This window comes from Oryctolagus cuniculus, chromosome X (genome assembly GCF_964237555.1).
Source record: "Oryctolagus cuniculus chromosome X, mOryCun1.1, whole genome shotgun sequence".
Lineage (NCBI taxonomy): Eukaryota > Metazoa > Chordata > Mammalia > Lagomorpha > Leporidae > Oryctolagus > Oryctolagus cuniculus.
This window is the reverse complement of record NC_091453.1, coordinates 39,955,852-40,239,617: the sequence shown is the minus strand read 5'-3', so window position 1 is coordinate 40,239,617 and position 283,766 is coordinate 39,955,852. Positions and strand designations below refer to the sequence as shown.

The 283,766-nt window shown below is 38.0% G+C and overlaps 1 protein-coding gene and 3 pseudogenes across 1 annotated transcript; 2 read left to right on the top strand and 2 right to left on the bottom strand.

Annotated features, from left to right (window-relative positions):
- Positions 1 to 106,157: 106,157 nt before the first annotated feature.
- On the bottom strand, positions 106,158 to 183,080 carry LOC100352869 (eukaryotic translation initiation factor 5 pseudogene; annotated as a pseudogene).
- A 57-nt stretch (positions 183,081 to 183,137) lies between these two features.
- Positions 183,138 to 237,888, top strand: LOC100352613 (serine/threonine-protein kinase PAK 5 pseudogene; annotated as a pseudogene).
- A 9,524-nt stretch (positions 237,889 to 247,412) lies between these two features.
- Positions 247,413 to 251,174, bottom strand: UBQLN2 (ubiquilin 2). The gene has a single exon (XM_002720035.5). It carries the CDS (start codon positions 250,488 to 250,490, stop codon positions 248,613 to 248,615), a length of 1,878 nt encoding a protein of 625 aa, XP_002720081.1. The 5' UTR covers positions 250,491 to 251,174; the 3' UTR covers positions 247,413 to 248,612.
- A 1,260-nt stretch (positions 251,175 to 252,434) lies between these two features.
- Positions 252,435 to 260,116, top strand: LOC127484956 (adiponectin receptor protein 1 pseudogene; annotated as a pseudogene).
- The last annotated feature ends 23,650 nt before the right edge of the window (positions 260,117 to 283,766 follow it).

Sequence of the window (283,766 nt, the reverse complement as noted above, 5' to 3'; positions counted from 1 at the left end):
AAAAGTTTGTTTGCCTTTGTAATTCTTTCTTACACTGAAGACAATTTCCTAATATTGAGAAAATTACAGTAATATAAATTGTAATTGACATAGGTTACAGTTTAAACTTTTATTGACTCCAGTTAGTAACACATGCTCATTAAGATAGGCTGATGTGTTCACAATCCAATCTCATATTTGAAGTAGTGAAGTAGAGCAATTTCAGTATCAATAGCTTTAGGTTTAGTGTGATAACCTTCTTTAGAAATCTTTTTCCTTCACCTATTGTTTCCTATGGCTCATTTCAGTTGTATAATGATTTTTGTATACTTTCACAACACACACATGAGCTCAAAACACGTTGAAGCATCAATATTGATATTTTTCTACAGTTTCTACAGTCACATAGTGAATGGTGTGGTTAGCTTGCTTAATGTCTATTCTAATCTCTACTAAGTAGAGGCTAGAAAGTTAATAATTCTCTTGATTCCCTGTGGCTAGGGTTCTCTACTTGATTCAGGGTTTACTAGTCAGATACATATCTGAGAGATTTTGATTCAAAAAATGAGTCAGGTGTGGTGAGGGGCAATGTGTGGAGTATTGATTTTGCTAGTGTGAACCATGGTAGAAATAACGTAATTTTGGAATTTACAGCAATAATGGCAGCTTTCATATTTGGCAGTCTCCTGTATTGTCAGCTTCATGCAGTAATTTTCACAAATTTCCTAATTCAGCTACCATGGAGTGTTTTGGAGGATTAAAATTTGTTCACAGAAGCAAAACAGCTCAGAGTCTAGCCCTTCCAGCAATCTAATAGGCATCTAATTTCCTGTTCTAATTATCATGCTGCCTAAACTAGCTAGAATTACTTCCATTGTTTTCACTAAATGTTGACCAATATTGAATTTTTGCAATCATATTTTCTTTCTTCTTAGAAATTTTTAACAATGAGAAGTTCAAATAAATCAACAATAAAAAACATTTGACAGACTTTTTATACTTTGAGTATTTTCATTTTTTTTAAATTGTATTGGTAATAGATAGATGCATATTCTTTTAAAAATTGATATTTGGGAGAAGTTAAACTACTTTTTGACATCTACTTTCCATCATGGTTTTCCCCTCCAACCATGCTAAAGGTAACACAGCTATGAGTTTGTCTTGAAAAATATTTTTAGACACTAACTTTTAAAGTACCTTTCCTTATAGTAATAAAAATACATACTAGTGTTTCATGTGTTTTTATAGAAATATCATTTTTTACATTTTATTCTACTTTTTTTCACTAATAATTCTTTTTTGAGGTTTGTCAATTGACACACACATATACATAATTTTTGGAAAGATATTCTATATATAATTTTTTAGCTTTTTCATAGTGTCCCAATGGGTAAAGACACCACATTTTGCTTAACCATATCCCTTCTGATGTAAGATTTTCACTATATTGTTATTTCTACTCTGGATTTCCTTTGTTGAATTAGTAGCTATATTTATTATAATTGCATAATCACAATATTTGGAAGCCATTGCATTTTTTGCCATTGCGTTTTTGAAGGTTTTTATTTAACCAATACAAATTTTCATATGTACAGCTTTTAGGGATATAGTGTCTCTTCCCCACATTCCCACCCTCCCACCCCCACTGCCATCCCACTTCCCATTCCCTCTCCCATTCCATTTTCCATTAAGATTTGTTTTTAATTGACTTTGTATACAGAAGACCAACTCCATACTAAGGAGAGATTTCAACTATTTGCACCCACACAGACACACAAAGTATAAATAGCAGTTTGAATACAAGTTTTACCGTTAATTCTCATAGCACACCTCATTAAGGACAGAGGTCCAACATGGGGAGCAAGTGCACAGTGCCTCCTGTTGTTGATTTAACAACTGAAATTCGTATTTATGACATCAGTGATCACCAGAGGCTCTAGACATGAACTGCCTAGGCTATGGAAGCCTTTTGAGTTCACAAACTGTCGGTTTTTAGACAGGGCCATATGCAAAGTGGCAGTTCGCTCCTCCCTTCAGAGAAAAGTGCATCCTTCTTTGATGGCCCTTCTTTCCACTGGGGTCTCACTTACAGAGATTCTTCATCCAGAACCGTTTTTGTCACTATGGCTTGGCTTTTCATACTTGAAATGCTCTCATGGGATTTTCAGTCAGATCGAAATGCCTTAGGGGCTGATTCTGAGGTCAGAGTGCTGTTTAGAGTGTTTGTCATTCTATGAGTCTACTGAGTGGACTGTTTCCCATGTTGGAACTTCCTCTCCTTTGTAATTCTATTTATTGGTATTACTAGGCACTTGACCTTATTTATGTGATCTCTTTGACTTATGGTCCTATCTATATGATCAATTCCATAGCTAGTATGATCACTTTATCACATAAGATTTGCCATTGCATCTTTTTTTTAAGGATTCATTTTATTTATTTGAAAGACAGAGTTACAGAGAGAGGTAGAGACTGAGAGAGAGGTCTTCCATCCTCTGGTTTACTCCCAAGATGGCTGCAGCAGTCGGAGCTGCGCCTATCCAAAGCCAGGAGCAAGGATCTTCTTCCGGGTCTCCCACGTGGGTGCACATTGGGCCATATTCTACTGCTATCCCAGGCCACAGCAGAGAGCTGGATCAGAAGAGGAGCAGCCAGGACTAGAACTGGCCCCCATATGGGGTGTTGATGCTTCAGGCCAGGGCTTTAACCCATTGTACCACATCGCTGGCCCCTCCATTGCATCTTAAGAAAATTCTATACCGGGCACACAGCGGGTCATTCAATTTAGGATTCTCTTGCTCTTCAGATCAAGGAAACACTCAGAAAAGTAAAGAAACCACTGCTTCATGTAGCTTAATTTTTTATTATAGTAAAGTATATGTATCATAATATTTTAACCATTCATTACTGTACAATTCAGTGGCATTAGACAGATTTATAATGTTTTGTAACCACCATTATATATAATGTATATATAATCCAAACTTTTCATCATTTCCAACAAAAACTCTATACCTGTTAATAATTCCTCCTCCTACTTCCTCTAAATCCCTAATAATCTATTGATATTCTACTTTCTGTCTATATGAATCTGCCTATTCTTGAGAACTTGTTTGGAACTTGTAGCAGAAGAATACAGCTACTTATATATCCTTGACCAAAGACCTGTCTTCCTCTAGTGATGAAGATTGTCCTCTTTGACTGAGAGAGCATGCAGCTTCAGGGGGGATGCATATGGAACAGTGAGGGAGAATGGAGACACCTGTTCAGCCAGGCGGCCAGCCAGATCAACCTTAGAGATCAATAAGGTGAAAGATGTTGCAGTCAGATTGCCCTTATATTTGAATTTGCCTATTCTTGATGCTTCATGTAAGTGGAATCATATAATATTTTTCCTTTTGTGTCTGGATTATTTCACTAAGAATAAGGTAGACTTTTATGATTGAATAATATTCCAGTGTCTGTTGACAGATACTTGAATTGTTTTTGCTTTTTTTTTTGACTATTGTGAATAATATTGCTATGTCTGTTGGAACATTGATTTATAGATGTTTGAATCCCTACTTTTGATTCTTTTAGATATATGTACCTAGGGGTGCAATTGCTGGCTCACATATACTTTTATGTTTTACCTTTATAGAAACCACCAGACTGTTTGCCACAGTAACTGCACCATTCCACATTCCCATCAGCAACACACAAGGGTTCTAAATTCTCCATGTTCTCCCCTTATATGTTTCTGTTTTTCAGATTTTTATTTTATTATCATAATCACTTTAGTAGGCATGAAGTAGTATCTCATTGTGATTTTGATTTGTATTTCCTTAATGATTAGCGATGTTGAGTGACTTATCACGTGCTTATTATCCATTTGTATATCTTATTAGAGTAATGTCAATTCAAGTCCTTGGCTCATTTTTAAATAAAGTTGTTTGTTCTGTTGTTATTGAGTTATGTGAGTACTTATTTATTGTGTAAATTAATCCCTCATTAGATATATGACTGAAAATGTTTTCTTTCAGGGACCAACATTGTGGCACAGCAGGTTAAATCACTGGCTGCAATGCTGGCATCCCATAGGATTTCCAGTTCAAGTTCTGGCTTTTGCACTTCTGATCCAGCTCACTGCTAATGTGTCTGGGAAAGCAGTAAAGGATGGCTAAAGTACTTCGGCCCCTGTACCCACCTGGAAGACCCAGATAGAATTCCTGGCTTCAGCCTGGTCCAACTCTGGCTGTTGCCACATTTTGGGGTGTGAACCAGTGGATGGAAGACCTCTTTCCCCACACCACTTCCCCACAACTCTGCCTTTCAAACATATTTTCAAAAATATCTTATCTCACCGATATATTGTTCTTAACTTTTTGAAAGTATGTCCTTTTATTCACAAAATGTCTTAATTTTAATAATGTACAACTTACCTACTTTTTCTTTTGTTGCTTGTGATTTTTGTGTCATAAACCAGTTTTTTAAAATATATTTTTATTTTTAGCTTCTCTTTCCGTGTATGCTTAAAATAGTTTGGTATGGCTCCAGAGACCTAAGGAAGGATAAAGTTCAGACCTTATTATTTTATGTTGGAGTGGCACTTCCTGAAGTCAAAAAACACTGGAACTAAAAATATAGAAGTAAGCCAATGAAAAAGACAGCAGAATACTAGAAACTTAGATTCAAGAGCTGGGAGACCCTCACAAGATCACAGACTTAGCCTCTAATATCAGGTAGAAAAAAATATCATTATATTCATTTTTAGAAAAATATTACAGATGCCTCGAGAGAGTAACTTGGTTTTAGTTGTATAAGATTGCTTTAGTTATTCAGGGTCTCCTGTTTTGCATATTAATTTTAGCTTTATTTTTTCTAGAAGTGAAAAGAGTGTTGTTGGTATTTTATTTGGGATCACATTGAATTTATAGCTTGCTTTTTTTTTAACTTTTATTTAATGAATATAAATTTCCAAAGTACGATTTATGGATTACAATGGCTTCCCCCACATACCGTCCCTCCCACCCACTACCCTCCCCTTTCCCACTCCCTCTCCCCTTCCATTCACATCAAGATTCATTTGAAATTATCTTATTATACAGAAGATCAGCTTAGTATACATTAAGTAAGGATTTCAACAGTTTGCTCCCACACAGAAACATAAAGTGAAAAATAATAGATGATTTATTTAAATGATGATGAAATCAGATCAGACCTATTGTCATGCTTAATCCCAGTGAGAGTCAAGTTGGGAGTTGATAATTTCTTTTTTTTTTTTTTTTTTACAGAGGATCAGTTTAGTATACATTAAGTAAAGATTTCAACAGTTTGCACCCCCGTAGAAACACAAAGTGAAATATATTGTTTGGGTACTCGTTATAGCATTAAATCTCAATGTACAGCACATTAAGGACAGAGATCCTACATGAGGAGTAAGTGCACAGTGACTCCTGTTGTTGACTTTACAAATTGACACTCCTGTCTATGGCATCAGTAATCTGCCTATGCTCCAGTCATGAGTTTCCAAGGCTATGGAAGCCCTCTGAGTTCTCCGACTCTTATCTTGCTTAGACAAGGTCATAGTCAAAGTGGAAGTTCTCTCCTCCCTTCAGAGAAAGGTACCTCCTTCTTTGAAGACCTGTTCTTTCCACTGGGATCTCACTCACAGAGATCTTTTGCCAGAGTGTCTTGGCTTTCCATGCCTGAAATACTCTCATGGGCTTTTCAGCCAGATCCGAATGCCTTTAGGGCTGATTCTGAGGCCAGAGTGCTATTTAGGACATCTGCCATTCTATGAGTCTGCTGAGTATCTCACTTCCCATGTTGGATCACTCTCCCCTTTATTTATTCCATCGGTTAGTGTTAGCAGGTACTAGACTTGTTTATGTGCTCCCTTTGACTCTTAGTCCTTTCATTATGATCAATTGTGAACTGAAATTGATCACTTGGAATAGTGAGATGGCATTGGTACATGCCACCTTGATGGGATTGAATTGGAATCCCCTGGTATGTTTTTAACTCTACCATTTGGGGCAAGTCCGATTGAGCATGTCCCAAATTATACATCTCTTCCCTGTCTTATTCCCACTCTTATGTTTAACAGGGATCCCATTTCAGTTAATTTTTAACACTTAAGAATAACTGCGTATTAATTATAGAATTAAACCAGTCATATTACGTAGAACAGACAAAAAAACTACTAAGAGGGATAATGTATTAAGCTGTTCATTAACAGTCAGGGCTATGCTGATCAAGTGCCTCTACCGAACGGAATGCTCTGCTTTTAATAATTTTGACATTTTTGTGATATGGAGTCTTCTAGTGCATGAACATTGAAAAATTTTTCCACTTTTTATGTCGTCTTCTACTTTTTCTCTTATGTTTTGTATGTTCATCCTAGAGATCTTTGATGTCCTTGCTTAAATGTATTTGAAGGTGTTTAATTCCTTTTATACTTATTGTGACTAGAATCGATCTTAGAAGTTCTTTCTAAGCTATGTAATTTTCTGTGTATACAAAGGCTGTTGATTTTTGTGTGTTGATTTTATATCCTGCTACCTTATCAAACTCTTTTATTAGTTCCAGTGGTCTCCCAGTGGAGTCTTTGGATCTCTAATGTGTACAATTATGTAATCTGCAAATAGGGATAGTTTGACTTCTTCTTTGCCAATTTGTATTCTTTTGATTTCTTTTTCTTGCCTAATGGCTTCGGGTAAATCTTCCAGGAATATATTGAATAGCAATGTTGAGAATGGGCATCCTTGTCTTAATGGTAATGCCTCCTATTTTTTCCCCATTTGAAAAGATTCTGGCTATGGGCTTTTCATGGATTGCCTTGACCATGTTCAGAAATGTTCCTTCTATACACAATTTGATTAAGATTTTCATCACGAAAGGATGTTACCTTTTAACAAATGATTTCTGTTTAGATAACCATATGTTTTTTATTCTTCAGTTTGTTAATGTGATGTATCAAATTTATTGATTTGCTGATGTTGAGCCATCCCTGCGTACCAGTGATAAATCCCATTTTATCTGGGTGAATGATCTTTCTGATGTGTTGTTGGATTCAATTGGCTAGTATTTTGTTGATATTTTTGTATCTATGTCCATCAAGGATTATGGTCTATAATTCTCTTTTTGTGTTGTTTCTTTTTCTGGTTTAGGAATTAGTGTGATGCTGATTTCACAGAAGGAGTTTGGGATGTACCTTTCTGTTCAACTGTTTTGAGTAGCTTGAAAAATTAGAATTAGTTCTTCTTTAAATGTCTGTTAGAATTCAGCAGTGAATCCATTGGGAATCCATTGGGCTTTTCTTAGTTGGGAGTGTCTTTATTAGTGACTCAATCTATCTCTATCTTGGTTATTTATCGCTTTAGGTGTTTTATGTCTTCATGACTCAATTTTCATAGATTGTATGCGCCCAGGGATCTATTTTTCTATGTTTCCTGATTTGTTTGCATACAGCTCTTTGTAGTAATTCTTGATGATTTTTTAAATTTCTGTGCTGTTTTTATATTTTCTTTTTCATTTCATATTTTATTGATTTGGGTCTTCTCCCTCTTTTTATGGTTAGCTGGGCAATGGTGTATCAATTTTGTTTATTTTTTCAAATAAACAGCTCTTCATTTCACTGACCTTTTGTATTGTTATCTTGGTTTCAATTTTATTTATTTCTTCTATAATTTTAATTATTTCTTTCCTGCTACTAATCTGGGTTTGGTTTCCTGTTGTTTTTCCAGGTCCTTGAGATGCATTGACAGCCCATTATGTGGTGCCTTTCCAATTTCTTGATTGAGTCACCAATCCTATGAACGTCTCTCTGTAACATTGCTTTTACTGTATCCCATAAGTTTTGATATGATGTGTTGTTTTCTTCATTCATTTCAAGAAATTTTTAAAATTCTCTTTGGATTTTTTCTATGACCCACTGTTCATTCAGGAGCATGTTGTCCAGGCTCGATGTGTTTGCATATGTTCTAGAGATTTTACAGTTGTTGCTTTCCATCTTCAACTCATTTTGATCAAAAAGATGCATTTTATTATTTTATTTTTTAATTTGCTGAGACTTTCTTTATGCCTTAGTATATGATCTTTCCCAGAGAGAGTTCTGTGCACTGATGAGAACACTGTGTACTCTGCAACTGTGAGATGAAAAGATCTGTAGATAACACAAAGCGAAAAATACTGTTTGAGTACTCATTATAGCATTAAATCTCAATGTACAGCACATTAAGGACAGAGATCCTACATGAGGAGTAAGTGCACAGTGACTCCTGTTGTTGACTTTACAAATTGACACTCCTGTTTATGGCATCGGTAATCTCCCTATGCTCCAGTCATGAGTTTCCAAGGCTATGGGAGCCTTTTGAGTTCTCCAACTCTTATCTTATTTAGACAAGGTCATAGTCAAAGTGGAGGTTCTCTCCTCCCTTCAGAGAAAGGTACTAGACTTGTTTATGTGCTCCCTTTGACTCTTAGTCCTTTCATTATGATCAATTGTGAACTGAAATTGATCACTTGGACTGGTGAGATGGCATTGGTACATGCTACCTTGATGGGATTGAATTGGAATCTCCTGGTATGTTTCTAACTCTACCATTTGGGGCAAGTCAGCTTAAGCATGTCCCAAATTGTACATCTCTTCCCTGTCTTATTCCCACTCTTATATTTAACAGGGATCACATTTTAGTTTATCTTATCACTTTCAGTCTGCATGCATCTTTGTTGGTGAGATGGGTTTCTATTTGGTAGCAAATAGATGGGTTTTATTTTTTAATCCATTTAGTCAGTCTGTTTCTCTTTTTTTTTGTTTTTTTGAAAGCTTTTATTTAATGAATACAAATTTTAGGTACAGCTTTAGGAATATAATGATTCTTCCCCCCATACCTGCCCTCCTTCCCCCACTCCCATCCCACCTCCTATTCCCTCTCCCAACCCATTATTCATTAAGATTCTTTTTAAATTAACTTTACATACAGAGACTGATTCTATACTAAGTAAAAATTTAAACAATTTGCACACACACACACACACAAAGTATAAAGTACTGTTTGAGAACAAGTTTTGCGGTTAATTCTCATAGTATAACTCAGTAAGGACAGAGGTCCTACATGGGGAGTAAGTGCACAGTAACTCCTGTTGTTGAATTAACAATTAATACTCTCATTTATGATGTCAGTGATCACCTGAGGCACTTGACATGAGCTGCCAAGGCTATGGAAGCCTTTGGAGTCCACAAACTCCATCAGTATTTAGACAGGGCCAGAAGCAAATAGAAAGTTCTCTCCTCCCTTCAGAGAAAAGTACATACATTTTTGATGACGCCTTCTTTCAACTGAGGTCTCACTCACAGAGATTCTTCATGTAGGACAATTTTTGCCACTATGTCTTGGCTTTCCATACCTTAAATGCTCTCATGAGATTTTCAGCCATATCTGATTGCCTTAATCACTGATTCTGAGGTCAGAGTGCTGTTTAGGGTGTTTGTCATTCTATGAGTCTGCTATGTGGATTGCTTGCCATGTTGGAAGATTCTTTCCTTTTTAATTCTGTCTATTGTTATTACCAGACACTTGTCTCATTTATGCAATCCCTTTGACACTTAATCCTATCTATATGGTAAATTACACACTTAATATGATCACTTTAGCACATATGATGGTATTAGTACCACCCAGCTTAATGGAATTTGGAGTCCCATGACAGATTTTTAGCTTTAACCTTAGGGATAAGTCCATGGGAATGTGTGCCAAACTATACAGCTTCTCCCTCTCTTATTTCCATTCTAATTTTTTTTGTTTTGTTTTGTTTTGTTTTGTTTTTGTTTTTGTTTTTGTTTTGACAGGCAGAGTGGACAGTGAGAGAGAGAGACAGAGAGAAAGGTCTTCCTTTGCCGTTGGTTCACCCTCCAATTGCCGCCACAACCGGCGCGCTGCAGCCAGCGCACTACGCTGATCCGAAGCCAGGAGCCAGGTGATTCTCCTCGTCTCCCATGCGGGTGCAGGGCCCAAGCACTTGGGCCATCCTCCACTGCATTCCCGGGCCACAGCAGAGAGCTGGCCTGGAAGAGGGGCAACCGGGACAGAATCCGGCGCCCTGACCGGAACTAGAACCTGGGGTGCCAGCGCCGCAGGCAGAGGATTAGCCTTTTGAGCCGCTGCGCAGGCCCATTCTAATTTTTTTAACCAGGATCTATTTTCAATTGACTTTAAATACCTATGATTAATTCTATGTTAAGTAAAGAGTTCAATCAATGGTATTAATTAGCAAAAAAATGATAAAAAATAATAAACTGTTCCTCAAAAGTCAAGTCAAGGGCTGTTCAAGACATTGCTTCTCATAGTGTGTATTTCATTTCTACAGGTTTCCTTTTAGGTGCTCTGTTAGTTATCACAGATTAGGGAGAAATATGGTATTTGTCCATTTGGAACTGGCTTATTTCATTAAGTATAATGTTTTTCACATTAATCCATTTTGGGACAAATCACTGTATATATTTTTTACCACTGTGTAGTATTCCATAGAGTACATATCCCATAATTTCTTTATCCAGTCTTCCATTCATGGGTATTTTGGTTGATTCCATGTCTTTTTTTTTTTAACTTTTATTTAATGAATATAATTTCCAAAGTACAGCGCATGGATTACAATGGCTTCCCCTTTCCATAACTTCTCTCCCACCCCACCCCCGCTCTCTCCCCCCTTCCATTCACATCAAGATTCATTTTCAATTTTCTTTATATACAGAATATCAGTTTAGCATATATTAAGTAAAGATTTCAACAGTTTGCACCCACACAGAAACATAAAGTGAAAAATACTGTTTGAGTACTAGTTATAGCATTAAATCACAATGTACAGCACATTAAGGACAGAGATCCCACATGAGGAGAAAGTGCACAGTGACTCCTGTTGTTGATTTAACAAATTGACACTCTTGTTTATGGCGTCAGTAATCCCCCTAGGCTCTTGTCATGAGTTGCCAAGGCTATGGAAGCCTGTTAAGTTCGCCAACTCTGATCATATTTAGACAAGGTCATAGTCAAAGTGGAAGTTCTCTTCTTCCTTCAGAGAAAGGTACCTCCTTCTTTGATGACCTCTTCTTCTTTTTTTTTTTTGACAGGCAGAGTGGACAGTGAGAGAGAGAGAGAGAGACAGAGAGAAAGGTCTTCCTTTTGCCGTTGGTTCACCCTCCAATGGCCACTGCGGCTGATGCATTGCACTGATCCGAAGCCAGGAGCCAGGTGCTTTTTCCTGGTCTCCCATGCGGGTGCAGGGCCCAAGGACCCATCCTCCACTGCACTCCTGGGCCATAGCACAGAGCTAGCCTGGAAGAGGGGCAACCTGGACAGAATCCGGCGCCCCGACTGGGACTAGAACCCGGTGTGCCGGTGCCGCAAGGCAGAGGATTAGCCTATTGAGCCACGGCGCCGGCCGTGATGACCTGTTCTTTCCACTGGGATCTCACTCGCAGAGATCTTCCATTTAGGTCATTTTCTTTTGCCAGAGTGTCTTGGCTTTCCATGGCTGAAATACTCTCATGGGCTTTTCAGCCAGATCCGAATGCCTTAAGGGCTGATTATGAGGCCAGGGTGCTGTTTAGGACATCCGCTATTCTATGAGTCTGCCACCACATCATGCAATGTCAAGTCTATGAATTCACTGATTTAGCTGCCTCTTCCCCCACCCAGACATTATTTTTCCCATATTAGGAGTGAAACAAATTAATTTCCATATTTTCTTCATAATGATTTCCCAGCTCCCTTTGCAGCTTAATCACCCCTTACCTCAAGCAGTTTATTAAATCATTTCTTCTAAAATATGATTATTTCCATAAAAGTATATCTAGAGTGCAAAATGTTCTCCATATTTACATAGCTATACATTGCTTTATAATGTTGCATATTGTCTGTTTACAAAAGGTACTTGAAGTGGCTTTTATAATTGGTATATACATCCAACAATGTTAAAATATAAATGAACCTGCACATCTATCACAAACTCAATCCCAGTTGGTTCCTCTCCAATAATGACAATTATGTTCATTTATGTTGTACTTACTATCTCCCAGGCATTGCATCAAGCACTTATTGTGTATTATTTCACATAAAAATTATGATGTAGATTTCCATTATACCAGATATTGGGAAGGAGGCTTAGTAAGTTTAAGAGATCTTTTAGGGTTGGCTCTGTGGCATAGTAGGCTAAGCCTCTGCCTGAGGCACTAGTATCCCATATGGGTGCCAGTTTGTGTCCCAACTGCTCCTCTTCTGATCTGGCTCTCTATCTGTAACTGTGCCTCTCAGGTAAATAAATGAAGTTTTTTTAAAGAGATATTTTAAAGAACAGAAAGCTAAGAGAGTCTGAAGTGAGGACTCAAGTCTAAGAAGTATTTATTCCAAAACTGTGCTCTCTATCATTGTCATACAATTTTGCCTATCTGCATTACACATTGACTAATGAATTGTTAAAACTTAGCTTTTTCTTTTTGAAAAATGGCATCAATGGACAGATTTTTACGAAAACTACATTTTGATTAAGCTGCTTAATCAGTGTCAGCTCTTGGATTTCTTTTTTTTTAATTTTTATTATTTTTTTCACAGGCAGAGTTAGACAGTGAGAGAGAGAGAGAGAGACAGAGAGAAAGGTCTTCCTTCCATTGGTTCACCCCACAAATGTCCGCTGCGGCCAGTGCACTGCGCCGATCCGAAGCCAGGAGCCAGGTGCTTCCTCCTGGTCTCCCATGCAGGTGCAGGACCCAAGGACTTGCGCATCCTCCACTGCTATCCCGGGCCACAGCAGAGACTGGAATGGAAGAGGAGCAACCGGGACAGAATCCGGTGCCCTAACCGGGACTGAACCCCGGGGTGCTGGCGCCGCAGGTGGAGGATTAGCCAAGTGAGCCGCGGCACCGGCCTCTTGGATTTCTGAATCATAGACATTTTGGAATGACAGTCTTTTTCAGAGAGGGGTAATAGGTTTGCCTGGAAGGGATCTTAGTTTAGTGAAACCTCTGCTTTATGATTGTGTGGTTACTTAAGAGCTAAAGTGAAGCCATTTTGACTAGCAAGCCTAGAGCTTGTAATTTAGAGTATATGTTTATTTGGTAGTGTCTAACATAGTTGGCTAAGAATAGTGTGGGATGAGAAGGCAAGCAAAATCTGACTACAAGGTTTAATTTATCATTTGAGAAAGTATCCAAAAACTTTTTTATGCTACATGTTTGTGAGATTTAAGAGAAATCCAGGAGTCTGCAAAAACATTTCCATTTGTTGCCTGCACATTCCCAGGGAATCTCCCCAGCAACAAGTCTAGCAGATGGAGAGAAAAGGATTTTGCTTCTATTACCTACCATTAGTTTTTCCTGTAATACCATCCTTGCTGTATCCACTATAGTATAGTGCAAAAAGGCTTTGAGGAATGCATTATTTTCAGAAACAGTGAATTAAAGAATTTTAACATCTCTAAAAACTCTTCAGGAACTAGTAGCAGTCAGCACTTGCCCCTTTAATAACGTGGATATTCTCTCTCTCTCGCTCGCTCTCCTCCCCTCCCCTCCCCCCCCTCCTCCTCGCCTTCGTCTTTGCCCTCTCCTCTCTCTGTCTCCTTCTCCCTCTCTTCTCTCTCTCTCCCTCTCTCTCTATCTCCCCCCTCTCCTCTCTCCCTTTCAAATGAATTTAAAAAAATATATAGGACCAGTGCTGTGGCACAGTGGGTTAAAGCCCCTGATTGTGGCACCATCATCCCACATGGGTGCTAGTTCAAGTCCCCGCTGCTCCACTTATGATTCAGCTCCCTGCTAATGTGCCTGGGAAAGCAGTGGAAGATGGCAAGTTCTTAGGCCCCTACATTTGTCTGGGAGACCCAGAAGAGTTTCCATGCTCCTGGCTTTAGACTTGTCCAGGCTTGGTCATTGTGGCCATTTGGGGAGTGAACCAGAGGATGTAAAACCTCTCTCTCTCTCCCTCTCCCTCTCTCTCCCTCTGCTTTTCAAATAAATAAAATAAATTTGTGGGCTGGCACTGTGACATAGTGGGTAAAGCGACCGCCTGCAGTGCTGGCATCCCATATGGGCACTGGTTCAAGTCCTGGCTGCTCCACTTCTAACACAGCTCTCTGCTAGGGCCTGGGAAAGCAGTGGAAGATGGTCCAAGTCCTTGGGCCCCTGCACCCTCATGAGAAGATCTGGAAGAAGGTTGTGGCTCCTGGCTTTGGATTGGCACAGCTCTGGTCGTTGTGGCCAATTGTGGAGTCAAACAGTGGATGGAAGAACTCTCTCAGCCTCTACCTCTATTTTTCTGTATTCTGCCTTTCGAACAAATAAATAAGTCTTTAAAAAAAGGAAATAAATTTAAAATAGCAATCTGTATCTAGCCTCATTTCAGGATAATCCTGTTCTCGTCACAACAGGCTTAATTTAGATTAAGTGTTTACCAGATTTGGTTCAATGAATCCTTGACACATCAGCTTTATTAACTACCTTGAAATGAACCTACACCTGTACAGTATCTTTATTTCTATTAAGTTTGCATCTCATTTTCTTTCATTTTTTGTGCATTAGAATCATTTTCTCAATGCCTCTAATCTTAATCATTTCATCATGGAGCCTACCCAATTCTCCAGTTCCTAGAAGAGAGATGGTAAGCTGAAGGATTGTGGGGCAAAGGCATCTCAAAAGTGCATTTATTTTACTGAATATTCTTTGTCCACATAAACTCAAATTTTAAAATCAAACATATCACTATTTAAAAAAAACATGATATTTCAAATTTTAAAAATTAAATTATTGCTTCTCTTTTTTTTACATTGTTTATCTGTTTTTTTAACTTTTATTTAATGAATATAAATTTCCAAAGTACGGCTTATGGATTACAATAGCTTCCCCCATATCGTCTCTCCCAACCGCATCCCTCCCCTTTCCCACTCCCTCTCCCCTTCCATTCACATGAGGATTCATTTTCAATTCTCTTTATATACAGAAGATCAGTTTAGCATACATTAAGTAAAGATTTCAACTGTTTGCTCCCACACAGAAACATAAAGTGAAAAATAATAGATGATTTTTTAAATGATGATGAAATCAGATCAGACCTATTGTCATGTTTAATCCTGGTGAGAGTCAAGTTGGGAATTGATAATTTCTTCTTCTTTTTTTTTTTTACAGAAGATCAGTTTAGTATACATTAAGTAAAGATTTCAACAGTTTGCACCCCCATAGAAACACAAAGTGAAATATACTGTTTGAGTACTAGTTATAGCATTAAGTCTCAATGTACAGCACATGAAGGACAGAGATCCTACATGAGGAGTAAGTGCACAGTGACTCCTGTTGTTGACTTTACAAATTGACACTCCTGTTTATGGCATCAGTAATCTCCCTATGCTCCAGTCATGAGTTTCCAAGGCTATGGAAGCCTTTTGAGTTCACCGACTCTTATCTTGTTTAGACAAGATCATAGTCAAAGTGGAGGTTCTCTCCTCCCTTCAGAGAAAGGTACCTCCTTCTTTGAAGACCTGTTCTTTCCACTGGGATCTCACTCACAGAGATCTTTCATTTAGGTGTTTGGTTTTTTTTTGTTTTTTTTGTTTTTGTTTTTGTTTTTGTTTTTGTTTTTTTTGCCAGAGTGTCTTGGCTTTCCATGCCTGAAATACTCTCATGGGCTTTTCAGCCAGATCGGAATGCCTTTAGGGCTGATTCTGAGGCCAGAGTGCTGTTTAGGACATCCGCCATTCTATGAGTCTGCTGTGTATCTCACTTCCCATGTTGGATCACTCTCCCCTTCATTTATTCTATCGGTTAGCATTAGCAGGTACTAGACTTGTTTATGTGCTTCCTTTGACTCTTAGTCCTTTCATTATGATCAATTGTGAACTGAAATTGATCACTTGGACTGGTGAGATGGCATTGGTACATGCCACCTTGATGGGATTAAATTGGAGTCCCCTGGTATGTTTCTAACTTTACCATTTGGGGCAAGTCAGCTTGAGCATGTCCCAAATTGTACATCTCTTCCCTGTCTTATTCCCACTCTTATGTTTAACAGGGATCACATTTAAGTTAAATTTCAACACTTAAGAATAACTGTGTATTAATTACAGAATTAAACCAGTCATATTAAGTAGAACAGACAAAAAAACTACTAAGAGGGATAATGTATTAAGTTGTTCATTAACAGTCAGGGCTATGCTGATCAAGTCACCGTTTCTCATAGTGTCCATTTCACTTCAACAGGTTTCCTTTTTGGTGTTCAGTCAGTTTATTGCTTCTCTTTAAAATCAGGGTATCTGGTAACAATGGACCCACATTTTTACATGCCAGCAGTTATTGGGAATTGACTATAGTTGCCTGCCTTTGATTACTCTTCAGTTCCCAAATCCCTGTCATTCTATTTTTCTTCAAATAGTAGATACTTGACTTGCTTTGCGCATTTATGTCCCTTGTAGGTTTTTGAGTTTGAATCCTGCCCAACAACTTACTTTACAACTTTCTCAGCATCATTGTCTTCGTCTGTATAATTATTTTTATCTCTGTTCCCTAGTAATTTTTTTCCATAATTACTGAACAAAATATATGATTCCAGTATCCTGAGTTAGAGAAGCTGAGTATTGGATAAGAATTGTGTTAACTCAGTTAAATGAAGGTTTAAATAATTTGAAAGGGAGTTGATGAAACATTGACTAATTGTAAGTTCTGGAGACTCACCTGACATGGACCTTTGAATTTTAAACTCACATTTCCTGTGAGTTCCATGGATTTCTGCTAATGTTCTCAAGTTTGGAATCTGGACTTCCTAAAATGGGAAGGAAATAATATGTAATGATCACCCTCATGTGTGAAATGTCATTGAGGTTTGTAGTCTCTCATTTCACAGCATCTTTCAAAAGAAAAGAAACCAAGGAGGAAAGTGGTATTATCCTTTTTACAGATGACAATATTGAAACTCAGAGGGGTATAATGTTCTCCAAATTGTGTATTATTAGCATACAACAGACTCGAGTTCAAACGAAGTTGTGTGTCTGGATTAGTTAAGATTACTCAGAGAACCAAGAGGGAGTGAGAAACAGAGAGAGAGAAAGAAACTGGATTAGGGGATTCGTTGGGGGAACAAAACTCACATGCATGTTTGGCTAAAACTTTCTATGCTATGCTATTTGCAAGCTAGAGAACTAGGAAACCCAGTAGCTCGAAAGCCTCAAAATCAGGGAAGTATTTGGTATAGTCAGTCCTGTACCAAAGACCTGAGAGCCTGAGAACTGATGATATAAGTCCTAGAGTAAAAAAACAATAGAATTTGCAGTTTTGATATCCAAGGGCAGGAGAAAAATCTGTCTAAGCTCCGGAAGGAAGAGCAAGAATTCACTCTTCCTCTGGCTTTTTTTTTTTTTTTTTTTTTTTTTTTTTTTTTTGCATCTGGGTCCCCAGTGCATTTGCTGGTACTTACCTGCATTGAAGACAATTTTTCCTCACTTGGTTCACTGATATACTTTCCATTCTCCTGAAGCACCCTCACAGGCACATACAGAAATAATGCTTTGCCAGATGTTTATGTATCAAGTCAAGTTTACACCTAAATTTTTTAAACTTTTATTTAATAAATATAAATTCCAACAGTACAACTTTCAGATTATAATGGTTCCCCCCCATAACCTCCCTCCCACACACAACCATCCCATCTCCTACTCCCTCTTCCATTCCATTCTTAAGATTCATTTTTAATTATCTTTATATACAGAAGATCAACTTAGTATATACTAAGTAAAGATTTCAACAGTTTGCACCCACACAGAAACACAAAGTATAAAGTACTGTTTGAGTACTAGTTATAGCGTTAATTCACATAGTACAACACATTAAGGACAGAGATCCTACATGGGGAGTAAGTGCACAGTGACTCCTGTTGTTGATTTAACAATTGACACACTTATTTATGACGTCAGTAATCACCAGAGGCTCTTGACATGAGCTGCCAAGGCTATGGAAGCCTCTTGAGTTCTACAACTCCGATCTTATTTAGACAAGGTCATAATCAAAGTGGAAGTTCTCTCCTCCCTTCAGAGAAAGGCACCACCTTCTTTGATGGCCTGTTCTTTCCACTGGGATCTCACTCGCAGTGATCTTTCATTTAGGTCCTCTTTTTTTTTTTTGCCACAGTGTCTTGGCTTTCCATGCCTAAAATACTCTCATAGGCTTTTCAGCTGGATCCGAATGGCTTAAGGGCTGATTCTGACGCCAGAGTGCTGTTTAGGGCATCTGTCATTCTATGAGTTTGCTGTGTATCCAGCTTCCCATGTTGGATCGTTCATTCTCTCCTTTTTAATTCTATCAGTTATTATTAGCAGACACTGGTCTTGTTTCTGTGCTCCCTTTGACATTTAATCCTACCTTTATGATCAATTTTGAACTTAAACTTATCGGTTTTACTAGTAAGATGGCATTGTACACCTAAAATAATCATGATGAATGTCTGAATACAAAATTTGTGTTTTCCATACTTGAGTTGTCTCCTTACCAATCCCCTGGCACTTCATTATTTAATGAAGCCCTCTTTAGTGAACAGGTGTTTGCTTTTTCCTACCTCTTCTTTACATTGACTCACATATTACCTATCGAGTAATAAATGGCTTCTGAGCCAAGAACATCAGAATAATGTATCATATATAGTATGAACATTTTGAATAGAGGAACTCATAGGCTCCAAGCATAAAGAAAAGTTGAAAGGCTAATTATCCTAATTTTGAGTTTCTACTGTATACATGTATTAAAATAATTCACTGCATTCCACAAAACATGCAAATATTAAATGTTAATCAAAAATGAAATAAAATTTTACAAAATATTTGAACTCTTTTGGGGTGATTAGTTTGTAAGGGTTTTCCTGTCATGAATGGGATTAGTGCCCTTACAAAAGAGCTTGAGGGAGCTTGTTTGACCTTTCCACATGCAAGGAACCATAGAAGGCACCACTAATTCTAAACCATCCCTAGACACCAAATCTGCTGACAGTTTGATCTTAGGTGTCCCAGGCTCTAGAAATGTGAGAAATAAGTTTCTAGTGTGTGTGTTTGTGTGTATGTATGTATGTATATAGCACATATACATACATACATGTGTGCTATATACATACATACATACACACACAGACACACAAACAGAAAGGTATCTTCCATACATACACACATACACATGCATGCACACACACATACACATACATACACACACACAAACAGAAAGGTATCTTCCATCTGCTAGTTCACTCTTCAAATGACCACGATGGTTGGAGTTGGATCAGGCTATATCCAGGATATTGGAACTCCATCTAGGTCTCCTGCATGAATGGCAGGGCCCAAGTACTTGGTCCATCCTCTGCTGCTTTCCCAGTCACATGAGCAGGAATCTGGATCAGAAGTAGAGCAGTTAGGACTTGAACCTTCTTTCATATGGGATGCCAGTGTCTCAGGTGATGGTTTAATCCAGTGCAGCACAACTCTGCCCCCCCCCAAACATTTTTTTTGAATATAAGTTTGCTTTTATTTTGAAATTGAAACAGCGGAATGCAGTGGTTTGTCACGGAGAAGAGAAGCAGAGGGTGTGCCCTGCGAAGGTCAGAGCCAGCTGCCCCACCCCCCAGACAAGCACAGAACAGACTGAAGGCTTGGAAGAGGTACAATCAGAATTGGGATGGCGGTGGCTGGCAGATTTCCAGTCATGTACAGTTTTCAAAGTTATCGCAATTACAGAGTAAGGTAGCACTCGTTCTGAAAATCACAAGTCACAAGAGGGAGTGCTCAGCCCCCCTCCCACATTCATAAAAATACACCCGCCGCTCTCCCGCGTCGGGAGGAGATGCACACCAACCCACCCAACATCAGGAAAGGGGCTCTTGTGACACATTCTGGCTGCAGATTCTGGAAAAAGAGTGAGAACTCACACAAAAACAGAGGTGGTTCATTCGTTATGCCAACTCATGAGCTGTTGAAATTCATTTCAAACACCCTCCCGTAGCAGTGGCTTCCAGGAAATCCACACAGAAATGTTACAAGGGGTCCCCCAGCCCCTCCGGAGGCAGTTCAGGGTCCAGACGTCAGTGCCCACGACACACACATACACATAACGCCTTCGTCCCTGGTGAAGACCCCGGAAGTCACCTGGCTGGGAGGGGGAGGAGGTGAGGGGTCCAGGTAGGGCTCCTTGGAACGGGGTACGGGTGAGACGAGCCAAGGGGACAGAGTGACAGGTGTACCTGTCGGAACAGCTAGAGCATTATCTTAAATACGTGAAGAAAATCGCCAAAGAGTGAAACTTCATTATGGGGAGGGGGGGAGTAAAGTTTGGGAAATTAAAACAATCCAGTGGTCACTGGAAAATATCTCCCTCTTTTTATTAAAAAAAAATTTTTTTGTAGTTTTTTGGAAAGTATTTTTAAGGTAACTTTTTTTTTCCTTTGGAAAAAGACATCATTTCCCCCCCCCCAACCTAAGCAAGTGCCTGCTAAGAGGTAGATAAAACAAGGTGAAACGGGGCTTCTAGGAGGAGGTCCATCAGCGGGTGGGGAGGGGCCGGCTTCGCCTGGTGACGCTGCCCCACTACCAAGACGCCTGCGTGCGGGGGAGGCCAGGACCTCGGACCACCTTCCACGCCCTGCTGAAGACGGTGGGGGGACCACTGGGGAGGCGGGGAACCCCAACGACATGGCTGGAAAAGGTCTCAGCTCTGCCCCCCTAGCTTCCTGATGTTGGGGCCGAGTGATGGGCGCCAGGCCAGGCCCAGACCCCAGCCCCAGCCCCAGCCCGCGCAACCCCTCTGGGAGCGGGGGCGGCTACACCTTTCCTCACCATCTGGTCCAACACGGCTGTAGCAGTGAGAGCTGACGGGGCAGAACATAGGCAAGGAAGGTCAGGGGTGGGGGCCGGAAGCAGCCCCCTCTCCGGACCCAACCTGTCTGAGTGGGGGTCCTGGCAGGCCTGTCTGTCCCCCGAGGACAAACCTTTCGTGGCACAAGCTTCAAATTCACTTCCAACTGGGATCCATACCCTGACGCACGAGTCCCTGCCCTCAGCTTCCAGTCTGACTGTAAGGATTGAGGTAGTTAATCCATTTATACTCGTAGCATCCATTACCTGTGGTTACTCAAAACACATGCTCCCAAGGAGCTCCTTGCTATTTCATTTAAGAACAACAAAAAATCCTTTTCTTCTTGTCAGTCCATATTGAACCTGCTGACTGTTGCCAAGAGGGTCGCAGGGCCGGGGGCGGGCTGGGGCCAGGGCCCTGCCCACCCTCTCCAGCCGCCTTCTGTTACCCGAGGGAGAAGCCCTGTGTATCCAAAGGAAAGACACCGGGGAGATTCCCGCTGGTGGAAGTTTACGTGGAAATGTGAGAGAACGTGTATCCAAGCTATGGAATCCCTGGAAGGAAGATGGCTGTCGCGTCCCCTGGCACGGGTGGGGGTCTCTTCTGCTTTCTGCGATCACTAGGATGGGCCGTGTTTTCCTCCTACTGGATGTCAACGAGTTAGGAAAACAGCCAGAGTTGGAACCACAAAGCCGCTAGGAACTCCTCCCACCAACACTTCACGGGGAGTGCCTGAGGTGCGGGGGTGGGGGCGGCCCCAGGGGATGGGAGGCTGGAGCAGGCCCTCTGGGCTCTGCGAGGTAGTTGGCAGTGCTGCTGGCTCCCAGCCGGGCAGAGGGTCCGCCTGGGGCGGGGAGGAGGGGAAGGCACCCTTGACAGCTAACAGGCCCCTCCCCACAGGCGGTCTGCCAAGCCAGGAGGGAGCTGCCCAGAGCCATCTCTGCAGTGGGGACAGGGATGAGCAGGGGTCCCCCAGCAAGGAGGCCCCAGCCTTCCCCAAAGTGCAACGACTGAACCCACGGACCCCTTCCGTCTTGGTAATACCACCCCTGGGGGCCATGGGGGGCCACGGAGGTCAGGGCTCCTGCTGTCTCCTCCCAGCCAGTCCGGCTCTGGGGGAAAACCCGGCTCCTGTGAGGACGTGGAAGTGGCCTCTCAGCCTCTGTCTGTCTTTGGCACAGAAGAAAACGGACACGCAGAACCAACCAGAGTGTCCTCCTCCAGTGTTCTCTGGGCTGGACGTGGGGTCAGTGCCAAGGGCAAGGCATATGTAAAGCATATGTAAGGCATATGTTAATACCCTGGCCGGAAGTGCAGGCATCCCATATGGCACTGGCTCTAGTACTGGCTGCTCCACTCTGATCCAGCTCTCTGCTATGGCCTGGTAAAGCAGTAGAAGATGGCCCAAGTCCTTGGTCCCCTGCACCCACGTGGGAGACACGGAAGAAGCTCCTGGCTCCTGGCTTCAGATCAGCACAGCTCAGGCCATTGCAGCCAATTGGGGAGTGAACCATCGGATGCAAGACTCTCTCTCTCTCTCTCTCTCTCTGCCTGTCCTCTCTCTGTGTAACTCTGACTTTCATATAAATAAATAAATATTTTTAAAAAGACTCTCTGTTGCATTTTTTGACATATTGAAGTCTTCATTTTGAATATTTCAGTTTAATTTTCCTTCAAAATCTCAGTCTCATGGAAAAAAATTTTCCTCCATGTCATGTATAGATTTCTTTAATTTGTGAATTTGATTTTCATTGATTTTGAGTAATCCTATGATCAATCTTCAGAATTCCCTTTCAGGCATTTAATAAATCTTTCTGTATTCACATTCTAATATTGAGGTGTTATGTTCCCTCGGGAGAGTCATGTTTTCTTCCTTATTCCTTATTCTTGTTTTATGACTTTCTATGTTTATTCCTAGGCATTTGTGGAAATAGTTGTTGGTTTTCTCCTTTGATGGCTTTTATTTTTGAACTCTGCCTCTATGGCTTAATGGAGTCTGCTCTTTAAGGTGAATACACAGAGGCATGTGCTGGGTGTCCCCTTTGAGTTCTGGTCAGTGCTTCAGCTTGGGCTGAGTATTAAGGTTGATGTTGACTTTAAGCATGGTAGATCTCCTCTATTTTCTGTTGGGGGGGTGCTGTGATCACCTCTTTGGTGTATTCACATACTCACCTCCTCTTTTACAAGTAATTCAATGTCTGGAGTTAGCCCACAGTGGGTGCAACACTCATTTGTGCTGTGGCATGAACTCACCAACGTATCTGTGCAATCCTCAGTGCACAGATCCTTCTAAATGATGTATACCATGCAATCAGGGAGCTCTCAGGCTCTGGCACCAGACATAGTGATTTCCCAGAGACCCAGCTACACCAGCACCCTATTCTGTAGTTATGTAGCTCCCCCAGTCTCAGTACACAGTTCCCATAGTCAATGCATAAAGAAGAACTGCTCCACCCTGCTGGCCTGTACAGTCCACTGAAAGAGCAGGAAATTCCTAGAAGTTCCCTGCAAATGCTCTACTTTGGTGGTTTGAGTCCCGGAGCCTGTGATATGTTGAGAGACCGAAGGCACCTCAGAGTTCTATGTGGGTGCCCATCCTCCTGTGAACTCTTCCAGCCAGACTCAAAGTCAGTGCAGAACATAAATTTATTCCTTTCATAAAATCCCTGGGTAACAGGAATGCAAAAGAGCTGCTACAGCCATTCCTGGTGTCAAATCGGTGCCTTCTCCCTTCTGATTGCCCAGCACCCTTTTTTGGGGTATGAAGAGCAGGAAACATGCTTTCCCCCCACATTATTAAGTAGATACCCTGCCTTCTGTTAGGGCTCCAGGCCTGATTCGACGACGTTGTGGTCCTCAAGGCTCTTATTTAGGCAATATCACTAGGTGGCACAGACTGCTTCGGTCTGTTCTCATGTCACTCTCCAAAGCTGCCATATCCTCCAGCTCTCGGCTACTTGGGTCGTGTGTGGAGCCTGCTCTTGTTGCTGGGTGTATGCAACTTCCACTTTCTTCTGTAGAGTTTCCACTGCAGATTTCTCTACAACTCTCCCCTGGAAATGCACTCCCTCAACTTTTTCCCCATTTTCCTCTTGTCTAAAGCAGTACATCTTTCCCCTGTTCAGCCAACTTGGAGCTCTCAAGAACAGATCCTCCTATGTACCCTCAGATTAAAGTTGCTTGCCATCTCAACCACATGTTGTTGACTTTTTGCATCTTCCTCATGCTAATTTTTTAAAGATTTTTAAATTTACCTTTTTTTGCCATTTATTTCTTTTTTATTTACAGTTTGTGTTCAATGCAAATCAATTCCATAACATGAGAAGTTACTATGAATCAAAGCATAAATACACAAACACATATACAATCCAAAATAGATGTACAGCATTTAGGTATGAAGCAAAAGGGAGTGTTCATTCACACACACAGTAGCTTCAGATCTGTCCAATCTGGTTGTTCCCATGTAGGTCTCTAGGGATGGTTAAGAAAAAAACAAAAGACCTTGGTTAAAGACTCCTGTGGCCATAATTAGATAGTGGAACAGCTAAGCATCAGTGTGTGACCATGCGAACAAAAGATTTCAGGGAGTGTCTTTTTTCTTTTAAAAGGTCTCTGTGCATCGAGGGAGTTGTGAAAGATTTACTGCAGACTGAAGCCAACGTTAGGCTTAAAACTATCTATCTAAAAATATTGACTGGTAACAGAAAGTGTTCCAAATGTGGCTATTCTGATCCATCGTTGTTGGATTCTTTTTTTCTAAAAAAAAGTATTTACATAAAGAGTATAAAAGTTTTTGTGAATTTAATGCAAGTTAGCTTTCAGTCTTCACTTCCCAAATACTTGATTTACATTTTGGCTTCTTTGCATTCTTGCCTATTTTTTTATTTCAACATGTCTCACTTCACCTTTAGAACAGACCCTTTTGGAAACTGCAAAAAGTACTCAACAGAGGCAGAAATAAAGCAGCAGCATTTTGAAATTAGTTGAGGTCAGTGCAATTCTACTCTTTGGAATCGGTTTAAATTATCCTGACACTCTTGTTGAAAGAAAATACGGGGTGGAAAATGCCTACCGTTTGACTTTATGAGGATAAGCAAGATTTACTCATGCTTGGATTTGGGGGTAGATACCAATCCATCATTGCCCTGGTACAAGTCAAGTACTACACAAAAGGTCAAATGCAATGTCAAATCCAAAGCCTCCAAGAAAGAGTTCAGTCCTTAAGAGAACAGATAACTTAACCATGTGAAACTTTAGAGAGGATCAGCATTCAATTAGTACTGCTGAAACAACACACTGAGGAGCTACAAGAACACCTGGAATTCCTTCTAATGTACATATAAATAGAATCATGGGCGCTTTTTGTATCACCTAACTGGTTTATGGCTTTATACATTTGATAAACCAAATGAAAAGTGAATCTCCATTCCACATCCCACCCTTTATCTCTAGATAAGACAAAAATCTATTTGGATTTTCAAGGTAGAGTTTTAAGTGTTCATGAATTTCTTCAACCACATTCAAGAAAATGATGTCTTTAATTTTGGATGTTGTCTCTCTTCATCTTGAACATAAAACTCCAGCAGATTTAATATTGGCATTCATCACCTGGCCAAACTCTTCCTGTGTTCTTCAAGCCAATGAAATTCGGGATTCGCAACATTCTCTGTGTCAACAAAACATGGCATGGAATCAGTAGATTTGATAAAGATCTGGTTTTTCCTGGCCACGCTGGACTTCTAGTCGCCATCTGGATTGGGTTTAGAAGAGGGGAAAATGCTGATGTTTCTTGGTCTGAGTCTCTTTTAACAGTAGAGATGTAGAAGAGAGAGTGAGACCATGAGGAGACTGGCTGCTGACGACTGTAGGACATTGCCATCTGCCCTACTGGTGGCATTGGTTGGACTTGGAGCAGTCGAAGAAACATTCGGGGAGGAGTTACTTGACATTGTTACCACAGTTGTTTGATTTGAATAAATCTGCGTGGGTAGGAGCAGTGCCAGCAGCAGCGGCCCCAGTCCAAGCCTGGCCACCATTGCTCTGCCCATGTCCACTCCGTCGGTGCGCGGCGCGTCTCGTGGGATGCCGGGTGCGCGGGGATCAGCAGGCTCCGGGCGGGCGCAGGCGAGGTGGCTAAATTTACTTTTAAAGTCATAGTTACAGAGAAAAAGGGAGTGACAGAGAAAGAAAGATCCATCCACTCATTTACTCACCAGATGACCACAACAGCCAGGCCTAACAAAGCCAGAAGCATGGGGCTTCATTCAGGTCTCCCATATGCGTGGCAAGGGCCAAGGAACATGGGGCATCTTCTGCTGTTTTCCATGCTGGGAGCTTGAACAGAAATAAAGCAGGCAGAAATCAAACAGGCACCCTATGGGATGCTTGTATTGCAGGTGGCAGCATTGTTACATTACAATGCCAGCCCCTAACCTCCTCAAGTTTGACAAGTCAATTGAAAGCATAGACAAATCTCTCAAATACCTTCTGGATGTCATGTATACAGACTTGGTGATATACCTTAAGAACAAAAAAGGTTCTTCATTTTTAAAAAAGTTAATATGAGAGACCAGAAAGAGAGGGAGTTGCACACACACACACACACACACACACGGGCGGGGAGGAGAGAGAGAGAGAGAGAGAGAGAGGAGAGAGATCTCCTATCTCCTGGTTAATGAGCCAACTTACTGCAATGGCTGTGAGTATGGCAAAACTGGCAGCTGTAAACTCAATCCAGTTCTACCATGTAGATGACAGGAACCCAACTACATGCAACATCACCACTGTCTCCTAGGGTCTGCATTATCAGCAAGCTGGAATCTAGACCTGGGCATCAAACATAAAAATTTTGATGTGTGATGCAGGCCTTCCAGTCAGCAGCTTAACTGCAATTTCCTATGCCCACCCCAAAAGCAAGATTATACATGTGGTTATAGATTCTTTAATTCATCCATAATTACATCAGTGTCTTAATGTTTTCTTCAGTTCCAGCAGTAGCCTGGGAAAAGGTCCTTCTTAAATAGTAGACTTTAAGACCGCCTATAAGTTTTTATTCATTGATTGGATCATAGTGGTAGTGATTGCATGGAGAAATACCACTTTAATATTAGGATGATCAGCAATAAAAGGAGGATGTACAGGAGAGTTATGAAAAATAAACGAACTCCTGAAAGGTATGTTATTCCCCAAGCAGAACTTCTCCACTTCTCTGGCCTAGAACTTCAGTAGAGCATTTTGGAAGATGAACTGTGTCACCCATGACATTTCTCCTGTAGTAGACTTATTGATATGCTGAAAGATCTGGGATTCTCACTGTGGCAGATCACAAAGGATTTCAGTTTGAATACTGTAACTGTAGACAAGCAAGATCCTTATACTTTACTCAAAAGTCTTGAACCTGGCATTGAATTGGCATTTTTATTGACAAAAGCTCATTCAGATACCCATTTTCTTTTTTAAAGTTTTTATTTAATGAATGGATTTTTTCATAGATACAAATTTTGGAATATAGTGATTATTTCTCCCATACCCACCCTCCCACCCCAACTCCCATCCCACCTCCCTCTCCCTCTCACATCTCCTTCTTCACTATGGTTCATTTTTAGTTTGATTTTTATATACAGAGGACCAACTCCATGTTAAGCATATATTTCAATAGTTTGCACCATACACACATACAATATATAGAGTACAGTTTGAGAACAAGATTTGCAGTCAATTCTCACGTGGTACAACTAACTATGGAGGTCCTATAAGGGGAGTAAGTGCACAATGACTTCTGTTATTCCTTTAACAATTAACATTCTTATTTATAATGTCAGTGATCACTCGAGGCTCTTGCCATGGGCTGCCAAGGCTATGGAAGCCTTTTGTGACCATAGACTGCATCAGTATTTGGACAAGGCCATAAGCAAAATGGATGTTCTTTTCTCCCTTCAGTGAAGAGTGCATGCTTCTTTGATGACTCTCTTTCCTCTGAGGTCTCACAGAGATTCCCTGTGTCGGATATTTTTTTTGTCACAGAATCTTGGCTTTCCATGCCTGAAATGCTTTCACAGGCCTTTCAGCCAGACCAGGAAGCCTTAAGGTTTGATTCTGAGGTCAGAGTGTTATTTACAGCGAATGTCATTCTAAGGAGTTTGCGCTGTGTACTGCTTCCCATATTGGACTTTCCTTCCTTTTTAATTCTATTATTATTAACAGGTACTTGATGTTATTTACAAGATCACTTTTACACTATGTATATATTGACTTTAACATTTAACATGATCATTTCAACAGTTAAGATGTATTTATACCACTGATTTTATGGGTTTGGAATCCCATGTCAAGTTTTTAGGCTGTACCCTTAGAAATAAGTCTGTAGGACTGTATGCAGAACTATATTGCTTTACAATCATAGACTACCTCCTCCCTCTCTTATTCACCCTCTTGTTTTTAACTGGAATCTTTTTCCAATTGACTTAAAGTACAAATGATTAACTCTATGTTACATAAAGAGCTCAACACATTGTATTAAGAAGAAAAAAGGAAAAGAAAGAAAACAGAGAAAAAAGGATATACAAAATAAAAAGTAACAATAATAAAATGTCCCTCCACAGTCAGGCCAAGGACTATTCAAGTCATTGATTCTGAAAGTGTCAATTTTGCTTCTATAGCTTTTATTTTAGGAGCACTATTAATTCTCCCAAATTAGGGAGAACATATGGTATTTATCTCACGAAGTATGAGGTTTTCCAGCTTGCTCTATTTTGTTGCAAAGCACCAGATTTCATCCTTTTTGAATGCCGTGTAGTATTCTGTAGTGTACATATCCCACAATTTCTTTACCCAGTCTTCAGTTTTTTTTTATGTTTACGTTATTTTTTAAACTTCTATTTAATGAATATAAATTTCCGAAGTACGGCTTATGGATTACAATGACTTCCCCCCCATAACATCCCTCCCACCTGCAACCCTCCCCTTTCCCACTCCCTCTCCCCTTCCATTCACATGAGGATTCATTTTCAATTCTCTTTATATACAGAAGATCAGTTTAGCATACATTAAGTAAAGATTTCAACCGTTTGCTCCCACACATAAACATAAAGTGAAAAATAATAGATGATTTTTTAAATGATGATGAAATCAGATCAGACCTATTGTCATGTTTAATCCCAGTGAGAGTCAAGTTGGGAATTGATAATTTCTTCTTCTTCTTCTTTTTTTTTTTTTTTACAGAAGATCAGTTTAGTATACATTAAGTAAAGATTTCAACAGTTTGCACCCCCATAGAAACACAAAGTGAAATATACTGTTTGAGTACTCGTTATAGCATTAAGTCTCAATGTACAGCACATGAAGGACAGAGATCCTACATGAGGAGTAAGTGCACAGTGACTCCTGTTGTTGACTTTACAAATTGACACTCCTGTTTATGGCATCAGTAATCTCCCTATGCTCCAGTCATGAGTTTCCAAGGCTATGGGAGCCTTTTGAGTTCTCCGATTCTTTTCTTGTTTAGACACGGTCATAGTCAAAGTGGAGGTTCTCTCCTTCCTTCAGAGAAAGGTACCTCCTTCTTTGATGGCCCATTCTTTCCGCTGGGATCTCACTCGCAGAGATCTTTCATTTAGATTTGTTTTTTTTTTGTTTGTTTGTTTGTTTGTTTGTTTGTTTTTGCCAGAGTGTCTTGGCTTTCCATGCCTGAAATACTCTCATGGCCCAGTCTTCAGTTGATGGGCATTTAAGTTGATTCCATGTCTTAGATATTGTGAATTGAGCTGCAATAAACATGGAGGTGCAGATAGCTCTTTTGTTTACTGATTTCATTTCCCTTGGGTAAATTCCCAAGAGTGGGATGGTTGGGTCATATGTTAGGTCTATATTCAGATTTTTGAGGTATCTCCATAATCTTTTCCATAGTGGATTTACTAGTTTACATTCCCACCAACAGTGGGTTAGGGTGCTCTTTTCCCCCACATCCTCTCAAGCATTTGTTGTTTGTTGACTTCTATATGAGGGCCAGTCTAACTGGGGTGAGGTGAAACCTCATTGTGGTTTTGATTTGCATCTCCCTGACAGCTAGAGATCTTGAACATTTTTTCATGTGTCTGTTGGCCATTTGTATTTCCTATTTTGAAAAATGCCTGTTAAAGTCCTTGGCTCATCTCTTAACTGGATTGTTTGTTTTGTTACTATGGAGTTTCTTCATCTCTTTGTAGATTCTGGTTATTAATCCTTTATTGGTTGTGTAGTTTGCAAATAATTTCTCCCATTCTGTCAGTTGCCTCTTCACTTTCCTGACTGTTTCTTTTGCTGTACAGAAGTTTCTCAATTTGAGGTAATTCCATTTGTGCATTTTGGCTTTAACTACTTGTGCCTCTGAGGTCTTTTCCAGGAATTCTTTGCCTGTGCCAATATCTTGAGGGTTTCCCCAATGTTGTCAAATAATTTGATGGTTTTGTGGTGTAGATTTAGATCTTTAATCTATGTTGAGTGAACATCAGATATCCATGTGAACATCAGATATCCATTTTCAAAGTAAGGATTTTTCCTTCCTATGAAAATTCTTTTTTCTGATGGAAAATTTTTTTCTGGATTTTTTTGATCTGCTTAGGGAAAACAACAAAGTAGAGAAAGAGTTTACACCTCTTGATTCATTTATTGAGGTCTCTATAAACATTAATCTAACACCTACTTATATTATTCTTGATAGTATATGAAATACAAGTACAAGCCAATGTTATCATTAAAATAGACCCATCATTCTACATAAAACACTAAAGAATATCTGATGACACATAAAGCAAATAATAAATGTGATTCTCCATAATGCAAAATTTTCCTATTCAAAATCACCTTAACAATGAAATGAGAAAAAAATCTTCATTATTCTAAGAAATATCTTTCTAATTTTTATAAAATAATTGTGTTTGATAAAATACAATAACTAATTCATAAAAGTTGTCTTTATGTATTAACTTCCATGTATGGGGAAAGGTGTGCTATTTTTCTTTCTGTGTCTGGCTTATGTCACTTTGTGTAATGATTTCCAATTCCATCCATTTTGTTGGAAAGTCAGAATTTCATTTGTTTTCATGGCTGAGTAATAGTCAATCATGTATATATACCAACTTTTACATATCTAATCATCAGTTAATGTACATCTATGCTGATTCCACATATTAACTATTGTGAATTAGGCTGCTATAAATGTGGAAGTGTAAGTATCTCTTTCATGTCCTGACTTCATTTCTGTTGAATTTATTCCCAGAAGGGTGGTAATTAGATCATATGGTAGATCTATTTTTTAATTTGAGGAATCTCCCTATTCTTTTTCATTACTTCTACAAGTAGATTATCTACCTTGACATTCTATGATTTTGATTGACTTTTTTGTCTCTCAGTGTGGTATATTCATAAGTATCATTTGTAAGGCTGACTTGTAATGAATTATTTCTTTTTTTAACAAAGATTTATTTATTTATTTGAAAGTCAGAGTTACATAGAGAGGAGATGCAGAGAGAAAGAGAGATCTTCCATCTGATGGTTCACTCCCCAATTGGCTGCAATGGCCAGAGCGGTGCTGATGCTAAGCCAGGAGCCAGGAGCTTCCTCCAGGTCTCCCATGCGGGTGCAGGGGCCCAAGGACTTGGGCCATCTTATGCTGCTTTCCTAGGCTGTTGCAGAGAGCTGGATCAGAAGTGTAGCAGCCAGGACTAGAACCAGCAAAATTGGGATGCTAGCACTTCAGGCGTGGACGTTAACTCGCTGCACCGCAGCACCGGCCCTAAAATTATTTCCATTTTTGCTTGTCTTAAAAGTTCTTTATGGCTGGCGCCGTGGCTCAATAGGCTAATCCTCCGCCTTGCGGCACCAGCATACCAGGTTCTAGTCCTGGTCTGGGCGCTGGATTCTGTCCCGGTTGCCCCTCTCCCAGGCCAGCTCTCTGTTGTGGCCAGGGAGTGCAGTGGAGGATGGCCCAAGTGCTTGGGCCCTGCACCCCATGGGAGACCAGGAGAATCACCTGGCTCCTGCCTTCGGATCAGCGCGGTGGCCGCGGCAGCCACTGGAGGGTGAACCAACGGCCAAGGAAGACCTTTCTCTCTGTCCACTCTGTCCAAAAAAAAAAAAAAAAAGAAATAAAGAAAGTTCTTTATGTTATCTGCATATATTAAGGGAAGACTGGTTGGGTAAAGTATTCTGGGTTGGCAGTGATTTCTCTTAGAACTTGTACTGGCAAAAGGCTTGTGTTTTTTTCCACTGGAGAAAGCACTCTTGAACAATAAAAAACAAATATGAAGGCATCACAACACCGATTTCAAGACATACTACAGAGATATTAAAACCAGCATGGTACTAACATACAAATTGACATATAGGCCAATGGAACAAAATAGAAACCCCAGAAATAAATTTATCTTTTTTAACTTTTATTTAGTAAATATAAATTCCAAAGTACAGTTTATGGATTACAATGGCTTTTCTCTCCCATAACTTCCCTCCCACCCGCACCCCTCCTATCTCCCACTCCCTCTCCCATTCCATTCACATCAAGGTTCATTTTCAATTATCTTTATATACAGAAGATCAATTTAGTATGTATTAAGTAAAGATTTCATCAGTTTGCACCCACACAGAACATAAAGTGTAAAATACTGTTTGAGTACTAGTTATAGCATTAATTCACATTGAACAACAGATTAAGGAGAAAGATCCCACATGAGGAGTAAGTACACAGTGACTCCTGTTGTTGACTTAACAATTTGACACTCTTATTTATGGCATCAGAAATCTCCCAAGGCTCTAGTCATGTTTCCATGGCTATGGAAGCCTTTTGAGTTCGCCGACTCTGATCATATTTAGTCAAGGTCATAGTCAAAGTGGAAGTTCTCTCCTCCCCTCAGAGAAAGGTACCTCCTTCTTTGATGGCCCGTTCTTTCCATTGGGATCTCACTCACAGAGATTTTTCATTTAGGTCATTTTTTGCCACAGTGTCCTGGCTCTCCATGCCTGAAATACTCTCATGGCTCTTCAGCCAGATCCGAATGCCTTAAGGGCTAATTCTTAGGCCAGAGTGCTGTTTAGGACATCTGCCATTCTATGAGTCTGCTGTGTATCCCACTTCCCATGTTGGATCATTAGCTCCCTTTTTGATTCTATCAGTTAGTATTAGCAGACACTAGTCTTGTTTATGTGATCCCTTTGACTCTTAGACCTATCAGTGTGATCAGTTGTGAACTGAAATTGTTCACTTGGACTAGTAAGATGGCATTGGTACATGCAATCTTGATGGGAATGTATTGGAATCTCCTGGCACATTTCTAACAACAAATTTATCTTTAACAAATATTATTAAAAATTTCCCTCAAAAAATAATGGACTCTTCAATGAGTGGTATGTGGAAAATTAGATTTCCCCATTGCAGAAGTTTTAAAAAAGTTCCCTATCTTTCACCTACACCAAAATAAACTTAAAGTATTAAGGTTCTAAATTTAAGACCTGACACTATCCAAATCCTAGATGAAAGCTTAGAAGAAACACTGTGAGAGATTGGCCTATGCAAAGACTTTTGGTTGAAGATCCTAAAAGCCCAGACAATAAAAGAAAAAAATAGACAAATGGGATTATATCAAACTAAGAAGCCTCTGCATAACAAGGAAACCAATAGAATGAAGAGACAAGGGACATAAACACAGAAATCATGTGCAAACGATGCATCTGGGCATGAGTTCATGTCCCAGCTTCCCTACTTCCAATACAGCAGCTTCCTGTTAATGGTCTGGGAAAAGTATTAGAAGATGCCTTAAGTGTTTGGACACCTGCCACCCTCATGGGAGAACCAGATTAAACTCCTGGCTCCTGGATTCAGCCTGGCCCAGCCCTGGACAACATGACCATCTGGGGTTAACTAGCAGATTGAATCTCTCTCTCTCTCCCTCCCTCCCTCCCTCTCTCTTTCAAATAAATAAATAAATCTTTTAAAAATAAAAAAATATTTTTAAAAAGACACATGAAAAATGCTCAGGATCACTAACTATCAGGGAAATGCAAATAAGAACTACCATGAGTTATCATCTCACTAAAGATAGAATGACTCATACAAAATCAAAAAATAACAACTGCTGCTGATGTTGTGGAGAAAACAGCATGCTAATACACTTTTTCTTGTTACTTTCTAGCTTCACTTTATTGTAGTCAGAAAAAAATACATGATGTAATTTCATTTTTTCAAATTTATTGAGACTTATTTCATGGCCTAGTATATGGTCTATGCTGGAGAATGTTCTGTGCACTGACAAAAAATATGTGTTCTGAGCTATGATATATAATGCTCTATAAATGTCTATTAGGTCCATTTGGTCTATAGTGTAGACTAGCGCTATTGTCTCTCTATTCTTTTTTGTTTATTTGATCTGTCCATTGATGAATGTGGGGTTTTGAAATCTCCAGGTACTATATTGGAGTTTATTCCCCATTTAAATACATTAGCACTTATTTTATAAAGCTGGATGACCTAGAATTAGGTGCACACACATTTACTATAGTCATATCTTGTTGCTGAATTTATCTCTTAAGCATTATTTAGTGACTTTCCTTGTCTCTTTTAAGTATTTGCTTTAACATATATTCTGTTTGATATAAGTATGTCTACTCCCGTTTGCTTTTGAGGTCCATTTACAATGAATATCTTTTTCCCATTCTTTCACTTATAGTCCATGTTTGTCTGTGCTGGTGAATTTTGATTATTCTAAAGTCTGCATACACTACAGTCTGTTTTTTTTTTGTATCTGTTCAGTCAGTGTGTATCTTTCAACTAGAGTAAATCATTCTATTTATTTTCAAGTTTATTATTGATAAGTAATGACTTGGTCTTGCCATTTTTACTTTAAAATTCTCATTTTTGATAGTCTTTGTTCTTCTATATGTAGATTATCTACCTTGACATTCTTTTATTATTTTGATTGGCTTTTTGTCTCTCAATGTGGTATATTCATAAGTATCATTTGTAAGGCTGTCTGGTTGGTAATAAATTACTTCAATTTTTGCTTGTCTTGAAAGAGTTTTATGTTATCTTCATATATGAGTGAAAGCCTGCTTGGGTAAATAAAGTATTCTGGGTTGGAAGTGTTTTCTCTTAGAACTTGTACTGTTTTCTCCAGTCTCTCTTGGTCTGTAGGTTTCTGTTGAGAAACCTGCAGTCAATCTGATTTGAGTTCCTTTAAAAGTGTCCTGGCACTTTTTTCTTACCAATGTTAGCATATTATTTGTGCTTTACTGTTGAAAATTTATCTATAATGTATCATCATGAGGTTCAGAGATTTTTCCTGGAGACGTGTCTTTGGATATTAATTTGTTAGACTATTTTAGCTTTAGTTGTGGTTGCATTTTGTAATATAATTCCTGTATACTTTATTTGCTTTAGTTGATGGTAGTTGTGGGTGGTTCCTGTGGTTCTGTGTGGTCACTGAGATCTCTGTTATGCAGTTTTCCAGTTGTATGTCAAGTGAGGAATCAATGTGCTTCTCAGTTGTTAGGAGCAGGCCTAACTGATGTTGTAGGTGTGCCTGGCACATAGACTCCAAGCCAGTATCCAAGTCAAGAGCAGAAGTTGCAATATCAGTGTTGGCTCCAGGAACAAGATAGTCTTGGAGACTCCTAGCTGCTGTCCAGCTCCAGAGATCCAAAAGATGCACTAATGCTAGGTGGATGAGGTTGGTTCTACAGATTCTCATCGAAAGTGTGGCTGGATCTGTGAGAATGATAAGAAATCTGGGACACCCCTCATGCTGGGCTCCATTTGGTACAATAATCTCAGATCCAAGCCACAAGTAAGCAGAAGCACCAAAAATCTGGCAACTTCTGTGTCAGATGGGTTGGAGCCAGGAGCCTCATGCTTATCCTGGCCAGAGCACAGAAACTCTGGGCCAGAGAACCCAGCAAGCAGGAGCAAAGTGATGTGTTTAGACGGGACACAGAGAGTCCAGTTAAAAGTCCCAGCAAGAAAAGTTTTGTTGGGTTAGACATAGCACAGCAGCTCTAAAATTTCAGTGTTTTATACTTTAGTCATTTTAATAGGTGTTTAGTAATATCTTATTATTTTAATTTGTAATTGCCTAATGATGCATTACACTGATAATGTTACCACTTGCTTATTTGACATATGTAATATGTATTTTCTTTTCTTTTCTTTTTTTGTTTTTTTTTTTTTTTTTTGACAGGCAGAGTGGACAGTGAGAGAGAGAAAGAGACAGAGAGAAAGGTCTTCCTTTTGCCATTGGTTCACCCTCCAATGGCCGCTGTCATTTTAACTGGTGTAAGGTGAGACCTCATTCTGGTTTTGATTTGCATTTCCCTGATGGCTAGTGATCCTGATTTTCATGTGTTTGTGGCTATTTGAATTTCCTCTTTTGAAAAAAAAATCTTTGCCCATTTCTTAACCGGATTTTTTTTGTTGTTGTTGTTGTTGTTGCATTCTCTGAACTCTTTACAGATTCTGGATGTCAACACTTTACCAGTTGCATAGTTTGCAAATATTTTCTCCCATCCTGTCATTTGCGTCTTCACTTTGAAGTGCAGAAGCTTCTCAATTTTATTTAATCGCATTTGTCAATTTTGATTTTGCTTCTGAGGTGTTTTCCATGAAGTCTTTGCCTATGCCAATATCTTGCAGTGCTTCTCCAGTGTTCTATAATTTGATCGTATTGAGTCATAGATTTAGGTCAACAATAGACACTCTAACAGGGTAATATGATACCTCATTGTGGTTTTAACTTACATTTGTCTGATGGTTAGTGATATGGAGCATTTTCCTGTATTTGTTGGCCATCTGTATTTCTTTACTTTTATTGGAAAGGCAGAGGGACAAATAAAGGGAGAGAGAGAGAGAGAGAGAGAGAGAGAGAGAAACTGACTTCCATCTGCTTGCTCATTTCCCAAATGCCCACAAAGTCCAAGTTTGACTAAAGCAAGAAGCTAAAATTCAACCTGGGTCTCCCCCATTGGTGGTGAGGACCCAACTACTTGAGTGGTTTCCTTATTCTCCCCATGGTATACATTTGATATACAGTTTGAATCAAGAGCACAGTCAAGACTCAAACCCAGGCACTCATAATAAGAGCTGCAGATGTCCAATGAAAACTCCTGCTCACTATCTCAAATGTCCACCCCTGTCTTTCCTCTTTGGAGAGCTATTTAAATCCCTTGCCCATTTCTTAACCAGTCATTGCATTATGGTTGTTGAGGTTATTTTTTAGTTCCTTATATATTCTACATATTAATTCTTTATTAGATTCATAGTTTGCAAATATTTCTTCCATTCTGTCAGTTGTTTCTTCTCTTTATTGTCTCTTTCTTTTGCTGTGCAGCAGCTTCTTATTATCTTCTAAATATCTGGAACTTCGTTGGAATTTCCTTAAATCAATAGATGAATTTTTGCAAGAACTGACATTTTGAAAATATTGAGACTTCTTATTCACACATGTGAATTATTTTTCAGTTATATAGATCTTTAACTTATTTTATCAGAATTTTGTAGTTTTTCTCATTTAGATTTTGTAAACTTTTCAAAATTGATATCTAAATGTTTAAATACTTGGTAAGTAAATACAAATGGCATTATGTTTTTAATTTGAAGTTCCATTTATTCATTGCTCATAATAAATGACAAGAATAAGTTTTAGTGATTACAATTAAAATAATGTATTCTATATTTACAAATGCTATTGGAATAGATTCTAATGTGCTTACTACAAAAATATAATATGTTAAGATGATGGATGTATTAACTAGACTGAATCTTTGTATAGTGTGTATGCATAGATCAAAACACCACATCATATCCCACAATCTTGCATGATTGCTATCTGTCAAATAACAAATCAATAATCAACACAAATAATTTTTTTAATTTATATACTAACTTTGTATCCTGTATGTTTGCTATAGTTATTTCTTTTTTCCAAAGTTTTTTTTGTTATTCTTTGGGATTCTTTACACACACAATCATGGCTTCTGGAAAAAAAGTAATTTCATTCCCTGCTTCCTAATTTTTAAGCCTTTGATTTCTTTTTCATGTCTTATTGTATTAGCTGCAAATTCTGGAATGATTTTGAACCAAGTTAGTGAAGGAGAACATCTTTGCTTTTTCCTTGCTCTTAAGCACCTAGTTTATCACAACTAAAACTATGATACCAATTATAGATTATTTATAGCAACTCTCTACCAAGGTGAGTATGTTCCCCTGGATTCCTGCTTGTTGAGAGTTTTTATCATGAAGATTGTTAAATTTTGTCAAAGAATTTTTGGAAGTTTTGTTATCATTATTAAGATTTTTATTTTTCAGTCTGTAATGCATATTAGTCAATTTTTAATATCGAGAACAAATTTTACTTTGTCATGAAGCATTATTCCCTTTACACATTATTATATTTGACTTGGTAACATTTCATCTAGGAGTTTTAATCTAGGTTCATAAGAGATGTTGAGCTATATTTTTCCTTTCAAGTGGTGTCTTTGTTAGGTTTTGCATTAGGCTACTGCTGTATTCCAGATGAATTAGTGATCCCTTTTCTTCTATTTTTTTGAAGAAATGTCAAGAATTGGCACAATTTCTTACCTGAGCCATTACATTCACCTATGCCAGGTGTTTTTTTTTTTTTTAATTTGGTAAGTTACTAATGGTTTATTTAATTTCATTAACAGATACAACTCTACACAAATTGTTCATTTCTCCTGGTATTACTTTTGGTAGATTTCCTTTTAAGAAGTTGATCCATCCCATCAAATTTATGTAGATAGTGTTCTTTTAAAAGATTTATTTATTTGAAAGTCAGAGTGACAAGGGGAGAAAGAGAGAGAGAGAGAGAGATTCTTCCATCTGCTGATTCACTCCCCAAATGCTTACAATTGCCCAGGGCTGGACCAGGCCACAGCCAGGAGCCAGGAATTCCATCTGGGTCTTCCACGTGGGTTGCAGGGGCCCAAGCACTTGGACCATCTTCCACTACTTTCCCAGGTGTATTAGCAGGAAGCTGGATCCGAAGTGGAGCAGTTGGTATTTGAACTGTTGCTCTAATCTGGGACAATGTTATCATATATGCTAGCTTAATTACTGCACCACAACACTGACCCTGTATAGTGTTTCCATTGAATTTTTCATGATGATTGTATTAGAAAAATTGCCTCTTTCTTATATCAGCTATTATTGTTTCCTCTACTTTTTAATTATTTTTTCAAAGAATCAGCTTTTAGTTTCATGATTTGTTCTATTGACTTTTGTTTTCACTTTCATTGATTTATTCTCTAATTTTTGTTATTTTTTTGCTGACTTTAATTTGCTTTCCTTTTTCAGTTTCCTAAGGCAATTGCTTAATTATTAATTTTAGATTTTTCTTCTTTTCTAAAATAGTACATGCATTAAATAGCACAAATTTATCCCTAAGCCCTGTTTTTGCTGCATCTTATAAATTTTGTTAAATTGCGTTTTAATTTTGATTTTATTTGAAATGTATTTTACTTTCTTTTTTTTTTTTTTTTTTTTTTTTTGACAGGCAGAGTGGACAGTGAGAGAGAGAGAGACAGAAAGAAAGGTCTTCCTTTGCCGTTGGTTCACCCTCCAATGGCCGCCGCGGCCGGCGCGCTGCGGCCGGCGCACCGCGCTGATCCGATGGCAGGAGCCAGGAGCCAGGTGCTTTTTCCTGGTCTCTCATGGGGTGCAGGGCCCAAGCACCTGGGCCATCCTCCACTGCACTCCCTGGCCACAGCAGAGGGCTGGCCTGGAAGAGGGGCAACCGGGACAGAATCCGGCGCCCCGACCGGGACTAGAACCCGGTGTGCCGGCGCCGCTAGGCAGAGGATTAGCCTAGTGAGCCGCGGCGCCGGCCTGAAATGTATTTTACTTTCTTTTGAGACTTTTGTAGCCTATGTATTATTTAGAATGTATCTATTAAACAATAATCTGCTATTTCATGTTTCTCTTAATCATTCTTAATTTAATTTTGTTCAATGAGAACATTGTTTTTGTGAACAAAATGTTCAATGAGAACATTCTTTTTAGTCTTTGTAGTTTGGCAGGATGTTTTTGTTACCTAGATTATTTTTGTTCATTATAGGGAATATCCTTTATAAGCTTGAGAAGACTTTATATTCCCGTGTTGCTGCATGAAACGTTCTATAGATATCAATTAGATTCAGATAATCTTTCTTGCTCTGAAGTCTGCCATGTAATTGATATAGTTACTCTAGCTTTCTTTTTATTTATATCGATATCTTTTAAAGATACATTTATTTATTTATTTGAAAGGCAGAGTTACAGAGAGAGGAGAGACAACGAGAGAGCTAGTCCATCCTTTGGTTCACTTCCAAATGGCTGCAATGTCTGGGGTTGGGTCAAGTCGAAGCCAGGAGCCAAAAGCTTCTTCTGGGTCTCCCACATGGGTGCAGGGCCCAAAGCACTTGGACCACCTCCCACTGCTTTCCCAGGTGCATTAGCAGGGAGCTGGATCACAAGTTGAGCAGCCAGGATTGAAACTGGCCCTTACATGGGCTGCTGGCACTGCAGACGGGCTCAACCTGTTGTGCAAAGCACCAGCCCCTCTTTAAATTAACATAATGTATCTTTACTCATCTCTTCACTTCCAATCTATGAATCTCTTTACATTTAAATTGTGTTTCTTAGAAATAACATTTATGTGAATCATTTTTATTAGCTCTGATATTAGCTATAGTTTAATCATTTTAGTTAGACCATTGACATTTAAAGTGACAATTGATACAGTTATCTTAATATCTACCACATTTGTTACTACTTGCAGTTTATTGCTCTTGTTCTTTATTCTGTTTTTTCCATCCACTAATTTTCTGCCCTCTATGACTTTCATTCAGTGTTTTGTCTGATTGGATTTTTTCTTCTCTCACTTTAACTTTCTTTCTCTTTTAAATGGTTTCTCTAGACTGCTATGTATGTTTCCAACTTATCCAAGTCCTGAAAGTATAACACTGTATTCACAAATTCCCCTTTCTAGGTCTTAAAATATTGCTGTTGTTAATCCATGAGCTATAATCACTGAATGTAGCTTTCAATTGTTAGATTGAGCAAGATGTTACTTTTTTATAATTAAGTGTGAGAGGCATAAAATATTTTTAACTTAAATTTGTTCACACTCTCAAGATCTGAAGTAAATCTGGGTTCCTGTTATTAGCAGACATGGCTGGAACAGAGGATCTTATCTTTGCACATGAAAGAATTCAGATATGAAACAAAGTGGTAGTAATCAAGGTTGCAAGGTTTAATGGGGTAGAGCATGCATCAGAATGGCATGTCTCCAGATGGAAGCTGAGAGTGCCAAGCCATTCAGGCTGGGGTAAATAAGGTTATATAGTTTAATGGAGCAAATACACCTGACAGTTCAGGTGGGCATCTCAGCAAGGGACTGGGAGCAGAGAGAGCTGAAAGCTGACAGTAATACACCTGAATAGTCAAGGCAGCATCTCAAAAAAGGGCTGTAGAGCAGTATGTACTCAGAGTGGGTCTTATAAGAGAATGGGGTCCAGCTCTTCCCATGGTTTCTCCTTCCTCCCACCCTCTTATCCTGGACAAAATGATTTGCTGGGTGTGAAATAAATAAAATTCCTTCAATATTTTATTACCCAATGCTTATCAGACTGAGTGGTACATTTGGCACCAGACAGAAAGGATTGTCCTGAGGTGACTTTCTTGAGGAAGGCTATGAATGTTTTATTGCCCAATATCATCAGACAAAGTGGCCCACTTGGCTCTAGTCAGAGAGGATTCTCCTAAGGTGATTTCCTTAGCAGGGGAGGATCACTTAAAAAGTTATTGGGAGTATGGAGAGGACCTTGTAGTGTAAAATACTGGGCTGATTCCAAGGCCTGCTTCTCAGGATGCCAGAGGCTGCTACATTCCTTTCTGCCAGTGCTGGTGCTTTGTTTTCCTTAGGCCGCTCTCACACATGTAGGCCAATTTCTATCTTCCAATCTAACACTGTCCTATAATAGGTTTTCTTCTTTCTGAATAATATTTTTAATATTTCTTTCAAGGAGGTCCACTCATGACAAATTCCCCCAATTTTTGTTCATCTGAGAAAGTATTTACTATTCCTCATGTGTGAAGGGAGATTTTGCTGGGTAAGGAATGCTAGGTTGATGGCTCTTTCTTTTTAAAATGTTTAATATCTCATTCTACTATCTTATTTCTGACATGGTTTGTGAAGAGAAGCCTGATGTAATGCTTATTCATGTACATTTATAGTAAAATTTTTTTTTCCTTTGGTTTCTTTCATGCTTTGTCATTAATTTTCTGCGGTTCACCTAGGTGCAAATTCTTTTAGTATTTACCCTACTTGTTCTCTGGCCTTTCTGTATCTGTGATTTGGTGTCTATCATTAGTATTAGGAATTTCTCAGCTATTATTGCTTCAAATATTTCATCTGGTTCAGTTTTAGATTTCTTCTTTTTTCTAGTACATGTATGTAACATATTGTGTAATTATCCTTCAATTATTGAACATTATGTTCTATCTTTTCATTCTCTTGTATCTTTGATTTAAAATTTGATGAACATGTAGTAGTTGTCCCTTTGGTTTAAAAATTTGAGGAACATGTAATACTTGTGGTACAGTAAAATCTTTCAACACAAGTGTGCATCATAAACTGATCAATTTAGGTAACTAGCATTTTTATTTTCTCACCTTTGGTTCAAGTTTATAGCTCCTCTCTTCTGTTTCCTCAGATGGTATATACTACATTATTGTAAACTGTAGTTGCCTCATTGTGCTATGGAATGCCAGAAATTATTATTGATTTTTTAAAAATGACTTATTATTTCAATCTAACTGTGTTTTGGTGCCTGTGAGAGTACTGGGCCTGAACCAACAGGCCTGATGAAGCTGGACACTGGTAGGTAATGTAAAGGCTAATTGAATGTTTATTGTTTCAGAAAGCCCCACATATTCTAAACTGCTAACATTACACTGTTGGAGCCTGTCTGTAGCCCCCAATCACATTTTCAGGGTCAATGTGTCACTCTGCACCACCCCAAACAAGCAGCTTAAGAAGGAACTCTACCTGCTGCTCAAACAGAATGAAGCCCAGGTTAACCCTCTGCTCTCTGTCTGGGCAGGCTCACCCCCTACTCTCTCTCTCCTCTCTCTCTCTCGCCCCCCCCATTCTGTAGCCTCTGAAATAAAGTATTTTCTACTTTAGCCACTTCCTCTCCTTTTTTAAACCCTAAAATACTAAAACCTAACAGTAAACATTCTCCAACTTCCCTCTATCTCCCTCATTCCATCCTTCCAAACAGCTAACAATTACAATTCCAAGTTCAGACCAAGTCTACTTTTTCCCTTTGCATTTCAGTTTTAGAAGTTTTTACTGACTTTATTATATTTTTTACTGATTCCTCTTTTCAGATGTGTCAAGTCTATTTATGTGTCTTTTCTGATTTCAACTGAATATCCATGAGTCCATCAAAGACTTCTTCATTTACGTTGTAGTGTTTTTGATTTCTAGCCTCTTGTTTTCACACTAGTTGAGTTCCCATATACCCCTCTCCTGATTCCCCCTATTGACATATCACATTAGTGTATTTGTCACAGTTATAGAACCACTCCCGGCTTCCTCTATTTTTAAAAGATTTACTTATTTATTTGACAATGTTATGGAGACACACACACACACACACACACACATATTCCTTCTACTGATTCACTCCTCCAGCGCTGGGCCAAGCTGAAACCAGGCACCAGAAGCTTCTTCTAGGTCTCCCATGTGGGTGGCAGGGTCCCAGAGACTTGGGCCGTCTTCTGCTGCTTTCACAGGACATTAGCAGAGAGCTGGATCACAAGTGGAGCAACCAGAATAGGAACTACTGCCCATATGGGATGCTGTTGTTGTAGGTGGTGGTTTTACCCACTGTTAGACAATGCTGGCCTCATTCTTAGTTGTTTTTTTTTATTTTTATTTTTTTTATGTAGTACAAGCAAGTGGTATTTATCCCATGTAAGCAAGGCTGTCAGCATTTAAAAAAATCAATAAATTGGACATACTACACAAACTGCAACAATGTTAAATGATTACATCAACTTTTGTAGAAGATATTTGGCATAAAAAAACTGAGCAAACAAGGAACAGAAGAGAAATTCCTCATCTAGATAAAGAATATCTATCAAAACCAGCTTTAATAGTGAAATTGGACAGTTTTCCCTTAAGTTGGAGAAAGGGGGAAGTGTCTTTTTCTCACCACTACTTTTCAATATTATGGTGGAATTACTAGACAGTGCAGTAACACAAAGAAAGGATACAAAATGCATACATATTGGGAAGGAAGACATAAAACTGCTAGCAAATGTCATTATTGCATGTAGAGAAAATTCAAAAGTACATCATAAGTACCCCTGGAACAATGTTAGTGTAGCAAAGTGGCGAATTACATGTACAATTTCATTGTTGTTCCATGTATGGGTAAGAGCTAGGATTTGAAATTTAAAAACAAAATTAAGCATCATTTAAAATTGCATCAGGTTAAGAAGCAAATCCCAATCTGTGTCTTTTAACTGGACAGTTCAGGCCATTAACGTTCAATGTGACTAATGAAAAGTGGTAACTTTGCCCTGCCATTTGCCAAAGATAAGTTCTAATATATGCTTTGAATTCCCTGTGATCTTTTGCTGTGAGCTTTCCTTCCTTTATCTTCTTTCATACTGATGACCGTGTTTCTGTGTGTAACACATCTTTAAGCATCTGTTGCAGGGCTGGACGAGTGGCGACAAATTCTTTCAATTTCTGTTTGCTATGGAAAGTCTTTATTTCACCTTCATTCACAAATGATAGCTTTGCAGGATATAATATTCTGGGCTGGCAGTTTTTCTCTCTTAGTACCTGGGCTATATCTCGCCATTCCCTCCTAGCTTGTAGGGTTTCTGATGAGAAGTCAGCTGTGAGTCTGATTGGAGATCCTCTGAGAGTAATCTGATGTTTCTCTCTTGCACATTTTAGGATCTTTTCTTTATGTTTCACTGTGGAGAGTTTAATTACAACGTGTCGTGGTGAGGATCTCTTTTGGTCGTGTTTATTAGGGGTTCTGTGAGCTTCCTGTACTAGGATGTCTCTGTCCTTCTCCAAACCTGGGAAATTTTCTGCTAATATCTCACTAAAAAGGCCTTCTAATCCTTTCTCCCTCTCCATGCCTTCAGGAACTCCTAGAACCCGAATGTTGGGTTTTTTAGTAGTATCCTGAAGATTACTGACAATATGTTTTAGATTTCTAATTTCCTCTTCTTTTCTTTGGTCTGACTGTATCCTTTCCTGTTCTCTGTCTTCTAAGTCCGATATTCTCTCTTCTGCTTCACCCATTCTGTTTGTAAGGCTCTCTATTGTGTTTTTCATTTGATCTATTGAATTCTTCACTTCAGTCACTATCCCAGTTTCCTGTTGTACTAATTGTTTCGTTTCATTTTGATTCCTCCTTAATATTTCATTTTCACGAGAGAGATTTTCTATCTTGTCCATTAAGGCTTTATGTAGTTCAAGAATTTGTTTTTGAGAACTTCTTAATGTTCTTATCAATTTTTTGAGATCTGCTTCTTGCATTTCTTCTATGTCATCATCTTCATAATCTTGAATTGGGGTGTCTTTTTCATTTGAGGGCGTCATGGTGACTTCCTTGTTTTTATTACCTCGGTTTTTGCGTTTGTTATTTGGCATATTGGAGATATTTGGTTTCTTCACTGTGGTGCTTTTTCTTGTTATACTATGACTCTAGATTAAGTGGACTGTCTGTTTTTGATGGAGCCTTAGGGCTTGAGATGGGTGTGGCCTGAGAGCTCTGTTAGGTGTGCCAAATGTGACACTCCCAGGTTAGGCGTGGTAAATCTCTCTCTCTCTCTTTCTTTTTTTGATTCAAAAGGGAAGTAATTCCGCACAGCTGAACGAAGTTGGAGGTAGTTAACAGGCAAATGATATACCCACAGGAGCCAGAGATCGGAAGCTCTTTCCCAAGGACCACACAGGGAATCTGATCTGCCATCAGAGTGGGATCAAATTCTCCTTCAGTCTCCCACTGGGTTGCCAAAGTTACGGAATTGTAGCGTCTCTGGAGAGTACTCAGGTGAATTCCGTGAGTTCTCTCCCCCACCGTCTCTTTTTTCACAGTCTCAGTTCAGTAGCACCACAAATTTACTAGGTCCTAATCTCCTGTTAATTCGCTCTGCCCAGAGTCAGGTTTTTCTGCTAGGCTCAGGGCCGGTGCAGACCTGAGGTCGCTCTGCTTATGACGTATGTCCAAGATGGCGCCTGCTCTTTGTCTTGCTCGCCCTTGAGAGGTGAGTGGAGAGAGAGAAACCCATGTCCGTACCAGTCACCTTTTTTTTTTTCCTCTCTCTCTCTTCCAGTTAGCCCGGTGAACTTTCCCCCCCGGGGGTCGTTCCCTCTAGTCTCCTCTCTCCACTTGCCTGCCGGTGTCTCGGGCTATTGAGGTTCGGCTCACCTCACGTTCCAGCGCTGGTGTGTTGAGTCTGCTGCTGGTGTCCCGAACTGTGAGCTCCCACGCTCTCCACGCAGGTCCGCTGTGAATCACGCGTTCTGGAAGAGTTTCTTCTGCTGTTTCCTCCCCTACTCTTCCTTGAACCTGCAGTATCTCTACTTTTATTAAGCTATCTCTCCCCGGACTATCAGTGTGCTCCCTTCCTATTCCGCCATCTTGCCGGATCCCTGTTTTTTTTTTTTTATTTTTTAATCCAAGTTCCCATTATCTCTTGAGACCACACCTCCCAGCCTCAGGTAATCAACATTCTGTATTCAGGTTGAGGCTTTTTCCTTGTTTATGGCTCCAACATATGTTGTTTTGACTCTTATTTCAAGTTTCTCGATTTCTGTGTTAGCTTTATAGTCTCGAATGTAGTGTCCTTCTTCATTATAGTCTTAAATATATGAATCTTAGTTATTTTACATTCCTGTTATGATACATGCAAGAGTTCTGCCACTTACGAATCTAGTCCCAATACTTATTTTATCTCTGTGATCTGTGCTTTTGTCTTCTTTGTCCTTTGATGAATTATGCCATCAATAAGAATTTTATGTTTATTGGCTATCTTTATGGTTTGTTTTTTATCCTGTCAGGAAAGAAGAGACACAGCATGAAGCCACAGCCAGACCAGGTTTCTTTAGAAGAATAAAGTCTGGGAGTGGCTCACTCCAAGATGAACACACAGCAGAGTTGCCAGCAAAAACATAGCAGAGAACACACAAGAGTCTCCCTTACAGACTATTGGTTTATATAGTACAAAGTAATAGGAAGGGGCTTGGGGATCTGAGCTAAAGCTGGGCTCCTGAGATAGAGGGAGAGCTTGGGATAATTTTAAAGGTCCTGTGAGATTACAGTGTGAGGGATTTGGGCTGAGGTTGAGGTTGGACCCTGAGGCTGAGCTGTTGACTTGGGAGTTTGGGAGGAGTGGGGAGAGCTCAGGCTGATAGCTGGACTCTTCAGATAGTGGTGTGTCCAGCAGTCAAAGCAGGGCAGCATTTGTCAATCAAGGTGGAGCTGTGTTAGCAGGACAGAGAAATGGGGGCCTGCTTGCTGTTATGTAGGTGAGAGATCAACATGATCTAAGGTTTTTTGCCCTTGCTCTATCACTAACATCTTTGTTTTTTGTTGTTCGAAGTAATTTATTAATACATTAGGTTCTCAGGGTCACAGCAAATGTGTGATAATTACTACAATACAATTCTTATGTTAATGTGATATTAATACAAAGAGAACAGATTCAATGTAGTTCATAGATACAATTCTCAGAATATAATGATACTTTCCTCCCTACCTTCCTTCCCTCCACTCTCTGTCTCTTTTCTTTTTCTTTGTTTTATTTCTTGAATAAATATTTTATTTACATTATAGTCAAAGGCTTAATTTCCACTAAATGAAGAGTTCAACAAGTAAAACATAGAAGGCCCTAGCTCATCAGGAATATTGTCAAGGGCTACAAACAATAATCAAATGAAAAGATGTTCATTTCACATATTTACAGTAAATTTTAATAATAATCACAGATAATTAAAACTATAGTAGTATATCATTTTTTAAAGATTTATTTATTAATTTGAAAGAGTTACACAGAGAGCAGAGGCAGAGAGAGAGAGAGAGGTCTTCCATCTGATGGTTCACTTCCCAATTAGGCCCAAGGGCAGGAGCTGCGCCAATCTGAAGCCAGGAATCAGGAGCTTCTTCCAGGTCTCCCATGCGTATGCAGGGGTCCAAGGACTTGGTTCATCTTCTACTGCTTTCCCAGGGCACAGTGGAGAGCTGGATTAGAAGAGGAGCAGCCAGTTCTCAAACCAGCGCCCATATGAGATACCAGCACTTCAGGCTAGGGAGTTAACCCGCTACGCCACAGCGCCAGCCCCTAGTGTATCATTCTTAAGCGTTAGTTTGTCAAAGATATAAGACAAAGTATGAAAAAACTATATTTGCAGCAATACTGATACACACAGTCACTTCTTACTTTTTGATTTATTTTTAAATTTTAACTCCTACATATAAGGGAGGATATGTGTTTCTGTCTTTTCGTGTCCAGTTTGTTTCACTCAACATGATGTCTTTAAGTTGTATCCATTTTGATGTAAATGGTAGACTTTTATTCTTTTTTTAAAGATTTATTTATTTATTTGAAAGGCAGAGTTACAAAGAGGCAGAGGCAGAGAGAGAGAGAGAGAGAGAGAGAGAGGGAGAAAGTTTTCCATCTGCTGGTTCACTCCCCACAGGGCCTCAACAGCTGTAGCTGGGCCGATCTGAAGCCAGGAGCCAGGAGCTTCTTCCAGGTCTCCCATGCAGCTGCAGGGACCCAAGAACTTGGGCCATCTTCTACTGCTTTTCCAGGCCACAGCAGAAAGCTGGATTGGAAGTGGAGTAGCTGGGAATTGAACTGGTGCCCCACATGGGATGTTGGCACTGCAGGCAGTGGCTTCACACACTACACCACAGTGTTGGCCCCTCATTCTTTTTTAAAAATTAAAAAAAAATGAAAGAGTTACAGAGAGAGAGGGAGAGACAGAGAGAGAGAGAGAGAGAGAGAGAGAGAGAGAGAGAGATGGGTCTTCCTTCCACCTGCTACTTCACTCCCTAAATGGCTTCATTGGCCAGGGCCGTGCCATGCTGAAGCCAGGAGCCAGGAGTTTCTTCTGTTCTCCCACATGGATGTAGAGACCAAAGCACTTGGGTCAACTCTCACTGTTTTCCTAGGCACATTAGCAGGGAGCTGGATAAGAAGCAGAGCAGGGTCCCAAACAAGCACTCATATGGGATGCCAGCATGGCACACAGCAGTTTAAAGTTGCTTCATCACAACTATGGCCCCTCATTCTTTTTTATAGCTAAATAATGTTCTTGTGTGTGTGTATGTATGTGTGTGTGTGTGTGTATCACTCTTTTAGTCATACATCTGATGATAAACATCTCAGGTGATTCCATATTTTGGCTATTGTGAATAGTGCTTCTATAAACATAGTGGCATAGGCATTTCTTTGAGACAGCATGTTCATGTCTTTTGGGGATATACCCAGTAGTTTGTTTTCCCTTTTATATTTGAACTTCCCTGTAGTCTTCTTAATCGTAATCAGAAATGCATAGTTCTTTCAACTGTATTGTACTTTTGTCATGAAAGGATCCTTTCTGATGTGGTGGTAAAGTATGAGAGGAAAGAGTTATGTAACACAGTGATTAGTTCTTGGATTTCATGAGCCTGTGTCTCTTGTTTGTATCATTACAAATGCTTCTTAATTGTTGTGATTGTTCATTCTTAAGTGTGACAGGAGGGCTACAGTGGGCTTGTAACTGTTTCCTTTCCCCCACATAAAGGGTTAGAATGTACTTCATTTTAGTGCTTCCCTTCCTCTACTTTGAAAGCAGGAGGAGATGGATTTGGATATTTCCTTTTAAGAGGGTCAGTTTAGCTTTGGTAAAGTCTAAATATATTACAAAGTGGCCACTCTGGAATTTTAACTCTCAAACGTGTCCACACAAAGTCTTCTGGGATTCATTAATTATAGTTTAAGTTTTCCTATTGTGGTGATTGTTCTTGTGAAGTTCTATGATCTTGACTTCTGTTTTGGTAATTATTGATTGTGTATAGTTGTTTATCTGTCTCTTTGATTGTTGGTGTAACTGCCTGTAGTATTAATTCTCTGATTGATCTTAGGAATGCTATCTATTTTTAGTTTTTGCAGTATTTCTCTTGTGTAAATGGAAGAAATAACTTCCAATTTCCTTACCTGCTTGATCAGAAACTGGAATATACTTAACATTTTTTGGCCTACACCTTCAGTTTTTTTTTTATTTTCACATCAACGAATGAATGAATCAATTGGAGAGAGAGACAACATTTCCATCTATTGATTGACTTCCCAAATGTTCACAACAGCTAGGGGAATGGGCTAGGCCAAAGCTGGAAGCTGATAACTCAATCCAAGTGTCCCACATGGCTAGCATGGAACAAATCATTTGTGCTGTCATCTCTTGCCTCCCAGGGTGTATCGCAAAAAGAAGCTGGAATTGGGATCAGAACCAGGATTCAAATCCAGACACTCTGATATTGTATGTGAACATACCATATGATGTCTTAACTACCAAGCCAAAAGCCCACCATTGTCTTTATTTCTGAATAGTTTTCTTTTGTTATACTCATGATTTTTTTTCTAACCTGAATATCAATAATCTTTTTAATGTAGTAATATTAACATCTTATGTCATCTTTATTTCATTTTGTGTTTTCTTCTCTGAAATGTGTTCACCTGTTCTTCACTGTCCATTTTTTATTTATTTTGGCATCAAAGATTTCTGCTTCTAACTCTCCTTACCTCCACTAAGAAATCATGGAGCAATCATTGGCTGTCAGTATACTCCCTACTCTGTGTCAAAGCATTTCAGGAATGCTCCACAATTTGTGATTTAGTATGGTAGTGTCTTTGTTTCACTGAAGTTGTAATTTTTGTATTTATCAATCTATCTCTTTAGGGTTATTCAGATAATATGTATATTATATATATACTATATATATTCAGATATATATTCTAATTATCTGAGAGATAATATATAATATATTATATATATATTCAGATATATATATATATATATTCTAATTATCTGAGAGAGAGAGAAAGAGAGATTAATGGTAAGGTATTAGCTCACATGATTATGGAGGAGGGTAATTACCAAGATGTGCAGAGTGAGTAAAAAAGCAACAGGTATAGAAAAACTTATAATGCAGTTCTTGTCTGAAGACTGACAATGTTGAAATGACAAAGAAATCAATGTTTTAGTTAAGAGTTAAAACACAGGGAAAAGCCAATGTCTCAATTAGAAGACAGTTGAATACGAGAATTATTACTTACTTGGGGAGGGTTCAGTCTTTTTGTTCTATTTAGGCCTCCAGTGGATTATATGTGGTCCACCCACAGTAGGGAGGGCAATCCACTCAGACTACTGATTTAAATATTAATCACATCCAAAAACACCCTTAAAAAGCATGCAACATAATGTTTCATACAGCATAATTTTTCATAATGTCTGAAACATTTGGACATTCCATGGCCATGTCAAATTGAAACATAAAGAAAATCAGTCATCACAAGTCTACCACTTGTCTATTTGACAGCCATACATCTATCCTTAAAACATATTTAATTTTTAGATAAAGATAATAAATGATCACAATTCCATCAAATATGATACATCTATATGGTCTATAATTGAAAATGCACTAATTGTTTCCTTTGAAAAGGAGGTAAAATCCTTAGGGATGTATATTTAATATTGTGATCTAAAACCAGTACATTTTGTGTTATGTAATAAAGGAGCAAGATATGGCAGAAAGATATTATACATATATGTTCATAAAAATAAGGAGAAATAATTTGATTATTAAAGCCTTTGTTTCTGTAATTGACCATGTCTTGTAGTCTGCATTTAAAACTATATTTTTGGACTAGTACACGTTTCCTTTGTCTTCAGCAAGCAATATATCTATTTTTAGGTGTTTACCTCGTGGGGTGAGACAAGCCTTCCTTTCGAAAGGGCCTAGGCCATTAGTAGTCCTGTCTGGATTGGGCTTTTATAGCTTTACACTGCTTTCTTAACAAGGCACAATTTCTTAATGGGTTTCCTGTATTGTTGACATAACCTTTACATACGTTGTGGAATAGTCATCCAGTTTCCCCTGAGCATTCAGAATCACTGAACCAACTAATGCAGTACCTCCATTATTTATGGTATTTTCTGGTGGAAACAGTTCTCTCCTTGGAAACAAGACCTCTGGGCTAGTAGAGTACAGCTGTGAGAACAGGAAGCAAAAATTTTACTGGTGGGTCATTACAGGCAATAATGGATAAGGTCACTCCCATTTCCACCATTTGATTCCTGTAATTATGATTTCTGACTATCATAGGAGCAATTCCATATAGTTCCCACAATTTCAGAAAATATATAATGTTCTTGAGTACCTTGCCTCAGTCCTGCAAAATATTCCCAATTATCTGATAACTGAGTCTTCAAAAAGACATTCCAATGTTAGTAAAGGCAGCTGTTTTAGTATGATGGAGAACATATTAAGATCAGTGAACTTCAAGAGTATGGACCAGTTATGTCATTTTATTTGATGTGAAGTAAGTTGATTCATAGAAGAAATGGCCTATAGAATGTTATGACAGTGGAAAAACTTATCATAATGGGAAAAACATGTTTATATCTCACATGAATTCTTGCCAAAAGGTGATCTCAGCAGAGGAAGATTTTAAATAATCAAATGGATGATATCTACCTATTTATCCATCTTTTCATTATTTTTCTTTCTGGTGATTTTCTTTTCTTGGGGGATTTTGGAGAAGGAAAGTGTGTAGTAAAAATGGATTTTCTCTTCCATCTGTATCGTAGAAGAAGTTTTAAGAGGTGTGCTTTTTGATCTCTCACCATGTATCTTGATTAGGTTTTATGGTACTTAATAGTTATCTAATCATGTCCTAAAGTGCCTAATGTACTTATGTGGAAAAAATAGATTATTAATCTTGTATCTCCTCTAATCCTAGAAATATCTCTTGTGATTCTTGATTATGACTGATTTTTGTTCTGAAACAGGAATGATTTTTTTAAAGATTCAATTTATGTATTCATTTAAAAATCAGAGTTATAGAGAGTGAGCTACAGATCCAGAGAACTTTTATCTATTTCATTGCTCCCCAAATGGCCATAACAGGAGGAGCTGGGCCAAGAAAGCCAGGAGCCAGGGGATTCATACAGATATCTCACATGAATACAGGGTCCCAAAGATTTGGGCTTTTTTCTGCTGCTTTCCCAAGTATGTTATCAGGGGTCTGGATTGGAAGTGGAGCAGCCGGGACTTGAACCAGCAAGCACATGGGATGCTAGCACTACATGCAGCTGCCTAACCCGTTACACCTGATGCTTAATAGGTTATGATATCATGCTGCAACTAATAGGACAAACAATAGAGGTAAATTAAAAAACTCTTATGGCTATTAAAAGGATAATGATCATTACTTATGGTCGAGTGATCTTTTTCTATGGTTTATCTATAAATTTTCATTGACAAAAAGATATTGTCACTGAGAAATTCTGCCAGTTAGTTCTGGAACATACCATAAAAATGTGCTTATGAATGAGGAAGATGAGTTCAAAGAAAACTAAATTGAAATATGGACTTGACTTTTTTAATATATTCTGACAGTAATTACCAAAATGTTATTCCACACTCCATTTTAGTTAACAGGAAAGTTATTTGTTTTGCTTTATTGTCTCAATATGAACTAATGAGTCAGGGTTATGGAACTCATATCTGTATGAGCCAACTTCTCTGTGATTATAGTCTGTACCTCTAGTCTGAGCAAGTTAACTTAGGAGTAGTTAATGTCTTTTGATTGTGTGCCAATGAAGAATAGTAGTTTTTCAGCAGTAGAGCAAGAACTCATTCAACAAGTATTCTTTAAGTGCTTGTTATATTTATAATTTATTCAACAATAATTTTGAACCCTGTCTAAAGCACTATATTAGCTGAGGAAAATACAAAGATAAATATAGTATAATCTTACCTGTCAACTAACAATCTACACTTATAGAGGGTGGCCACATTTACTTCGGGAAATAATGAAGAATGATGCCAAGGTTAAACTTGGAGTATTAAGAAGAGTTTTGTTAAGATGCTGAAGCATGAACCAATTTGTAAAGAACTAGCACTCTATTTTTTATTGATCTTCATACTCAAATTGTGTAGAAGAAGCAAAGATCCAACTATAGCCCTTGAGAAGATTTAATATTAACTTCAATGGTAAATCTGCATTTACTCATAGAAAGAAGTTTGGTGCTGTACTTGGAAATGTGAAAGAAAAATAATAACACAGTAGGAAAACATCATTCTTGCTTTTTCCTTAAGACTTTGAAGCTCAGTTTCAAGCAATTATAATAAATGTTGAACAATATTTGTTGTTTATCCTTTCATGCCAGATATTAATTAGGTAAGGTTGAAATTTTGCTTTCTGTAACATATCCAACTGTCAAAAATCTCCTAACAGATAAGAAATTTGTTTCAGCAGAATGAGAAAATCAAACTGGAGATGTTAGCTGCTGTATTTCAGCCTCAAACACTTACTCATTTAACTCTCAAAGCCTAGTTAAAAGATAGGTTTTATTGATATTTTATTAATTGTTAAACCCAGGCAGTTTCAAGATATCTGTGTTCCTATGTGTGCTAAAAAGGACAGTACGTTCTATTCTACATTTTGCTTGAAGAAAATTCTTGGCAGCATGAGAACTTAGTTTCCTATAAAGAAATTTTTATACAAACAGGATTTTTGTCCTTGACTCATTTGGTGAGCTGTTTCCTTTTTATTCCCACTCCCCTACTGCATGTATTGTCTTTTGTTGCATGATTTTGGCAGACATCCTTTCAAACAGAACAAAAGAGTTTAGTGTAAGTAAATGTTGTCACTCAAAAATCTCTGACTTTTAACCAGTGGTAATATGCTTGTTACAATTAGGACAACTTACTTAAATTTAAAAAAAGATGAAAATTCACACGGACAAATTTAGGTGGGACTTAATCTTTGAGCTCCCTTTGAGACACTGATATAATATGCTATAGCAAATTTCTATCATTCGTTACTTGCTTTCTTTAGGATATGGGCTCAAGTTGCTTGGAAAACGTCTCGAACAGACACTCTAAAAAATCAGTTTCTTGGCCGGCGCCGCGGCTCACTAGGCTAATCCTCCGCCTTGTGGCGCCGGAACACCGGGTTCTAGTCCCTGTTGGGGCGCCGGATTCTGTCCCGGTTGCCCCTCTTCCAGGCCAGCTCTCTGCTGTGGCCAGGGAGTGCAGTGGAGGATGGCCCAGGTGCTTGGGCCCTGCACCCCATGGGAGACCAGGAGAAGCACCTGGCTCCTGGCTTCAGATCAGCACGGTGCGCCGGCCGCAGCGCGCTGGTCGCAGTGGCCATTGGAGGGTGAACCAATGGCAAAGGAAGACCTTTCTCTCTGTCTCTCTCTCACTGTCCACTCTGCCTGTCAAAAAAAAAAAAATCAGTTTGTTTACAACTTGTAGACCTCACTCTTTAACTTAAAACAGTTTTTTTTTTTTTTTGCAATTACCAGAAACAAATTCAGGTTAATCTATGTAAAAAAGAGGAAATGGAATAAAAATATTCAGGAATGTATTCTGAAACCATTATGTCCCAAACTGGAGTTTCATAGACTGTTAGGAAGGGACAAAAAACATAGTCTCAGAGATCATTTCAAATAATTCTCAACTGATTGGATCAGCTTTTACCCATGTGTATGTTTTGTCCTAGTTTCTTAGGAAGATCACTTTTCTTTTGATTCTTTGTATGCATATGGTGTTTTGACTATGGCTCTGGCAAAATGTCAGTTTTATATGTTAAAGTTCAGATTACATACTTATACAAAGCTTAAATTTATTCCTTGATCCTTATTGCAAATTCTCATAAGAGAGGATATTGTTTAATTAGATGAATATTTTGGTCCAGTCAGTTACAGCAAATGGGTTGGATGGCACAGTACAAACATGGCTACACAAATATTAACACTTTGAATATAGGAGGGGGGAAATCCCCAGAGAAAATGGTAGCCATTGTGTAAAATGGCATAGAATAACATAAGCTTCAAGACAGTCTACAGGGCATTTATAATCAAAACAGTCTGGTACTGGCACAAAAACAAACAAATGGAGCATAATAGAAACTCCAGAAATGAATCTACTCATCTATAATCAATAAATCTTTGGGAAAAAAAGGTAACATTATTCCCTGGAGGAAGGACAATCTCTCCAACAAATGGCCCTGTGAAAATTGTATCTGGGCCTGCAGAAGTATGAAAGAAGACACCTACTTTATGTAACCTTATACAACAATCAACTTACAATGGATCAAGGATCTAAATCCATGAGCTGATACTGTCAAATTACCAGAGGAAAACATTGGGGAAACTCTGCAAGACACTAGCATAGGTAAATCCTTCTTGAATAAGACACCAGAAGCACAAGCAATAAAAGCAAAAATATGTAAAAGAGGTTACATCTACCTAAGAAGTTTCTGCACTCCAAAGGAAACATTTTACAAAGTGAAGAGACAACTGACAGAATGGGAAAAAATATTTGCAAACTATGCATCTGATAAAGGATTAATATCCAGAACAAATAAGGAGCTCAAGAAAACAACAGGAAAACAAGCAATACAGTTATGAAATTGGCAAAGGACATGAACAGGCATTTTTCAGGGATGAATACAAATTACCAACAGACACATGAAAAAATGCTCAGGATCACTACCCATCAAGGAAATGCAAATCAAAACCACAATGTGGTTTCTCCTCACCTAAGTTAGAATGGCTATCATTCAAAAATCAAGCAGCAACAAATGCTGGTGAGGGTGTGGAGGGAAAGGCACCCTGATACACTGTTGATAATAATTTAAACTAGTACAACCATTGTGGAAAACAATATGGCGATTCTTCAAAAATCTTAAAATAGGTCTACCATATGACCCAACCATCCCAATCTTGGGAATTTCTCTAAAAGAATTGAAATCAGCATAGAAAAAGAGTTATCTGTATGGCCTTATAGCAGCTCAGTTCACAACACCTAAGATATAAAATCAACCCAGATGCCCATCAACTGATGACTGCATTAACAAAATGGATTACTAATCATCCATTGAAAAGAATGAAATCCTGTATCTTGCAACAAAGTGGATGCCACTGGAGACCATTATGCTTAGTGAAATAAGCCTGTCACAAAAAGACAAATATCATATATTTTCCCTGACATGAGGGAATACAAAAGTATTCAAATACAAAAAGTAAGAACGAATCTGACATCTTATAATTTGATTATTGCTTTTAGCCCTTGTTGTATTCCTGTAGAACTTTGATATTTCTACCTTTTACTTGTTGAACATTATTGTTAGTAGTGCATTAAGCCTGTGATTATAAAGCAAATTGAAAGTATGTTATTGCGAAAATTAAAGGAAAAAGGTAGGAGGGTAAATTGAGTGGGGGCAAGTATGGTTATCAGCTTAAAATATTATCTATGAAATACATGAATTCTATTCTCTTTAACTTAATAAAAATTGCAAAAAATTAGGTAAGCAACTTTTACTACTTAAATGTAAAGCTGGGAAGCTGATGATTCAGGGATGGATTGATGACTTCCCGCTTGCCCATGCCATAAGGTACAACATACTTTCTCTTCTCTTAACTTCTTTTGCAGAACAGGAAGACCTGATGAAGCTAGATATAATATCATCATGAGTGGACACTAAGATCCACCACGAGGAAAAATAACAGGAATGTATTGTATTGTCATGGATCTAGTGACATGTCTTGGCACCTGACACCAAAGACTTACAGCTCTTTCATGATTTTGCTATATCTATACCACCTTCCTTGTAGCCCCTTCATAAGCACCAAAACACCTATCTAAGAGTGTTGTAGTCCATAGGAACCAGAAGTCTTCTACCCTCTCATCTGTGTACAGATTAAATATTCTCTTTCTTTCACCCCAAAAAACTTGTCCTCATTATTTTGATTTGGCCCTAGGGAGATGGATAGAGCTATCAGCAATAATTTGATCTTTGGTTAAGGAGATATTTAAAAATATACTCAGTGTACCAATTCACATTACAATTAACTATCACCAGGCTTTTCTTAGTAGAATTGTATCCATCTATGTCTTTCAAATAATTGAAACAGTGGAATTCTGATCTCCCAGGTACTTGATACAGAAATAACTTAAAACATGTAATCCTTAGGTCTCTGTGGCCTTCCCCTTTTCTGCGAAAGCAACTCGGTAAAAACGCTTTAAAATTCTTGCTGGTATTGTGGCATAGCAGGATAAGCCACTGCCTGCAGCTCCAGCATCCCATATGGTGCTAGTTCAAGTCCCAGTTGTTCTACTTCTATCCAACTCCCTGCTAATGGCCTGGGAAGAGCAACAGAAGATGGCCCAACTGTTTGGTCCTCTGTCCCCCATATGGGATACCTGGAAGAAACTCTGGCTCCTGGCTTCAGCTTGTCCCAGCCCTTCTCTCTCTTTTTCTCTCTTTCTCTCTCTCTCTCCCCCTCCCACACTCCATCCCTCTCTCTAACTCAAACTTTCAAGTAAATAAATCTTTTAAAATATTGAAAGAAAAAGACAAATAATTACCAGAGAATAAACAAGCAAAGGCTTTTAACAGCAATTCACAAAAAAGGAAATTAAATAGCTAGTAAACATATGAAAATGCATTCAGGGTAGACATTTTGTACAATAGTAAAGACACTGCTTGGGATACCTACATCCCACATTGGAGTGTCTGGTTTGAGTCCTGGTTCCACTTCTTCCAACCCATTTTCTCACTAGTGCACATACTGGGAGAAGCAGATATGGCTCAAATGGTTGTGTCTCTGCCACCTACCTGAGAATCCAGGACTGAGTTCCAGATTTTTCACTTTGGCCTGTTGCAGACATGAATACTGTGTGGGACTTTGTGGAATGAATCAGCAGATGGATGACATCTCTTTGTCTCTCTGTTTGTCTATATCTTTCAAGTAAAATGAAAATTATTTAACTAATTTTTAAAATGAAAACAGTATTAAAATCACTAGTGACTAGGGAAAATAAAATAGACATCATTAAGTTCACAAAAACTTAGCAAAATTTTTTTTAACTTTTATTTAATGAATATAAATTTCCGAAGTACAGCTTATGGATCACAATGGCTCCCCCCCAACAACTTCCCTCCCACCCGCAACCCTCCCCTTTCCCATTCCCTCTCCCCTTCCATTCACATCAAGATTCATTTTCGACTCTCTTTATATACAGAAGATCAGTTTAGCATACATTAAGTAAAGATTTCAACAGTTTGCACCCACACAGAAACACAAAGTGAAAAATACTGTTTGAGTACTAGTTATAGCATTAAATCTCAATGTACAGCACACTAAGGACAGAGATCCTACATGAGGAGTAAGTGCACAGTGACTCCTGTTGTTGACTTAACAATTTGACACTCTTGTTTATGGCATCAGTAATCACCCTAGGCTCTTGTCATGAGCTGCCAAGGCTATGGAAGCCCCCTGAGTTCACCGACTCTGATCATATTTAGACAAGGCCATGGTCAAAGTGGAAGTTCTCTCCTCTCTTCAGAGAAAGGTACCTCCTTCTTTGATGACCCGTTCTTTCCACTGGGATCTCACTCGCGGAGATCTTTCTTTTAGGTTCCCCCCCGCTCAGAGTGCCTTGGCTTTCCATGCCTGAAATACTCTCATGGGCTTTTCAGCCAGATCCACATGCCTTAAAGGCTGATTCTGAGGCCAGAGTGCTGTTGAGGACATCTGCCATTCTATGGGTCTGCTGTGTATCTCACTTCCCATGTTGGATCGTTCTCTCCTTTTTTTTATTCTATCAGCTAGTATTTGCAGACCCTATTCTTGTTTATGTGATCCCTTTGGTTCTTAGTCCTATCATTATGATCAATTGTGAACAGAAATTGATCACTGGGACTAGTGAGATGGCATTGGTACATGCCACCTTGATGGGATTGAATTGGAATCCCCTGGTATGTTTCTAACTCTACCGTTTGAGGTAAGTCAGCTTGAGCATGTCCCAAATTGCACATCTCTTCCCTCTCTTATTCCCACTCTTACATTTAATAGTGATCACTTTTCAGTTAAGTTTCAGCACTTAAGAATAATTGTGTATTGATTACAGTATTCAACCAAAAGTATTAAGTAGAACAAACAAACAAAAAATACTAAGAGGGATAACATATTAACCTGATCATCAACAGTCAGGGCAAGGGCTGATCAAGTCACCGTTTCTCATAGTGTTCATTTCACTTTAACAGGTTTCCTTTTTGGTGCTCAGTTAGTTGTCACCTATCAGGGAGAACAATGTGGTATTTGTCCCTTTGGGATTGGCTTATTTCACTCAGCATAATGTTTTCCAAATTCCTAACAGGATCACTTTTCAGTTAAAATTTAAACTTAGCAAATATTATCATTTTTTTCTAAAGACTTATTTACTTGTTTGAGTTGCAGGGAGTGAGAAGGAGAGGCAGAGAGAAAGAAAGGTCTTCCATCTACTGGTTCACTCCCCAACTGGCTGCAATGGCTGGAGCAGTACCGATCTGAAAGCAGGAACACCATGTGGGTTCAGAGGCCCAAGAAATTGGGCCATTTTTTTTTAAGATTTACATTACTTATTTATTATTTTTAACTTTTATTTAATAAATATAAATTTTGAAAGTACAACTTTTTAATTATAGCAGCTTTTCCCCCCATAACCAACCTCCCACTTGAAATCATCTCCCACTCCCTCTCCCATCCCATTCTTCATCAAGATTCATTTTCAATTATCTTTATATACAGAAGATAAACAGTATATACTAAGTAAAGATTTCAACAGTTTGTACCCATACAAATACACGAAGTATAAAGTACTGTTTGAGTACTAGATTTACCATTAATTTGCATAGTACAACACGTTAAGGACAGAGATACTACATGGGGAGTCAGAGCACATTGACTCCTGTAGTTGACTTAACAATAAACACTCTTATTTATGACATCAGTAATCACCTGAGGCTCTTTTCATGAGCTGCCAAGGCTATGGAAGTCCCTTGAGTTCAGCAACTCTGACCTTATTTAGACAAGGCCGTAATCAAAGACTTTGGTGATCTTTTTTTTTAACTTTTATTTAATAAATATAAATTTCAAAAGTACAACTTTTGGATTATAGCGGCTTTTCCCCCCATAACCTCCCTCCCACCTGCAACCTTCCCATCTCCCGCTCCGTCTCCCATCCCATTAACATCAATATTCATTTTCTGACCTAAATGAAAGATCTCAGCGAGTGAGATCCCAGTGGAAAGAACAGGTCATCAAAGAAGGAGGTACCTTTCTCTGAAGGGAGGAGAGAACTTCCACTCTTACTACAACCTTGTCTGAATATGATCAGAGTCGGTGAACTCAAAATGCTTCCATAGCCTTGGTAACTCATGACTAGAGCCTAGGGTGATTACTGATGCCATAAACAAGAGTGTCAAATTGTTAAGTCAACAACAGGAGTCACTGTGTGCTTACTCCTCATGTGGGATCTCTATCCTTAATGTGTTGTACAATGTGAAGTAATGCTATACCTAGTACTGAAACAGTATTTTACACTTTGTGTTTCTGTGTGGGTGCAAACTGCTGAAATCTTTACTTAATATATGCTAAACTGATCTTCTGTATATAAAGAGACTTGAAAATGATTCTTGATGTGAATGGAAGGGGAGAGGGAGCGGGAAAGGAGAGGGTTGCGGGTGGGAGGGAAGTTGTGAGGGGGAAGCCATTGTAATCCATAAGCTGTACTTTGGAAATTTATATTCATTAAATAAAAATTAAAAAAAGAGAGAATATTTGAATAGTCACTCCAAATGATTAACTTTACTTTGACATGAATTTATTCTGCAGTATTCAATGGCAATAAAAACAAATTGTTTCTATAGAAAAAAAGATTCATTTTCAATTATTTTTAGTATATATTAAGTAAAGATCTCAACAGTTTGCCCCCACACAGAAACACAAAGTATAAAGTATAAACACCTATGAATAATTGTGTGTTAATTAAAGAGTTCAAACAATGGTATTAATTAGAACAAAAAATACTAAAAGGGATAAAGTAGTAAGCTGTTTCTCAACAGTCAGAACAAGGGCTGATCAAGTCCTTGTTTCTCATAGTGTCCATTTCACTTCAACAGGTTTCCTTTTAGGTGCTCGGTTAGTTGTCACAGATCAGGGAGAACATATGATATTTGTCCGTTTGGGCATGGCTTAATTCACTCAGCATGATGCTTTCCAAATTCTTGCATTTTGTTGCAAATGACAGGATTTCATTTTTTACTTCTGTATAGTATTCTATAGAGTACATATCCCATAATTTCTTTATCCAGTCTATTGTTGATAGGCATTTAGATTGAATCAATGTCTTGGCTATTGTGAATTGAACTGCAATAAACATTAAGCAGCAGACAGCTCCTTTGTTTGCCAATTTAAATTCCTTTGGGTAAATTCCAAGGAGTGGGATGGCTAGGTTGTATGGTTGGGTTATATTCAGGTTTCTAAGGAATCTCAAAACTGACTTCCAGAGTGGCTTTACCAGTTTGCTTTCCCACCAAAAGTGGGTTAGTGTCCCTTTTTCCCCACATCCTCACCAGCATCTGTTGGTGGTAGATTTCTGTATGTGAGCCATTCTCACTGGGGTGAGGTGAAACCTGCACCCTTCATGTCTCTGGCCCTTTCTGTGCCCACCCACAGCCTAAGTGTGACAGATTAATTAGCTTTGGCCCTCCAACCTGTGGGAGCAGGGCAGGGTGCTTCTGCTGAGCGCCTCAGCGGCCCAGCTTCCACCCTAGGCCATTTGCATTTCCCTGATGACTAATGATCCTGAGCATTTTTTCATGTGTCTGTTGGCCATTTGGATTTCCTCTTTTGAAAAATGTCTATTGAGGTCCTTGGCCCATCTCTTAAATGGGTTGTTTGTTTTGTTGTTGTGGAGTTTCTTGATCTCTTTGTAAATTCTGGTTATGAATTCTTTTTCAGTTTTGTAGTTTGCAAATTTTTTTTTCCCATTCTGTTGGTTGCCTCTTCACTTTCCTGACTGTTTCTTTTGCCGTACAGAAACTTCTCAATTGGATGTAATTCCAATTGTTAATTATGGCTTTGACTGCCTGTGCTTCCAGGGTCTTTTCCAAGAAGTCTTTGCCTGTGCCTATTTCTTTTTTTTTTTTTCCAAAAAATCAGCTCTTCGTTTGGCTGATTTTTTGTAATGCTTTCTTGGATTCAATACTGTTGATTTCTTCTCTAATTTTAATTATTTCTCTTCACCTACTAGAATTGGGTCTGGTTTGCTGCAGTTTTTCTAGATCCTTGAGATGCATTGAAAGCTCATTTATTTGGTGCCTTTCCATTTTCTTGAAGTTAGGCACCTATTGACATAAACTTTCCTCTTAACACTGCTTTTCCTGTATCCCATAAGTTTTGATATGTTGTATTGTTATCCTCATTTACTTCCAGAAAATTTTTGATTTCTCTTTTGATTTCTTCTATGACCCACTGTTCATTCAGGAGCATGTTGTTCAGTCTTCATGTGTTTGCATATGCTCTAGGGATTCCTGGGTTGCTAATTTCCAGCTTCATTCCACTGTGGTCTGAGAAGCTGCATGGTATGATTTCAATTCTTTTGAACTTGCTGAGACTTGTTTTATGGCCTAGTATGTGGTCAATCCTAGAGAAGGTTCCATGTACTGCTGAGAAGAATGTAAATTCTTTAAGTGTAGGATGAAAAGTTCTGTAGATATCTGTTAGATCCATTTGGGCTATAGTCTCGATTAAATCTGCTGTTTCCTTGGTGATCTTCTGTCTGGTTGATCTGTCTATTTCTGAAAGTGGAGTATTGAAGAACCCCAATACTATTGTATTGGAGTCTAAGTCTCCCTTTAAGTTCTTTAACATATCTTTTAAATAAACCATTGACACATAATTAGGTGCATATGCGTTTATAATAGTTACATCTTCCTGTTGAATTGCTCCCTTAATCATTGTATATTGCCCCTCTTCGTCTTAACAGTTTTCGTGTTAAAGTTTATTTTGTCTGATATTAAGATGGCTATGCCAGCTCTTTTTTGGTTTATGTTGGCATGGAATATCTTTTTCCAATCGTTCACTTTCAGTCTGCATGCATCTTTGTTGGAAAGGTGTGTTTCTTGTAAGCAGCAAATAGCTGTTTTTTTTTAATGCATTCAGCCAGTCTGTGTCTTTTAACTGGAGAACTGATGCCATTTACATTCAATGTGCCTATTGATAAGTAGTAACTTTGCCCTGCCATTTTCCCAAAGATATTCCTAATATATGCTTTGAACTTCCTGTGACCTTTTACTAGGGGATTTTCTTGCTTTACCTTCTTTCATATTGATGGCTGTGTTTCTGTGTGTAACACATCTTTAAGCATCTTTTGCAGGGCTGGATGAGTGGTGACAAATTCTTTCAATTTCTGTTTGCTCTGAAAGGTCTTTATTTCACCTTCATTCAAAAATGAGAGCTTTGTAGGATATAATATTCTGGGCTGGCAGTGTTATTCTCTTAGTACCTGGGCTATATCTTGCCATTCCCTCCTAGCCTGTAGGGTTTCTGATGAGAAGTCAGCTGTGAGTCTAATTGGAGATCCTCTGAGAGTAATCTGACATTTCTCTCTTGCACCTTTTAGAATCTTTTCTTTATGTTTCACTGTGGAGAGTTTAATTACAACGTGTCGTGGTGAGGATCTCTTTTGGTCGTGTTTATTAGGGGTTCTGTGAGCTTCCTGTACTAGGATGTCTCTGTCCTTCTCCAAACCTGGGAAATTTTCTGCTAATATCTCACTAAAAAGGCCTTCTAATCCTTTCTCCCTCTCCATGCCTTCAGGAACTCCTAGAACCCGAATGTTGGGTTTTTTAATAGTATCCTGAAGATTACTGACAATATGTTTTAGATTTCTAATTTCCTCTTCTTTTCTTTGGTTTGACTGTATCCTTTCCTGTTCTCTGTCTTCTAAGTCTGATATTCTCTCTTCTGCTTCACCCATTCTGTTTGTAAGACTCTCTATTGTGTTTTTCATTTGATCTATTGAATTCTTCACTTCATTATGATTTCTCGTCACTATCGCAGTTTCCTGTTGTACTAATTGTTTCATTTCATTTTGATTCCTCCTTAATATTTCATTTTCACGAGAGAGATTTTCTATCTTGTCCATTAAGGCTTTATGTAGTTCAAGAATTTGTTTTTGAGAACTTCTTAATGTTCTTATCAATTTTTTGAGATCAGCTTCTTGAATTTCTTCTATCTCATCATCTTCATAATCTTGAATTGGGGTGTCTTTTTCATTTGGGGGCGTCATGGTGACTTCCTTGTTTTTATTACCTCGGCTTTTGCGTTTGTTATTTGGCATATTGGAGATATTTGGTTTCTTCACTGTGGTGCTTTTTCTTGTTATACTATGACTCTAGATTAAGTGGACTGTCTGTTTTTGATGGAGCCTTAGGGCTTGAGATGGGTGTGGCCTGAGAGCTCTGTTAGGTGTGCCAAATGTGACACTCCCAGGTTAGGCGTGGTAGACCTCTCTCTCTCTCATTCTTTCTTTTTTTGATTCAAAAGGGAAGTAATTCCGCACAGCTGAACGAAGTTGGAGGTAGTTAACAGGCAAATGATATACCCACAGGAGCCAGAGATCGGAAGCTCTTTCCCAAGGACCACACAGGGAATCTGATCTGCCATCAGAGTGGGCTCAAATTCTCCTTCAGCCTCCCATTGGGTTGCCAAAGTTACGGAATTGTAGCGTCTCTGGAGAGTACTCAGGTGAATTCCGTGAGTTCTCTCCCCCACCGTCTCTTTTTTCACAGTCTCAGTTCAGTAGCACCACAAATTTATTAGGTCCTAATCTTCTGTTAATTCACCCCTCCCAGAGTCAGGTTTTTCTGCTAGGCTCAGGGCCAGTGCAGACCTGAGGTTGCTCTGCTTATGACGTATGTCCAAGATGGCGCCTGTTCTTTGTCTTGCTCGCCCTTGAGAGGTGAGCCAAGAGAAAGAAACCCGTGGATGATCTCTTTTGGTCATGTTTATTGGGGGTTCTATGTGCTTCCTTTACTTGGATATCTCTTTGCTTTTCCAAACCTGGGAAGTTTTCTGCTAGTATCTCACTAAAAAGGCTTTCTAATCCTTTCTTTCTCTCCATGCCTTCAGGAACTCCTAGAGCCTGAATGTTGGGTTTTCCAATAGGATCCTGTAGATTCCCAACAATATTTTTTAGATTTCTAATTTCCTCTTCTTTGGTTTGTTTTGACTGTATACTTTCCTGTGCTCTGTCTTCTAAGTCCGATATTCTCTCTTCTGTCTCACTGATTCTGTTTTTAAGGTTCTCAAATGTGTTTTTCATTTGTTCTATTAAATTCTTCATTCTGATTTCTCTTCAATATCTCATTTTCATGTTCTACTAAATTCCTCATTTCATTTTGATTCCTCCTTAAGATTTCATTTTCATGAGAGAGATTTTCTGTCCTGTCCTGTATGGATTTCTATAGTTCATGCATTTGTTTTTGATAATTTCTAAATGTTCTTATCATAAATGTTTTAAATCTGTATCTTGCATTCCTTCTATCTCATTACCTTCATAATCTTGTATTGGAGTGTTATGTTCATTTGGGAGCATCATGATGTTTTCCTTGTTCTTGTTTCCTTGGTTTTTGCGTTTGTTTTTTGGCATCATGGAGATATTCTTTGGTTTCTTCTTTTTTTTCTAGCTTTGGTGGCTTTTCTCATTATACTATGGCTCTACATTAAATGGACTGTCTGCTTTTGGTGCATCTCTAGTGGCTTGTGGTGGGTGTGGCCAGAGAGCTCTGTTCAGTATTTCAGGGTTTAGGGTGTGCCAAAAGTGACACACCCAGGTTTGGCATGGTAAATCAAACCCTCTCTCTCTCTTTCTCTTTCTCTCTCTTTTTTATTCAGAAGGGAAGTATTTCCACTCAGCTGAGCTCTTCTCTTTTATGGCAATCAGTGCCTGGGTGCTAGCCCCAGTGGGTATAGTATTTGCTCTGTCCCAAGGACCACTCAAAGGATCGGTCAAGTCCTCAGTATAAGCTCAGATTCCCCTGCAATCTCTCTCACCGGGTTGCCAAGGTTGCCGAGTTTGTGGAGTCTCTCACTGAGACTACTCACGTCTCAGCCACAGTGTGAGTTCTCCCACACATCCACAGTTTTTTTTTTTTCACAGTTCTGGTTCATAAGCTCCACACATTCACTAGGTCTTAATCTCCAGTAATTGCTCCCCACCAGAGTCAGGTTTTTCCACTTGGCTGAGAGCAGGGGCAGCCTTTAGCTGGCACAGCTGTTATGTATGTCCAAAATGGCCCCTGCTCTATTGTCTTCCCCACCTTTGTAAGGAGAGTGGAGAGAGAGAATCATGTCCATAACAGTCCCTTTTATATTTTTTTCTCTCCTATAGTTAGGCTGGGGCTTCAAATCTCGTTCCTTCTAGGCTTTTCCTGCCACTTTTCTGCCAGTGTCTTGGGCTACTGTGTTTTCACCTCGCCTGCCTTTCCTGCACTGATGCTTAGACTCAGCAGCTGGGGTCCCGAGCCGTGGGCGTCCATGCCCTCCCCATAGGTCCACCATGTCCCACTAATTCTGGAAGAGTTTCCTCTGCAGTTTTTTCCCTAACTCTTCCCTGAGACTACAGTATCTCCACTTTTATTAAACTATCTTTCCCTGGACTATCAGTGAGCTCTCTCCCTATTCCACCATCTTGGAGCCCTTCCCCGACTTGGGCCATGTTATACTGCTTTCCCATGCCATAACAGAAAGCTGGATCAGAAGTGGAGAAGCCAGGACTTCAACTGGCACCCATATGGGATGCCAGCCCCCCTACCAATGTTTTGTAAATCCTATCCAAGAAGAATAGAGTACAAGGATGCTCACTGCAGCAGTTTCATAATAATGTAAAAATTAGAAATATCCTAAATATCCACAAAAATTATAATAAAATTGTTATGTATACAATAGAATAGTACACAGTAGTTAAATGGAATGGCCTCAATTTATATAACTGTACAGAGATTGCTCTTAAAAACATGTTCATTGAAAAAGAAAGTTAGAAAAGATACTCAGTGTGAAATAAATTGTGTCCATTACAATTGCAAAAGTCTACAGCTTGCTACACAAAGTTTATAGTTATCTATGTACATCAAAGTATAAAAATGGGTAGGAAGGAAACCTGTGAATTTTATTTATTTTTTAAAGATTTATGTATTTATTTGAAAGTCAGAGTTACAAAGAAAGGCAGAGGGAAAGAGAGAGAGAGAGAGTGAGAGAGATCTATCTCCCACTGGTTCACTCTTCAAATGTCTTCAAGGACTGGGGCTGGGCCCAAGCCAAAGCCAGGAGCAAAGAGCATCATCATGGGTGCAGGGGCCCAGTGACTTAGGCCGTATTACACTGCCTCTCCAGGTGAATTAGCAGGGAGCTGGATTGAAAATGGAGCAACCAGGATTCAAACCAGTGTCCATATGGGATGCTGGCATTGTGGGAAGAAGCTTAACTAGCTAAGTTACAGTGCTAGCCCCATATTTATTTATTTTTAAATGTTTTTAAAAACCAGGTTTCATGTATTTAATAGGTACAATTGTAAGAAGATAACCGTATTTCCCTCCCTATCTTTCTCCTTCCCTCTATTACCTCTTCCTTCCTTTCTTAATTTATGTTATTGTTCATTTGGTAAAAACAGAATTTCAATACACTCTATATTCATAGGCTTAATGCAATACCAATCAGAATATACAACCAGTAAAAAGTAGAAAGACTACAGTTCCACATGAATATAAAGAAAAGCTGACAACAAAAATTAAATAACAAAATATCTGTTTCATTCCTATACATTTTCTTTGTATTCTGTGTTAATTATCACATATCAAGCAAAATATATGATATTTGTCTTTTTGGGACTGGCTTTTTTCACTAAGCATAATGATTTCCAGTTGCATTCAGAAAAGACAGGATTTGATTCTTTTTTTATGAGTGAATAGCCTTCCAAAGTGTATATATACCACATTTTCTTTATTTAGTCAGTTATTGATGGATATCTGGGGTGATTCCATTTCTTAGCTATTTTGAGTTGAGCTGCTATAAAAATGGGGGTACAGATAACTCTTTCATGTGCTGATTTCATTTCCTGTAGATAAATTCCCAGGAGTGGGATGGTTGGGTCACATGGTAGGTCTGTTTTAATATTTCTGAGGAATCCCCATTCTGTCTTCCACAATGGTTGTACTAGTTTACATTACCACCAACAGTGGATTAGGTTACCTTTTCCCCCATATCCTTGACAGCATTTATTGTTTGATTTTTTTGGATGATAGATATTCTAACTGGGGTGAGGTGAAACCTCATTGTGGGTCTGATTTGCCTGATGGCTAGTTATCCCGAGCACTTTTGCATGTATCTGTTGGCTATTTATATTTCATCCTTGAATGTTTGTTCATGTCCTTTGTCTATTTCATAACTGAATTGTTTGTTTTCCTATTGTTGAGTTTCTTGAGATCCGTATATGTCCTGGATATTAATCCATGATCAGATGCATAGTTTGAAAATATTTTCTCATGATCTGTTTGTTGCCTCTTTATTTTGTTGAGTGTGTCTTTTGCAGTGCAGAAGCTTGTTAGCTTGATGCAATCTCATTTGTCTTTTTTTGCATTTATTGCATTTATATTATTGTGATTCTGGGTCTTTCCCAATAAATTTATGGCTATGCCAATATCTTGCAGAGTTTCCCTGATGTTTTCCTCTAGTCATTTGATGGCATCAAGTCATAGATTTAGATCCTTGATCCATTGTAAGTTGATTTTTGAATAAGGTATAAGGTAGGGTTCTTATTTCATACTTCTGCACACAGAGATCCCCTTTTCCCATCACCATTTGTTGAACAAATTGTCTTTTCTCCAAGGATCAATTTTATCTCCTTGATCACAGATTAATTGGTTGTAGCTGTGTGGATTAATTTTTGGGTTTTCTATTCTATTCTATTGGTCTACATTTCTATTTTTGTGCTAATATAAGGAAGTTTAATTCTAACTGCCCTGCAGTATGTCTTGAAGATTGGTGTTGTGATGCCTCTGGGTTTGTTTTTGGTTTCTAAGATTGCTTTAGCTATTATGGGTCTCTTGTGTTTCCATACAAATTTTAGCATCATTTTTTTCTAGATCTGAGAAGAATGCCCTTGGTATTTTGATTGGGATAGCATTGAATCTGTAAAGTACTTTTGATAGTATGGGCATTTTGATATTAATTTTTCCACTCCATTTTTTGTTTCTTCTATTCATTTATTATTTTGTAATTTTCATTATAAAGATCTTTTGGCTCCTTTGTTAATTGTATTCCAAGTTATTCAAAATTTATGGTTATTTTGAATGATATTGATGTTATAAATGTTTCTCAGTCATGACATTGTTTGTGTATACAAAAGCTCTTGTTTTTTGTGTTGATTTTATATTCTGAAACTTTTCTAAACTCTTCTGCTTTTGAATAGTCTCTTAGTGGAGTCTTTTAGTTCCCCTATATAAGACCATGTCATCTGCCAACAGGAATAATTTGATTTTGTCCTTCCTAATTTATATATCTTTGATTTATTTTTTAATCACCTAATGGCTCTTGTTAAAACTTCCGGACCTATATTGAAAAACATTGATGATCATGGGCATCCTTTTCTTGTTCTGGATCTTAGTGAAAATCCTTCCATTTTTTCCCCATTAAATATGATGCTGGTTGTGGAGTTGACATATTTTGTTGTGAAATATTCCTTCTATGCTCAATTTGCTTAAGGTTTTAGTCATAAAAGTTGTTGTACTTTATCAAATGCTTTCTCTGCATCTATTGAGATAATCATATGATTTTTGTTTTTCAGTTTGTTAATGTGCTGTTAGTTTTCCACATTTTTTGATTTATTCATGTTGAACTATCCCTGCATTCCAGGGATAAATCCCTCCTTGGTCTTGGTGAATGATGTATCCAATGCATCGTTGGACTCAATTAGCAAATATTTTGTTGAGGATTTTTACATCCATGGTCATCAGGAATATTTATCCTAGTTCTGTTTAGTTGTATCTTTTTCTGGTTTTGGAATTAAGATAATGCTGTCCTCACTAGAAGAGTTTGGGAGGATTCCTCATTTTCAATGGTTTTGAATAGTTTGACAGGAACTCAATTTAGTACTTTAAAGTTTGTTAGAATTCAGCAGTGAAGCCATAAGGTCCTGGGCTTTTCTTTGAGAGAGTTTTTATTACTGATTCAATGTCAGTTTTGGTTATTGGTTGATTGTGGTTTTCTATGTCTTTGTGCTTCAATTTTGGTAAATTGTACGTGTGTATAAATCTGTCCATGTCTTCTAGATGTTCCAATTTGTTGGCATAAAGCTGTTTGTCACAATTCCTCATGATTCTTTTTATTTCTGTGATATCCTTTGTAACATACTCCTTTTAAACTCTGATATTATTTTGTGTCTTCTTTTTTCTTGGTTAGTTGGGCCAATTACATCAATATTGCTTATATTTTCAAAAAAACAAGCTCTTCATGTACGTATTTTTGTATTACTTATTTGTTTCAATTTTTAAATTTCTTATCCAATTTTAATTATTTCTTTCCACCTATTAATTTTGGGTTTGGTTTGTTCTTGTTTGTCTTTGAGATGTATTTTTAGATTTTATTTGATGTTTTAATAACTTGATGTAGACACTAATTGCTATAAACTTTCCTCTTAACACTCCTTTTACTGTATCCCAAAAGTTTGATTTGGTGTGTTATTTATTTCTAGGAATTTTTTCATTCCTCTTTTGATTCCTTCTATGATCCATTATTCATTTAAGAGCATGTTATTCAGTCTCCACATGTTTGTATATTTTCTGGAGTTTCTTATGTTGATTTCCAGCTACATTCCACTGTGGTCAGAAAGGAGACATGGTATGATTTCAATTTTTTTGAATTTGCATAGATGTGCTTTATGGTCTAGCACATGGTCAATCATAGAGAAAGTTGCATGAACCAATGAAAAGAATGTGTATTCTGCAGCTATGGGATACAATGTTGAGTAGCTATCAATTAGGTCCACTTGGACCATAGTGTAGATTAACTCCATTGCTTGTTGATTTTTTGTCTAGTTGATACATCCATTGATAAAAGTAGGGTGTTCAAGCCCCTACTATTATTGTATTGGAGCCTATGTCTCCTCTTAGATCCATTAACATTTGTTTTAAACTATTTTGTGCTTTAGCATTGGTCATATATACATTTACTACTGTCACATCTTCCTTTGAGTTGCTCCCTTAATCATTACTTAATTACCTTCTTTGTCTCTTTTTGTACAATAGCCACTTTTACTCATTTCTGACTTCCACTACCATAGAATATCTTTTTCCATCCTTTCATTCTCAGCCTGTGTGTATCTTTATTGGTGAAGTGTGTTTTTTGTAGGCAGCATAGAGATGGGTCTTGCTTTTTAATCTGTTCAGTTAGTATATATGTTTTAATTGGGGAGTTTAGTACATTTACATTCAAGGTTATTATTAATAAGTGATCACTTGATCTTGCTAGTTTACCATAGACACTCCTATTGTTTGTTTTGTATCTCCTTTGTACTATTAGATTTTCTGCCTTCACATTCTTTCATGATGTTGGTTATCATTCTCTGTTTCTGTTTGTAGCACATTTTTAAGTATCTTTCGTGAGGCTGGCCTCATGGTGACATTTTTTAAAGATTTATTTTATTTATTTGAAATTCAGAGTTACACAGAGAGAGGAGAGGCAGAGAGAGAAGTCTTCCATAGGCTGGTTCACTCCCCAATTGGCCGCAAGGGCTGGAGCTGCGGTGACTTAAGCCAGGAGCTTCCTCTGGATCTCCCAGGTGGGTGCAGGGGCCCAAGGACTTGGGCCATCCTCTACTGCTTTCCCAGGCCATAGCAGAGAGCTGGATTGGAAGTGGAGCAACTGGGACCCGAACCAGTTCCCATATGGGATGCCAGCACTGCAGGCGGCAGCTTTACCCACTATGCCACAGCGCCAGCCCCAACAAATTCTTTTAATTTCTGTTTGTTTCACTTTCATTTATAAATTAGAGCTCTCTGGGTAAAGTATTTTGGGCTGAAAGATTTTTTATTACTATCATTTAAGAATTTGGACTATATCACCCCATTCTGTCCTCTCCTGTTTTGATTTCTGATGAGAAATCTGCTGTCAATCTGATTTGAGAGACTTTTAAGGTAATCTGGAATTTCTATCTTGTACTTTTTAAGATCTTTTCTTTGCTTTTTTCACTTTTGAAAGTTTTAATATACTGTATTGTGTAAAGATTTCTGGCTGTGTGTATTTAGGGTCCTATGTGCTTCCTGTACTTGTATATCTTTGTCCAAATTTGAGCAATTTCCTGCTATTATTTCACTGAATAACTTTTCTAATTCATTCTACTTTTCCACCCCTTCAGGAATGCATAGGACATGTATATCTTGTTGTTTGATGGTATTCAATAGATCTTGAACACTGTTTTCTTCTTTTTCTTATTGTTTCTTTTCCCCTTCTCCTTCTCCTCCTCTTCCTACTCCTTCTTCTTTTTCTTCTTCTTTGTCTTCCAAAAGCTTTGTTGTCAAACTTAGATATTCTTTCTTTCTCTCACCAGGTCTGTTGCTCAGGCTTTCCTCTGCATTTTTATTTGACATATTTAATTCTTTTCCAATATTTCAGTTTGATTGTTCTTTAATATTTCTGTTTCCCAGCTGAAATTCTCATCCATGGCTTTCACCAATTTCTTTAACTCCTGTAATTTTTTCTCTGTTTTGAGTAACATTACAATCAGTCTTTGGAATTCCTTCCCAGGAATCTCCTCATTTTCACAGTATAATATTGGAGTATTATTATGTTCCTTTTGGGAGTCATATATTTTTCATTGTTCATATTTTTGTATTTCTATGATTGTTATGCATTTAGAGAAACCAATATTTCCTCTGATGTCTTTGGGAATGTGTCCCTAGGCATAGTGAGATTTCTACACCTTCAGTGGATACCCAGAGGTATGTGCTGATTGGGAGCAGGGAGCTCTGGCCTGCATTTATGGGTTGGGTAGAAGTACAGGGAAACACCCAAAATATGTGCGGTAGCTCTGCTCTATAGTCAGTAGGGGAGAGGATATGATCACTCTGGCTGGTGATCTCTGTCAAGGTGAATCTCTCTTTGCCTGCACCTCCCCCAGCTGAATGAATTGTACAAAGATCTATATGCTGCATAGTCTTAGCATGGAGTCCTCCTGGTTTATTGCACAGTCCCAGAATTCCCATGGTCACAGGATGCAGGGTTCCTGCAGTCACAGACACTGGGGGATCCACTATTTTCCCTGGGAGCCAATCCACCCAAAGAACGAGCCTCTCTATCTCTGAGCTGGGCACTGTGGTGAGGATAGGGGAGCAAGGCAATGTGTCCTCCATTCACTGAGTTAAGTGGGAACCCTATCCCCATAACTCCTCTACCTGGACTCAAAGTCAGTGGGGACTACAGGGTTCTCCCTCTGACAAAATCCACCAGAGGCATACAGGCCACAACAGCCTCCAATCACCTTATTCTGGGAAGATGGCACTTTCCCAGCGCTTGGGACAAGGAGTGATGGGCCTTGAGTTCAAAGAGTTAAGTGGGCAATCTTCCTTGCACCAAATTGTCTGCCTACAATCAATGGTAGTTGGACTAATTCTTGTCCTCAAACAATATCACAGTCTGAAGCACAGGATTCTGCAGAATCCTCTCACCTTGCTCTGGGAAGATGGTTTCGTTATTTGTTTGTTTATTTATTTATTTATTCTAAAGTCAGAATTACAGAGAGAGGGGGAGACAGAGAGAGAGTCCTTTCATTCACTGGTTCATTCCCCAAATGGCCACAATATTAGTGTAGGCCATGCTGAAGCCAGGAGCCTTGAACCCCATCGTATTCTCCTATGATCAGGGCAGGGGCCCAGGTACTTGGAGCATCCTCTGCTGTTTTCTTAGGCACAGGCATATTATCAGGGAACTGGATCAGAAATGGAGCTGGGACTTGAACCAGTGCTCATATGGGAAGCCAGTGTCATAGATGGTGGCTTAACCCAGTGTGGCACAACACAGGCACCCAAAAATGTGATTTCTAAATTCAGGTTAATTTTTTTTTCAGGGTGGGAATTGGATGGATGAGGGAAGGGAACCAATGAAGAAGTGACTATTTATTGTCAAAGAGGATTTGTTTTACCTGTGATCTTTTATTTCTTTTGTTCTAAAAAAAATGAAGGAAATGGGGCAAGGGTTAATAATTGTTAGTTCTGAAGAAAAAAACACATGGTGTTTTTGGTTATTTTGTGACCTTCATGAATCTAAATACTTATCTTGATTGAGGCTAAGGTCCTAATTTTCCTTAGCCACCTGGGTTCATTGTCTTGTCAAGGAAGAATGAGGACCACAGACAGAGGGTGGATGCAGAGTGAAGCAAGACTTTATTGAAAGGAGAAGAAATTAACCTGGAAGGGTTTATCTAAGAAAGAAAAGTCATTGAAAGGAAGTGATCAAAGTGTTTATACCCTCTGAAAAGTTTGTAAAGGGTTTTTTTAAGAAAAATCTTCATTCTTCTGTGAGCTCATCCTGCCTTCGTATCTCCCATTTCCCCAATTTGATCAGTCTTAGGTCCCAGGTGTATTAGCTATGGTTTAACCATGCTAACCTATATTGCTGTTCATAGCCGTGGGATTGTTAGCAGACAATCACAAGGTTTTCTCTAGTTTTCTGTAAATTTGCAGTCTCTAACCTTTTTCTTTTTAAGTTCCCTATTCAGTTTTTGCAAAGCATGTCCTTGTGATGCTTAGTAACAAGAGATAGAGACAGAGGCCACCTTCCTGTTCATCCAGTACCCTGTTATCTGTCAAAGTCTAAGCTAACGGCCAGCGCTGTGGCTCACTAGGCTAATCCTCCACCTGCGGCGCCGGCACCCCGGGTTCTAGTCCCGGTTGGGGTGCCAGATTCTATTCCGGTTGCTCCTCTTTCACTCCAGCTCTCTGCTGTGGCCCAGGAGTGCAGTGGAGGATGGCCCAAAGTCCTTGGACCCTGCACTCGCATGGGAGACCAGGAGGAAGCACCTGACTCCTGCCTTCAGATCAGTGCAGCATGCCGGCCGAAACGCACCGGCCATAGCTGCGACTTGGAGGGTGAACCAACGGAAAAGGAAGACCTTTCTCTCTGTCTCTCTCTCTCTCACTGTCTACTCTGCCTGTCAAAAAATAAAAATAATAAAAAATAAAAAAAAAAGTCTAAGCTAACCTGATTTGCCTTCTCCTACTTGTGTAAATCTATTGTATAGAGTAAAGCGGGGAAGGGACATATTTAAGTACTTATATAAGTTTTATTAAATTGAATTATTCAGTTTTATAGAAAATAGACCACATAAACCAGTTCTTGGAGCATAAAGCATTGGAAGACTTAAATACGTTTTAAGAATTTAGAGTTCTGTTTTCTTCTGATTCTTCCTGACCTTAATTTTCACTCCACCAAATAGGAACTCACTAACATGAAACAGACATGTTTTAATGAAAATCTTAATACATTAATTAATAAAAAGAATCACAAATACCCATTTAATTTAATAAAAACTGTACTGATTTCCCAATTCTTGGTTTTAAATTTGTTTCAATTAGGTTACCTATGTTGCACTTAAAATTAAAATAGTATATAAGTTACTTGCTTTGTATTATTTGGCTTATTACCTATGAAAGAGATAAGAATTTTGTTGTTAAACTTTTTTTTCATACTGAATCATAATGGAAATGAATTTTTTATTATGGATCATGAAGAAAAATATTTTTTAACTTTTATTTAGTAAATATAAATATAAATTTCCAAAGTACAGTTTATGGATTACAATGGCTCCCCCCCCCCATAATTTCCCTCCCACTCACTCCCCTCCCATCTCCCGCTCCCTCTCCCATTCCATTCACATCAAGATTCAATTTCAATTATCTTTATATACAGAAAGAAGATCGATTTAGTATATATTAAGTAAAGATTTCAACAGTTTGCACCCACACAGAAACACAAAGTGTAAAATACTGTTTCAGTACTAGGTATAGCATTACTTCACATTGGACAACACATTAAGGATAGATCCCACATGAGCAGTAAGTACACAGTGACTCCTGTTGTTGACTTAACAATTTGACACTCTTGTTTATGGTGTCAGTAATCTCCCTAGGCTCTAGTCATGAGTTGCCAAGGCCATGGAAGCCTTTTGAGTTTGCTGACTTCGATCTTATTCCGACAAGGTCATAGTCAAAGTGGAAGTTCTCTCCTCCCTTCAGAGAAAGGTACCTCCTTCTTTGGTGGCTCCATTCTTTCCACTGGGATCTCACTCACAGAGATCTTTCATTTAGGTCTTCTTCTTTTTTTGCCAGAGTGTCTTGGCTTTCCATGCCTAAAATACTCTCATGGGCTCTTCAGCCATATCCAACTGCCTTAAGGGCTGATTCTGAGGCCAGAGTGCTATTTAAGACATCTGCCATTCTATGAGTCTGCTGTGTATCCTGCTTCCCATGTTGGATCGTTCTCTCCATTTTTGATTCTATCAGCTAGTATTAGCAGACACTAGTCTTGTTTGTGTGATCCCTTTGACTCCAGACCTATCATTGTGATCAATTGTGAACTGAAATTGATCACTTGGACTAGTGCAATGGCATTGGTACATGCCACCTTGATGGGATTGTATTGGAATCCCCTGGGTAGTAAACCCGGGGGTGGAAGACTATATCTCTCCCTATTATCTATCTATCTATCTATCTCTGAAGTGGTTCAGAGAATACCTTGTGCCCATTTTAACTACTGGACTTCAGTTCCTTAACTGTTTCAAGAAAACCCAGGAATTAATCTCAGCGAATTCTTTGTTTCAGGGATGTCTTTGATTTTGGGCAGAATACTGCTACGTTCTTCTTATGTTTCCTCTCATTTACCTCCCTCTGGGTAGTTCAGTAATACATATACTTTTCCACAGTCAGCTTCCTATTATAGCTCTCCTAAAGTTTCCCTAACCCCTTACATCATCTTGCTTCCTTAATCTCAGCAGATCATCTCACAGAAAATATATTACTTGTTGAGAATTGAACTCTAAAACTTCTCATAAAAATTTATTTCTTTATTTGTCATGCAATATGTATATTAGAAATGCCATGGATTTGGGAGTCATATATAACTGGATTTTAATGGTTTTAATTAACTTTTTTTATTTGATTGGCAGGGGAGAGAGAGAGAGAAAGAGAGAGAGAGAGAGAGAGAGAGAGAGATTTTCAATCTGCTGTCTCTCTCTTCAAATGCCCACCATAGCTGGAGCTGGCCCAGGCTGATGTTGGATCTAGAAGCTCAATCACAGTTTTTCACATAGTGGCAGAGACCCAACTACTCAAGCCATCACCTGCTGGTTCCTGGGAGCACATTATTAGGAAGCCGGAATTGGAATTGGAGGTGAGACTCAGATACTTTGATATGAGATGTGAGTGTCCCAAGTCGCATCATAATCACTGTTCCAAATGCCCTCCCATGGATTTCTAATTCTGATTCTACAACATTTTACCTGAATCATATTTGTAAAAATACTTAAACTTTGTAAAAACTCTCCTTATTTAAGAATAATAAGCATAGTGATATATACCATACATGATTTTTGTGACAATTAAGTGAGAATGATTTGTGAAAACAACTAGGATAGAGTCTGAAGTAGAGCATGCATTCAATAAATTCCTTCTCTTTGCATTACATCCTCTTTCTTTTTCCCTGGATTAAAAAAGGAAAGTTTTCCTATTCTTTCAAAAACTTCACCAGTTATTACAAACCTATTCCCTCCCATCAAATCCTGTGTCCATAGAGATTGAATTTCCATTTGTTATTTCATATTTTCTCCCCATATCTTTAACTGCTTAATCTCTGTTTCTATCGCCTAAGCTTAAAAACATATACAAATCTCATGTTTAAAAATACAGGAGAACTGCCCTTTCCACCTCATCTCTCCTTCAGCTAATTTCCTTTCCCCCTTTAATTTATTGAACAAATATTTATTGGGTGCCAATAATGTACCAGATGCCACCCTAGGAGTTGGGGATTCAGTACTAAACAAGACAGGTATCAATGCCTGCCCTCATGGAGCTGACATTTCACTGGAAGAGACAGACACTAAACAAATAATGAATTAATTATCTGAAGTAAATTAGGTTGAGTCTTATGAGAAAAACCAAGGGAAGGATATTAGTTAGAAAGTGACAAGGGGGGTTGTGGTATTGTGGTATACTGGGTAAAGCTGCCTGCATCACTGGAATCCAATGTGGGTGTCAGTTCTAGTTCCTGCTGAGCCACTACCATTCCAGCTCCATGTTAATGTGCCTTGGAAAGCAGCAGAAGATGGCCCAAGTGCTTGGGCCCCTGCACCCACATAGGAAGAGGCTCCTGACTCCTGGCTTTGGTCTGTCCAAGCCCTGGCCATTGCAGCCATTTGGGGAGTGAAACTATGGATGTAAGATCTGTCTCCTCTCTTATGTCTTTCTCTCTCTCTCTCTCTCTCTCTCTCTCTCTCTCCTTCCGTGTGTGTGTGGGGGAGGGTTTCCCATTCTCTCTCTGTAATTCTGCTTTTCAAATAACAAAATACATCTTAAAAGGAATAAGCAGCAAGGGGATATTTTTGTATATAGGCTAGTCAGGGAGATTCAGATTTACATTTTGTAGATATTTGAAGAAAGTGAGGTATCAATTAACATGGCTTTCTAGCTGAAGGGCATTCTAGGCAGAGGATGGTTCTGAACTACAAATAGCTCTGAGAAGAGATTATACTTGGTGTGTTCCAAAAAATGGAACACGAAGGGACCAGAGTGGTTAGAGTGGAATAAACCAGGGGAAAGAATGAGAAAAAAGGTAAAGGAGAATAAAATTAGGTAGATAGGGTGATGAAGATTGTGTAGCGCCTTACACGCAAAACTAAGGATCAACATAGGAAACCAATGAAGACGTTTGAGTAAATGATTGAAGTTACACATGTTAAAATGATGGCTGCCAAATTAACAATTGGCATTGCATCAAATTGAGAAGTTTTTGTACTTCAAAAGAAACAGGAAAGTGAAGAGGCAACCAACATAATGGGAAAAAATATTTGCAAATTATGCAACAGGTAAAGGATTAATAACCAGAATCTACAAAGAGATCAAGAAACTCCACAACAACAAAACAAACAACCCATTTAAGAGATGGGCCAAGGACCTCAATAGACATTTTTCAAAAGAAGAAATCCAAATGGCCAACAGACACATGAAAAAATGTTCAGGATCACTAGCAATCAGGGAAATGCAAATCAAAACCACAATGAGGTTTCACCTCACCCCGGTGAGAATGGCTCACATTCAGAAATCTACCAACAACAGTTGCTGGTGAGAATGTGGGGAAAAAGGGACACTAATCTGCTGTTGGTGGAAAAGCAAACTGGTAAAGCCACTCTGGAAGTCAGTTTGGAGATTCCTTAGAAACCTGAATATAACCCTACCATACAACCCAGCCATCCCACACTTGTCGACTCTGATCTTGTTTAGACAAGGTCATAGTCAAAGTGGAAGTTCTCTCCTTCCTTCAGAGAAAGTTACCCTTCTTTGATGGCCCATTCTTTCCACTGGGATCTCACTTGCAGAGAGCTTTCATTTAGGTCATTTTTTTTTTTGCCAGAGTGTCTTGGCTTTCCATGCCTAAAATACTCTCATGGGCTTTTTAGCCAGATCTGAATGCCTTAAGGACTGATTCTGAGGCCAGGGTGCTATTTAGGGCATCTGCCGTTCTATGAGTCTACTGTGTATCCCGCTTCCCATGTTGGATCATTCTCCCATTTTTAATTCTATCAGTATTAGGAGACACTATTCTTGTTTATGTGATCCCTTTGACACTTACCCCTATCGTTATGATCAATTATGAACAGAAACTGATCACTTTGACCAGTGAGATGGGATTGGTACATGCCACCTTGATGGGATTGTATTGGAATCCCCTGGCTCGTTTCTAACTCTACCGTTAGGGGCAAGTCCAATTGAGCATGTGCCAAAATATACCTCTTCTCCCTCTCTTATTCCCACTCTTATATTTAACAGAGATCACTTTTCAGTTAACTTTAAACACCTATGAATAATTGTGTATTAATTAAAGAGTTCAACCAGTAGTATTAAGTAGGACAAAAAAATACTAAAAGGGATAAAGTAGTAAGTTGTTCCTCAACAGTCAGTACAAGGGCTGATCAAGTCACTGTTTCTCATAGTGTCCATTTCACTTCAACAGGTTTCCTTTTTGGTGCTCGTTTAGTTGTCACCAATCAGGGAGAACATATGATATTTGTCCCTTTGGGAATGGCTTATTTCACTCAGCATGATGTGTTCCAGATCCTCCATTTTGTTGTAAATGACTAGATTTCATTGTTTTTTTACTTCTGTATAGTATTCTATAGAGTAAATGCCCCATAACTTCTTTATCCAATCTTCTGTTAATGGGCATTTAGGTTGATTCCAGGTCTTAGCTATTGTAAATTGAGCTGCAATAAACATTATGGTGCAGACAGCTTTTTTGTTGTTGTTGTTTGCCAATTTAATTTCCTTTGGGTAAATTCCAAGGAGTGGGATGGCTGTAGTATGTTTATTTTATACTCACAAGCTTAATCCTTCACCCAGTAAACACTTCAACCAACAAATTTTAAGAAGCAAAACAAAACACTGTTCCTCAACAGTAGAGACAAGGGCTGCAAAAAATAATCAAATCTCAAAATGTCAATTTAGCTCATATATACATTACTTTTTTTGTCCTCTAAGGTTACCACAGATTAGGGAAAATATACAATATTTGTCTTTTGGGGACTGGCTTATTTCACTAAGCATAATGGTTTCAGTTGCATTTATTTTGTTGCAAAAGACAGGATTTCATTCTTTTTTATGGCTGAGTAATGGATATATAACACATTTTCTCTACCAGTCATTGATTGATGGACATCTTGGTTGACTCCCTGTCCTAGCTTTCATGAACTGAGATGGAATTATCATTGGGAAGTGGCCCACACTGTAGTTTTTTTTAACTTTTATTTAATAAATATAAATTTCAAAAGTACAACTTTTGGATTATAATGGTTTTCCCCCCATAACCTCCCTCTCACCCGCAACCATCCTTCTCCCATCCCATTCACATCAAGATTCATTTTCAATTATCTTTATATACAGAAGATCAATTTAGTATATACTAAGTAAAGATTTCAAGAGTTTGCACCCACACTGAAACACAAAGTATAAAGTAGTGTTTGAGTACTAGTTATACTGTTAATTCACAATGTACCAAACATTAAGGACAGAGCTCCTACATGAGGAGTAAGTGCACAGTGACTCCTGTTGTTGATTTAACAATTTGACACTCTTGTTTATGGCATCAGTAATCATGAGCAGCCAAGGATCTTGTCATGAGCTGCCAAGGCTGTGGGAGCCTCTTGAGTTTGCCAACTCTGATCATATTTAGACAAGGCCATAGTCAATGTGGAAGTTCTCTCCTCCCTTCAGAGAAAGGTACCTCCTTCTTTGATGGCCCGTTCTTTCCACTGGGGTCTCACTCACAGAGATCTGTCATTTAGGTCTTCTTCTTTTTTTGGCCAGAGTGTCTTTTCTTTCCATGCCTAAAATACTCTTGTGGGCTTTTTAGCCAGATCCAAATGCCTTAAGGACTGATTCTGAGGCCAGAGTGCTGTTTAGGATATCTGCCATTCTATGAGTATGTTGTGTATCCTGCTTCCCATGTTGGATTGTTCTCTTATTTTTGATTCTATCAGTTAGTATTAGCAGACACTAGTCTTGTTTATGTGATCCCTTTGACACTTACCCCTATCATTATGATCAATTACGAACAGAAACTGATCACTTTGACCAGTGAGATGGCATTGGTACATGCCACCTTGATGGGATTGTATTGGAATCCCCTGGCTCGTTTCTAACTCTACCATTAGGGGCAAGTCTGATTGAGCATGTCCCAAACTGTACATGTCCTCTCTCTCTTATTCCCACTCTTCTATTTAAAAGTGATCACTTTTCAGTTAAATGTAAACACCTATGAATAATTTTGTGTTAATTAACGAGTTCAACCAGTGGTATTAATTAGAACAAAAAATACTAAAAGGGATAAAGTAGTAAGTTGTTCCTCAACAGTCAGTACAAGGGCTGATCAAGTCACTGTTTCTCATAGTGTCCATTTCACTTCAACAGGTTTCCTTTTTGGTGCTCGTTTAGTTGTCACCAATCAGGGAGAACATATGATATTTGTCCCTTTGGGAATGGCTTAATTCACTCAGCATGATGTGTTCCAGATCCTCCATTTTGTTGTAAATGACCGGATTTCACTTTTTTTACTTCTGTATAGTATTCTGTAGAGTACATACCCCATAACTTCTTTATCCAATCTTCTGTTGATGGGCATTTAGGTTGATTCCATGTCTCAGCTATTGTGAATTGAGCTGCAATAAACATTAAGGTGCAGACAGCTTTTTTTTGTTTGTTTGCAATTTAATTTCCTTTGGGTAAATTCCAAGGAGTGGGATGGCTGGGTTGTATGCTAAGGTTATATTCAGGTTTCTGAGGGACTTCCAGACTGACTTCCAGAGTGGCTTTACCAGTTTGCATTCCCACCAACAGTGGGTTAGTGTCCCTTTTTCCCCACATCCTCACCAGCAACTGTTGTTGGTAGATTTCTGTATGTGAGCCATTCTCACCAGGGTGAGGTGAAACCTCATTCCATACTGTAGTTTAATGGTTTAAGCAACATCTGCAGCACTAGCATCCCATACATTTGCCGGTTCAAGTGCCAGCTGCTCCACTTCCAATCCAGCTTTCTACTAATGCACTTAAGAAAGCAGCAGACGAAAGCCCAAGTTGTTGGGCCCCTGCACTCATGTAGGAGGCATGGAAGAAGCTCCTGGATCCTGGCTTCAACCATTAGGTAGTGACCAAGCTGATTGAAGACCTTTCTCTGTGTCTCTCCCTCTTTCTCTCTAACACTGTCTTTCAAATAAATAAAATGAATCTTCAAAAATTAAAATAAAAATAATTATGGAGTTATGGATAACTCTTTCATAGGATAATTTCATTTCATTTGGGTAAATAACCAGGAAGGGATAGCTAGATCATATGGTTGATTTATTTTCAAATTTCTGAGGAATTTCCATACTCTCTTCCTAAATGGTCTTTATTACTGATTCAATCTACATCTTGGTTATTGGTCTGTTTAGGTTTTCTTTGTCTTCATTCTCAAGTTTGGTAGATTGTTATATCCAGAAATCTATTTCTTCTATATTCTCCAATTTGTTTTTAAATAACTAATTATAGTAATTCCTGATGATTCTCTTTATTTTTTGATATTCATTTTTACATTTCCTTTTTCATCTCTGATTTTTATTATTTTGGGTCTTCTCCCTCTTTTTTTGTTCACTTTGGATGGTGAGATATCAATTTTGTTGATTTTTTTAAAATCAGCTTTTAATTTCACCTATCTGTGTTTTTTTTTCCTTTGGTTTCAACTTTGCTTAATTTTTTTAAGCGCTTATTTCTTCTCTAATTTTAATTATTTCTGTCTTCCTACTTTGGCTTTGGTTTGTTGCTATTTTTCTATGTCCTTAAGATGCATCAATGTGTCATTTATTTGATGCTTTTCCACTTTCTTGAGTAGCCACTAATACCTATGTACTTCCCTCCTAAGAGTGCTTTTGCTGAATCCCATAAATTTGATATGTTGTATTGCCATCTTCATTTGTTTCCAGAAAATTTTTGATTTCAGTTTTGATTTCTTCTATGGTCCACTATTCATTCAAGAGTGTGTTTTTCAATATATTGCTGTCAATATATTTGCATATGATCCTGAGATTCTTGAGTTATTGATGTCCAACTTCATTCCATGTGGTCAGAGAAGATGCATGGTATGGTTTGAATTTTTTGAATTTGCTGAGACTTGCTTTATGGCCTAGCATATGGTATAGCCTAGATACAGTTCCATGCACTGATGAGAAGAATGATTACTCTGAAAATGTAGGGTGAAAAATTCTGTAGATATCATTTAAGTCCATTTGGTCTATAGTGTCGATTAACTCTGCCCTTTCTTTGTTGATTTTCTGTCTAGTTAATCTCTCCATTGATGACAGTTGGGGGTTGAAGTTCCTCATTACTATTATGTTGGAATCTATGTCTCCCTTTATATCTATTAATATTTTTTAAATAGCCAGATACCCTGGCATGGTTATATATACACTTATATTCAAATATTCCTGTTGGATTTAACCTTTAATCATTATATAAAGCTCTTGATTGTATCTTTTATGAGTTTTTGTGTTAAAGTCTATTTTGTATGATATTAAGATGGCAACACCTGCCCTTTTTGCTTTCAGTTACCATGGAATAACTTTTTCCATTGTTTCACTTTCAGTCTGCATGTATATTTGTTGGTGAGGTATGCTTCTTGTAGGCAGAAAATAGGTAGGTCTTGTTAATTAACCTAGTCTGTATCTATTAATTTTAGCTCATTTATATTCAAGTTTTAGATCATTTACATTCAGATTCATTATTGATTATTTATGATTTGCACCTATCATTTTCCCATAATTATTGCTATTGTTTGCTTTGTAGTTTTATTAAGCAATTTTTCCTGTCTTCACAGTCTTCTGTAATGATGATAATTGTTCTCTCTTCCTGTGTGTAGCACATCCTTAAGAATCATTTGTAAGACTGGAAAAATGGTGATAAATCACTTTAATTTTCTGCTTATTTTGGAAGGTCTTTACTTCATCTTAGTTTACAAATGAGAGCTTTGTGTTTCTGTCTATTACTCCTTTCATTTTTGTGAATGCTTCTTTCTTATATTTGTCATGATGTAAGGCACGTCTCATTTTTTACTAATGCTACCTTGTATCTTAAAAAATTTAAAGCATTTTTATCATGTAATTTTACCATATGCAATCATCATATTCTAACACAAATTAGCTTAGTGAATTAACAATAATGTGATAAAAACATTTATGTCAAATATATATGTATACAGAAAAACATAAAGCAAACGTTGAATTATACAGCTCTAATCCATTAGTTCTCAAGAATCATCCAAGAACTTTCTAGAAATGCATTCTCAATGTGGGCATTGTGGCACAACAGGTTAGGCCACCACGTGGGATGCCTACAACACATATGAAAGTGGCTAAGTACCTGGTATTGAACCCCTCCTTCTCTTTTAATCCTGCTTCCTGATAATGCACCTGGGAGGCATTAGAGAAAGGCTCAAGTACATTGTTTACTACCACTCACAGCAATGACCAGGATGGAGTTTCCAGCTCCTGGTTTAACCTTGGCTGTTATAAGCATTTGGGAAGTGAACAACAAAACAAACAACCCATTTAAGAGATGGGCCAAGGACCTCAATAGACATTTTTCAAAAGGGGAAATCCAAATGGCCAACAGGCACATGAAAAAATGTTCAAGATCACTAGCAATCAGGAAAATGCAAATCAAAACCACAATGAGGTTTCACCTCACCCCGGTGAGAATGGCTCACATACAGAAATCTACCAACAACAGATGCTGGCGAGGATGTGGGGGAAAAGGGACACTAACCCACTGTTGGTGCGAATGCAAACTGGTTAAGCCACTCTGGAAGTCATTCTGGAGATTCCTCAGAAACCTGAATATAACCCTACCATACAACCAAGCCATCCCACTCCTTGGAATTTACCCAAAGGAAATTAAAATGGCAAACAAAAAAGCTGTCTGCACCTTAACGTTTATTGCAGCTCAATTCACAATAGCTAAGACCTGGAACCAACCCAAATGCCCATCAACAGTAGACTGGATAAAGAAATTATGGGACATGTACTCTATAGAATAGTATACAGCAGTCAAAAACAACGAAATCCAGTCATTTGCAACAAGATGGAGGAATCTGGAAAACATTATGCTCAGTGAATTAAGCCATTCCCAAAGGCACAAATATCATATGTTCTCCCTGATCAGCGACAATTAACTGAGCACCAATGGGGAAACCTGTTGAAGTGAAATGGACACTATGAGAAACAGTGGCTTGATCAGCCCTTGTACTGACTGTTGATGTACAATGTAATACTTTGTCCCTTTTAGTATATTTTTTGTTCTAGTACTATTGGTTAAACTCTGTAATTAACACACAATTATTCTTAGGTGTATAAATTTTAACTGAAAAGTGATCCCTGTTAAATATGAGTGGGAATAAGAGAGGGAGGAGATGTACAATTTGGGACATGCTCAATCGGACTTGCCCCAAATGGTGAAGTTAGAAACGTGCCAGGGGATTACAATAAAATCCCATCAAGGTGGCATGTACCAATGCCATCTCACTAGTCCAAGTGATCAATTTCAGTTCACAATTGATCACACTGATTGGTCTAAGAGTCCAAGGGATCACATAAACAAGACTAGTGTCTGCTAATACTAACTGATAGAATCAAAAATGGAGAGAACGATCCAACATGGGAAGCAGGATACACAGCAGACTCATAGAATGGCAGATGTCTTAAATAGCACTCTGGCCTCAGAATCAGCCCTTAAGGCAGTTGGATATGGCTGAAGAGCCCATGAGAGTATTTTAGGCATGGAAAGCCAAGACACTCTGGCAAAAAAGAAGAAGACCTAAATGAAAGATCTCTGCGAGTGAGATCCCAGTGGAAAGAACGGAGCCACCAAAGAAGGAGGTACCTTTCTCTGAAGGGAGGAAAGAACTTCTACTTTGACTATGACCTTGACTAAATAAGATCAGAGTCAGCAAACTCAAAAGGCTTCCATGGCCTTGGCAACTCATGACTAGAGCCTAGGGAGATTTCTGATGCCATAAATAAGAGTGTCAAATTGTTAAGTCAACAACAGGAGTCACTGTGTACTTACTTCTCATGTGGGATCTGTCCTTAATGTGTTGTCCAACGTGAAGTAATGCTATACCTAGTACTGAAACAGTATTTTTCACTTTGTGTTTCTGTGTGGGTGCAAACTGATGAAATCTTTACTTAATATATACTAAATCAATCTTCTGTATATAAAGATAATTGAAAATGAATCTTGATGTGAATGGAAGGGGAGAGGGAGCAGGAGATGGGAGGGGTGCGAGTGGGAGGGAAATTATGAGGGGGGAAACCATTGTAATCCATAAACTGTACTTTGGAAATTTATATTTACTAAATAAAAGTTAAAAATTTTTAAAAGAAAAAAATAGAATAATGGTTGCCAGAGATGGGAGGAGAGGGAATTGGGGAACTATTGTTCAACGGGTATAGAGTTTCAATCATGAAAGATGAAACAGTTTTAGGTCTGCTATTTAAAATTTTGCATGTATTTAGCAACAAGGTAGCTCATATTCAAAATATTTTTAACAGAGTAGATTTTCTGTTATTTTTTTTTTTTGACAGGCAGAGTGGACAGTGAGAGAGAGAGACAGAGAGAGAAAGGTCTTCCTTTGCCGTTGGATCACCCTCCAATGGCCGCCGTTGCAGCCGGCGCACCGCGCTGATCCGATGGCAGGAGCCAGGATCCAGGTGCTTTTCCTGGTCTCCCATGGGGTGCAGGGCCCAAGCACCTGGGCCATCCTCCACTGCACTCCCTGGCCATAGCAGAGAGCTGGACTGGAAGAGGAGCAACCGGGACAGAATCCGGCGCCCCAACCGGGACTAGAACCCGGTGTGCCGGCGCCGCAAGGTGGAGGATTAGCCTATTGAGCCACGGCGCCGGCTTCTGTTATTTTTTGACACAATAAAAATATGAAGTGTTCCTCATTAAAAACTATCACTTGGAATCTATGTTCATTTATTCTAGAAATGTTGCTATCTGTAACTCTTGCATTCTTAAAGCTACTGAATATATTTACCTTTAATGGTCTTTTTTATTTGTTCCTATAACTGTAATCTTACTCACAGCCATACATTGACACACATTTATCATCCATAAGTAATCCTATATAGACAAAATGATTTTTAAATCTTTCCATTTCATAATAGTTTTAAGTTTACAAAGGAAACATTTAAATTTAAATTTTAAATTAAAACTTAAATTTTAAACATATTTCAAGCATAAGATGAAAATTTATATTGTCATTTGTTTTTAAATTATAAAAGCATTACATTGTCTTTATGAAAAACCAAACATCATCAACCATAAATAAGCCTACTCATATGTTTGAATCTTTAAAAATGCCTCAAGTTAACGTTTGTTTAATGATTGCTTTGAATTTTGAAAAATGTTTATTTTTTAAAGATTTATTTTCTTATTTATTATTCAAAAGGCAAAGAAACAGAAAGAGGCACACACACACACACACACAGAGAGAGAGAGAGAGAGAGATCAGTCCTCTGCCCACTGGTTCACTCTACAAATGGTCACATCACCCAGGTGTAGGACAGGATTCCATCCTGGCTTCCTACATGGGTGGCAGGGGCCCAAGTTTTATGTCATTGTCTGATGCCTTCTGAGGTGCTTAGCAAGAAGTTGGATTGGCAGGGTGGCATGTACCAATGCCATCTCACTATTCCAAGTGATCAATTTCAGTTCACAATTGATCATAATGAAAGGACTAAGAGTCAAAGGGAGCACATAAACAAGTCTAGTACCTGCTAACACTAACCGATGGAATAAATAAAGGGGAGAGTGATCCAACATGGGAAGTGAGATACTCAGCAGACTCATAGAATGGCAGATGTCCTAAATAGCACTCTGGCCTCAGAATCAGCCCTAAAGGCATTCCGATCTGGCTGAAAAGCCCATGAGAGTATTTCAGGCATGGAAAGCCAAGACACTCTGGCAAAAGATCTCTGCGAGTGAGATCCCAGTGGAAAGAACAGGTCTTCAAAGAAGGAGGTACCTTTCTCTGAAGGGAGGAGAGAACCTCCACTTTGACTATGACCTTGTCTAAGCAAGATAAGAGTCGGAGAACTCAGAGGGCTTCCATAGCCTTGGAAACTCATGACTGGAGCATAGGGAGACTACTGATGCCATAGACAGGAGTGTCAATTGGTAAAGTCAACAACAGGAGTCACTGTGCACTTACTCCTCATGTAGGATCTCTGTCCTTCATGTGCTGTGTATTGAGATTTAATGCTATAACGAGTACTCAAACAGTATATTTAGCTTTGTGTTTCTATGGGGGTGCAAACTGTTGAAATCTTTACTTAATGTATGCTAAGCTGATCCTCTGTAAAAAAAAAAAGAAATTCTCAATTCCCAACTTGACTCTCACTGGGATTAAACATGACAATAGGTCTGATCTGATTTCATCATCATTTAAAAAAAATCATCTATTATTTTTCACTTTATGTTTCTGTGTGGGAGCAAACTGTTGAAATCCTTACTTAATGTATACTAAGCTGATCTTCTGTATATTAAGATAATCGAAAATGAATCTTGATGTGAATGGAAGGGGAGAGGGAGTGGGAAAGGGGAGGGTAGTGGGTGGGAGGGACGGTATGTGGGGGAAGCCATTGTAATCCATAAATCGTACTTTGGAAATTTATATTCATTAAATAAAAGTTAAAAAAAAAGAAGTTGGATTGGAAGGGGAACAGTAACTGGTATTCCAATATGGGATGCTGGTGTTGCAAACAGTGGCATAACCCACTACATCACAATGTTAGCCCCTCTAAAATGTTTTTAGCTATCAATGTTTACCAATATAAATTCATTATAAGCCATTTTTGCTCTATCATTTTTACTAGATAATACAAGCATAGTTTAATAAACAAAACAATATAAAATGATATGCATCAAAAGTTTTCTTGCACTCTGCTGTCATACCTTTCTCCCTCACAAACCAAGAACCTTTTGAATACTTTCAATAATTTGCTGCCTCTCCTACCAATGTATTTATGGAAAAATAAACAAGGCCAGAATATACACTATTTTCCCTCTTGAAATCAGTAGGGCAATGTGTTCAGTAGTTAATGCACACTGCTCTGCAGTACTTTGGGATTCTTTTTTAAACAGTATGCTCTGGACAGTTTTAATATCAGTTAATAAATATTTTTGAAGTTTCATAGTTTTATATTTTATGGCTATTATATGGAACATTTTAATCTAGCAAATAGATTGTTATAAAAGTGACCAAACAAAACAAAACAGTAATTGTTTCCACTCCTTTTCTGTTTTGATTCCTCTGTTGTATCTGATACTATCAATCTTTTTAAAATGCTTCGGTTTTACATTTCATCACCTCAAACTTGTTCTAGTTTTGACTATTTCTTCTTGGCATCCTTTGATATATCTACTTCCTCAATCTTGTACTTTAATATTAATATTCCCTAGAATTCTAGGACTATTTTTGTCCTGTACTTGTTTTATTATTTTCTGAAATTTTTATTTATTCACATTTTATTTGAAAGAGAGAGAGAGAGAGTGAAATTGTCTAGCTACTACCTCACTCCCTAAGTTTCTGCGAAGGTAAGAGTGGGAGCAGGCCAAAGCCAGGAGCCTGAAACTCCATCTGGGTCTCCCATGTGGATGGCAAGGACATACTTGAAACATAACCTGTTGCTTCCCAGGGTACACATAAACAAAAAGCTGGATTTGAAGCAGAGGAACTGGGACATGAACGGAGCACTTCAACGTGAAATGTGAATGTCACAAATAAGTGCAACGCCATGTCCCTGCCCCTCTTTTTTATAGTCTTTCTGGACAATTCCAAAAACTAGTGTGTCAGCTCTATGAAGAAAGATCTGGTCTCCCTCAATCATCACTGTACACCCTGTGTCTAGAACCATACATTTTACATTTTGATTATTTAATACTTTGTAGATTAATGGTTGAATGTTTCCAACTCCTCCTCTCTATTGGTGATACCATAATTTCTGTTACTTGCACAGACCTTATTATGGTCTCCACATCTTAGATGCCTCAAACTTAACATCTCCAAATACAGTCTAAAATTCCTACTGGTCTAAGGTTGCTAACATACTCTACTTCGTTCAGCCATACTAGAAATCTGAAACTCATTTTAATTTCTCCATGCTTTTTGATTTCTATTTCTTATCAGTTATCAAATCCTGCCCTTCTACTCCATAAATGTTTCTTCAGTATTTTCTATACTTTCCAGTCGCAGTGACACTTCCCTATTTTGTGTTTTCATTACTAATCTCTATACGTTTTTTAAAAGATTTATTTATTCAAAAGGTGGAGCTACAGAGAGGCACAGAGAGAGAGTGTGTCTTCCATCTGCTGGTTCACTCCCCAAATGGCTACAACAGTTGAAGCTGGGCCAATCTGAAACAAGGAGCCAGGAGCTTCTTCCAGGTCACTCATGTAGGTACAGTGACCCAAGGACTTGAGCCATCTTCTACTGCTTTCTCAGGCCATAGCAGAGAGCTGGATCAGAATTAGAACAGCTGGGAGTTGAACTGGCACCCATATGGGATTCCAGCACTGCAAGTGGCTGCTTTACCTGCTACACCACAGTGCCTGCCCAGATCTCTATACTTTTATAAGAACCTTTTAACTGTTGCCCTCCCACTAATTTTGCTTTATATCCAATTTATAGTCTATGCAGCAACCCAAGCAGAGATAAGATTATTTTTATTAACACAGGTATTGAAAAGGAAGGCTTTGAAAAAGGTTTCAGATCAAATGGGCTTCTTATTTTCAATATACTTAATTGATTATAAAGTTCAGTCTCAATATGTTCCTCTTTTTGAATAACATTTCATAATTTTCACACTAATTCAAAGTATGATCATGGTTTTGACAAATGAAACCATAGTACAATTGAAGCATGTGTAATCTTAGAATAGAGATGTTTCATCAATATATATCCCCACAATGTCTGTTTAGTTTTGCTGAGGTAAATTTTTTTCTCTGTTACCAGAATGACATGAAAATATCACAAATTTATTGATGATTCAGTTGCCCATAAAGTCAAATTTTCTTTATTTTTAGTTTATTTTTTCATGTTAATCTAACATCAATACAAAGAGAACAGATTCAGTGTAGTACATAGATACCATTTTAAGAATATATATATATTGCATGTTTTTCTTTTTATTTTTTTAAATTTCAAAAATTTTTAAATTTATTGACAAACAGTAATTGTGACTATTTATGGGGTACAATGTAATATTTTGATACATGCATACATTTGAATGATCATTCAGGATAATTAGCATCCATCATTTCATATATTCAAGGTTTCTTTGTAGTGTATATATTCAGAAGTTTTTTTCTAGCTATTTAGAAACATACAGTATGTTATTGCTAATTATTATTACACTACTGTGCAATAGAACAACAACAGACTTGCTATTACAATAAGGGAAGAAAATACTTTTTAAGTCAATAAAAATAAACTTTTTTGAGATTTGACTTTATCTATCTATCTATCTATCTATTTTTTTAGAGAGTTAACTTTGGTGAAGAATCCAGGAATGATGCATCTTTTGCAAGTGGTTAGACTATGGCTTGTCATACATAGATGATGTCCTCCACTTTACCTTAAAACGAAGTCAATCGTTGTGGTCAAGTTTTACCATTAACTTTCATAGTATAAGTCTTTGAGGTCTTGCATGGGAAGTTAGTGCACAGTGACTATTGTTAATTTAACAAGTAACACTCTTATGTATGACAACAGTGATCACCCAAGGCTCTTGATGTGAGCTGCCTAGGCTGTGGAAGCTTCTTTGAATACACTGACTCCTTCCTTATTTAGACAGGGCCATGGGCAAAGTGGAAGTTCTCTCCTCCCTTCAGAGTAAGTACATATTTCTTTGATGATCACTTCTTTCTGTTGGAGTCTCACCCACAGAAGGCCTTCATGTGGGAAACTTTTTGTCACAGTGTTTTGGCTTTCCATTCCTAACATGCTCTCAGAGGTTTTTCAGCCAGACCACAATGCCTTAATGGCTGATTCTGAAGTCAGAGTGTTATTTGAAGTGATTGTCATTCTGAGTCTGCTGAATGGATTGCTTCCAATGTTGGAGCATTCACTTTTTTTTGATTCTTTCTATTATTATTTTCAAATATTTAGTCCTATTTATATGATCACTTTAAATCTAAATCCTATCAATGTGATCACTTTATCACTTAATCTTATCTCCATGCTCTCTCTAACATTCAAAATGCTATTTTTTCCACCCAGTTTAAGGAAGTTTGGGAACTCATAGTAAGTTTTTAAACTGTATCCTTAGGAATAGGTCTGTATGAATATATGAAGAATTATACAGTTTTGCAGTTGCAAACTTCATATGTTTCACAATTATGTCTTTAGAAACATGATGATTTTTCCCACAGTGCCCACCCTCTGACCCACACTCCTACCCCCTTTCATCTTACCTCTCTTATTTCCACTCCTGTTTTTTACTAAGATCTATTTTCAGTTAACTTTATACATATATGACTATCTCTATTTTGGGTAAAAGTTCAACAGATAGTATGAGAAAGAAGAAAAAAGAGAAACAAATGAAGGAAAAAAAAAAGCAAACTGTTCTTCAACAATCAAGACAAGAGAGGTTCAAAGCGATTGCTTCACAAAGTTTCAGTTTCACTTCCTCAGATTGACCTTAGGTGTTCTATTAGCTATCACAGATCAGGGAGAACATGTGGTATTTTTCCCTTTGGGACTGGCTAATTTCACTAAGTACAGTATTTTCCAGTTTCATTCATTTTGTTGTAAATGACTGGATTTCATTTTTTTTTACCACTGTTTAGTATTCCATAGAGTACGTATCTCATAATTTCTTTATCCAGTCTTCCACTGAGGAGCACTTAGGCTGATTCCATGTCTTAGCTATTATGAATTGAGCTGCAATAAACATGGAGGTGCAGATAGCTCTTTTATTTGCTGATTTCATTTCCCTTGGGTAAATTCCGAGGAGTGTGATGGCTGGATCATATGGTAGGTCTTTATTTAGATTCCTAAGGTATCTCCATACTGTTTTCTAGAGTGGCTGTACCAGTTTATATTCCCACCAATAGTGGTTTAGGTTGCCTATTTCCACACATCCTCTCCAGGATTTGTTATTTGTTGATTTCTTTATGTAATCCATTTTAACCAGGGTGAGGTAGAACCTCATTGTGCTTTTGATTTGCATTTCCCTGATGGCTAGTGATCCTGAGCATTTTTTTCATATGTCTCTTGGTCATTTGAATTTCCTCTTTTGAAAAAATGTTTGCTTATGTCCTTTGCTCATTTCTTAACTGGGTTGTTTGTTTTGTTGTTGTGGAGTTTCTTGATCTCATTGTAGATTCTAGTTATTAATTCTTTCTCAGCTGTATGGTTTGCAAATATTTTCTCCCATTCTGTCGGTTGTCTCTTCACTTTGCTGAGTGCTTCTTTTGCACTACATAAGCTTCTAAATTTTGTGCAATACCATTTGTTGACTTTGGCTTTGATTGCCTGTCTGTGCCTCTGGGGTCTTTTCCAATAACTTTTTACTTATGCCAATGTCTTGCAGAGTTTCTGCAATGTTCTCTAGAAATTTGACAGTATCAGGTTATAGATTTAAGCCTTTAATCCATTTTGAGTGGATTTTTTTTGTAGAGTGAAAGGTAGGAGTCTTGCTTCATTCTTTTGCATGTGAAGATCCAGTTTTCCCAGCACAATTTGAAGAGACTGTCATTGCTCCAGGTATTGATTTTGGCTCCTTTGTCAAAGATGCATTGGATATAGATGCTTGGATTGATTTCTGGCATTTCTATTCTGTTCCATTGGTTTATCTATCTGTTTTTGTACCAGTACCAGATTGTTTTGATTATGATTGTCCTTGAGTATGTCTTGAAATCAGATATTATGATGTCTCTGGCTTTGTTTTTGTTGTATAAGATTGTTTTAGCTATTCGTGGTCTGCTGTGTTTCCATATGAATTTCAGTATCATTTTCTATATCCAATAAGATTGTTCTTGGTGCTTTGATTGGTATCACATTGAATCTTTAGATTGCTTTCAGTAGTATGGACATTTTGATGATATTGATTCTTCCAATCCAATCCATGAGCATGTGAATTTTTTTTAATTTTTAAGAATATATATATTTTTCCCTTCCTCATCCCCTTCCCTCCTCCCTTCCTTCCTGCCTGCCTTATTTCCTTCCTTCCCTCCCTTTTTTTGTTTTTCAGTTTTTGAGAGAAAATGTTTAATTTGCATTATACTCAAAGGCACAATAATCTACTGAACAAAGAGGTGAACAAGTGAAAAGGAAAATCACCAATATTTAGGAGGAATATAGGTATAAGCTGTGAACAATGAATGAATCAAATGAAAAGATGACCATCTCACTCCTATATACTAATTTTTTAAACATCATAGATCAATAAAACTATAGTAGTGTATCATTCTTAACCATAGGTTGACAATTTTTACAACAAAGTTTGACAAAACTATATTTGCAACAATACTGACACAATGCATCTTTGTGTTTTTTTATTTGTTTTTCAATTTTTTTAAATTTTAGTTCTCAAATATAAGGGAGAACATTAGTTATTTGTCTTCTGTGTCTGGTTTATTTCACTCAACATGATGTCTTCCAATTGCATCCACTCTGCTGCAAAAGGGTAGTTTCATTCTTTTATTATAATTGAATAAAATTCCATTGTGTATATATACCACATTTTCTTTATTCATTTAACTGATGATGGACACCTTGGCCAATTACATAATTGGGCTACTGTTTAATGCTGCTATGAACATGGTGGTTCAGGTATTTCTGTGATAAAACATGTTGACGTTTTTTGGATAATATACTCAAGTAGAGTGATTGCTGGATCATATGCCAAGTGTATTTCCAGTTTTTAAAAGAAATTTCTGTAGCTGGTGTTGTGAAGTAATGGGTAAACCCTCCACCTGCGATGTTGACATCGCTGATTCAGGTACTGACTACTCCACTTCCAATGCAGCTACCTCTGATGGCCTGGAAAAAAACAGTGGAGGCGGACAAGTGTTTGGGCCTCTGTTACATTTGTGGGAGACCAAGAAGAAGCTTCTGGCTTTGGCCTGGCCCCCCCTGGCCATTATGGCTCTTGGAGAGTGAAGCATCAGATGAAAAAAATCTCCCTCTCTCTGTCTCTCTGTAACTCTGATTTTCAAATATATAAATAAATACATCTTTAAAATAAGAAAAAGAAATCTCCACACTGCTTTCCACAGTTGATACACTAATTTATATTCCCACCAATAGTGTATAAAAGTTCCCATTTTTCCACGGCCTCACTAGCATTTGTTACTCTATCTTTTGGATAATGGGCATTTTGACAGGCATGAAGTAATACCTCATTGTACTCTTGATTTGCATTTCCCTAATGGCTAGTGATGTTAAACATTTTTTCATATATGTGTTGGACATTTGTATTTCTTTTTTTGAGAACTGTCTATTGAGGTTCTTTGTTGATAACTGGATTAAATATATTTCTGTTCAGTTTTTTTCAGTTGCTGGTATATTCTGTAAATGAATCATTTGTTGCATACTTAGCTTGCAAATGTTTTTCCCATTCTCTTGGGTGCCCCTTCACATTATTGATTATTGCCTTTGCTTTTCAGAAGCTTCTGAGTTTGTCATAATCTTATTTGTCTAGTTTTGCTTTTGCTGCATCTATTTTGGGAGTCTTACCTAAGAAGTCATCAACTACACCAATGTTTCTATTTCTCCTACATTATCTTCCAGCAACTTTACAGTCTCAGGTCTTAAATTTAGGTCCTTGGTTATCTTGGATTAATTTTTGTATATGGTGTGAAATATATATCTAATGTCATCCTTCTACATAATCCAGTTTTGCCAGCACCATGTATTGAAGAGATTAACCTTACTGAAATGTTTGGTCTGTGCATATTTGTCAAAAATCAGTTGGCTGCATATATATGGCTTATTTTCTAGACTTTCTATTCTGTTCCAGTGATGTATTTGTCAGTTTCATGTCATTACCATGCTGTTTTAATTACTATTGATTTGTAGTATGCTTTGGAGTCAGGCATTGTGATGCCACCAGATTGATTTTTACTCAGGATCACTTTGATATTCTGGGATTTTTGTGATTCCATAAGGACTTTAAGATTTTTTTCTAATTATGTAAAGAATGTCATTAATATTTTGATAAGGAGTGCATTGAATCTGTTGATTGTTTTAGGTAATATAAATATTTCGATGATACTGATTGTTCCAATTCATAAGCAAGGGATATTTTCCATTTATTTCTGTCCTTGATGATTTCCTTCATCACTGTTTTATAATTTTCATTATAGTGATCTTTCACTATAACTTTCAAGTTTATTCTTGATTAATTTTTTGGCTATTGTGATTGCAGTTCCTTTCTTGAAACTCGATGAGTTCATCATTAGTGTATAAAAATGCTACTGCTTTGTATGTGAATTTTTATTTCATCAAATCCAATTTTATTATGATTCTAGGAGTACTGTGTAGATTGCATGTTTATGGAGGGTGGAAGTACAACTAAATAATTTGAAAATATAACCAAAAATAACACTATGAAATGATCATGATGGAGGCATGTATACACAGATGAATTCACAATTGAAAATTCAGCGAATCTCAACTCTGTAAGATCACTTTGATACAACTGTGTATGACAGAAGATGACAGTTATGTTCTGGAACTGAAACTGAGGAAAAAAATCATGAAAATTCAGGAGAATGTGAAAATTCTTGTTCTACAGTGGTGATTAGAAGAGTTTGGAAGGGGTGTTGTTTTAATCCAGGATGCTATATTATAGTATTATAGATTGAGTGGCTTATAAACAAAAGAAATAAATTCTCATACTTGTGATGCCCGGACTTCTGAGATCAGGGTGCCAACATAGTTATATATATATATATATATATATATATATACACACATATATATATATATAAACTTTTATTTGTTAATTTGAGTTGCTTATATCCATGTATTTGTTTATGTAATCATGAAAGTCATACTAACATTTACATTTTTTATTTTGCCACAGTATGGCTTTTAATTGTTTTTTTTTTTTAACCTGGAAACCCTTTATTTAAAGATAGACAAACATCATGTGTTTCATATATACAAATTTCAGAACATAGTGATTCTTCCCACCATACCCTCCTCCCACGCACACTCCCATGCTTTTTCCTCCTTCCTCTCCTATTATTATTCTATTTTCACAAAGTTCTATTTTCAATTAACTTTATACACATAAGACTAACCCTGCACTAAGTAAAGAGTTCAGCAAATAGTATTAAAAAAAAACCCTGTTCCTCAACAATTGAGACAGTACTGTTCAACATCAAAGCATCTCTAAGTATCAATTTTACTGCGACAGATTACATTTTAGGTACTATATTAGTTACCACAGATCAAGGAGAACATATGGTATTTGTCTTTTGGGACTGGCTTATTTTAATTAAGTGTAATGGTTTCCAGTTATGTCCATCTTGCAACAAAAGACAGGATTTCATTTCTTTTACTGCTGTGTAGTATTCCATGGTGTACATACCCCATAATTTCTTTATCCAGTCTTCAGGTGATGGACATCTGGTTTGATTTCATATCTTAGCTATTGTGAATTGAGCTGCAATAAGCATGGGGGTACAGATAACTCTTTCATGTGCTGATTTCATTTCCTTTGGGTAAATTCTGAGGAATTGGATGGCTGGATCATATGGTAGGTCTACATACAGATTTCTGAGGTATCTCCATATTGTCTTCCACAATGGTTGTACCAATCTACATTCATATCAACAGCAGATCAGGGTATGTTTTTCCCCACATCCTTGCCAGCATTTGATGTTTGCTGATTTCTGTATGAGAAACCATTCTAACTGGGGTGAGGTGAAACCTCATTGTATTTTGATTTTCATTTCCCTGATGGCATTTTCATTTCCCTGAGCATTTTCCCAAGTGTCCATTGGCGATTTGAATTTCCTGTTTTGAAAAATACCTGTTTTAGTCTATTGTCTACTTCTTAACTGGATTGTTTTGTTGTTTCTTGAGCTGTTTACACATTCTGGATATTAATCATTTATAAGTTGCATAGTTTGAAATATGTTCTCCTATTCTGTCAGTTGCCTCTTCACTTTCCTGAGCATTTTTTTTTTCAATGCAGAGGCTTTTCAATTTGATGTATTCCATTTGACAATTTTCATTTTAATTATGTGTATGCTTCTGGGATGTTTTCCAAGAATTCTTTGCCTGTGCCAATGCCTTGCAGGATTCCCTCAATGTTTTTTTTTTTAACTTTTATTTAATGAATATAAATTTCCAAAGTACGGCTTATGGATTACAATGGCTTCCCCCCCATATAGTCTCACCCACCCGCATCCCTCCCCTTTCCCACTCCCTCTCCCCTTCCATTCACATCAAGATTCATTTTAGATTCTCTTTATATACAGAAGATCAGTTTAGCATACATTAAGTAAAGATTTCAACAGTTTGCTCCCACACAGAAACATAAAGTGAAAAATAATAGATGATTTTTTAAATGATGATGAAATCAGATCAGACCTATTGTCATGTTTAATCCCAGTGAGAGTCAAGTTGGGAATTGATAATTTCTTCTTCTTTTTTTTTTTTTACATAAGATCAGTTTAGTATACATTAAGTAAAGATTTCAACAGTTTGCACCCCCATAGAAACACAAAGCTAAATATACTGTTTGAGTACTCATTATAGCATTAAGTCTCAATGTACAGCACATTAAGGACAGAGATCCTACATAAGGAGTAAGTGCACAGTGACTCCTGTTGTTGACTTTACAAATTGACACTCCTGTTTATGGCATCAGTAATCTCCCTATGCACCAGTCATGAGTTTCCAAGGCTATGGAAGCCTTTTGAGTTCACCAACTCTTATCTTGTTTAGACAAGGTCATAGTCAAAGTGGAGGTTCTCTCCTCCCTTCAGAGAAAGGTACCTCCTTCTTTGAAGACCTGTTCTTTCCACTGGGCTCTCACTCACAGAGATCTTTCATTTAGGGTGGTTTTGTTTTTTGTTTTTTTTTTTTTTTTTTTTTTTTTTTTTTTTTTTTTTTTTGCCAGAGTGTCTTGGATTTCCATGCCTGAAATACTCTCATGTGCTTTTCAGCCAGATTGGAATGCCTTTAGGTCTGATTCTGAGGCCAGAGTGCTGTTTAGGACATCCACCATTCTATGAGTCTGCTGAGTATCTCGCTTCCCATGTTGGATCACTCTCCCCTTTATTTATTCTATCGGTTAGTATTAGCAGGTACTAGACTTGTTTATGTGCTTCCTTTGACTCTTAGTCCTTTCATTATGATCAATTGTGAACTGAAATTGATCACTTGGACTGGTGAGATGGCATTGGTACATGCCACTTGATGGGATTAAATTGGAGTCCCCTGGTATGTTTCTAACTCTACCCTTTGGGGCAAGTCAGCTTGAGCATGTCCCAAATTATACATCTCTTCCCTCTCTTATTCCTACTCTTATGTTTAACAGGGATCACATTTCAGTTAAATTTCAACACTTAAGAATAATTTTGTATTAATTACAGAATTAAACCAGTCATATTAAGTAGAACAGACAAAAAAACTACTAAGAGGGATAATGTATTAAGTTGTTTATTAACAGTCAGGGCTATGCTGATCAAGTCACCGTTTCTCATAGTGTCCATTTCACTTCAGGAGGTTTCCTTTTTGGTGTTCAGTCAGTTGTCACCGATCAGGGAGAACATATGGTATTTGTCCCTTTGGGACTGGCTTATTTCACTCAGCATGATGTGTTCCAGATTCCTCCATTTTGTTGCAAATGACTGGATTTCGTTGTTTCTTACTGCGGTATAGTATTCTAAAGAGTACATATCCCATAATTTCTTTATCCAGTCTACCGTTGATGGGCATTTAGGTTGGTTCCAGGTCTTGGCCATTGTGAATTGTGCTGCAATAAACATTAGGGTGCAGACCGCTTTTTTGTTTGCCAATTTGAATTCCTTTGGGTAAATTCCAAGGAGTGGGATGGCTGGGTCGAACGGTAGGGTTATATTCAGGTTTCTGAGGAATCTCCAGACTGACTTCCATAGTGGCTTAACCAGTTTGCATTCCCACCAACAGTGGGTTAGTATCCCTTTTTCCCCACATCCTCGCCAGCATCTGTTGTTGGTAGATTTCTGAATGTGAGCAATTCTAACCGGGGTGAGGTGAAACCTCATTGTGGTTTTGATTTGCATTTCCCTGATTGCTAATGACCTTGAACATTTTTTCATGTGTCTGTTGGCCATTTGGATTTCCTCTTTTGAAAAATTTCTATTGAGGTCCTTGGCCCATCTCTTAAGTGGGTTGTTGGTTTTGTTTTTGTGGAGTTTCTTGATCTCTTTGTAGATTCTGGTTATTAACCCTTTATCTGTTGCATAGTTTGCAAATATTTTTTCCCATTCTGTCGGTTGTCTCTTCACGCTCCTGACTGTTTCTTTTGCAGTACAGAAACTTCTCAATTTGATGCAATCCCAATAGTTGATTTTGGCTTTGACTGCCTGTGCCTCCCGGGTCTTTTTCAGAAATTCTTTGCCTGTGCCAATATCTTGAAGGGTTTCTCCAATGTTCTCTAAAATTTCTCTAAAAAGAAATTAAAGTGATACAAATTGGGAAGGAAGAACTCAAACTATCCCTCTTTGCAAATTATATGATTATTTATTTAGGGGTCCCAAAGAACTCTACTAAGAGACCATTGGAACTTAGAGAAGAGTTTGGCAAAGTAGCAGGGTATAAAATCAATGCACAAAAATCAACCGCCTTTGTGTACACAGGCAATGCCATGGCTGAGGAAGAACTTCTAAGATCAATCCCATTCACAATAGCTACAAAAACAATCAAATACCTTGGAATAAACTTAACCAAGGACGTTAGAGATCTATATGATGAAAATTACAAAACCTTAAAGAAGAAATAGAAGAGGATACCAAAAAATGGAAAAATCTTCCATGCTCATGGATTGGAAGAATCAACATCATCAAAATGTCCATTCTCCCAAAAGCAATTTATAGATTCAATGCAATACCAATCAAGATACCGAAGACCTTCTTCTCAGATCTGGAAAAAATGGTGCTGAAATTTATATGGAGGCACAAGAGACCTCGAATAGCTAAAGCAATCTTGTACAACAAAAACAAAGCCGGAGGTATCACAATACCAGATTTCAGGACATGCTACAGGGCAGTTGTAATCAAAACAGCATGGTACTGGTACAGAAACAGATGGATAGACCAATGGAACAGAATTGAAACACCAGAAATCAACCCAAACATCTACAGCCAACTTATATTTGGCCAAGGATCTAAAACCAATTCCTGGAGCAAGGACAGTCTATTCAATAAATGGTGCTGGGAAAATTGGATTTCCACGTGCAGAATTACACCTTACACAAAAATCCACTCAACATGGATTAAAGACCTAAATCTACGACCTGACACCATCAAGTTATTAGAGAACATTGGAGAAACCCTTCAAGATATTGGCACAGGCAAAGAATTTCTGGAAAAGACCCGGGAGGCACAGGCAGTCAATGTTTTGTAATAATTTAATAGTGTCAGGTCATATAGTCATATATAGATCTTTGATCCATTTTGAGTGGATTTCTGTGTGAGCTTTAAATGGGGGTCTTGTTTCATACTTCTGCATGTGGAGATCTGTTTTTTCCAGCACCATTTGTTGAAGAGACTATCCTTACTTCAGGGAATGGTTTTAGCTTCTTTTTCAAAAATAAGTCAGTTGTAGACGTGTGGATTGATTTCTTGAGTTTATATTCCATTCCATAGGTCTACATATTCATTTTTGTGCCAGTACCAAACTTTTTTTAAAATTATAATTACTCTGTAGTATGTCTTGAAAACAGGTATTATGATGCCTCTGTCTCTTTTTTTCTTTGTATAAATTTCTTCAGCTGTTTGGGGTCTCCTGTGTTTCCATATGAATTTCAGCATCGATTTTATAGATTTGTGAAGATTGTCCTTGATACTTTAATTGGAATCTCATTGAATCTGTAAATTGCTTTTTGGTAGAATGGACATTTTTATGATATTGATTCTTCCAATTCATGAACATGGAAGATTTTCCCATTTTTCTTGTCTTTTTCTATTTATTTCTTTTTTTTCAAGCTAACAAGGTTTTATTTTATCAAATGTCTGTATAATTTCAATATGAAAAAATTTTTACATGCATTTGTTAAAGTCTCATAATCTGTGAAATGGGTCACAAGCAAATAAGGAAACGTTGTAAAAATCCTCCAAACAAGCTTAACCATACGGACTCCCAATTCCCACAGTGCACTTTTTGCAGAAAGGAATAAACACAACAATTTTCCATCTTGAAGATGATTACTCAAATATAGTCAGAACTCAGATCGAGTGAGTTTACATTAGCTAACTGAGCAAGGAATTCTCTTACAGGTCCAAACCCGAAGCCCTGCAGGGCCGGCAGAGGCCCCAGTCTCCTGCACTCAGAGCCAGCATCACAGACCTCTCGGGTGTCTGCCTAGATTCAATGTGAAGTAAAAAATATCCCAAGTCTTACACCAAAATAGAGGCTTTGACTTAGAAATATGCTTTTAATCTTATTTTTAAAATAAGACAGAAAAAAAACAAAAATCAAGTTTGAAGCACAGTAACACTTATTTTGGCAAGCTAGCAATCAAAATCTAGAAAGCGTAAGCTATGTGGTTCAAGTGGAAAAGGCATTAAAGAACAACCTTAATATTCAGGGAAAAATCACACTGAACAAAATATATAGTATGTCTAAGCATTCGGAAGTTATAATTTAAATCATAATGGTAAAAGCTAAAAACTATGCTCAGTTTCTTTTAGAGATTAAGTGCACCTTTAACTTTCCCCCAAATAAAATCAGCTGACTATTTAACCACACCTCAGAATTTGTGTTCTCTTAGTACAAAGCAATCACTACGTACACATACAATGCTTGCTTGTTAATGTAGTAGTCATTTCCTTGGCTCATCCAACGTGCAATGCACACGACTTCAAAGACTACAAATTTGGGGAAATTGTACACAAACTGGAAAAACAAAATTTCAAGTTTCAAAACCTGTTCTTCATCAACGTTTATAGGACACTCAGGTCACTTCTGCTCCTCAGATGTTGTGCTGTCATTTGATCAGCAGTTTACCTTGACCTAAACGTGCATCACCAAACACCAGTCCGTGGGACCAGAGGCAAAACTTTCCAAGTACTATATTTCTTAGTGGCTGAATAAAGTCATTACAAATACAGGCACTTACACTCTGAATGCCTGATTATGGTCTCAGCACCTAACAACGTATCACAGGCTCCTAGAATCCTATCAGGTTAAATGATGGTACATTATAAAAGGAGCCAATTACTTCAGCCAAAGTCATTCAGAGCCAAAAATCTTAAGAATGACCAAAATCAAATCTTTATTTTTGTTAACTGTATAAATGTGATCCAAATATGTCCATCACTAGTTTTTCAAAAAGAAACGTGCTATAAAATAAGCAAACTCTATCTGCTCACGGATGTGTATGGACTCCCTAGATTTCTCATTGGGCTTAAATACAGATCACTCACAGTAATAGATTTTCTTAGTATAAAGTGTAGCATGATGGTAAGCTATTTTAGCTTTTGCACATACATGTTGCACTTCTGTCTGATAATAGAAAAAGTTGCAGCATTATACTGTTAAGCTAGGTTGCATCCGGCCCTTTAAATGGCATCAATATCAATGTCGTCATCCTTGTTGTCAGACTTCACAGTTTCAACTTTTGGTACACTGGCAGTCTTTGAATACACCACCTCAATGTTCTCATCTTCATCATCTTTTTCACCACCAGAAGACTCCTCCTCTGCCTCTTTCAACCATTTAATAAATGGCTCTGCTTTGACACGAATCTTTTTGGCAAGTTTGTTTTTTTTTTTTTTTTTTTTTTTTTTTGACAGGCAGAGTGGACAGTGAGAGAGAGAGACAGAGAGAAAGGTCCTCCTTTGCCTTTGGTTCACCCTCCAATGGCCACCGCGGCCGGCGCGCTGCGGCTGGCGCACCGCGCTGATCCGATGGCAGGAGCCAGGAGCCAGGTGCTTTTCCTGGTCTCCCATGGGGTGCAGGGCCCAAGCACCTGGGCCATCCTCCACTGCACTCCCTGGCCACAGCAGAGAGCTGGCCTGGAAGAGGGGCAACCGGGACACAATCCGACGCCCCAACCGGGACTAGAACCCGGTGTGCCGGCGCCGCTAGGCGGAGGATTAGCCTAGTGAGCCGTGGCGCCAGCCGGCAAGTTCTTTTGAGACGTATTTCTTAGAAGCCTTTTCCGACCAGCTGATGATGACTTCTTCTAAAAGGTCTGCATCGTACATCTCCTTCAAGATGTGTGGAATCTTGGAGATGAGCTGAGCTTGATGCATTGCTACCACACACTCCAAACCATGAAGAAGATACTGCTGAGCTTGTTTCTTGTTGTGACAAAATCTTAGAAAATGGCACCTGTATTTCTTAATTTGTTCCCTGATATTCTCATTAAAGAGAACTTCAGACAGAACAAGAGGGCCCATGGCTTTCACGTGCAGCCTTTCTGCTTCAGCAACGATTTCCTTGTCAGATGAATCAATGACACCCTCTTCTTTCTTTTTCTTAATAAAATCAAACAGGATGTTGACGTGCTTTTCCACAGTCTTCTCCAAGTCGTCACTGAGCGTCAGAACTTTCGCATGGTCACTGATTTCATCCATTCTTCGCCTCTGAGCTTCCTCAGTTGTATCCTCTCCCCAGTCATCATCCTCCTTCTCTTCCACAGCATGTGGAGGAGGACTGATTTCATTTGGTGGTGGTGGTGGTGTTTCACTGCTGGATACGGAGCCATTTTCCTTGTCTTTGCCCTTCCTATTTTCTTTTCCTTTTCTTTCTTTTCTGTACCACTGTCACTATTCTCAGGTGGGTTTTTGAGAATGAACATGCAGAGTTTATAATGTGTGTCAAGCATGCCTCGATAGCCACAGGCTTTACAAGAATTATCTATTGTTTGCTTCTTCAGATTGACATGCAGATCTGTTTCAGGATTCTCACACTCAGGATAGAGAACAAATTTTTTAATGAATCCATCCAACATGTCTTGCAGCTTATTCGCCTCATGAGATCCTTAATGTTTTGTAATTTGCATCATAGAGAACTTTTACATCCTTGGTTCAATTTATTCCAAGATATTTAATTTTTTGTAGTTACATTGAGTCACCTTTAAAGTTATTTCTCAATCATGGCATTCTCTGTGTAAACAATGGCTACTTTTTGTGTTAATTTTATATCCTGCCACTTTACCAAACTCTTTTTTGATTTCCAATAGTCTCTGAGTGGAATCTTTTGTATGCCCTATATGTAAGAATCATGTCATCTACAATTAGGCATAGTTTGACTTCCTTCTTTTCAATTGGTAGCCCTTTGATTTCTTTTTCTTGCTTAATGGTTCTGGCTAAAACTTCCAAGATTATATGGAATTGTGAGAGTGGACATCCATGTCTGGTTCCAGATGTTAGTGTAAATGCTTCCAACTTTTTCCCATTCAATAAGATGTGTTTGTCATAAATTGCCTTGATTTTTTCGAGGAATGTCCCTTCTTTACCCAATTTGCTTAAGGGTTTCATTATGAAATGTTGTTGTATTTTATCAAATGCTTTATCTGCATCTATTGAGATAATTGTGTGGTCTTTGTTCTTTAGTTTGCTAATGTGATTTATCACATTTATTGATTTGTGAATGTGAAATCATCCATGAATTCCAAAGATAAATCCCATCTAGATCCAGGTGAATGATCTTACTGATTTGTTGTTGGGTTGAAGATTTTTGCATCTATGTTCATCAGGGAAATTGGTCTATAGTTCTCTTTCTCTGTTGTGTCTTTTTATGGTTTAAGAATTAGGGTGATATAGGCCTCGTAGAAGGAGTTTGGATAGATTTCCTCTCTTTCAATTGTTTTTTAAAAACGAGCAAAATTGAGTTCTTCTTAAAATTCTGGTAGAACACACCATTGTTGACACCTATTTCTGAGCTTTCTTTTTTGGGAGGGTCTTTATTACTGACTTAATCTCCATCTTTGTTATTGGTCTGTTTAGGTGTTCTGTGTTTCGTGGTTCAATTTTGGTAGGTTGCATGTGACCAGGAATTTATCCATTTCTTCTAGGTTTACTTATTTGTGGACATACAACTTCTGTCGTAGTTTCTGATGATTTTTTTTATTTCTCTTATCTTTGTTGCATTTCCTTTTTCATATCTGATTTTATTGATTTTGGCCTTCTCCCTCTCTTGGCCAATGGAATATCAACTTTTTTCTATTGTTTCCAAAATCAGCTCTAGTTTTCACTGATCTTTTTTTTGTTGTTGTTTTCAATTTTGTTTTTTTTTTTATCTAATTCTAATTATTTCTTTCCTCGTAATAATTTTGGGTTTGGATTGTTGTTCTTTTTCTAGGTCTTTGAGATGTATTGATAGCTCATTTATTTGATGCCTTTATAATTTCTTGGTGTAGGCACCACTTGCTATTAACTTCACTTTTAGCATTGCTATTGCTGAATCCCATAAGTTTTTATTGGATGCATTGTCACTTTTATTCATTTCCAGAAATTTTTGAATTGTTCTTTTGATTTTTTCTATGACCTACTTTTCATTCAGGAGCATATTGTTCAGTTTCCATTTTTTGCATGTGTTCCTGAGATTCTTGACTTCTTGATTTCCAGCTTCATTCCACTGTGGTGAGAGAAGATGCATGGTTTGAATTTGATTTTTTGAATATGCTGAGACTTGTTTTATGGCCTAACATATGATCTATCCTAGAGAAAGTTCCACATCCAGGTGAGAGGAATGGGCATTCTGCAACTGTAGGATGAAAATTTCTGTAGATGTCAGTCAGGTCTATTTGGTCTATAGTATCATTAAACTCTGTTGTTTCTTTCCTGATTTTCTGTACATTGCTGAAAGTGGCATTTTGAAGCCACTTTTTATTGTATTGGAGTCTATATCTCCCTTTAGCTCAATTAATGTTTCTTTTAAATAGCCACATAGTGGCCTTCTTCATCTCTTCTAACAATTTTTGTGTTAAAGCTTATTTTGTCTGATATTAGAATGACTATTCCTGCTCTTTTTTGTTTTCCCTTAGCGTAAAATATCTTTTTCCATCCTTTCAGTTTCAGCCTGCATGTATATTTTTTGATGAGATGTGTTTCTTATAGGTAGCAAATAGCTGGATTTTGTTTTTTTAATCCAATAGTCTGTATCTTTTAACTGAAGAGCTGAGGCCATTTACAGTCAAGATGTTTCCATTTTTGGGTATCCTCTTCTATTTCTTTCTTTAAGGTTTTGTAATTTACATTGTAGAGATCCTTAACTTCCTTGGTTAAATTTATTCCAAGGTATTTGATTGTTTTTGTAGCTATTGTGAATGGGATTGATCTTAGAAGTTCTTCCTCAGCCGTGGCATTCCCTGTGTATATATAGGCTGTTGATTTTTGTGCATTGATTTTATATCCTGCTACTTTGCCAAACTCTCCTAAGACATGGAACTCTGGCATTGCAGAAACTCTGCAAGATATAGGTACTGGCAAAGACTTCTTGGAAAAGACCCCAGAAGCTCAAGCAGTCAAAGCCAAAATTAACAAAGGGGACTGCATCAAATTGAGAAGTTTCTGTACTGCAAAAGAAACAGTCAGGAAAGTAAACAGGCAATTGACAGAATGGGAAAAATATTCGCAAACTATGCAACAGATAAAGGGTTGACAACCAGAATATACAAAGAAATCAAGAAACGGCACAACATCAAAACAAAAAACCCACTTAAGAGATGGGCCAAGGACCTCAATAGACATTTTTCAAAAGAGGAAATCCAAATGGCCAACAGACACATGAAAAAATGTTCAAGATCACTAGCAATCAGGGAAATGCAAATCAAAACCACAATGAGGTTTCACCTCACCCCAGTTAGAATGGCTCACATTCAGAAATCTACCAAAAATAGATGCTGGCAAGGATGTGGGGAAAAAGGGACACTAACCCACTGTTGGTGGGAATGCAAACTGGTTAAGCCACTATGGAATTCAGTCTGGAGATTCCTCAGAAACCTGAACATAACCGTACCATACAACCCAGCCATCCCACTCCTTGGAATTTACCCAAAGGAATTCAAATTGGCAAACAAAAAAGCGGTCTGCACCCTAATGTTTATTGCAGCACAATTCACAATAGCCAAGACCTGGAACCAACCTAAATGCCCATCAACGGTAGACTGGATAAAGAAATTATGGGATATGTACTCTTTAGAATACTATACCGCAGTAAGAAACAACGAAATCCAGTCATTTGCAACAAAATGGAGGAATCTGGAACACATCATGCTGAGTGAAATAAGCCAGTCCCAAAGGGACAAATACCATATGTTCTCGCTGATTGGTGACAACTGACTGAACACCAAAAAGGAAACCTCCTGAAGTGAAATGGACACTATGAGAAACGGTGACTTGATCAGCATAGCCCTGACTGTTAATGAACAACTTAATACATTATCCCTCTTAGTAGTTTTTTTGTCTGTTCTACTTAATATGACTGGTTTAATTCTGTAATTAATACACAGTTATTCTTTTTTTATCTTTTATTTAATGAATATAAATTTCCAAAGTACGACTCATGTGTTACAATGGCTTCCCCCCCATACCGTCCCTCCCACCCACAACCCTCCCCTTTCCCACTCCCTCTCCCCTTCCATTCACATCAAGATTCATTTTCGATTATCTTAATATACAGAAGATCAGCTTAGTATACCTTAAGTAAGTATTTCAACAGTTTATCAGATCAGACCTATTGTCATGTTTAATCCCAGTGAGAGTCAAGTTGGGAGTTGATAATTTCTTTTTTTTTTTTTTTTTTACAGAGGATCAATTTAGTATACATTAAGTAAAGATTTCAACAGTTTGCACCCCCATAGAAACACAAAGTGAAATATACTGTTTGAGCACTCTTTATAGCATTAAGCCTCAGTGTACAGCACGTTAAGGACAGAGATCCTACATGAGGAGTAAGTGCACAGTGACTCCTGTTGTTGACTTTACCAATTGACACTCCTGTTTATGGCATCAGTAATCTCCCTATGCACCAGTCATGAGTTTCCAAGGCTATGGAAGCCCCTTGAGTTCTCCGACTCTTATCTTGTTTAGACACGGTCATAGTCAAAGTGGAGGTTCTCTCCTCCCTTCAGAGAAAGGCACCTCCCTCTTTGAAGACCTGTTCTTTCCACTGGGATCTCACTCACAGAGATCTTTTTGCCAGAGTGTCTTGGCTTTCCATGCCTGAAATACTCTCATGGGCTTTTCAGCCAGATCCGAGTGCCTTCAGGGCTGATTCTGAGGCCAGAGTGCTATTTAGGACATCCGCCATTCTATGAGTCTGCTGAGTATCTCACTTCCCATGTTGGATCACTCTCCCCTTTATTTATTCTATCGGTTGGTGTTAGCAGATACTAGACTTGTTTATGTGCTCCCTTTGACTCTTAGTCCTTTCATTATGATCAATTGTGAACTGAAATTGATCACTTGGAGTAGTGAGATACCATTGGCACATGCCACCTTGATGGGATTGAATTGGAATCCCCTGGTATGTTTCCAACTCTACCAATTGGGGCAAGTCATCCCGAGCATGCCCCAAATTATACATCTCTTCCCTCTCTTATTCCCACTCTTATGTTTAACAGGGATCACATTTCAGTTAATTTTCAACACTTAAGAATAACTGTGTGATAATTACAGAATTAAACCAGTCATATTAAGTAGAACAGACAAAAAAAAAATACTATGAGGGATAATGTATGAAGTTGTCCATTAGCAGTCAGGGCTATGCCAATCAAGTCACCATTTCTCATAGTGTCCATTTCACTTCAGGAGGTTTCCTTTTTGGTGTTCAGTCAGTTGTCACCGATCAGGGAGAACATATGGTATTTGTCCCTTTGGGACTGGCTTACTTCACTCAGCATGATGTGTTCCAGATTCCTCCATTTTGTTGCAAATGACTGGATTTCGTTGTTTCTTACTGCGGTATAGTACTCTAAAGAATACATATCCCATAATTTCTTTATCCAGTCTACCGTTGATGGGCATTTAGGTTGGTTCCAGGTCTTGGCTATTGTGAATTGTGCTGCAATAAACATTAGGGTGCAGACCGCTTTTTTGTTTGCCAATTTGAATTCCTTTGGGTAAATTCCAAGGAGTGGGATGGCTGGGTTGTATGGTACGGTTATGTTCAGGTTTCTGAGGAATCTCCAGACTGAATTCCATAGTGGCTTAACCAGTTTGCATTCCCACCAACAGTGGGTTAGTGTCCCTTTTTCCCCACATCCTCGCCAGCATCTGTTGTTGGTAGATTTCTGTATGTGAGCCATTCTAACCGGGGTGAGGTGAAACCTCATTGTGGTTTTGATTTGCATTTCCCTGATTGCTAGTGACCTTGAACATTTTTTCATGTGCCTGTTGGCCATTTGGATTTCCTCTTTTGAAAAATGTCTATTGAAGTCCTTGGCCCATCTCTTAAGTGGGTTGTTGGTTTTGTTTTTGTGGAGTTTCTTGATCTCTTTGTAGATTCTGGTTATTAACCCTTTATCTGTTGCATAGTTTGCAAATATTTTTTCCCATTCTGTCGGTTGTCTCTTCACTCTCCTGACTGTTTCTTTTGCAGTACAGAAACTTCTCAATTTAATGCAATCCCAATAGTTGATTTTGGCTTTGACTGTCTGTGCTTCCCGGGTCTTTTCCAGAAATTCTTTGCCTGTGCCAATATCTTGAAGGGTTTCTCCAATGTTCTCTAATAACTTAATGGTGTCAGGACGTAGATTTAGGTCTTTAATCCACGTTGAGTGGATTTTTGTGTAAGGTGTAAGGTAGGGGTCTTGCTTCATGCTTCTGCACGTGGAAATCCAGTTTTCCCAGCACCATTTATTGAATAGACTGTCCTTGCTCCAGGAATTAGTTTTAGATCCTTGATCAAATATAAGTTGGCTGTAGATGTTTGGGTTGATTTCTGGTGTTTCAATTCTGTTCCGTTGGTCTATCCATCTGTTTCTGTACCAGTACCATGCTGTTTTGATTACAACTGCCCTGTAGTATGTCCTGAAGTCTGGTATTGTGATGCCTCCGGCTTTGTTTTTGTTGTACAAGATTGCTTTAGCTATTCGAGGTCTCTTGTGCCTCCATATGAATTTCAGCATCATTTTTTCTAGATCTGCGAAGAATGTTTTTGGTATCTTGATTGGTATTGCATTGAATCTATAAATTGCTTTTGGGAGAATGGACATTTTGATGATGTTGATTCTTCCAATCCATGAGCATGGAAGATTTTTCCATTTTTTGGTATCCTCTTCTATTTCTTTCTTTAAGGTTTTGTAATTTTCATCATAGAGATCTTTAACGTCCTTGGTTAAGTTTATTCCAAGGTATTTGATTGTTTTTGTAGCTATTGTGAATGGGATTGATCTTAGCAGCTCTTACAGTTATTCTTAAGTGTTGAAATTTAACTGAAATGTGATCCCTGTTAAACATAAGAGTGGGAATAAGAGAGGGAAGAAATGTACAATTTGGGACATGCTCAAGCTGACTTGCCCCAAAGGGTAGAGTTAGAAACATACCAGGGGATTCCAATTCAATCCCATCAAGGTGGCATGTACCAATGCCATCTCACTACTCCAAGTGATCAATTTCAGTTCACAATTGATCATAATGAAAGGACTAAGAGTCAAAGGGAGCACATAAACAAGTCTAGTATCTGCTAACACCAACCGATAGAATAAATAAAGGGGAGAGTGATCCAACATGGGAAGTGAGATACTCAGCAGACTCATAGAATGGCGGATGTCCTAAATAGCACTCTGGCCTCAGAATCAGCCCTGAAGGCACTCGGATCTGGCTGAAAAGCCCATGAGAGTATTTCAGGCATGGAAAGCCAAGACACTCTGGCAAAAAAAAAAAAACTAAATGAAAGATCTCTGTGAGTGAGATCCCAGTGAAAAGAACAGGTCTTCAAAGAAGGAGGTACCTTTCTCTGAAGGGAGGAGAGAACCTCCACTTCGACTATGACCTTGTCTAAACAAGATAAGAGTCGGTGAACTCAAAAGGCTTCCATAGCCTTGGAAACTCATGACTGGAGCATAGGGAGATTACTGATGCCATAGACAGGAGTGTCAATTTGTAAAGTCAACAACAGGAGTCACGGTGCACTTACTCCTCATGTAGGATCTCTGTCCTTAATGTGCTGTACATTGAGAATTAATTCTATAACGAGTACTCAAATAGTATATTTCACTTTGTGTTTCTATGGGGGTGCAAACTGTTGAAATCTTTACTTAATGTATACTAAACTGATCTTCTGTAAAAAAAAAAAAAGAAATTATCAATTCCCAACTTGACTCTCACTGGGATTAAACATGACAATAGGTCAGATCTGATTTCATCATCATTTAAAAAATCATCTATTATTTTTCACTTTATGTTTCTGTGTGGGAGCAAACTGTTGAAATCTTTACTTAATGTATGCTAAACTGATCTTCTGTATATAAAGAGAATCTAAAATGAATCTTGATGTGAATGGAAGGGGATAGGGAGTGGGAGAGGGGAAGGTTGCGGGTTGGAGGGACGTTATGGGGGGGAAGCCATGTAATCCATAAGCTGTACTTTGGAAATTTATATTCATTAAATAAAACTTTTAAAAAAGGAAGTCAGTCTGGAGATTCCTTTAGAAACCTGAATATAACCCTACCATTCAACCCAAACATCCCACTACTTGGAATTTACCCAAAGGAAATTAAAATGGCAAACAAACAAGCTGTCTGCACATTAATCTTTATCGCAGCTCAATTCACAATAGCCAAGACCTGGAACCAACCCAAATGCCCATCAACAGTAGACTGGATAAAGAAATTATGGGACATGTACTCTATAGAATAGTATACAGCAGTCAAAAACAACGAAACCCGGTCATTTGCAACAAGATGGAGGAATCTGGAAAACAATATGCTGAGTGAATTAAGCCAGTCCCAAAGGGACAAATATCATACGTTCTCCCTGATCAGCGACAACTAACTGAGCACCAAAGGAAAACCTGTTGAAGTGAAATGGACACTATAAGAAACAGTGACTTGATCAGCTCTTACCCTGACTGTTGATGTACAATGTAATACTTCATCCATTTTAGTATTTTCTCTTTCTTTTTTTCTAGTACTATTGTTTGAACTCTGTGATTAACACACAATTATTCTTAAGTGTTTAATTTTAACTGAAAAGTGATCCCTGTTAAATATAAGAGTGGGAATAAGTGAGGCAGGAGATGTAAAATTTGGGACATGCTCCATCGGACTTGCCCCAAACGGTGGAGTTAGAATCATGCCAGGGTATCTCAATACAATCCCTTCAAGGTGGCATGTACCAATGCAATCTCACTAGTCCAAGTGATCAATTTCAGTTCACAATTGATCACACTGATAGGTCTAAGAGTCAAAGGGATCACACAAAAAAGACTAGTGTCTGCTAATACTAGCTGATAGAATCAAAAATGGAGAGAACGATCCATCATGGGAAGCGAGATACACAGCAGACTCAGAGAATGGCAGATGTCGTAAATAGCACTCTGGCCTCAGAATCAGCCCTTAAGGCATTCGGATATGGCTGAAGAGCCCATGAGAGTATTTTAGGCATGGAAAGCCAAGACACCCTGGGAAAAAAAAAAAAGAAGACCTAAATGGAAGATCTCCAGGTTTGAGATCCCAGTGGAAAGAACAGGGCCATCAAAGAAGGAGGTACCTTTCTCTGAAGGGAGGAGAGAACTTCCACTTTGACTATGACCTTGTCGAAATAAGATTGAAGTCGGCAAACTCAAAAGGCTTCCATATCCTAGGCAACTCATGACTAGAGCCTAGGGAGATTACTGACACCATAAACAAGAGTGTCAAATTGTTAAGTCAACAACAGGAGTCACTGTGTACTTACTGCTCATGTGGGATCTGTCCTTAGTGTGTTGTCCAATGTGAAGTAATGCTATAACGAGTACTGAAACAGTATTTTACACTTTGTGTTTCTGTGTGGGTGCAAACTGATGAAATCTTTACTTAATATATACTAAATCGATCTTCTGTATATAAAGATAATTGAAAATGAATCTTGATGTGAATGGAATGGGAGAGGGAGCGGGAGATGGGAGGGGTGTGAGTGGGAGGGAAATTATGGGGGTGAAGCCATTGTAATCCATTTACTATACTTTGAAAATTTATATTTACTAAGTTATAAAAAAGCTCCATGCCTATAAAAAGGCATTTTTATTATTCCTAGAGCAATTGATGCTAATTATACAGATTTTCAATTGTGGTCAAACTTACCCCCAAGAACTACGCTCTCATTTTCCTGTTGCTCAGCTACTTTTCTTCCCATATATTTCTAACTCTAGTAATGATGTTTTGTTCGGAGATCGAGGCTTTGGATCTATGATATTGGCTGCCATTACTGAAATGCCTAATAATCATCCTCAAATGACTATACAAATTGACTCTCTGGAGTTTTCTGGGTTAATTGATACTGGCACTGATGTCTCTGTCATTCCTTTACAATGATCTTCATTATTGCCTTCAGTTTCTGCTGACCCCTTGTGGATATAGGTGGTAAGGCCCAAACCGACAGAGTCCAAGTGCTGGCTTAGCACTGATCATCATCTTGTTGGTAATATCCATCCTTATATTTTTCCTATTCCCTTTACTATCTGGGGATGAGAGCTACAACAACTTCAAACCACAATTCATACAAATTTATGTTACTGGCCTCCACTTGTACACCCCTTCAGCATACCACTTTAACCTTGACCTAACAGCTTGGCTAGCTCAGTCTGTAGAGCATGGAACTCTTAATCTCAGGGTCGTGGGTTAAAGGCCCATGTTAAAATAAACAATTAAAAAAGGGGGAACACCCTGGCACAAATTAATCAAACAATATCTATTCTATTATTTACACTTAATCTTTTTTTAACTTTTATTTAATGAATGTAAATTTCCAAAGTACAGCTTATGGATTACAACAGCTTCCCCCCCCCCATAGCGTCCCTCCCACCCGCAACTCTCCCCTTTCCCACTCCCTCTCCCCTTCCATTCACATCAAGATTCATTTTCTATTCTCTTTATATACAGAAGATCAGTTTAGCATACATTAAGTAAAGATTTCAACAGTTTGCTCCCACACAGAAACATAAAGTGAAAAATACTGTTTGAGTAGTAGTTATAGCATTAAATCTCAATGTACAACACACTAAGGACAAAGATCCTACATGAGGAGTAAGTGCACAGTGACTCCTGTTGTTGACTTAACAAATTGACACTCTGGTTTATGGCATCAGTAATCACCCTAGGCTCTTGTCATGAGCTGCCAGGGCTATGGAAGCCCCCTGAGTTCACCGACTCTGATCATATTTAGACAAGGCCATGGTCAAAGTGGAAGTTCTCTCCTCCCTTCAGAGAAAGGTACCTCCTTCTGTGAAGACCTGTTCTTTCCACTGGGATCTCACTTGCGGAGAAATTTCATTTAGGTTTTTTTTTCTTTTTTTCCCAGAATGTCTTGGCTTTCTATGCCTGAAATACTCTCATGGGCTTTTCAGCCGGATCCACATGCCTTAAGGGCTGATTCTGAGGCCAGAGTGTTGTTTAGGACATTTGCCATTCTATGGGTCTGCTGTGTATCTCACTTCCCACGTTGGATCGTTCTCTCCCTTTTTTATTCTATCAGCTAGTATTTGCAGACACTATTCTTGTTTATGTGATCCCTTTGGTTCTTAGTCCTATCATTATGATCAATTGTGAACAGAAATTGATCACTAGGACTAGTGAGATGGCATTGGTACATGCCACCTTGATGGGATTGAATTGGAATCCCCTGGTATGTTTCTAACTCTACCGTTTGAGGTATGTCAGCTTGAGCATGTCCCAAATTGCACATCTCTTCCCTCTCTTATTCCCACTCTTATATTTAACAGTGATCACTTTTCAGTTAAGTTTCAGCACTTAAGAATAATTGTGTATTGATTACAGTATTCAACCAAAAGTATTAAGTAGAACAAACAAAAAAAATACTAAGAGGGATAACATATTAACCTGATCATCAACAGTCAGGGTGAAGGCTGATCAAGTCACCGTTTCTCCTAGTGTTCATTTCACTTTAACAGGTTTCCTATTTGGTGCTCAGTTAGTTGTCACCTATCAGGGAGAACAAGTGGTATTTGTCACTTTGGGATTGGCTTATTACACTCAGCATAATGTTTTCCAAATTCCTAACAGGGATCACTTTTCAGTTAAAATTTAAACACTTAAAAATAATTGCGTGTTAATTACAGAGTTCAACCAATTGTACTAGAACAAAAAAATACTAAAATGGATAAAGTATTACATTGTACATCAACCGTCAGGACAAGAGCTGATCAAGTCACTGTTTCTCATAGTGTTCATTTCACTTCAACAAGTTTCCCCTTTGGTGCTCAGTTAGTTGTCGCTGATCAGGGAGAACATATGATATTTGTCCCTTTGGGACTGGCTTAAATCACTCAGCATGATGTTTTCCAAATTCCTCATCTTGTTGCAACTGACTGGGTTTCATTGTTTTTGACTGCTGTATTGTCGCTCCCCCATTCACAGAGGAACGACACAGGACCCTGCGTTGTTCTTTTGTCTGCTCAGCCCTCCCCTGGTTTGCTGCTGTTTCTTCCTGGGTTGGCAGGAAGGGCAGTTCCCCCTGCCACTTTCCCCACTTCCGCAGGGGAGCGGTACACCACCGGCCGGCTCTCTCGGGGGCTGCTCATGTGTTCCTTCAGATAGATGTTCCTGGTGCATGTTGTCTCTCTCCTCCTTTATAGTCCTCTTCCACCAATCCCAACTCTGCTACCCACACGCCGAGTACGCTGCTCTTCTCCAATCAGGAGCAGGATCAGCTCCTGCAGGTTACTGGTCGAACTGGAGGCAGCTGTGTAGAAGTTGTTTACTCCTCTCCCAGCGCCATATTGTGGGAGAGCAGATGCATAGAATAAGTCTTCATTCCAGTAACTTAGTCTAGTCCGAGTTGCTCCCCACACTGTATAGTATTCGATAGATTACATGTCCCATAATTTCTTTATCCAGTCTACTGTTGATGGGCATTTGGGTTGGTTCCAGGTCTTGGCTATTATGAATTGAGCTGCGATAAAGATTAATGTGCAGACAGCTTGTTTGTTTGCCAATTTCATTTCCTTTGGTTAAATTCCAAGGAGTGGGATGGCTGGGTTCAATGGTAGGGTTATATTCAGGTTTCTGAGGAATCTCCAGACTGAATTCCATAGTGGCTTAACCAGTTTGCATTCCCACCAACAGTGGGTTAGTGTCCCTTTTTCCCCACATCCTCTCCAGCATCTATTGTTGGTAGATTTCTGAATGTGAGCCATTCTAACTGGGGTGAGGTGAAACCTCATTGTGGTTTTGATTTGCATTTCCCTGATTGCTAGTGATCTTGAACATTTTTTCATGTGTCTGTTGGCCATTTGGATTTCCTCTTTTGAAAAATGTCTATTGAGGTCTTTGACCCATCTCTTCAGTGGGTTGTTTGTTCTGATGTTGTGGAGTTTCTTGATTTCTTTGTAGATTCTGGTTATCAACCATTTATCTGTTGCATAGTTTGCAAATATTTTTTCCCATTCTGTCAGTTGCCTCTTTACTTTCCTGACTGTTTCTTTTGCCGTACAGAAACTTCTCAATTTGATGCAATCTCAAATGTTAATTTTGGCTTTGACTGCCTGTGCTTCTGGGGTGTTTTCCAAGAAGTCATTGCCGGTACCTATATCTTCCAGGGTTTCTCCAAAGCTCTCTAATAATTTGATGGTGTCAGGTCGTAGATTTAAGTCTTTAATCCATGTTGAGTGGATTTTTGTGTAAGGTGAAAGGTAGGGGTCTTGCTTCATGATTCTGCATGTGTAAATCCAATTTTCCCAGCACCATTTATTGAATAGACTGTCCTTACTCCAGGGATTGGTTTTGGATCCTTGATCATATATGAGCTGGCTGAAGATGTTTGGATTGATTTCTGGTGTTTCAATTCTGTTCCATTGGTCTATCCATCTGTTTCTGTACCAGTACCATGCTGTTTTGATTACAACTGCCCTGTAGTATGTCCTGAAATCTGGTATTGTGATGCCTCCAGCTTTGTTTTTGCTTTCCAAGATTGCTTTAGCTATTTTTGGTCTGCTGTGTCTCCAAATGAATTTCACCATCATTTTTTCCAGATCTGAGAAGAAGGTCTTCAGTATTTTGACTGCTATTGCGTTGAATCTATAAATTGCTTTTGGGAGAATGGACATTTTGATGATATTGATTCTTCCAACCCATGAGCATGGAAGATTTTCCCATTTTTTGGTATCCTCTTCTATTTCTTTCTTTAAGATTTTGTAATTTTCATTGTAGAGATCTTGAACGTCCTTGGTTAAATTTATTCCAAGGTATTTCATTGTTTTTGTAGCTATTGTGAATGGGATTGATCTTAGAAGTTCTTCCTCAGCCGTGGCATTGCCTGTGTATACAAAGGCTGTTGATTTTTGTGCATTGATATTATACCCTGCTCCTTTGCCAAAATCTTCTATGAGTTCCAATTGTCTCTTAGTAGAGTTCTTTGGGTCCCCTAAATAAAGAATCATGTCATCTGCAAAGAGGGATAGTTTGAGTTCTTCCTTCCCAATTTGTATCCCTTTAATTTCTTTTTCTTGCCTAATAGCTCTGCCTAAAACTTCCAGAACTATATTGAAAGCAGTGGTGAGAGTGGGCTTCCCTGCCTGGTACCAGATCTCAGTGGAAATACTTCCAACTTTTCCTCATTCAATAGGATGTTGGCCGTGGGTTTTTCATAAATTGCTTTGATTGTATTGAGGAATGTTCCTTCCATACCCAGTTTGCTTATAGTTTTCATCATGAAAGTGTGTTGTATTTTATCAAATGCTTTCTTGGCGTCTATTGAGATAATCATATGGTTTTTCTTCTGCAGTCTGTTAATGTGGTGTATCACATTGATTGTTTTGTGCACATTAAACCATCCCTGCATACCAGGGATAAATCCCACCTGGTGTGGGTGGATGATCTTTCTGATGTGTTGTTGCATTCTATTGGTGAGAATTTTATTGAGGATTTTTGCGTCTATGTTCATCAGGGATATTGGTCTGTAATTCTCTTTCAATGCTGCATCTTTCTCTGGCTTAGGAATTAAGGTGATGCTGGCTTCATAGAAAGAATTTGGGAGGATTCCCTCTTCTTCGATTGCTCTGAATAGTTTGAGAAGAAATGGGATTAGTTCTTCTTTAAATGTCTGGTAGAATTCAGCAGTGAATCCATCTGGTCCTGAGCTTTTCTTTATTGGGAGTGCCTTTATTACTGTTTCAATTTCTGTCTCAGTTATGAGTCTTATATTACCCTTCGGGCAATTTTAAGGCAGCTGAGTACCCAACAAGGAAACTTTTCTGTCCTCTACAGAATGCATCACATCCATTAGTGTATTATAAAGATCCCCCTGATACAACTTGGAAAAGACCAGAACCACTATTAAAGTGGGGGCAAGAGTATGATTCTGTTCTCTCTCCCACAGGACCTGTGTGGATTCCAATTCATTGCCTCACCTGAACAGCAGCATAAGGTGGCTTCAAGGCCTTCAGGGCCTGATCCCTCAGTTCTACCTCAGACTGCAGGAAGGCATCAGAGACTTCCTCATCCTGATAGACCACTGGTTACTTGGGGAGACACCAAGTCATTAGTTGCTTCAAGAAAAACACCAAGAAGAAAGCCTTGAGACTTTCTTGATAGCCATAAGGACTAAATTGACAAAAAAAAAAACTCATTGCTGATACTGTGTTGCCTTATGTTATCAAATTTCACTTGGTTAGATAAGAGTCGGAGAACTCAGAGGGCTTCCATAGCCTTGGAAACTCATGACTGGAGCATAGGGAGATTACTGATGCCATAGACAGGAGTGTCAATTGGTAAAGTCAACAACAGGAGTCACTGTGCACTCACTCCTCATGTAGGATCTCTGTCCTTAATGTGCTGTGCATTGAGATTTAATGCTATAACGAGTACTCAAACAATATATTTCACTTTGTGTTTCTATGGGGGTGCAAACTGTTGAAATCTTTACTTAATGCATACTAAACTGATCCTCTGTCAAAAAAAAAAAAAAGAAATGATCAATTCCCAACTTGACTCTCACTGGGATTAAACATGACAATAGGTCTGATCTGATTTCATCATCATTTAAAAAAATCATCTATTATTTTTCACTTTATGTTTCTGTGTGGGAGCAAACTGTTGAAATACTTACTTAAGGTATACTAAGCTGATCTTCTGTATATTAAGATAATCGAAAATGAATCTTGATGTGAATGGAAGGGGAGAGGGAGTGGGAAAGGGCAGGGTTTTGGGTGGGAGGGACGGTATGGGGGGGAAGCCATTGTAATCCATAAGTCGTACTTTGGAAATTTATATTCATTAAATAAAAGTTAAAAAAAATTTCACTTGGTTAAAATAAAACAGTTATTCTTTTGTGGTTGTCCTGTCATGGCCTCATTGATACTTAAACGCTGCTTCTTTCAGTCCATTCCTTCTTTGATTCAGACTTGTAACGTTTGTAATTACTGCTTCCAGGAATCCACATATTATTAACAGTCATTTATAAAACAAGAAAAGGGGGTATGTAGGTAACATATCTTTTGTCAAAGCACTCTCACTGAAGACGCATCCTTCTGGACACAGTGTGGCTGCAGGAATTAATTAAGGATAGTGAATGACCTACTAACAAGAAGAGCATTGAGCCCTTATGAGAACATTGGGATCCTCAAGGACATACAGCTGCTTTCCCAGACATGCTTATCTAATATGTCTTTTAAACTTGTTTCAAAGAAACCTTAGAGTTATATGAGCACACGCATATGCTGAACAAATGACTGATACAATTCTGGACAATCAAAAAGACATGCTAAGTTTTGTCTGGTGGCATTCTTCAGAGGAAGAGTTCCTGTCTCCTGTTTCTCCTTTTGCTTGCTCACTGCCCAACATTCTTCCAATTTCTATTTGTTATGGAAGGCACTTATTTCACTTTCACTCACAAATGAGAGCTTTACAGGGTACAGTATCTGGGTTGACAGTTTTCTTCTCTTAAGACTTAGTATATATATTGCCATTATCTCCTAGCCTATAGGGTTTCTGTTGAGAAGTCATCTTGAGTATAACTGGAGATCCTCTGAAAGATATCTGACATTTTTCCCTTGCACATTTTAGAATCTTTTCTTTATGTTTTATTGTGTAATGTTTGACTACAATGTGTTGTGGTGATGATCAATTCAGGTAGAGACTGTTAGGGGTTCTATGTGCTTCCTGTACTTGTATGTCCCTTTCTTTCTCCAATTATGGAAGTTTTATTTCACTAAATAGCCATTCTAATCAGTCCTGTCCATGCTTTCAGCAACTCCTAATACCTGTATGTTGGGTCGTTTGATAGTATTCCATAAATTTCCAACACTGTTTTTAATTTTTTAATTTATTCTTCTTTTTTGGTTTGACTGTAAAATTTACAGAGATTTGTCTTCTAACTCAGCTATTCTCTCTTCTGACTCACCAATTCTGGTATTAAGGCTTTCCACTGCATTTTTTAATTTGATTGAAATTTTCTTTATTTTTAACTTTTATTTAATGAATATAAATTTCCAAAATACGATTTATGGATTACAATGGCTTCCCCCCCCATAACTTCCCTCCCACCCACAACCCTCCCCTTTCCCTCTCCCTCCCCCCTTCCATTCACATCAAGATTCATTTTCAACTCTCTTTATATACAGAAGATCAGTTTAGCATATATTAAGAAAAGATTTCAACAGTTTGCACCCACACAGAAACACAAAGTGAAAAATACTGTTTGAGTACTAGATATAGCATTAAATCACAACGTACAGTACATCAAGGACAGAGATCCTACATGAGGAGTAAGTGCACAGTGACTCCTGTTGTTGTCTTAACAAATTGACACTCTTGATTATGGTGTCAATAATCACCCTAGGGACTTGTCATGAGTTGCCAAGGCTATGGAAGCCTTTTGAGTTCACCAACTCTGATCATATTTAGACAAGGTCATAGTCAAAGTGGAAGTTCTCTCCTCCCTTCAGAGAAAGGTACCTCCTTCTTTGATGACCTGTTCTTTTCACTAGGATCTCACTCGTGGAGATCTTTCATGTAGGTTTTTTTTTTTTTCCAGAGTGTCTTGGCTTTCCATGCCTGTAATACTCTCATGGGCTTTTCAGCCAGATCCACGTGCCTTAAGGGCTGATTCTGAGGCCAGAGTGCTGTTCAGGACATCTGCCATTCTATAGGTCTGCTGTGTATCTCGCTTCCCATGTTGGATCGTTCTCTCCCTTTTTTATTCTATCAGCTAGTATTTGTAGACACTAGTCTTGTTTATGTGATCCCTTTGACTCTTAGTCCTCTCATTATGATCAATTGTGAACAGAAATTGATCACTGAGATTAGTGAGATGGCATTGGTCCATGCCACCTTGATGGGATTGAATTGGAATCCCCTGGTATGTTTCAAACTCTACCGTTTGGGGCAAGTCAGCTTGAGCATGTCCCGAATTGCACATCTCTTCCCTCTCTTACTCCCACTCTTATATTTAACAGGGATCACTTTTCAGTTAAGTTTCAACACTTGAGAATAACTGTGTATTGATTACAATATTCAACCAAAAGTATTAAGTGGAACAAATAAACAAAAAAATTCTAAGAGGGGTAATGTATTAAGTTGTTCATCAACAGTCAGGGCAAGGGCTGATCAAGTCACATTTCTCATAGTGTTCATTTCACTTTAACAGGTTTCCTTTTTGGTGTTCAGTTAGTTGTCACTGATCAGGGAGAACATATGGTATTTGTCCCTTTGGGACTGGCTTAGTTCACTCAGCATAATGCTTTCCAAATTCCTAACAGGGATCACTTTTCAGTTAAAATTTAAACACCTAAGAATAGTTTTGTGTTAATTACAGAGTTCAACCAATAGTACTAGAACAAAAAAATACTAAAATGTATAAAGTATTACATTGTGCATCAACAGTCAGGGCAAGAGCTGATCAAGTCACCGTTTCTCATAGTGTTCATTTCACTTCAACAAGTTTCCCCTTTGGTGCTCAGTTAGTTGTCGCCGATCAGGGAGAACATATGATATTTGTCCCTTTGGATCTGTCTTAATTCGCTCAGCATGATGTTTTCCAGATTTCTCCATCTTGTTGCAAATGACTGGATTTCGTTGTTTTTGACTGCTGTATAGTATTCGATAGAGTACATGTCCCATAATTTCTTTATCCAGTCTACTGTTGATGGGCATTTGTTTTGGTTCCAGGTCTTAGCTATTGTGAATTGAGCTGCGATAAAGATTAATGTGCAGATAGCTTTTTTGTTTGCCATTTTAATTTCCTTTGGGTAAATTCCAAGGAGTGGGATGGCTGGGTTGAATGGTAGGGTTATATTCAAGTTTCAATTTGATTGAAATTTTCAAAGTGCAGTTAATGCATTACAATAGATCCCCCCATAGTTTCCCTCCCACTCGCACCCCTCCCATCTCCTGCTCTCTCTCCCCTTCCATTCACATCAAGATTCATTTTCAATTATCTTTATATACAGAAGATCGATTTAGTATATATTAAGTAAAGATTTCATCAGTTTGCACCCACACAGAAACACAAAGTGTAAAATACTGTTTCAGTACTAGTTATAGCATTACTTCACATTGGACAACACACTAAGGACAGATCCCACATGAGCAGTAAGTACACAGTGACTCCTGTTGTTGACTTAACAATTTGACACTCTTGTTTATGGCGTCAGTAATCTCCCTTGGCTCTAGTCATGAGTTGCCAAGGCTTTGGAAGCCTTTTGAGTTCGCCGACTTCGATCTTATTCCGACAAGGTCATAGTCAAAGTAGAAGTTCTCTCCTCCCTTCAGAGAAAGGTACCTCCTTCTTTGATGGCCCCATTCTTTCCACTGGGATCTCAAACCTGGAGATCTTCCTTTTAGGTCTTTTTTTTTTCCCAGGGTGTCTTGGCTTTCCATGCCTAAAATACTCTCATGGGCTCTTCAACCATATCCGAATGCCTTAAGGGCTGATTCTGAGGCCAGTGTGCTATTTAGGACATCTGCCTGAATTCTTCATTTCTAATATTTTTTCTTGATTTATCTTTAAAAACCTCATTTTCATGTTAAAAATTTCATATATGCCATGTATGGTTTTCTTTAAGTTCTGACTAACCCTATGATCAATATTTTGAATTTTGTTTTCAGCATTTTGTCAGTCTCTTCATCTTCACCTTCCAATATTGAAGTATTGTTGCATTCCTTTGGGACATCATGTTATCTTCCTTATTATTTCTTCTTGAATTTCTGCATTTATTTGTGGAGATACTTGTTTTTCCCCTCTGATGGCTTTTATTTTTGGACTATGCTTTTGTGGGTTAGTGGCATGTCTGTTCATTCAGTAAATACCTAAAGGTTGTACTGGGTATGACCAGAAGTTCTGGTCAGTGCTCCAGCATGGGTGCAGCCAGCACAGTTGTTATGTAGGTCTGAAATGGTGCCTGCCCTCTCTCAGCCAATGGTAGGGCACCATTGTTGGGTGGATGAGGAGAGAGAAATTTGCCCCCCCCCCATTTCCTCCTGGGTTGGTATCTACCCTGTTCCCTAAAAGGGCTCCAGGCCAGATTTATGCCAGGTTATCCCTACAGCTATATCAGCTATATTTCTAGTAGCTTGGGCTGTCGCAGTCTGGTCTCACTTCACTCTCCAAAGATGGCACTGAGGCTCTCATCTACTGGAGTCTTGTGTTGTGTTTATTCTTGTACTGTGTGTCCATACCCTCCATGCAGAGCTGCAGCAACTCTCTTCCTTCTGTGGAATTTCCACTGCAGTTTTCCCTTTCCTCTTCCCTGGATTGCATTCTCTCTACTCTTTCTAAACCACAGCAACCCTCTTCCTTCTGTGGAATTTCCACTGCAGTTTTCCCTTAACTCTTCCCTGGATTGCATTCTCTCTACTCTTTCTAAACCATCTTCCCGTAGCCTAGAGCAGTAATCTCCCTCCATATTCCTCTATCTTGGAATTCTCCTTCCAATAGTTTTTTTTCTTTATGGAGTAACTTTCATTTAAAAGTGTTTGTGATCTTGATGGATTTCAGGGTATCACTTTGACTTGTTTTGGTATTATTTCTAAGTGAGACTGAAGTATAGCCTTTGAGTGGTTTCTTTTTGCTTTAATCATTGTGAGCTGTTTCTATATGTGTCCTGGTGGTCTAGTCTGCTGAAGTTCATAGGGATTGACCTGTGATTTTGAGATGAAAGTGAGCTTCTTAGGGTGTGTAGAATTAGTTCTCTGAGACTTTGGTGTCAGTTAAACTTTGAATTATGATAGTCAGGGCCTTGTTCTTGGTGCTGAGGAAGACAAAGGGAGATGTCATCTGTCTCACTGATAAGCCTGAGTAGTGTGGCGCTTGTGGCACCAATATCTATGGCTCTACTGTTACGCACAAAGTTAGAAATTATCCATGTCTGAGTGAGGAGCCTAAGGAAAACTCCTGCTAAAAGGAAAGGAATGCAGCAGACTCTAGCAACCTGGGAAACACACCTCAGAAGTAGCCCAGTATTTTATAGTACAAATTCCTGCCTATACCCTGATAACTATAGATTGTCCCAGCCTTTCCCCCTAGGAGAATCTTCTGTGCTCAGTACCAAATGGGTTACCCAGACTGTTCACATGGAGCAATAAAACATTCACAGCCTTTCTCTGCAAATGACACTCTAGGTGAATCTCCTCTGTCTAGGCCCAAGAGGGCTATTCAGTTTGATAACATTGGGTAACAAAGCCTCAGGAAGAATTTTACCTATTACACACCAGCAAACACTTTTTCCTGGAGAAGAGGAAGGAGGGAAAGGAGAAATGGCAGGAAGAACTGGACCTCTTTCCCTTATAAGCCCAAATTTGAATACAGGCTGTGCACTCAGCTCTCAACTATTTTCTGAGCCACCTCCCCGACCTGTCAGTTGCAGTATTTCCATTGTACTATGTAACCTTGCTTTTCCCTGTATGAATGGATGGGCAAACTCTTTCAGATCCCATCTGGATAAAGGCCCATCCATTCTTTCAGATTCTCTACCCCAGTAAACCTTTCTACCTTGCTGGCCACTCCTCTATTTCACGTCTGAATTTTTTTTATTGCACAAATACAAGAACATATTCTCATATCTGCTAACACTAGGACAGTGTGATGTGGATTTGCCTTTCCTTAGATACTTCTAGGAGAGTGAAACTGGTGTTGGGGCACGTAACACCTAAAGCCCTAGTCCCAGGACTAGAACATGTGAATTTAAACCTTCTACAGTCCTAGCTATATATGGGTCCAGAGAGGTGGAATGTAGGCATGTTCTTCCCTATGTCCAACAGGTAGATTCCAGTGGGTTTGAGGAAATTAGCACTTATTATTATAGTCCTGGTGTTGTAGGGTACAGTGAGGTCATTATTCAGATCCTGCAGGGTGGGAGCCAGGTGGGGATAGTGGTGACTATCAGTACAAAGCTGAGCACTACAGACAGAGCACTCCAGATACCAGGAGAGAGTGGGAATTACTCCAAAGATGATACCAACACAAGAGTCCCAGTTTTGCACGACAAGATGAAAGTGCCCTTGGTTCTCACAAGGCATGCAGGGTGTTTCTGGGTTTGTGTTCAGTCGCTCCAAGCACCATGAGCTATGATGTGAAAAGGGAAACTCCTCAGGTTAGATCTAGAACTTTTATGGTCTGCTAGTGATGCTAGACCCAAGAAGCTGAAGGGAACTTACTCTGGATCATGTAGAGTGAGTGATCACAGGTCTGGGGCTTATGTACAAAATTCCCACAGTTGCAAGATAAAAGGGGTCGGTCTGTTTTCCACACCACAGATTGCCCTGACTCTGGCTCTGGTCAGTTCTTATAGCAGCGGAACACAGGTCAGCTGCATGACTTTCCATAGCCTAGTACAGTGTTCAGTAAGGGTGGGGAAGGGAGGGAGGCAACATGGGTTCCTTTCTCTGAGCAAGAAAGTCATTTGGACCACAGTAAGCTCCCCAGACTGGAGTTAAAAAAATCAATGGGTGACTGTGGAATTCTCTCTCATCTAAAGCTACAGGTAGCAGAGTGCATGACAACTTCTTCCTACCTTGATTTGGGAGGATGGTGATTCCCAGCCAGCAATAGGCTGTGTGTCATGTGGCCAGACTCAGTAGCATGTTTGTCCCCTTTCCTCACTGTCCCATAGAGTGTTCTTGTGCTGTTGCTTCTGTACTGAGTATTGCTATTAGACCACTGGAAATGTATTCCTACTTTTTTTTTAGATCCTATTGCTGGTGAAGTCAGTGTAGCTTCTCCCTATTTGGCCATCTTGTATCTATCACATTTCCTAATTAAACACAGAAGTTCATTTCTTCATGGTTGAAGTAAAGATGACTATGTTCTGCAGTCTCACTTTGATTGATGTCATATTTTTGTGGTAAGAACACATAACATGACATTTTCAGTCTTAACAAATTTTCAATTGTATAATAAAATATTGTTAATTATACACATCATATAGTAGAGCATATTTCTAGAAGTTACATATCTTGTATACTTGAAAATTTATACATATTGAATGATTCCCCAGTTCTCTCTCCCACTGTCTTCTTTTATTTATTTATTTATTTTTATTTTTTGACAGGCAGAGTGGACAGTGAGAGAGAGAGACAGAGAGAAAGGTCTTCCATTTCCATTGGTTCACCCCCCAATGCTGCTGCGGCCAGCGTGCTGTGGCTGGCGCACCACGCTGATCCGAAGCCAGGAGCCAGGTGCTTCTCCTGGTCTCCCATGCGGGTGCAGGGCCCAAGGACTTTGGGCCGTCCTCCACCGCACACCCAGGCCACAGAAGAGAGCTGGACTGAAAGAGGAGCAACCAGGACAGAATCCAGCTCCCCGACCGGGACTAGAACCTGGGGTGCTGGCACCGCAGGTGGAGTATTAGCCTAGTGAGCCATGGCGCCGGCCCCACTGTCTTCTTAGAGCCACTTTTCTATTCTCTATTTCCATTGATTTGAGTATTTTAGGTAGTTCCCATAGGCGGGATTATGCAGTATTTTCCCTTCTGTGATTATTTAATTTCATTTAGCATATCCTACAGGTTTGTCTATTTTATCTGATGTGGCAGAATTTGCTTCCTTTTTAAGGCTGAATAATATTCTATTGTATGCGTATACAACATTTTCTTTATCTATTAATCTTAAATGAACATTTAGCTTTGTCCCTATCTAAGCTATTGTGAATAGCCTTGAAGTGAACAAGAGAGTTCACATATCTCTCTGATATCCTTATTTCACTTTTTGGATGTATAAACAATTGGGATTATAGGAGCGTATGGTAGTTTCTGTGTATGAACATGCTAACCCTTACAGAACAGCTCTAGCTATGTGGAAAGTGATGGTCCTTAGTGGTTTTAACTCTGTATAGCTCCATCAATTGCATTCCATATCAGGGAAGATTATGCAAATCCTCTGCTGGGTAGGGATGCTGGTATTCTTATGGACAAAGGCTATTGGGGTGGTTTCATTCCCACACTTAAATTTGCAGCCAGAAATATTCTAACAGTAAATCATTAGCTTGGGGGTGAAGAAAAACAAACAGGATGCTTCCTACTCTACTCTTTTTTTTTTTGTTAATTCCCAATCTCTTCATTCTATTGAATTACTGCAGCCCTATAACTGTACTTGGGAGTGCTCCTAGAATCCTCCTCCATGAATAGGAATAGTTGGCTTAACTAGCATCTCTCAGTTCTCTATTTTACTAACATCACTTCAATAAAAATTATTAACAAAATATCCACAGATAGAATTCAACATTAAATTAAAAAATTATACACAATCACTAAATGTGATACATTCCAATGATACAAGGCTTGTAAATTATTCAAAAATAATTAATACATGAGTATATCATGCTTTATTGCACTTTGTTTTACTGTCCTCAACAAAGACTGTTTTTTTCTAATTTGAAAGTTTTTGGCAACCTTGTAATTGAGCTAATCGTTTGAACAATGGTCCTACTATAATATTCTCTTGTTTCTCTATGTCACATTTTGGTAATTCTTACAATATTTGAAATATATTGTATCATTATTATAACTATTATGATGATGTGTGGTTAGTGACTTCTAATGTTACTACTGTGCCTTTTGGCACAGAGAACCATGCCCAGGTAAGATAGAAAACCTAGTCCATAAATGTTGTATGTGTTCTGACTATCCCACAAACTGGACATTCCCTTTTCTTTCTTTCACCTTAGGCTTTCCTATTCCATGATATGTAATAAAATTAAAGTCTGACCAGTTAAATATCCTAACCTTTTCTTCTAAGTGTTCAAATGAAAGTAAACTTCAATGTGTCAGTTAAAATCCAAAGCTGGAAATGATTAAACTTAGTGAAGAAGCCATGTCAAAAGCCAAGAAAGGATGGAAGCTAGATACTTGTGACAAATAGTCAAACTGTGAATACAAAAAAGAGATTCTGAAGTAAATTGAAAGTACTTCTTCAATCAACACATAAAGATTAATAAAATGAAACAGGCTCATAATGAATATAGAGAAAAATTAAGCAGTATGGATAGAAAATCAAATCAATGACAACATATTCTTTTTTTTTATTTATTTTTTTATTTTTTTTAAACTTTTATTTAATGCATATAAATTTCCAAAGTACGACTTATGGATTACAATGGCTTCCCCCCCATACCATCCCTCCCACCCACAACCCTCCCCTTTCCCACTCCCTCTCCCCTTCCATTCACATCAAGATTCATTTTTGATTATCTTAATATACAGAAGATCAGCTTAGTATACATCAAGTATGGATTTCAACAGTTTGCTCCCACACAGAAACATAAAGTGAAAAATAATAGATGATTTTTTTTTAAATGATGATGAAATCATAGCAGACCTATTGTCATGTTTAATCCCAGTGAGAGACAAGTTGGGAATTGATAATTTCTTTTTTTTTTTTTTTTTTACAGAGGATCAGTTTAGTATGCATTAAGTAAGGATTTCAACAGTTTGCACCCCCATAGAAACACAAAGTGAAATATATTGTTTGAGTACTCGTTATAGCATTAAATCTCAATGTACAGCACATTAAGGACAGAGATCCTACATGAGGAGTAAGTGCACAGTGACTCCTGTTGTTGACTTTACCAATTGACACTCCTGTCTATGGCATCAGTAATCTCCCTATGCTCCAGTCATGAGTTTCCAAGGCTATGGAAGCCCTCTGAGTTCTCCGACTCTTATCTTGTTTAGACAAGGTCATAGTCAAAGTGGAGGTTCTCTCCTCCCTTCAGAGAAAGGTACCTCCTTCTTTGATGACCTGTTCTTTCCACTGGGATCTCACTCGCAGAGATCTTTTGCCAGAGTGTCTTGGCTTTCCATGCCTGAAATACTCTCATGAGCTTTTCAGCCAGCTCCGAATGCCTTTAGGGCGAGTGATCCAACATGGGAAGTGAGATACTCAGCAGACTCATAGAATGGCAGATGTCCTAAATGACAACATATTCTTAAGTCAAAGCTGAATTCAGAGCATGCTTTATCTTTCTTCCATTCTGTGAAGACTGAGAGAGGTGAAGAAGCTTCAGAAGAAAATATTGAATCTAGCAGAGGGTAATTAATGAGATTTAAGGAAGGAATCCATTGCTATAATATAAATATACAAGTTGAAGCAGCAAATGATGATGTAGAAGCTGCAGCAAGTAATCAGAAAGATTTAGATAAAATTTTTGATGAAGGTAGCTACAATAACTGATATATTTCAATGTGTATAGAATAGTTATTAGAAGGAGATGCCACTTTAGATTCTTCTAACTAGAGAGAAGCCCATGTCTGGCTTCAAATTTTTGAAGGACAAGCTGCCTCACTTGTTATGGACTCTTGCAGCTAATGACTTAAAATTGAAGTCAATGCTCATTTACCATTTTAAAATCCTAAGGTACATACGAACATAATATAAGGTAGAGAAAAATGCTGGTTGAGTTGCCTGCTATGTTGAGCATCTCCATGTACAGACATCATGAAAATATCATGTATTAAATATAATAATAATAAAATTTCATTGAGGAAATGAAAAGGAAAGAGTTGCCTATGTTACCCCTTTCCAAGCTTCAAGTAGACTCCTCCCAATTGGATGAGGTAGAGGTATTATGTCCATTCCTTAAACTTGAATTCCAGTGGAGGCCCATTGTGAAAAAAATTCAGTCAGAGTCCATAGCTTCTACTTTCAGGCCTATATGAGCACACTTTGGACCTATCAAGCCAGATTGCCAGGAGACTGCTTCTGCCACACATACCACAACATCTGGAAGAAAGTAGAGCAAACCATTAACCACTGCAGTTTAAAGCAGGCCAAAGAGCTTAGGATCTTACCTTAGAGCTCAGAGTTGGGCCCAGTATCACCCGATAAAGCCCAAATGCCTTACCTTCAGGATAGTGATTGCAGATAGAGCCTTTAGATTTGCCATGTCATCAGACAGACACCTGTGTTCCAGGGGGATGAATTAATTTTCACATGCCTCACTATCAACCTTAAATGGGCCGGGCATGAAATTCCAAGACGTCATAGAGACCAGGGACTATGAGATCCAAGTGTGACCTATCATAGTGCAAGCCTTGGCAACCAAAAGACTCACTTCATCACACCTCTTTCATTATTGGACAGACATCAAGGGGTAATAAATTTATTTTGAGACTCATTGCTTGACTGGTAAAAGCCAACACTGGGTAGATTCTAATGGTCTTCATCCCTAAGCCAGTGGTTATGACCAGAATATCAAGACTTGCCCAAGTGTCAAACAAAGTCTGAGCATAAGTAGGATGGCCATTTTGAACATATATCACTGTCAGACTCAAAAAACTCTGGTGTGCAGCCTGAAGATTGCACGCATGACTGTGGGACTCACAGGAATACTTTTAGATTAAATACCAGGTTGGTACAACCCAAAGTTGTGAAAATACCACAGGCAAAGCCTCTGGATCTATTTCAGTACAAGTGGAGTGACATGATATCAGACAATGAGTCCACCTCAGCAATAGATAGACCATGTCAAGATGGGTTTTGACTCTATCCTCAGGCTGCACTGGTTTTGGTGGGCTCTGGGAGTGATATATCAATGTGGCATTGGTGGCTATAATATTAGGAGTCTGGACCTACTATAGCCTCAGGAAGAGGCATGTAGTGAAAGAGTAGTCATTTTTATATACATTGCCCATTCATTCTGAATAATACGCCAAGATTTACAAGAAATTTGAACCTGGTAGTATTGGCAGACTGAAACTATGAAAAAAACAATAGTGGGCCTGCAGTAAACATCCACTTATGATACAATCTTTTATTGAATTAAAGAATGTCCACAAGGTTCAAAGAAAATAAATGAACGGCTTAGAACAGCCATAAATGAAAATAATACTTCAATGTGCATAAAATCATATAACAACTTTAAAGAACTTCCAGAGAGCCGTGACCTAAACTAATGAGAAAAATAACATGCAAGGAGCCAATCATCTAGGAAATAAAATTTTCCAATACTCAGATGAAGATTTCAGAATAGGCAGTATATTTAACAGTGTTCCATGTTAAATATAAGAGTGGGAATAAGAGAGGGAGGAGATGTACAGTTTGGCACATGCTCAATCGGACTTACCCCTAATGGGAGAGTTAGAAACACGCCAGGGGATTCCAATTCAATCTCATCAAGGTGGAATGTACCAATGCCATCTCATTAGCCCAAGTGATAAGTTTAAGTTCATAATTGATCATAATGATAGGAGAAAGTGTCAAAGGGATCACACAAACAAGACTAGTGTCTTCTAATACTAACTGCTAGTATTAAAAAGGAGAGAAAGATCCAACATGGGAAGTGGGATACACAGAAAACACATAGAATGGCAGATGTCCTAAATAGCACTCTGGCCTCAGTATCAGCCCTTAAGGCATTCGGATCTGGCTAAAAAGCCCACGAGAGTATTTCAGGCATGGAAAGCCGAGACATTGTGGCAAAAAAAAAGACCTAAATGGAAGATCTCTGTGAGTGAGATCCCAGTGGAAAGAACGGGGCCGTCAAAGAAGGAGGTAGCTTTCTCTGAAGGGAGGAGAGAACTTCCACTTTGACTATGGCCTTGTCTAAATATGATCGGAGTTGCAGAATTCAAGAGGCTCCCACAGCCTTGGCAGCTCATGACAAAAGCCTCGGGTGATTACTGGTGCCATAAATAAGAGTGTCAATTGTTTTTTTTTTAACTTTTATTTAATGAATGTAAATTTCCAAAGTACGACTTATGGATTACAATGGCTTCCCCCACATAACGTCCCTCCCACCCACAACCCTCCCCTCTCCCACTCCCTCTCCCCTTCCATTCACATCAAGATTCATTTTCAATTATCTTAATATACAGAAGATCAGCTTAGTATACATTAAGTAAGTATTTCAACAGTTTGCTCCCACACAGAAACATAAAGTGAAAAATAATAGATGATTTTTTTTAAATGATGATGAAATCAGATCAGACCTATTGTCATGTTTAATCCCAGTGAGAGTCAAGTTGGGAATTGATAATTTCTTTTTTTTTTTTACAGAGGATCAGTTTAGTATGCATTAAGTAAAGATTTCAACAGTTTGCACCCCCATAGAAACACAAAGTGAAATATATTGTTTGAGTACTCGTTATAGCATTAAATCTCAATGTACAGCACATTAAGGACAGAGATCCTACATGAGGAGTGAGTGCACAGTGACTCCTGTTGTTGACTTTACCAATTGACACTCCTGTCTAGGCATCAGTAATCTCCCTATGCTCCAGTCATGAGTTTCCAAGGCTATGGAAGCCTTTTGAGTTCACCGACTCTTATCTTGTTTAGACAAGGTCATAGTCGAAGTGGAGGTTCTCTCCTCCCTTCAGAGAAAGGTACCTCCTTCTTTGAAGACCTGTTCTTTCCACTGGGATCTCACTCGCAGAGATCTTTTGCCAGAGTGTCTTGGCTTTCCATGCCTGAAATACTCTCATGGGCTTTTCAGCCAGATCCGAATGCCTTTAGGGCTGATTCTGAGGCCAGAGTGCTATTTAGGACATCTGCCATTCTATGAGTCTGCTGAGTATCTCACTTCCCATGTTGGATCACTCTCCCCTTTATTTATTCTATCGGTTAGTGTTAGCAGGTACTAGACCTGTTTATGTGCTCCCTTTGACTCTTAGTCCTTTCATTATGATCAATTGTGAACAGAAATTGATCACTTGGACTAGTGAGATGGCACTGGTACATGCCACCTTGATGGGATTAAATTGGAGTCCCCTGGTATGTTTCTAACTCTACCATTTGGGGCAAGTCAGCTTGAGCGTGTCCCAAATTGTACATCTCTTCCCTCTCTTACTCCCACTCTTATGTTTAACAGGGATCACATTTCAGTTAATTTTCAACACTTAAGAATAACTGTGTGATAATTACAGAATTAAACCAGTCATATTAAGTAGAACAGACAAAAAAATACTAAGAGGGATAATATATTAAGTTGTTCATTAACAGTCAGGGCTATGCTGATCAAGTCACCGTTTCTCATAGTGTCCATTTCACTTCAGGAGGTTTCCTTTTTGGTGTTCAGTCAGTTGTCACCGATCAGGGAGAACATATGGTATTTGTCCCTTTGGGACTGGCTTATTTCACTCAGCATGATGTGTTCCAGATTCCTCCATTTTGTTGCAAATGACTGGATTTCGTTGTTTCTTACTGCGGTATAGTATTCTAAAGAATACATATCCCATAATTTCTTTATCCAGTCTACCGTTGATGGGCATTTAGGTTGGTTCCAGGTCTTGGCTATTGTGAATTGTGCTGCAATAAACATTAGGGTGCAGACCGCTTTTTTGTTTGCCAATTTAAACTCCTTTGGGTAAATTCCAAGGAGTGGGATGGCTGGGTCGAACGGTAGGGTTATATTCAGGTTTCTGAGGAATCTCCAGACTGACTTCCATAGTGGCTTGACCAGTTTGCCTTCCCACCAACAGTGGGTTAGTGTCCCTTTTTCCCCACATCCTCGCCAGCATCTGTTGTTGGTAGATTTCTGTATGTGAGCCATTCTAACCGGGGTGAGGTGAAACCTCATTGTGGTTTTGATTTGCATTTCCCTGATTGCTAGTGACCTTGAACATTTTTTCATGTGCCTGTTGGCCATTTGGATTTCCTCTTTTGAAAAATGTCTATTGAGGTCCTTGGCCCATCTCTTAAGTGGGTTGTGGGTTTTGTTTTTGTGGAGTTTCTTGATCTCTTTGTAGATTCTGGTTATTAACCCTTTATCTGTTGCATAGTTTGCAAATATTTTTTCCCATTCTGTCGGTTGTCTCTTCACTCTCCTGACTGTTTCTTTTGCAGTACAGAAACTTCTCAATTTGATGCAATCCCAATAGTTGATTTTGGCTTTGACTGCCTGTGCCTCCCGGGACTTTTCCAGAAATTCTTTGCCTGTGCCAATATCTTGAAGGGTTTCTCCAATGTTCTCTAATAATTGATGGTGTCAGGATGTAGATTTAGGTCTTTAATCCACGTTGAGTGGATTTTTGTGTAAGGTGTAAGGTAGGGGTCTTGCTTCATGATTCTGCACGTGGAAATCCAGTTTTCCCAGCACCATTTATTGAATAGACTGTCCTTGCTCCAGGAATTGGTTTTAGATCCTTGGTCAAATATAAGTTGGCTGTAGATGTTTGGGTTGATTTCTGGTGTTTCAATTCTGTTCCATTGGTCTATCCATCTGTTTCTGTACCAGTACCATGCTGTTTTGATTACAACTGCCCTGTAGTATGTCCTGAAATCTGGTATTGTGATGCCTCCGGCTTTCTTTTTGTTGTACAAGATTGCTTTAGCTATTCAAGGTCTCTTGTGCCTCCATATGAATTTCAGCATCATTTTTTCTAGATCTGAGAAGAATGTCTTTGGTATCTTGATTGGGATTGCATTGAATCTATAAATTGCTTTTGGGAGAATGGACATTTTGATGATGCTGATTCTTCCAATCCATGAGCATGGAAGATTTTCCCATTTTTTGGTATCCTCTTCTATTTCTTTCTTTAAGATTTTGTAATTCTCATTGTAGAGATCTTTAACGTCCTTGGTTAAGTTTATTCCAAGGTATTTGATTGTTTTTGTAGCTATTGTGAATGGGATTGATCTTAGCAGTTCTTTCTCAGTCATGGCATTGCTTGTGTATACAAAGGCTGTTGATTTTTGTGCATTGATTTTAATCCTGCCACTTTGCCAAACTCCTCTATGAGTTCCAATAATCTCTTAGTAGAGTTCTTTGGATCCTCTAAGTACAGAATCATATCGTCTGCAAAGAGGGATAGTTTGACTTCTTCCTTCTCAATTTGTATTCCTTTGATTTCTTTTTCTTGTCTGATGGCTCTGGCTAAAACTTCCAGAACTATGTTAAATAGCAGTGGTGAGAGTGGGCATCCCTGCCTGGTACCAGATCTCAGTGGAAATGCTTCCAACTTTTCCCCATTCAATAGGATGCTGGCTGTGGGTTTTGTATAAATTGCTTTGATTGTATTGAGGAATGTTCCTTCTATACCCAATTTGCTTAGAGTTTTCATCATGAAAGGGTGTTGTATTTTATCAAATGCTTTCTCTGCATCAATTGAGATAATCATATGGTTTTTCTTTTGCAGTCTGTTAATGTGGTGAATCACATTGATTGATTTGCGAATGTTGAACCATCCCTGCATACCAGGGATGAATCCCACTTGGTCTGGGTGGATGATTTTCCTGATGTGTTGTTGTACTCTATTGGCCAGAATTTTATTGAGGATTTTTGCGACTATGTTCATCATGGATATTGCTCTGTAATTTTCTTTCAGTGTTGCATCTTTCTCTGGCTTAGGGATTAAGGTGATGCTGGCTTCATAGAAAGAATTTGGGAGGATTCCCTCTTTTTCGATTGTTCTGAATCGTTTGAGAAGAATTGGAGTTAGTTCTTCTTTAAATGTCTGGTAGAATTCAGCAGTGAATCCATCTGGTCCTGTGCTTTTCTTTGTTGGGAGGGCCTTTATTACTGTTTCAATTTCTGTCTCAGTTATGGGTCTATTTAGGTTTTCTATGTCTTCCTGGTTCAATTTAGGTAGGTTGCATGTGTCCAGGAATCTATCCATTTCTGATAGATTTTCCTGTTTGCTGGCATACAGGTCCTTGTAGTAATTTCTGATGATTCTTTTTATTTCTATGGTGTCTGTTGTTACATTTCCTTTTTCATTTCTGATTTTATTGATTTGGGTCTTTTCTCTTCTTTTTTTAGTTAGTTGGGCCAATGGGGTGTCAATTTTGTTTATTTTTTCAAAAAACCAGCTTCTCGCTTGGCTGATTTTTTGTAGTGTTTTTTTGGATTCAATCCTGTTAATTTCTTCTCTGGTTTTAATTATTTCTCTTCTCTTACTAGATTTGGGTCTGGTTTGCTGCAGTTTTTCTAGGTCCTTGAGATGCGCTGAAAGCTCATTTATTTGGTACCTTTCCAATTTCTTGATATAGGCACCTATTGCTATAAATTTGCCTCTCAATACTGCTTTTGCTGTATCCCATAAGTTTTGATATGTTGTGTTGTTGTCTTCATTTACTTCCAGAAAGTTTTTGATTTCTCTTTTGATTTCTTGAATGACCCAGTGTTCATTCAGGAGCATGTTGTTCAGTCTCCATGTGTTTGCATACTTTCTGGGGTTTCTTGAGTTGCTAATTTCCAGCTTCATTCTGCTGTGGTCTGAGAAGCTGCATGGTATGATTCTAATTTTTTTTAAATTTGCTGAGACTTGCTTTATGGCCTAGTATGTGATCAATCCTAGAGAAGGTTCCATGCACTGCTGAGAAGAATGTGAAGTCTGTAGATGTAGGGTTGAAAGTTCTGTAGATATCTGTTAGATCCATTTGGGCCACAGTGTCAATTAAATCTGCTGTTTCCTTGTTGATCTTCTGTCCGGGTGATCTGTCTATTTCTGAGAGTGGAGTATTGAAGTCCCCCAGTATTATTGTATTGGAATCTAAGTCTCCCTTTAAGTCCCTTAACATATCTTTTAAATAGACTGGTGCCCTGTAATTAGGTGCATATACATTTATAATAGTTACATCTTCCTGTTGAATTGAACCCTTAATCATTATATAGTGTCCCTCTTTGTCTCTCTTAACAGTTTTTGTATTAAAGTTTATTTTGTCTGATATTAATATGGCTACACCTGCTTTCTTTTTGGTTTCTGTTAGCATGGAATATCTTTTTCCACCCTTTCAAAGAGTGTCAATTGTTAAATCAACAACAGGAGTCACTGTGCACTTACTCCTCATGCAGGATCTCTGTCAATGTATGGTACTATGTGAATTAATGGCATAACTAGTACTGAAATAGTACTTTATACTTTGTGTTTCTGTGTGGGTGCAAACTGTTGAAATATTTACTTCATATATACTAAATTTATCTTCTGTATATAAGGATAATTGAAAATGAATCTTGATGAAGAATGGGATGGGAGAGGAAGTGGGAGATGGGATGGTTGCAGGTGGGTGGGAGGTTATGGGGGGGGAAAGCCACTATAATTCAAAAGTTGTATGTTGGAAATTTAAATTTATTAAATAAAAGTTAAAAAATAGGCATTATAAAAAAACTCACACGTTTCAACAAAACACTGAGAAATGATTTGATACTCTAAAAGAGATACTTGACTGTGGTGGAATGAGAAGGCCATACCAAGATGGCAGCTGGCAAGTGAGCATCAGTTACTCAGGAATGGCTTTGAAACCCACCTGGCAACGGAGCCTGCCTGGCAACAAGCTGTGATTGGATGGCTTTGGAAACCGCCTGGCAACAGGCTGTGATTGGTTGGGGCATAGACTGCCCCTTGACTGGATTGGCTGGTCTTGGCTATATAAGCTGTTGTACTAACTGAAATAAATGAGTCTGTTGGCTGCTTGCCTCAAGCCCACTTTCACCCGACTCCCGGGGTCTGTGTGGTGACTCCATGCCTCTTGCCCCCACCACACTCCTCCTCTCAGAAACGAATCCACTGCAACATTGTTGAGAAATCAACTGCAACACTTGACAACTGCAGCATCTGTGAGCAAGAGCATGAGGGAGTTTGGAGATGGAGGTGAGACTGGAATGCAGCAACCCATGGTAATATAATAGGAAAGAGAGCATAGCATGAGCCTGGAATGGAGCTCTGGGAGTTAGCAGTTGCTACTGATTGATGGAAGATCCCGTGGAAGTAGAGGGGGCACATTTATCTCATCCCAACTTCCCCATAACAGTGCTCACTGCCCAGCTGAGAAAGGGCTGGCACCAATTTTATTTGTGCAGGAGCTTTGGAAGACTATGTGCACACACAGCAGCTGGCTGAGACAGGAAACAATCTTCCTGGCAATACTGGAAGTAGTGGTGAGAGATAGCAACATTCGGCCAGTGGCTCTTTTGTATGTATGTGATCGAGTGATTCTAACAGAGGGAACAATCCACAGTCCTCATTGACTTTGGCTGGGGTGTGGCAGGGCAACCACATAGGACAGAGAGGCATTCGCAGCCTCCCAGGAGCAAGACACCTGTGCAAAGCTGTCCCGAGGAACATGTGCTTCTGTATTGACTGGACAGTTCAGCAGGGCAGAGAGAAACCTCTGCACCCAGCTACTGTTGGAGCCTTGTGTGCTGAGACTGTGAGGACTTGGTGGTTACATGAGAATGTGCACATGTAGCAGGGTCTCTGGGAAGTTGCTTGGTGCAGCTCCACATTCTCAAAGCTCCATAGTTACCTACGGCTGCTCATTGCAGTGGGAACTGTGCTCACAAGGAAGACTGCACAAATTATTTGTAAAGTTCATATGTTGGAGTAGAACAGACAGGGGACTAACACACAGGCATTGAGATCTTGCCCCACCCCCAAGCATGGGCCACTTGGTATTCACTTAAAGTGCAGACATTCCACTAAGCCACAAAGGAATAACTCAAAAATAAACACAATCAGTGGGAAAAAATAACTCCACAAATGTGTGAAAACAAATGCAGAAATTCAAGAAACAAGAATCAGGAAGACATCATGATGCCCCTAAAGAAATACAAAAATATTTCAATATCAGAATGTGAAGATGAAGTGATTGAGGAAATGCTGGAAATGGAATTCAAAACATGAATCATAAGAGTACTCAAAGGGACCAGCGCTATGGCGCAGCAGGTTAACGCCCTGGCCTGAAGCACCGGCATCCCATATGGGTGCTGGTTCAAGACCCGGCTGCTCCACTTCCAATCCAGCTCTCTGCTAAGGTCTGGGAAAGCAGTAGAAGACAGCCCAAGTCCTTGGGCCCCTGCACCCATGTGGGAGGCACGGAAAGAAGCTCCTGCCTCCTGGCTTCGGATTGGCACATACAGCCGATGCTGCCAATTGGGGAATGAACTGATGGATGGAAGACCTCTATCTCTCTCTCTGCTTCTCCTCTCTGTGTAACTCTGACTTTCAAATAAATAAATAAATAAATCTTAAAAAAAAAAGAATACTCAAAAGCAATCAGAAGAAAATCCACAAGCTAAAGAAAACCATACATGACATGAATGAAAAATTTTCCCATGAAATTGAGATATTAAATAGAAATCAAGGCCAGCGCCGTGACTCACTAGGCTAATCCTCCACCTGCGGTGCTGGTACCCTGGGTTCTAGTCCCTGTCGGGGCGCCGGATTCTGTCCCGGTTCCTCCTCTCCCAGTCCAGCTCTCTGCTGTGGCCCGGGAAGGCAGTGGAGGATGGCCCAAGAGCTTGGGCCCTGCACCTGCATGGGAGACCAGGAGAAACACCTGGCTCCTGGCTTCGGATCAGTGCAGCGTGCCGGCCGTAGTGGCCATTTTGGGGGTGAACCAACGGAAAGGAAGACCTTTCTCTCTGTCTCTGTCTCTCACTGTCTAACTTTGCCTGTCAAAAAAAAATAGAAATCAATATAAAATATTAAAAATGAAGAATTCAATAGATCAAATAAAAATGCAGTGGAAAGCCTTAACACAAGAATTGATGAGGCAGAAGAAAAAAATAAATCCTAATTAGAAAACAAATCTTTGGAAATTTTACAGATACGCCACCACAAAAAAAAAAAAAAAAAAAAAAAAAAAACAGTGTTGGAGATGTGTGAGATGCTATCAAATGACCCAACATACATCTTAGGAGTCCTGAAAGTGTGGAAAGAGAGAATGGATTATAAGGCCTATTTAGTAAAATGCTTGAAGAAAGGCATGCCAAACTCGAGGAAGTAAATAGAATTCCTAACAGATATGACTGAAAAGATCTTCACCTTGACACACTGTAGTCAAGCTTTCCACAATAAAACATAAAGAAAATATTTTTAAATGTGCACAAAAGAAACATCAGATTACTTTCAGAGGATCTCCAATTAGACTCACAACTGACTTTTCATCAGAAACCCTACAAGATAGGAGAGAATGGAGAGATATATTGCAAGTCTTAAGAGAAAAAAACAACCCAGAATACTATACCATGCAAAGCTATAATTTATGAATTAAGGTGATATAAGACCTTTCATAACAAACATAAATCGAAAGAATTTATAGCTACCCTTCCAGACTTAGAAAAGATGGTTAAGGATGTGCTACACACAGAAAAATAGCCATTATTATGCAAAACGTGAAGGCATAAAATCATCCAATAAAAGTACAGTAAGTAAATTGATAATAGGTCATCATAAAAATTAAGAATGGGAATCTAAGAGATAAGGAAGGGTTGGAATGTGGGCAGGAGGGAGGGGTAGTCCCACTTTGTTCCTAAATCTAAATAAATGAAATATATGAAACTTGTATAACTTAAATTAAAAAAATAATTAATTAGAGTAGGGACTTGAACCTAGGAACTCTGATGAAATGCAGATATCCACTTATGCTTAATCCACTATGCCACTATGTTTCCCCACCCCCAAGCCCCAGCAATTCTTTATTAAAATTCAAAGAAAAATGCTACGTTTGACTCTCATGAGCCAAAAATGGGTCATCAATTAAAAAAAAGAAATCCAGATAAAAATAGGAATATTTATGGAAAAATTGCAGGGCCAAATTGATTATTTACAGTCACCTTGAATTTAAACAGTCTCAACTCTCCAGTTAAATTATATAGACTGGCTGAATGGATTAAAAAGCAAGATCCATTTAATTGTTGCCTATAAGAAACGCATCTGAACAACAAAGGGACACAGAGGCTAAAATGCAAGGATGGAAAAAAGTATCCCATGCTAACAAAAAGCAAAAAAAAAAAAAAAAAGTCAGGTGTTACCATCCTAATATCAGGCAAAATAGACGTTAACACAAAACCTGTTAAAAAGAGATTAAGAAGGACACTATATAATGATTAAGGGATCACTTCAACAGGAAGATGCAACTATAATATATGTATATGCACCAAATTACAGGGAGCCTGGCTATTTAAAAGAAATGTTAATTGATCTGAAGGGAGACATAGACTCCAATACAGTGGTAAATAGGGACTTCAATACCCCACTTTCATCAGTGAAAAGATTTACTAGGCAGTAAATCAACAAAGAAATGATGTAGGTAGTTGACACAATGGACCGAATGGACCTAACTGATACAGAACTTTTCATCCCACAATTGCAGAATACACATTCCTCTCATCAGTTCATGTTACTTTCTTTACTATAGACCATATGCTATGCCATAAAACAAGTCTCAGCAATTTCAAATTTTTCAAAATCATACCATGCATCTTCTCTCCAAAATGGAATGAAGCTGGAAATCAACAACTCAAGAATCTCTATAACACATGCAATCACATGGAAAATTAACAGCATGTTCCTGAATGAACAGTGGGTCATAGAAGAAATCAAAAGAGAAATCAAAGAATTTATGAAAGCAAATGAAGACAAAAATACATTATATAAAAACTTATGGGATACAGCTAAAGCAATGTTAACAAGGAAGTTTAGAGAAATCAGTACATACAAGAAATTAGAAATTGGAAAATTGCAAAAAATTAAGAGTTGGAATGTGAGAGGGAGGAGGAGGAGGAAGGGATGGACCATGAACAAGAGGGAGGGTAGGGGAGTAAGTGTCACTATGTCCCTAAATCTATATATATATATAATACATGAAACTTGTATAACTTACATAAAAATTTTTAAAAGGAATATAAAAAGAGAGATTTGACAGATAGATGGGAGTTATCATATGTTCTCCCTGATTGGTGACAACTAACCAAGCACCAAAAAGGAAACCTGTTAAAGTGAAATGGACACTATAAGAAACGGTGACTTGATCAACCCTTGCCCTGACTGTTGATGAACAACTTAATACGTTATCCCTCTTAGTATTTTGTTTGTTTGTTCTACTTAACACTTTTGGTTGAATACTGTAATCAATACACAGTTATTCTCAACTGTTGAAACTTAACTGAAAAGTGATCCCTGTTAAATATAAGAGTGGGAGTAAGAGAGGGAAGAGATGTGCAATTCGGGACATGCTCAAGCTGACTTGCCCCAAACGGTAGAGTTTGAAACATACCAGGGGATTCCAATTCAATCCCATCAAGGTGGCATGTACCAATGCCATCTCACTAATCCCAGTGATCAATTTCTGTTCACAATTGATCATAATGATAGGACTAAGAACCAAAGGGAGCACATAAACAAGAATAGTGTCTGCAAATACTAGCTGATAGAATAAAAAATGGAGAGAACGATCCAACATGGGAAGCGAGATACACAGCAGACCCATAGAATGGCAGATGTCCTGAACAGCACTCTGGCCACAGAATCAGCCCTTAAGGCATTCGGATCTGGCTGAAAAGCCCATGAGAGTATTACAGGCATGGAAAGCCAAGACACTCTGGCCAAAAAAAAAAAAAAAAATGACCTAAATGAAAGAATCTCCGCGAGTGAGATCCCATAGGCAAGAACAGGTCTTCACAGAAGGAGGTACCTTTCTCTGAAGGGAGGAGAGAACTTCCACTTTGACTACGACCTTGTCTAAATATGATCAGAGTTGGTGAACTCAAAAGGCTTCCATAGCCTTGGCAACTCATGACTAGAGCCTAGGGAGATTACTGACACCATAAACAAGAGTGTCAATTTGTTAAGTCAACAACAGGAGTCACTGTGTACTTACTTCTCATATGGGATCTGTCTTTATTTTGTTGTCCAATGTGAAGTAATGCTATAACTAGTACTGAAACAGTATTTTACACTTTGTGTTTCTGTGTGGGTGCAAACTGATGAAATCTTTACTTAATATATACTAAATCGATCTTCTGTATAAAAAGATAATTGAAAATGAATCTTGATGTGAATGGAATGAGAGTGCAGCGGGAAAGGGGAGGGTTGCGGGTGGGAGGGAAGCCATTGTAATCCATAAGCTGTACTTTGGAAATTTATATTCATTAAATAAAAGTTAAAAAAAATCAAACAAAAATTCTTCTACTGAAAAGTACACTGAGTTAAAAAAATATATAAGGCACCAGTAGCAGAATGTACCAAACAGAAGGAAGCATTTCTGAGGTCATAGACACGCTATCTGAAAATATACAGTTGGAGGAGACAAAAATCATGAAACATAACTAAAGCTTAAGGTAAATTTGGGATAGCACACAAAGAGAAAATATTCAGTGTGCTGGGATTCAAGAGACACAACAGAACAGCAACAAAAATACAAATGTGCAAAGGAACTCAGCAGACACATCTCAAAAGAAGAAATACAAATCACTGGCAAATATATGTAAAAAATGTTCAACATCACTTGCTGTCAAGCAATTGTGAATCAAAACCATAATGAAATATCACCTCACACCTTTTAGAATGATTGTTATCCAAAAGACAGAAAGCAACAAATGCTTGCAACGGTGTAGAGAAATAGAAATTCTTATGCATTGTTGGTGGGAATGTAAAGTAGCATAGCTACTGTGGAAAATATTATGGCTATTCCTCAGAAAACTAGAAATAGATCTGCCATATGATCCAGCAATCCCACTACAGGATAGATATCCAATAGATATGAACACATTGCATCAAACAGATGTCTTCAACACCATGTTTGTAGCAGCACTGTTGATAGTAGCCAAAATAGGGAATAAAGATACCCATCATCAGATTAACGGATAAAAAAGTGATATATATATATATATATCCTTATATGCACAATTTAATATCATTCAGCCACAAAAATTGAATTCTGTCATTTGCCTCAAAATTGCTTCAAATGGAGATCTTCATGTTGAGTGAAATAAGCCAGACACAGACAAATACTATGTATTCTCCACTATACGTGTAAAGTAAAATTTTAAAATATTGAAAAAATGAAAACAAAAAAGACCAAAAAAGTTTTGCTACATAGTACTTTGTCAAACTTTGTTTTAAATCTCTGTCAAACAACATACTAAGAATTATACATTACCATAGTTTTCATGATATTTGACTATTTTAAAATTTACCAAATATGAGTGAAGTTGAACATTTTTTCATTTAGTTACTGTTTATAGCCCTTGCATAAATTTCTGGTGGAGTAGGGTCTTTTTATTTGTTGAATTTATTATTCTCAAGAATAAAAATATTTAAACAAGAAAACTTATAATAAACAATTAAGATAATAAAAAGTGTGCCAAAATGAGTGTAAAGTATATACCCAGTGATAACAGAAATCTTCACAAATAGAGAAAAATTATAACTATCTAGATATAATAAAGTCAAACATCACTATTAAGATTCAATTAAAAAACCTATAATCAAGTTCTATAAGGTTAAAAACAAAGAAAATTTCTTCAGCTGAAAGAATAAAGAAACCAATAACACATAACAAGATCTCAGTTTGTCTTATTTCAGACTTTATCAGAAGAAATCTCACAGAATTATTATCTGATTGATTTTTGTGTTAATTTTATATTTATATTTATTTTATATTATGCCATTTTATCAAACTCTTTTATGAGTTTGAGTGGAATCTTTTGGATCCTCTGTACACAGAATTATATCAACTGTAAATACGGATAGTTCAAATTCTTCCTTTACCATTTGTATCTTTTTGATTTCTTATTCTTGGCTAATGGCTCTGGCTAAAACATACAGATTATATTGAACAGTAATTGTGAGAGGGGGCAACCTTGTTTGGATCTTAGTGGAAATGTGCCCGCCTTTTCCCCATCCAATAGAATGCTGGCCATGGGTTTGTCATAAATTGCCTTGATTGTGTTAAGGAATGTTCTTTATGTATTCAATTTGCTTAAGGTTTGCATCATAGAAGGATGTCTCTTCAACAAATGGTGATGGGAAAAATGGATCTCTTTTTGCAGAAGTAAGAAACAGAAACCCTACCTTATACTATACACAAAAATCCACCAAAATGGATCAAAGACCTAAGTCTATGACTGCACACAATGAGATTACATTGGGAAACTCTGTTTGCATAAGCAAACACCTCTTAGAAAAGACCCCAGAAGCACAAGAAATCAAAGCCAAAGAAAATCAACAAAAAAACAAACAATCCATTCAAGAAATGGGCAAAGGAATTGAACAGGAATTTTTCAAGAGAAAATTCAAGTAGCCAACAATCACATGAAAAATGCTCAGGATCTCTAGCCATCAGGGAAATATAAATCAAAACTGCAATGGAGGTTCACCTCATCCCACTTAGAATGGCTCTCATGCATAAATCAACAAACAATAAATTCTAGCAGGGATGTGGGGGAAAGCTATCCTAATGTACTGTTGATGGGAATATAAACCTTTGCAACCATTGTGGAAGACAATGTGGAGATATGTCAGAAATCTGAAAATAGATTTACAATATTATTCAGGCATCCCACTCCTGGGAATTTATTCCAATGCAAACAAATCAGTATATGTAAGAGTTATCTATATCACAGCTCAATTCACAATAGCTAAGATATGGAATCCTCTAGATGTCCATCAACAGATGACTGGATAATGAAAGAGAGAGAGAAAGAGAGAGAGAGAGAGAGAGAGAGAGGAATAATAATCAACCATAAAAAGTGATATCCTGTCTTTTGGAACAAAATGGATGCAACTGGAAACCATTATACTTAGTGAAATAAGCCAGTCCCAAAAAGATACCATATATTTTTCCTGATCTATGGTAACTAATAGAGTACCTAAACTGTAATGTATTGGAGTAAATTGACGTTTTGAGATTCAATGATTGTTTACGGCCCATGTGTTGATTGTTGAGGAACAGTGTTTTTCTTTTTCTTTTTTTCTTTTATCTCCCACTATTTGTTGAACTTGTTACTTAGTGTAGAGTTAACTCAATGAGTACAAAGTAAACTGGAAATAGATCTCTGAAAAAATAAAGAGTGGAAATAGAAGATGGAGGAAGAAAATGGTGAGAGTGTCAGTGGGAGGGATGGTGGGGTGTGAAGTATCACTATGTTCCTAAATCTGTTTCTATGAAATGATTGAACTTTGTATACATTAGAAAAATTTAACCCCCCCCCCCAAACACGAACAAACCAAAAAATGGACTGAAAGAAGGCAAATTCCTAAGATAAGATTTCCTCTTCAACTTTTGAACAGGTCACCCAGGAGTCTGAGATCACAAATTCCTCCAACTTCCACCAACCTAGGCATACAAAAATGATGCAGTGTTGTTCTAGAAAGTGTAATTGAGACATCAGTCTATATTACTATGCTATTCTTCCTAGAGGAGACGACACTAATAGAACCACCCTACCATGAAGGCCTTTGAAAATTTATTTTTAACCCAGTAATGATGATGGCTCCTCAAAAATCATTCACTTTCATTGATTTCTCTGACCATGAGTGAAGAGAAAGCTAAAAGTGCCAGGATTTTCAACTGTGAACTTGGACTTGGAATCGAGAAATAAATTTTCCTCCTTGACTGCCATAGCTATGCACAGTCGATTAAGACAAAAAATTAATAAATAAAAATGTGAATGCACAAAAATACTTTTAAATCTTTGATGAAATAAAGAGAACAAAAAGAAATGGAACTACCTCCTATGTTTATAGATTGGAAGAATGAATATTGCTAAAATGTCCACACTACCAAAAGTTATTTCAAGTCAATAAAATTTCTATCAAAATACCAATGGCAATTACACAGAAATGGAAATAAAACAGTACTAAAATTTGTGTTGAATCACAAAAGAATGAATATTTAAAAATAAAAGTAGGAGACACTCTACTACATGACTTTAAGATATATTACATAATCACGTCTATAGCAACACTGTTCATAAAAGCAAAATATGGAATCCACTAAGATGTTCATCATCAGATAAATAGGTAAAGAAAATATGATGTGTATACACAATGGAATATTATTCAGCTATAAAAAGAATAAAATTCTACCATTTACATCAAAATGGATGTAACAGGTAGGCATCATGCTGAGTGAAATAAGCCACACTCAGAAACACAAATATAAAAAAGAAAGAAATGCCACTTATATCAGTATTTCTGCAAACATACTTTTTCAAACTTTGTTTTATACCTTTGCCAAGCAAATGATTAAGAAAGATGCACTACTGTGGTATCGATGATTTGTGATCATTTTAAAATTTACTATTTGTGAGTAAAATTTACATCTTTTCATCTGAATAATGTTTATAACTCTTGCTTACATTCCTGCTGAACTACGGTCTTTTTGCTTTTTACTTGTTGAATTTTTTATTTAGTGGAGCATTAACTCTTTGACTCTAATAAATTAAAAATATGTTATCTCAAAAATTAACAATGAGAGTAAGTAAGGAAGGAAGGATGGAACTAAGGAAGGAAGGGAGGGAGGGAGGGAGGGAGGGAGGGAGGAAGGGAGGGAAAGGTAGGTTGAAGAGAGGTTGGGAAATATCATTTTATATTTAGAATTGTATATAAAAAGGTCTTTGAATCTGTTCAAATTAATATCATATTAACACAAGAATGGACAAGAATTCTGTTATAGTAGTTACGCATTTGTTGTCACACTGGAATCTAGTGTTTTAATAAATTCCTTTAAATAAAAAACAGGAAATGGGGAAAGAAAATAATAAGTGTATGACTGAGCACCTACTATGTTGTGGATACTAAGAAATACATGAAAACTCATGGTTTTTCTTTCCTAATAAATATAATAGTTCAAAAAATAAAAATATATATTACAAAGACACAGTATAATGTTAAAATCATGATATTGGCATAGAAATAGATGCATGAACCAATGGAACTGAATAGGGATCCTAGGAGAAAATACATGCATCTACAGACAACAGCCCTTTGACAAAGTTGGTAAGAATATGCACTCAGAAAAATGTCTTATCAATAAATGATATCTAGAAAATGAGGTGTCCACATTCAGAAGAACGGAACTAGATTCATGTCTAATTCTATGTTTGAAAACCAAATAAAATGGATTAAATTTTATTATAAGACTTCAAACTTTGAAACTACTAAAAACGCCCAGAAGCAAAAGTTTTAGTACTTTTGAATGGTCAAAAAAATTGGATTATATCCCCCAAGCACAGTAAACGAGAACAAAAATAGATGGAATTTCATCAAACCAAAGAACATCTGCAGAACAAAGGAAATAATCAACATATTGGTTATATAACCTACAGAATGGGAGAGATATTTCCAAGTTATATACCTAACAAACATTTAATACACAAAACAGCACAATAGTAAAAAAAAAGATCTAATTTTAAAAAATGGTCAAGATATAAACACGATGTTTTAAGAAAATCTGTTTCTGACTGCTGTATAATATTCTATAGAGTACATGTCCCATAATTTCTTTATCCAGTCTACTGTTGATGGGCATTTGGGTTGGTTCCAGGTCTTAGCTATTCTGAATTGAGCTACAATAAACATTAAGGCTGCAGACAGCATTTTTGTTTGCCAATTTCATTTCCTTTGGGTAAATTCCAAGGAGTGGGATGGCTGGGTTGTATGGTACGGTTATGTTCAGGTTTCTGAGGAATCTCCAGACTGAATTCCATAGTGGCTTAACCAGTTTGCATTCCCACCAACACTGGGTTAGTGTCCCTTTTTCCCCACATCCTTGCCAGCACCTGTTGTTTGTAGATTTCTGAATGTGAGCCATTCTAACCGGGGTGAGGTGAAACCTCATTGTGGTTTTGATTTGCATTTCCCTGATTGCTAGTGATCTTGAACATTTTTTCATGTGTCTGTTGGCCATTTGGATTTCATCTTTTGAAAATGTCTATTGAGGTCCTTGGCCCATCTCTTCAGTGGATTGTTTGTTCTGATGTTGTGGAGTTTCTTGATTTCTTTGTAGATTCTGGTTATCAACCCTTTATCTGTTGCATAGGTTGAGAATATTTTTTCCCACTCTGTCGGTTGCCTCTTCACTTTCCTGACTGTTTCTTTTGAAGTACAGAAACTTCTCAATTTGATGCAATCCCAAATGCTAATTTTGGCTTTGACTGCCTGTGCTTCTGGGGTCTTTTCCAAGAAGTCTTTGCCAGTACCTATATCTTGCAGGGTTTCTCCAATGCTCTCTAATAATTTGATGGTGTCAGGTCGTAGATTTAAGTCTTTAATCCATGTTGAGTGGATTTTTGTGTAAGGTGAAAGGTAGACGTCTTGCTTCATGATTCTGCACGTGGAAATCAAATTTTCCCAGCACAATTTATTTTTTTTAACTTTAATTTAATGAATATAAATTTCCAAAGTACGATTTATGGATTACAATGGCTTCCCCCCCCCCATACCGTCCCTCCCACCCACAACCCTCCCCTTTCCCACTCCCTCTCCCCTTCCATTCACATCAAGATTCATTTTCCATTATCTTAATATACAGAAGATCAGCTTAGTATACATTAAGTAAGGATTTCAACGGTTTGCTCCCACACAGAAACATAAAGTGAAAAATAATAGATGATTTTTTTAAATGATGATGAAATCAGATCAGACCTATTGTCATGTTTAATCCCAGTGAGAGTCAAGCTGGGAGTTGATAATTTCTTTTTTTTTTTTACAGAGGATCAGTTTAGTATACATTAAGTAAAGATTTCAACAGTTTGCACCCCCATAGAAACACAAAGTGAAATATATTGTTTGAGTACTCGTTGTAGCATTAAATCTCAATGCACAGCACATTAAGGACAGAGATCCTACATGAGGAGTAAGTGCACAGTGACTCCTGTTGTTGACTTTACCAATTGACACTCCTGTCTATGGCATCAGTAATCTCCCTATGCTCCAGTCATGAGTTTCCAAGGCTATGGAAGCCCTCTGAGTTCTCCGATTCTTATCTTGTTTAGACAAGGTCATAGTCAAAGTGGAGGTTCTCTCCTCCCTTCAGAGAAAGGTACCTCCTTCTTTGAAGACCTTTGAAGACCTGTTCTTTCCACTGGGATCTCACTCGCAGAGATCTTTTGCCAGAGTGTCTTGGCTTTCCATGCCTGAAATACTCTCATGGGCTTTTCAGCCAGATCCGAATGCCTTTAGGGCTGATTCTGAGGCCAGAGTGCTATTTAAGACATCTGCCATTCTATGAGTCTGCTGAGTATCTCACTTCCTATGTTGGATCACTCTCCCCTTTATTTATTCTATCGGTTAGTGTTAGCAGGTACTAGACTTGAGTAGACTGTCCTTACTCCAGGGATTGGTTTTGGATTCTTGATCAAATATAAGTTGGCTGTAGATGTTTGGATTGATTTCTGGTGTTTCTATTCTGTTCCATTGGTCTATCCATCTGTTTCTGTACCAGTACCATGCTGTTTTGATTACAAATGCCCTGTAGCATGTCCTGAAATCTGGTATTGTGATGCCTCCGGCTTTGTTTTTGCTTTCCAAGATTGCTTTAGCTATTCGAGGTCTCCTGTGTCTCCATATGAATTTCAGCATCATTTTTTCTAGATCTGAGAAGAAGGTCTTCGGTATTTTGACTGCTATTGCATTGAATCTATAAATTGCTTTTGGGAGAATGGACATTTTGATGATGTTGATTCTTCCAAGCCATGAGCATGGAAGATTTTTCCATTTTTTGGTATCCTCTTCTATTTCTTTCTCTAAGGTTTTGTAATTTTCATCGTAGAGATCTTTAACGTCCTTGGTTAAGTTTATTCCAAGGTATTTGATTGTTTTTGTAGCTATTGTGAATGGGATTGATCTTAGCAGTTCTTTCTCAGCCATGGCATTGCCTGTGTATACAAAGGCTGTTGATTTTTGTGCATTGATTTTATATCCTGCTCCTTCGCCAAAATCTTCTATGAGTTCCAATAGTCTCTTAGTAGAGTTCTTTGGGTCCCCTAATTAAAGAATCATATCATCTGCAAAGAGGGATAGTTTGAGTTCTTCTCTCCCAATTTGTATCCCTTTAATTTCTTTTTCTTGCCTAATAGCTCTGGCTAGAACTTCCAGAACTATATTGAAAGCAGTGGTGAGAGCGGGCATCCCTGCCTGGTTCCAGATCTCAGTGGAAATGCTTCCAACGTTTCCTCATTCAACAGGATGTTGGCCGTGGGTTTTTTATAAATTGCTTTGATTGCATTGAGGAATGTTCCTTCCACACCCAGTTTGCTTAGAGTTTTCATCATGAAAGTGTGTCGTATTTTATCAAATGCTTTCTCTGTGTCTATTGAGATGATCATATGATTTTTCTTCTGCAGTTTGTTAATGTGGTGTATCACATTGATTGTTTTGCGCACATTAAACCATCCCTGCATACCAGGGATAAATCCCACTTGGTCTGGGTTGATGATCTTTCTGATGTGTTGTTGCATTCTATTGGCGAGAATTTTATTCAGGATTTTTGCATCTATGTTCATCAGGGATATTGGTCTGTAATTCCCTTTCAATGCTGCATCTTTTTCCGGCTTAGGAATTAAGGTGATGCTGGCTTCATAGAAAGAATTTGGGAGGATTCCCTCTTTTTCAATTGTCCTGAATCGTTTGAGAATAATTGGAGTCAGTTCTTCTTTAAATGTCTGGTAGAATTCAGCAGTGAATCCATCTGGTCCTGAGCTTTTCTTTATTGGGAGTGCCTTTATTACTGTTTCAATTTCTGTCTCAGTTATGGGTCTGTTTAGGTTTTTGATGTCTTCCTGGTTCAATTTAGTTGGGTTGCATATATAGGAATCTGTCCATTTCTGATAGATTTCCCTGTTTGCTGGCATACAAGTCCTTGTAGTAATTTCTGATGATTCTTTTTATTTCTGTGGTGTCTCTTGTTACATTTCCTTTTTCATCTCTGATTTTATTGATTTGGGTCTTTTCTCTTCTTTTTTTAGTTAGTTGGGCCAATGAGGTGTCAATTTTGTTTATTTTTTCAAAAAGCAGCTCCTTGTTTGGCTGATTTTTTGTGATTTTTTTTTTATTCAATCCTGTTGATTTCTTCTCAGATTTTAATTATTTCTCTTCTACTAACTTGATTTTGGTCTGGTTTGCTGCAGATTTTCTAGATCCTTGAGATGAATTGAAAGCTCCTTTATTTGGTGCCTTTCCAATTTCTTGATGTAGGGACCTATTGATATAAACATTTGCAGCAAGATGAAGGAATCTGGAAACATTATGCTGAGTGAATGAAGCCAGTCCCAAAGGCACAAATATCATATGTTCTCCCTGTTTGGCAACAAGTAACTGAGCATCAAATGGGAAACCTATTGAAGTGAAATGGACACTATGAGAAACAATGACTTGATCAGCACTTGTCCTGACTGTTGATGTACAATGTAATACTTTGTCCCGTTTAGTATTTTTTTTGTTCTAGTACTACTGGTTGAACTCTGTAATTAACACACAATTATTCTTAGGTGTTTAGATTTTAACTTAAAATTGAACCCTCTTAAATATAAGAGTGGGAATAAGAGCGGGAGGAGATGTACAATTTGGGACATGCTCAATCAGGCTTGCCTCAATTCGTGGAGTTACAAACGTGCCAGGGGATTCCAACACAATCCCATCAAGGTGGCATGTACCAACGCCATCTCACTAGTCCAAGCGATCAACTTCAGTTCACAATTGATCACACTGATTGGTCTAAGAGTCAAAGAGATCACACACACAAAAAAAAAACCTAGTGTCTGCTAATAATGATAGAATCAAAAATGGAGAGAACGATCCAACACGGGAAGCAGGATACACAGCAGACTCATAGAATGGCAGATGTCCTAAATAGCACTCTGGCCACAGAATGAGTCCTTAAGGCATTCAGATCTGGCTGAAGAGCCCATGAGAGTATTGTAGGCATGGAAAGCCAAGACACTCTTGAAAAAAAAAAGAAGAAGACCTAAATGAAAGATCTCTGAGAGTGAGATCCCAGTGGAAAGAACGGGGCCATGAAACAAAGAGGTAACTTTATCTGAAGGGAGGAGAAAACTTCCACTTTGACTATTACCCTGTCGGAATAAGATCGAAGTCGGTGAACTCAAAAGGCTTTCATAGCCTTGGCAACTCATAATTACAGCCTAGGGAGATTACTGACGCCATAAACAAGAGTGTCAAATTGTTAAGTCAACAACAGGAGTCACTGTGTTCTTACTTCTCATGTGGGATCTGTCTTTATTTTGTTGTCCAATGTGAAGTAATGCTATAACTAGTACTGAAACAGTATTTTACACTTTGTGTTTCTGTGTGGGTGCAAACTGATGAAATCTTTACTTAATATATACTAAATCGATCTTCTGTATAAAAAAGATAATTGAAAATGAATCTTGATGTGAATGGAATGGGAGAGGGAGCGGGAGATGGGAGGGGTGCGAGTGGGAGGGAAATTATAGGGGGAAAAGCCATTGTAATCCATAAACTGTAATTTGGAAAATTATATTTACTAAATAAAAGTTAAAAAAAGAAATCTGTTTTTATTTGAAAGGAAAATTATAGATGAGAGAGAGAGAGAGAGAGAGAGAGAGAGAGAAATAGGGATAGAGATGTTTTCCACATTCTGGTTCTCTCTCCAAATGGCTGCAATATCCAGGAATGGGTCAGGTTTAAGTCAGGAGCAGGAACCCCTTCCAGGTCTCCCATGTGAGTAGCAGGGGCCCAAGTACTTAGGGCATCTTTTGCTACTTTTCCAGGTGTATTAGGAGAGAGCTGGATCAAAAGCTTAGCATCAAGGACACTAACAAGCACTCATATGGGTTGCCAGTGGTGAAGGCAGTAGGTTATCCTGCTGTGTCACAACCTCAGCACCTCTAAACAGGTACTTTTTGACTTTTATTTTATAAACATAAATTTCCAAAGTACAGCTTATGGATTACAGCTGCTTCCCCCCATAACTTCCCTACCAACTGCAACTCTCCCATCTCCTGCTCCCTCTCCCATTCCATTCACATCAAGATTCATTTTCAATTATCTTTATATACAGAAGATCGATTTAGTATATATTAAGTAAAGATTTCATCAGTTTGCACCCACACAGAAACACAAAGTGTAAAATACTGTTTCAGTACTAGTTAGAGCATTACTTCACATTGTACAACACATTAAGGACAGAAATCCTACATGAGAAGTAAGTGCACAGTGACTCCTGTTGTTGACTTAACGAATTGACACTCTTGTTTATGGTGTCAGTAATCACCCTAGGCTCCTGTCATGAGTTGCCAAGGCTATGCATAGAAGCCTTTTGAGTTCGCTGACTTTGATCTTTTTTAGACAAGGTCAGAGTCAAAGTGGAAGTTCTCTCCTCCTTTCAGAGAAAGGTACCTCCTTCTTTGATGGCCTGTTCTTTCCACTGGGATCTCACTCACAGAGATCTTTCATTTAGGTCTTTTTTTTTTTTTGCCACAGTGTCTTGGCTTTCCATGCCTACAATACTCTCATGTGAAGAGGCAACCGACAGAGTGGGAAAAAATATTTGCAAACTTTGCAACAGATAAAGGGTTAATAACCAGAATCTACAAAGAGATCTAGAAACTCCACAACATCAAAACAAGCAACCCACTTAAGAGATGGGCCAAGGACCTCAATAGACATTTTTCAAAAAAGGAAATCCAAATGGCCAACAGACACATGAAAAAGTGTTCAAGATCACTAGCAATCAGGGAAATGCAAATCAAAACCACAATGAGGTTTCACCTCACCCCGGTTAGAATGGCTCACATTCAGAAATCTACAAACAACAGATGCTGGCAAGGATGTGGGGAAAAAGGGACACTAACCCAGTGTTGGTGGGAATGCAAACTGGTTAAGCCACTATGGAAGTCAGTCTGGAGATTCCTCAGAAACCTGAACATAACCCTACCATACAACCCAGCCATCCCACTCCTTGGAATTTACCCAAAGGAAATGAAATTGGCAAACAAAGAAAAAAACTGTCTGTAGCCTTAATGTTTATTGCAGCTCAATTCACAACAGTAGACTGGATAAAGAAATTATGGGACATGTACTCCATAGAATAGTATACAAGCGGTAGAAAAAACAATGAAATCCAGTCAGTTGCAACAAAATGGAGGAATCTGGAAAACATCATTCTGAGTGAAATAAGCCAGTCCCAAAGGAACAAACATCACATGTTCTCCCTGATCAGTGACAACTAAACGAGCACCAAAAAGGAAACCTGTTGAAGTGAAATGGACACTATGAGAAACAGTGACTTGATCAGCCCTTGTCCTGAAAGTTGATGAACAACTTAACACTTTATCACTTTTAGTATTTTTTTTGTTCTACTTAATACTTTTGGTTGAACTCTTTAATTAACACACAATTATTCAAAGGTGTTTAAATTTAACTGAAAAGTGATCTCTGTTAAATATAAGAGTGGGAATAACAGAGGGAGGAGATGTACAATGTGGGGCATGCTCAATCTGACTTGCCACAAATGGCAGATTTAGAAACGAGCCAGAGAATTCCAATTCAATCCCATCAAGTTGGCATGTACCAATGCCATCTCATTAGTCCAAGTGATCAATTTCAGTTCACAATTGATCATAATGATAGGACTAAGAGTCAAAGGGATCACATAATAAGACTAGTGTATGCTAATACTAAATGAAAGAATTAAAAAGGAGAGAACGATCCAACATGGGAAGCGTGATACACAGCAGACTCATAGAATGGCAGATGTCCTAAACGGCACTCTGGCCACAGAATCAGCCCTTAAGGCATTCAGATCTGGCTGAAGAGCCCATGAGAGTATTGTAGGCATGGAAAGCCAAGACACTGTGGCAAAAAAAAGACCTAAATGAAAGAATCTCTGCGAGTGAGATCCCAGTGGAAAGAATGGGCCATCAAAGAAGGAGGTACCTTTCTCTGAAGGGAGGAAAGAATTTCCACTTTGACTATGATCTTGTCTAAATATGATCAAAGCGAACTCAAAAGGCTTCCATAGCCTTGGCAACTCATGACAGGAGCCTAGGGTGATTACTGACACCATAAACAAGAGTGTCAATTTGTTAAGTCAACAACAGGAGTCACTGTGCACTTACTTCTCATGTAGGATCTCTGTCCTTAATGTGTTGTCCAATGTGAAGTAATGCTATAACTAGTACTGAAACAGTATTTTACACTTTGTGTTTCTGTGTGGGTGCAAACTGATGAAATCTTTACTTAATATATACTAAAACGATCTTCTGTATATAAAGATAATTGAAAATGAATCTTGATGTGAATGGAATGGAAGAGGGAGCGGGAGATGAGAGGGTTGTTGGTGGTAGGGAAATTATGGGGGGCGGGAAAGTCACTGTAATCCATAAACTACTTTTTTTTTTTTCACAGAGTCTTGGCTTTCTATGCCTGAAATACTCTCACATGACTTGCAGCCTGACCAGGAAGCCTTAATTGTTGATTCTGAAGTCAGAGTGTTATTTATAGTGAATGTCATTCTAGGAGTCTGTTGTGTGGACTGCTCCCTGTTTTCAACTTTCCTTCCTTTTTAATTCTATTATTTTTACTGAGTACTTGATGTAATTTATATGACTTAGATCTATATGTTGCCTCTAATGTTTAATATGATCATTTTAACATTGAAGATGGATTTATAGCACTAATTTGTATGGGTTTGGAGCCCAATGAGAAGTTCTTACCCTTTGAGCTAGATCTTTTTACAGTTATAGACTATCTTCTCCATCTCTTAGTCTCTCTCTTGTTTTTAACTGTGATCTTTTTCCAATTGCCTTAAAATACATATGATTAACTCTATGTTACACAGAGAGTTCAGTATATAGTATGAAGAAGAAAAAAGAGAATGAAAGAAAACAGGGAAAAAAACAAACCAAACCAAACAAAAAGGAAATACACAGTAAAAAGTAACAATGATAAACTGTCCCTAGACAGTCAGGTCAAGGACTATTGAAGACATTGATTCCAAAATTGAAAAATTTGCTTCTATAGCTTTCATTTTAGGTGTGCTATTAATTCTCCCAAATCAGGGAGAACATATGGTGTTTGTCTCTTTGTGACTGGATTATTTCACTAAGTATGAGGTTTTCCAGCTTGTTCCATTTTGTTGCAAAGGACCGGATTTCATACTTTTTTTATTGCTGTATAGAATGAAAACAGAGAAAAAAATGATATACAAAATAAAAAGAAACAATAATAAACTGTCCCTCCACAGTTAGGTCAAGGACTATTCAAGTTATTGATTCTAAAAGTGTCAATTTTGCTTCTACAGCTTTTATTTTAGGAGCACTATTAATTCTCCCAAATTAGAGAGAACATATGGTATTTATCTCACTAAGTATGAGGTTTTCCAGCTTGCTCCATTTTGTTGCAAAGCACCAGATTTCATCCTTTTTAAATGCCGTGTAGTATTCCATAGTGTACATATCCCACAATTTCTTTTTTTTTTACCTTTTATTTAATGAATATAAATTTCCAAAGTACAGCTTATGGATTACAATGGCTTTTCCCTCCCGTAACTTCCCTCCCACCCACAACCCTCCCCTCTCCCACTCCCTCTCCCCTTCCATTCACATCAAGATTCATTTTCAATTATCTTTATATACAGAAGATCAATTTGGCAATACCTGTCTCTGTCTCCTGACTTCTGCTTCTTGAAATGTGGACAGTAGGTGTCAGCAATGATGGCTCAACTAATTGAGTCCCTGTCAGCCACATGGATACCTATATTGAATTCTGTGCTCCTAGCTTCAGCATTGATAAGGTTGTTCTAGCATTATCCTTCTGGAATTAGAATTCTATGCTTACCCTGCATGTTATCAAAAATTCTGGGGATTGATGTGGCATTGTGGTACCACAGATTGGGCTGCCACCTGTGATGCCAGCATCCCATATATGCACTGGTTCAAATCCTGGCTGTTCCACTTCTGATTTAGCATTTCTGTTAATGCACCCTGGAAATAAGCACAAGATTGCCTGAATGCATTGGCCCTTGCCACCTACATAGGATACCCAGATAGAGTTCCAGCCCAGACTTTGCAACCATTTTGTAAGTAAACCAGTAGATGGAAGATCTCTGCCTTTCCCTATCTTTGCATGTGTCTCTGTAACTCTGCCATTCAAATAAACAAATATATTTTTGGAGGCATCTTCAGATAGGTATTTTTTTCTTGGAAATGTATCTAATTTATATAATTTCATTTTTTGAACACTTTCCTATTTCAAAGAAACCCAATTGATCTCTGAACTAGACTACACACAATTAGCAGCTCTGTGTATAAGGAAGCCATGAATCGGCCAGGCCATCTCAGACTGTTTGTGACAAGGATCATGCAGGAATTTGAAAGTGACACATTTTTTCCAGAAATTGATTTGGAGAAATACAAACTGCTCCCAGAGTACCCAGGCGTCCTTTCTGGTGTCCAGGAGGAGAAAGGCATCAAGTACAAATTTGAAGTTTATGAAAAGAACGATTAATACGAAAGCCTTTCCTGGCTTATCTCCAGTCCTACCCCTCCCTCTGAAAAGTTACGGATTTGGACATTGGGAAACAGACTTTTTGTTGACTTTCGGCCCAGGGAGCATTGCTTCTAAATCGTGTGTGTTCAACCCGCACTTAGGGGACTGAGCCATTCCTTGCCCCACCTGCCTCAGCGCCTCCCCCACACACCTGCCTAGGGCAAGCGAGCCCAGAGCGGGAGTCTCCCTGGAGCCTAGTTGACACCAGGGATCACAGACGTGGCACCCAGACAGATTGGCCCAGTGGGCAGAAACGCGTTATAAAGAGAAGAACTGCAGCTGAGATTTTACCAGAAAAGCAGATCGGAATAGGAGCTGTAATTACTCTGGGCACCTTGTCTGTCTGAGCAGAGTTCTGCTCACTCAGGGCGTCAGTAACTGAGAACCCTGTGGGTCCCGCGGGCGTGGCAAGGAAGCCACCTCGCCTTTTTGCTGGGTGAGAGAAGGAAAGGACTGAGGCCTTAGGATGGCTGTTTCTGATGTTTGGGGAGACCCAGGGATAGAACCAGAACAGGCCACTCTCTCCAAGAAAGAGTAACCCAGTTACAAGCCTGGGAGCCAGCATTAAGAATACAGAGAGAATGAAATGAGAATGGCTGTTCCAGAAACCAAAATTAGTAAGTTAGGAACCACACTTCCCGAACCTGAAAAGTGAAAATTAAAACTTGTTTTACTTATCACATTAGCAAAACTGTAGGTTATTAGGTAAAGAAATCTCGTTTTCTGTGGCCAGTGTTTGGTGCAGTGGGGGAAGCCACTACTTGGCATTCCGGATCTGAGTGCCGGCTCGAGTCCTGCTGCTCCACTTCCGATCCAGCTCCCTGCTGATGAGCCTGGGAAGGCAGCAGAGGATGGCCCAAGGGCTCGAGACCCTGCCACCCACGCGGGAGACCTGGATGGAGTTCCTGGATCTTGGCTTCAGCCATGTGGGGAGTGAACCAGTACATGGGACATCTCTCACTCTCTCTGTCTGCCTCTCCCTCTGTCTCTGTTGCTCTACCTTTCAAATAAATTTATAATTTTTAAAAGAAAAAAAATTGTGCTTTGTTTCTTCACTACTTCATAAAAGGTAAGAGAAAATTTAAAATAATCTAAATGTAGTGAGGGATGTTGAAGCATGTAACTAATTATCTGTGCTTGAAACACTGCCACAGAAAAGCGTAAGAGGTATTGTTGACAAATTATGAAGAACAAAATATCAGCATAGGTTGATAAAAGATTATGAAGCAATAGAACAATGGAGTAATCCTGATAATGAATTATGAAAAATGGAAAAGTCAGAGTAAGCTTTATGTACCTTTGATGTAAATGGAATATCTTCTCCGTACTTTAGTACCTTTAAGTAGGATGATGTAAAAATACTTTTAGCTTTAATTCCATATAAATGGATGTGAGAATACTTTAAAGTATTGAAGTCACTTGCTGGATACCTACACATCTCATTTAAAGCATTAATTTTCCTCAACATTACACTAGATAGCTTCATATTTATGAATGTTCATTCCCCTTTGTATTTCAATTTATTCCCAATCTCCCCCAAGCAATTTGGCAACAAGAATGGAAAATGTGCAAGTGGAATTATGGCCAACAGTTAAGACACCACTAGCTGATAGTCTCCATTTGGGTACTTTGGCTCAGTGTGACAGGAGTATTAACACTCATTGGATATTTTGAGATGTCATTTAAGCATTGGGTAATTGTGACTCCATGACTCCAAGTTTCCATCTCCTTGCCATTAGCTTTAATGATGGAAAATATGGGAAGCTGGGAATATGGTATTCAAGCCACTCTGAAAAGACTAATTTCACTTTATCACCTTTAGAATGAATACATTTATTTATTTATTTATTCAAAAAAATATCTGCTTTGCAATAGTTATAAGAAAGTTCTTTTGAAGTAGACATCAATACACCTTCTGGAGATGTTTTAAAAATTCCCATAAAAATGTTTAATTGATATTTCTTGGATAGATATTTATCAGAAAATAAAGAGTATATTGAATATCTATTAGGATATTAGAGAAAAATATGAAGAACATGAACTTTCTTTATTTGGGTTCTTTTTTAAAGATGTATTAATTTGTTTATTTATTTGAAAGGCAGAATTACAGAGGGAGACAGAGACAGAGAGAGAGAATATCTTTTATCTGGTGGTTCACTTCCCAAATGCCCACAATGGCCAGGACTGGGCCAGGCCAGGAGCCTTTGACTTCATTTGGGTCTCATATGTGGATGCAGGGACTCAGGGAAGTGGGACATCTTCCTCTGTTTTTGCAGCAATATTAGCAGGGAACTGGATTGGAAGTGCAGCAGTCGGGACTTGAATCAGTGTCCATATGGGATACTGATGTCACAGGTGGCTACTTAACCCTCCTACACCACAATGGTAGCCCCTCATACATTCCCTTCTCTTGTTCTCTCTGCTTCTCTTTAGTCTTCTTTTCCATAATTTTGAACCAATTAATGAATGACCTCTGAGATTGATGGTTCCCAACAGCTATGAGATCAGGGGATGACTTCCGTTTGGAAAGGGGAGAACTATTCTAATATGTGACCTGTAAAATCTAGCTCCTCTTCCTCCCAAGCCAAGCATATAAAGCTTGTTAGGGAAACAGAAATGATTAAGAAGAATAAATAAATTTTCTGGTTGGCAGAATAAATACCCCTCAATGATGTTTAATCCTAAAAACAGTGACCTATGAAAATGTTCTTGTTGATGGCAAAGTAGAGTTAATGTTGTTGATAAAATTAAAGTCGCTAATCAGATGGTGATCTTAAGATGGGTACATTATTCTGATTATCTGAGTGGGTCAGTATAACTGCAGGGCCTTTCTTGGTGGAAGAGGAAGATGAAAACGTTAGCAAAGAGCCAAGAATAAAGGTGACCTCTAGAAGCTGGAAACAGCAAGGAAATAGACTCAATCCTAGGTCCTCAAGGACTAATGCTTCTCTGCCAATAACTTGATTTTAGTCTAATATTACCCATTAATGAGTTATAACCCTCAAAATATGAGATAATACATTTGTGTTTTTTAAGTCATCATATTTGTTGGCATGCAGGCAGCAGGGAGAAACTAATATGTTATCATTGAGACTTTGAATAAACAAATGAATATATCAGGTGTCCAGTGATTTCTTTGGCAACCTGGAAATAGAAGAATAAAAAAGAATTCAGGCTACTAAACTGCAAACAAGAACTAAAGTTAAAGTACAATATACATCATCAAATTATTTTTCATCTTAACATGAAAATAAACATCCTTATTCCTTTGGAACTCCAGTAACTGAAATATCTCTTTTTAAAATCAATTACTTATCCACTAATTGGAAAAGAAGAGAGAGGAGGAGAGGGGAAAGGAGAGAGGGGAGAAGGGAGAGGGAGGATAGAGACAGAGAGAGAGAGAAAAAGAGAGAAAGAGAGAGAGAGAGAGAGATGTATCACTGTTTCACTTCCCAAATTTCCCCAACAACAACTGAGGGTGGGCCAGGCCTAGTTCAGGAGAGAGGAAATCAATCCAGGCCATCCACATGGGTGGAAAAAAACCCAGCAACCTGAGTCCTCATCTGAAGATTCTCTGAGTGCACATGAGTGAGAAGCTAGAATCAAAAGTGGAACCAGGACCCTTACCTAGGAACACTAATACAGGATGTTGGCAACCCAAGTGTTGTCATAACCACTGACAAATGCTGGCTTCTGAAATACCTCTTAAAAGCTATTTAGAACTGCCAGGAAGACCAGAAATGGTAAGAGCTACTACATCTCTTCCCAAGCTACTACCCATCTAATGATTCCTTTCCAATGATCCCAGAAGAGTCACAAAATTCTATTGAGGTGTTCTGCAGCATGTTTTGTGTCTATAGTCCTTTGCATGGAAATGTATGCTGCCTGCTGCATGGAGTGTTGCCTTCAGCTCACTTTGCTTAATTAATGAAACACACAAATCATAACTCACACTCCCTGCAGGGAATGCCGTGGTCCCAAGAAGTAAGCTATTTTCCTCTTCAAACAAGTCAAGGTTTTAGGTCCGAATTTGCAGCAACCTTTTCTCCCTGGAATGCAAGTAGAAACTAAGGAAAATGCAAGTAGCTGGCAAGGACACCGACAGTTCTCATGTATACTCAGCAGCAGCTTACTTTAAGGAAAATAAATTTTAGTAAGACATGAAAAAAAGAAAAATAAGCCTTCAATGTTAGGTTCCCAGATAAAGAAACAAACTCTTATCTGGGACCATCAACAAATAAGAAGGGACCTTGTAAGAGAATATTGATATATCCATGTTTCAAAAGTTAAATGTTGTATAAAGAAAGATCAAGATGGCTAAACAGAGAAGATCAACACTCACCTCAGCCACAGAAAAGTGCCAGAGCAACATAGAGAGGACCACACTTCCAGGAAATTGACTTATGGGAAACTAAAATAAAGAAGTGATGGGGAAATAAGCCACACCAAGAAAGAACAAATCTCATGTTGTTCTGTTGTTCTCGTTTGTGGATATATATATTCTTTCTCTATGCACACACACATACACACACACACACACACACACACACATATATATATTTATGTTATATATACATAGAGAGAGAAACAGAGTACAGATAGATAAAAATTGTGTGGATGTCATATTATTTGGTATATAGTTATAAATATTGCTTCACTTAATCATACCATGTAAATTACAATATACCCTTCTTTACTATCATGATCATTATGAATTCCTCCCTCTGTAATATTATCTATTTTCAAAAATAGTATATTTATGTGTATGTATATAGTGTCTACATTTGAAGTGATTGTGGCAAAATGTTACAGAAATTTTAAATGTTACAATTAAAAAAATTATAATAACAAAGAAGTGATGGGAACTACAAACAGCACAGAGACTGAGACCTGCAGAGAGAAAAGGGGTGGGGGAGGGAGAGAGAGAGTAAAGCATGATGCAGTTCTTATCCTGGCTCACCAGCCAGTAAGAAGATATCTTGCTAGGAAAAGGTCAGTAGAAAGCTTCAAGATGCCTGGCCACTGCTACAGCTCAGCAGCCCTAACTACAGAATTGCACAGTCCTCACTGGCTTTAAATGCAATCTGGAAGGCTGACTGGGGTCCAAGCAACCACTTTACTCATAAAAATGAACCCACATTTTCTCCCTCCACCCCAAAAACACTAGATACCAGCTGCTGAGGTACAACCTCTTCTAAACTCCATACTTTCTTAGGGTTCAGCAAATAAACTTGTTCATAGCAGAATTTCCCATAGCCAGAGCCAGAGCCAAAGCAGGGCCAAGAATATGCCCCCTGCATTCTACAGATGTGGAATTTCAGTGTATAAGCTCCTGGTCTATGCTTGCTTGCTCTATGTAATGTAAGAAATTTCCTCATGGCTTCGTGGGCCTCTGTCAGCAAAAGCTCATATGCAAGCCCAGAGTACCCAAAGTGAGGAAGTTCCCTTCTCCATCTCATAGGACAGGTTTCTGGGTAGCATGAGAACAAGCCACAACATTACTGCTGCATGGTCTGTGGAACCTGGGGTCAATTCCCTTTGTGCTCTGAAGCTCTGGGATGGACTCTGTTTGTGTTACCATCTCTGGAGAGTCTTGTACTCACATGTAGGATCTAGAGGACTGCATCTGTGTTCCTCTGCTTCAGGCTGGCAGCTGCCAATAAATATTCCCAAGTATAACTAGCACTCACACTGTGAGACTTACATAAGGACCTCACTGCATCTTGCAGCTCTAGGACTGTGATTTTTGGTGCTATAAGTTCCAGGGTCACTTGTGCTCCCCCAAGGGGTCTGAGGAAGGCCCTATCTGCCTTCTTCTGCTCCTGTCGTGCACCTGCTAGTGTACAATGTCCATCACAAAATATGATCACTGTGGGGGATCTAGTGTACCTAGATAAGGTACACTCTGAGCCCCACAGCTTGGGGACTGTGATGATTGGAGCTATTCCAGTCACTTGAGTTTTCCCCAAGGCACCTAGGTAAGGGACCTACTGCATGCTTCAGCTCTGGGTCTCTGATTCTTCATTTGATAAGTCCCAGGGTCACTTGGGTTTGCCTGTGGGGGCAGGCCCTACCTGCATCCCACTGGTTCAGTCATGTATATTATGTAATCAACCCGTGGGACACAGGTAAAGTATTCAACAACAAGTCCTGCAGCTCTGAGACTGAGACAGTAGGAGCTACATACTACGTAATCATCAGAATTCTCTCCATGGGACCTGGGAAGTAACCTATCTGCATTCCAATACTCTAAAACTATATCTTCTAATGCACAATCCCTAGCATAGCCTGCACATGAAATGTGAGACTTGGGTAATATCGCTGCTTGCATCCTGCAGTTCCAAGATGGGGACTTTTGGCACTGTAAGTACCAGACACCTGTGCTTGCCCTGTATGGCATGAAGAGGGCTCTATCTCCATTCCACTTGATGTAGAATTAGGCCCACAGTTGCCATTGCACAATCAAGAATAACCCACGTTTTTCTTGTAAGACCTGAAGGAGTTATCTTCCCTGCACTGTAGCTCTAACACTCCAACTATTATTACTATTTGCCTTGGAGTTACTGGAACCTATGCTGTGGAATCTAGGGAAGAAGATATCTGCATTCCACTGCCCTAAGCCCACACCTAAAAGTGCACAATCTCCAGCATGAACTATATTTGACTCCCCCATAGGACTGTAGCAAGGTCCCTTTAAAACTCTCACTGCTTGTGCTACTATAAGCCCAGAATCAGTCACACCCACCCAGTAAGAATTGAGGAAAGTTCAGTCTATATCATATAGCCCTAGAGCCACAGTAATTGGTGCCACAAGCCCCAGAATCACTCACGCTTGCCTGTTGGGCCAAGCACCATGTAAATGGCTTCAATCATCATAATTTCTGGTGTGAGTAACACACAACTCTCTGGGCATGTAAAAAACATATGGAGGGTAGTACTGTGGCACAGTGGGTTAAGCCACTTATTGGGATACCTGCATCTCATATCAGAGGGCTGGTTCCAATGCCAGCTGCTCCTCTTCAAATCCAGTTTCTTGCTAATCTGCCTTGGAAGGCAACAGATGAAGGACTGATTTCTTGGACCTCTACCACCTACATGGGAGACCCAGATGAAGCTTCTGGCTCCTGGCTTCAGCCTGGTCCAGCAGTGGCCATTGGGCCGTTGAAATCATCTGGAGTGAGAATCAGTGGATGGAAGATTCCCCCCCACCTCCTCTGTGTGTGTGTGTGTGTGTGTGTGTATGTAACTTTTTCTTTCAAAATGAATAAATATTTTAAAAAACCCATATCAATGGAAGCCCATGTCCACCTCAAAGTCATATTAATACCTCCATTAACTGTGACAGACTAGACAAACGTGGCACTGTGAACACTGCTGACATTTATTACAGATGAAGAAAACACTCAGTGGTTATACAACTTGGCTTACCTAGAATAAAAGCCAAAGCAACACCCCAACTGATACCCTACATTCTATCTAAAAAAAGTCTTTTCCTACAAAACCTATTCTATTCCATGCAAAAGAAAGAACTGTTGTGCCAGATGCATAGGCATCAGTGTAAAGACACAGGAAATATGAAGAATCAAGGAAACAACACATCTCCAAACCAACACAATAGTTCTTCAGAAATAGATCCTAATTTGAAGAATATCTACCAAAATGCCTCAAAAATAAATCAAAATGATGATCCTAAAGAAACTGTTTGGTTTCTTTACTGCTATGTAGCATAGTTTCAGATTGTGCTTACTTATAGATTATAAATCAGCAAAAAAAAAAAAAAGTTTCAAGAATCTTGAAGGCTTAACCTTTCCAAGTCAGACATGGAATAATGGCTACGGAAGGCTGAAACACTGCCACCATAGGTAAGCTGGTGCAAAAGCACATGGGTTATTTTTTCTGTGGATAACATATGTGGGATAGGTCCACTGTTGTTCAAGTGACAACCTAGTTCCTTCAACCTCAGATGCTTGGTTAGAGAATATTAAGTTTTGTTTATACCTTCTTTCTTATAGGTTTAGTGAGTTCCAAACTATTTGCTGAGTTTTGATGCTATTGTATCTGTATACATATAACATTAATGATTAAACCATTGTAGCTAAATAAAAATGAAGAACAAAAGACATTCAGGACTATTGTGCTATCATGCAAGAGAGTACCCTGATCCCTGATTTTCTTCTCTCTACTTTGTGTTTCTTGTAATTCTTTCAGCACCTGTTACTCTGCCCTTTGGATGCTTCACAGTTGTCAATTGCTCTGTGACAAAACTCGATGAGGTGCAAAAAATACAGATACACAATTCAAAGAAATGAGGAAAACAATATATGATATGAATGATAAATCCAACAAAGAGAGAGAAATCATTAAAAAGAACCAATCAGAAGTTTTAAAGATGAAAACATTAATCAATGAAATAAAAAAATACAATGGAGAGTTTTAACAACAGAATAGATCAGGTGGAAGATTTTCCAATCTTGAAAAGAGTTTGAAATATCTCAGTCAAGCCAAAAAGAGGAGAAAAATATCAAAAGGAGATAGCCTACGAGACATGAGAAAGCAATAAGTGAAATACTGTTCATATTATAGAAATCTTAATATTTTCACCTTTTCCATAATGTTTGAAACATTTATTAATTTAGGGTTTAAATATAGCTGTTTATGGATTATAACAGAAAGCATTCATGGTAACGGGCTTGCTTATTTCCATAGGCTTATTATTTGATCATTGTGTGGCCAAGTATGGGAAAAGTCCCCCTGAGGAAGTATGTCAGTTATCAATATAGGTCAGGACACTAAATCTACATCAAAGTTTTCTGACAACAGATTGGATAATCACTACATTGGAAGCATACTTTAATGTATTAATAATCACTCTCACTGCTACCAAAATGAGGTAGAAATTCAAATAGATATACGCTTATTATGTAAGATTGAAATTTATGGGCCGGTGCCGTGGCTCAATAGGCTAATCCTCTGCCTGCCGCGCCAGCACCCCAGGTTCTAGTCCCAGTCGGGGCGCCGGATTCTGTCCTGGTTGCTCCTCTTCCAGGCCAGCTCTCTTTGTGGCTCGGGAGTGCAGTGGAGGATGGCCCAAGTGCTTGGGCCCTGCACCCCATGGGAGACCAGGAGAAGCACCTGGCTCCTGCTTTCGGATCAGCGTGGTGTGCCGGCCACAGCGCGCCGGCCGCAGCGGCCATTGGGGGGTGAACCACCGGCAAAAGGAAGACCTTTCTCTCTGTCTCTCTCTCTCCCTGTCCACTCTGCCTGTCAAAAAAAAAAAAAAAAAGAAAAAAAGAAAGGATTCTTTCTAATGGAACAACAACTGGAGAAATAAACTAAAATTATACATTTTAGTTATTCTGGCCATTATAATTTTGATACTTATTTTAATATTTTCATTTTTTATTTAAAAGGGGGGGAGGGCAGAAGGGAGAGAGGGAGGGAGGGAGGGGAAAGAGGAAGAGAGAGAGAGAGAGAGAGAGAGAGAGAGAGAACATTTCAAAATTTCAATCTGCTGTTCTCTGGTACACTCCCCAAATGCCCAAAACATCCAGATTTGGGTCAGCCTAAAACCAGGAGCATGGAACTCAATTCAGGTCTCCCACATGGGTGGCAGGTATCCAAGCACTTGAGGCAGCATCTGCTGCCACCTGGGATGCACATTAGCCAGAAGTTGAATGGGAAGCAGAGAAGCCAGGATTCAAAGCAAGCACTCCAATATGGGATGGAGGTATACCAAGCAGTGACTTAAGCTGCTATACCAAATGTTTACCCCTTGGTACCTATTTCATAGGAGTTCACACAAAGTGTAACATTATTCTTCCTCATTTAATAAGTAACTCAAATATACACAATTTTTTATCAATTACAAATTGTCCTGAGTGTGAATGTAAGCTTGAGGAACCCGTTTTTTTTTTTTTTTTTTTTGTCAGTCATGGACCCAGTTCATTCATTGTATGGTTTATAATCACAAAAAAATAAAAATGCCAAGTCTTTTCACAAAATAAAAGAAATATTTCTTGGAGTTGACTTTTTGGTGCAAAGGGTTAAACTGTCACCTGCAACACTGACATCTCATATGTGTACCATTTCAAGTTCTGGCTGTTCCACTTCTGATCCAGTTCCCTGCTAGTGTCCTAGGAAAACAGCGGAAAATGGCCCAAGTGCCTGGGCCTCCGTCAACCATGTGGAAGCCTTGGATGAAGCCCCTGGCTCCTGGCTTTGGCTTCGCCCAGCCCTCACTTTTGTGGAAATTTGGGGAGTAAGCCAGTTGATGGAAGATCTCTCCGTTCCTCTCTCTCTCTCTCTCTCTCTCTCTCTGCTTTTTAAATAAATAAACAAACCTTTTAAAATTGCAAAAAATATTACCCAAATATTAAATAACACAATGTTAAATATCATCACACAATCATAAATATAGTGGCTCATTATGCTGTGGAATGTAATGGATAGGAAAGTTAACCAAGAATGAATGTACTCAAATGAAGAAACAAGCATTGTGGCACAGTGGGTTAAGCTGCCTCTTGGGACCATTGGATCCAATATTGGAGTGCCATTTTGACTCTCAGCTATTCCACCTCCAATCTAGCTTCCTAATAATGCATACTGGAAGGCAGAAGGTAGTGGTTCAGCTGTTTGGATACCTACCACTTGAGACCCAGATGTAGCTTTTAGCTCTTGACTTTGGCCTGATCCAGCCCTGGCTATTAAAAGCATTTGAAAAGTGAACCAGCAGATGGAAAATATCTTTCTTTTTCTCTGTTTCTTCTTTTTAAGCAGATTAAAATAAACAAACACTAAAAAACTGAATATACTCAAATGAAAAGTCCCTAAACAATACCAAAGACTTCACTTGCTTCTGGCCTTTTATAACTGTAAATTTTAACAAAACTGAAGGTAAATATAAAGATAAGCAGTAAATTCAAGCTGAATGCTAGTGGTGGTTTTTCCAAAGGTCTAAAACCTGTCCTCCATAATATTGATCCTACCATGTTTAGAACCTGATACTCTAGTTAGCCCTAGGATAATCAAAATGGACTACATCTCTTAATATTACTACTGACAATATAACTTCAATTCTACTGTATAAAATGGTATTTACAAACACAAATTTTAGAAAAAAAATGGGGCCATGTTTGAACTCATAAATGCTATATTGAGAGAATAAGGATCCAATCCAGGAATCTTGGTATGCCAAGAATTTGCTTTTGATATTGGAGCAATTTCAGAAACATGGAATTTCAATACAAACAGGATGGAGTAATAATCTAATAAAGGATACAGGAGTTCAGCAAAATTAGAATGAAATTGGGAAGAATTTAGAATTAAGATAATTTGGTGTGAAATCCTGTCACAAAAAAAGTGTTGCTAGTGTCACAGTAGGTTAATCCTCCGCCTGCGGCTCCAGCATCCCATATGGGCACCAGTTCGAGTTCTGGCTGCTCCTCTTCCAATCTAGCTCTCTGCTATGGCCTGGGAAAGAAGTAGAAGATGGCCCAATTGCTTGGACCCCTGCATCCATGTGGGAGACCAGGAAGAAGCATCTGGCTTCTGGCTTTGGATTGGCACAGCTCTGGCTGTTGCAGCCATTTTGAGAGTGAACCAACGGAAGCAAGACCTTTCTGTCTCTCCCTCTCACTGTCTGTAACTCTACCTCTCAAATAAATTAACAAAATATTTTTAAAAAGAGTGTTGCTAGAGGATTTTTCCAAGCACTCATGTGTATAATCAAATAACAACTAGCTATTCAACAACTATAACAGTACGCACTTAGATGAATAATTAAGCATTGGGTATGGTAACATGAAAGCAGAGAAAAATATGGTATAAAAAGGTTGATCATATTGTAGATATGAAATATGGCATTATCAGATACAAATTTCTGTAACTGGACTGTTAAAACTAATCTGACTAAAGTATGAAATTTCTTCATTACATCAATAAATATGGAACCAATATGTTAGATGGATAACTATCATTCAGTTAACTGTAATTAAATTGTTGCTATTAACAGATGTTGGAATTAACAGATGTGAGAAATGACTCATCCTTGAAATTTAGAACAAATTGAACTCTGTTTCTTATAACTTAACAGCTCTATTTTCACTCTCCAATGAATGTCCTAAACCTGAACTCACAAAGAATGATGGCTGTGTGAAATGTATGTGTCTTATATTAAAAACATGATTGGGAAACATGGAAGTATTTCTCTTGGCTGTGGATTGATGTGTAAGAATAATAAGACTTTCGTAATTGATGGATATTCATATGAAACATACTAGACCATACAAGAAAAACTTCAAACCAGAACTCCACATATTGATTATACATGAGGCACCAGTTGGAAAAAAAATGAGAATTGAAGAACAACTCTCAACTTATAAAACACTTTAGAAAAATAAGATATTCAACTAGTCATATGAAATAGGTATATGATGAAAAATAATTTTTATGCTGAGAATTTGGCCTAATAACTCATCAGTGGTGTGTGTTCACTGGTATTCACCTAAAGTTAATATTCCTTTTAAACTTTGAAATTCATCCTGTCACAAAATTAGTCGTTTCTTTATTTTTTTGTTCAGTCTTAAATCTCCTTCCTCCGTCTCCTTTTTTTTTCTTTTTTTTTTACTTTTATTTAATGAATGTAAATTTCCAAAGTACGATTTATGGATTACAATGGCTTCCCCCCCATACCGTCCCTCCCACCCACAACCCTCCCCTTTCGCACTCCCTCTCCCCTTCCATTCAAATGAGGATTCATGTTCAATTCTCTTTATATACAGAAGATCAGTTTGGCATACATTAAGTAAATATTTCAACAGTTTGCTCCCACACAGAAACATAAAGTGAAAAATAATAGATGATTTTTTAAATGATGATGAAATCAGATCAGACCTATTGTCATGTTTAATCCCAGTGAGAGTCAAGTTGGGAATTGATAATTTCTTCTTTTTTTTTTACAGAAGATCAGTTTAGTATACATTAAGTAAAGATTTCAACAGTTTGCACCCCCATAGAAACACAAAGTGAAATATACTGTTTGAGTACTAGTTATAGCATTAAGTCTCAATGTACAGCACATTAAGGACAGAGATCCTACATGAGGAGTGAGTGCACAGTGACTCCTGTTGTTGACTTTACAAATTGACACTCCTGTTTATGGCATCAGTAATCTCCCAGTCATGAGTTTCCAAGGCTACGGAAGCCCCTTGAGTTCTCCGACTCTTACCTTGTTTAGACAAGGTCATAGTCAAAGTGGAGGTTCTCTCCTCCCTTCAGAGAAAGGTACCTCCTTCTTTGAAGACCTGTTCTTTCCACTGGGATCTCTTAATACATTATCCCTCTTAGTAGTTTTTTTGTCTGTTCTACTTAATATGACTGGTTTAATTCTGTAATTAATACACAGTTATTCTTAAGTGTTGAAATTTAACTGAAATGTGATCCCTGTTAAACATAAGAGTGGGAATAAGAGAGGGAAGAGATGTACAATTTGGGACATGCTCAAGCTGACTTGCCCCAAATGGTAGAGTTAGAAACATACCAGGGGACTCCAGTTTAATCCCATCAAGGTGGCATGTACCAATGCCATCTCACTAGTCCAAGTGATCAATTTCAGTTCACAATTGATCATAATGAAAGGACTAAGAGTCAAAGGGAGCACATAAACAAGTCTAGTACCTGCTAATACTAACCAATAGAATAAATAAAGGGGAGAGTGATCCAACATGGGAAGTGAGATACTCAGCAGACTCATAGAATGGCAGATGTCCTAAACAGCACTTTGGCCTCAGAATCAGCCCTAAAGGCATTCCGATCTGGCTGAAAAGCCCATGAGAGTATTTCAGGCATGGAAAGCCAAGACACTCTGGCAAAAAAAAAAAAGTTTCTTTATTTTTATGTGGCTTTGGACTTGGAAAACTAAGAAAAGCTCACCAAAAAGTGAGTCCTGTAGGGGCCAGTGCTGTGGTGCTATGGATTAAAGCCATGGCCTGGAGTGCCAGCATCCTATATAGTTGCCAGTTCTAGTCCTGACTGCCCCACTTTTGGTACAGCTCCCTGCTAATGTGCCTGGGAAAGCAGCGAAAGATGGCTCTGGCCCCTGCACCCACATGGGAGAGCCGGAAGAAGCTCCTGGTTCCTGGCCTGATCCAACCCAGTCATTGAGGCCATTTGGGGAGTGAACAAGCAGATGGAAGATTCTCTCTCTCTCTCTCTCTCTCTCTCTCTCTCCCTCTGTGTCTCTCTCTCCCTCTCTCTCTCCTTCTATCTCTCTATAACTCTGCCTTTCAAATAATTTTTTTAAATCTTGAAAAAAAAAAGAAATAGTCTTGTTACACAAATTGTATGGAAAATCTGATAGTTTGTGTGAAAAGGAGGAATCAAAGGGGAATGTTTGTAGAAAAAATAAACTCACTGAGGAATGTTGAGGGATATAAGTAATCAGATGTGTTAAATAAGCCGTCAGAAGCAACTGTAGGCAGTATGGATAAAAATTATGAAGAACAAAATATTAGGGTAAGCCTCATAAAGAATTATGGCAAACAAAATGTCAAAGATCAACATAATTTCTGGCAGAAATTGAGTATCTGCTGTTAACTAAAAGCAAGAATGATATATAGCAACTGTAATTTTAATTCTATATAAATAGAGTGGAAACTCTGCTGCATCTTTGTAATCATTTGTTGCTACCTGCATATATTCAGGTTATTAATTCTTCTTCAATAATAAAGTTAGTTAATTATGTATTTATGAACTGGGCTTCCCTTTAGTATTTTTATGCCAGCAAAAGATATGTGTGCAGAACAGTTTACATCTATTTCCTGAGGACTTATTTGCAAAGTTGAGAGCAGGGACAATACTAAATAGACAGTTATACAACATTAATAACAGTATTGTATTCCTTCCACACAATAACAGATTAGAAATTTAATAGTATAAGCATTTCGTGTAAAAACTATCTTTATCCAGATGTGTTAACTAATTTAGTTTAAAATTACTTATTGCCTTCTCAGAGTAATAAGTAGGCTACTGATATTAGTGTACATTTCTATGTTGTTTGGACCTTTAACCTCTGAAAGTTTCCACAGCTTTGTCTGTAATTAACCTACCAAAGGCCCTGATTCCTAAAGAGGCCCTACAAGGCACCTCCTGCCAGGTGAAGCTGCCAGAGTTAATAACAGAAGAAGCTGAAGAAAAGTTCAGAGGAGGCATTTGCAGGATTATGCAGGAAGTCAACACTGTGGAAAATCAAAACAGTTTCCTTTCACAATGGAATAAAATGTTCTTCAGGATGGCCTCCCTGCTGTTGCACCTGGCAGATAGGCAGGAAGATACCAAGCAGGGGCCAAAGCAGAAGGGCAAACTGGAATTGATTACCATTTGGTTCACTTAATTAGGCCTTATTTCAGCTGGTCCATGAATCCCAATCTCTCTGCAATCATAGATTTGTTTTCCACATTAGAAATTCACAGAGACATTCTTTCATGGCAATGGTCAAAATATAGGATACTACAAATCTTTATGAAACACTTCTAATATATCCCAGACATCTGACATTTAATTTATAATCTGATCCTCTAACCCATTTAACCCTGTAAACAAGGTCTTACTCATTATGGTTTACAGATACAGAAACTTAGTACAAAAAAAGGATAGGAAGTTAAGTTGGCTAATTCCACACAACATTCTAATGAGCAAAGGATATAGAATAGAAATCCAGGTATGTCAGTCTCTAAGCCAAATGGTTCTCAATTGGGTTATATAGTAAAATCAGTGAGGTGAACTTTTAAATAATTCAGATCCCCAGACCAGCCACCAAATCAATTAAACCAGCATGGGTATGGTGGTTCCCACGTGCCAGAATTTTTTAAAGCTCCTTCAATTATTCTAACATGCAGCTAAGGCTGAGAGCACCTATTCTTTTTTTAACTTTTATTTAATGAATATAAATTTCCAAAGTACAGCTTATGGATTACAACAGCTTTCCCCTCCCCATAACTTCCCTCCCACCAGCAACCTTCCCCTCTCCCACTCCCTCTCCCCTTCCATTCACATCAAGATTCATTTTCAATTCTCTTTATATACAGAAGATCAGTTTAGCATATATTAAGAAAAGATTTCAACAGTTTGCACCCACACAGAAACACAAAGTGAAAAATACTGCTTGAGTACTAGTTATAGCATTAAATCACAATGTACAGCACATTAAGGACAGAGATCCTACATGGGGAGTAAGTGCACAGTGACTCCTGTTGTTGACTTAACAAATTGACACTCCTGTTTATGGCGTCAGTAAATCTCCCTAGGCTCTTGTCATGAGTTGCCAAGACTATGGAAGCCTTTTGAGTTCACCGACTCTGATCATATTTAGACAAGGTCATAGTCACAGTGGAAGTTCTCTCCTCCCTTCAGAGAAAGGTACCTCCTTCTTTGATGACCTGTTCTTTCCACTGGGATCTCACTCAGGGAGATCTTTCATTTAGGTCATTTTTTGCCAGAGTGTCTTGGCTTTCCATGCCTGAAATACTCTCATGGGCTCTTCAGCCAGATCTGTATGCCTTAAGAGCTGATTCTGAGACCAGAGGAGAGCACCTACTCTTAAACATCTATTCCTTCCATTATAGCCATTTATCCCAAGTTTTCCCCATAACAAAAGTCACTTAAGATAAAATCACTTAAGATAGTTGTTAGGAATACAGATTCTGATGCTCCTTACTCAAATAATCTGATTTAGAAGGTGTACGATGGGTCTATCAAGTACTACGTTAACAAGCATATCAGGAGGTTCTTAGTATCAAGAAAGTTTGAGAAACACTATGTACTTTCTTCTTTTTTATTTTATTTAAGGGATACAACTTCATGCATTTAATATTTACAGATTTGGGAATATGATGCTTCCCCCCCGACATCGCTCCCACCTATACTACCCCCTTTCTTCTTCCTCACTCTTCTTTTCCTATTCTTATTTTTTATGGAGATCAATTTTCAATTAATTTGTATAGTCATAAGATTAACCACACACTGGGTAGGGAGTTCATCGATCAGTATGAAAAACATGGAAGTAAAGAGCAAAAGCAAACAAACAAGCAAGATAAGCATTGTTCCCCAACAGCCAAGGCAAGGGCTGTTCAAAACCGTCACATTTCAAAGTGTCATTTTGCTCCTGTAGATTACATTTTAAGTACCCTATTAGTTACCACAGATCAGAGAGACCATATGATGTTTGTCTTTTTGTGACTAGCTTTTTGCACTAAGTATAATGCATCCATTTTTTTTGCAAATGACAAGATTTCTTTTTTTTTTACTACTTTGTAGTATCCCATAGTGTATATATACCATAATTTCTTTAGCCATTCTTCAGTTGATGGATATCTGGGTTGATTCCATATCAACAATTAGGAGCAGAAATGAACATGGGTGTGCAGATAAGTCTTTCATATGCTGATTTCATTTCCTTTGGATAAATTCCTTGTAATGGGATGGCTGGATCATATGGAAGGTCTATATTCAGCTTCCTGAGATATCTCTATACTGTCTTCCACAGGGCTGTACCAATTTACATTCCCACCAACAGTGGATTAAGGTATGCTTCTCCCCACATTCTCGCCAATATTTTTTGTTTTTCTATTTCTGTATGTGAGCCATTCTAACTGGGGTGAGGTAAAACCTCATTGTGGTTTTAATTTGCATTTCCCTAATAGCTATCAGGGATATGTACTTTCTTTTAGAACATGTCATATGCACACCTGCAGTTATAGAACCAGATCCAACCATTTGTCATACCATTAAAAACAAGGGCATTTTGCAGTCTAACTTGTGATGTTGTAGGTATTTTGACATGCATTTATCCTTTTTGAGACTGTAAGCTTTAGAGAGTGGGTGCCATGTTCACACATCTTTTATTTCTCACTATTCTTAGCCTAGGCTACGTCTATTCAGTTATGATCAGAAAGTGCTGATTAAATAGTTATCTATGAAAAAAATTATTTATCAACAATTAGGGCAATAGAGGACTGTCAGGTGATTTAAATGAGCCTCAGCTTATAGTCTTCATATAGAAAAGGAGTTAGAATCTGCAGCTCTCAATCAGCTCTAAATTCTCATAACACTGGACAGCATTAGCAAAGAGACTAGAGACTAGCTGTATTAGTGATGCTCAAAAATAATTTACTGTCAACACAAGTCCTTTTGCCAAGGAGGGAACTTACATAGAAGGAAATAACTAAAGTTATTCTTAGATGCTTTTTAAAATTATGGACATTTTTAAAATACTCAGAATAGTAACACACATCCACCATACCCACTCTGATTTAACTGATCTGAGTCCTGGTTTGTGGATCTGAATTATTTAAAAGTTCCCCTCACAGATTTTACTATATAACCAAATTGAGAACTCTGGTTTAGCGTAGGCATATGGGGCTATGTATTCTGGATCCTTGACTCATTAGCTGTGTGGAATTAGCCAATTTAACCTCCTATCCTTTTACGGGCCTCAGGTTATGCATCTGTAAGACATAATGAATAAGGCCTATCTTACAAGTCAGATTATAAATAACATAGGGTGTCTGGGGCATATTAGAGATGCTTCATAAATATTTATATTATCCTATATTTTGACCATTGCCACAAAAGAATATCTGTGTGAATATCTCAGGATTTGCTATGATGGATATACTATTCTTGGGCAGAGATGGGACTTCTAACAATCATCAGCTCTCCCTGCAACATAATATCCATTATAGTGACTGATAGAAGTTTGTCTCCCTCTGGTGCTGTATATCAGGGACAGTAGTGAATTCTTGTTCTGCTTCATTCTACTTCATTTCTGTATCTACCATATAGGGAATATATCAGAGAAAGAAGTCTGAAACATGACTTTTTATTCATTCTTAAAGTCTGAAAGAGTCAAGTGCCTTCAAGAGTGGGACAGATAACATAAATATGCAAAGTTGGATGACAATAGGCAGTGGTAAACTGAGGAGTGTGTATCTGACCAAAGGTATATAAATAAAAAATAAAATTAAGAGTCAGGATCTGGGCCAGTGCTGTGGTGTAGTGGGAAAAGCCACCGCCTGCAGTGCCGGCATCCCATATGGGCACCAGTTCGAGACCCTGCTGCTCTACTTCCAATGCAGCTCTCTGTTGTGGCCTGGAAAAGCAGTGGAATATGGGCCAAGTCCTTGGGCCCCTGTACCCATGTGGGAGACCTGGAAGAAGCTCCAGGCTCCTGGCTTCAGATTGGCGCAGCTCTGGCCATGTGGCCATCTGGGGAGCCAACCAGCAGATGGATGACCTCTCTCTCTTGCTCGCTCTCTCTTGCTTTTTCTCTCTCTGCCTCTGCCTCTCCTTCTCTCTGTGTGTAACTCTGACTTTCAAGTAAAGTAATTTTTTTTAAAAAAAAAGAAAAGAGGATCAACACATTAGGGACTATTTATGGCCTCAAGGAAGAAGAAGCTCATAACAGGAATGTCTTCCTCAGGATGAATGTGACCTGCAGTGGATATAATCTCAATGGATTGGAACTTAGTTGATGCCAGGCACTTATTTTTGGTTTTCAATTTGTTCAATGCCATGAGTGACTGAATTTGCACAAGTATCGTCAGAACAAGTAATTCAATACCACAGTAATCTTCCAACACCCAATGTGGTCTCAAAGCATGCTTTGCCCTGGTCCTCCCTTAAAGTGTTATGTCAGTGGGATGTGAGGTAGAGAGCTGGTAGGAAGGTTGATGTCTCTTAAGCATATTTTCATCAGACACAAAAAGGGTACTAAATGCTTTTTATCATATGAATAGTACAAATGTAAAATAATTTTCTCACTAGGTTATATTAACTGTGACTTTTGATACATGGTATAGTTTGAGCCAAAATATAGTCACCTTCAAAACTGCTTTTCTTGGTAAATCATTAGTTTCACTTTCTCCAAGGAAAGGAAAACCCTATTAATATAGTATAAACCTCTTCATATCAATCCTCATTTTACCATTTTTATCCCCCAATCTCGTTAGATAACCACAAGCATAATTTTAAGAAATATACTTACTATAAAACCTCTAACTCAGGCTCACACTCGGGTTCTTTGTTAACTGAGTTATTTGAATTTGTTTTTACTGTACCAAGAGTTTCATGCATACTATATACTTACTTAAGCTAGCTATCAATACAATCTTGTGACAGGTATAGTGATAAACTGAGGTGTCTTACATTCTGAAGTCATGATTACCTGAGTCTCTTCAAGTACAAAAGTAGCTCCCAGAATCATTTGTCATTTACAAAAAAAAAAAAAAAAAGAAAAGAAAAAGAAACACAAGTGATGGTTCATTTGCTCCAAGCTGTAGAAAATAATACAGCCCTTTTTATGCTATATCATGCACTCCACACAAACAATGCCCCCAGTGAATTAAACTCCTCCAATATATCCAATTGCCAATGTAGAATTTTTAAGATTAAATTTAACAACAAGACAAAAAAAGCAACTGGAATTTTGTAGAAACAGTGTTCTCTGAATTGGAGTCCTGAAAAACTTTTTTCAGACATTTCAGTACCTCCAAACTGCTGATGATACTCCAAAACTGTCCCTATATTACTGCCCAGACGCTTTGAGTTGGGATTTTCTACAGCATTTTATGGGACACAAATATTTGATCCACTAACATCATTATAATTACCTATGAAGCATGGTCTGAGGATTTTCTGCTTAATAAAGACTGCAGCTAATCACTCAACTCTGTATCCTATGCTTAATCTTCTCCTAGTGGTGATTAGGAGTTTGCACTTCCTATACATGTAGAGAGAGAAATCTAATATAAAGTGTCATTCTCAATAAAAAATACTGATGGAGTCTACCAGTTTCCTCTTTCTGAGCTACCTCTTCACTCTTCATTTTTGAGCTTTGATTCTTACATCTTTAACTTTCTGTCATCTTGAACTATAAAATTTAATGTTCTAGCATGCCCAATAGTCTATGACCATATTACCTCATAACTCTTACATTAAAAAAATAGAGGTAGTATTTCCCCAGTGTGCGCCAGGAGAGACTGAGAACATGGAGTTCAGAGCGATGAAGCAGCAGAGGAGACATGGCTGAGGCACTGCCGCTTTGCTGACAGACAACCACCAGAAATACCCTGTGAAGAAATGCCTCCACCTATTGCCAAAATGAACTCTGAGGGAAAATGAAGTAAACTGGAGATCTCCAACAAAATGTTGCAGACCATAAATAGCCACATTCCTCTGGAGTCTTTAATTCATTCACAGCCATCAAAAAAAAAAAAGGTTTTGGCATCATGTTTGGGAAGAAAAAGAAAAAGATTGAAATATCTGGCCTATCCAACATTGAGCACAGGGTTCATACTGGGTTTGATCCACAAGAACAGAAATTTTGCAGCCTTCCACAGCAGTGGCATAGCCTGTTAGCAGATACTGCTAACAGACTGAAGCCCGTGGTGAATGCTTCATGTATCACACCCATACAACTGGCTCCCATGAAGACAATCATTAGAGGAAACAAACCCTTCAAGGAAACCTCCTTCAACAGCTTGCTGGAGGATGGTGACAACATCTCAATGACTTGCTCCAATTCACTAAGGAAACAAAGCCCACATACCCTGGATCAGAGAGCCTCCAGCCACGGTCAGTGCCATTTGGAAGAAGATAGCTTCATCATCTTGTCAGAGTACTCCAGTGAATCCAATACTACTGTTGACCATGTGACCAAAAAGCACAGAGAAAAGAGTCTCTACAGAGATGAATTGGATCCTGATAAAGGTAGCCATGTGACCAAGCAAGACGGACACATGATGAGAATGAAGCATGGGGAGGCCTACTATTCTGAGATGAAAACTGATAAAGGTGATATTGCCAGATTTCCTGTCGATTATCACGCTCACTTGGACTCACTGAGCAAACCAAGCAACTACAGTGATCACAAATGGGAGTACCAGTGAGCATCAGGAAGCTCCCCTCTGGATTACCCTTTCCAGTTCACGCATTCTAGAACTTCAGGGACCAGCAGGTGCTCCAAGGAGAGTCTGGTGAATAGCTAAAGTGAGTGGGCACCAAGCCTAGAGAACTATGACAGGCGGCCAAAGTTGTCCTACATGAACCAGACGAGTCCTCAGCCAGCCATGTGGCAGAGGTCCCTGTCAGGTTCAGGGATCCAGGAACCCATGATGCCCATCAGAGCATTTAAATTCAGAGTACATTTAAAACCCATCCCCAAGGACACTCGTACAACTCCTACACCTACCCTTGTTTGTCAGAGTCCAACATGTGCTTTCCAATGGTAAACTATGATTGAGCACAGGTTGGCCCTCAGCCCTCTACTGTCAGGGTCTGACATCTATCCCAGGGGCCCCACCAAACTACCTCAAAGTTAAAGAAAAGGCGGCTATTCCTCCAGCAGCCACCGTTACCCATCTGGGTACAAAAAGCCTCCCTATACCACCACCTTTCCCTGCAAACCAGCTCCCAGCACATCTCCACCACCTCTTACCTGAGCTCTCTCTGCATCTCATCCAGCACCTACCCTCCTCCTAGCTGGGGCTCCTCCTCAAACCAGCAGCCCTCCATGGTGTCCCATGAACAATTTTGAGCTGACCTGCAGCTGGTGGTCAGCCCAGGGGACCCCAGGGGTGACTTGGACAACTTTATCAAAATTGGGCAAGGATCAACAGGCATTGTGCGCATTGTCACCAAGAAACACACAAGGAGGCCAGCACTGCAGCTCAACAGGCTAATCCTCTGCCTAGCGGCGCCAGCACACTGTGTTCTAGTCCCAGTCGGGGCGCCGGATTGTGTCCCGGTTGCCCCTCTTCCAGGCCAGCTCTCTGCTGTGGCTCGGGAGTGCAGTGGAGGATGGCCCAAGTGCTTGGGCCCTGCACCCCATGGGGGACCAGGAGAAGCACCTGGCTCCTGCCTTCGGATCGACGTGGTGCACTGGCCACAGCATGCCGGCCGCAGCGGCCATTGGAGGGTGAACCAACGGAAATGGAAGACCTTTCTCTCTCTCTCTCTCTCTCTCTCTGTCCACTCTGCCTGTCAAAAAAAAAAAAAAAAGAAACACACAAGGAAACAAGCTACAGTGAAGAAAATGGACCACTAGAAGCAACAAAGGTAAGAGCTGCTTTTTAATGAAGTTGTGATCATGCAGAACAGAAATGGGGTGGCTGTGTCATATGGTAGGCCCATATTCAGATTTTTTGAGGTATCATCATAGTGTCTTCCATAGTGGCTTTACCAGTTTACATTCCCAACAACAGTGGATTAGGGTACCTTTATCCCCACATCTTCGACAATATTTTTTGTTTGTTGGTTTCTGTATGAGAGCCATTCTAACTGGGGTGAGGTGAAACCTCATTGTGGTTTTGATTTGCATTTCCCTGATAGCTAGTGATCCTGAACATTTTTTCATGTCTATTGGCCATTTGTATTTCCTCTTTTGAAAAATGTCTGTTTAAGTCCTTGGCCCATCTCTCAGCTTGGTGGTAAAAATGCCATCTTGACTGTTAAAATGAGCATATTAAGAATTAAAGTAAACATATAGATAGGAAAACATGGTAAAGTGATCATATAAATAGGATCAAGTGCCTGGTAATAATAACAGAATTAAAAAGGATAGAATGAGGCTGGTGCTGCGGCTCAATAGGCTAATCCTGTGCCTGCGGTGCTGGCACACCAGGCTCTAGTCCCGGTTGGGGCGCCGGATTCTGTCCTGGTCACTCCTCTTCCTGTCCAGCTCTCTTCTGTGGCCAGGGAGTGCAGTGGAGGATGGCCCAAGTCCTTGGGCCCTGCACCCACATGGGAGACCAGGAGAACCACCTGGCTCCTGGCTTTGGATCACCGCAATGTGCTGGCTGCAGCAGCCATTGGGGTGTGAACCAACAGACAAGGAATATCTTTCTCTCTGTCTCTCTCTCTCTCACTGTCCACTCTGCCTGTCAAAAAAAGAAGGATGGAATGTTTCATCATGGGAAGCAGTCCACACAGCAGACTCATAGAATGACAATTGCTTTAAGTAACACTCTGACCTCAGAATCAGCCCTTAAGGCTTCCTAATCTGGCTGAAAAGCCTGTGAGAGGATTTAAGGCATGGAAAGCCAAGATACTGTGGCTAAAAATGTTCTACATGAAGGATCTCTGTGAGTGAGACCCCAGAAAAAGGAAGTGCCCATCAAAGAAGGATGTACTTTTCTCTAAAAAGGGAGGAGAGAACTTCCACTTTGCTTATGGCCTTGTCCAAATACTGACAGAGTTTGTGGACTCAAAATACTTCTGTAGCCTAGGCACCTAATGTCAAGAGCCTTGGGTGGTCACTGACATCATAAATAAGAGTGTTAATTGTTAAATTAACAACAGGAGTCACTGAGCACTAACTCCCCATGCACGACCTTGGCCTTCAATGAGTTGTATTATGAGAGTTAACTGTAAAACTAGTTCTCAGTTGTGTGTGTTTGTGTGTGTGTATGTGTGTGTGTATGAATTGTTGACATCTTTACTTAGTATAGAGTTGGTCTTCTGTGTACAAAGTTAATTGAAAATGAAACTTAATGCAGAGTTGGACTAGCAAGGCACAGAGTGGGAGGAGAATGAGGGGTGGGAGTATGCGTGGGAGGGCAGCTATTGTGAAAAGAATAGCTATATTCCTAAAGTTGTACTTTTGAAATTTATATTCCTTAAAAAATAAATTTACAATTAATGATTGATGGTGAGTCCCCTCTACATCAATGAGCCTCCCATCCAGGCAATGCAAAGAATCCGTGACAGTTTACCTCCAAGAGTGAAGGACCTACATAAGGTTTCTTCAGTGCTCCAGAGATTCCTAGCTCTGATGCTAGTGAGGGAGCTCTCTCAAAGAGCCACAGCCCAGGAACTCCTTAGACATCCATACTTAAAACTGGCAGGTCCACCATCTTGCATCATTCCCCTCATGAGACAATATAGGCATCACTGAGCAGAGAATTCTTCTAGGTGACAAAACTAAATTAGGACATGAGAATAATTCAGGAGAACATGAAGAAACCACAAAACATGAAAAAGGCCTCTACATTCCAGACCAGCTGGTTGATGGAACAGTGTGATGACCAGCAGGGTTTGACACACCAGGGCATCTCCTTGTGCTTTAAATAGGCATCTCTCCACTGACAGTTGGTGTGGTAATTTGGAGGACGGTTTCACTAAGTCATTATTATCTTTTTCAGCCCTTCATCCAGCAAATCAGAAGGACTCTGTACAAACTCTGTTATGAGGTATCCTGGCCTCATGCAGGGTAATGTATATGATTTTCTATATTGAAAGAATACTTTTTTGGCAAGATAAATTAAAGAAGGAAAACAAAAAGCACTTTTTTTCTTAATGGTAGCAGTGTAATGTATTTTGCAATGAATTTGTAATTTTTCTGTACGATAGTTTTGACAATTTATAGCACTTAGATATCATGTAGCCATTGTATCAGTTGAAGTACTATTTGTTTACTAGCAGGAGTTTGAAAAAAACCTTTCCTACATTTTTATCCCCTTCAGAGAATCAATGATTCTTTAGGAACTTTGAATACTGAATAATTCTCTATCACCATAATTTTAGTTGAATATCTTTCTTATCTTAATAAGTGTCTTATGTGATGGAAGAATTAAGAGTGATGGTGATGGAGTGCACATTTAATTTATCCAACCAAAAACAGTGAGATAAAATTTGAACCACAGTATACCACCAAACTACTCTTTGAGATAAAGCTAAATATTTTGAAAAATCACATTTTTCTTCAAGGCTTGTAGGAGCAAACCACTTTTCACAAACCAGGATGTTTTCCTCAGTGCCCTCCCTCAGATGGGTATGCCATCACTTTCTGGCCAAATTTTATTCCCAGGGAGTAATTTCAGTGCTAGAATCATTGGACTCTGTTCTCCAAATTGAATATTTGAGTGAAACCACAAGAACTCCAGGCTCACAAATGGAGAGGGGAATGAACAGGACAAGATGTTTGGTGTACAAAACTCTGTATGTTAGCACACCAAATCCTTGTCTGTATTTACCTATGTACCATGGTGTTCATTGCTATTGCTCAGTATCATGCAGGACGTCTGTGCTGACTAGAGGATGAATTAGCAAGGGGGTATTTTACCAGATATGATCTGACTTCAATTGTGACCATGTTATGATGTGTTTCCAAGATAGGGGAGCTGTGCTGCTGTCTAGATCTTCTTGAATGTTGATAAAAATGAATGATTACTACAATACATTTTGTGTTCCTTGTGGAATGAATTTGCATATTACTTGTAGGTCAATATAGATTTTCCTTTAAAATTCTGGAAGAGCTACATAGCCATCATTAGTTTCTTTTAATTATGCATCAGAAAAAGCCATTTGTTACCAAACTGGAAAATCCGAGGCTTTCCTAATGACCTCATATACTGTAATGAACAAGAATTTAAATATGTAAAAATGCTCTGGTTCCTCTAAGCATAATTAAGAATTTTGTAATTAATAGGTTGCTATTAAATTATTAGAGCTAAAAAGGAAAAAAAAGAATAAGATGACCTTCTACTGATTAGATTTCCAGTTTTCCCCCAAACTGGAAATGCCTCACCATAAGTAGAATTTATAACTTTATTTCATAAAACCTAACAAATGTGTGTTTTATGTAAAATATAAAAGAATTAATATAAATCTATAACAATAAAAAACTAATTCCAGAAAATGGCAGTTTTGAAAGTTCATGATGTATCCCAGCAGTTCCACTTCAGATCCAGCTCTCTGGTATGGCCTGGGAAAGCAGTGGAAGATGGCCCAAGTCCTTGAACCCCAGCACCTGCATGGGAGACCCGAAAGAAGTTCCTGGCTCCTGGCTTCGGATCGGTGCAGCTCCGGCCACTGTAGCCAACCGGGGAGTGAATCATCATATAGAAGACCTCTCTCTCTCTGCCTCTCTTCTCCCTGTGTAACTCTTTTAAGTAAATAAATATTTTTTTAAAAAAAAAAGAAAGAACGTTTGTGAAACATTAACCAGGTCTATGTAGAAGTAGAAAGAAAAAAAGAAACCCTTTTTTAAGCTGAAATAAACATTTAAAAATTGCAGAAAAAAATGGATCTTTGGATTCCAAACATTTTTGACAGTGTAATGGACATTTTTCTGTAATTTTATTATCATTGAGCATTTTTAAGTATTAATTGAATTTGTCAAAAATTACTGTAGGGTTTTGTGAACACTAATTATTGGCAGAAAGCATACTTGCAAATAAAAATAAATGTTTGCTTTTTTCCCCATTGTGTTATTGGAGGAAAAAAGAACATTTGCTCGATTGTCCTAGTCTTTGTACATTTTTGACACTATAACAGAACACCACGAATTTATAAAGAAAAGAAATTCATTTTTCACATCTGTAAAGTCTTGGAAGTTTAACCTAAAGGCATCAGCAGGTTAGGGCCTATTCTGCTTTCAGGATGATTCATTGAATGCTACATGCTCTGGAGGGGAGGAATGCCATGCCCTCACATAGTGGAAGGTGATAAAAGAATAAAGCCATTCCCACAAGTCTTCTGTAAAGTGAATTGATATATTTATGAAGACAGAGCCTTCATAATCTAAAAACCTCCTGAAGGGCTTCAAATCTCAACACTGTTGCATTGGCAATTAAGTTTCCAACACATTCATTTTGGGGGACTCAATTAAGCCATAGAAGTTCACCACATAAACATGTTCTGAATACTTTCTAAATTTATTCCTAGGCTGTATCAATCAGCATATCCTAATCTCCAGGTTTATGTAATGGTAATAATAGCGATCAATTACTAGTAACCTAACACTATTCTAAGTGCTTTTTATGGACTGTCTCATTAAATTCTGACAACGATACTCTGAAGACAATATTATTGTCTTAATTTATAAAGAAATTGATGTATGACTTTGCCCAAAGTCACATAGCCAGTAAATGGTGGGGCATAGATTCCAATTCACCCTGTTTGCTTCCAAGGCCCATATTATAACTATGACACACAATATTGACACACAATATTCGCTACAGTAAAATTCACAAATATGTCAAAATTAAATAGCATACCCTTTAAAAAAGGAGTAAAAAAGAAATCACCAGATAAATTAGGGAATGATTCGATATTAATAAAAAGGAAATGTAGGGGGCCGTTGCTGTGGCATAATGGGTAAAGCCACCACCTGCAGTGCCAGCATCACATATGGGGACCGGTTCGAGTTCTAGTTGCTCCACTTCTGATACAGCTCTCCGCTATGGCCTGGGAAATAGAAGATGGCCCAAGTTCTTGGATACCTGCACCCACATGGGAGACCCAGAAGAAGCTCCTGGCTCCTGGTTTCAGATTGGCTCAGCTCCAGCCATTGAGGCCATCTGGGGAATGAACCAGCAAATGGAAGCCCTCTCTCTCTCTCTCTCTCTTTCTCTGTGCCTCTGCCTCTCTGTAGCTCTGTCTTTCAAATAAATAAATCTTAAAAAAAGGCAATGTAGCATTCCAAAACTTCTTAGATGTAGAAAAAGGAGTGCTCAGAGGTGTTTATAATAGTAAACACCTACGTTAAAAAAGAAAGATCCCAAGTCAAAAACTTACCTTCATACCTTAAAAAACTAGCAAAAAGGGAAGGAATTAATAAAAATTAGAACAGAGGTAAACAAAGTAGAAAAAAGGGAAGTCAGTAAAGAAAGTCAATGAAAACAAATATTTTTGAAGAGATTAACAAAACTGACAAATCTTATTTACACAAAGAAAATAGATATTAAAATTATTAAATCAGAAATGAAACAATGTTATTGCCATTTTAGATAAATAAAAATAATTGTAACAAATTATTCTGAATACTTTTATATCAACAAATCAGAGAGATCAGGAAATTTCCTAGAAACTCATGAGTAACCAAAACCAACTCATGAAGAAATACAAAATAGAACCATACCAAGTAAAAAGTAATCTTTATTTTTAGTAAACATTATAGGTATAAGATTATATGCTAAAACCTATAAAAATAATGAAAGCTCTCACAAGAAAGCTTTAAAAATTGCCATGAGCAGGGAGGGTTGAATTCTATTTCATATTAAAAGTAGAACAAAAATTCCTCTAAACTACAAAAATAGAAAAGATGAAAATACTTCCTGTTTTATTCTGAGTCCAGGCAGTACTCTAATACCAGAGTCAGTCAAAAACATCACAAGAAAACAGTATCAATATATTTGATGAATGTAAATGCAAAGTTCGAAATTTTTGTTTAAGGTGTAAGGTAGGGGTTTAGTTTTGTACTTCTGCATGTGGAGACCCAATGTTCCCAGCATTATTTGTTGAAGAGACTGCATTTTCTCCATGAACTGATATTAGTTATTTTGTCAAAGATAAGTTGATTGTAGACATGTGGCTTGATTCTGGAGTTTCTATTCTGTTTCATTGGTTTATATGTCTTTTTTTGCAAATACTAGGCTGTTTTGATTATAACTGCTTTGTATTAAGTCTCGATCTGTATTGTGATGTCTCAGGCTGTGTTTTGTGTTTTTGTTGTACAACATTGTTTTAGCTATTCAGGGTTTCTTCTGCTTTCATATGAATTTTAGCATTTTTTTCTAGATCTGAGAAGAATGCCATTGGCACTTTCATTGGGATCACATTAAATCTGTAAATTGCTTTCAGTAATATGGACATTTTGATGTTTTTAATTCTTCCACTCCACAAACATGGAAGATTTATTTTCCATTTTCCATCTTTGATTCTTTGTATGTTTTGTGATTTTCATCATAGAGATTGTTGATCTCCATGGTTAAATTTATTCTAAGGTATTTAAATTTTTTGTAGCTATTGTGAATGGGATTGATCTTACAAGGTCTTTTTCAGCCATGGCATTGGCTGTATATACAAAGGCAATTGATTTTTGTTTATTGATTTTATATCCTGCCTCTTTACCAAACTCTTTTCTGACTTTCAATAGTCTCTCAGTGGAATCTTTTGGATCTCCCGTATATACAATCATGTCATCTGCAAATGGGGATAGTTTGACTACTTCCTCCTTTCCAATGTGTATCACTTTGATTTCTTATTTATTTATTTATTTATCTATTTATTTATTTTGCCTAATGACTCTGACTAAAACTTCCAGGACTATATTTAACAATAATGGTGAGAGTGGACATCCTTGTCTGGTTCCAGATCTTAGTGGAAATGTTTCCAAATTTTCCTCATTCAATACGATGTTGGCTATGGGTTTGCCATAGATTGTCTTGATTTTGTTGGGGAATGCACCTTCTAACCCAATTTACTTAAGATTTTCATCATGAAAGGATGTTGTACTTTTATCAAATGTTCTCTCTGCATCTATTGAAGTAACCATAAGGTTTTTAATCTTCAGTTTGTTAATGTGATGTATCACATTGATTGATTTGCCAATGTTGAATTATTCCTGCATACCAGGATTAAATCCAATTTGTCTAGGTAAATAATCATTTATATTAGCTAGTATTTTGTTGAGGATTTTTGTATCTATGTTCACCAGGGATATTGATAAATAGTCCTCATTCTCTGTTGTATCTTTTTCTGGTTTAGGTATTAAGGTGATGCTGGTTTCATCAAAGGAATTTGGGAGGATTTCCTCAATTTCAATTGTATTGAATAATTTCAAAAGAACTGGAATTAATTCTTCTTTAAATATCTGGTAGAATTCAGCAGTGAAGCCATCCAGTATGTACTTTTTTTGTTGTGAGGGTGTTTATCACCAATTCAATCTCCATCTTGGTTATTAGTAAGTTTAGGTTTTCCATGTCTTTATACTCAATTTTGGTAGATTGTATGTATCCAGGAATCTATCTATTTCTTCTAGATTTTCCAAATTGTTGGCATACAGCTCTTTGTAGTAATTCCTGATGATTCTTTTTATTTCTGTGGTATCTATTGTTACACTTTCTTTTCCACATTTGATTCTAATGATTTGGGTCTTCTCCCTCTTTTATTTTTGTTAGTTGGGCCAATGTATCAATTTATTTTTCCAAACAAAAAACAGCTTTTCATTTCTTTTGTATTGGTGTTTTTGGTTTCAATTTTGTTTATTCCCTAACTTTAATTATTTCTTTCCTCCTAATTTTAGTTTGGTTTATTGTTGTTTTTCTAGGTCTCTGAGATGAATTGATAGCTCATTTATTTGGTGCTTTTCCAATTTCTTGATGTAGGCACTAACATTCAACTTCACACTGCTTTTTCTGTAACCTCTATGTTTTGATATGATGTATTGTCATCTTCATTCATTTATAGAAATGTTTTGACTTCTATTTTTATTCCTTTTATGACCCACTGTTCATTCAGGAGCATGTTTTTCAGTCTCCATGTGTTTATATATGTTCTAGAGATTCTAGAATTGTTAATTTCCAGATTAATTCCATTTTGTTCAGAAAAGCTGCATGGTATGATTTTGATTTTTTTTAATTTGATGAAACTTGCTTATGGCCTAGCTTATGGTCTCTTGGATTCTTGACACCCAGTGTCCAATGTAATCAGCACATTTAGGGATTAGTTATAAAAAATAATGTATCTTTATTTGTTCCTATCCTTCCAAAAATTCTAACAAGGCTGTGAGTTTTCTCTGAGCCTTTGTACACTCCTGCTATTTCAGTACTAGACAGCACCAAAAGTTGAGGTTTGCCACAGGACTTTTTTTGCCGTGTTTTCACTTTATTTCCCACCATATTCCCTAGGCTTAGGTTTTTCTGCAGTTGATTTTTTTGTTCATCATGAACTGGGGAAATGTCTAAAAAGAGGTAGTCCACTCCTGAATCTTATTTTTGGGGTTGAGGTGGGCCCAGACAGGAAGTCCTGTAGCCACCAATGCCACAATGCTAGATCATTACTTCAGTTGACAGCCCACTGATAGCACTGCAGCCTGGGTCTAGGACTAAATCCTACCCTTCCTTGAAGAAGTGACCTCACTGCCTGATGCCACTCCAACTAGCTGCTTGTGATGCTGTCTTAGAAATAAGGCTAACCAAGTGGTATCATGGAACTGAACTTGAGACTAGAGCATGTCCATAGGCTCCATTTGCAGGCACTGGCCTAGGACGTGAACCATTATATTTTGCTCAATATTAGGTTTCACCAGAATTTCATTGAGTCCCAGTATCATCTGTCATTTCTTTCTGTGTGCCCAGAATTGGAAACCGGTGATAATCGCGAAGCCTCAGTTGCACAAGCAGGTGCTAGATGGGTCACATGTAGGTCTCAAAGTCATCAGGCTGTGTGAAATCTTTGGATAATACGCCAGGGCAACATGAGGTTGGCAGTGATACATGCCAGAACAAGAATGTGTCACCAAAGAAAGATCTCTGCCAGATACTGAGGCAATGTTAAGTCTCTGTCTTCAGACACTGGCCTATGGATAGGAATTGTTGGATCTGCCTAAGTTTCAGATTAATCAGTCTGGCATTGAGTTATGAAGGCACAGTCCTGTGGTTACTTAGTGACAGAACAAAAAAGGTAGAGGGGAGTTGAAGGAAGCCTATTGCTTTTCCAGACTGGCACTACGGTGGGTCACACCTGGAATGCACACTTAGTATGGCCTATGCACTCTCATGGGTACATGTTAGTACCACTTGATATTGGATGTGATATATTCCAAAACAATTCCATACCACCGGAGTACAAGTCTCCACCAGAGTTGTGGCAAGTGTAGAGGTTGTGAGAAGTGGCCTAAGGGTAGAGACCTTTGGGCTTTATAATATGGTGGGTCTCACCACAGTGTCCCAGTTCTGAGTTCTAAATTTCTTCTCCTGCCTTAGTCCACAGTGAGTGATCCTTCTGTGTTTTCTGTCAGAGGTGTGGGAGGGATAGCAGAAGCAATGCTCTAGCTACCTGTATATAGTGTGTCCACAGTTGCATGTATGGACCTGGAGGCAGGTACTATGGGATACTGATAGGCTGAATTTTATCACAGTGGGTCTGGTCCTAGAATTCAAGTCTAAGGATGGATTGAATTTGTTTTTCCTCCACAAAGTGGGAAGTATCTCTCTTCATGACACTATTTAGAGCTAGGGAAGGAGTTAAATTGGCAACTCTTTCATTCTTGCTATCTTCCATGAGACTTTTCTTATCATAGTAAACTAGGCACTATGGTCTCTCACCTAACTTCCATAGTTCTTCTGAAGGTAACTTGGTACATGAAGGGTATTCAAATTGGTGTCTCTGTAGGGGTCACTGGCTTGTCATGGCTGTTTTTTGTTCCTGAGCAACAACTCTTATTTGATAACTGCACTTTTTCATTTATTTTTATTAATATATGTACAGATTTCATGTAGTTCATAGATACAGCTCTAAGAATATAATGATACTTCCTTTCTCTATTCTTCCCTTTATTTTTTTTAACTTTTGTGGCAAAATGTTTTATTCTATTTATATAAAAGGAACAACTATCATATATTGTTTATATACAATTTTAAGAACATAATGATACTTCCCATCCTACCCTTCCTCCCTCCCTATCACGCTCTCTCCTCTTTCCATTCTTATTTTTTAATTTTTGTAATCGCATACTTTCAATTTACTTGAAGCTTAATCCTCCACTAAATAAAGTATATATAAAGTAGTAAATAGAAAAACCACTGTTCCTCTGAAGTATAGTCAAGGGATAACCTTGTCTCAAAGTGTCAGTTTGTTTGACATATTTTTTATTTACTTTATAGCCACAAGTTTAACGCTCCATTAAATGAAGAGTTCAAAAAGTGAAAAGTAGAAAGACCATGGTTCAGCAGGCATACAAAAAAGGGTTACAAACAATAATCAAATCTCAAGATGGCAATTTCACTGATACACATTAATTTTTTTGTAACCTATATATCAGCTACCACAAGTCACTGAAAACATGTAATATTTGTCTTGTTGGATCTGGTTGTTTTTACTAATCACAGTGGTCTCCAGTTGCATCCATTTTTCTGCAAAAGACAGGATTTCATTCTTTTATATGCTGAATAGTATCCCATCATCTGTATATGCCACTTTTTCTTTATTCAGTCATCAGTTTATGAACATCTACATTGATCCTGTATCTTAGATATTATAAATTGGATGCTATAAACTGGGACAACAGGGAACTCTTCCATATGATGATTTCATCTCCTTTGGGTATATTTCCAGGAGTAGGATAGCTAAGTCATATAATAGATCTATTTTTAGATTGATGAGGCATTTCCATATTGTCTTCAATAACAGTTGTACCAGCTTCCATTTTCACCAGTTTGTTAGGGTAAATTTTCTCCAAACCCTTACCAGCATCGGTTATTTTATGATTTTTGGATAATAGCCATTCAACTGGGATGAGCTGATAACACATTGTGGCATCTAGTTGCATTCCCCTATGGTTAGCAATCCTTAGAGTTTTTTTTTTTTCTTATGTCTGTTGACCATTTTATATTTCATCCTTTGAAAAATGCCTGTTCATGTCTTTTGACCATTTCTAACTGGATAGTTTGTTTTGTAGTTGTTGATTTTTTTGAGTTCCTTATATACTCTGGATATCAATCCTTTATCAGATGTATAGCTAGCAAATATTTTCTCCCATTCTGTTAGTTACCTATTCACTTTGTTGAGTGTTTCTTTTGTAGTGTAGATGTTTCTTAGCTTGATGAAATCCCATGTGTCTGATTTTGCTTTTGCTGCTTGTGCATCTGGGGACTTTTTGCAATGAATCTTTGCCTATACAAATGTCTTACAGAATTTCCCTATGCTTTCCTCTAGTAATTTGATAGTGTCAGATCATAGATTTAGATCCTTGATACATTTTGAGTTGATTTTTGTATAGCATGTAAGGTACTTCTGCATGCAGAAATCTAATTTTCCCAGCACCACTTGTTGAATTACAGTCCTTTATCCAGGGAGTGATTTTTGTCAAAAATTAGTTGGTTACAGATGCATGGATTAATTTTGGGGTCTCTATTCTGTTCCATTGGTTTACATTTCTATTTCTTTGCCAGGACAAGTTGGTTTTGATTATTAACTGCCCAAACGTATGTCTTGAAATGTGGTTTTTTGATGCCTCTGGCTTTGTTTTTATGGTTTATGGTCACTTTGGCTATTCAGGGTTTCTTGTGTTTCCATATAAATTTTAGGATCATTTTCTCTATATCTGAAAAGTATGTCCTTGGTATTTTGATTGGGATAGCATTTTATCTGTAAATTGTTTTCGGTAGTATGGATATTTTGATCCATACTACCAATTCATGAAGACGGAAGACTTCTATTTTTAGTATGTCCTCTATTTCTTTCCCTAATATTTTGTAACCTTGGTTAAATTTATCCCAAGGTTTTTAAAATTTTTGTAGCTATTGTGAATTGCACTAATCTTATAAGTTCTTTCTCCACCATAACATTGTTAGTATACATGAATGCTGTTGATTTTTGTGTGTTGGTTTTTTATCTTGCAACTTAGCAAATTCTCTTGAGTTCCAATAGTCTCTTAGTGCAGGGTAACTACAATTTTAAAAGTAAAAAAAAGTGCAGACAAAACATTGGTGGTGCAAATATTAAAAGGAAACATTTATTGGTTCATAAAACATTAAACAGAACTATCACATGATGCAGCAATTCCACCCTTAGATATATATCTGAAGTAACTTCAAATAAGTGTTCAAATAGATCCCTGTATATGAATATTCAAAGAACTCATATCCTTAATAGCCAAAAAATGAAAACTCAAGAAACTTTGTGTTTCTATGGGGGTGCAAATGGGGGTGCAAACTGTTGAAATCTTTACTTAATGTATACTAAACTGATCCTCTGTAAAAAAAAAAAAAAAAAAAAAAAAGAAATTATCAACTCCCAACTTGACTCTCACTGGGATTAAACATGACAATAGGTCTGATCTGATTTCATCATCATTTAAAAAAATCATCTATTATTTTTCACTTTATGTTTCTGTGTGGGAGCAAACTGTTGAAATCCTTACTTAATGATCTTCTGTATATTAAGATAATCGAAAATGAATCTTGATGTGAATGGAAGGGGAGAGGGAGTGGGAAAGGGGAGGGTTGTGGGTGGGAGGGACGGTATGGGGGGGGAAGCCATTGTAATCCATAAGTCGTACTTTGGAAATTTATATTCATTAAATAAAAGTTAAAAAAATAAAAAAATAAAAATACATTAAGTGAAATGTACAAATTAAATTAAATTATTTTTAATATCAAAAAAAAGAAAGAAAGAGAAGAAAGGAAGGAGGGGAGGGAGTGAGTGGCAAATCCAGAAAAACCCAGAGAAAAAGAAATAGATGGGGCGAGAGGAAGCGAAGGAAGGAAGGAAGGAAGGCAGACAGGCATGTTGGTGCTGTGACATAGTGGGTAAAAGCTGTTGCCTGCAGTGCCATCATCCCATATGGGCACTGGTTCAAGTACCAGCTGTTCCACTTCCAATCCAGCTCCCTGCTTTGGTGCCTGGGAAAGAAGCAGATGATAGCCTGGGCCCCTGCACCCATGTGGGACAGCCAGAAGAAGCTCCTGGCTCCTGGCTTCAGATGGGCTCATCTCCAGTCTTTGCAGCCATTTGGGGAGTAAACCAATGGATAGAAGTGCATCTCCTCCCTTTTCCTTTCAAATATAACAAATAAATATTTAAAAAAAGAAACACAGAAATCATTTTTTAAAAAAGAAATAAAGAAAGAAAAGAAAAGAAAAGAAGATAAAAATGTGTTCCATGATATCATATTTCAACTTTGGAAACAAGTTATGCCTTGTGCTTTGTCTCCTTATATTATTGTTTCAATGTAAGACCAAACCCATCTTGAAAATAATGTTTTTCCCTTTAAAGCAAAAAAATTTTGTAAATAATGAACCTAATTTAATATGCTTAAAATTTGTAATGGTAAATTTAGTGTACATTTTGCCATAATAAAAAAATACACAACAACAGAGTACTGTACTTCCTTTTTCTACAGTTGATTGTCATGTACCCCCTTGATCTTTATTCTCCAGGACCCAGAATCCTAGGATTCATTAAAACTTCCTGATTTTCTAGTTTATAATCTATTCTCACACAGTACCTGAATCCAAGAAGGAAACTACTGTTCTTAATCTCTTAGGCAAAACCTGGACTAAGTTATAATAAAGAATTGCTGATAAAGCAAATGTTAACCTCCTACAGTTTCAAAAATCTGACTACTTTTTCTTGGTCTTAGTACAGCTTTGTTTCCTATTGCCATTTCTTCTGACAACCTAGAAATTTTGTTTTTTTCTGATATACAACAGCCTATTTGTAACCTTTACTGCTATCCTCTGATCTCCTTCATCTGTTCTCCCTCCTTATCTGGATAGCTGTTTACCCACTGATCAAAGGCATTTTTTGAATACTACCAAGCATCATCTGAAAAATATCCAATAGCTCTCATGACCCCAAGCTGACTAAGAACTGCATGAACTAGAATATCAGTATCAGTAATCACAGCTGGAGGCTAAGAGAAGCCCTAGTGGAATTATCAATATCTTGGTTTCTAGAGTCAGACTCCTTGGATATGCATTTAGGCTCTGAGATTTATTTGCTATGTGACTTTCATAGGTAGATTTCCAAGATTTCCATGCTATGCCTTTTCAAACATAAAATGAGCATAAGAATTGTAAATGGTATATGCTTTTATAGGGTTCTAGGAAAATAAATTAATACAGTACAGTCAATGCTAGATTCATTACTGGCTTTTCTGTTTTTATTTCCATCATGTTGAGTGGATCTCAAACTTGGTTGGACAGTGGAATCACTTGAAGTACTTTTAAAAATTGCAATGTCAGGAACCACCTAGACCAATTAAACCACAGTATCTTGGGGTTGAACCTAATCATCAAGTTTTTTTCTTAAAGCTCGAAGTAGTTAGGTAAGTGTCAAGAATGGTAAAGAAGAAAGAGAATAATAATGCTTTCCACGTGTACAAAAGTATTTTTACATTACACATGACAACCTGAATATTATTATCATTATTATCTCCATTTCTCATATAAGGAAATTCAAACCTAAATCAGTTAAGTGACTTTTGGACATATAGAAAAAAGTAAATATTCAACATGAAGATGGAAATAGGGTCAAATTTAGCAACAACATTTGTGAAACACATATATGAACTTAGTTTATTTGGCTTAATATAAGTCAACAGAGTCATGTTGCTGCCACAAAATTGAAAATTTGTATGTCATTTCAATAGAAGTAGTGTACTTTTTTTTTGACAGGCAGAGTGACAGTGAGAAACAGAGAGACAGAGAGAAAGGTCTTCCTTTACCATTGGTTCACCCTCCAATGGCCACTGCGGCCGGCGCGCTGCAGCCGGCGCACCGCGCTGATCCGAAGGCAGGAGCCAGGTGCTTCTCCTGGTCTCCCATTCGGGTACAGGGCCCAAAGACCTGGGCCATCCTCCACTGCACTCCTGGGCCACAGCAGAGAGCTGGACTGGAAGAAGGGCAACCAGGACAGAATCCGGTGCCCCAACCGGGACTAGAACCTGGTGTGCTGGCACCGCAGGCGGAGGATTAGCCTATTGAGCCGTGGCGCTGGCCAGAAGTAGTGTACTTAATTGGGAAGGTCCCCTTACTCTTGTCAATCACATCTAGAATACTGAATTCTTTTCTTAAAGATGTCACACACATGAAAAAAAGAGGTGAGCAAATAAATAGGAATTTATTGGAAATGGCAGCATTATATGAAACAGTGAAAGCAACTGGCATTTACCAAGCCAAAAATTAGAAATTTTAGCATGGATATAACAGATTTCAAGATTTGGAAGGGTTGTCAGCCAATGGAAAATAGGTGAGACTTAGTTTATTAAACTTCAACAGCAGAAATGTGATATACTATGGGAAAATACAAAACCTGCTTAAACTTAACCTGAGAAAGAAATTTCCAGTAATTAAGGCTGTTATAAAAGGCATGGCATTCTAGTGGGTGTGTCACAGAAAAGGCAGTATAGAACATTATACGGCCCTAGCCCTCAACAACAATCTAAATGAAAAATGTCAGAATTAAAATTTGCAGAACTATGGAATCTAAACAAAAATTTACAACCACCAAGAAAAAGATTAATGAATGTATAAGTGGCTGAATTTTAGTAAGAGTACTATGGCCTATCTATAATCCTTCAACCTCAGACTGGTGATGCCTCAGAAGTTAGTAGCCTGCATTCCTGGTGCAGTGCCAAAGGTAGCAATACAGACACACTTGTCAAAGAATCATGGGTGGCTGTTTTGGCCTGTCAAGTTGAAACCTGAAAGACCAGCACAAGAGTTTGCCTTTGCTTCCTCTTAGTCTGAGCGTTCTATGCACTGAGGAAGACTCCTAGGGAGAATCTGCTGAAAGTACTTAAAGGAAAAGTTATTGGCCACAGCAAAGTAGGGCTAAGGAAAACAATTAGGAGAAACAATAGATAGATAAAAGATCCTATGAAAGAAGGTATTGAGAAAAGATATATGTGGGGGGAAAAGGCTTTTAAAAGCTCCTGTATTCTCTCTGTCTCTCACTGTCCATTCTGCCTGTCAAAGAAAAAAAAAGCTCCTGTAGATACAGAAGAATAACAAAATTCATGGACATTCCAAAGGTTGGACACCTGCTCATTAAAGGCCTGAGAAATTTGCTCTTTCACCTCTGACATTTAGGCCCAGGCATGCATGAAGTAAAAGCTAAGGACAAGTTGTGAATGGACTGGCTAAATTTTAAATACTGTGTCAATCTGTAAAGACCAGAAGAGTATTATCTTTTTTTTTTTTTACTATTTTCTTTTTGGTACCAAACATTTAAGATAATTCTCTCAAGAATCAGCCCTTAAGGCATTCTGATCCGGATGAAAACCCCATGAGAGTATTTAAGGCATGGAAAGCCAAGACACTCTGGCAAAAAAAAAAAAAATGACCTAAATGAAAGAACTCCACGAGTGAGATCCCAGTGGAAAGAATAGGTCATCAAAGGAGGTACCTTTCTCTGAAGGGAGGAGAGAACTTCCACTTTGACCATGACCTTGTCACCTTGTCTATATATGATCAGAGTCGGCAAACTCAAAAGGCCTCCATAGCCTTGCGAACTCAAAAGGCCTCCATAGCCTTGGCAACTCATGACAAGAGCCTAGGATGATAAGTGACGCCATAAACAAGAGTTCAAATTTGTTAAGTCAACAACAGGAGTCACTGTGCACTTACTCCCCATGTAGGATCTCTGTCCTTAATGTGAATTAATGCTATAAATAGTACACAAACAGTATTTTTCACTTTGTGTTTCTGTGTGGGTGCAAACTGTTGAAAGCTTTACTTAATATATGCTAAATTGATCTTCTGTATAAAAAGATAATTGAAAATGAATCTTGATATGATTGGAAGGGGAGAGGGAGCGGGAGAGGTGAAGGTTGCGGGTGGGAGGGAAGTTATAGGGGGGAAGCCATTGTAATCCATAAGCTATACTTTGGAAATTTATATTCATTAAATAAAAGTTATAAAAAAAGATTTTTGCGAACTGCAAAAAAAATGATAATTCTGTCAAAATACTAATTGACAACTAAGTCAGTGAATTATGGATCTCATTGTCAAAACATTCAAAGAACAGAAAATTTATGGAAGAGTGTAGAAAACCACATGCATGATCAGCAAAATGCACACTGATAAAAGTATTGAGAATACAAATTTTACCTTGCACTGATACCTAGACTCAAAGAAAGCAAAGTTAGTCTTTGAAGGGCTCCCTCAGGACAGATCTAGACTACAAAGACTAGGAAAATTTGTACTCCTTTGTGTACTTCCCTGTATATATGAGCTTTTGTTTATCTGTTTTACTCCTGGAATTCCAGGAAATCTCTGTCAAAACATCAAGTGGGTGCTGGCGCTGTGGCATAGTAGGTTAGTCTCTGCTTGTAGTGCCAACATCCCATATAGGCACCAGTTCGTGTCCTAGTTGCTCTTCTGCCAATTCATCTCTCTGCTTATGGTATGGGATAGCAGTAGAAGATGGCCCAACTGCTTAGGCCCCTGTACCTATGTGGGAGACCTGGAAGAAGCTCCTGGCTCCTGGCTTTGGACAGGCCCAGTTCCAGCCATTGCGGCCATTTGGAGAGTGAACCAGTGGATGGAAGACCTTTCTCTCTGTCTCTTCCTCTCTCTGTATGTAACTCTACCTCTCAAATAAAGAAATATATTTTTTTAAAAATTAAGTGAATATGACTTAAATTAATCAAGATTTCAGTGGGCACACAGCAAGGAATAACCTTTGCAAATATCATTTGGAAAAGTGTCAAAACAATTTAAAAAGAAAAACAAAAAAGTAAAAAAAAAAAACCCACGTAACTGGAAAGGAGATAATCTGATTTCCAGAATTACACATTATAATAACCAAATGACAGATTTCCTCTTTGTCTCAAATAGATACCTGTTCCAATATGTTTACAGCAGCACTAGTCACAATAGCCAAGATCTGGAATCAATCAAAGCATGCATCCTAAGATGAATGGACAAAGAAAATTATATATATATATATATATATATATGTATATACACACACACAAACACACACACACACACAATAGAATACCATTCTGCAATAAAAAGAATGAAATCCTGTCATTAGCAGTAAAATGTCAGAACTGGAGAACATCCTGTTGAGTGAAATAAGTCAGTTGCAGAAAGACAAAAACCACATGTTCTCCCTAATATGTGGAAGCTAAATGAAAAACACAATCTGAACACAAAATTTTTATTACTAGAGGCTAGGAGGTATAGAAGAGATAGAGAAAATTTGAGTTTAAAGAAATAGGAGAAACTATGTGTGGTTCAATAGTGACAAATATACTAATATGAGATGTTAACAACATGGGAAGCTGGGTGTTGTTTATAGATTGTGACAAATATATCAAACAACAGAAGAATATGGGTGTGCAGTATCTGGGAACATTTTGTACCACTTTTCAAGTTTGTTTTTTGTAAATTTAAAGTTACCCTGAAATATGACAGATTTCCACAAGGCATACAGAGTATCTGAAAAAGGATTCATTCAAAGAGTAATATAAATTGACAGAAAAATATCTCTGATGAAAATATCTCTGATGTACTTACTAGAAAAAGACTTTAAAATTGTCTTAAATGTGCTCATAGAACTACAAAAAATAGAAAGAAATAAACATATCAGTTAAGTGATAAACAAAATAAAATGTCAATAAAAAGACAGTAAATTATGAAAAAAGGACAGATATTGTGGAAGTGAAAAGAACAATAATGGAAACAAATAATTCATTAGAGGGGTCCAACAGCAGATCTGAGCAGACAGAAGAAAAATATAAGCAAACTTGAAGAAAGGTCAATTGAAATTATTAAGTCTAAGTAACAGATAAAATGAAGAAAAGTGAACGGATCCTAAGGGACTTGGAGGACACAGTAAAGCAGACCCAATACAATGAATCTGCAATTACCATAAGGAGGAGACAGAGAGTAAAGGACTGAAAGAATTATTTCAAGAAATAATAGTCGGGGCTGGTGCTGTGGTGCAGTGGGTTAAAGCCCTGGCCAGTAGTGCCAGCATCCCATATGGGTGCCAGTTCTAGTGCTGGCTGGAACTCTTCCAATCCATCTCTCTGCTATGGCCTGGGAAAACAGTGGAAAATTGTCCAAGTGCTTGGGCCTCTGTACCCACATGAGAGACTGAGCAGAAGCTCCTGGCTCCTGGCTTCAGATCAGTGCAGCTCCAGCCGTTGACGCCATTTAGGGAATGAACCAGCGGAAAGAAGACCTTTCTATCTGTCTCTCCCTCTCACTGTCTGTAACTACCTCTCAAATAAATAAATAAAATCTTTAAAAAAAGAAATAATGGTCAAAACCTCCAAATTTTATGCAAGACATAAATATTACAATCCAGTAAGCAGTGAATTTCAAGTAAGATAAACTGAACAATATCCAAACCAAAATACAGTATAATTAAACTACTGAAAGACAAAGGGAATATTTAAAGTTGCAAGGAAGAAGTTTGTCATGTTAAATGGATCCTTAATAAGATTTTCAAGTTGTTATCAGAAACATTGATAACTAGAAGGCAAAGAGATGATATATTTATTTTGCTGATAATCGAAAGTCTGTTAAACATAAATTCTATATCCAGCACAGTATTCTCATATTCCTTAAAACCGAGGTTGAAACTATATTACTGGATAAACAAAAGCTATGGGAGATAGTTATTGCAAGATCTGCCTTATATAAAATGGTGAATTGAACTTCTCAGATTGAAATGAAATGATGCCGGACAGTATTCAAAGCTGCATGAGAATATGAAAATTTCCGAGGAAGGTAAATAAATAAGCAAATATAAAAGTAAGTATCCAGGGGCCAGTGCTGTGGCAGAGCAGGTAAATCCACCATGTGTGGTTCAGCATACAATATGGGTTCCCCTTCTACTCTGGGCTGCTCCACTTCTTATCCAGCTGCCTGATGATGCACCTAGGAAAGCAGAAGATGGCCAAAGTGTTTGGACCCTTGCACTCACGTGGGAGACCCAGTAGAGGCTCCTGGCTCCTAGCTTCAGATAGGCCCAGCTTCAGCCATTGCAGCTATTTGTAGAGTGAACCAGCAGATAGAAAATTTCTCTCTCTGTCTCTCCCTCTCTTTCTCTCTGTAACTCTGCTTTTCAAATAAATAGTCTTTTTTTAAAGATTTATTTATGGTGGGGGAGAGCTCCATGATGGCGGAATAGGGAGGGACTGCATTGATAGTCCGGGAAAAGAGAGTTTAATAAAAGTGGATACTGTAGTTTCAGGAAAGAGGGGAAAAACTGTAGAGGAAACTCTTCCAGAAATAGTGGGACACGGTGGACCTACGTGGAGAGCACGGGTACCCAAGGCTTGGGACTCAAGCAGCCGAGTCTACACACTAGCGCTGGAAACAGAGGTGAGGTGAAACCGCAGTAGCCAGAGACACTGGTGGAAAAGCAGCAGGAACAGTCTAGAGGGAATGAGGCTTAAAGCCCCATGGGGGAAAGTTCACCAGCCTAACTAGAGGAGAGAAAAAAAAATTAAATGGACAAGTATGGACACAATTCTTTCTCTCTCTCTCTCTTTTTTTTTTTTTTTTTTGACAGGCAGAGGTGGACAGTGAGAGAGACAGACGGAAAGGTTTTACTTTTGCTGTTGGTTCGCCCTCCAATGGCCACTGTGGCCAGCGCGCTGCGGCCAGTGCACTGCGCTTATCCAATGGCAGGAGCCAGGTACTTATCCTGGTCTCCCATGGGGTGCAGGGCCCAAGCACTTGGGCCATCCTCCACTGCACTCCCTGGCCACGGCAGAGAGCTGGCCTGGAAGAGGGGCAACCAGGACAGAACCTAGCGCCCCAATCAGGACTAGAACCCGGTGTGCCGGCGCCGCAAGGCAGAGAATTAGCCTAGTGAGCCCCGGTGCTGGCCAGACACGATTCTCTCTCTCCACTCACCTCACAAAGGTGGGGAAAACATTACAGCAGGCGCCATTTTGGACATATGTAACAGCTGTGCCAGCTCAGGGCTGTGCCCACCCTCAGCCAAGCAGAAAAACCTGACTCTGGTGGGCAGAAATAACAGGAAGTTAAGACTTAGTGAATGTGTGGAGCTTATGAACCGGGACTGTGAAAAAAAAAAAAATGAGGGTGTGTGGGAGAACTCATAGAGTGCCTGAAACATACTCTTGGTGGGAGATGCCACAATCTCTGTAATCTTGGGACCTGGTGGGAGACACAGCAGGGGAATCCAAGCATACACTGAGGACTGCACAGATCCTTTGTGTGGTCCTTGGGACAGAGCAGACACATATTAAACCCACTGGGGCTAGCGCTCAGGCACTGATTACCTTCAAGGAGAACAGCTCAGCTAAGTGGAATTACTTTCCTAAGGAATAAAAAAAAAGAGAGAGAGATTTACTGTGCCAAACCTGGGTGTGTCACCTTTGGCACACCCTTAACCCAGAAGAACAGAACTGAACAGAGCACTCTGGCCACACCCACCACAAGACTCTAAAGATCCACCAAAAGCAGACAGTCCACTTCATCTGGAGTCATAGTATAACGAGAAAAGCCAAAACAGCGAGAAAAACAAAAAGAAACCAAAGAATATCTCCACAGTGCCAAGCAACAAATGCAGAAACCGAGGAATCAAGAACAAGGAAGGCATTATGATACCCCCAAATGAACAGGACATTCCAATACATGATTATGAAGATGATGACACAGAAGAAATGCAAGACACGGATTTCAAAAAAATTATGATAAGAACATTTAGAAGTTCTCAAAAACAAATTCTTGAACTACAGAAATCCTTACTGGGCAGGATAGAAAATCTCTCTCACGAAAATGAAATATTAAGGAAGAATCAAAATGAAATGAGGAATTTAGTAGAACATGAAATTGAGATAATGAAGAGAAATCAAAATGAAATGAAGAATTCAATGGAACAAATGACAAACGCATTTAAGAGCCCTAAAACAGAATCAGTGAGATAGAAGAGAGAATATCGGACTTAGAAGACAGAGCACAGGAAAGCATACAGTCAAACCAAACCAAAGAAGAGGAAATTAGAAATTTAAAAAATATTGTTGTGAATCTACAGGATACTATTGAAAAAACGAACATTCGGGTTCTAGGAATTCCTGAAGCCATGGAAAGAGAAAAAGGATTAGAAGGCCTTTTTAGTGAGATACTAGCAGAAAACCTCCCAGGTTTGGAGAAGGAAAGAGACATCCAAGTAAAGAAGCAAACTGAGACCCCAATAAATATGACCAAAAGAGATCCTCATCACAACATGTTGTAATCAAACTCACCACAGTGAAACATAAAGAACAGATTCTAAAATGTGCAAGAGAGAAACGTCAGATTACTCTCAGAGGATCTCCAATTAGGCTGACAGCAGATTTCTCATCAGAAACCCTACAGGCTAGGAGGGAATGGCAAGATAAAGTCCAGGTACTAAGAGGAAAAAAACTGCCAGCCCAGAATATTATATCCTGCAAAGATCTCAATTGTGAATGAAGGTGAAATAAAGACTTTTCATAGCAAACAGAAATTGAAAGAATTTGTCACCACTCGTCCAGCCCTACAAAAAATGCTTAAAGATGTGCTACACACATAAACACAGAAACATGGCCATCAATGAATGAAGGTAAAGGAAGAAAATGAATGAAGGTAAAGGAAGAAAACCTCCCAGTAAAAGGTCACAGGAAGTTCCAAGCATATACTAGAAAATACCTTTGGGAAAGTGGCAGGGCAAAGTTACTGCTTATCAATAGTCACATTGAACGTTAATGGACTCAACTCTCCAGTTAAAAGACACAGATTGGCTGAATGGATTAAGGAACAAAACCCATCTATTTGCTGCTTACAAGAAACACATCTTTCCAACAAAGATGCATGTAGACTTAAAGTTAACGGTTAGAAAAAGATATTCCAAGCCAACAGAAACCAAAAAAGAGCTGGAGTAGTCATCTAAATATCAGACAAAATAAACTTTAACACAAAAACTGTTAAGAGAGACAAAGAGGGGCACTATATAATGATTAAGGGATCAATTCAACAGGAAGATGTAACTATTATAAATGTATATGCACCTAATTACAAGGCACCGGTTTATTTAAAAGATATGTTAAGAAACTTAAAGGGAGACTTAGACTCCAATACAATAATATTGGGGGACTTTAATAATCCACTTTCAGAAACAGATCAACTGGACAGAGATCAAAAAGGAAACAGCAAATTTAATCGACACTATTACCCAAATGGGTCTAACAGAACTTTTCATCCCTACACTTAAAGAAATACATTCCTCTCAGCAGTACATGGAACCTACTCTAGGATTGACAACATACTAGGCCATAAAGCAAGTCTCAGCAAATTCAAAAGAATTGAAATCATACCATGCAGCTTCTCAGACCAGAGTGGAATGAAGCTGGAAATTAGCAACCCAGGAATCCCTAGAGCATATGCAAACACATGGAGACTGAACAACATGCTCCTGAATGAATAGCGGGTCATAGAATAAATGAAAAGAGAAAAAAAACTTTCTGGAAGTAAATGAGGATAACAACACAACATATTAAAACTAACGGGATACAGAACAGCAGTGTTCAGAGGAAAGTATAAAGCAATAGGTACTTACATCAAGAAACTGGAAAGGCACCAAAAGATCAAGAAAAACTGAAGCAAACCAGACTCAAAACTAATAGGAGAAGAAATAATTAAAATCAGGGAAGAAATCAACATAATTGAATCCAAAAAAAAAATTACAAAAGATCAGCCAAACGAAGAGCTGGTTTTTTTGAAAAAGTAAACAAAATTGACATCCCATTGGCCCAATTAACCAAGATAAGGGAGAGAAAACCCAAATCAATAAAATCAGAGATGAAAAAGGGAATGTAACAAGGACACCACAGAAATAAAAGGAGTCATCAGAAATCACTACAAACACTTATATGCCAACAAACTGAGAAATCTAGCAGAAATGGATAGATACCTGGACACATACAACCTACTTACACTTAACCATGAAGACCTAGAAAACCTAAACAGACCCATAACCAAGTCAGAAATTGAATCAGTAATAAAGGCCCTCCCAACAAAGAAAAGCCCAGGACCAGATGGATTCACTGCTGAATTCTACCAGACATTTAAAGAAAAACTAATTCCAATTCTTCTCAAACTATCCAGGACAATTAAAAAAGAGGGAATCCACCCAAATTCTATGAAGCCAGCATCACCTTAATCCCTAAGCCAATAAAAGATACAGCATTGAAAGAAAATTATAGACCAATATCTCTGATGAACATAGATGCAAAAATCCTCAATAAAATTCTCACCAATAGAATGCAACAACACATCAGAAAGATCATCCAACCAGACCAAGTGGGATTTATCCCTGGTATGCAGGGATGGTTCAATGTGCGCAAATCAATCAATGTGATACACCACATTAACAGACTGAAGAAGAAAAACCATATGATTTTATCTCAATAGATGCAGAGAAAGCATTTGATAAAATACAACACCCTTTCATGATGAAAACTCTAAGCAAATTGGGTGTAGAAGGAACATTCCTCAATACAATCAAAGCAATTTAAGACCAGCATCCTATTGAACGGGGAAAATTGGAAGCATTTCCACTGAGATCTGGCACCAGACAGGGATGCCCACTCTCACCACTGCTATTCAATGTAATTCTGGAAGTTTTAACCAGAGCCATTAGGCAAGAAAAAGAAATTAAAGGGATACAAATTGGGAGAGAAGAACTCAAACTAGCACTCTTTGCAATGATATGATTCTTTATTTAGGGAATCATAAGAACTCTACTAAGAGACTGTTGGAACTCATAGAAGAGTTTGGTGAAGGAGCAGGGTATAAAATCAATGGACAAAAATCAACAACCTTTGTATACACAGGCAATGCCACAGCTGAGCAAGAATTTCTAAGATCAATCCCATTTACAATAGTAAAAAAACAACCAAATACCTTGGAATAAACTTAACCAAGGACGTTAAAGATCTCTATGATGAGAAGTACAAAACCTTAAAGAAAGAAATAGAAGAGGATACCAAGAAATGGAAAAATCTTCCATGCTCATGGATTGGAAGAATCAATATCATCAAAATGTCCATTCCACCAAAAGCAATTTACAGATTCAATGTGATACCAATCAAAATACCAAAGACATTATTCTCAGATCTGGAAAAAATGATGCTGAAATTCATATGGAGACACAGGAGACCTCGAATAGCTAAAGCAATCTTGGACAACAAAAACAAAGCCAGAGGCATTACAATACCAGATTTCAGGACATACTACAGGGCAGTTGTAATCAAAACAGCATGGTACTGGTACAGAAACAGATGGATAGACCAATGGAACAGAATTGAAACACCAGAAATCAACCCAAACATCTACAGCCAACTTATATTGATCAAGGATCTAAAACCAATTCCTGGAACAAGGACAGACTATTCAATAAATGGTGCTGGGAAAATTGGATTTCCACATGCAGAAGCATGAAGCAAGACCCCTACTTTACACCTTACTCAAAAATCCACTCAACATGGATTAAAGATCTAAATCTACGACCCGACACAATCAAACTTATTGGAGAACATTGGAGAAATGTTTCAAGACATAGGCACAGGCAAAGACTTCTTGGAAAAGACCCCGGAGACACAGGCAATCAAAGCAAAATTAACAATGGGGACAGCATCAAATTGAGAAGTTTCTGTACTGCAAAAGAAACAGTCAGGAAAGTGAAGAGGCAACTGACAGCATGGGGAAAAAAACATTTGCAAACTATGCTACAGATAAAGGATTAATAACCAGAATCTACAATGAGATCAAGAAACTCCACAACAGCAAAACAAACAACCCATTTAAGAGATGGGCCAAGGACCTCAATAGACATTTTTCAAAAGAGGAAATCCAAATGGCCAACAGACACATGAAAAAATGTTCAGGATCACTAGTCGTCAGGAAAATGCAAATCAAAACCACAATGAGGTTTCACCTCACCCTGGTCAGAATGGCTCACATACATAAATCTACCAACAGATGCTGGCGAGGATGTGGCGAAAATACGGACACTAATCCACTGTTGGTGGGAATGCAAACTGGTAAAGCCACTATGGAAGTCAGTTTGCAGATTCCTCAGAAACGTGAATATAAGCCTACCATACAACCCAGCCATCCCAGTCCTTGGAGTTTACCCAAAGGAAATTAAATTGGAAAAAAAAAAACTGCCTGCACCTTAATGTTTATTGCAGCTCAGTTCGCAATAGATAAGAACTGGAATCAACCTAAATGCCCATCAACAGTAGACTGGATAAAGAAATTACGGGATATGTACTGTATACTATACTATACCCAGTAAAAAAATGAAATCCAATCATTTGCAACAAAATGGAGGAAATTGAAAAACATCATTCTGAGTGAAATAAGCCAGTCCCAAAGGGACAAATATCATATGTTCTCCCTGACCGGTGACAACTGACTGAGCACCAAAAAGGAAACCTGTTAAAGTGAAATGGACACTATGAGAAACAATGACTAGATCAGCCTTGTCCTGACTGCTGAGGAACAATTTAATACTTTATCACTTTTAGTATTTTTTGTTCTACTTAATACTATTGGTTAAACTCTGTAATTAACACAAAATTATTCTTAAGTGTTGAAATTCAATTGAAAAGTGATCTCTGTTAAATATAAGAGTGGCAATAAGAGAGGGAGGAGATATAGAATTTGGGACATGGTCAATCAGTCTTGCCTCAAATAGTAGAGGTAGAAACATGCCAGGGGATTCCAATTCAATCTCATCAAGGTGGCATGTACCAATGCCATCTCACTAGGCAAAGTGATCAGTTTCAGTTCACAATTGATCACAATAATAGGACTAAGAGCTAAAGGGATCACATAAACAAGATTAGTGTCTGCAAATACTAACTGATGGAATAAAAAGGGAGAGAACGATCCAACATGGGAAGCGAGATACACAGTGGACTCATAGAATGGCAGATGTCCTAAACAGCACTCTGGCCTCAGAATCAGCCTGTAATGCATTCAGATCTGGCTGAAGAGCACATGAGAGTATTTTAGGCATGGAAAGCCAAGACACTCTGGCAAAAAAAAAAAAAAAAGACCTAAATGGAAGATCTCTGCGAGTGAGATCCCAGTGGAAAGAACAGGCCATCAAAGAAGGAGGTACCTTTCTCTGAAGGGAGGAGAGAACTTCCACTTTGACTATGACCTTGTCTAAATAAGATTGGAGTTGGCGAACTCAAAAGGCCTCCATAGCCTTGGCAACTCATGACAAGAGCCTCGGGTGATTACTGATGCAATAAACAAGAGTGTCAATTTGTTAAGTCAACAACAGGAGTCACTCTGTACTTACTCCTCATGTAGGATCTCTGTCCTTAATGTGTTCTACAATGTGAATTAATGTTATAAATAGTACACAAACAGTATTTTTCACTTTGTGTTTCTGTGTGGGTGCAAACTGTTGAAAGCTTTACTTAATATATGCTAAACTGATCTTCTGTATATAAAGAGAATTGAAAATGAATCTTGATGTGAATGGAAGGGGAGAGGGAGCGGGAGATGGGATGGTTGCTGGCGGGAGGGTAGTTTTTTTTTGGGGGGGGGAGCCATTGTAATCCATAGGTGTACTTTGGAAATTTATATCGATTAAATAAAAGTTAAAAAATGTATTTATTTATTTGAAAGTCAGAGTTAGAAAGTGAAGGAGAGGCAGAGAGAGAGAGAGAGAGAGAGAGAGAGAGAGAGAGATTGGTCATCCATTTGCTGATTCACTCCCCAATTGGCCGCAATAGCTGGAGCTGCACTGATCTGAAGCCAGGAGCCAGGAGCTTCTTTCAGGTCTCCATACGAGTGCAGGGGCACAAGGACTTGGGCCATCTTCTACTGCTTTCCTACTCTACAGCAGAGAGCTGGATCAGAAATGGAGCATCAGGGACTCGAACTGGCACCCATATGTGTTGCCAGCACTGCAGACAGCAGCCTAACTCACTACACTACAGTGCCAGCCCCAATAATCTTTTTTTAAAATAAATATTCAGAGAAGTATTCTGCAATGTTCAAGGGCATCAAGGAAGGTAAGCTGGTGTGCAGTGAGTCAGCAGAGATGAAAGGAAGTGTCAGAGAATGGACTTGTCTCACATCAGATCCTGTGTGTCTTGTAGGGTACTGTAACTTAAATTATGTTCCTCTCAAATTATATGTTGAAGTTCTAACTCCCAGTACTTCAGAATATAAACTTATTTAGAAATCAGTTTGTTATAGATGTAGTAAGTTAAGAAGAAGTTATATATATATATATATATATGTATGTATGTATATATATATATATATAAAGAAAGGAAATTTGGAGACACACACACACACACACACACACACACACAAACACATGTGTGAACATTTAGTCATATATTAAGGTAAAGAAGCTACAATTGAGGGAACGCCAAGGACTGAGAAAACCACCAGGAGCTAGGACACAAACATAGAATACAAAATTCCTTCACAGTGCTCAGAAGTAACGAGTTTTGCCTTAATGTTGGACTTTTGGCTTCCAGAGTTGTGAGAAAATTAAATTCTGTTGCTTAAACAAAGTCATCATTATGTAATAGTATAATATTGATCTTTAATCCTATTTTCTATAGGATTTAAAATAGAAACACAAAAAGGAATTATAAACCTATGTTATTGTGCACAGAATGTATGCAGTTGTCCTTTGTAGCATCAATAACAAACAGGGAGATGGGAGCTTTAAAGCAGGAGAGATTATGCATGCAATTGAAATTAAGTTAATATTAACCCAAATTTGATATTTGTACCTTTGGGATGTTATATGTAATCCTGATAATACTCTCAATGAAAATATTTAAGGATTATATACAAAGGAAATAAGCAGAGAATTGACGTGTGCTGGTAGAAAATTCAACAAAATTTAACAAATTCAACAAAACCTTAATTAAACACAAAAGGAAATACAGTAAATGTGTTATAAAGAAAATAAATGGTAAATGGTACAAGTTTTACTTAACAGTAAATACTTTAAATACAAATGGTTTGCTCTCAAAACGCATAAGTTAGCAAATTGTATTTTAAAAAATGATACAACTATATGCTGTCAATAAGAGACATGCTTTAAATCTAAAGATACAAATAGATGTAAAGTGAAATGATAGGAAAAGATATGCCTTGAAAACATTAACCAGAGAACATTTTGATGGCAATATTAATATTAGATAACATAGAATTTTACTCTAACATAATGTTGAAAGGTTGATTTACCAAGAAGGTATAAAAATTAAAACAAGTATGTACCAAATTTCAGGTCATTGATTTATACAAATCAACTACTGACAGAATTGAAAGGAGAAATAAGATAGTTCTAAAACAATAGTTGAGGATGTCAATAATCAGATAAATATACAGTTGATAATTAAGGGAAAAAAGGACTTCAATAACACCATAAACCAACTAGACCTAATAAAACATTACACCAAACAATAGAAAACACATTTTTTATCAGGTGAATATGGAACATTCTCCAACACAGACATTATCTTAGGGCACAAAACCAGTCTCCAGAAATTTTTAAAAGATTGATATCATACAAAGTATCTTCTCTGCTCACAAGGGAATGAAACTGGAGATCCAAAACAGGAGAAACCTGGAAAGTATACAAATTTGTGAAAATGACACAACACATTCTTAACCAATGAATCAAAGAAAAAACTAAAAGATAAATTAGAATTATTTTGAAATAAATACAAAAGAAATAAGAACATGTCAAAAATTTGTTGAGTTCAGCCAAACCAGTGCTCAAAATAAAATTCATAGCTGTAATTTTCTACATTAAACAAGATGGATCCAAAATCAATAACATATTATACTTTAAAAACTGAAAACAGAAGAGGAAGTCAAATCAAAATGTATTAGAAACAAAGAAATAACAAAGATTAGGGTGAAGATAAATGAAATGGAATTTAGGAAATCAGTAGACAGAATCAAAAAAAGAGACAGTTTTTCAACAGATCAAACAATTGATAAACATTCAACTATACCAACCAAGAAAAAAAGGAGGAGATTCAAATTACTGAAACCTAAAAGTGGGGGTATTACTATTTAATTTACAGAAAATATTTTGATTATATTATGAACAATTGTATACCAATATAATAGATAACAGATGAATTGCACAAATTCCTTATAATATATAGGTTACCAAAACTAAAAATAGAATAGAAAATGTGAACAGAATTATAAGGATAAATTCTTGAAGAAAAGCCATGAAGCAGATGGCTTCACAAATTATTTTCATAGAAAAAAATTAAAGAAACAATGTAAATTGTTCTGAAATACTTGTTAAAATGTGGAAGTGGAGGGAATACTTCCTGACTCATTATATAATTCCAGCATTACTCTGGTACTAAATCTAGTTAAGAACACCAGAAGCGGGAAAAAAACAGACCAATATTCTTTATGAACTTTCATGAAAAAACCCTCAATAAATATTAGCAAATCAAATGAAAAAATATTAAGATTATTACACATGAAGAACAAGTGGGATTTTTTCATGGAATGACTGATGGTTCTAATACAAAAACAAACCAATATAATACATCATGGCAATAGAATGGGTTAACATACATGCTGCAGATAAAAGTATTGGAAGTAATTTAATTGACAGGCAAAGTGATATATATAGAGAGAGACAGAGAGACAGAGAAAGACAGATGGGTCTTCCATCCACTGGAAGACCATTCCCCAAATGGCCACAAAGATCGTGGCTGATCCAGGCCAAGTCCAGGAGCCCAGAATTCCATCCATGTGTCCCAAGTACTTGCCCTATACTCCCCTTCTTTTTCAGGTGTATCAGCAGGGGGCTGGATCAAAAGTGGAGGAGCTGGACTCAAACTGGCACTCTGACATGGGATGCCAGAATTGCAGGTGGTGGCTTAACTCACCATGCCACAACACCAGTCCCCAGTTTTTGAAATAACTTAATACTCTTTCATGATACAATATTCAACAAAATAGGAATAGAAGGAATCTTCTTCAGCATTATAAGGGAAATGTATGAAAACTGAAAGGAAAATTTTATGGTAACATCAAAAATGTGAAAGAGTTTCCTTTTCTACACATCTTCTCTTAATGTTGTTATGTTTATGAGTGAGAGGTGATATCTCATTAAGGCTTTGATTTGCATTTCCTTGATGGTTAAGGATGTTGAATATTTTTTCATGTAATTTGTGAAAATACATATTAAGATTCTTTATTTGTTAAGGGACTTAAAGGGAGACTTAGACCCCAATAAAATAGTACTGGGGGACTTCAATACTCCACTCTCAGAAATAGACAGATCAACAGGAAAGAAGATCAACAAGGATACAGTAGATTTAAATGACACTATAGCCCAAATGGATCTAACAGATATCTACAGAACTTTCAATCCTACAGCTAAAGATTTTACATTCTTCTCAGCAGTACATGGAACCTTCTCTAGTATTGACCACATACTAGGCCATAAAGCAAGTCTCAGCAAATTCAAAAGAATTAGAATCATACCATGCAGCTTCTTAGACCATAAAGGAATGAAGTTGGAAATTAGCAACTCAGGAAACCCCAGAAAGTATGCAAACACATGGAGACTGAACAACATGCTCCTGAATGAAAAATGGGTCATACAAGAAATTAAAAGAGAAATCAAAAATTTTCTGGAAGTAAATGAGGATAACAGCACAACATACCAAAACTTATGGGATGCAGCAAAAGCAGTGTTAAGAGGAAAGTTTATATCAATAGGTGCCTACATCAAGAAATTGGAAAGGCACCAAATAGATGAGCTTTCAATTCACCTCAAGGATCTAGAAAATCTACAGTAAACCAGACCCAAATCTAGTAGGAGAAGAGAAATAATTAAAATCAGAGAAGAAATCAACAGGATTGAATCCAAAAAAAAAAAAATTACAAGAAATCAGCCAAACGAGGAGCTGGTTTTTAGAAAAAATAAACAAAATTGACACCTCATTGGCCCAACTAACTAAAAAAAGAGAAAAGACCCAAATCAATAAAATGAGAGATGAAAAAGGAAACGTAACAACAGACAACACAGAAATAAAAAGAATCCTCAGAAATTACTACAAGTACTTGTATGCCAGCAAACAGGGAAACCTATCAGAAATGGATAGACTCCTGGACACATGCAACCTACCTAAATTGAACCAGGAAGACATCGAAAACCTAAACAGACCCATAACTGAGACAGAAATTGAAACAGTAATAAAGGCACTCCCAACAAAGAAAAGCCCAGGACCAGATGGATTCACTGCTGAATTCTACCAGACATTTAAAGAAGAACTGACTCCAATTCTTCTCAAATGATTCAGAGCAATCGAAAAAGAGGGAGTCCTCCCAAATTCTTTCTATGAAGCCAGCATCACCTTAATTCCTAAGCCGGAAAAAGATACAGCACTGAAAGAGAATTACAGACCAATATCCCTGATGAACATAGATGCAAAAATCCTCAATAAAATTCTCACCAATAGAATGCAACAGCACATCAGAAAGATCATCCACCCAGACCAAGTGGGATTTATACCTGGTATGCAGGGATGGTTTAATGTGTGCAAGACAATCAATGTGAGACACCACATTAACAGACTGCAGAAGAAAAACCATATGATTATCTCAATAGATGCCGAGAAAGCATTTGATAAAATACAACACCCGTTCATGATGAAAAATCTAAGCAAACTGGGTATGGAAGGACCATTCCTCAATACAATCAAAGCAATCTATGAAAAACCCACAGCCAACATCCTATTGAATGGGGAAAAGTTGGAAGCATTTCCACTGAGATCTGGTACCACACAGGGATGCCCACTCTCACCACTGCTATTCAATATAGTTCTGGAAGTTCTAGCCAGAGCTATTAGGCAAGAAAAAGAAATTAAAGGGATACAAATTGGGAGAGAAGAACTCAAACTATCCCTCTTTGCAGATGATATGATTCTTTATTTAGGGGACCCAAAGAACTCTACTAAGAGATTATTGGAACTCATAGAAGATTTTGGCAAAGTAGCAGGGTATAAAATCAATGCACAAAAATCAACAGCCTTTGTATACACAGGCAATGCCACGGCTGAGGAAGAACTTCTAAGATCAATCCCATTCACAATAGCTACAAAAACAATCAAATACCTTGGAATAAACTTAACCAAGGACGTTAAAGATCTCTACGATGAAAATTACAAAACCTTAGAGAAAGAAATAGAAGAGGATACCAAAAAATGGAAAAATCTTCCATGCTCATGGATTGGAAGAATCAATATCATCAAAATGTCCATTCTCCCAAAAGCAATTTATACATTCAATGCAATACCAATCAAGATACCGAAGACCTTCTTCTCAGATCTGGAAAAAATGATGCTGAAATTCGTATGGAGACACAGGAGACCTCGAATAGCTAAAGCAATCTTGGACAACAAAAACAAAGCCGGAGGCATCACAATACCAGATTTCAGGACATACTACAGGGCAGTTGTTATCAAAACAGCATGGTACTGGTACAGAAACAGATGGATAGACCAATGGAACAGAATTGAAACACCAGAAATCAATCCAAACATCTACAGATATTTCATCAAGGATCCAAAACCAATCCCTGGAGTAAGGACAGTCTATTCAATAAATGGTGCTGGGAAAATTGGATTTCCACATGCAGAATCATGAAGCAAGACCCCTACCTTTTACCTTACACCATAATTCACTCAACATGGATTAAAGACTTAAATCTATTACCTGACACCATCAAATTATTAGAGAGCATTGGAAAAACCTTGCAAGATATAGGTACTGGCAATGACTTCTTGGAAAACACCCCAGAAGCACAGGTAGTCAAAGCCATAAACAAGAGTGTCAATTTGTTAAGTCAACAACAGGAGTCACTGTGCACTTACTCTTCATGTAGGATCTTTGTCCTTAGTGTGTTATACATTGAGATTTAATGCTATAACTAGTACTCAAACAGTATTTTTCACTTTATGTTTCTGTGTGGGAGCAAACTGTTGAAATCTTTACTTAATGTATGCTAAACTGATCTTCTGTATATAAAGAAAATCGAAAATGAATCTTGATGTGAATGGAAGAGGAGAGGGAGTGGGAAAGGGGAGGGTTGCAGGTGGGAGGGACGTTATGGGGGGGAAGCCATTGTAATCAATATTCTGTACTTTGGAAATTTATATTCATTAAATAAAAGTTAAAAATAAAAGATCCTTTATCCATTTATAAGCCAATTTATTTCCAACAGTTTTAGGAATTCCTTATATATTTTGAACATTGATTCCTTATCAGATGTCCAGATCTCAAATATTTTTCCCATTCTGTAGGTTGTATCTACACTCTATTGATTGCTTCCTTGACTGTGAAGAATTGTTTTCGTTTAATGTAATCCCATTTGTCCTTTTGTCTTTTGTTGCCAGTACCTACATCAATGCCATGGACTTTAACCTTGTATTTTCTTCTAGTTGTCCATAGTTTGTGGCCTTACATTTACGTTTTTAGTCCATTTTGAGGTGATTTTTGTATATTGCATGAACTAAAGATCTAATTGCATTCTTCCTCATGTTGCTATATATTTGCCCCAAAACCATTTTCTGAATGGATTGTCCTTTGTCAACTGATTTGTGGTACCTTTCTCACAAACCAATTGACAATAAAGGGGTTCCAAGATGGCCAAATAGAGAAAAGGTATACTGATATAGATGATGGGAAAATGGCAGAAGGAAGCTGAAGAAGTGCATTCCCAGGGGAGACACTGAGAGAAGCTTGCAACGAAAATTCTATAGAAGGAAGAGGGACATCATGGAGCATGGTGGAAGGTGCAGACATGCAGCAGCAATCCCAAACATCACACACAGCATCTAAGTTCTGGAGGAGATGCAAGCTTTGTAGAGTGAGGTGAGAGCAGACTGCAACAGTCCATGCCACCAGTGATATTATCAGAGGGATAGCCCTGTGGACCACAGTGTTTTTTAGTATTGCCTGGAGCCCTAACAGGATGCAGAATACCTGCCTAATCCAGCAAAGAAAAAGCATGTGTCTTCCTCCCCATACCCCCAAAAGGGCACTAGGCAACAGGCAGAGAGAAGGTGACATTTTGATAATATAAGCAGCTGTGCAAGTTCTTGTGCACACTTATGGTCAGGGGATTTTACCAGAGGGAAAAATCCATGTACCCCATTAACTTTGAGTCTAGCTTGGAGGGTTGACAGGAGGCTAGGCACCCATGTTTGACTGTTAGGTATCCCCATCCTCTCACCTTATCACAGGCTTTGGGGTTAAACTGCCAAGATGGAACAACCACAGGCAGTGGGCTCTGAGAATGTCTATGCTCTTTCTATGGATGGGATAGGCTCGCAGGGCAGAGCAGATCTTCTGCACCCTCTGACTGTGGGAGCCTTGCATGTTGTGACTGTACAGTAGGGCACAGGATGTAGCTGGGTCTCTAGGCAATGCCGGAGGCTTGGAGCTCCCAGATTGCTTGGAGTGGGTGATTGTAGAGGGATCTGTGGCCAAATGTAGGACAGCACAGATCTATTGGGTGGTTCATTAAGCAGTGAAGGTGCACTCATAGTGGACTAACTCTGAGCACTGATTACCTTGGAAGAGAGTCAGTGAGGGTGTGATTATGCCAACAGAGGTGATCATACCCTCCCCCTGATGACAATAGAGATCTACCATGCTAAACTTGGGTGTCACCTGGGATATTTCCCCCACTCTGGAACACATGAATAGAGCTTGCTGGACACAGCCAGTCACCCCTCTGAATATTCACTGAAAGAGAAGACACTCCACTAAACCACGAGCATAGATCAAAGACATAATCCATCAGAGAAGAGAATCAACAAGTATTTCCATAAATGCCTAAAATAAATGCAGAAATTCAAGACATGAGATGAAGGAAGAGAACATGATTCTCCCCAAAAACCACAACAACTTTTCAATATCAGAATGTAAAGACAAAGACATTGATTAAATGCCTGAAAAGGAATACAAAAGAATGATCATACAATTACTCAGAAGCAATGACAAGCAAATTTAGGAGTTAAAGAAATTAATATATGTCATAAAGGAAAAATTATTCCCATGAGATTTAGATTTTGAAGAGAAACCAAACTGAAATATTAGAAATTAAGAATTCAATATGCCAAATTAAAAACAAAATAGACTTGAAAGCCTTAACAACAGACTTGGTGATGCAGAAGAAAGAATATTCCAAGCTAGAAGATGATAATTGGAAATATCTCAGTCAAACCAAAAAAAAAGAAAAAGAAAAAGAAGAAATTAGAAAATTTAAAAGAGTGTTGGAGATTTATGGGATACTACTGAGTACCAAACATAGAGGTCACAGGACCTGCTGAAGGTGTGGAAAGAGAGAATGGAGCAGAAAACTCCCTCAGTTTGGAGAAAGAAATGGACATCCAAATAAACGAGGCAACCAGAACTCCTAAGACACGACCAGAGAAGAACTTCACCATGACACAGTGTCATCAAGCATTCAGCTGTAAAACATAAAGAAAAGATTCTAAAATGTTCATGAGAGAAAGAAGAAATTACTTTCAGAGGATCTCCAATTAGACTCACAGCTGATTTATTATCAGAAAACCTGTAGGCTAAGAGAGAATGGAGAAACATAGCCAAGTTTTAAAAGAAAAAAAGAAACTGTCAATCCAAAATACCCTACCCTGCCAAGTTCTCATTTATGAATGGAGGTGAAATAAAGACCTTCCATATGAAAAAAAAATTGAATTTGTCAAAACTCATTCAGCATTACAAATTATGCCTAAGGATGTACTACACATACAAAGATAGTCATCATTATGAAAGAACGGAGAGTAAGAAAATCTCTCAGTAAAAGTACAAAGGAAACCCTAAGAAAACAATAGGAATACATATGGAAAAATGGCAGAGCCAAGTCGTTACTTCTGAATAGCAACCTTGCGGGGCTGGTGCTGTGGCATAGTGGGTAAAGCCTCTACCTGCAATACTGCCCTCCCATATGGGCCCTAGTTGAAGCCCTGGCTGTTCCACTTCTGATGCAGCTCTATTTATTTCCTGAGACAGTAAATAACAACCCAAGTCCTGGGGCACCTGTACCATGTGTGAGACCTGGAAGAAGATATTGGATACTGGCATCAGATCAGTCCAGCTCCAGCTGTTGCAGCCATTTGGGGAGTGAATCAATGGACAGAAGATTCTCCCTCTCCTTCTCCCTCTCCATCTCCCTCCCCACCCCCGACCCTCTTTCTTTACCTCTCTGTAAATCTCTGCCTTTCAAATAAATATATCTTTCAAAAAAAGTAGTAATGTTGAATGTAAATGGCCTAAACTCCCCCCATTAAATGATACAGACTGGCTGAATAGATTAAAAACAATATCCATGCATTTCTTGCCTACACAAAACACCCTCACCAACAAAGATACATGCAGAATGAAAGCAAAAGGATGGAAAAAGTTATTCCATGCTAACAGAAAGCAAACATTAGCAACTGTAGCCATCCTAACGTCAGAAAAAATAGACCTTAACACAAAACTGTTAAAAGATCAATTCAACAGGAAGATATGACTATAATAAATGTGTATTCACCAAATTATAGAGCACTGGCTATTTAAAGAAAATGTTAAGATCTAAAGGGAGACATAGACTCTAATAAAATAGCATTGGTGGATTCAACACTGAATTTTAATCAATGGATGGATGAACCAGATAAAAAAATCAACAAAGAGAGCTAATCCACACTAAGGACCAAATAGACCTAACTGATATCTACAGAACCTTTCATTACACAGTTGAAGAAAACACATACTTCTTATCAGTGCATGGAATTTCTGAAAAATAAACCATATACTAGGCTATAAAGCAAGACTTAGCAAATTAAAAAAAAAAACTAAAATCATACCTGGTGTCTTTTCTGACCAAAATAGAATGAAGCTGGAAATAATAACTGAAGAAACTCTAGAAAATGTGCAAACACATAAACACATGGAGGTTGAATAACATGATCCTGATGGAAAGTGGTCATAGAGTAAATCAAAAGAGAAATTTAAAATATTCCTGGAAATGAATGCAGATAACAATACAACATATCAAAACTTATGGAATATAGTGAAACCAGTGTTAAGAAGGAAGTTTATAACAACTGGTGCCAACATGAATAAATTGGAAAGGCAGCAAATAAATGAGCTATCAATGCATCTCAAGGACATAGAAAAATAACAAACCAAACAGAAAATCAGTAGGAGGAAAGAAATAATTAAAATTAGAGAAGAAACAAATAAAATTGGAACAGAAAAAGAACACAAATGATCACTGAAATGAAGAGGTGATTTTTTTTTTAACTTTTATTTAATGAATATAAATTTCCAAAGTACAGCTTATGGATTACAGTGGCATCCCCCCCCCATAACTTCCCTCCCACCCGCAACCCTCCCCTTTCCCTCTCCCTCCCCCCTTCCATTCACATCAAGATTCATTTTCAATTCTCTTTATATACAGAAGATCAGTTTAGCATACATTAAGTAAAGATTTCAACAGTTTGCACCCACATAGAAACACAAAGTGAAAAATACTGTTTGAGTACTAGTTATAGCATTAAACCACAATGTACAGCACATTAAGGACAGAGATCCTACATGAGGAGTAAGTGCACAGTGACTCTGTTGTTGAAAAAATAAAAGTGATACTCCAATGGTCCAACTAACCAAAAGAAAGAGAAGACCTAAATCAATAAAAAAAAAGAGCTGAAAAGGGAAATGTAACAACAGGTACCACAGAAATAAAGAGAATCATCAGAATTACTATATAAACAGTCAGTTGCCAACCAATTGGAAAATCTAGAAGAAATGGCTAGATTCCTGGACACATACAATCTTCCAAAATTGAGTCATGAAGTCACAGAATGCTTAAACAGACTAATAACTAAGATGGAGATTGAATCAGTAGTAAAAACCCTCCCAACAAAGAAAAGTCCAGGGCCAAAAGGCTTCACTGCTGAATTAGAGGTGACATTTGAAGAAGGACAAATTCCAATTCTCAGGCTGTTCAAAACAACTGATAGGAAGAGAATCCTCCCAAACTCCTCCTATCAGGCCAGCAACCCCTTAATTTCTGAGCCATAAAATAATACACCAGAGAGGTAGAACTGTATACCAATATACCTGGTGAACACAGATGGAAAAATCCTCAACAAAATACCAGCTAATAGAGTCCAACGAAACAACAGAAAGATCATTTACCCAGACCAACTGGAAGTAATCCCTGGGATGCAGGGATAGTTCAACATTTGTAAACCAATCAGTATGATGCATTGCATTAATAAACTGAAGAATAAAACCATTTGATTATATCAAAAGATACAGAAAAAGCTTTTGAGAAAATACAACATCCTTTCATGATGGAAACCTTAAGCAAATTGGGTATAGAAAAATTCTCTTCAGTATAATCAAGGCAATTTATTACAAACACAAAACCCGCATCTTATTGAAGGTGGAAAAGTTGGAAGCATTTCCACTAAGCTCTGGAACCAAATAAGGACGTTCACTTTCACCAGTGCTATGAGATAAAGTCCTGGAAGTTTTAGCCAGAGTCATTAGACAAAAAAAGAAATCAAAGGGACACAAATTGGAAAGTAGGAAGTCAAATTATTCCTATTTGCAGATGACATGACTCTATATAGAGGAGAACCAAAAGACTGCACTTAGAGACTATTGGAACTCATAAAAGAGTTTGGTAAAGTGGCAGGATATGGAATTAACACATAAAAATCAATAGCCTTTTGTTTATACAGACAATGCAATGGCTGAGAAAGAACTTCTAAGATCAGTCCTATTCACTAAAAAGAATTAAATTTGTTGGAAACAAATTTCACCAAGGGTGTGAAATATCTCTACTATGAAAATTATAAAACATTAAGGAATGGAATATAATATGACACAAAAATGGAAAAATCTTCCATATTCATGGATTGGAAGAATTAACATCATCAAAGTGCCCATACTCCCAAAAGCAATTTATAGATTCAATGTGATGCCAATCAAAATATCAACATTTTTCTCCGATCTAGAGAAAAAATGATGCTAAAATTCATATGGAAACAAGACACCCTGAATAGCTAAAGCAACAAAAACAAAGCCGGAGGCTTCTCAATACCACATTTCAAGATATCCTACAATGTCATTATAAACAAAATATCCAGTTACTGGCACAAAAGTAGACATGTAGAGCAATGTAACAGAATAGAAACTTCACAAATTAATCCACATAAACCTTCTTTGATAAGAGAGCTAAAATCAATCCCAAGAAAAAGACAGTATCTTTAACAACTGATGCTGGCAAAACTGGATCTCCACATGCAGAAGTATGAAACAAACCCCCTGCCTTACACATTATACAAAAATCAACTCAAAATGAATCAAGGACCTAAATCTACAACCTGATGCCATCAAATTTCTAGATAAAAATATCAGGGAACTCTGCAAGACATTGGCATTGGCAAAGACTTCTTTTAAAAAACCCAAAAGCACAGGAAATCAAAGCTAAAATTGACAAATGAGATTATACCAAGCTGAGAAACTTCTGCACTGCAAAAGAAACACTCAGAAAGTGAAGAGGAAAGCAACAGAATGGTAGAAAATATTTGCAAACTATGCAACTGATAAAGGATTAATATCCAGAATCTATAAAAAGCTCAAGCAACTCAATAACAAACAATCCAGTCAAGAAACAGGCAAAGGACTTGAACACCCATTTTTCAAGAGAGAAAATTCAAATTGCTAGCAGACACTTGAGAAAATGCTCAGCAACACTAGCCATCAGGGAAATGCAAATCAAAACCACAATGAGGTTTTACTTCACTTCAGTTAGAATGGCTCTCATACAGAAATCAACAAACAACAAATGCTGGTGATGATGTGGGGGAAAAGGTATCCTAATCCACTGTTGGTGGGAATATCAGCTAGTACAGTGATTGTGGAAGACAGTATGGAGATATCTCAGAAAGCTAAAAATAAACATAGCATATATCCCAGTAATGCCACTCCTTGGATTTTGCCAAAGGGAAATGAAAGCAGCATATGAAAATTATCTATAGCCACGTTTATTACAGCTCAGTTGACAACAGCTAAGACATGGAATCAACACAGATGTCCATCAATTGTTGCCTGGATAAATTTTATATATATAAAATACAAATTTATATATATATGTATATAAATTATATAAATTATATATATATATATATCGGAGAATACTACTCTGCCATAAAAAATAATGAAACCCTGTCTTTCACAACAAAACAGATAAAACTGGCAACCATTATACTTAGTGAAATCAGCCAATCCCAAAAACAGAAATACCATATATTTTCCCTGATCTGTGGTAACTATTAGAGTACTGAAAATGGAATTGAAATTGACAAATGTAAAATATAAATTGATACTTGATGATTGTTTATAACCCTTGTCTCTACTGTTGAGGAACAGTGTTTTTTTCTTCTATTTGTTGAGCTCTTATTGTAGGGTTAGTCCTATATCATAAACTGAAAGTAGATTATTATAAAAATTAAGAGAGGGAATAAGGAAGGAAGGAAGGAGGAAGTGTTAGAGCATTTGGGGGGAGGAAGGGTAGCGTGGGAAGTGTCACTATGTTCCTAAATATGTACGTATAAAATACATGAAATTTGTTTAGCATAAATGAAACTAATTTTTAAAAAGAAATATTGGCCAAGAATATGAATAGACATTTTCTAACACAGAGGTACAAACAGCCAGTAAGCAAGTAGAAAGATTCTCAGCATCACTAATCATTAGGGAAATGCAAATGCAAATCACAAGCGTATTGAGATAATATCTAACACTCATTAGGATAGCTATTATTGAAATAGGAGAAAATAACATGTTAATAAGGATGTGTTGAAATCAGAACACGTGTACACTGCTAGAGGAATATAAAATGATGCAGCCATTGTAGAACATAGCATAGAGTATCCTCTAAAAATAAACATTAAATTACTATGTGATCTAGGTATTTCACTTTTGGATTTATACCTAAGAGAACTGAAAGCAAGGACATATAAAAATATTTGCATACCCATTTATTTTCTTAGCAGTATTATTTATGATAGCTAAAAGATGGAAGCTAACCAAGTCCATCAACAGATGGATATTCAAAATTGGAATATGTATGAATATTTTAACTTCTCTAGAAATATTTTATATGTATATAGTATATACTTATAAATATTTATTATATAGAAATATTTTATATATTTATGGAAATATTTAACTTCTATAGTTAAAATGTTCCTTTTAACATCTATAGAAATTTTGATCCATGGCATAATCGGATAAATGTTGTAACTTTAAATAAAATAAGCCAATTACAAAAGGACAAATAATGTAGATTCCACTTACATAGGATACATAGCAAAATTCAATTCATAATGAGCCAAAACAGAATGATGTCTGCTAGGGCCTGCAGGATTGGGAAAATAGGGATTTATTAGTTAATGTATGTGGAGTTCAAGCTTTGAAAGATGTAAAAATTCTGGTGAAGGTGTGTGGTGATTGCCTCAAAACAATGTGAAAGCAACTTATTTCCCTTGTACACATCTTAAATGGTAATAATGGTAAAATTTATATATGTTTTATCACAATAAAAATAAACTTTGGCATGACCATACCAAGAAGGAAACAATATTAAGGAAATACATATACCAGGAGGCAAAATTTAGAATTTTTACACGATCAAGATTTGGAATGGTGCACTAATAAATATCATACGATAGAATCATGACCCAAAAGAGAGCTAATTTGCTAAATTCTACAGATTCATACTAGCTAATATCTAATTTCCAAACTGAAAGGAATGAAATTCCTGATATACCATTCTAAACTTCATTTTATCTTGAGGATTTATATGCATATATACCTGCCTCTATAGATGGTTTTAAAAATAAGAAGAAAGCTTTCTGTTAACAGTCTTTTTCATTGCATTTCAATGCATTACCAGGCCTGGCATTATGGCATTGTGTGTTAAGCCACCCCCGGTTCCCTGTTGCTCCACTACTAATCCAGCCCCTTGTTATTGGCCTGGGAAAGGCAGAGAAAGATGGCTCAAGTGCATGAGCCACTGCCATCCACTTGGGAGACCTGAAAGAAGCTCCTGGCTCCTGGTTTAGGTCTGGCCCAGTCTTGGCTGTTGCCGCCATTTGGGAAGAAATCCAGTGGATAGAAGACCTCTCTGTAATTCTGCCTTTCAAATAAATAAATATATCTTAAAACAAATAAATAAAATGCATTAATTGAAAATTCTAAACGAGCAAGATTACTGCAAGCTACAGAAATCATAACACTGGTACTGTATAAAGACACTCATGTAGACTAAAAGAATAAGTAACTCAAAAATAAACCCCTGTATCTTATGCTTAATTGATACTTGCCAGTGTGTTGATTGGCAATTAATGATTGATTTAATAATTCTGGGATAACTCTGAGGTTATGTATGAAAGAATAAAATTTGACCCTTATTTCATACCATATATAAAAATTCATTCAAAATGGATCAAAAAGGGAGATTCCAAGATGGTGAATTAGGGAATGACATACTGCACTAGGCTATTGATAAACAGTAAAAAAAAAAAAGAAAACCGTGTAGGAATTGCACTCTCAGGAAAATTTGAAAGAAAACTGCACTGGAAATCCTGCAAGAGGAAGAGGAATGCCATGGACCTGTGTGGAGGGTGCAAATGCACAGCACGGACATGAACACAAGCACAACTGCAGCAGCCAAGTGCCAGAGTGAGTGAATGCTGCAATGAACTGCTGCAACCCATGGTGATATAGGTAGAAGGAGACTATGGTTTGAGTCTGGACTGGAGCCCTGGGGACTGGCAGTTGCTTGTGGTGGCCCATGGACATAGTGGAAGTACAAGGAGCACATTTACCTGCCCCAACTTCCCCACAACAGTGCCCATGGCTTAGCTAAGAAAGGGCAGGTGCCATTCTAGGTTAGGGCAGGAGCTCCAGAAGACTTTGTGATTACACATAGGAACTGGTTGATAAAGGCCGCCATCTTCTCAGCAGTACTGGCATCAGTGGCAGGGAGAGAGCAATATTTTTTCAGTGGCTCGTGTGTGTGTGTGTGTGTGTGTGTGTGATCCAGAGATTCCAGTGGAGGGAAAAATCCACAGTCCCCACTGACTTTAAGTCTGGCTGGGAAGTGGCTGAACAACCCACAGTCTCCCAGGATCAAGAGCTGTTTTGGGGAACATCTGCCTCTCTGTTAACTGGACAGGCTGGCAGGGTAGAGAGAAACCTCTGGACCCAGCCACTGTGGGAGTCTTGTGTGGAGATTGTGGGGACTTGGTGGTTACATGAGAAGCTGCAATGTGTAGCTGGGTCTCTTGGCAATTACTCGGTGTTGCTTCACATGCTCAGAGCTCCTTAGTTGCCTAGAGCATGTCATTGCAGCAGGAATTGTGCTTAAAGTGAGGTCTGTGCAGATAATATGTGAGGTTCATATGGTAGTATGGAACACACTGGGGACTAACTCTTGGATATTGAGATCTACCATGCCCAACTTCAGTGTTAACTTGGACACTTGCCTGGAGCACTGACAAGAGCTCACTGGCCACACCAACCACACACCAGTTGCTATTCAATGAATGTGCAGACATTCCAGCAAGCCACAGAGGCGCAACTCAAAGAAAAAAGCCTTCTGAGGAAAAAAAAAATCAACTCCACAAATGCCTAAAAACAAATGTAGAAATTCAAAAAATAATAAGGAAGAAACCATGACATCCCCAAAGGAACATGATAACATTTCAATATTAGAATGTAAAGATGAAGAGATTGAGAAAATGCCAGAAATGGAATAAAAAATAATCTTAGGGTTACTCAAAAGCCATCAGAAGCCAAATGAAGAACTAAAGAAAACTATACATGAAATGAATGAAAATTTTTCCCATGAAATTGAGATTTTAAAGAGAAATAAAAATGAAATACTAGAAATGAAGAATTCAACAAATCAAAAAAAAATGTGGTGGAAAGCCTTAGCAGCAGAATTGGTGAAGCAGAAGAAAGAATATCTGAACTAGAAGACATATCTTTGCATCTTACAGTCAGACCAAAAAGAAAGAGCGTAGGAGATTTATGGGATACTATCAAATGACCCAACATATGGGCCTTAAGTTTTCCTGAAAGCGTGGAAAGAAAATGGACTAAAAGGCCTATTTAGTGAAATAATTACAGAAAACTTCCCCAATTTGGGGATAAAAAGAGATGTCCAAGTACAGGAGGCACACAGAACTCCTAACAGACATGACCAGAAAAGATCTTCACCACAACACATTTTCAAAATAAAACATAAAGAAAAGATTCAAAAATATTCATGAGAGAAACTCCAGAGTATTTTCAAAGTATCTTCAATTAGGATCACAGCTGACTTCTCATCAGAAACTCTACAGGCTAAGAGAAACTGATACATCATTGGCCCAACTAATAAAAAAAAAATAGAGAAGACCCAAATCAATAAAATCAAGGATGATAACCTAAATGCAACAACAGATACCATGGAAATAAAAAAAGAATCATCAGGAACTACTACAGAGAGTGATATGCCAAAAAATTGGGAAATATAAAAGAAATGGATAGATTCCTAGACACATACAAAACTGAGTCGTAAAGAAAGAAAACCTAAATAGATTAATAACCAAGATAGAAATTGAATCAGTAATAAAGACCCTTCCAACAAAGAAAAACCCAGGACCAGATGGCTGCACTGCTGAATTCTAGTAGACATTTAAAGAAAAACTAATTATATTTCTCTTCAAGCTATTCAAGACAATTGAAAGGGAAGCAATCCTCCCAAACTTCTGCTATGAACCCTACATCACCTTAATTCCAAAAAAGATACAACAGAGAAAAATAACTCTAGACCAATATCCCAGATGGACCTAGATGTAAAAATCCTCAACAAAACATTGGCCAATTGAACCCAACAACACATAATAGATATCATTCACACGGACAAAGTAGGATTTATCTCTGGTATGCAGGGATAACATTTGTAAATCAATAAATGTGATATATCATATTAACAAACTGAAGAAAAAAACCATATGGTTATCTCAATAGATGCACAGAAAGCATTTGATAAAACACAATTTAATGATGAAAACATTAAGCAAATCAGGTAGAGAAGGAATATTCCTCAACACATTGAAGGCAATTTAAGACAAACCCAAGGTCAGCATCCTATTTAATTGGGAAATGTTGGAAGCATTCCCTCTAAGATCTAGAACTAGACAAGGGTGCCCACTCTCACCATTGCTATTTAAGATAGTCCTGGAAGATTTAACCAAAACATCAGGTGGGAAAAATAAACCAAAGGGATACAAACTGGAAAGGAAGAACCAAACACTTCCTATTTTCAGATGTCATGATTCTATATATAGGGGATCCTAAAGACTCCACTTAGAGATTATTAGAGCTCATAAAAGATTTTGGTAAAGTGGCAGGATACAAAATCAACATGGAAAAAAATCAATAACCTTTGTATACAAAGAGAATGCTATGGCTGAAAAAAGAACTTTTAAGATCTGTCCCATTCACAATAGCTCCAAAAAAAATCAAATACCTGAAAACAATTTAACTAAGTATGTCAAAGATCTCTATGATGAAAAACACAAAACACTAAAGAAAGAAGAAGACCATAAAAATGGAAAATATTCCATGTTCATGGATTGCAAAACTCAATATCATCAAAACATCAATACTACCAAAAGCAATTTAAAGATTCAATGCAATCCTAGTCAAAATATCAATAGCAATCTTTGCAGATCTAGAAAAAATGATAAAACTCATAGGGAAGTACATGAAACCCTGAATAGCTAAAAAAATCTTATACAACACAAACAAATCCAGAAGCATCACAACACCTGATTTCAAGACATACTACATATTAGTTATAATCAAATCAGCCTGGTACTGGCACAAAAACTGATGGGTAGACCAATGGAGCAAAATAGAAAATCCAGAAAAAATTCATGCATCTACAACCAACTTATCTTTGACAAAGGAGCTAAAATCAATCAATCCCTGGAGAATGGACAGTCAACAAATGGTGCTGGCGAAACTGGATCACCAAGTGATCAAATTACTAGAAAACATAGAGGAAGCACTGCAAGACACTGGCATAGGAAAAACTGTTGGAAAAGACCCCAGATGTACAGGTAATCAAAGCCAAAATTGACAAATGGGATTACATCAAGCTGAGAACCTTCTGTACTACAAAAGAAACACTCAGCAAAGTGAAGACACAACCTACAGAATGGGAGAAAATATTTACAAACTGAGCAGCTGATAAAAGGTTAACATCCAGAATCTATAAAGAGCTGAAGTAACTCAACAACAAAACAAACAATTCAGTTAAAAATTGGGCAAAGGACTTGAACAGGCATTTTTCAAGAGAGGAAATTCAAATGGCCAACAAACACTTGAGAAAATGCTCAGGATCACTAGCCATCAGGGAAACGTAAATCAAAACCACAATAAGGTTTCACCCTATGCCAGGCTTCCCAATCATGGAAATTTACCCAAACCAAAAGAAATCAGTATATGAAAGAGTTATCTGTACCCCCATGTTCATTGCTTCACAATTTACAATAGCTAAGATATGGAATCAATCCAAATTTCCAACTGTTGACTGGATAAAGAAATACATACATATATATATATATATATGTATTTATATGTATATATACACACACTATTGAGTGCTACTCTGCTGTAAAAATGATGAAATTCTGTCTTTTGCAACAAAATGGAAACATTTTGCAACAAAACTGAAAACCATTATACTTAGTAAAATAAGGCAGTTCCCAAAAAACTGTTTTCCCTGATCTGTGGTAACTATAATAGAGTACCTGAAATGTAATGTACTGGAGTGAAACAGACATTTTGAGAATAAATGATTGTTTACAGCACTTGTCTCTTCCATTGAAGAACAGTTTTTTTTTCCCCCTTCATACTATTTGTTGAACTCTTTTCACTTAGTGTAGGGTTAGCTATACAATCATTAAGTAAACTGAAAATAGACTATCTTAAAAATTAAGAGTGACAATCTGAGAAGGAGGAGGAAGAAGGGTTGGAGTGTGGGCAGGAGAGAGGTAGGGGAGAAAGTGTCACTATGTTCCTAAAACTGTATATATGAAACATAACACTTGTACAACTTAAATAAAATTTAAAAAATAAAAAGTAAAAAATAAATAAATAAGTGGTAAATATGGCCTCCACCAAATAAAATGATCAAAGATAAAATATAATAGCCACATCTAGAAAACTCAAGTACAAAACATGACGGTATATCTTCATGAATTTGAATTTAGAAATGTAATTTTAGATATGGCACCAAAAACACAAACATGACTCTAAATTTGAGTTTGTAAAAATCAAAACCTTTCATTATCATACAACACTATTAAGAAAGTAAAAAGATACTATTCTGAATGGAAGAAAACTCTTGTAAAGGAGTCAAAGCAGTGGCACAAAGGGTAAAGCCACTGCCTTGCAGTGCCAGCATCCCATTTGGGTGCCAGTTGCTCCACTTCCAATCCAGCTCTTTGCTATGGCTTGGGAAAGCAGAAGATGATGGCCCGAGTTCTTAGGCCCCTGCACTCATGTAGGAGACCTGGAAGAAATTCCTGGCTCCTGGCTTCGGATTGGCCCAGCTCCAGCTGTTGCAGTCATTTGGGAAGTGAACCAACGGATGGAACACTTCTCTCTTCTCTGCCTCTGCCTCTCCTTAACTCTGCCTTTCAAATGAATAAATAAATCTTTATAATAAAAAACACTTGTAAGCCTCTATTATGAGTTGAATTGTACCACTGTCCCCAAATTCACATGTTGAAGTCTTAGCCTTCAGTATCATAGAATGCAACTGTATTTGGAGACAGGGCTTTAACAGGATAATTATGTTAAAAGGAGACCCTTGGGTAGTCCTTAATGCACTCTGACTTGTTCCCTTATAATTAAAAGAGATTAGGATACACACAAATAGACACAAGGGAAAAGCAGCATCTACATAAGCCAAGGGGATGCTTCAGAAGAAAACAAATTTGCTATCATTTTTCCTTGTACATCTATATTCCAGAACTATGATAAATTTATGTTAAGATACACAGTCTGTGATTTCTTATGACATCTCTAGAAAACTAGTACAACTGCATATCAGATAAGGGTTATATACAGTAAATATATAAAGGACTCTTACAACTCAAGAACAAAAATACTTGAATTGCATTTCTCCAAAGAAGTAATAAACATTGGCAGTAAGCACATGTTCAATGAGATGCAAATCAAAATTACACTGAAATACTACTTCATTACTACTGAGGCTATTAGGAGGCTAAAAATGGGAAATATGCATTATCTTTTATACAATTTTCCAAATATACTTAGAAACCAGAAAAAAAATAAAAAATAAAAAAGGGTTAGCAAGGAATGTGGAGAAAATGGAACCCTCTTAGTTTGCTAATGGAAATGTAATGGGTGTAGTCAGTGTGGAACAAGTTAGCAGTTAAAGTTAAATATATAATTAAAAATAGGTGTTCAAATAAAAACATGTGAGCCAATGTTAGTAGTGGCACTATTTATAATAGCTATAAGGTGGAAACAATCTACTTGATTTTATCCCAAAGACCAAGAAGTGCCGAGGAATGAACAATCTAAATGCCCACCAAAATAAGTATATAATAAAATATTATGTGTTCATGTGTGTATGTGTGTGTATATATATATATATATATATATACAGAGAGAGAGAGAGATGCATAGATTAGAATAGTATCATTCAGCCATAAAATGGGAATCTGTGTTACAACATCAATGAATCTTAAAAACATAGTGACTAGTACTCAAACAGTATTTTTCACTTTGTGTTTCTATGTGGGTGCAAACTGTTGAAATCTTTACTTAATATATGCTAAACTGATCTTCTGTATATAAAGAGAATTGAAAATGAATCTTGATGTGAATGGAAGGGGGGAGGGAGAGGGAAAGGGGAGGGTTGCGGGTGGGAGGGAAGTTATGGGGGGGAAGCCATTGTAAAACAAAGAAAAAAAAACAGTGAATTTGATGAGAGTGTTTTGGAATGAAATAAAAGTGATGTCTGTACAACAATGAATAAACCAATTAAATGCCTCTGAATTTCATATCTTAAAATGGGGAGAAAGTTTTATGTTAGTTGAGTTTCACTTCAACAAAAAAGCAAATTCCAATATGGATGATTCTCAAAGACCTAATTTTAAGTGAAAAAGTACCAAATATTAAAGAATGCTTAATTGTAACTCTGAAATTTAAAAGAAAATTTTAACTTTATGAATAGTATTTATAAGGAGTCAACTGCAAATATATCTAAATTTGAAACATGAAATTCATTTCTAAAAGAGTTAGGAACAAGACAAGGATGTCTCCTATTCCCACTAAAATTTAACATTCTTCTGGAAGTTCTAGTTAATGCAATAAAAGAAGGGTGGGAAGAAGAGATAGGTTTCATCAATAGAAATCAAACTTTTCTATATACTAGCAATCATCAATTAGGAAATGTAACAGGAAAATAGTTTCCATTACCAATTAACAACTCTAAACTATCTAGAAATAAATCTAAACAAAATAACAATCAAGGGGAAATAGATACCTAATAAATGTTATGAAGCTAAATTAAAGTACATAAAAGACAAATGGAGAAACATACCAGATTCTTTGATGAGAAATGCAATTTCACAAAATCTTCAATTCTCCCTGCATTAACCTATACATTTAATGTAACTTCTCTCAAATTCCAATAAGATTGTAGGGGTATATATTTGTTCTAATCTTCTGAAAGAAAAAAATGCATGAGAATGACTGAGAAGAGTGTGATGGCTTCAATGGGTCCCCCACAGGTTATATATTGGAAATCTAACCTGCAGTGTATGACTGTCAAGTGGAACCTGCATTGTGGTGAGGGGGTTAAGCTTGGTGTCTGTGATGCTGGCATCCCTTTTAGGCACCAATTTGAGTCCCAGGTTCTCCACTTGCAATTCAGCCCCCTTTTAATGTGCCTAACTGCCCAAGAATTGGACCCCCACAACCACAGAGACCTGGATGAAAGCTCCTGGCTCCTAGTTTCAGTCTAGTCTAGCCCCTGTTGTTGTAGCTATTGGAACGTGAACCAGCAGATGGAGCATCTCTCTTTCTCCCTCCCTCTCTCTCTGTAATTCCTTCAAATAACTAAATAAATCTTTAAAACGAAAAAGATAAGTGAGATCTTTAAAAGGTGATTAAGTCATGCATGAGACACGGTCTGCCCTCATAACCAGATTAATGTCATCAACAGGCAAACGAATTCCTGATAATGGATGAGTTAAGCCCCTTTTGCTCTGTCACTCTCAACCTCTTCTTTTTTTAAAGATTTATTTATTTATTTGAAAGGCAGAGTTACAAAGAAGAAGATGCAGAGAGAGAACTTCCATCTGCTGGTTTATTCCCCAAATGGCTGCAATGGTAGGAGCTGGGCTGATCTGAAACCAGGAGCTTCCTGGGTATAGCGGCCAAGCACTTGGGTCATCTTCTACTGCTCTCCCAGGCCATAGCAGAGAGCTGGACTGGAAGTGGACCAGCTCGAACTGGAACTGGCACCCACATGGGATGCTGGCACTGCAAGCAGCAGTTTTAACCTGCTCTGCCACAGTGCCAGCCCCTCAACCTCTTTCAACTTCTCACCTTCCACCATGGGAAGACCTCAGCAAGATGCCAGATGCTGAAACATCAATATTGGACTTCTCAATCTCTAGAAGTGTAAGAAGTAAATCTCTGTAATTTATAAACTATTCAGTCTCAGGTAATCTGTTATAGCAGCATAAAATGGAATAAGACAAAGATTCAGAAAAAGAATTACCACTGAGAGGTAATTACCAAATATTAAAATTAATGCTACAATATCTGAATTGAATGAAACTGGCAGAATAGACAAATGCATCACTGAAACAGAACAGAGATTCCACAAAACATATACATGCATATACAGGACTTTATTGAGTATTGGATTTGAAATTACTGAGGAAAGTGTAGTCTGTCCAACACATGATGTTAAGAAAACTTATTATCCACTTGGAATAAAAATTAGTTCCCAACTTCAGCCATATACAAAGCCAAAACCTAGATGAAATAAAATTTTAAATATGAACAAAAAGCTAAGATAAAGTACAGAAGACTGTACAATTTAGAGTGCAAACATTTTTGTTTTTAATGTCTTATAAAACTCAGGTGTTCTAAGAGAAGAGACTAAAAGGATGCATAGGTACAAAAAACTAGAAAACTGAGTGGAAATTCATCTATGACTTGGATGTGGTTTGTCTCTTCCAAAGGTTATGTTGAAATTCCCAATGTAACAGTGTTGAGAGGTAGTGAGATTCTTAAGTGTTTTTTGGATCACGAGTGCAGAGCCTTCATGGTTAATGCTGCTCTTTAGGAACTGGACTAATTCTCACAGGAGTGAGTTCTCATTCTTGTGTTTTAGTCAATCATGTAATTTTATTTTTATTTTATTTTTTAACTAAAATTCAATATAGTTCATAGATATAATTCTAAGAATATAAAGAGTTTCCCTTCCTCCCTTATATCCTCCCTTCCCCCTCTCTTCCTTTTTTTTTTTTTTTTTGTTCTCATTCTTAAAGGACGGGGTTAGTTACTATCAGAGTGGGTTGTTAAAAAGTGAGCACACAGCTTGTGTTTTGTCTTTCTTGCATGTGCTTACTTGCCTTTCTGCCTGGTTATGATGAAGCACAAGTTCCACAGCAGATGCAGCCTCCTGATCTTGGACTTCCAGTCTTTAGAACATGAGCTACATAAACTTCTCTTATAAATTATGTAGTCTTAGGTATTATAATAGCAACAGAAAACAAACTAAGGTAGCAACTTTCAACAAAGTTAACAGCCAAATGTTAAAACTGCAGAACACAAGATATGAAGACAATATGAATGACAAACAGCTAACATACCTAATATATGAAACTTCTTATCAATGTGAAAAGAAACTAATGCTTTATTAAGGATATGAACTGGTCATAAACAGCTTGTTAATAAAAGAGAAATATTAAACGTCATTAAACATAAAGAAAATTCTTAACCTCAATTTATTATCAAAATATGGAAAGTGAAACCACAAAGATATATTTGTTTACATGTTAAATGTCACTGATGGAAACAAAGACAATGCTAAAAAAGAAGTAGGAATCCTACATTTTTAGTAGAAGTCTAAATAAACATAGCCTTTCTGGATGGAAATTTGGTATTATCTATTTATATTTTAAATATACAAAGCTGTACACACAATTTCACTCTTAGGAGTTTATCTGACAAATGTAACTGGAGAAGTGACCAAAGTAAATTCACAATAACCAGAACAACATTTATAAGGAAAAATTGAAAACTAAAGGTCTATTCACACAGATTAATGATGATATATTCATACATTGAAATATCTTGAACATTATATTATGCAATCATTTAAAGGAATACTAAATATATTTACCAAGGTCAAAAAAATCATATATTTATAGAAGTGTTAACTATAATGTTAACATGTCCTCCCCTTGTCTTGGGAATTAGATGGGGGGAGGCTTTTATCTTAATTTTATTCACTTCTGAAATGGCTTGTTTTGATAAGAAATATGTGGAGGGCTGGCGCCATGGCTCATTTGGCTAATCCTCCGCCTGTGGTGCCGGCATCACATATGAGCGCTGGTTCTGGTCCCAGTTGCTCCTATTCCAATCCAGCTCTCTGCTGTGGCCTGGGAGGGCTGTGACAGATGGCACAAGTGCTTGGGCTCTTGCACCCGCATGGGAGACAGGGAGGAAGCACCTGGCTCCTGGTTTCGGCCATGGCGGCCATTTAGGGGGTGAACTAATGGAAGGAAGACCTTTCTCTCTGTCTTCCTCACTGTCTATAACTCTACCTGTCAAATAATTTTTTTTAAAAAGAAATATAAGGTACTTTTAAAGTTTAACAGTGAAATCTGAGGTAATAAATATATATATATATAAAGGTGTGTGTGTGTATATATATATATATATACAAGTTTTCTGCTTGTCTCTCGAAACTTCTCAAGACATCACTCCCATCAGTTTTTGAGTATTTCCTTACTTTCTGGCTCTACAAGATTCTCCAAGATCATCTTTTCCATTTCTTTGCCCACTTCTCCAAGAATACTTAGTACCATTTATTTAGAGAATTGTATTACAATCTAAGATCTAGGTGCTAAGTATACTTGTTGCTACTGGAGTGCCATTGATTCTAGACCCTCAGCTGACAAAGCATGAAAGTACATGTATCCTAAACTGTGTATATGCAACTTTATTAGTATTTCTTTTATATATAATTATCTATCTGTAGTAAGCTAAATGTGAGATCTTACTAATATTTTCAGTTCTAATATATTACCAGAATGGTCATTTATAATCCATATGGATCATTCAAGCTTTCTCCACTTATCTGTAGCTTCTCACTGCAACAGTAAGAAACCTTGTTTCCACTAGCTGCCTTCCATTTACTTAATTGTTCAGTTCTAGTACACAATTATATCAATATCAGAATTGTTAACTCGTATGTATCCTCGTGGGAAACAATTTTATTCAGAGTGCTAATGTACCATTGTTTTGCCATTTGTCTTACACTTTTCATTCATTTCCCAGGTTAGAACCTCCCTTCCTACAGTGCCATCCTTTCATATACTTTAATCTAGTTACGTTGTTTTGTAACATTCTAAATTCCATTCATAGGATTCCTCAATCTCCTAAATGACTTTATAAAATGTATATACATCAGAATTCACTCTTTGTGCTATAGAATTCTATAGATTTTGACAAATGTGTCATGTATTTCAGGTCTCACTGACCTGAAATCTCCCACTGCTTTGCCTACTGAACCCTCTCAACCCCTGGCAGTAACTTTGAACTTTTAATGATTACTATAATTTTACACTTTTCAGAAAGTCATATAATTTAAATCATACAGTATGAAAACCCTTTCAGAGTATGTCTTTCACCTAGCAGTTGGCATTTAAGATTGATGCCTTTCTGTGACTCAATACCTCTTTCCTTTCCAGTCATTAGAAAATATCCTATTTTATTGACAAACCACAATTTATTTATCCTCCCATTGAAGGACATCTTGGTTGCTTCCTATTTGGTGATTTATAAATTTGCTGTAAACCTGTGCAGGTAGCCCTGTTAATTTGACCTGCCATTTTCCAAATTCCTGCCTGTCCTTTAGCCTTCAAAAATAATTTTTGTCAAAGGAATGTATACTCATGAAATAAATTAAAAGCATAAAATATGATGAAGACTATAAGAAAGAACACTCAAAAACAGAGATAACCACAATTGTAAGTTTGGTGTTCTCCCCCACCCCGTTTTATGGATTTTTAATATATATCTTTAAAACTGTGAAATCACTGTATAAATAGAGGATTTTTCTTTTTAACTCTATATTACATTACCTCATATTTCACTGTTAAACTTTAAAAGTACCATATATTTCTATTTTTAAAAAAATTTATTTGACAGGTAGAGTTATAGACAGTGAGAAAGACAGGCCACTTTATATAAATATATATACAAATATATATAAATATATTACAAATATATAAAATATATATACAAATACTTTGTACTTACATATATATATATATATACACCTTTAAATATATACCTTTAAAACTGTGATATCACTGTATAATCTAATCTGGAACAATTTAATCAACAAAATAAAATAGTACTGGGTTGTAACCTGAATGATAAAATATCTGAGTCCATATTGATATAAATACATTATTAAATAAATGGCGCTATGCAAAAGAATTCCAAATAAATTATGTAGATACTCCACCCCTGTGTAGGTAAAGCATAACTCTCTAACGAAGTGTGGACTATCTGTAGTAACTTCTTTCTGAATAGTACAATATTAATAATGGGGGGATGAATAACACTTCAGTGGATGAAACTAACACACACTATCCTAAGCTAGGGACCAAGGTCAACGTCAACAGTAATGTCATGTTGACAATAGGTATGCTTATTATGTTATAAAAATGGCACTTGACCCCTGTGATCTTTATTCTAAGAACCTGTAACCCCAGTTTAATTATGAGAAACCATCTGCCAAATTCCACTTGAGGTATACATCTAAAAACACAGGAGCAAGGGTGTGAGTGAAGCAAGAAGGTAAGGCCATTTCCCTATGGCTTCTGAGCACAAGATATGTAGTTCATACCAGTCAAGACTTACACAGAAGGCATATATCTACAAGGAAATGTATGACAGAAGTTCATCAATAGAAGACTATGTGGTCAGGATTTAGCCAGCCGAAAAAGAAAATACACACACACACAAATCTACATAAAAACGAATTCATGTATTTGAGATTCAATCCACATTCTTAAAATAAGAAATATGGTATGTGTTTCAGTCTGTCACCAGTACCACAATGCTTTTTTCTAGATTCTTTGGAAGCCTAAGACAATTTATAAGGAATATAAATCATAGTGACTCAGAATCTTATGGCAATTTATTTGATGTAATGACACCCACTTGGGTGTTGTGTAAAGCAAAGCACAAACTTTTTTTTTTTTTTTTCCAAATGGATCACTCTAACTAAACGATCATATACTGAAGTTTTTAAAGTGCATCCCTCGCCCTGATATCATCTTATAGTCTATTCAGTTTCATTTCCTTCAATTACTCACTAGAAAGTTCCTAACAGTAAGCTAAAACTCTGACTTCTTGTAACATCTTAATTGATCTGACCTATGGAGGTATTCCAAGTAAATGTTATTTTTCCCTAATAGACCTTCAATTCTTTCACAAAAATATCACAAACTTTGGGCTTTAAAGTAAAAGACTTGATTTTTTTTTTCAATAACTGCTCTGTGTCTGTAAACTAGTCCTATCTTGGTCACTTTCCAAGTTAAGTGTGTCCATTATAATTGTGGCATTCTAATAACGACCCTATCTCTCAACATAAACTCTGAAGTACAGAATAAAACATTATGAAGGCTTTCTTTGTTCTGGACATCATGCCTCTATTAAACGGAGCCTAAAAGTTCATTACGTGTGTGTACACTGTAACTTTGCATAACTAGTTCATTTCAAACTTAGCAATAAATGAAAACCAAAGCTATGGGGCCGGCCCTATGGCACAGTGGGTTAAAGCCTTGGCCTGAAGCGCTGGCATCCCATATGGGAGCTGGTTCTAGCCCCGGCTGCTCCTCTTCCGTTCCAGCTCTCTGCTATGGCCTGGGGAAGCAGTAAAAGATAGCCCAAGTCCCTGGGCCCCTGCACCAACGTGGGAGACCAGGGAGAAGCACCTGGCTCCTGGCTTCGGATCAGCTCAGCTCCGACTGTTGCGACCATCTGGGGAGTGAACCAGCGGATGGAAGACCTCTCTCTCTATCTCTACCTCTCTCTTTAACTCTATCGTTCAAATAAATAAAAAAAATCTTAAAAAAAAAAAGCCTTCTTCACATGTGCTATTGTTAAAACACATACCACTTACCCTTGGTAACTCCATTTTTGACACAAAAGTACAGGACTCCACACTAGATTCTATTCAATGTAACCCTGCCAGATTTGGCTATTTTTTTCTCAAACTCTGAGGACCTTTGGATCTTGTTAGTGCCATTCAGTATACTTATTTTGCTTTCTACTTCAATATAATTTGCAATAGCTCAGGCATACTATTTTATTTTGTCATGCTAGTCATTAAAAATGGAATATGACGTTGGAAGCCTATGTCCACAACTTATTGTCACATTGTTGAACAGTCGATTCAAATTACTAACCTATTATCCTGTTATTATTATGCAGCTCAGTATTTCATTTTATCCTCAAGGGCATTTTGAGAAGTTTTCAAATGCCTTAGTGATACACACAATATTTATTGACTTCTGAGTTTTCTGGGAAGTACTTCAACAGACAGCAGGCATATTCCAGAACAGCTGAAGCATAAGTGAATGGTTCATTTTGATTGTCAATTTAGGCAACATATCATATGTATCAGGCCACTGTGGACAGAAGTACTGAAGTTTCAAATATTAGTCATGACTCAAAAGTCAGAAAGGTAAAACTCTAAATTGCAGTTATTGATTTGTAACAAAGCTGATTCTGACATGCCTTTTAATGTAATCTGCTCCAAGGTGAATTTCCACAAAAATATATTTATTTAACAAAAAATACCACCCAGTATATAATTTATTATAAAATCTCTATGATAGATTAATAGACGATTAGAATTTTAAAAATTTAGGGAAAAGAAGTATAGCATGATGGTTAAGAGCACACCATGGAATCTCAGACCTGGGTTAAAATCTTGACCATGACTTAATAACAGTGTAATATTGCAGAAGTTACTTAATCTTTGTTAGCTTAATCTGTAAAATAGAGAAGATAACCTCAGTTATATTAGTTAGTTATCTTTTAGAGTTATTATAAAAATTGAACATGTTAGTTATTATTATCTCAATAAAATAGATATTAATTTAACCTGATAAGACAATCTTCTGAAATCCAAGTTCATCAACTATTCTTTTAATAATGAACTGAATAGTCTTTTCTGGAATCACCTTAAATTTGTTTATCTACGTGTTGTACCAAAATTCCTGTCTTAGGGAGCCCCTATCTGTGCTCAGATATCTCAACACAATTAGAGCTATATGCCTCACTTCATGCCTATTTGGTGAATAATATCCTTATACATTGGGATAAGTAACTTTTTCAAGGTTACATTTACCAAACTTTTGAGTTTGTTTAGAGTAGCTTTTGCCAAGGGTTTTTAGCTATCATGAAAGTGTCTAAACCCTCACCAAATACATGCAGCACCTGCTGAAGCTTGCTCATTTGGTGTCTTCAGTCTAACATCCGTTTCTCTTTTACAAAGTTGGTTACTGCCAGAGTCTCCTAAGAGACTTCTGAGAAGAGTCACTGGAGAACAGGCCCTTAACTCTTGCCCTTCTCCCACAAACAATTCAAATGACCACTTGCAAGCAAAAATCAAGCAAATTCTGTACAAAATACAACAGACCTGTCAAGGAATTTCTGAAAAGCATGACACTGATGGGTCACACTGAAGGATATCATAAACCAAGGAAATTCTAAGACATCCTGACAAAGAAAAAAAAATCCAAGCAGAAACCCACCAATATCATCTTAAGTTTAAAAGAGCAAGGGTGGGGCCTGTGCTGTGCATAGCAGGTAAAGCCACCACCTTCAGTGCCACATCCCATATGGGAGCCAGTTCAACCCCAGCCGCTCCACTTCCAATCCAGCTCTCTGCTATAACCTGGGAAAGCAGTAGAAGATGGCCCAAGTCCTCGGGCCCCTGCAGCTCTGTGGGAGACCTGGAAGAAGTTCCTGGCTCCTGGCTTCAGACCAGTGCAGCTCCAGCCATTGGGGCCATCTAGGGAGTGAACCAGTGGATAGATGACTGTCTCTGCCTCCCTGTAGCTCTGCCGTTAAAATAAATAAATAAAGCTTAAAAATAAAAAAAGAGCAAGTGTTAGACATGGGTGCAGGCAATAGAAGACTGGCATGAGAACCTATTAGAAGTTGAGGAACTCTTCAAAACTTCTGTTATATTTAAGCTTAATATATTTTTAAAATAAAATAGTATCAAATTAGAAATATCACAGTCATCAAGTAGTTTACTTTTTTACATATTCTAAATCAAACTGTATAACGAACATTTCTATCAAAACAGTCTAGCCCAGGGCTGCAGTTATGAATGCATTTGAGGCTAATGTGATGTCTGAATATGAACCCCTTTATGAATTTGAGACAGAGCCTAAATGGCTCTCTTGCCACCCCAACCTAATCCCAGGCTAGGCTGACAAGAATTACTCCATTCATTACCATTTTGGGGCTTCCACTGTTACTATTTTGACACTGCAAATCAACAGAATCTGAAGCAGTCTGCTCCCTACCACAGCACAAGTTCAGCCATACCTAAATACAGGTGTTTCTTATGGTTTCTCAACAAATAAAAGGTGGTCCCAAACCAACTCAACAATCCCCTTTACTGCACCACTAGGGTTGGTTTCAGTGCTGCACTTCTAAATATGACTCCTCCTGCCTCTTGCCACCCACTCCAAGTGGTTAAATTGTTTATAATAACACTTACCTGAAATAGAGGCTGGTAGGGCAAATGAATAAAGTTGTCTTCGGGATGAGGTTCTCCGGCTGGTGTTACATCTAGCCCTAGCTCCTTTCAAACTATCTCAACATGCAAACACAGAGCCAGCAATATAAATTTACACCACACAGCAGTCCAGTCTAAGTTTAGTGAGGGAATGGCAAGCCAGTAAACAGCAAAAGGATACAAGAACTGCTTCACTCATTGGAGGAAGAAGGATAGCAGGTCAGGATGTACAGAAGAAAATCCAAAACAAAAAAAGCCTGTGAGAAGGATCTACAACATAATAGTAGGAAATTAAATTATGTAAGAGATGAAGAACAGTTAAAAGTAATTTTAAAATGTCAAAATAAAATTATAAACAAAAATTAATGAATAAGAAAACATAGTAGATTTAATTCATTAAATCACTTAAAGAAGAAAACAATATACATTTAAAAAATAGATAAACATTTGGCAAAGCTACTTAAGCAATTCTCTGTTCCTTGAATATCTGAAATTCATCTGAGCCAGACCTCAGAAAATATCGTTTTTCCCATAAATCTTGATTTATTGCTGTTTTCTATGCCTACAATTTTAGCCTTTATTTCTGTATAAATACATTCACATCATTAAAATTCTTACATTTATTATGACAGACTTTGTGATTATCTCAAACACTCATCATATTGTAGTGAGATTAATAAATGACCATTTCCTAAGGTGTGTAGGTGCACTTAGAGGAAAAAAAAAGTGAATTTTTTACTCTCATAAGTTTGAGAAATGCTAAGTTAAACAAAGTTAATTTTTTAACTTAAAAATCTACTCATTTTCAAAGAAATAATACCAACCAATATTTTCTGAGTCTCCAAATGGGACTATAATACACAGCATTTTTCATTTACCCATTCCTAGAGGAATGCTTTTTCATAAAACACAATTTGGAATTGATGCAGCAAACATAGTCTGGTTAAAATGAGAAATAAGACAAATATGTCACTACCACCATTAGTATTTAACACTGTGCTAAAATGTTTAAACCCGTGCAGTTAAATACTGAAAAGGAAAACATATAACTTACCATTGATACAACTGCTTACTAGGAAAAACCAAAAAGAGTCAACTGGATATCTCTGAAATTAATAGATTCCAATAAACTGCCAATCTAAAATAATCCATTAAATTATTCAATATAGAAAAAACAACCACAGGTAACAGAGTTCCCATTAGCAGTATCAATGTGTTCCCTGATTGTCTTATTATCTAGGAATACAGTTATCAAAAATTAAATAGAACTTGAATAAATAAAATCTTGAAGGATATAACATTTTAAAACTGAGGTAATATATCATTTCAGAAAAGCAATGAAATTCTGTAGTTTTCAGCATTGTATCCATTTAATACAATCTCAAATGAATTCCCAATTTATTTTGGGGGAAACCTCTTATCTATAAAGTTCATCTCGTAAAATAAACATGTCAGAATCATCCAAAATTTTGTAAAGAAATTAAAAAAATTTAAAAAAGCTCAAAATGAACACTCACCTGAATTGACAATGAAGACTTATTTCTAACTCAGTAACTACAGGTTGGTGGACTGGGGCTAAAATGTTCACTGGAAATAAAGAGAATCCAAACACAGAATAAAATATATTCCCTTTGAGGAAAAAAGTTAGAATACCTGAATCCATACATCAAAGTAATTCCACATAGGGAAAATGTTTTAAATAAAACCATAAATGTTAGAGAAACCATAGGGTAAGATTTATATAATTTTGGAGTGGAATAACTCTGTCAAACATGATCCTGTGGCCAGAGGAAAAAAGGAAAAGATTTATCCATTTTTAATTTTTTTTATTTTTTTTAGTCATTTTAATGCATTTTTCCCTGTGCACAAGAGAAGTAACTGATGAAGTCAAAGAATACACTTTCCTTTATACATAGCAGTTAAAGTAATGCAAACATCACATGACACTTTCAGTGAAAGTTACATTTCCAATTACAAATCAAAATGCATCTTAGGATCTCTTCACGGGAGAAGCTGAGAAGGAAGTCTTAGGTAAAAAGCACTTTCCTGGCATTACTACACTGATCCTTCAGGCTGCACAAAGATTAAAGTCATATACAGTCAATCTGCAAATGTTGACACAATGTTACACTGTAAGTTTTCTGTACAATTAAATGTATACTTAGATATACCAGGATAAACATTTCTACTATATTTTAACTGAACTTGCCTAGCCAACATTTTCACTGAGGAATTTATCAAATATGCTGTAAGATTCTACAAAACTGTGAGACATACCTAGCTCCAGAATATTTCTGATATTCTTTCTCCTTTTGGTTACACATTCTCTGCTCATATTCTACTGCAATATTTCTAGATGTACAGTTCCAATTGTGCTTACTGTACTGTGTACAAATATAGCAAAAAAAAGATCAATGAATGGTACAAATCTTACAGCATTTTGCTAGCAAAAATACATGCCAAAGTCACAATAAGCAATATTGTACCACAAATTAGAGCTTCAAATAATTTGCTTGTTTTTAATATCTTCATTCTACATTAAATTACTATCATAGGCTAATGTTTAAAATGCAAATAAATCAGACATCTGTAGGACAAAACTTGTTCACCCAACTGTGAAGGCTGATACCTGTTTCCAAAAATCACAATAAATGCAGGATAAAGAGAAGTGTTCGCATGCAACACCTTTGAGTGAAACAGCATTGATCCCCACCATTCAAAACAGAGAAGGAAATCAAAGAAAAAAAAACAAAGATGGAGACAGGAGGAAAAGAGAGGGAGAGGGAAAAGGGAAAGGGGAATGGGGAAGGGTAGGAAGGGGGAAGGGAGAAAAGAAGGAAAGAGGGAGGGAAGGACTCCACCTTAAAATGCATCATATTAAGATTTATAACTAGACAGATTTAAAAGCATCAAAATCAAAGTAAAGCACAATTCTGTGTGTGTTTAAAGATTTAAGAGCCATTATCAAAAATAAGATACATTTTTTTCAAGGTACAGAAATGTAATTACGAGGGCTGCGAGCCCAGCAGCCTCTCAATGGCTGCATTGATGTCGCCTCCTGTTGCTATTAGAGCCTGCAAGTTTGCTTCACGATTTAAGAACCCCATTGCGTTGAGCTGTTCCAGTTGCTGCTGAAATCTGACTTCTGGATTCGGAAGCTGTGGAGGATTTGCTCCAGCCAGAGCCTGCACCATTTGCTGAATGAACTGCTGGTTCGGTCCAGCTTCTGATGTTGGACTCGTGGTTTCACTGGGTGCAGAGTTGGACACGTTGGGCCCAGTGGGGCCACCAGAGCCAGTGGACCCAGGGGTGCCTGCAGGACCAGTGGGTCCTATGGGCCCAATGGGGCCTATCGGGGTAAAAGGGACTATAGGGCCTATGGGGCCTATGGGAGTGACCGGGCCGACCGGGCCTATGGCGGTTCCCAGCACTCCCACTCCCACACCTGGAGTGAAGCTTGGGATGAGGCCAGGGGCTTCAGTGGCTAATGTCTGTAGTCCCTGCTGGATCTGCATTAAAGCCTGCATTGCTCTTGGGTTTGACATGGCTGATAGTGTGTCTGGATTCTGCATCTGCTGAAGGAAAGCTGGGAGCTGTGGACGCATCTGCTCCTGCAGCTGAGGATTTGCAGTGAATAGAGGGCTATTCAGCATCATCTGTGCAGCCAAATCTGGATTCTGGCTCAGTGACTGCATCATGCTTCTCATGTAGGGTGCAGACAGCATATTCTGAATCAGCTGGGGGTTTTCTGTTATCTGTTGCAGCAGACTCTGCATTCCTGGAGTACTGAAGATGCTGGCGACATAATTAGCTGCAGCCACGGTGTTCCCAGTAGCATTGCTGGAGCCACTGCCAGATCCACTGCCACTGCTTGTGGTCGTGCTGGTGGTCGCAGAACTCTGTGTGGCCGGTGGTGGTGCCCATGGATTAGGTAGTGGATCTCGATTTTCTGTGCGGGAAGGCTGAGTACCTTCTCCAGAGGAGGAACTGCTCCCCACCGAGGCAAACGGATTACCCCCAAACTGCTCTTGTGCGGCATTCAGCATCGGTTCTTGAATGTCAGTGTACATGCGCCGTAGTGCATTGTAGCCACCTGGGATGCTTTCGAGATTGCTGAGAGCCAGGTCTTGATTTCTCATCATCTCTTGCATCATGGCTGGATTCCTGGCGATTTCAAGGGTCTGCCTCATTATATCTGGGTTGTTGAGCAGATGACTGATTTCTGGATTTCTCTGAATCAATTGTTGCATCTGTGGATTGGCCATAATGAGCTGCCTCATCAGATCAGGATTCGAAAGCATACTCTGAACAAAGGGATTTTCCATGATTTGGATCATCATTTCAGGGCTGGCCATGAGCTGCTGCTGCATCTGGCTCTGGAGCTCAGAGAAGCTAGTAGAGCTCAAGCCTAGGCTGCTAAGGCCTGCAAGTCCTCCCAGGCTCCCCAACCCAAAAGGGTTGCTATTTGTGGAAATAGGTGTGGAGTTACTCCTGGGAGTCGACGCCGAGGTAGTAGTAGTTCCCGCGGCACTGCTAGCCTGTGTACTGGACTGGCCCTGAGGTCGATTCTGGCTTTTGATGACAAGGTGAACAGTCAGTCCATCATGGATGCCATGCTGCATCAAGGTATCTTGATCTTTTAAGATTTTTCCGGCAAAAATCAGCACTAGCTGATCGGTTTGAGATTTGAAGCGTTTCGAAATCGCTTCCTTAAACTGCTGGACCGAGCTATTTTCGGGCACTGCGAACTCCTCTTTCTCTTTGGGGGTCTTCACAGTGACTTTAATGATTTTGGGCTCGGCTGGTGTGGCGGCCGAGCCTTGGGCCGCACCAGGGCCGCGGGAGGGGCGCGGGGGGCCGCTGCTTTCGCCGTTCTCAGCCATGGCGGCCGCGGTGACGCAGGCGGGCAGGGAAGGCGCGGGCGGGCGAGACACAGCGAGGGAAAGAGGAAGGAAGGAGGCGCCGCCGCAGCGGGCTGAGTCGGGCCGGGCGGGGAGCGCGGAGCACGGTACCTCTGTGATGAGAACTGCGGTTCCCTGGTCCTCCGGTGGAGAGAGGGCTCAGCGTAGGCCTCAGGCTGAGGTCTCCGCGCTCAGGTCTCTGGGCCTCCTCCGCCGCCGCTTGTGATCCGACCGCGCGCACTCCCAGCAACTCCCGCAACCGCTCCGCCCGCTCCTCCCCGCCCCTTCCCCTCCCCCAGCTCCGCGCTCTCCTCCCCGCCCCACTCTGCTGACGCGGCGCCAGGCCCTGATTGATAGATCTGACTCGGTCAAAATTAAAAACTTCTGCCCTGAAAACAGAGGGAGAGAGGGAGAGTGGAAGAGAGGGAGAGAGAAAGGGAAAGGGGGAGAGAAACAAAAAGAGAAGAGCAAGGACTAGAATGAAAGAGAAAACAAGAAGCGAAGCAGGGAGGGAGGGAGGAAGAGAGGGAGGAGGCAGAAGAAACCAGCTTCTATAAACGACATTAAAAGACCAATGGAGAATATATGTTCGCAATCTGTAAGGCAGGAAAAGGATGAAAGCATGAATCAAACCGATCCCATATAAAAGACAAAAGATGAATAATAAAGAACTCTGACAAAGCAAAAAGGAGAGAGGACCACCCACAATGGGGGAAGGGGAGAAGACCCGGCAAGAGCTTGCATTTTAAAAACCTGTAAGTGGCCATTAGGCATAAGAAAGATGATTAAATCACTAGTAATCAAAGAAATTCAAATTAAAACAATGAAATTCTACTTTTGGCTTATTGTATTGGCAAAAGAAAAATAATGGTAAACCTCATTGACAGGGAGCTGAAAAAATGCACTCTCATGCTAGTTGAAGTGTGAATTGTTATAGAACAATTTGAAAATAAACATTAACATTTAAAATGCTTCTACCACCTTTATTTAGAAATCTCTCATCTACAGACATCTTAAAACAATTGGATAAGGATGCAAAAATATGTATTATATGGATAAGAACTGCACCATTTAAAAATATTATTTAAACATTTTAAAGTACTCTGTTTACAGGGGACCAGTCAAGCACATTATATTATATAATGAAGTAATATTTGCTATCTTTAAAACACAGGTGGTTAATTTCCTTAAAGTTGTATATGAAATAAACTATACTTACAGGGAAAATTTCAGAGTGTTTTTGCTTTTGGCTTTATATATTTCTGTATGTTAGAAACTGTACAACCATGTATATCTAAATATAAAAATACAATAAATTATTTTAGAACTAATATTTGACAATTAGTTGTATATCTAGACTGGTTGCATGCATGCATGAATGCATGTAAAAAAAGGAAAACTTTACAGGCTATACACCAATATGTTAATGATGGTAGTTATTACTGAGTGCTTCAATTGTCAATGATTCTTAATTTGCGTTTAAAAGATTTTGAATTTTCAGATGATTTTTATAAGTATGCACTTTATTTATAATTGTTTAAATCAGAAATATATTTTGGAGAAAGAGTATAGGTTGAAATTGATAAATACACAATAGTAATGGCAGATATTAACATATTTACTTCCTTTCATTAAAGATTAAACTAAGTAAAGATGTGGCAGTGCTGATGAAGAGAAATTGAATAATAGAAGAAATACAAATTTATGTATGTAATTCTAACCCTGGTTAGGACCACAGACAAAATAGTTCTGCCTTTAAGTATCTAGGGAACTTTTAACAGCAAGTCAAAATCACTGGGTCACCAACACCTTAATATATCATGATTAGAAAAATAAAGGTATGTGGTAGCCATCAATTAATAATAGAGTATGATTAATATGATACAAAATCAAAATAATAAATTTATTTTAATATATTAATATATGTATAAAAATAAAAAACCTAATTTATTAGCACATTCCAAACCATGGTCTATGGTGTTTATAGAAACACTCACATATATGGGAAATGTTCTATTAGAAATATACTACAATGATTTATTCCAAACTTCCACCCATATGGAAGAGGAAATGAAAAAGGATGCGGAAGAGTGATTAAAGGGAATTTTAATTAAATCTGTAAAAACTCATTTTATTTCAAAAATGGAAGAAAATATGCCATAATGTCAGCAATAGTTGATTGTAGATTTTGGGAAATTGAGAATTATAATTTGAAGAGTTTTCCAAAAGTTGATGGAAAATATGTATCATGTGAAAACTATGCATCAATTATGGCAAAAATAAATATCTTTTAGTTCCATTTTCCATGAACTTTTGGAAGTACTCTCATACTATTTTACTTTCCATAGTTTTAATTTCTCAACAAATGGAGAGAAAATTAAGAAAACATCACAGATCATCTTTAATTTCAACAGAATAAAGTTGGATTATATAATGAAAGTGAATGAAAAATTCAACCACATGAAAATTAAAACGAAATTGAAAACTGAACAAAGTGCAAATTAAAGTTGTTATTAAAAGGAATTTATAAAAATAATGACAATAAGGGGCTGGCATTGTGGCACAACATGTTAAGCTGCAGCCTACAATGATGGCATCCCATATGGATCATAGGTACTTCACTTCCAATCCAGCTTGCTGCAAATGTGCCAAGGAAACCAGTAGAAGATGGCCCAAGTTCATGGGTCCCTGGACCCACTGGGGAGACCCAGAAGGACTTCTAGGCTCCTGACTTCAACCTGACCCTGTCCCCCACCATTGTAATCATTGGAGAGTAAATGAGCAGATGGAAGATATCTCTCTCTCTCTCTCTCTCTCTCCCCCTCTCTTCCTCTCTCCCTCTCCCCCTCTCTTCCTCTCTCCCTCTCCCTCTCTCTCTTTAACTCTGCGTTTTAAGTAAATAAATAAATCTTTTAAAAAGTAAAGAAAATTAGAACATATACATCAGTAATTGTAATAGAATTTACCTATGTATGAGTCATTGACCTAGTTAAGAATGTGGATTTCAAGGCTTCACCCTAAACCTACTAAAATAAGCAATGCACATGAATCTGCATTCTTATCAAAGTATAGTTTAACATTTGACATATGAGATATGATGCAGATAAATTCAGTCATATTTATACAAAGACTTTAAACACCAAATACTAAATAGTGTAAATAAGTTAATTAGACATTAAAATAAAGAAGACAACAGAAATCAGGGAGGGAAATGGGGAAACTACAAAATGACAAAGCCAAACAATGAATTCACAAATAGGAAAAGTAAAAATATATTCGATAAAACTAAGAAGTTCTTTGAAGAAACAGCCAAATAGAAAAACTGCTATTAGGTTACTCTTGGTTCACTTACTAAAGAAATAGAAGATGGTGCAACAGCACACTTACTTCTCCACGTTTCCTGCGCCCCATCACAAACACATTTCTTTGAGTTCTCTTCATTTAGCATATAAATCATGTCACCTTTGATGTTAATTCCAAAATATGATGTAAAATTACTTTTTAATTTAATTTATCCCAGAGGTCAAATCTACATGTCGTTATTAGGGAGTAGCACAGCATCAATTAGCTGAATTTTAAAAACAAGAGCAAAAAGACAGATAAATAAAAATTAGTGCTCACATGTTTAATCATATATGATGGGAATCTTTTTAAGACTATGAGGAAATACTTGGTATAAATCTATTGTTAAAGATTTTATTTATTTCAAAAACAGAGTTACGGGGCAGGGAGGAGAGAGAGAGAGAGAGCTCTCCCATCTGTTGGTACACTACCAAATGCCAGTGACAGCCAGAGCTGGGCCAGGCCAAAACCAGTAGCCAGGAGCTTCATCTGGGTCTACCACATGGGTTCAGGGGCCCAAGCACTTAGGCCACCTTCTGCTGCTTTCCAATGCACATTAGTAGGGAGCTAGATCAGAAGTGGAGCAGTGGGGACCTGAACTGGCATTGCAGGCAGTAGATTAACCTACTGCAAGAGGATGGTGGCACCCTTTGTATAAATCTTGACTAATAATAAAGAAAAGTTGATGACAAGGCCAAAATATGTTCAGCAGAAGTAGAAAGCCCTGTGAGAGATATGTAAGAAAGTAAATAATTACTTAATTTTTGGTTTAAAGTAACAGCTAAGCTTAATGTTTTTATAAAACTGTTCTGGACAGAAATTACATGAGAAAAAAGTAAACCCCTAGTGGTGTTGGAAAGGTGAATACTGCCAGCAATGAATCTTCATGTCAAAAATGCATTCTAGATTAAAGTGGTATCATAACATTTACAAAAATATTTATATAACCTACAAGTGGTGACAATCCTTCTGTAACAAAGAAAAAACCTAAGTGATGACATTGGTAGAGTTCATTAAATATGGATCTTAAACCTCTGAATATTAAGAATACTTTAAAATTTTCAAAATTAAAGCCAAACAGAAAACTTGTCACACCTGAGGTATATCCATGACACAAACATATTTTTACAAGTCAGTTTAAATAAAAATTAGCACTAAGGATAAGTACACAAAAGACATATAAATGTACCTTACAAAAGAAAGTCAAGAAGGAAAAAAGGAAGGAAGGAAAGAAGGAAGTGAGGAAATGTAGGGAGGGAGGAAGGGCACATTTATCTTCTTGAATAAAAAAAAGTAAATAACTAAAATATTTTGTCCATAAAATTTAAAAGACTGATATAATATCCAGTCTTACCACAGTTGATCCAGAGTGCTTAGGTTCAAATCCTGGTTCTAGTACCTCCATTTATTAGCTGCATGATGTTGGACAGATAACCTAACTTTTCTGTACCTCACTATTAATCTTTGAAATGAAAGGATGTTTTGAGTATCAAATAAATTAGCAGGAATGCATAAATTAGTATGAATACAGATACAGATAAGTATATATATATATATATATATAAGTATACAGATGTGTCTTGTTCATAGAAAGTACTTTATAAATATTATTTTTAAAATTACTATTATTTTCAGAAATTTTGCTGAGAATTAAGTACAGTAGGTTACAATGTATGTGACAAGCAATTTGCTAATAATACTAAAAGCTAAATAAATATGCAGACAATTTTACTGAACGATTCTACTTTTAGGAAGTTTCCCTGAGGAAGTAATGCCTATTGTGAAGATTTTGAGGTGAGTCCAGACTGTAGCATAGTAGGTGCTGGCATCCGTTAAGGGTACCAGTTCAAGTCCTGGCTACTCCACTTTCGATACAGCTCTCTGCTTATGGCCTGAGAAAGCAGCAGAAGATAGTGTAAGTGCTTAGGCCCCTACACCCATGAGGGAGACCTGGAAGAAGCTCCTGGCTTTGAATCAGCTCAGCTCTGACCTTGGCAGTCATTTGGTCATTTGGGGAGTGAACCAGCAGATGGAAAACCTCTCTCTCTCTCTCTCTCTCTCTCTCTCTCTCTTTCTCTCCTCTCTCTCTCTTTCTCTCTGCTTTTCAAGTAAATATATAATTCTAAACATAAAGATTTTGAAGAGATTACACTAATTGAAGGCTGTGTTGTCTTCCTGGAGTGATCTACTGAATCTGAGGAAAATTTCATGATTGTTCTTCACTCCTGTTGAAGCACATAGAGTCAAATAACACAGAAATAGAAAGACAGTAATGTTTTTAATGTCAAGAGCATAGACTTGAGCCAAACAAAACAGACTTGGATTAGTATGCCAGCTTGTTTTCTAATTTTTGACATTAAAGCAGTTCATTCATTTCTCTGAATCTTAGTTTCATGATCAGCAAAAAATGAGACTAATATGCATAATCTTCAATATTGTATTATAGGCAGTAAGAATATGAGAAAGACAATAATTTTTCTACCTTTGTCTGAAAAAAAAAGCAAGTGAAAAATTTACCCTTAGTAAGTTAGAGTATGAAATAAAAAAATGAAAAAACAACAAAAGCTCAAAACCAGTAGATTATAAGAGCAAAGATAACAGTCTGTTTGGCAGATATGTAGTCTGTTTTGGAGCTATGCTTTCAAATTATGTATCATTCTTGTTCTGACTCCATGCTCTATGAATGTACGGTCAAACTTTCTTGAATGTAATAAAATTCTAATGTTAGATATACACTTTACCTTCTAGGACATTATCAACTGACAAACCCTAGACTGGCTTTGGCTTGTTAGCAATTAACACTTGACAAATTTCTCATTAAAATTCAGATATCAAACTTTCTTTCAGGGCTGGTATTGTGGCATTGTGGCTAAAACAGCTGCCTGGGACACCAACATCCTATATGGGCAACAGTTTGTGTCCAGGCTGCTCCACTTCCAATCCAGCTCCCTGCTAATGGCCTAGGTAAAGCAGTAGAAGATGGCCCAAGTGCTTGGGCCCCTGAACCCATGTGAGAGATCCGAATGAAGCTCCTGGCTACTGTCTTTGACCTGGCCCAGCCCTAGATGTCACCGGCATTTGGTCTGTGTCACCCTTGTGAGAGACCTGGATAGAGCTCCAGGCTCCTGACTTCAGCCTGGTCCCACCATAGCTGATTGTGGCTATCTGGTGAGTGAACTAGCCAATGGAAGGTTTCCCTCTGTCTATGTAACTCTGACTTTGAAATAAATAACTGAATTTTTAAAAAATATCTTTCAAAATTAAATGATCTACTCACATTGGGTTCAAATACTTGGAAGTGACATAATTTGGGCTTCATCTTTTACATTAGCCATGTCTTCTGATTTGCCAGTATCCACCAGGTCCACTTCATTTATTTTCTTATCCAGTTGATGTTGTAAGCAATGGGATTTTTGATCCTTTAAGGACAAGCTTAAGCTTTCAGTCCCTTCACTGTTATCTCCTGAAAACTAGTTTCACTGAAGCACTGAGGTAAATTGGAAAAGACCAAGAAAATGATTGGGTCACTTTCTTAGAGGACAAAATATTTATGCTAGGTAGAATGTAAGTATGACTACCAGAACACTCTCAAGTCGCATGCTCCTTCCAGTGTGGGGAAGGCACTGACAATCCGGGGCTGCTGGACTGCAGATGGCCCCCAGCAACACTGGATGTAGCACCCAAGACCACAGCCCCAAGCACAGCCTGCCCGCCCAGCCTTTAGAAAACCAAACTGGACAGTAGATGTTGCTCACTATGATGACACGCTCTCCAGTGATCTCTGTTCGTCAACCATCACAGGGAGATCTCTGCTTCCTGGGGCTGAGAGACCCCAATCTTCCAGCAAGCTGAAGCTGAAGGGTACTGTGGTACCAGCCTGATGTCCTCCCACAAAGGATCCATGATGGCACAGGGCAACGGGGCACCTGCCAGTAGCAGGGAAGCAGACTCAGTAGAGCTGATGAAACTGGGATCTCTGTTACAAGAGAAGTGCAAATGAGCATCACCAACCCAACCAATGCTGAAGAAGATCAAATGTACCCAGTGCCCCAGGAAGAAGAGGAGGAGGTGTGGGTACTGACGCTGCCCCTGCAGGCCCATCACCATGGAGAGATGGAGGAGTTTCCTTACAACATCTGGGAGGATCGTTGGAGGGTCATCTTGTATGATGTGCTGCCTGACTGGCTGAAGGACAGTGAATACTTGCTTCACTGCCACAAACCACCATGCCCTCCTTCCTGGCCTGCTTCAAGAGCATCTTGCACATCTATACAGAAACTGGACCCATCTGCTTGGTTTCCTGCTGTTTCTCTTTTTGGGAATCTTGACCATGCTCAAACCAAATATGTACTTCATGGCCCCTCTCCACGAGAAGGTGGTTTTTGGGATGTTCTTTTTGGTTGCAGTGTTCTGCCTCAGTTTCTCCTGGCTCTATCACACTATTGCCATTCAGAGAAAGTCTCTTGGACGTTTTCCAAACTGGACTATTCAGTGATTGCTGTACTGATTATGGGGAGCTTTGTCTCCCAGTTCTATCACTCTTCCTGCTCCCCACAGCCATGGCTCATCTGCCTCTCCATCATCTGTGTCCTGGGCATTTCTTCCATCATCCTGGCTTAGTGGGACCATTTTGCCACCCCTCAGCACTTCCAGACAAGAGCAGATGTGTTCCTGGGACTTGGCTTAAGTGGCATTGTGCCCACCATGCACTTTACTCTCACTGAGGACTTTGTCAAGGCCACCACAGTGGGCCAGATTGCCTGGTTCTTCTTCATGTCTGTGATGTACGTCACCAGAGCCAGGCTTTATGCTGCATGTATTCCTGAGCACTTCTTTCCTGGAAAATTTGACATTTGGTTTCAGTCTCATCAGATTTTCCACATTCTGGTGGTGGCAGCAGCCATTGTTCACTTCTACAGGGTCTCCAACCTTCAGGAATTCTGATATGGCCTAGAAGGTGGTTGTACTGACAGTTCCATTCTCTTAACCTTCCTACCTGAGGGGTGGAGGAGGAACTTCCCAAGTGCTTTTAAAAATAATTTCTTTGCTGAAGTGAAAGGAATAGTCTGAGTTGTCTGTTTCTAGAAGAAACCTCAGAGAATTAAGTATTAGCTGAGCTGCAGCCCACTGTCACCCCACTGGACAGAAAACTTGCATTTCCTTTCTGCTAGCTGGTGAGGGTCGCCATGGGCTGACCTTACCATACCCCCCCTTGGCATGGCAACTGCTGGCCCTTCACAGACAGTATTTTGAAGTTCATGATGAGATTTTTACCCCTCCTCTATCTATTTTGGAGAAAAATTATGGACTGGAATTCTCCAGAAAGTCTGGTTTTATTCTGGAAGAAAGCATCCCTCCATTACTCCATCCTTACTTTGTAACCTGGCTTATGACAGGCCATCATTTTTGTAGCACACTTTTCAAAATCAAGTATAACCTGGCGCCATCTTTCTAGGGCCCGGATCTGCTTACACAACAGGAAGAATAAAGCCATCCACCTGTACTGAGCCCAGATATTCATGGAGGTGTGTCCAGGCTTCAGAAAACTTAAGTTTTAATTTTTTTTTTCTTAGCAGAGTAATATAAGATTAAAATGGGGAAGTATATTTAATATTTAATACTGAGTTTTATAAAGAAACCTGCTATTGTTGCTATGTATCTTGATGCAAAGAGTATGAGGATAACAAAAGAACATACAGAAGACACTTGGCATTCAAAGAAAAAAAAACCACTTTCTTTCCCTTGATGATGATAATGATGATGATAACCATGAAAATGATGAAAGAAGATAAACTGCACTTTCAGTTTACCTTTCTATCCCTTTTACCATCAGGGTTATATGACTTTAAGGGACTCACAGCTGAAAACCTGGACCTGAGAAAAATATCAGATGAAAGAGAAAGTCTGACTCACTCTGTAGTATAAAATGGGATTTTATATTATAAACCATGGCATGTATTTCATCTCATGAGTTTATTTTAAAATATAATTCTTAAATAACTTAGTTATTTAAAGATTTATAAAATAAGGGCCAGTGTTGTGGGTTAAGCTGCTGCCTGTGACTCTGGCATCCCATATGGACACCTGTTCATGTTGCTGCTCCACTTCCAATCCAGCTCCCCACTAATGCTGGAAACAAAAGAAGATGGCCCAAGTGCTTGGGCCATGCCACCCAGTTAGGAGACCCAGATGAAGCTCCTGACTCCTGTCTTCAGCCTGGTGCAGGCTATTTGGGAAATTAACCAGTGGATATATCTCTCCGTGTCTGTAACTCTGCCTTTCAAATAAAATAAATAAGTCTTAAAAAAAGATTGATAAAATAAATTAAAGGCATAAGAAAAATGCTCAAATATTATTAAAATTAAGTAATATGGTTACTAGGCATGGAAAGGTAAAGAGTAGATATTTCATTGGAAGGTAGAAAGAATAGAACTGTTGTTTTCAACTGAAGTCAGAACAATAAGGTAGAAGTGATTGACAAAATTGTCAGAAAAAGTGAACCTATTATTTAGAGGTCATGAAGGTCTAATACCCTTACAAACACAATGTTAGCCACAGGATATTTTGTAGCTATGAAGAATGCTTTGGGACTGACACAATTATATAAATATGCAAATAATTCCCCTAAGGCAGATGTTAAGTTTCCAGGACAACCCTATGAAGCCTACTTCATTTACAGCGTGGTTAAGACTTGATATCAGCTACATTTAAGTCAAATGGGAATGTGTCACCACTGATAACATCGTATGTGCTGAATAAGGTTCAAAATAACATGCATTTTATATAGAGAGAAGGGAGCTCACAGGCTGTAAGCATAGAATAACAGGGAATGGTGATTGTCACACATTATATGTACTTGTTGAACTGGCACACTGTACTCCATACATATGTGCAGTTGTTGAGTGTTAACTCAATTTTTTTAAATAACTTGGAAGATGGGAATGGGAACTAACCTGATTTAATAACCATTTATCAAATCCTCACATTGTACTCCATAAATAAGTGCAATTAATATGTGTTTTAAAATTCATTTCTCAAAAGGCAGTATCTCTAGCCTCCTTCCCCACCGACAAAAATAAACATTGTATGTGCAAATTCAGTCCAGGTTGCAAATCAGAATATCAATAGAAATATACCTGGCAGCAGTGGGAGGAGATGCTTCATTCACAAGCATTGCTTGTTGATTTTCAAAATTTTAGTGCCAGTGAAGAAATTCCAAAAAGGGAGCAAGATATTTGGATCCTCAATGGCAACAAATAAATAAAAGTTGAATCATATTTGAATTATTTTAAAAATCTATTTACGGTGACTACTTTCAGAAGGCAAATCCATATATGAAATAAATATGATAGCTAGTTACTTTACATAGCCTGATGTCTTCATATTGGCATCTGCAGATGGCACTTATTGGTAAATTATGATATTGTAGTCTAGACTTATTATACATTAAAAGTATCCAGGAACAGAGGCCAGTCTTGTGGCACAGAGGATATAGCCACTGCCTGGGACATCAGCATCCTAAATAAGCACCAGTTTGAGTCCCAGCTGTTCCACTTCCAATCCGGATCCCTGGTAATGGCCTGGGAAAACCAGTCCAAGTCTTTACACAGACTGGAAGAAATATTTCCCAGGGCTAGCATTTTGGTGCAGAGGGTTAAGCTGCCACCTGCAACATAGGCATCCCATATGTATGCCATTTCAAGTCCCAGATGTACCATTTCTGATTCAGTTCTCTGCTAGTATATTGGGAAAGCAGCAGAAGATGGTCTAAATGCTTGGGCCTCTGTAAACCATGTGGGAGATCTGGATGAAGCTGCTAGATCCTGGCTTTGGCCTGGCCCAGCCTTGGCCATTGAAAACATTTGGGGAGTAAAGTAGCAGAATAGATTCTCTCTCTCTCTCTCTCTCTCTCTTCCTCCCTCTCTCCCTCTAACTCTGATTTTCAAATAGGTAAATAAATCTTAAAAAAAATCCAGGTACATATTTTCACCATAAAATTGTTATGTGTTTGGAGAGATATATTTACCCTGAATGGACAATGTGACATTTATGGAAACATCACATAGTATCACATAATATATGATTTTATATGTCTTTAAATTTTTTTAATTTTAAAAAAGAAAATATCTAGTAAAAATTAAAGGAGAATGTAACTTTATAGGAAAATTCTTGTTGTCTCTAGGTAATACAGGATAAAACAGAGATACCAGAATTAGGAAAGTTCAAACCCTCTTGTTGATGGTAAAAACCATTTGTGACAGTAGACATACAGGCTGTAGCACTAGTTTTCAAACTTGAGTTTGTCTATATGAAGTCTCTTCAAATTGGAAGAGGATAAAGATAGTTTAAACGAAATTATTTTCTAGATACTCTGTGTCCACATATATTTTTCCTCAAATATGTCTGCCAGAAAATGCCACTGAAGTCATGACATTGCCTTTTGCAATTGACCTTTTCCACTCTACCAAACAAAGATATACTTCTCTCCCATAACCAGGTTTTTACTATGGTACATTGTCCACTGCTTCTGGCTATAAGAACTTTGGGGCAACAAAGGAACAATTTGATATATATATATATGTATATATATATACACGTTTATATATGTATATATGTATGTGTACATATGTATACATATGTGTATCTATATACATATATATGTATATATATGGTGAAGAAATTTGCATGATCCATCATTTTTTAAAGATTTATTTATTTATTTGAAAGTCAGTTACACAGAAAGAGAAGGAGAGGCAGAGAGAGAGAGAGAGGTCTTCCATCCACTGGTTCACTTCCCAATTGGCCACAACAGCCAGAGCTGTGTTGATCCGAAGCCAGGAGCCAGGAGTTTCTTCCAGGTCTCCCACACAGGTGCAGAGGCCCAAGGACTTGGGCCATTTCCTACTGCTTTCCCAGGCCACAGCAGAGAGATGGATCAGAAATGGAGCAGCCGGGACTAGAACTGGTGCCCATATGGAATGCCAGCACTGCAAGTGGTGGCTTTACTCATATGCCACAGAGTGGGCCCCAGTGATGCATCATTCTAATTGGGTCTTTAAATAAGACCCAAATCTTCTTTAGAAGATAAACAGCATTGAACATGGGACATGATGTAAACAGAATAAGGAATCTCAATTGAAGCATAACATTAGCATTCTGAGAGAAGAGGAAATGAGTAGTGTTATATAAGACAGTGACCTTTTTTTTTTTTTAAAGAAAGTGGATTTAATAGAAATAAATTGCAAGTTCTTGCACTATGTTCTGGAATGTGGCAACTTACTACTATTCATTAGGCAAAGAAACTAAATCAACTTCTGTTTGTGGTTGGATTTTGAAGTTGTATATTGCTTTGCTCAATCGATTAAAAAATAAGAATGGAAAGCACAGATATAAGTGATCTTGATGTATATAAAAGAGCACAAAATCCATTTTTGAATGATATGCCTTATAAAATGAAACAGTCATGAGGGAAAGTTAATTCATTTATTTATTCATTTGAATACAGGGAAAATCAAGTCAGTTTTGAAGGAATGTTTCAGTTATGACTCAGAGTAAAGCAATGAGAACAATAAATTCAAATAGGCCCTTGGTGACCTGGACAGGACTATTGGTAGTAGAGTTTGTTTCAAAATAGCTAAATTTCAAATGTTTCACCACTAGAAATATGAATTAAGGGAATGGGTGTTTGGCACAGTGGTTAAGTTGTTACTTGGAACCCCCACAATGAAGTGCCTGGTTCAAGATCTGGCTACTATCCTGTTGAACCAGCTTTGTACTTGTGCGCACCCTGGGAGGCAGCATATGATGGCTCAAGTACTTGGATCCTTGAAACTCATGAGCTCCTGGCTTTGGTCTAGGCCAGCCCTGGCTGTTGTGTGCATTTGGGGAGTGAAGCAATGGATGAAAGATCTCTCTCTCTCTCTCTCTCTACTCTCTCTCTGAGTCTCACTCTATCTCTGTCTTCACCTTTCAAACAAGATGAAAATAAATAAATAAAATTCTAAAATATGAGAAGAAAGCACATTAATGACTAATTAGTTTGATTTAATCATTCTGCACTGTCTATATATATGATAACATCACATTGCATTCCATGAGTGTGTACAATTATGGTTTCTTGATAAAAATAATATTGATAATAAATTTGTGAACATGAACATGTCCTGCAGAACAATCATCTTAATCATTTTTGGTAAAAATTAGATAAGGAAAAATTGTGTGGATGATATTGAGTGGATTCAGATTTCCAGGATTTCCTATATCTATGCTTCTAGGATTTTGTAAGCACTGTGCATCACTTCCTAGAAGATATTTATGACTACCTTCTGTGAAGGAACTTGGGAATCTGAACAGTGAAAGCAATTGTTTGATGGGAACAGCTCTTGGAATAATTAAGGGAATAATTATAATGCTTTGATAATCATTAGCTAAGGAGTAGCAATTACTTTATTGCATTCTCAGAAGCTGACAAAAGAGAAAATAGGTGGGGGGACAGAGCCATTATGTCACTCGCCCAAGGTCACAAATCTAGTAAGTTTCAGAGCTAGATTCAAACCTGGTCAGTTTGAGTGAAATGATGAGGGATACATACATTTGTGGTTTATGACTGTGCTAGCAACTATGCAGTGGTCAAATAATAAGTTCATTCACCTAAAGATTTAAATTAATACCTAGCCATGTAGTTAATTTGAGAGCAATAATTTTAGATTGTTTATTAAATTATATCATAAAAACAGGAAATACATGAATCATTTGTATAGAACTCAATTAAGCACATCTGTGTAACCAACACCCAGATCAAGAACCATAACATTACCAGCCTCTCAGCGGCTACAATTACATTCATTTTCAATCACAACTCACTCTAAGAGTAACCACCACCCTAATATCTAACATGATAGATATCTGTTTGGGGACTTTATATAAATGGAGCCAAACAGCATGTATTGCTTAGTGTCTGGTTTCTTTTACTCAATTTTTTGTTTATAAGATTTATATCTGTTGTTTTGTGTTGCAGTAGTACATGTATTTTCATTGCTAAAATGGAATAGTTTTAAAAATTCTTCTAAAAATCATATTAATAGCTTCATTTTTCTGAACAATACTTGTATAGGTCCATAAATATAGCTAGACATGGGGCTGGCGCTGTGGCGTAGCAGGTAAAGCCACCGCCTGCAAAGCTGCCATCCCGAATGGGCTCAGGTTCGAGTCCCAGCTGCTCCACTTCTAATTCAGCTCTCTGCTATGGCCTTGGAAAGCAGTAGAAGGCCCAAGTGCTTGGGCCTCTACACCCGCATGGGAAAGCTGGAAGAAGCTTCAGTCTCCTGGCTTCAGATCAGTGCAGCTCCAGCCGTTGCAGCCATTTGGAGAGTGAACCAGTGGATGGAAGACATATCTCTCTCTGCCTCTGCCTCTGCCTCTCTGTAACTTTGCTTTTCAAATAAATAAATAACTCAAAAAATAGGACAATGTAGGTGTACTTAATAACAGGAAAGCATTATCAGAAAAAAAAAGAAAACTACCAGGCTTTGAAATCAGTTAAATCTCAGAAAGGCTAAAACTTATGCATAGTTCCCTCAAAAACTTCCCTTGTAGTCTTGGACTATCTTATCAATGTCTCTGGGATTCAGTTTTTCCAAATGAAAAGTACGAATAATATTACCTATCTCAGAATTGCATAAGGGTAAAATGAGATGCCATACAGACAGTCCCTGACTTAAAATGGTGTGACTTACCATTTTCAACTTTACAATGGTGCTTTCTGTAGAAACTGTACTTCAAATGTTGAATCTGGATGCCTTCCCAGGCTAGTGCTATGTGATATGATCCACTTTCATGATGCCAGACAGTAGCAGTGAACACAGCACTCATATAGCCATGCCGTTATGAGGGGAAACAATTGAGACTATAGTGCACTGTGTTGCTAAGATAGAATGTTTGGCAGGTTAGGTTTATTACGTGCATTTTCAACTTATTATATTTTCAATGTATGATGAGTTTATCAGGACACAGTCCTGTAAGCTGAGAGGCATCTGTATGTTTTTAAATGGCTGTTAAAAGGTTGTATTCGTTGTCATAATTATTAGAGTTAATGTACAAATACTCAATCTGAATCAAGGCTGGCCCACTTAATAGTAATATTAATTAATATCTACATATGCTATATATATGCTATATGTAGATGATGGGGTTTCCTGTATCTTATAGGAGTATATTCAGTATGTCAAGAATTACCTTACCTGAATAGCAATTGGGAAGGAAGAACTCAAACTATCCCTCTTTGCAGATGATATGATTCTTTATTTAGGGGACCCAAAGAACTCTACTAAGAGATTATTGGAACTCATAGAAGATTTTGGCAAAGTAGCAGGGTATAAAATCAATGCACAAAAAGCAACAGCCTTTGTATACACAGGCAATGCCACGGCTGAGGAAGAACTTCTAAGATCAATCCCATTCACAATAGCTACAAAAACAATCAAATACCTTGGAATAAACTTAACCAAGGACGTTCAAGATCTCTACAATGAAAATTACAAAACCTTAAAGAAAGAAATAGAAGAGGATACCAAGAAATGGAAAAATCTTCCATGCTCATGGATTGGAAGAATCAATATCATCAAAATGTCCATTCTCCCAAAAGCAATTTATACATTCAATGCAATACCAATCAAGATACCGAAGACCTTCTTCTCAGATCTGGAAAAAATGATGCTGAAATTCGTATGGAGACACAGGAGACCTCGAATAGCTAAAGCAATCTTGGACAACAAAAACAAAGCCGGAGGCATCACAATACCAGATTTCAGGACATACTACAGGGCAGTTGTAATCAAAACAGCATGGTACTGGTACAGAAACAGATGGATAGACCAATGGAACAGAATTGAAACACCAGAAATCAATCCAAACATCTTCAGCCAGCTCATATTTCATCAAGGATCCAAAACCAATCCCTGGAGTAAGGACAGTCTATTCAATAAATGGTGCTGGGAAAATTGGATTTCCACGTGCAGAATCATGAAGCAAGACCCCCACCTTTCACCTTACACAAAAATTCACTCAACATGGATTAAAGACCTAAATCTACGACCTGACACCATCAAATTATTAGAGAGCATTGGAAAAACCCTGCAAGATATAGGTACCGGCAATGACTTCTTGGAAAGCACCCCAGAAGCACAGGCAGTCAGAGCCAAAATCAACTATTGGGATTGCATCAAATTGAGAAGTTTCTGTACTGCAAAAGAAACATTCAGGAGAGTGAAGAGACAACCGACAAAATGGGAAAAAATATTTGCAAACTATGCAACAGATAAAGGGTTGATAACCAAAATCTACAAAGAGATCAAGAAACTCCACAAAAACAAAACAAACAACCCACTTAAGAGATGGGCCAAGGACCTCAATAGACATTTTTCAAAAGAGGAAATCCAAATGGCCAACAGGCACATGAAAAAATGTTCAAGATCACTAGCAATCAGGGAAATGCAAATCAAAACCACAATGAGGTTTCACCTCACCCCGGGTAGAATGGCTCACATTCAGAAATCTACAAACAACAGATGCTGGAGAGGATGTGGGGAAAAGGGACACTAACCCACTGTTGGTGGGAATGCAAATTGGTTAAGCCACTATGGAAGTCAGTCTGGAGATTCCTCAGAAACCTGAAGATAACCCTGCCATTCAACCCAGCCATCCCACTCCTTGGAATTTACCCAAAGGAAATGAAATTGGCAAACAAACCATCTGTCTGCACATTAATGTTTATTGCAGCTCAATTCACAATATCTAAGACCTGGAACCAACCCAAATGCCCATCAACAGTAGACTGGATAAAGAAATTATGGGACATGTACTCTATAGAATACTATACAGCAGTCAAAAACAACGAAACCTGGTCATTTGCAACAAGATGGAGGAATTTGGAAAACATCATGCTGAGTGAATTGAGCCAGTCCCAAAGGGACAAATATCATATGTTCTCCCTGATCAGCGACTACTAACTGAGCACCAAGGGGGAAACTTGTTGAAATGAAATGGACACTATGTGTGGGGAGCAACTCGGACAAGACTAAGTTACTGGAATTAAGACTTATTCTATGCATCTGCTCTCCCACAATATGGCGCTGGGAGAGGAGTAAACAGCTTCTATGCAGCTGCCTCCAGTTCGACCAATAACCTGCAGGAGCTGATCCTGCTCCTGATTGGAGGAGAGCAGCGTACTCGGCGTGTGGGTAGCAGAGTTGGGATTGGTGGAAGAGGACTATAAAGGAGGAGAGAGACAACATGCACCAGGAACATCTATATGAAGGAACACCTGAGCAGCCCCCGAGAGAGCCAGCAAGCAGTGTGCCGCTCCCCTGAGGAAGTGGGGGAAGTGGCAGGGGGAACCGCCCTTCCACGGAGGTGGAAGGGTCGGTAGCCAACCTGGGAAGAACCAGCAGCAAACCCAGGAAGGGCCGAGCAGACAAAAGAACAGCTCAGGGTCCTGTGTTGTTCCTCCACGAAGAGGGGGAGCGACACTATGAAAAACAGTGACTTGATCAGCTCTTGTCCTGACGGTTGATGTACAATGTAATACTTTATCCATTGTAGTATTTTTTTGTTCTAGTACCATTCGTTGAACTCTGTAATTAACACACAATAATTCTTAGGTGTTTAAATTTTAACTGAAAAGTGATCCCTGTTAGGAATTTGGAAAACATTATGCTGAGTGAAATAAGCCAATCCCAAAGGGACAAATACCACTTGTTCTCCTTGATAGGTGACAACTAACTGAGCACCAAAAAGGAAACCTGTTAAAGTGAAATGAACACTATGAGAAACGGTGACTTGATCAGCCCTCACCCTGACTGTTGATGAGCAACTTGATATGTTATCCCTCTTAGTATTTTTTTGTTTGTTCTACTTAATACCTTTGGTTGAATACTGTAATCAATACACAATTCTTCTTAAGTGCTGAAACTTAACTGAAAAGTGATCACTGTTAAATGTAAGAGTGGGAGTAAGAGAGGGAAGAGATGTGCAATTCGGGACATGCTCAAGCTGACATACCTCAAACGGTAGAGTTAGAAACATACCAGGGGATTCCAATCCAATCCCATCAAGGTGGCATGTACCAATGCCATCTCACTAGTGCAAGTGATCAATTTCTGTTCACAATTGATCATAATGATAGGACTAAGAACCAAAGGGATCACATAAACAAAAATAGTGTCTGCAAATACTAGCTGATAGAATAAAAAAGGGAGAGAATGATCCAACATGGGAAGTGAGATACATAGCAGACCCATAGAATGGCAGATGTCCTAAACAGCACTCTGGCCTCAGAATCAGCCCTTAAGGCATGCGGATCTGGCTGAAAAGCCCATGAGACTATTTCAGGCATGGAAAGCCAAGACACTCTGGGGAAAAAAAAAAAAAAAAACCTAAATGAAAGATCTCTGCGAGTGAGATCCCAGTGGAAAGAATGGGTCATCAAAGAAGGAGGTACCTTTCTCTGAAGGGAGGAGAGAACTTCCACTTTGACCATGGCCTTGTCTAAATATGATCAGAGTCAGTGAACTCAGGGGGCTTCCATAGCCTTGGCAGCTCATGACAAGAGCCTAGGGTGATTACTGATGCCATAAACCAGAGTGTCAATTTGTTAAGTCAACAACAGGAGTCACTGTGCACTTACTCCTCATGTAGGATCTCTGTCCTTAGTGTGCTGTACATTGAGATTTAATGCTATAACTAGTACTCAAACAGTATTTTTCACTTTATGTTTCTGTGTGGGAGCAAATGTTGAAATCTTTACTTAATGTATGCTAAACTGATCTTCTGTATATAAAGAGAATCAAAAATGAATCTTGATGTGAATGGAAGGGGAGAGGGAGTGGGAAAGGGGAGGGTTGTGGGTGGGAGGGAAGTTATGGGGGGAAGCCATTGTAATCCATAAGCTGTACTTTGGAAATTTATATTAATTAAATAAAAGTTTGAAAGGAAAAAAAAAAAAAAAAAACAAAAGACAGACAGCAACAAATGCTGTGAGAATACAGAGGAGAAAGGTGAAATCTTATACACTGTTGGTGGGAAAGTAAATTACTATAGCCACTGTGGAAAAAATATGACAATTTCTTTAAAAACTTGAAATAGACCTACCAGCAACCCTACTACTGGGTATATACTCAAGACATGAACTCAGTGTACCAAAGAGATATTCCTCTACTACGTTTATAGCAGTACTGTTCACAGTAACCAAAATATGCAGTCAACCATTAAAAAAATGTGGGGTCCAGCATTGTGGTACAGTGGGTTAAGCCATAGCCTTTGATGCCAGCATCCCATATAGGAGCGCTGGTTTGAATTCCAGCTGCTCAGTTCTGAACTCAGGTTTTGATCCAAATCCCTGCTAATTCTCCTGGGAAAACAGTGGAAGAAGGCCCAAACACTTGTGCCCCTGCCACCCACATGAGAGATCCAGATGACGTTTAGGACTCCTGATTCTGCATGGCACAGCCCTAGCCATTGTTGCCATTTGGGGAGTGAACCACAGAATGTAAGATCTCTCTCTGTGTATCATTCTGTAGGTAAAAAACATAGAGATAAACCTTAAAAAGAAGAAAATACTTTATATATATATATGAATATATACACCTACTATATATATATAAATGGAATATTAGTTATAAACAGGAATAAAATTCCATCATTTGCAACAAAATAATTGGAATTAGAGGGCATCATCTTCAGTGAAATAAGCCAGTCATGGAAAGACAAATACCATGTGTTCTCCTTTATATGATGGGACAAAAATTAAAAAAAAAAAAAAGAAGAAGAAAGAAATTCCCATGTATATCAGTTTTGCTACAAATATAGGATTTTGTCAAACTTGTTTTAAATCTGTGTCAAGCAAATTGATAGGAATTATATACTACTGTAGTATTAATGATATTGTAACCCTTTTAAAATGTATCTTATATGAGCAAAATTGAGCAACTTTTCATTTGATTTTGTTTATAGCCCTTGCATATTTTCCTTCTCAACTATGACCTTTTTACTTTTTATTTGTTGAGCACTTTATTTAATAGAACCCTTAAACCTTTCACTACGATGCATATTACAATGTTATCTCAAAAAAGTTTTTATTTTTTATTTTTTATTTTTTAACAGGCAGAGTGGACAGTGAGAGAGAGAGACAGAGAGAAAGGTCTTCCTTTGCCATTGGTTCACCCTCCAATGGCTGCCGCGGCCGGCACGCTGCGGCCGGCGCACCGCGCTGATCCGATGGCAGGAGCCAGGAGCCAGGTGCTTTTCCTGGTCTCCCATGGGGTGCAGGGCCCAAGCACCTGGGCCATCCTCCACTGCACTCCCTGGCCACAGCAGAGAGCTGGCCTGGAAGAGGGGCAACCGGGACAGAATCCGGCGCCCCAAACCTGGACTAGAACCCAGTGTGCCGGCGCCGCTAGGTGGAGGATTAGCCTATTGAGCCGCGGCGCCGGCCCTCAAAAAAGTTTTTAGAAAGAAATGATATCACAATCATTTTTTTTTTTTTTACTATGTGATCTTTCTTTTTTTTTAACTTTTATTTAATGAATATAAATTTCCAAAGTACAGAATATATCACAGTCATTATATGAGAGGACTTCAAAAGGTTGGTGGAAAATGGAATTAAGAGATAAGTTTTCTTTGGTTAAAGAAATTTGAATTCCGTGTATAGGAAGGGCCTTCAAACAGTTCACAAAAATACATACATGTGAAAACTGTGCATCAGCTTCGAACTTTCTTTCACCAAATAAAACTTACCTTTTAATTCCCTTTTTCATAAAAAGGTTCTCATTTCTTTGAGGTGCTCAGAACTCCCTGTGGTTCAATTAACATAATCTTAGGGGAAGGAAAAATTCTTTATGATAAATTTACCTCTGTGTCTTTTCATTCTAATAACATAATATAAATCAATTTAAAAATCACATTTTTGGGTCATTCAGTTGAATTTGTCAGTCTGAGAATGGAAGGAAAGGGAGAGGAAGAGAGTGACAGAGGAAAGAGAAGACTAACTTAAGACTGCGTTTTGGGATTACAAGAGATCTGGAAAAGGAGCAGCAGCTAGCATTGAGATCATCAATGACTTTGTGAAGTGTGATTTGAGTGCAGTAGATGCGAAGGAAGCCAGATTGGAGGGGACTACAGGATGGAAAAGATGGTAATGAAGTAAATGGAAGAATGAAAAAAACTTTAAAATTTAAATTTAAAAAGTGGCATTGGAGTATCTGTGAAGTTAGAGAAAAGTCCCTTTTTGGTGTAATAGGAAATATTAGATTTATTTGTAGGCTAGCAGAAATGATACAGAAGAGGTACAGAATGATGATTTGGTTAAAAGATACGTCAATTAAAGGAATAAGTCTCTGAGAAAATGAGGTCGTACAGGGTCCAGAATACAAGTAGGACTAGGATTTGATAGGGATAGGGACTGAAGATGGGTGCTAACAGATTTAGCGATTTGATGTGGGAGGGCAGGGAGATAGGGAAATCTGATGCTTTTATTTTTTTTTTTCAATGAAATTTGAGGTTCTGAGCTCAGGTATCTGGCTATTTTAAAACTACAGATGAAGCTTCTCATTAGAAAAATTCAACCATGGCCTTGTCTACACTTTTGTTATTTTTCCTTCCATTTTTGTCAATTTGTAGTGATTTTGTTTCACATTTCCAAATGTACATATAAATATGTGGAACTTTGGGACATATGTAACTTATGTGTATGTTTTTGGAGGGTTTTCTCCTTCGTTAACTAAATATTAACATAGAGCATTGACTGTATTGTTGGAGTTGAAAAAACACCTCAAAGTAAAAAATAGATTATAATATTATCAGCTAAAGAAAAGAAAATTGTGGTAGCATTACTTGAGAGTGAGGGAGACAGAGGAAGGTCATCTTTGAGAAGGCTGGGTAAGATGATTTACTAGGAAACTTAGTAGGGTGCTAAACAGTGTTGAATGCCAATTTGAGGTTTGTAATTATGAATTTTAATAATATTTATTTATGTGTTTGAAAGAAAGAAAGGGAGAGAGAGAATCTCCATGCACCGGTTACTCCCCAAATGGCTGCAATGGCTGGGGCTGGGCCAGGCTGAAGCCAGAAGCCTAGAACTCCATTTGGATCTCTTATGTGGGTAGCAGGTGTGCAAGCATCAAATCCATCATCCACTGCCATCTCAGGGTGCTAGATCAGAAATGTAGCAGCAGGGACTCAAATGAGCACCCATATGGGATGCCAGAATTGCAGGTGGCAGCTTCATGTGCCGTGCCACAATGCTGGCCCTGTTATTATGAACTTTAAATGCAGCCAGGTCACATAGTTGTGATTTTTTTAAAGACATTGATCCTACTTGGTCATGCCATGCTATTCTTTCATGTACTTCCGGATTTTCTTTCTTAAAATTTTATTTATGGTTTTTTGCTTTGATATTTCTAAGTCTTTGCACTATATGGAGTATAAATATTTTAATTTTAGTATTTGTATCCAAACAATGTCTAAATTACCACATTATCTCCAATTGTAATTTTGGGTTTATAAGACCCTACTTTGTGCATCTTACCTTGATTTGGAAGAACTGATTTCTTATATAGTTTTATTTCAAAACTTGAACCAAATACATTTCCCTTATCTAATACTAGCAATATTCCCTAATAGGAACTATGTATCTATCAGTATTAGCTTATGCCTTCTATGTGATATTGAAATGCAGAAAATAACAGACTTTCCTAATATAAATTGATACAACATTGAAGATTCACAAATAAAAGGCAAAGAGTCACAGACAACCAGAAGTGCGGGGATAGTTATGCATATATGGCACCTTGATATATGTATGTTTGTTTGAAGGAATGACTGAGATGGAAAAGCAAAAGACAATTATGGGAGACTGGTTTCGGGCGAGAGAAGTGTGCTTCATCTTATGGAGAAGAAAGGAGACAAAGGGGAATAGATGCCAAAGCATGCTTCTACAGTTACATAGGACTTTAGAATAACCACGCAAAGCAAATAGGGGAGAGCTAATGACTTTGGTTTGCAAAGTAAAATCCCGTGGGAGTAAATATGGCATCTATTCAGTTTGTTAGGCCTACATAAATTTGATAAAAATTGGAAATTGTGAACATTTTGAAATTCAGAGTGTTTTTTTGTTGGTTTGTTTTGTTTTTGAGAAAGGCTGAGTTTCTGGCTTCTCTCAAAAACTCTTCAGATAATGTATTAAACAATTATTAGTTACTCTTCTCAGCCCTCTACCACAAATTTATTTAAAATTCACAAAGCTCTATGTGGAAGATATCATTATTATCATTATTTAGAATTGAGGCAATCAAAACAGAGAAGCTAAGTGGCAAATGTTAGGCCACTGAATTCCTAAATGGGAGAGCCAGGATTCAAATCCTGAGAATTTGGCTCTGGAACCCACAATATTAGCCAAGCTATGTTGTAGCTCTTTGGTTAATGCTAGGCTCAGATCTCTGCATGTTTACATCATCTATAGATGGGTAGTAGCTACACTTTTGAATGAGATGTACTCTCCTGTGCACCTCAGTCTTCCTTTGCAACCCCTTTTGTAGAATGTCTTTCTGCCTTGCTTTTCTCTTCCAAATTTTTCTGGTGGAATCTCTGCCTTCCCTTTGTCTTTTATGTTTTAAATCTTTGTCAAGTTGTTTAATTATATACTACCATAGTTTAAATGGTTTTGTGACTATTTTAAAATTTACTTTATATGAGTGAAGTTGAATACCTTTTCATTTGATTATTGTTTCTAGTCATTGTCTATTTACCTGTTGAATTATGTTCATTTTAATTTTTAGTTTTGGGGTTCCTTATTTAGTGGAGCATTACATTTTTTACTATAATGTAAATTTAAAATATGTTATCTCAAAAAAACAGAATTAATTTAATTTCACACCATGTTTTCCAGAAAATAGATGCTAATACTATCTTAATACTATAACCAGACAAACATGATATAAAAGTACAGGATAGTATCTCTTACAAAGTAGATGCAGCATTCTTCAACAAAACATTAAAAAATAAACCTAGTAATATCTAAAAATAATTCCACAATACAATGAACAAGTATGATTTATACCAGCTATGCAAAGCTGCTCCATAAAAAACTCTATGAACATATCAGTTAACCCATAAAAAATTTGATAAAACTCAAAGCCTATTCTTTTTTAAAAAATATTTAATTATTTGAAAGACAGAGAGGCCAAAGGAGGGAGAGAGAGAGAGAGAGAGAGAGAGAGAGCAAGCACAAAGCACAACAGGGACTCAAACCAGAACCAGTGCCCACAAGGGATGCTGGCACTGCGGACAGCAGTTTTATCCACTTCACCACAGTACTGGCCTCCCCAATACCCATTCTTTAGAAAAACTTCATCAGATTAGGGTTATAGGGAGGTGGCTTCCATCTTATAAAGAATATCTGAAATAAACAAAACCTACAGATAACACTGTATTTAATGACCAAAGACTGAATGCTTTACAAGATCAGGGAAAAAGTTAATGATGACTGCTTTCACTACCATTATTCAGCATAGCCAGTATAATAAGGCAAGACAAAGAAATGAAAGACATATAAATCAGAAAGGAAGAAATGAAATTGTCTCTACTTGCAAATGTCATTATTAAGAAGAAAATCCCAAGAATATACCAAAAACTTCCAAAACTAATAAGCAAATTAAGCAAGATCACAGGATAAAGATTGACACACAAAAATTAATCACATTTATGTATCAACAATGAACATGTGCAAACATGTTAAAAACACAGTAAAATTTGCATTCACTCCAAATATAAGAAAATAGTTACATGTAAATCTGGCAAATTGTGCATAGGATCTGTAGATTAAAATTGCAGAATGGTAATGAAAGAAATAAGAAAATGGAAAAAATTGTGTTCATTTGTAGATTTAACATAACAAACATATGAATTGTATCAAAATTAACCTATAAGTTTAACAAAATTTGTACCCAAATTGTAAAACTGATTTTTGTTTGACAAAGGAATAAAAGCAATTTCATCAAAGAAGGATTCCCTTTTCAACAAGTGGTGCTGGGGCAATTAGAAATCTTTAGGCAAACAAAACAAAATAAAAAAAAAACTTCAACATAAATCTAGATCTTATAAAAAAGTTAACTGAAATTGAATTTCAAATTTAAATGCAAAACATCAAACTATAAAAGCTTTGGAAAAAGCACAGCAGAAAGTTTTGGGGATTTAGAGATATGTAAAGAGTTTTTAGAATTTGGAATAAAAGTAAAACCATAAAAGGAAAAGTTGATATATTGGACTTCACCAAAATCAAAAACCTTTCTGTTATTAGAATCTGTGAAGAATGTGAAATGACAAGGAGAAAATGTTTGCAAACTACATTTGCCACAACGATTTTTTCAACAGAATCTCCGAAATTCAGCATTGTGAAGACAAGCATTCAATTTATAAAACAATAGAGACACAATCAGATATCTCATTGAAAAGAATATACAGGTGACAAAAAACACAAAAAAATACAAAATTATTAGTCATATTAGCGTACTTCAGGAAAACAAAACCAGTAGTATGAGTTAGTACAGCTGTGTTGCTTAATGACAGGATGCATTTTGGGAAATATGTTATTAGGCAATGTCATCATTGTGTGAACATTAGAGAGTGTACTTGGCTGGCTCCACGGCTCACTAGGCTAATCCTCCGCCTGCGGAGCCGACACCCCAGGTTCTAGTCCAGGTTGGGGCACCAGATTCTGTCCCAGTTGCTCCTCTTCCAGTCCAGCTTTCTGCTGTGGCCTGGGAAGGCAGTGGAGGATGGCCCAAGTGCTTGGGCCCTGCACCCTCATGGAAGACCAGGAGGAAGCACCTGGCTCCTGGCTTCAGATTGGCACAGCGCACCGCCCGTAGCAGCCATTTGGGGGGGTGAACCAACGGAACGAAGACCTTTCTCTCTGTCTCTCTCTCTCTCACTATCTAACTCTACCTGTCAAAAATAAATAAATAAAATTTAAAAAAAGGGAGTGTACTAGACGGTATATATCAGTCACACAACATGGCATCTTGGTGCAATCAAGAGACATGATAAACTCTGCTTGTATGAGGCTGGTGCTGGTGTAACATGGCATACTGTTTTATAGTAAACATTAGTAAAAGATGTATTTATTTCCTTGAAAGGCAGAATGATAGAGAAAGAGGGAGAGATGGGGGAGAGAAGAGAGAGAGAGAGAGAGAGAGAGAGAGAGAGAGAGAGAAGAACGATATCTTCCATTAGCTGGCTCTTTCCCCAAATGGCCACAAGAGTCAGATCTGGGCCAGGCTGAAGCCAGGAGTCGAACTCCATCTTAGTCTACCACATGGGTGGCAGTGGCCCAAGTATTTGGATGATCTTTTGCTGACTTCTCATGTGCATTAGCAGGGACCTAGATTAGACGTGGAGCAGCCAAGGCTCAAATCAGTACTTTGATATGGAATGCCAGCATTACAAGTGGCAACTTAACCCACTGTGCCACAAAGCTGGCTCTGATATACTAAGCATTCTTTTTAAAATAAGTAGAGGGCCAATGCTGTGTCACAGTGGGTTAAAGCCTCAGCCTGCTATTCTGGCATTCCAAATGGGTGCCAGTTTGAGTTCTGGCTGCTCCACCTCTGAACCAAATGTCTGCTATGGCCTGGGAAAGCAGTAGAAGATGGACCAAGTCCTAGGGCCCCTGCAACCCACTTGGGAGACCCAGAAGAAGCTCCTAGTTCCTGGTTTTGGATCAGCTCAGCTCTGGTCGTTGCAGTCATTTGGGGAGTGAACCAGAGGATGGAAAATCTCTGGCTCTACCTCTCTGTAATTCTGTCTTTCAAATAAATAAAAAAATAAATCTTTAATAAAAAATAAGTACAAGTATCCTCTAGATAAAAAGTGTAGTACAGTAAATATGTGAACCAGCAACATTGTTATTTATTATCAAGTATTATATATAATACATAATTGTATTGCTATACTTTTATATGACTGGCAGTGCAGTAAGGTTGTTTACAATAGCATCATCACAAACATGTGAATAGTGCATTGGCCTATGATGTTAGGATGGCTATGATATTTCTAGGTAATAGGAATTTTCAACTCCAACATAATGTTACGGTACCACTGCTGTATATATGGTTTAATCACTGACCAAAATATCATTATATGATGAATGACTGAAAGATTTACTTTAAGAAATTGTTTTATACAACTATGAAGGCTGGTAAGTACAAAATCTGCAATGTGGTTGAGTAGACAGGAGGACCAAGGATAAAATGATAATGCAACTTGAGTCTGAAGGCAGCCTGCTGGTAGAATTTCTACTTCCTTGGAGGTGCATGAGAATACATATATGGAGGATAATCTCTTCTACTCAAAGTCTAGTGATTTAAATTTTAATCTTATCTGAAAAATACCTTCACAGAAACATCAATACATATTAGATCAAATGTCTGCATACTATGGCCTAGCCAAGCTGGCATATAATCTTAATAAATCTTCCACCCACTGGTTCACTCCCCAAATGGCTGCAAAGGCCAAAGTCAGGAGCCAGGAGCTTCTCCCAGGGCTCCCATGTGGGTGGTAGAGGCCCAAGGACTTGAGCCATCTTCTGCTGCTTTTCCCAAGCCATTTGTGTGTGTGTGTGTGTGAGGGGGGCTTGATTGGCACTGGAACAGCCAAGACATGAACCGGTCCCCATATGGGATGCCTGGATTGCAGATGGAGGCTTTACCCACTATGCTACAACTTTGGCCCTGACACATAATCTTAACCATTACATTAGCTGTTAAGGAAATTCAGATTAATGCTACACTGAATGCTATGGTTTGACTTTGTATTGCAAAGTTCCTGTGTTGGAAACTTAATTCCCAAAACAAAAAATGTTGAGATGTAGAACCTTTAAGAGGTAATCCATTCATGATGAATATGCCGTCATGAATGAACTAATACCATTATTGGAGGAGAGTCATTATCATGAGAGTGTGGTCCTTTTAAAGAATGAGTTTGGTCTCCTGGTCCTTGCTGTTTCTCACCTTCTATCATGTTTTGATGCTTAAGAAGGCCTTTATCAGATGCAACCTTTCAATATTAGACTTCTCAACTTCCAGAAATGTGGTTCATTATAAGTAATTTGTTGTAATAGCACAAAATAGACTAAGACAATCAGATGTCACTACATACATTTCAAAATGGCTAAAAAAAATAAGTGTTATACGCAGTGCTGGCAAGACTGTGGAGAAACTGAGTCACTCATACTGTGCTGGTGGAATTGTAAAATGGGAGACCCATTCTGGAAAAGAGGATAGTAGTTTATTACAAAACCAAACATAAACTTACTCTATACCAGGCAATTGCACAGTTGGGCATTTAATAAAAAATTATGTTTATATAGACATCTGTATGTGAGTATTCATAGTGACTTTATTCATAATAGCCAATGACTAATTGATTAAAATAAGTTAATAGTAGATACAGGAAACATTTAGATGATTCTTCAGAGAATTATGTTGAGTGAAGACAGTCAATCACAAAAGATCACATACTGACATGTTTATTAAACTTTCTTTACATGATAATATTATAGAAATGGAAAACAGATTAGTGTTTGAAAGTGGTTACAAGGAGGGCAGGAGGGAAGGAGGTGAGGGTAGTATGAGAGATATTGTGATGACAGTACTGTAGCTTGGCTGTGATGGTGGTGGTGACATGAATATACAGTGATAAAACTGTATAGAAATCTCTCTGACACCCACACACACACACATGCAAATACAAGTAAAAGTGATAAAATTAGAGTAGCATTAGTGGATTGCATATATAGGACTTTCTCTAGTTGTGCTATTGTACTATAGTTATGGAATATGTCACCATTAGGGGGAAATGGATAAAGGGCACATGATGTATCTTGGTATTATTTCTGTAGCTACAAATAAATTTATAATTATATTAAAATAAAATTTTTCAAAATTTTATTGATCATTATTTTCTACTCTCAGAGTTTCAGATTTAACAGATTTGGTGCAGGTCCCAAGAATTTTATTTCAAATGTGTTTCCAGTTGCTGTTACTGCTATTGATTGCAGACTGCTCTTTGAAAACTTCTTTATACTCATTCTTACTTATACTTCACTACCTCCTCATCAGTTACATGTTACCTGTTCTTTTTGGTCGATAGCTCCTCTAACTCTGAGTACTGAGGAATCCACCTAATAAGGTCTCAGGCATAGGACTAGGCAATTTACAAATATTTTATTACTTAATTTAAAAAATAATTCCATGAGACAAATATTATTACATGAGTTTTGTAGATGAAGGGATTGCTTCAGAATTTCTAAATAAATTTCATATTAGTCACTCCTTTAAGTGAACAACCAAAATCCAATATATACATAAATACTCATGATATTTCAATTATACCACAATTCCTGGGTGAGGGGGTAAAGCATTTGAAAAGAAGAGCTATCCTTACATTTCATTGCTTAACTATCCTCTGCATGCCAAGAGTTTATATATATATATATATATATATATATATCCTCATTTAATATTCCTTAAGAGTCCTGAATAATAAATAGGATTTTCTTTTCTTCATTTTACAAATGAGGACACTGAGGCTTAGAGAATTCAAATACATTGCCTAAAGTTACATAGCCAGAAAGTGGTGCAGACAGGATTATGGAGCTTTGATTCAGCCAATTGTGATTTAAACTCCAAGAAGTGAGAGAATATATTGGTTGATCTTAGTAACCATTGTATATCCAGAACATAGTAAACTCTGTGATACAAAATAAGTGCTCACTAAATGGTTGTGAAGGAATGAATGACTATAAGCCGTGTGTTCTTTTTTTAAAGATTTTTAAAAATTTATTTAAAAGACAGAGTTACAGAGAGAGGTAGAGACACACAGAGAGGTCTTCCATCCTCTGGTTCACTTCCCAAATGGCTGCAATGGTCGGAGCTGCGCTGATCTGAAGCCAGGAGCCAGGAGCTTCTTCCGGGTCTCCCATGCAGGCGCAGGGGCCCAAGGACTTGGGCCATCCTCCACTGCTTTTTCAAGGCCACGTGTTCTTAAACACTATCTACAAGTCCCATGCCATTTGACAATTATCTGCTTCTTAGGGTCTCTCAAGTAAATGTATCTTGTCTCTCCTATAAAATTTTTAGGATTCTGAGGCAAACAATATCCTTATATTGTATCTTAATGCAGTTCTCTGTAAATAGTGAGTACTCAAGAAATATGTATTAATAAATTGTCCTTTATTTCAAGATTAGTGCTGGCATTAATAAAAATCAATTTAGAGACTGGTGCTGTAGCTTAGTAGGTTAAGCCTCCACCTATGGCACCGGCATCCTACATGGGTGCCGTCAGTTAGAATCTCATCTGTTCCACTTGTGATCCAGCTCCCTGCCTGGGAAAGCAGCGGAATATGGTCCAAGTACTTGGGCCCCTGTACCCACGTGGAAGATCAGCAATACACTCCTGGCTCCTGGCTGCTGGCTTCGAATTTGCCCAGCTCCGACTGTTGCAGCCGTTTGATGAGTAAATCAGTGGATGGAAGACCATTCTCTCTGTCTCCCTCTCTCTGTAACTCTGTCAAATAAATCAATAAATCTTTAAAAATCAATTTAATATTATGATTATACCTTATTTGTGTCATATCATTCTTAATCAAACTAAAGAATATGTGTAGAGTAGATCAATAAATTATCTAAAAATAGAAGTGTGGCTCCCTTCTTATAAGAGGGAAATGGGCACAGGTCACACTAGCACTTGACTGAAATATCAAGGTTGTCACATGGACTGATGTATTCAAAATTTCTTTATGACTCTTGCTTTTATGATACTGTAGAGTACCCTATATTGGTCCATTTTCTATTGCTATAACAAAATAGCTGAAGCTTAATTCTTTATAAAGAAAAAGATTCATTGAGTTCATAGTTTTGGAGGTCCAAGGGTATGGTGCCAGCTTCTGCTCTGCTATGGTGAGAATCTCATGATAGATGGCATCAGAATTACATAAGCACATGTAGAAGCCAAAAGAGTAAGCAAGGGCTCATGTTGGTTTTTTTATAACAACTCACTGTCATGAGAACTAACTAGAGTCCTGTGAGAACAAAGACAAAAAGTAAAAAAATGCATGCGAGGATGTGGAGAAAAGATAATTCTTTTTTTTAAAGATTCATTTATTTATTGGAAAGTCCGAGTTACACAGAGAGGGGAGAGACAGAGAGAGAAAGAGGTTCCATCCGATGGCTCACTCCCCAGATGGCCGCAACTGCTAGAGCTGTGTCAATCCGAAGCCAGGAACCTCTTCCAGGTCTCCCACGTGGGTGCAGGGGTCCAAGGACTTGAGTCATCCTCCACCACTTTCCCAGGCCACAGCAGAGAGCTAGATCGGAAGTGGAGCAGCCAGGTCTCGAACCGGCACCCATATGGGATGCCAGCGCTTCAGGCCAGGGCCTTAACCTGCTGCACCACAGCGCCGGCCGTAGGGTAATTCTTACACATTGTTAGTGGGATGGGGGGTGTAAAACAGTATAGTCACTATGGAAAACACTAAGGAGATTTCTTTAAAAATTAGAAACAGAACTGCCATATGATTCAGCAATCCTGCTGCTAGGTGTATATTTTAATAAACAAAATCATTATATCAAGAAGATACTTGCACCACTATATTTGTTCTCATTAGCCAAGATTTGGAATGCATTTGTTGTTTTTTGTCTTTTTGTAATAATCATGCTAACAGGGGTGAGGTAAAACTTCCTCATTGTTTTGATTTGCATTTCCTTGATGTCTAGATATACTGAGCATTTTTCATATATTTATTGAACATTGAATTTTCTCTTTTGGGAAATGTCTATTCAGATCCTTTGCCTATTTCTTAAGTGGACTGACTGTTTTTGCTGTTGCTGAGTTTTTTTTTTTTTTAGTTCATTATATATTATGGGTATTAATCCTTTGTTGCATGAATAGCTTCCATATATCTTCTCCCACTCTGATGGTTATCTCTTTTTTCATAATTTTTTCTTTGATGGCTTACTTGTTTGCTTTCTTTCTTTTTTTAATGATTTATTTATTTGAAAGGAAGAAATACAGAGGAGAGAGAGAAAGAGAGAGAGAGAAAACGAGAGAGAGAGAGAGAGAGAGAGAGAGAGAGAGAGAGAGGTTTATCTTCCGTCTGCTGGTTCACTTTCCAAATGGCTGCAATGGCTGGAATTGGGCCAATCTGAAGTCAGGAGCCAGGAGCTTCTTCCTGGTCTCCCACGTGAGCACAAGGGCCCAAGGACTTGGGCCATCTTCTACTGCTTTCCCAGGCCATAAGCAAAAAACTGGACCAGAAGAGGAGCAGCCAGGGTTTGAATTGGCAGTCATATGGGATGGTGGCACTGTAGGCAGAAGCTTAACCACAACGCTGGCCCCAATGGATATCTCTTCACTCTAGACTGTGTACTGTGTTGTATAGAAGATTATTCAGTTGGTATAATTCCCCTTGACTAGTTTTGCTTTTGTTGTCTATGCTTTTGGGTTCTCATTAAAAAAAAGTCATTGCCAACACTGATGTCTTTGTTTCCTCTATATTTGATTGTAATACTTTCACAGTTTTGCATCTTACATTTTGGCCTTGAAGCAGAGATCTAATTTCATTTTTCTATATCTTTATCCAGTTTTTCCAGTATCATTTATTGAAGAGATTATCCTTTCTCCAATGTATGTTCTTGGCAACTCAGTCAAAACTCGGTCCGCTGTAGGTACATGGATTAATATGAGAATTATTTATTTCATTCCATTGATCACTATGTTTGATTTTATGCCAGTATCATGCTGTTTTAACTACTATATATTTGTGGTATGCTTTGAATTCAAGTATTATGATGCCTCTACCATTGTTAT

Excerpts from the sequence above, each read along its gene's own strand:
- UBQLN2 (XM_002720035.5), bottom strand. The coding sequence starts at position 250,490 with ATGGCTGAGAACGGCGAAAGCAGCGGCCCCCCGCGCCCCTCCCGCGGC.